Source organism: Zosterops lateralis, assembly GCF_965231275.1.
Source record: "Zosterops lateralis genome assembly, chromosome: 1".
NCBI lineage: Eukaryota > Metazoa > Chordata > Aves > Passeriformes > Zosteropidae > Zosterops > Zosterops lateralis.
In genome coordinates, this window is record NC_139762.1 from 63,970,244 (window position 1) to 64,183,086 (window position 212,843).

Here is a 212,843-nt window from a genome sequence, read left to right on the forward strand (position 1 = left end):
TTTAGTCTATGTGGTGTAAATATGTATAAATTTATATTGTGTTAATTTATGGCATACACTACAGAAGGTTTTGCGTGAGCTACATTGCATTCCTTCCCACGTTTCTGCTGAAATATTCATCTCCGGGTCTTTTTCTCCATGTTTTCCTTAGTCTCGCCACAGATGTTTGGGCAGCTTGTGTTAGAAGGGAGTGTGCCTTAGAAGTACATTTAGGAATTTAGGTGATGAGAATACCAAACTCAAGAGTGGCTACAGCCTGATGGGGTTAACAGGCCTGGTGAACACTCACCAGTGTCTCGGACCTGCCTTCTGATACCCAGGCAGGCATTGAAATAGCTTGTGAATTAGCACCACTGAGGCAGACATCCAGCACACAGAGAACTTCTGTCTCCAGGACTGCCAAACAAGTGCCTGACAAACATTGCGTTCACACACAAAACACGGATACATAAAGCTGCCGTGCCAAAGGAAGGACTGATCCGTGCAAGAACAGGCACCTGTGTATCAACAAACTGCACTCAGCATCAGCACCAGCAGTTCCTCCCATCTGCCTGCACACAGCTCTCCAGAATGAAAATGTATTCATGTGTCCCAATCACTCTGAAATCGATAGGACTCTTGCTGTTGGATCAACAAGAGCAAGGTCAAGCCATTGGGCCGAAACACAGCCCTTATCTCCCCCTGAGCCCTTATCACAATTCTATCAACACAGTCTTTGTGTACAAGGACTGGCAGTAACCCAGAAGTCCCAGTGCCAAAATGTGCCACCATTAAGAGCCTGCTGCCTGTCCTAATATCCAGCAAGAGATATGAATTCATACAGAAAACTTAATTAAAGCATGACCTAATCAACAAAAGTGGGTCTCAACACTGTTTATTTGCTTAACATTCCAGTTATGCATCAACACGTTGCATTTCACTAACTTACTGGAATATGAAAATGCACAACTACATAAATAGTACCAGAGGGAGTTACCTGAATAAATAAATCATACACAGCCAAATAAATCTTTCAGCTCTTACAGAGTCCCAAATGCAACACTTACTACTAACTGACAGAGAGGAATGAGTAAGAGGATGTGTCTGCAAATATTTTCTCAGACACAGTTGTGAACTACTTTGAATTTTGACCCTTTTCCCCATTCACTGTCCAAAAGCATTTCTATGTTCTGTGTTTATGGCAACATGCTGCAAGATCTGCATCCAAAGTCCATTGCTGCTTCAAAGTTACTTTCTCCTTTGAGGTCCTCTGGGAAAGACACAGTTACAGACATTTTTATCCCGTTTTCTTTGCTTTTCTCATCTATCTAGGATCCGAACAGGTTTTAGAAGGTATTCTGACTGCTAAAGCTGCAACCAGTGCTCTTGCCAATCCCATCAGTCACCTGATTTTGCCCTTGAGAACAACAACAAGAATATCCTATCCCCAAGTGACTGCAGATCCTCACCAAATGTGGCCCTGTGCTCTGGGATGGTGAGTGCCCACCAACATGTACATTACCTAATACAGGGCTGCTGGTATTTCATAGGGCAATGTCAGAAGAATAAAAGATACAGTAGTAAAGATTTCAGTAGTTTAATTTAATTTTTCAGGATAGCTTTTCCATTACTACTACTACAGCTACATTGCACAATAGCAGATGCACCAAAAATGCTGAAAAAGCATTTTTGCACCGAGTGGGTGAATAATTCTAATTTAGCAAGCAAAATTAACAGCAATTCAATGAGGGTACAGATTATATTACCCTGTTATGTTGCTGTATGAAGGTTTAAAGCGACCATACATTTTGCTGGTTTTATTTTATAAACAGGCCAACTAAAACCTCACAACGAAAACCACAACCCTCAAACTACTGCCACACTTCTACCTCACCCTTGTTTGCCCAACTCTTTCCCAACCCATTGCCCTGGCCCTTCTTGTCTCTCATGCTGAAAGGATCTCACAGTGGAGTCTAAAGTTGCTGAATTCAGGGAAAAGTCATCAGGGCTGAGCATGGAAATAAGTGTTCCCGGTCCCACTACATGCTCCAGCCTAACTGTCTCTAACTCTCTCCCACACCGAAGAGCTACACAGCACTGGGAAGATGCTGTTTGGCCCTCTTTTCCTAGAGCAACAGAGCCACATTCTAAGCTAGGATCCTGAAAGAGTCCTCACAGATGAAATACACAGTAATACAGTTTGGAGTTCTCATGTGGATGATTTTCCGATTCTTCTACTTTCCTCCCCCTTTCTTCATTCTCCTAGGATTTAAATACTAACTGAAAGATTAAAAACAACAGACGTTAATAATCATCTTATCATGCATTAGAAAAAACAGAACACACTCAATGAGTGTTGATGGCTTGAATACTTCAGTAGGCTGAAATATATTCAGAGAGCGTTTCAGTGAATTTAGGTAAATGGGAAAAATTGTTAAGAAAAAATCCCAAAACAATAAAATTCAAAAAAGTAAAATCTGATCTTGGATAATTAACAGCAGAAACAGGGCTAAATCGAAATAAATTATTCAGTGCAAGTACTTCAGACAGCTCTTAAGAATAACACATGGATTCATGGCACTCTTTAGGGGACTTTGTGCCTATAAACTAATTAATAGATCTGACTTCTCCATATGTAGTTTTTCCATCTGTAACAGATAAAGTATGGATAGGTTTCTTCATGCAACAGGAAAAATTAAAACTTAAGTTATTTTTGTAAGTTGTAGAATATTCTCTAACTTATTCAGAACGCAAATGTGTGAAATACCATGACAGAATGGAAATTGATTTTGTAAAATGTGAGAGTGAACGACCGCGCTCTGAAACATGTGGTGCAAAGTCAGAGACAGGGCGCTCGGCTTCCTTCCCCTCCAACCACCGCCCGGGCGTGTCGCAACCCAACGGTGGAGCAAAGGCAGGAGGGCACCTAATAACCCACTCCTTGCTACAGCCAGCGAGCAAGACAGCCACATCAGAAGCATTTTCATTCCAAAGCTGAAAGGCCCTGAGTTTTTGCCATCCCAATGCTTTGTACAGTGAGGTTTTGTTTAAGCCTTTGCAAGACCTTGGACCCTTTGGTTTAATCAACACAGGAGCTGCTCCAGTTACTCCCTGGAGCAGCTACCTTGCTGAGCATGTAGGAAAATGCTATACAGCTTCCTAGGGCAAGCAGAGCTGGCATGCAGGAGCTTGTCCAGCCTTTTCAACTGGTTAGAAATCTGTCTGCAGCCATTCCATGCAGCCCAGGATGTGAACATTGCTAGAACTTGGCTGAGAAACAGCTCGCTTCTGTTTTTGCAGATACCTTGCATTTAATGGGATTAACCTTGACACTTGCATTTCAGAGCCAGCTTCCAAAGTTTTAGCCAAACTAATGTACATCCGTCAGGGTCATCCATGTACATTGAGTGAATCCCATCTGTGAGGACAGACAGTCTCTCCCATGCTTTCCTCTCCCTGCCTGGAGGGCTGGCCAGTGTTGGGAAGTTGCCATTCACACACATACTATCATGCTTATTTATTTGTAAAGGTTACTTAAAATGGAGTGTATTAGCAGAAAGTGCCACAGTCTTACATTTCAATGTTTCAAAAGCAAGAATTGTTGTACAGCCAAGTCACCATCAACGTTCATGAAATCTCCAAACCTATTCAGAGGTTCAGAAACGTGGGCAGTTGTTTTATCTGACATCTTTTCCCCTAACATGTCTCACGATTCCCATCAACAAGTTGTCCAACAGTGGTGCCATGCCCAGCCACTATCTGTGCCAAGAATTAACACCTCTTAGTCACCTCCCCTCTTACCCCACATCCATCTCCAGCCCATACCTCATCAACCAGCAGCCCAAACATCTGGCCACCTTCACTGGAAACAGCCTCTTACCCAGCCTAATTCCCACAGCTCGATGCCCAGCCATGTTCCTGCTCTAGTCTCTAAATGCAACATTTGCTTGAGTGTGTTGACATCAGATCTCATTACTGACTTCAAGGAGAGCACCAAGAAGAGTTTCCTCCACTTTGTCTTCTCTTGGTAAATACAGACAACAAGCCCTGACATTTATCTTTAATTACCATGGATAACTGCAAACTTTTGGATAAAACCTGGAGTTTCATCCAATCTGAAGCTAGGCCTAAATCCAAACCAAATAGCCCTTAACATTTTTGGAGGCTGTACTCAGATGTGGGGGTTTGGTTTCACTTCCCCTGTAAACTGGTTCTGCACCCAAGAGTGCTAAGATATGTTTTTCTTTTTACTTTAGCATTTTTTCCCCCTCAAATTTCACTCCTTACAGAGCACTCTCTGCAGAATTGCCTTGTTGTCTCATTTGAGTCAGTCAGAAATACAAAAAACCAACCATAAACATTAATTCCTTTTTTTGTGTGTTAGGGCTTGACTGTGGCCTGTTGTTTAGGTTTTGGGGTTTTTTTGCAAACCAATGTGTCTTTTTAACAGCTGGCATCATGTGTTCCTGCCCTTTTTTTGTAGTTATGTGCATCTTCCCTTTGTCCTTCTTAACGTGCTTTTCCCTTTAGCAGGCTAAGAAAAGAGTCTTACATGCAAGAGATCCAAATTTGTACTAGAAAAAGAAGACTGCGAGAACATTTCAAAAGGAAAAGCAGACAAGATAGCAAAAGAGCTTATTGTCTCTACCATCAGTGCCCAACCATTTAACAGGGTGCTCCACATGCAGAACTGGCATAGTCTTTCAAGCTAACTGGATAAATTCACAAGAATAAATTCATTTGGCAATTATTAAATCCTTCCATTGTTTCATTTACCTTTCTGCTTGAGGAAACAAAAGTTTCCTTGGCAGTCTCTCTGATCTGTATTCAGTACACCAGTTACAGAATAAGACTGAACAAAGCTGGTTGTGTGTGACTGCTCCTCCAGGTGCCGGCAGTCCCATGGCTGAGGTGAGGGCAAATGGGGGCAAACAGGAATCCCGTCTTCTCAGCACTCATCCTGTGTAGGCTGCTCTTATCATGGAGTCACTGTGCATCAGGGTGAAAGCTGCTCAACAAAACCACCACAGGGATCTCTCATCTCCACTCACAGCTGTGCAGTTAGTAAACACCTGCTTTGGTATCACACACTTTGTTGTTTGTAAATATGCAGCCAGTTCGGTTGGAATACACATGAACCCAGCCCAAGACTCTGTTTCCAGCCTCAGCCTCTACTCACTGGCCACGCTAGGGAAAAAAAAAAAAAAAAAAAAAAAAAAAAAAAAAAAAAAAAAAAAAAAAAGGAAGAAGAAAAATAACAGAAAACCTGTTCTCTCAGGGGACTGGGCTTGTTTCCTATACAGAGTTTCACAGAGGTGAATCTTTCACTAACCTGGTTGGCTGACACAAATTATACTGGGAACAACAGGAGGCTTGTCAGACTGTTCCAGCATACAAATTAACGGAACAGACGGGTAGCAATAAACTCACCTAAAGATAAAATTATGATCTGCAGTCATTGAGAAAGATGATAACTTAACCACAGGATGTATAGCAATTAGCTTCCTCAGCAGCCTACAGAAGCAATATATACAAATTACAAGATAATCTTCCGCAATTTGAAACCATTTAGGATCTTTAGCATCATATACTTGGATCAATTTAAATCTTAAAGTTGCTATCATCTTTCCTTCTTACTCAGAGATAAATATCTCCTCATTTTCTTGTGAAACACAGTAGATGTTGTTTTTATGTGGCCTTACTGAATTCATTTCTTTGTTCAAGTTAGCTAGTTGAACTGTTACAAGCTCCCCAGGACTGTGGCTGCAATGCACAAGGAGTGCTGGGCACGACAACACCTGTGTTGGATTGCCCCCAGTGGCAGGGAACTGTAAAAGACTCTGGCGAAGAGAAAGAAATTAAGATTTCTGATTGAGGTCTGCTGGTGGGAGGAAAATAAATAAATAAATAACTCTCTGCGTGTGGAAATCTTTATGCTTTCATCCATTTCTAGGAAACTGGAATGGGAGGAGCACGCCTCCTACTCCTAAAGACATCTGCACTGTGGGGATACAGGGAAACTACTGCAGCACAAGCAAGGTTTTGGCAAATTAAAGATTGTCAGAATCACACTGAGCTTCCTGTTGGTCTGGATCTACTTATACTTTCATTATATGGTTCTGAGCTTATTTCTACTATTCCCCTCTGGATATATAATACTTAAAAACTAGCACAAGAACTTGATTCTCTGCAGTGTATGAAGTAGCCAAAGTATTTCTCTCTATGGCCTTCTTCTTCCTCTTGCCTTGTTTTTGACTTAGCATCTGGCAAAACTGGAAAGACCCTGGGACATAAAAATTCCCTTTACTGTGAGTAAGCCCTCAGTATTATGTCTTTCTTTATAAAATGGCCTGTCTGATTAATGACTGTTTGCATGGAAAATTCTCTCCTCTCCTTTGCTCTCTCCTGCAATTACTTTGCATTTTAGTGTCTCTTTGGCAAGGGAGAAAAGCTGGATGCTGGGTTAAATCATGGCTCCTTTCTGAGATCTGTGGGACTTTTGTTGTTCATTTCCATGGCACCAGGATTTCACCCTTATTCTTAACAACTACAGCCTCCAACAGTGGCCTACCACACCACTTTTAAAGTCTCTGGAGCAAATGACCTGGCCCAACGTTGCTATTTAAAATACCAGCAGTCTTGCAAAAGCCTGTTTAATTCATTAGGCTTTCTCCAGTCCACTCAGCCTTGTTCAGATGAATCCAGTAAGCTGTGTTCTTTCATGCTCTCTTGCCTTTTAAGTGACAGAAACTTTGCAGACTGAGAAGTTAGCCCAAACAAGTCTAAAAATTAAAAATCCTTCCCGATTGAAATCTGAGGCTGATACTTGCATATATGATGATCTTAGAGGAACTGAATCTCTGCCACAGAAAAATGTCTATTTAAAATCTAGGCCAGGAGAATATCACTTTTTTACAAATCAGTCTTACTTAAGTTTATGGCAACCAGTAACAGACCTGCAAACACTTATGTACTTGGCAATTACAGGCAGCTGTCTGGACACTCAGCCAATGGAATTAAACATTTGAGAGATTGTGATTCTATGATATAATCTGATTATGAAGCTAATTATACCTCTTGCCATTGTTGACAATGGATGATTATAGAGACAAAAATCTTGGTTCTGCTAGTCACATTTCATGGAGAGGTATAGACGGGGAGAAGGAAAGGAAAGAAAAGAAAACAAAAGAAACTGAAACAACTTTCTCTTCATTTAAGAAATGACTACCCGAGTCCAGAAAAAAAGGACAAAAAAGAAAGAAAAAAAATAAAAAGAAGAAAAAAAAAATCACACCCAACAAGAACACTAAAGTTCCCCTAAAATGCTAAAGGAGAGGATACATGGATATAAAGGTATACAGTGCTATTTGTAATTAATTGGTGAATAATCATATGAAGTTGAAACGTCCAGAAAACTAGGATGGAAAAAAAATTATGAAATAAAATCTTGAACATAACACACAGTTCCAGCTTTGCAAGTAAGGCGATACATTCCAGTACATCATGCAGATGCCAAGGGTTCTCTCAGACAAAAGCACATCTCTTTTGAGAATCAGAAGTCCTTTTTAGAAGCAACAACTGAATTCACTACCCATTGTGATCTGCAGTCTCCTAGTTCCACATGTGCAGCAGATAAAACAAAGCGAATTATAAGCCTTCCATATTTTCCACGGTATTGCTTAGTTTGTATGCTCAACTCTTCATTGCTGATTTTAAACTTCGTTGGAATGAAGATTAATTTCTCAAATTATTACACCATAAAATCGTGCATGCCCTGAAAGCTATGGCTTATTTTAATAATGAAATTTTAAAAATCCAAAACCACTATCAAACATATTTCTAAAGCAGTAATTGAATTTTTGATTTTTTTTTCTGACTACAATAAGCCCGAAAGTATAAGAAGTCTGTTTCTTGCAAAACTGAAATTTTGAACAAGTCTAAATCTTTTCAAGATCATAAGTTACTGCACTCAGAAAAATTTCAGTGACCTTACTAAAAATGAAAATTTGATTATTTCTGTTTGTAGAGAAAACTGAGAGCCAGAAGTAATGAACAGCAAAGCAAGTAACTTTTTAACACATACACACACACAATTCTGAAAAATTTTGATTTTAGAGCTTTTGTTCAGCAAACTACTACAACATGAAGGACAAAGACGTAGCTACAGAGAGATTCTTTCATGGTATCAGAATTAATATTCTCTGCTGGCCCCAAAGACCCTGCAGGTCATGCTACAAAGTTTACCTGGCTGCCCTGACACACACATCTTTATGGCAAAAGGTAAGGATAGTGACATGGCTTGCTCCTACTGTTGCTTTAGTATTGCATGTTTTATTCATTCTTGGTTTATCTAAAAGTGACCTGGACACTCAGCTTGACTTCTACATGCCCCATAAATCAGAAAGGCACTAAGGTTTCTCTTGGTATAATTATCCTTACCACCAATAATTTCTTCTAGCCCATGGCAGATGGACAGTAGAGGTAGGAAGGAGACCAGATTACTCTGTTCCAAATAATGCTACTTCCTCAGTTTTTTATATTGATACTGCTGCCAATGGTTTCTTTCCAAAGCCACAGGAGAAGCTTGTAGCTGCAAAGAATAAAATGAAAACAGTCCTTAGAAATGGTATCCTTCCCTTCAGATCAGAAACCAGTCAGTCCATATAAATTGTACTTGTGTTTTCAAATTTAAAATGTGACTGTATTCAGCCTCCAGAAAGCATAAATGAATTTGGAATTCACAAAGCAAAAGGGAAAAAATAGTATGTTAATATTCCAACCTCTAACAACTTCTGTCAGTGTTTTTTTAACCTGGAAACTGCTATTCTTTTAAGCAAGACAAATAATTTCGGAAGCAATACAGGTAGACTGCAAAACTAAATTGTGAATGATTCGTATTCTGGTCACTCAGAAATTTAACATAATGTTAATTCCATGCAAATGTTAGAAACTTTAGGGAAAACAGGGCAGAAATGTGCTCAAGTATGCTTATGATGATCAGGTTTTAGAAAAGAAAAGTTGCATTTGCACCTCAACCACTTTCACACCCTCAAGACAACAAAGCCTGACTGGTAGTGCTGGCAGCTAACTTCCAATGAGCATTTAAAGAGTGATGGAAGATAAATCAATTTTTTTTTCTGTGAATAATAATCTTATCCTCTCACTAGAAATGTGAGCTGCCAACAGCTGGGCACACATACAGCCTTGAAAATGCCATTCCCTTTCATGGTTGTAAACCAAAACAATAAATCATTTCAGTAAGTTCATTTTCTGTCTTCTGCTTGTTCCTACAAATAAAGAAAGGCATGGGCCTATCCCATTTTCAAACAAAAACAAAACAAAATTATTTGGGGATTTAACAACAATAATTTAATTTGTATTAAACATGGCACAACATAAACATTTTCCTCAAAGCTGAAGCAAAAACAGCTTACACATATTTTCCATGTGTGGGGGTTTTTTTCTGTCTGTGAGCTGCTGAGACTGCTTTCATTAAAGCAAATTCAAAAAACCCACTTCCCATATGAATCAGAGTTTCATATTTAAACTGCAGGATTCCTCAGTTAATGGCTTACTTGTTGATTGAATTAATATGGATGTTTAGCAAAGGTAGGCCAACCACAACAACAGAGTAAGAGGACAGGGAATACACTAAAAAACAGAAATAGAAAAATGAGACTGAATCAGTACCTTGCCAGGGCAAAGAGACACAATATGAGAACACATACATTTTTGTCCCCTTTTTTCCATCAAAATCAATTTGTGACAAGCTTCAATGCCCTATGAAGTAAACACAAGGTTTGTGGCAGCACTGTGAGAGCAACCTTGTTTAGAGCCACTGTCAGAAAGTGATAAAAGAGAAAATACACGAGTTTCAGCTGTGGTGGCTGGTCTTGGCACTGTCAGTGTACATCGTTCAAAAATCTACATTAGTGAAGTCAAGTGTTTACTTAAAATGTCCTCGCAGTCAATACTGCAGCTTTTTTGTCTGTGAGCTACATAGTGGAGCATCCCCATGGAAAGATGGTAGGGTAGGTAGGAAACTGGGGGGTAAGGCTAGTGCTGCAAAACAAGCCACTTGTTGTAGCTGGGTCACCAGGATCAAAAGAGTTCCTCGTGAGGTGACACTGACAGATCTGTGAGAGCCTCAAAAAACACAGTAGGAGGGTACAGAGAGCAGGAATGGCACCCAGACCATGGGGTCAGCATCCCTTACATATAGAGCTGAATAGCTGAATGGCAGCTCTAGACTCCATTCCACTCCATCCTAAAGCTATAATGAGTTCCATATGTCAAGAGCTCACTTATAGATGCCCAATGTTTGCTGGACACCCAGGAGATTAAGGCACTTTTGAAAATGTCTCAGTCAGGATCTTTTAGTAGCCAGTCTTTCTCTCTGCCTTATGTGTGAGCTTGGTACAATTATTACCTCTGAATGCTTCTCCCATTGCAATAGACATCACTCTACTGACTCAATTTAATAGAATTTGAACTTGCTGATGTTTTCTGCCAAGAAAGCAGAATCTTTCAGCTTTCTGTGCACAAGAACAGAGATGTTAAAATTAGCTACAAGCAGTGTATTGCTCCCTGAATATAAAAGAAAGGTACTGCAATTTGCTGCACAAAGGCAGTTAGTTAAAACATCCAAAAGTAACAGATTTAAAGAAAGTGTTCTCTGGTTTGCCTAGACAACTATCATGCACACAGACATCACACAAGTAGCAAAATGTCTACGTTCAGGTTTTGTTTGAGAACCCCTGTGAGGTCACAGCAGATAACACTGTTACTTATTTCTGCATCTTAAAATCGGCACTGAAATGCTGTTTAAGCTGTGAGGCACGGAGCACAGAGAAACCCAGGTAATTTTCTATGCCTCTTATTGTTTCTGCTGGTGGAGTAGCTATTTCAGCTGCTTCAGTTAATCCCTGTCCCACTTCTGAGGCCATTGGAGGAGCTGAGTAATTTCCACCAGTGCATCAGGTTCTAGCAATCGTTGTTAGAGAATGAGGAGGTAGAGAAGCAAACACCCTCAGAGTTCCTGCTCAGTTGGATTCTGTTCAAACTAACTGTGAGACATAGCTGCAAAACCAGACCTTACAATATCACAAATAGGTTGTTTCTGCTTCCCATTCCTAGGCCAGGAGAGCCGCCTGAGCTATGACATTCACGTGTCTTACCATGCTGGGAATGGGGGACAGATTGTGAAATCAAAGTGTGTAGTGAGGACACTCACTCCTAGCTCCATGTGCTGGTTCAACTCACTAATCTATAAAAAAATGAGCTCAGCTATAAAGAAGAGGCTGGAAAGGTGCTGAGGGCCAGAGCTCACATGAAGACAGCTTGGTGCTGCCAGGATGGGGGTGGTGGAAAGCAGTAGAGGGAAGGCTGAGAGTGCAGACCTCCCACTGTGGATAGCACGCTGGTAAGGTTGGCGCAGACATTAACAAAATTGTAGCACAGGTGTGTGCAAAGTCCTAAATGTTCTTTTTTTTCTCCCCCTCTAACTGAAAGCAGTAGATATTTTTAAAATCCAAAGGTATATAGAACCATGAGCAGAAGCAGAATTTATCAGGATTGGTAAGAGCTTTTTGTCTGTGTGGAAGACAAAAAGCTCTGTGAGCAGCAGATCCCACGAGCACCTGCATCTCAGGGCTTCCTTCCACCATGGGCACTCTGATAGGAAGTCTGAAGAAGTCTGATAGGCTCTGGGTTCTGGGTCCTGCAGCCTGGAAACCTTTCTGCCTTCTCCCTTATCACCTGCTTTCAAGTGCGTAAGACACTTAATAAAACCTATGCCACTGTCAAATTTGGTTGAAACATTCTGTGAGTTCATAAACTCATACTGAGTTTAACAATTAATACAGTCTGTCCTAATGCATAATGACTTTTTCATTAGGAAGCAGGTCTAACAAAACAGTATAAGCACGTTCCTGCTCTATTAACAACCACTTACAGGCCAACTTATGCCTCTGGTTATATAGCTGTAAGCACAGAACCACTCTGATTCATCACTTAACTTCAGCAACAGTGAGGAATAACCTGAAGCATGAATATACACCATTAAAGTACTGCAGTTCTTTGACTAGCAGGCAAGAGTGCATGTTTATCAGAAACAATGGGGGCAGCACATATTAAACCTTTGAATGACTCCTCACTTGTGTCTGGTAAATTAAAACATCTGAAACAGCAGGTTGGAATTAGGAGTACAGTATGGCATGTCTTAATTTTTCCTCTTTTGTAGCACACTAGAAATAAGAATATTTATAGATATCCTAGAAAAAAAACTGTACTCTGCTGTCTGAGGTACAGCATTTTCACAGGACATTGATAATCTAACAATCACAAAGTGACCAAACAAAATTAATTTCCTTTGTTACTGACTACTGCTACATTGTAAAAAAAGAATTTTAAATCTGAGTTCATTTTGTTCAGCCATTGTTTTATGCCTACTTTTGTATTCTATTGGATTATAACAGATTAATTTGAGTTTTCTTCCTAGACACTTTTCATGCCCTGGCTCAGTAACAAGGCTCCATTTAAAAAAAAGAACAAAGTCTCAACATCTTCTATAATCTTCTCCTTCATGCTACAGTTGCTTTAAAAAAAATAACAATCTTAACAAGTTTAATATTTGGACTTATACTAGCTGGCAAAGTAAGTTTCTCAGTAAATGACAACACCTCTTCAGATAGTTGTCTTCAGCCCATTTTTTAACACTTTATACCACTGCATTGCCACAGGCCCCAAATCATTTATTCTAGCTAGTTAGCTGAATTCTTGCTTCTACCTCTGCATTGATGGTTCTGACAGGAAAACCTCTGTTACTGCCAATGGAAAGTCAAGATGTGACAACGCTGAAAAAAAGGCTTTTTGAGCCCTCTCCTGACTCGACAGACTGCACCTCCACTTGCCCTGAAAGCCACCTACTGGCCAGGCAGCACTAATGTCTCCTATGAAAGCAGGGAAGCCAGTCCCAGACATGCAGCTTCTCCTACTTGTGAACTGGGGGAACTTGTGCTGTCGCACCCCAGCAGGTGCTCCCCTGCTGGGGCAAACCGGCACCTTCTCCTTGTCTGACCTAAGAACACAAAACTCCTCCAGGCAGCCTGCTCATCCTTCCGTCCTTAATCAAGTGAGTTGCTGGCCTTTCATTTCATCAGCTGGAAGCCAGCAGGCAAGTCATGGGGAACTTTATTCACAGCAAGTCCCAGCTTGTGTTGTTCCAGTCCTTGGCTGGGCTGTAGCAGGAAGAGGGAAATGGCTGAAACTCTGTACTAAAAGAAAACAGGGACAGGTTCCCCTCCATGCCATCTCAGGCAAACCATCTATCCTACCTTCCAGCTGCAGACTAATGATGACTTCTTTTATGCACTGTTTCCATCACAACAGTCTTCCAATGATAAACAAGACCTTGGTGCAATGGGGCCATTCTATTGTTTGGAGTCTCCCAGTCCTACCCACATACAGGCAACAGTAACAACTGGAAGGAAAGGTATCCTTATGCTGGATCACTTTAAAACCTGTGCACTGAATATAAGTGTTCTCCAGTAGAGTAAGTGGGATTTCCTGCAGCACATATGGCAGTGCACTTTTACCCACGGTAACTGGCATTTGCACTTGCCTGGTTTCCATGAAGATCAATCTGATACCTTCCTAATAATGAAAGAGTCATCTTGAATGACAGGTATTAGCTGATAAATTAATTAATCATACTGATAGAAATTTTGATAAATAATATTCTAGGACAGCAACACAAATGAAATTGGACAAGCAACCCAGAGAAAAGTGAGTGACTTGCCCAGAAATGTATTTTTACAGTATTTAATGGTAGCAAGTTATTCTGATACAGGGCAAGGTAAGAAAATTGTAAGAACTACACACTAAGCCTGGAAAACACAACCTTGTCCTGTTACCATTTCTTGAAGTCATTAACTCCTTTCCCTGTGAAAAGTAACACTGAAAACTCCCCACGCTCTAGTCCAGTAATGGCAGCAATTCCTTGGCATCCTGTTCATGGATCACTGTCAACTTTCTAAATGCACTCTGGGCTACCACACTGCCTTGTCACACCAACCTTTTACGGCAGCATGGCTTTGCAAGGTGTTAGCGATCTGTGAAGCATAGCTGAGAATCACTGCTCTTGATAATGTGACTTCAGCAAATCTTGAGTGGACTAATGACAGAGCTGCCTACACCCAAGGTCAAATTGTTCTGCTGGCAACAATTTTGGTATTTGATTTCTAAAGCTGAGGCAAGTGGAATGATGACAAATCCAGTACTTCTTCACTTATAGGTCATTCACTTAAATATCAAACCACTAACTTCAGCTGTAACTCCTGAGATTTGACTCGGAGGTTCAGTCTGGAGTGTCCTGCTGTAGCAGTTGCAGCCTTGAGGAAAGCGATGAGCCTTTTCCTAAGCCTTCTCCCGGGATCAGATTGCACAGTAACAAGGAATTCCTGGCACTGTGGTACAGTAAACAGTTCTCCCATGTCCAGGATATAACACCAGAACAGATGATAATAAATAAGCCACTTCAACATGGCTGTGAAAAATGATCCATGACATATCTGTAGCATAGCAAATGTCATCTCAGAATGGGCTTGTCTGGATGCCTACAGGAGAGCACCAACCGTCTGGCTCAAATTTGCAGCCTGCTCCTGGTAGGGCGCTGTGAGCAGGCTGGTGACTGACTAATTCCGCACAGCAGTTCCCTACCTACAGCGCGCTCTCTCCAGCCATCGGTGTCACAGCGTATCAAACGGGCTGGCACAAAGCTGTTTATCACCCTTCCCCAAACTCCGGCAGCTATCCAGCAGCAGCTATTCACTATGGATCCATGCACACGGTAAGCATTAGCTCTCAGGTAAGCTGGACCAGTGCATCCCATTCAGGACAGAATTACAGCCTTCATGCATACTGAGATCACCACAGATGCATGGGATTACAAGTGCAGCTTGTTACATTAAAAGTCTCCCTTCATGATCCCTTTAAGAGCTGTTCACAAAAGCCATCTCCAGCCTGGTGAGACCATGTTTCTTTCTACAGGCAATGGAGAAGTGACCCCAGTGGAGAACAAGAACATCCAGAACAGAAGCCCAGCCTAGTAGTCCCAGAGGCCTTCTCTCCATTTACTGCTCAGGAGCCCTTGCAAAGACTCCCTCATTTTATGCTGCCAACTCCTACGACTTTATCTCAAGAGTATTTGATGTTGCTCTTGAAGGCCCTTTTCCTCAAGTCATTTAGTTTTCCAATAATAATATATTTTACCAAATACATACATACATACATATATAATTATTATAAAATACATAGGCCTTGCTGCTATGGAGAAAATTTGAATGTGTGAAGCCCAGAGATTAAAAAAAAAAAAAAAAAAAAAAAAAAAAAAGTGGAGAAATCAAAAGGCAAAATAAAACAAACAAGAAATTACCTCAGCTTTTTTTAAAGCCAAGCTCATGACATGTCATGCCTTCACAGTAGTAGTACTAGCTCTGTTTTACCACAACAGTCTAAGAAGTAATTTGAAATTTGCAAATGGAATACTTGTTTGCCTTGTGTGTTCTTCCAAAGATTTTTTAATAATACGTTTGGTTTTCTTAAATTCCCACATTTATTAGAATTTCATTTCATTTGTCATTTTAAGACAAAATTAGCCTTTGACAGCAGATTAGAGGAAACTCTGCCTCCTTTTAGTATTTGCACAAGTAAGAATTGTAATCAGTTTTCCCAAAACATCATGAGCATTGCCAGTGACTGACAGTCACTGTCAGTTGCTTTAAGTAAAAGGGACTTCCAAAAGGTGTAAAACTCCATTCACCCTCAACAAGCATTCAGTAAAATGACCATTTCTGAAGCCATTTCCTTATCTTTAAGGTCATGTCTAAAAATCTGAATGTTGCTTAGAGCAAGAAGCAGTCTTACGTACAGTATGTTGCCTTGTTAGCTGATGATTTACCCAACATTATATCAATATTTTAGGGCACTTCCTATTGTCCTTCACCTGGATAATATTAATGGAATTCCTCTTGTATTCTGCTATGATCACTAGATGAAAAGAGGGAAGCAGCTCCAACAATTTAGAATCATTCACTTTTCCAAAGGAATGGATGATTCAATACCTGAAGTTTACTCTACATCCACGACATCTGAGGTGAAGACCTTATTTTTATTTCACCGTTGGAGCTCTTTGAACTACCTCAGATTGGGTTTTTAAAAGTAAATGTGCATAACTATTTAACTCCCATGTTCTCTGGTAAGAGTGAATTAATGGAATTTATATTTAGTTCTTGGATGAAATTTCACAAAGGGATCCCCCATACTACAGGCTGGCATTCAGCCAGTAGCAGTAACTTGCACAGCAAGTGAACAGGTCTCCAGCTCATGATCTGCAGAACTGGAATTGGCACTTCTGGGAATGCTGTATCTTGCTCAGACATGCAAGTCCTAGACTCTCTGTTACAATCTCCTCTTTGTCTGGTGGAGCTTCAGGTTACAACATCAAGGGGTTTCTAACTTTCTGTATCATCAGAGGAGGGGAGCAAAGGAATAACCACTACAAAAAGGAATTCATGATCTGTTTTCCTGACTCTGTGTGCTCTATGTGCTCTATCTTCAAGGTCATACAACAAAGGACCCCTAGGACATGGGACCACAGGACATAGAGGAGATGAGGATACACAAGGTCTCTCTTCTGCCCTGTATTTTTCACATATAACTTCTGTAGTATTTTGAGAAATAAAAAAATAACCCTTTTATTTGACATCCTCTGTGGATCACAGAAGTCTGTTCTGCATACCAGTGGTTACTTCTATTAGAAAATTATTCAACACACATTCAGTCTACATTTTCTTACATCAAGCTATTTATCTTTCTTAGTTCCAACCTCTGGTTCATACAAATCACAGCCTTCTGGTTTTTGGCATTAAAATCTGAAGATGATTAGCAGAGCATTGATGTAATCAACTTTCAGCTATTCAAAATGTATACAGGGACATTTTGTTTTCTGTTACTTTTTCTAGACTTATTGTTATGGTGAATAGCATTCTTTATTTACCCTCACAAGGAGGATGAAGAGTCTCCCAAGTGGAAAAAACAACTTCCTAATACAAAAATAAAGCACTAGAGAATACAGGCCTGGCCCATGTATAAACAGATAGACATGACATGTAAGAAACAATGAGAAAATGCTTTTCCCTTGGTAACTAAAGGTCACGAAGAGTGGCGTATACTACTCCAGTTTTTTCCTATTTCCAAGGGGAAAACAGTGGAAACTTTTTATCTCCAGTCAAGTCCCCAAACACATTGTTTATCTTATTGATCAAACCTGAAGGTTCCACCTGAACCTTACAGTAATCTGTGACCCATAATATAGTTTCTGTGCACGTATACACACTCACAGAAGCAAGACCTTGTTGATTGACATGTAATTAGTTCACCCATATTCCATAACCTAAATTCCATAACCTAAATACCAGTGGTATTCTTCATACCACTGGTTAGTATATAAACCTGACACACAAATACACACAGAAAGATCTCGAGTAACTGGTAAATACTTGATCTGCTTAGCCACAGTGAGCTTGGGGTTGCCACAGCTGTAGGACTGTCTGTACACAAGTTAAAGATGCCTGAAAGGTTAAAGCGTGTACATACCATGTCAAACAGCCCTGCTATGAAAGAAAATATGGCAGCTCCACATGTGTGGGAATATGAGTTTCAAGACAAGGCTATAATCCCAGTAGGGAAGTCCTCCAAAGGGCAGAGTCACTTAAGCAGCTGGCTGCAAGGGTGGGATTTGATTCAAGATTAAGGCACTTAATATGCAGTAGGTGTATGAATTCCTACTACAGTCAAAGGAGACCTACTCAATACAGTTAATGAAGATTATAAAACTATTCTGCTGTCAGCTGAGAAGTGTCTGCTCCAAGGTAAACTAAATCACATGATTCCATAAACTCCATTGATTTAACTTTCATTGACTACAATGGAAACAGAATAGGAACACAACTTCAGTTCTAGAAATTTGTACATAAGTATCTATAGTTACAGTAGTTCTCTAAAAACCTCATCTAGAGTTTTGTTCTGGGATGAAATTCTGCTCCAAATGGCAGGAGGAACTCCACATGGAAGATGAACTTGCAGAACCAAAAGCTGTGTTAGGACTGTGAGACTTAACATGCGGATGCACACAGCAAACAAAATCTGGGATCATCAGTGAACCACTCACTGCAGATGTTGGCTGCACCACTCCAAAAGATTGGAAGCTGCTTGCTTCCAGAAGACTCTGGTAAAGAGGCACTTACATGAGTGATACAGGGCAAGGTTCTTACTTAAAACAAGGTTCTGAACATATCCATAGTTGTTGTGTTTGGCCATGCTGACTTAGACTGACAGTCTGGTCAAAGATGGACGAGGAGTGCCATGGATGCCTTCAGACCCATGCAGCTGTAGGGATGCAATACTGGGTACTCAAATCCAGTGAATTGCTGAAGGCAACCTCAAGGACAACAATCCTTTTACCTCCAGTAGAGCAGCACGTGTATAAGCCTGCAATGTGTGAACACCATCTCTGCACCTTGCTCACAGCTGCACCTACACCTCCTGCTCTGTGACGACAACAACAACAGTGGTTCTGACCAGGGGTCCCAGCAGCTGAATTCACACTGCTACCCACAGCTGCAGTCCCACTGAAGCATCAGGATCAGTATCTAAAGCATCAGGGTAATCCAGGGATAACTAGATCTAGAAACATACAGAAAAAGACCAGAAGATGTATTTGAATTAACTGGTTCCTCCTCTTCCTTTCCTTGCCAATCCCCTGCTTGCACGAGAATATGTCATCAGCCTGATAATTACAACACCCACACCCCTATTACCATAAGAAAAAAAGCAAGGTAGATGCCCTTTATGTGCCCTTTCCAAGTCCTCTGCACATTTCATGCTACTCCCCTAGCCATAATGGGCCAGAGTTATCCTGTTCCTTCACCTGACGACTTTGTGACAGCCCTTCACAGACACTGTGCAAAAGCCTTTCCCCTGCAACACGGCAGAGCCAGCCTGCAACAGATCTATTCATAGAGCAAGAGAGAAAAACCTTCTCGGGATTGGAGGCTCCTAGGTGAGCAGCTACAGTAACTGATCCAAATGTTTCCCTTGTATTATATGATCAGCAAGAATGTGTGTTTTCATTTGAATTTTCACCCTTTGGTTTTCTGCATCTGGTAAATACTGGCAAAGTAAATGTTAAGATGTCAGCTCTCTCTAAGAAGTGATTGACAGTCCCTGAGTGCTCTGGGCTTTTTATAACCAATGTGACTGACAGCTTTTAAGTGGAAGCACTTCGTGCAAGTTTCAAATGTTAGTTGTCTGCACGAATAACATGGAATATTGGCTTTTCTTGTATCTATCTAATGGCATTTCCTCCTGCGCCAGCAGCCGCTCTAAACCTTCAGTTGTTAAAAGAGGGGGAAAAAAAGTCTGTGTTCTCTGCTCTGCACATTTCCAAAGCTCTCAGTCTAACAAAAGGCAGAATAAACCAGTGCCTGGATTTTAAGTTCTTGCATTTCAAAGCAGTGCAGAAAATAATTCGTTTCTCTTTGTATCAGGCTTAGCTAAAAATGATGGTTTCTTGTGCAGTAATATTTCTATTTAATTATTTTCAAGCACTCTGCACCAAAAACATTTTCAAGAAATCCAACAGTATTATTACTCTGTCAATGCGCCCAGTCAAAGCATTAGCAACCATGTCACTGAGTTCAGGATTTGTCTTGCCCTGCCCCTCTAATAACTAAGGAAAACAGATACACTAAATATTAGAGATTAAATTTAATGTACATACCAGAAATGGACATGCTACTTCTCAAACAAATGTGCCAAAATTAGCATCTTGTACAATTCTGCATTTGAAGTCCAGGCGTAAATAAAAGTCAAAATAGGGAACTTAGTGCATGAAAAATAATTTGATTAAAGGCATCTATTTACTTTGCAACTGGGAAGCAATTTAAGTGTTGTTAATAGGCACATTTCAACTGTGAGAGTAACTTGTAAAAATGTTGCTGGTCCTTCTATCCAGCAAAGAGACTGAAGGTTTGAACAATGTTCATTTGCTGAAAAAGTTTCCCAGAATGGATTTGAAGTAGAAGGAGTTGAAGGACAACCTGTTTTTCAAAGCTACAGAAATATCCATCATTTCATGGATACTTCTACACTGAAGGACTTTAATTTTGTATTTCTTCTACACTGTGTAACTCTGGAAATGTTTTCAATGTGAGCACTTCAGTGCGAATCAATCAAAAACCATCTTGTGCTTTCTGAATAAAGAGGATAGAGGCTTTACATAATGGTAGGCCACTCGAGATTATAAAGCCCATTACCAGAGAAAAATCGAAGAGTGAGATCCCTTTGTCCTTAGCCATCATGGTGAAGATCAGGTGAAGGTGCACTTCCTTGACTCTTCCATTCTACAACACTCAGTTCTCAGCATCCCTATCACCCCTATCCAAAGGTCTACTTGCTGCCTGACAGCAGGGAAGGCACAGGCTGAGCCATCAGCCAGCAAGACAGGGTCACACCGTCCCCAGTGCTCCTCTCCCCTGACTGCCACGGCCCTGAGTTCACATGGATGAGGGGTACCTACAAGAGAAGCCTGCTCTTCAGTTCCCTCACAATTTCTCTTTGCTGACATGCACCTCTGCCTAGAAATAACCCTGGGGCCTCAGGAAAATGAAGCTTCAGAGTTAGTGAAAACAGTAAGGCAACATTTAGATTTTGCCATGCCATCATAAGAAGATTGATGTTGGGATATAGAACCAACCTTTCCACACCTGTAAACAACGCATTCCTCTTAGTGAAGAGCCCTTGGCTTCCTACAAAAGAGAAACCAGTTGTTCACTAAGTGATATTCACCTCACTTTCATGGCTAATGTGCAAGATTTCTATAGTTACCTTTTCTTGTTCAGTTACATGACTTCAGTGCTTTTTTTAAAGGAATATTAGTAGCCATCACTCATTAACTGTACAACATAACCTACTCAGAGAGTAATATGATTTCCTCTTCAGCTTCTCATTTTTCTCAACCTTAATACAGCTGCGTAAGATTCTCCCCTCTCCAGAGGGCAGACAATAATCAGGTTAGGTGGTATCTTTATGACACTGACCTTAAAGTTCACTTAATTTTTTTCTCCCATCTTCCCCCACCAGCCTTTCTTAAGTCATTTCCAATACATTTTTTACTGTTGAATGTGAACCTAAAAATAGAAAATGGACACAGATTAATAAAATTTTACCTCAAAATTTATCAGTGTGCAAAACAAGCTATTTACTGCCCACCAAATGTACAAAGATACTTTAATCTTTAGTATCAACTCTGTTCATTCTTATTTTTTTCTTTTTATAAGGAAAAATTTTTATCCTGGTAAAAATTAGAAAAGAGACAGAATACTAGTTTTGTTTTCTTTAAAGAAAATAAGTGAAGGCATTTAATCCTTCTAAGATAAAAATTTCCCTAAGTTTTGGAGAGCAGGGCTCTATTTATACTGATTTTAGGTACTATAAACAGTTAAGAATTTTTGTGTTTCCTCTGACTAATTGACTTAAACATGTGCAGGAACATTGATTAATCTAAGCCACATTATTTCCTGGAAGTGTTTTCTTTATATCTATGTCTTTCAAGCTGCAAATTACAGCCCAAACAGAGCTAGTGAAAGTTCTACAGAACTACAAGTTATTTTCTCAAATTTCCAAAACCTCCTGTTCCCCACAAACGAGTGGTAGTAAAAGAGGAAGTATATCTGCACTTGAGTGGTTAAAAAAAAAAACCAAGGAAAAAGAAAAAATTTTCCCATGGATATAAGCGTTTCAAGTTTCTACATCAAGTAATTTGAATTTAGGATACTTTTAAGTTCCTTCCTCCTAAAACTGTTCACTTCATCACTAATATGCACCACCTGCATTTTTAGAGGCTAGAAACCCAGGATTAGATCTGACAGCATGCATTTGCTAAAATAACACATTCATATATTTTACTTGTTATATTAGCTAAGATTTAGCTAGCAATGATTTATTCCAGAACATTGCACTTGGCATCTGCTAGACACACTGAATACTGCCAAGGTTAGCTACATTGGAGTTTTTCCTGACTCCAACCTTCCTTCCAGGAGAATATTATTAAGATGAGGAATCCATACTTTGTATTGGGCATATGATGATTACAACATGATCAGCAAATAAGATGCTCTTCTGAGATTACTTCATTATCCCTCCAGTAAAATAAATAAGCCCTAGAAAATATATAATGTAAAAAGAGAAGATAATTCTAGATTTTCACAGAATTCTTCAACTTACCGTAACAAAACTTCAGTTACAGGAAAGTCAGTGAGCTGGTCAGTAGCAGAGTATGAATTCCTGAGCCATGAAATGGAAGAAGATAAACATTTTTCAAGTCCAGCAATGCTGGTTTCTAAAGCTGAGACTTTCACCTTTATATAATGGAGCTGGAAGAACAGGTTCCAGCTACTGCACTCAGTAAGAGGAGAACGTCCAAAAAGATGTGGTATAAATAAACATGGAGTGAAGAAATTCGTCCTTGTTTTGTGGTGTAGCCGTGCACTGCTGCACAGGATGGTTCCATACATCCCCAAGTATGTGACTTTGGAGGAATGAAGGTTTATATACCTGGTATCTGTTAGGTACTCTGAATAGAACATGTTACTATTTAGTTTTCTTCTGGTTTTTAATGATGAAATTCCCTTCAGAGTGGGTTTTGTCTGGTGTAATCTGGTATTGTTCACAGACAGTGACATTTCTGCATGACAGCAGGGTTACCCAAAGGCTCTGTGTCCTTCCTGACTCAGCGAGGAATATGTTGGTAGGGCTGGAATGAGTTGGCCTGTTTGGAGCTGCTCAGGGTCCACTGAATTACACAAAGAATGTCTGTAGTGACTCAGAGATGTGCTTGCAGAGGCATTTGGGACTAACCTTCCTTTGGTGAGTGCCTGGCGATGTGTTTAAGGTGCAGCAGGGATTAGGGCAAATAATCTTAGGTTTACAAGGGATGATCTGGAAAGTTCAGTAACAAACACTGGCAGTTTACAACCTTAACAGGAAAGATTTTTTTTTTCCCCCAACAAGCTATGTTATGTAAAAGAGAGAAAACATATATATAATTCAAAAAGGTATTAGAAAGCTACAATTTCAAACCACTGGGTTTTAAAAAAATGTTCCTGCTTCCCTATTCTCTTCTCTTTTACATATCCCAGATCTGTCATATCTGTAAAAAAGGAAATAAGCGTAAAAAATTCCTATCCTTTGGGAAAAAATTGAGTTAGTGTAATGTAATATTCTCTAGCTAGCCATCCACAGCCATAACAACTGCTTAGCTGTAACAGCTCCCTGATCCACTGCTCGAGGAACTCATTTTTGAGCTGACATATTCTAGTGACGATTCCTATGCTCAGGGCCTCTAGAACATAGTTTTAAAGTGGTAGATAACTTCAGCTCAGTTACATTTTGACAGGTCTATGAATTACATAGAATTTGACCCCATGAAATGGATGCAGTGATTATTACAAGGCCAAGCTGTCTCTGAAGAGTTACATCGTCTTTACTATGCATCTCCACTGAAGATCAGGGTTTTTTTTAAAAAAGATTCCTGGGGAGCTCTCAATCCCATGGTGATATGAACAAGACTAGGTATACACCTACAAGTTACAGCTCAAAGAGGTCTGCAAGTCACATAAGTTATTACTGCACTCAGTCCACATCTTCAAAGTTGCATTCAAAACTATAAATGCTAGGAACAACCTTTATTCATTTATTTTTCTTGTTGCTCGTGCCAATGGCAGAGGATTCAAGAGCATGGAAAATATGCCTGTTGGGTAAACAGGATCTATCTTGCCAGAGGCTAACTTACATTTCCTAGGTACCCAAGCTGGTCTAGTAGAAGACATCAGAATGAAAAAGCTTCCACCACAAAATTAATATGATAGGTGTAAAGAAGGTGGCCTATTTTAGCACAATACCAAAGCAGAGGGATAAGAACAGAGCCACTAGGTAAGGACAGAGTTAACCATACCCATCTAGGACTATCTAGACTGTTCTGGATTAGCAGGCAGACCCACAGTCTCACAAGGTAAAAGGCTAAGGAAAGTTGGGTCAGAGGAAATGTGCTCAATTAAGTAACAGAAAATGGCTCCTTGGCCTGAGTGTGGACAGGAAGAAACTTTAACTGAAAATGCCTTCTTTGGTTAGACAGCCTAACTGGTGTTTAGAAACCAAGCTAAGGAAGCACTTTGGTCTCTGCTTAACACTGTCCCTGTGGGTAGCCCCATTTGTTTATTTTGCCTTGAACCTTCCAACATCCCCTTTCACAAATCATCTGGTCTACAAACTCTTGGGTACTGTCCTCCCTTCAACCACAGCTTTCCGGCTCCTTCACAAAGCTCCAGGCCTATTATATTTCAACCTGCTTGTCATAAAGCTTAACAAGCTCTTTCAATGGCTTCCTAACACTTGAGAGTTACTGAGCTTTTAATGCTTCCTCAGCCTTACTTAAAAGAGGCTGGTACTGGAAAACCTAATATATTCAATGTGACAGGGCTGGGTGTACAAATATACTTGTCTGTTTTCTATTGACATTTAAAAACAATGTTAGTGACAAAAATGTAATTATTCCTAAATTATGGAAACAAGGAGCCAGGCATAGAGAATGAACTTTTTTTGAACCTCTATTCATTTCACTTCAGATTTTGGCAGAGGGTTCTGCTGGTTTCTATTTTATCCCAACCAGTTTATCCATGTTCCAGACTTTATATGTTCTGTGGCTGTAAAGCTTTCCTGTGGAATTTGCCCATTGCCACAGAATTCTGCTGGAGAAATCCAGCTCAGCTCTGAAAAATAAGAAAATTTTCTTGTGCTCTCATGTACAGATAAAATTGAGAACATGCTCTGAAGCATATGCTGACATAGCTCACTCTCCATCGTGTTTCAGGCTGCCTCAAACTGCAATTCTGAGAGGTGTGAACTACCTCATCTATTTCAGCTGGGGCTGGAAGGATTTCCCTCTTCCAATCTTTAGAGTCTGCTGATTTGCACTGTGTCACAGAAATTCATAATTTTTGCTACAGAATTCTGTTTTACTGCAGTCTAATGCTTTGTTTCCTTTCTCCTGACTGCTAAAATCCACCTACACAACTGCCTCTTCCTTTCTAATTGCAGTGGGCACAAATTAAAATACAGGGAACTCTATTTAAACTCTATCTAATAAACTCTTACTGCAGGTATGATTGGACACTGGCATAGGTTGCCCAGAGAGGATGTGGAGTCTCCATGGTTGAAGATACCCAGAACACAACTGGACAAGGTACTTGGGCAGAGTTCAGCACTGGGTGTGGACTATTTCCAGTGGTCTCTTTTCACCTCAGCTGTTTTGCAGCTGGGTGAATCTCCCCATGGAGGAAGATGTTTGCTGTATTTTAGTGTTTGTTCTGCCTGCACTGTTCCACAGTCCTCTCCAGCAGCCACCCAGGGACAACATGAGCCTATACAGGTCAAGTCCACAGGTGCCAGCTTACCAATCCATACACTGACCCACTGCAGCCAGAAAATCAGCAAAGCCCTAGAAAGAAATTTTCCTGACCAAATGGAAAGGTCCTAAGGGTTCATCAGAACTGCCTGGGTAGGAAGCAGAGAACTGCCTTGATGAATATCTGCCATCTCTCCAGCTAAATGAATTCACAGAAAGGAAAAAAAAAAGCCAAAGGAACAAACACGAGTTTTGGTGCAGAGAGATTAGGGGACATTCACAGATGCAAAAAAAAGGTGATGCTTTGGCAAGGAATATATGAGTCAATGAGTTGTGTACATACCATGACCTCCACAAACAGCTGTGTTGACTGGACTAATTTCTGGTTCTTCCTTCCTCCCAGTACAGCAAAGCAATGCTGAGACTTGTGTAAAATAACAGAAGGCACTTCATTGCCCACTTCCAGCTGCACAATGCCTATTCTCAATCCATTTATTCCACCACTGTTACATTTTGCCTTAAACTGAGGTGGGATTTTGCTTGGATAGATTTAGCCATCCCAAAGTTAAGTACTTAGTATCAGCTATTCATCCAGGCTCCTCTTAGAACAAATCAAAACAAGTAGATGTCTCAGAAAACCAAGATTTCACTTCCCAGAGTGTCTGAGACAGGTGAAAGAAAGAGAGGTTCAAAGAAGGTTGTTGTGCATCTAGGTTTCAGTGGACAACAACTTTTAGGTACCAAAAATAGGTTCATAAGCTTCCTATGATGGGCATTCACCTTGTCATTGTCACAAAACAAACAAACAAACAAAGCATTCCAAGTTTAGTTAACTACCATAAGAAATATTTTTAAGCTACCCCACAACACTAGCCATCTGAAGTGGAGCAATGCAAACTGAAAAGCCTATTAGCAGCTAAATATTTTAGTCCATCTGTATAATATTTTAGCCCAAACCAATGGTCTGATATCTCCTGTTGGCTGCAGCTGGTAAAATGAGAGTAGAAGCTGGTCACCACATTTTCTGTCATTGTCTAAGATGCAGCAGGTAGGGATCAGAAAGTACTCACCCCATCAGGAGCTTCACAATGGACCAAAGAAAATTCAAAATATACTTCATTAACAAGTGGAAATGAACCGGGGGTGGGAGTGGTGAAAATCAATCTTCAGAACCATTAAGAAATGAAAGCTACCTGTGAGATACCGTGACAGCAGAAGTTCCAAAATTGAATGAAGCATGAAAATTGCTTGGAAGAGTAGGACACAAGTGGGAGTCAGAAATCTTTTTGCCTAATTTTGTCTCTGATGCACTGAAATGACTTTGGCAGATCTTTTATACCCTTTGTGCCTCTCTATCCACATCTGTAATTCAGATCACAGCTAACCTGGTAACGTTTGCCTCACAAGGACATAGAAAGGCTTGAAAGTTGAGATCCATGATGTGGCCTAGGAAACACAATTATTAAAAACACGAGCACTTGGGAGATGATAAATAAGAGCACTGAACAGTATTATAAAATCAGGGAGGGCAGACTAAGGCAGGGATTCAAACAGCTGGAACTGAAGAAGCGTGTCCCTAGCTTAACTGTTTAAGACTGGGAGAGTGGGACCTCTGTTCACTTCCAGACACACACACACACCAGCTGCCAGCCATATCGTGGCCTCAGCACAAGGCCTAAGCACAAACCAAAGAACAACAAAACCAAACTGCCCAGACCTCACACAGCTGTAACTTCTTGCACCTACACCACAAAGGTCCAATAACATCTTTCTTTGGTGGGAACAAGTGTCCTGAAAGTAACTAATCCCCAGTGTAATGCACTGCAAGAGTAGCAAACCGAAAACCACCCACAGGTACTCAGATGACAGCACAGGTAGGAATTCAGCCTTACAGGATGCAGCCTCATTGAAGGATGATGCACCCTGAGCAAGCCACTCGCTGATGGTGATACAAGGAAATGCTGTAGGATTAATTTACATTCCGACCCTCTTCAATTATCATCTGCATACAAAAAAAAAAAAAAAAAAAAAAAAAGGTGAAAAATAAGGTAATTGAGTTACCATGATGAAACACTGCAATGTGAGGTGAGCTGATAGGTAATAGTGTCCTTAAACCAGACAAGAAGACTCATTTCATTAAAGACTCTGTTCGAGTGCACTATCTGTGAAAAGCTGATGCAGTTAAGCCATGGGAAACAGAAGAAAGTTACTGGAATTAGTGAGGGTGCATATGTTTCTGGGTTTCTAGGAAGGCTGAAGTATGAGAATTTCACAAATGTGTGGAAACTTTTGATAGCATTCCAGTTGAAACAAACTTGCAACAAACCCTGCAGAGAGGTTCATTCAACAGGATGAGCTAAGCAAGAAAACAGTCAGTTCTGGCTAGTTGCACGGATATTAGCAGCAGCTGTGAACTCAGTAAACAGCCCTATTTTCTGGTTGTCAAAGAGCTGCTAAACCAGATGTGAAATGCATCAAAAAATAGGTCACAAACAGAAAACATGCAAGAGAATGCATCAATATGAGAGTGATCTGAAAATAAGTAATGCTGGAATATCTCGGTAGTGTTTATAACCCTGAAGGGTACCCAGCTCAGAACAGCACCCAACAACAGGCTGCTTCACAGGGTTCCTATGACAGGACCTTCCGGGGCCGGCACTGTCTGTGTGAGTAAGGACACGGCGCTATCAGCGGCTGAAGCGTCAGACAGAAGAAAAGGTACTGAATTGCACTCTGCTTTCCTTTGAATTAGGTTTTCTGAGAGAGGCTTTCACTCCTGTCTTTCTGTTCATCCCCAATCCCAAAGTCTATAATTAACTCAGACTGAGGTATCGTAATGAGCCAAGCGTGGAATTTGCCACTACAAACAGATTACAAACTCACTCTGTCCGACAGGCAGCCCTCACGCAATAGTCATTCCCCCAGGGACTGGAATCGTCGCCAGTGTGGTAATTACATTCCCCTTTTTTTCCTTTCCCTTTTTAAAATCCCATAGGACCCACTCCTAGTAATTCCCTCATATGGAGTTCCACTCAAGTCTACTTCTAGGACCCTTGCAGTACTTAAAACACTGAAGTTCCTTTGCTACCAGGTATATAAAGGAGCAAGATTTAACTCTAAAGGGGCAGGCTAAGAAACATAACATGCTTGGGCTGTAACAGGACTAAACAAGGCACCCGCGTGTCCCATCATTCCCCCGGTGAGACTTTGTGGCCCTCTCAGTGCAGGTGCAGGATGATCTTTGGCCAAGTGCCTTCAACAAGCTGAGTCCAAGCACCATAGCCTGAAACGGGCTCAAATAGTTCCCACAGTCTGCAGGTGAGGACAGACACTCTCCTTTATCTGATTGCTTTTACTTCCATTACCATAGCAGGATTACCCCTCCAAAACCAAAAAACATGGTATCATAAGCATTAATACAGAAGACTAATAAGACAAAAGAAACAGAACAAAGCTGTTGACATATTCCATACGTGGCAAGGTCAATTCTTATGTTTAACTGGGAACACAGGTCTTAGGTAAGTATTCAGCAACTAAATCCCTTAAATAGCAATGGCTCTGAAACAGTATTTAACACACAAACACTGAAGAGACATCATGCTATTCATGTTTTAGACCAGCAACCAAGCTTCTAGAACTTGTCTTCTCTCCTCCAGAGGATGGGAGGAGGGAAAAAAAACCTCCACTCATATCCAACTTAAAAGAAATCCTTTGTGGCTTGCATTCAGTTGGAACCCTTTGCTGAAACAAATGTTCATTTTAGCATGGATTTCTTAGAGACCAGAATCCAGGGTGAAATGTGGTAATTGACAATCGTCAGGTTAAAACTGGCAAGACAAACATAATAATCATTGTTATCAGCAGTTATGTGACAGTGCTCAAAGATCCTTTTTTTTTTTTTTTTTAGAGCTAGTTTTATTATTATCATTCTTCTAAGCAATAATTCAAAAGTAGTTGTACTTCCTAAAGCTAGCGGTGCGAATCCTGGAGGCTGAAGCATGCTGCTGCACTCCGCTCTTTTGAAGAACAGTTTTCTAGAAAAGGAGCCTGCAGAGGGAGAACAAAAAGCTGTTGCTTTCTTACAAGGACATAAAAGGATTGTTTCATTCTTTCAGAAGAAATTGGGCTACGTACTTGTACTCAGTTCTTGGCCAGCTTGTTCCCTCCCCTCCTCACGGGGCAGCATATTATACACATTTGGCCGCTGCTCTCCGAGTGTGGCGAGTGCTTTCATTCCAGAGGTGATGTGAGTTCGGGGAGCAGCTCGGGTGGGTAGGGACAGCAGCAGATTTAAACTTCTGCTGACAAACCATTTAAGAACATACTTTCTGTCCCTACAGGTTGCAGTTCATGGGTAAGCTCTCACTTCCAAAAACAGAGCAATATGCATTTTTACCAAGTAAATATCATGCAGACAAATCAGATGGTAACTATTTCAGAAAACCTGGCATAAGTTCCGTCTACGCAATGCTTTCCAAATGTTCCATATTTGCAGAATAAAGATAAAAACTCTGATCTTTGTAGTCTGAACTTGTCTACTTGGTTTACTTTTCCTTTTTGGCCTAAGCAGAACTTTTATGTATATGACTTCTGATTTAATACAGCAAACCTAAATAAATCCCAATGAAAGAACTGTCAGCTGACAAGGTTTGGCTCGGAATTTGGATCTTCTGACATTTGAACTCTATTTTCTCAAGTTGCTTTGAGATGGACTTGGGCTGGACTGAAAAGAAATCCCATAAACTTCTTCCTTGAATTTTTATTGACTTAGTGACAGAGAAATCCTTCCTCAAAGACAACTCATAAACTGTTTGTCATCAAATCCTGTTACAGTCAAGCACTGAGTTACCTTTTGTGCTGTAATCTGTTGATAGAATATTTGAAGCAGTGCTTACCCCAAGATTTCCACTAGCTGCAGCATGTTTTGAAAATTGAAATGCCTTACTTCAACTTGCCTGCAATGATCTGTGTTTGTCTAGTAGGAAGCATAAGGAAGTGAATGATTAATTACACTCTTCCCAGTAATTCAGAAGTGCTGATGAGTGCCAAGAAACATTGTAATGAGTACTGAAAAAACCCCAAAGGCAATACATTGGAAGCCTTATTGTTGCTTTCAACAGACACAAAATAATTAAGTCTGCTAATTAGACATCACCTTTTAAAAAAATAAATAACAATAGGTACAGTTCATGCTGTCCATATTTTTGTGAAAAAATCACAAGCTGAGCACATACAACTGTAGCTAACAATTGTTCATCATCACAACCCAGCAGCTTAATCGCAAAATTAGCAATGTACATAGACATACACACAGATAATTTCTCTTCAGTAGACATCCTTCAGTCTGTCATTCACTAAGCAGTTCTGTGCTTCAAGTGCATTCTGTGGTGAAACAAGCAGAAAATATTTCTGTGTTTCACTGTCGTCTCAAACTAGGAGATCATGTAAGGTACTTTATTCTGTTATCGCGTTCACGTTATCTTTTGCATGGAGCAGAGGGGAAAGTTGCACATTTGGGAAAATAAAACACACTACATAGCTCATTCAATTATTTGGAAAGCATTCTAAGCTGTTAATTATGTACACCAAGGATTGGTAAAGTTGAGGATTTTCTCTGAAACAACTCAAAAAGACTGTGTTGCTCTATTCATGTTGTACTAATTTCAACACCATCTCTTATATAATTAGCTTAATAACTATACAAGGTCTCATATCTTTACTTAATCACATAATTCTTTACTGTGAGGGTGGTGAGGCACTGGAACACGTTGCCCAGAGAAACTGTGGATGCCCCATCCCTGGCAGTGGTCAGGGCCAGGCTGGATGGGGATTGGAGCAGCCTGGTCTAGTGAGAGGTGTCCCTGTCCATGGCAGCAGGGCTGGAATGAGATGATCTTTAAGGTCCCCTTCCTACACAAACCATTCTATGACCCAATGTGGTTTGCAGATTTCCATGAAGTTAAATGAACTGAGTTTTAGAGTTCATGCTTCAGAGAGCTAACAGGAAAACTGGAAAGTTGGAGCCTCAGAAACCACCCCCCTTACCCCCATATATACACTTATTTTTATCTTTCTTATCCCTCTTGATTACTTACTATGATGGTTGAGGAACACATTGAGGTGAAAACTGAGCCTGACATTATTAGGAAACAATTATCTTTGGGAACTATCCAGCATCTATTCCTTTTGGTTCTTTCATCCCCACTCTTCCCCTGCACAGCACTGTCACTCTGAACCAACACCTTTAAGAGACAAATTCCAGTCGTTTTCCTTAAGTAAAAAAAAATTAAAAAAAAAAAAAAAAAAAAAAAAAAAAAAAAAAACCAAAAAAACAAAAACCACCAAATCAACCAGCTGCAGTGTCAGAATAAAATCCAAGGATAGTAACAAGCCATTTTCTCATTGCAGCATCTATGCTTGCTAAAATAAGATACTGAAACCCAAAGTAAAGCACAAGGTATAAGTAGTGAGAATAACAGAATATAACAGGCAGATGTGTTGCTACTCTGAATGTCTACAAAGACAAGAGATCTTTTTAAGCTGCAGAGGAAGAAGATCAAGTGTGGTGCCTGCTGGGTTACACAGCAACATGCCACAGGGGGAAAAAAAATAATCTGAACATCTGTGAGGCTACAAACATGGAGGCAGGGCTCTGCATGTAGGAAAAGGACATGTAAACAAAATTCCCAGAAAGATGGATGGAGACTCTTCCAACTTTAGGGCAAGTGCCTTAACTCTGTACATGATCCACCAGCCATCCAAAGAGCATCCTGGATGTGAGCTCAGAGTGACCAGAGATGCTGCCGGCGCCCTCCAGGGCAGGACCAGCCCAGGCCCAATGGCAGAGGGAAGGCAGAGGTGGCCAAAGCAGCACAAAACACCAGCAGGGGACCCAGAGAGAAAGCACAGCTACGGGCTGTGTTCATGTTCCTCTGTGAGCCCTTCCATGCACGTGGAGGCAACACGTGGCTGGTTGTGCACATTGCTTTGTGCTGCACCTGCTGCAGAGCTCTCACAGCCACAGAACTGGGCGGGGGGAGTTCCCACTACACACTCAGGGGACAGACCAGAAAGAACATCTTTAACTGCCCCCAGGAAAGGTTTAACCCAGCCTGGGAGGCTGAAGAGGTGGATGTGAATTGTCTTCCCATCCCCTCCGGCTTCAGCAACAGTCTAGTGCCAATGTCCTTCCCTACTGCACATCCCTAAGAGTTCCCCAGGGAACAAGGGGCTCTGCCTGAGCTGGAGCCCAGCTGGCAAACGAGGTCCATCCTCCCACAGAATATGAGTACACAGGTCAGCCAAGAGCAGGAGGAACCAAGTGATGGATCATCTGTAGCTGTCAATCTCCCCTTCTCAGCACATTTACACAGACTGCATATTCTGCCCCAAAAGAGCAGAAGTCACTTGTCAGTGCACCCTAAACTCCAGTTACAACCCAATTAACATCCTTGCAAGACAAGGCTGACCTCCAAACATGCCAACTTGACATCCACTGACCCTGAGTGAGGGAATTCAGTTCACCTCACAACACATGGATGCTTCTGCTTCGTGAGAGACTCGATCAATGGCATTGACTGAAGGACCTCTAAGAGACATTCTGAATCCTCAGTCTGGACAGTGGGGGAACAACCAGGAGCAATCCACTGGGACCCAAGGCTCACACTGCTTACTTGCAAAGTGAGTTCCAAAGAAGCATATTAAAGTTACATGGTGCAAAGTTACCTTTGCTACGAGAAATCATGCTGAAATTTTATTAATGCAGAAAAAAAATTAAAAATCCAGGATTTCCTTTTTAACTTGCTACAGACTAACTTAACAGAGACAGCCTTGTCCAAGCCCTAAGCAATGCTTCATGGCATATAGAGGAGAGAGATTTGCTTTAATTTTATTAGTTACTTGAAATCAAGTGATTGAGGAAGAGGCTTTATCTAGGGATAAAAGCTCAGCTGTTTTTTCCTCCAATACAAAACACTGCAGTAAGGATCCCAGCCTAGGAAAAAAACCCCTACACCACAATAAACGTAGAAATGCTCCCAAAGATTTCCTAAGTCCATGCTGCAGGCACTCAAGGGTAGATGTGATCACTACACATTATGTCAGCAACTCTGTCATACTTGCATCCACTTCAGTGTGGCAAACTGTGGAACGGGAACGTGTGACTAAATGGGAGGGAATACAGAAAGAGCCAGAAAGGCTGAAAGGGTTGGGAAGAACCAACCAACAAAGAGGAAATGTTAAAATACTTGTTTAGTCTAAAGAAGAAATGAGAGATGGTAATAGGCTTCCAAAGTGTAAAAAGTTGGGCTTTTACACACTAAAAGATTGTACGTGACCCTTTGTATACCTATTACTATGAACACAACTTGCAGTAGAGGATTGAGTTAAGTATTACGAGAAGAGCCTTTTCAGCTCTGGGTATAATGACACAGTAGAACCCAGGGGGCCGTGGTATCGTCCTCGTTGGAGGGGCTGAAGTTAGAAACTCATGTGTCAAGAGAGTGTAAGTGCAGCTCCTGCCCAAGAGCGGGTGCCGTACAGGCTGACCCCCTGAAGGGCACTCCGGGCTGGCCTTTCAGCCGCGCTCGCCTCTCGCAGCCGTCGGGCCGGCGCTCACGGCCGGGCTCACACCGCCCCCGTCCCGCCTGCGGCCTCTGGGCGGCCCCGGGACCGCCCGTTCCGCTGCGCCCCTCGGCCGGCGCCTGTCCCCCGTGCCCCCGGCCCGAGCCCCAACGAACAGGGGATGGCACACGGGGCGCTGCTCCCCGCCACTGTGCCGAGGGCCTGAGGAAAGGGTTAAAATAGCTTTAAAAACTACAATTATTTTTTTGGAGGCAATTAATCCTAATTTAGAGTTACATTCCACGGGGTGTGCCTGCTGCTGTACCGGGAGCCCGCAAAGCCCCCGAACCCCTCACTCAGAGCCGCGGCCTGCGGGGCAGCTCGGGGTGGGCGGCGGGGGCTGCGCGCCCCCTAGCGGCCGCCTCCGGCACCGGCGGGAGAGCGCGCGGGACCCGCGGAGCGGAAGGGCACGCGACCGGCCGCGAGACCCAGCGCGCGACAAGGAACGAGCACCGGCACGCGACAGGGCACGCGCACCTGAGCGAGACGTAGCACGCGACAGAGCACGAGAACCGCCGCGAGACCGGCCAGGAGATCCGGCCGCGCGACAGGGCACGAGGCCCGGGCACGTGAGAGGCCACGTGCACCTGCGCGAGACAGCAGCCAAAAGGTGGCCGCGCGACAGGGTACGAGGTCCCTGCGCGCGACAGAGCGCGAGACCGGCCACGCGACATGGTATGCGCACTTGCGTGAGAAAGATCACGTGACAGGGCACGTGCACCTGCACGAGACACGGGCACGACACCTGGGCACGCGCACCTGCTCCAGACGCCGCCGCCCGACAGGGCACGTGCACTTGCGCGAGACCCCGGCACGGAACAGAGCGCGGGACGGGCCGCGCGACAGAGAGCGCGGGAGAGCGGCCGCGCGCTGTTGCACGAGCCGGCCAGCGCCCAACGGTCACAGCGCGGGAGCCCCGGAGCGGCCGAGGCGGGGAAGGCGCAGGGAGTCCCCGCCTAAACCAACCCCGAGCGCCCGCAGCGGCACAGCGCCGGCCCGGCCCAAGGGCAAGCCCTGGCGAGGAGCAGAAGGCCAAGAGCAAACGACCCCGTGAACCCACTCCCCCACAGCCACGGCGGAGGGGAAGGGCAAAACACAGCTGGCCTTACAGCCGGCTCTGTGCCGAATCCGAACCCCGGCAAGGGCGAATAGGGGTCGGTCAGAAGGGAAGCGGAGCAGAAGGGGCTGTGAGGGCACATGAACAGACAAGGGGGAAGATGCTGCGTAAGAATGCACGGAGGCAAACCTGGAATGGCTTCAACTCCCACCCTGAGAAGGGGAATTGATCTGGTTTTTAGGCTATGGCTGTAGCCCCAGCAGGATTTGCACTTTCCTGAGCTGCTCCTGCCACTCCCAGGCACAGGCTGGCACTGAACGTGACAATAATACACACCACAGCACCCCACTCCCCTGCTCATCCTTCCCCACTGGGAACCAACAGCCCAGTTCCTCCTCTCCACTCCCAGACTCGTGGAAGTGTGATATTCAAACCATAGCCTGCTGCTATAAACCTTTAATTTAACAAACTAAAATATTACAAGGTGTTACTACAGTCTACAGGGACCTGTTGCTGTAAAGTGATTTTGACAATATCAAAACACAAGGAAAGCTCATGTACCAAAGTCAAAACTACGTAGTCAAAAATGAACATTTTAATCTGAAGCTTCAACTCTATTTTTAATTTATATCTTACGATAATTGAAATTCAGCCTGGGCTCATTTCTCATTTTCATTTAAAAGTTACACACATTCAAAAGCCGTCAGGTGCTTGCTTCTGCTCCAGAAACATTCCCACACTTGCCTGTGCTTTTTCCTCAGCAAAAAAATGAGCACCGTTTGCCTTCTTCACTGAAGCCCTCCATGCTGGAGTGTGGGAGGGGGAAGGTTTCAGCAGGATGAGGTTTCCCCCACACACCCCAAGGTCACACTGTACAGGGTCAGTGATGCTACAGCTCCTTGTTTTCCATTAAGGACTCCCATGGGGCAGGAGGTGTGGGCCTATCAGTACCATTTTAATATCATAATCATCATATCTGTGAGCGAGTACAGCTTCCCTGCAATTTAATTTACTGTTTAAACAAGCACAAACCTCACAGAACGTCTGCCCTCCAATTATTTTAGAGGTGGTTCAGAGACACCAACTTCCTAAAAGAGATTCAAGGGCAGCAGAATAAAGCAATACAAAAAGTTCTACTGATTTCCAGACCCCAACTACAGAGGAAGTCACTTAACTGAAGAAATAGTGACCTATTACTAGCCCTACCTGAAGAGAAAGGGAAACACACACACCCCAAAAAAAACCTCAAACACCAAACTCGAGTCTAACTGACAGTGGGACTCTGCGTATTAACCAAAGTCCCACCAATGTCAGTGTGACAGAGAAAAGCCAGGGCTGTCTTGGCATCAAGTGCCCTACAGCATTCCTGAAGTTTTCCATGAATGAGAAAATAGGTGTCAACTTCTTACAGCTTAGAGACCTCAGCATTTTTAACAGAGGTGCCGATTCCTGCGGAGTAGATTCAAGTCCCATTACAAGAGTCTTTCTTCTCTTATTTATATTTAGCATCTCCAGAAGTCATCCCAGGTCTCCAGAAGTCCATGGAATCACCAGTTAAATACTTTCTCAGACACAAGTATATGCTTCATAGCCTAGAAAACCTAGCACAACCGGGCAGGCAGCCAGAGTCTGTCTTCAGACTTTTTTTTTTTTTTCTTTTTTGACTGGCATGACTTAACAGCATCTCTTTTATTTATTTATACAAGGTACTCTTGTGACAGAATGGGGAAGATACACACAGAGATGTTAAGTATCTGTTCAGCTCTTCCCCATCATCTGTATCATGCTGGCACAGCGCCTTGCAGAAAGCACTGGAGCCTATCCATGTGCATCCTTGGCTAGGAGTGAATCCACTGCCAGTGCATTCCTGTATTCCTCATATGTGATGCTCAGGGGATGCTGTACTGCAATCCTATAAACAAATCCTTGGGATGTCATGCATGCTACTCATATATACTTGAATTAGTGCATCAGTATTTATGCCTGTGTGCCTTAATATGAAATGCAGACAGATGAATGTAGTACTTACCAAAGTACCTCACCCCTAAGCAGAGGTATAAACAGGTCAGTGACTGAAACAACTTAGAAGTTTACACATCTCTCGGGCTGCTCACTCAGAGACCGTGCTCTGAGAAGCAAGTGAACAGACTGGACTGCACACTCATCATTCTGACTGGAGCCCAGTCTGTGCTTGTGCTCACTCCAGTGCCCTGCAGAATTCCTCATTCTCCCACTTCACAGGCACCTACTGAAACTATTTCCAAACTCTCACATGAAAAGGGACTGGGAGAGATGGAAAGGACAGACAGACCACATTGTTCTGTGTTCTTCACAATACAGAACAGCAGTTGGTGGATTTTTTTTCCCCCACTCAGATAGAGTAACTGCTGTGATGGAATTAAAGTATGACTTCCTACATATGAAGCAAACAAGTATGAGTTGAGAAGAGAACACTGCAGAAAGATGAAAGCAGTAGAATGACGTGCAAGATCATGGAACATCCTTCTTGAACAAATGGAGAGAAAAGTAGCCCAGAGGTGTGTGAACTCTGGAAGAAGCCGTGTGTGTGGCTTTCCCATTCTGTGCCATAACACCTCAGAGCAGGGAGACTAAAGCAACCAAGGGGAAAAAAAAAATGCTATTTAGCATGATATGAAATTATGCTGTGTTCCTTTTTATCTTTAACTTTGTTTTCTGTTTTGTAATTAGCAGTTCACTGTGTACACTCTGCTAGAATGACAGTGTTTCATTTTCAGCACAAAGACTGACTCAGGCAAGCAGCCCCTCTGAACAGCAGAGTGCCAAAGACAAACTCCTGGATGCTCAGGGGCACCAGGCCATACTGCCCATCTCAGTGATGGTGTCAAGTGTGCAGACACAGATAGGTTTTCCTCTGCTGGGTGCTGGCCAACACCCTTTTCTCCTCCAGCCCTTGAGAAGGAATGACACAGCTCCCAGGCTCCTGTCACCACAGATACCTTGCCTGCCATCTGATTTCAGGAAGCAAAAAAAAGCTAACCTTGCCTTCCTCTGGGTAAAGAATGGGGTGTGATGCACATGCACACATTAAATACCTTGTTTAAGATCAGACCCTTTGCCACAAGAATATTTTTAATGACATTTTGTGTCAGACACCACCACCACAGATTGCTTCCTCTATATGGGGGAAACATTTGCCCCCAGTTTTCAGGCAAGCAGCCTGTCCCTGTGCTATCGGTCTGCTCCAAAGCTTCAAGATTGTGATAGAAAGAGGAAAAAACCCAGCAAAACCCAACACCTCTAACTCTCCCACGCTGATTTGAGTACACATTATGCTGGCTGGTAGACCAGGCTTTTGTACCAGAGGAGATTACCCAGGATCTGCAATAGCACCGACAAGGATGCACATGTGTTCTGCTGCCTATAAATAGGCTCTCCACTTAACAAAAACACAACCCAAACAGCCAGCTGTTAACAACTAGACCACAGAGTCTAGGCAGCAATTGCTGCTTGCTGAATAAATCTGTGCAACCTACTCATGCTTCTCTTGGCAAATGATGTACAAATTAATGTTTGATGAGAGGTGATAATATTAACATGATCTCTGAAGAGGCAGGAGTGAAACATGCTAAGCATGAAAACAATCTTTGAACTGCTGCTCAGCAGGGCTGTGAGTGGGGCTTCCCAGAAGTGAGCATTTTTAAGTCACTGCTTGCCACTGGCAGGTTTGGCAAGAACAGTGAGGACTGGCAAAGGGAGGAAGGCCACCCCCACACCTAGGGGTTTGTCTTTGGCTTGAGGCTTACCTCTCTTCACATGTATCTTTGGTGATCAGTTGCCCAGTTCTGTACTAGAGATTCAGCAGTACCCTGGAATAGCAACAGGAGTATTCCAAGAATGAATATACTAAAGACAGGATGAACCAAACTCTTCTCCTAGCCCTAGATACAGTCATTGCAGGGCAGACTCGGGTCAGGGAACAGGAATGCAGACAGAAGTTTGCATTATGCTGAGCTCAGCTGAGTCTGACAGTTTTACAGGAACCAGCCCTCAAAGCTATACTGCAGATACTTTGCAACAAAAGTAGAGTTTGATTGGACCATGCAAGAGACAGTGCTTCTGGAAAACACTTTCTCCCTGGTGCAGACTATTTGCCAGCAGTCCACAACCTTAGTGCCATTCCAAGTCTCACGTGTTGACCTGGCTAATGCATGACAGAGATTCACAAGGCCAAACTGGTTTGAGATCCTAATAACAAAAAAAAAAAAAAAAAAAAAAAAAAAAAAAAAAAAAAAACCCACACCATACCACCAAAACCCAAACAAACCAACAGCAACATCAAAACCAGCCCCCTTCCTTCAGTAAAATGTCCAAAGCCTGTCTTAAGGCTAATTTTGATGATCGTTTGGTCCAAAAGGCAGAGCAAGATGACCCCCACAATTGGGCTTGGGCCTCTGATCCAGAACATAGTCCTTCTGCCAAGGCTGGGCCATGACAAACTGGTGGCCGATGCACATGGACTTCATTTCAGTTCTGTGGCTGAGCTGGAGTTGAAGCTGCTGATTCATCTGGCTTGTATCACCTGTACCAGAAGCTGTGCACTACTGGCAGGCACAAGTGTTTGAACCAGCCACACAACAGAGGTCCCCTCATCACATGAAACAGCAGCTTGGGCACCAGAATATCCATGCCAATAAAATACAGCATAAGTCTACCAATGTCTTGCTCTTCCTTATTTTCTTCTTTTTTCAAATTGGGGTGAGTAACAAAAAGGAAAATCTTCACAGCTTAGTTACTTAAGTTATGAGATATTTTCCATTAATATGCCAATATGGATTCTAGATTCAGGCCAGGCTAAGACTGCAACAACTTCAGACTTCAGAAGCAAGACTATTTTAGGTAAGCAAAGCAGAATTATGCTGAGCATTTGGAGAGGGCAAGTATTACAGAAACAATCCAAAAAATTCATCCACATCCAGAATTACCTTATAAAAAACTTAAAAATCCCTTAAACAGGCATGAATTTAGCCATGGTAAATCCAAATTGCACCCTCTTCCTTCTCCACCTTGCTTTCAGCCAGAGGCTATCACTCCTGTAATAGGAGTGGAAAAATACTGCTCTTTTTATGTAGTCTTCACAGGCAGCTTATGACAAGAATATAAGGCTGTATGCAAGAATATAAGGCTATAAAAGATTACAGCAAACCCTGCCAGTTCTTACCTGTCAGAGCTCTTAGAGAAAACTACTAAGGCCACACTTTGAAATTTATTCTAACACTATTATTTTAAAAGCTGTCATAAAGTTTAGGAAGGACAGAGTGCTTAGTCTTTCACCACCCAGCATGGACACCCTCTAACTAAGGGCAAACTGTGTTGTAGAGGTTTGCATAAAACGACAAACTGCATTAAAAGCTTGACATTCTTTTCAGAGGAAGCTAAATATAAGTCAGTATATCTCAGAAGAAAAGCATGGGGATAGGGGAGGTGATTGATGGTGGAATGCCAGAGGGCACTTTTTACTTCTTTCTGGCTGTGAGGCTCTCACCTGGGAACTGGTTTTGGCATCTAAAGATATTTTTTTCCAGAGTCCATATCAGATAACAGTTCTAGAACAGGCTGAGTGTGAAACTGACATTGTATCAATAAGCCAAGTTCTCCTTTATGGTCACAATGTGTGCTCCTTGTAAACAACAGGAGAAATTATCATGGGTATTTAAAGGCTGAAAATTTACTTAATTTACTCTGAAGAGAAACATTACTAGTACCATTATGTTGGTCATATTTTAAACTATGTACAGCACTGTAGATCTATGGTGACAGGTAATACAAACCAAATCACAGTCCCAAATGGTCTGAAATCCATTTGCAATATTCCTCTGCAAGAATGCAAGTTCCAGAGCAAAAAACATGACCGAATGATTTTACTAAGATTTTTCATCTTTATAAAAAGTGAATACAGCTGAAAATCCTTGCTCACAAATGCACAACAATGATTTCTACTCCCACTATGCACCACTGTGCATTGTTATAAATTGCTAAAACATTCCCAGCAAGGCTTTTATAAAATTCATAAAGGCTGGTTCTTCACATGTTTTCAAACTGCATTGAAATCCTTAATTTTCAAATGTTTTTCTGTGCACATTTCAGTTTTGGGAAAAAAAAAAGGCAGGTAAACAGAGTAAGCTGCAATTTTGCTTTGCTTTTGCAATAACTCTAGCACTTCTAATCAGGATAATGCAGATCTTGGATGCTCTTGCCAAGTTTAAACAGTTTTAGGCTTTACGTATCTATTCTCTGATAACTGCTGAAATGATGTTCTTTAGTAACTCACTCACCAAATTCCACATTATCACCCTCAACAACAGCATTTCCTTGGGCACACTAACTTCTTTTTTACAATAATGAAGCTAGTCCAGGGAGAAGAAATACACAAACACACACTAGGAAAAGGCATAAAATTTTCAACATCAGCCACATAATTTTTCTAAAAAATGAGCCATTGAAATGCAGCAGGCAAGGTTTCCCTCTGTGTTTGCATTTTGCCTTTTCTATTTACTGCAGAAACAAATTGCTCTGTTGCACTCACGTGGCTCTTCACCCATTACACTTGAAAAACTCAAAACCATTTGCAGAGGGAAATCAGCAGAGCAGCTGTCAACAGGAGAGTAAATGTGATGGTCTTGGTGTCATCACCCAAGCAAAATGCTGACTTTGGAACTCCAGCAACCTGACAAGACTCTGTAAGTCCACTGCAACCTTTTGTTGTAAGGTTTCGAGTTGGGATTTAATGTCCAACTGATCACAAGTGTCAGAAAAGCGTGGGGTTGTTGTTACTGGGGTTACTGTGTTACAGCACACATCTCCTGCATATAGAGAGGGCAGTACCTGATCAGAATCTGTTAAATCTTCAGGAAAGGGGTTTGAGCAGGAGTAAAGATGCAAGTGTTTTGCTCTCTCTTTACACAGGGGACATTTTCCATCCTGACTATCCGCTTATTACATCTCAGTGCCCAACTCTTCTGGGCACCTGACAGAAACAGCCCAGGCTTTGAATTGTAATGTTTATTCCTAAAGCTGGAATTTCAAGCATTTACAGTTACAGGGCATACTTTATGAGCTCTTCTCCAATGAAATAATTTTTGTTGTTTGGTTTTAGACTGCTCCCCAACACAACCTTGCTGACTTCTTTCAAAAAGGCATGAAGCTGTGTCTGTGCTCCTCTGGTGGTACTAGTTTGTCATCAGCCCTCATGTAGTAAATTAGCAAAGTCATCCATGAGGTAGCTGGGGAAACGGCATCATCCTGTGCTCTCCTGTGCGATGCTGCAGCACACTACTAAAAATAGCTGCTGCCTTTCACTCCAGAGATGGAAGCTTCCTGAGAACAAGGCATTTCTGTACTCGGGGTACACACGCGATACGCTGCACACGGATAAATCACCACTTGTCCATATGTAAAGGGAATAGATTTACAATATTTCCCCAAACAGAAAGCTGTCCCAGCCACACAGCAAGTATGTTTCTAGTAAACACTCTTCAGCCTCCGCCCCTCAGGCTTGAGCAGTTGCATTTTAACTCATGTTTTTTTAATTTTATTTCCACAACTGCCAAAGCAGTTCCATGTTTCTGCTAATCTTTTTTGAAATATAAGAAAGTGAAAAATGTTTCAGGAGAAATTTTGGAACATCTTCAGATTATTTTTTTTTTAAAAAAACATATTTTGTTTAAGTAGAAGCAAACAACAAGTTTTTGATCTCAGCTCGCACATAAAAATCTGGACCATTCCACATTTAGATAGAAAAATGGAATCAATCTATTTCTGAACAGAACTGGCTCTGGGCAAGGATAGGCAAAGCATGAAAGCTGCTCACTCAGAAGAGGGCAGAAGCTGGAGGGATGTTCCTTGGGCAAAGGGAAAGGACGCACTGAATCAAGGGATGGAAGAAGTGATCACAAAGGGTTCAAATATGGATACAGGACTATGAACCAGTTACAGATAAAAGAGCCTGGGAGTCTGAAGGAATTTGCAGTTGAGCAGAGGAACAAAGCTGTGGTACAACTTCCTTAGATACACTGACAATTTTGCTTTAAACATCTGCTAAAATGATATTTGACCATTGTGCCAAAAGGACATCTCTGATGTGTGTCTCCCCATAAGGACAGACTGCATTTGGCAGAGCAGTAAGCCACTCTCTGCCCCATGCTTCTACCAGACCCAGGAGATAAGGAGTGCTGGCTCCACCTCACTGCACAGCCAGTCTCCCAGCAGCACAGAAATGCCACTAGGAACAAGTAGCTCCTTACCTCATCACTTCTGCCTGCCAAGAAAGCCTGAGAGCCCAGTGCTTTGCCTGTTCAAATTCAGGAAAAAGGTGTTTGAAGAGCTTTGCTCAGCACAGCCAGCATTCTGTGAACAGTGGCAGAGCTCTAATTAACTGCACAGACTTCATCTCAGCAAAATGTTTTAAAAGAAATTTTAAAAGTACATGAATACTCCCAGTTAATCCATAAGGCAAAGAGCTGAATCACAGACTCTGACGAGGCAGTCCCTGGAAAGCAGATAGATATGTCATACACTCCATTTCTCATTCCAGGAGCATCCCAAGTCCAACATGTAGCAGCTCTATATGCATATAAGCTGAAAGGAGAATGCCAGTTTCCAACACCCATGAGGAAAGTTTAAATCTAGAGTCTAATTAACTTCACAAATCTCCTTCACCCCTAGCACAGGAAAGTTACAAAGGAAGATTGACTTGACTGCATGTCAAATGTGTAGATTCCAAACAACGGCATTTCCCCTGAGCCCTTCCATAGAGCCCAAACTGAAGTCAGGACAAGCAAGGACACCAGCTCACTCAGGCTTCACGGCTGTCTACCAACCTGGGTCACTTCAAAGCCAGGTGGTGCTCTCTTGGGACAGCACTTTTCCAGGAGCAGAGCTGTCCTGTACCACAAAAGGAGCTCTAGCATCACTTCACAACAGAGCAAGGCTGATGGTTAGAACATTCCTGGTCCATTCCAGGAACTACAAGTGCTTGGGATCACAGGCCAATTTCATTCCCTTCAAAATAACTTGCCCCTAACCACAGTCTTATCCTAATAGATAAGCAGAATCTTGAGGTGAAGCTACCTGTACATCCACACTTTCTTCTCCATTAGCACAGCATCTCATGTAGCTTGTACCCAGGATTGGAGAAGTATTGCCAAGAGATCCTCTTGTTACATATCCTTCTGACCACACATGTGGGCACACGTGCAGGTTGGGCAGAAAAGTGACTGAGAGCAGCCCTGCAGAGAAAGACTTGGGGGTCATGCTTGATGAAAAACTCACCTGAGTGCAGTGTGTGCTCAGAGCCCAGAAACCAAATGGAATCCTGGGCTGCTTCCAAAGCAGCGTGGCCAGCAGGGTGAGGGAGGGGATTCTGCCCCTCTGCTCTGGTGAGGACCCCACCCAAAGTGGTGCATCCAGCTCTGGGGTCCCCAAAATAAGAAGGACCTGGAACTGCTGGAGCAGGTCCACAAAGTTTATAAGAGGACTGCCCTATGAAAGCTGAGAATATTGGAGAAGAGAAGGTTGTGTGGATACCTCATAGAAACCTTCCAGCATTTGAAGTGGCTCTACAAGGAAGCCAAAGAAGGACTCTTTGTCAGGAACTGTAGCAATAGGGCAAAGACTAATGGGTACAAATTGAATGAGGGGGATTTTAGATTAGAGATTAGGAAGAAGTTCTTTGAGGATGGCAAGACCCTGGAACAAGTTACCCAGAGAAACTGTGGATGCTCCAACCCTGACAGTGTTCGAGGCCAAGTTGGGTAAGGCCTTGGGCAACCTGGTCTAGTGGGAGGTGTCCCTGTCCATGGCAGGGTTATTTGGACTAAATGATCCTTAAGGTCCCCTCCAAACCTTAACATTATATGATTCTAAGAGCTATCCCTGTTCTGATGGGGCTTTTGTTTGCCCCTGTGTAGTGGTTTGCACTTCCAGGTTCCTATATTCCCATAGGAAAACGTCTTTCAGTTTAGTTGAACAGCTTAAGAGGAAAAGCTTGGCAATTTCTACTGTACCTTTCAAAACTTACTCATTGGCCTGGGGAAAAGGCCAACTCAGCCCAAACTGATGCAACACTTCTGAACTATTCCCAACCCACCAATTAATGGGCATTGAATATTTTTGGAGAACAGATGCCACTATGAGTTATTTCATGACTGCATGGTATGAAGTCTGCAAGGACTCTTCAGTGGCAGAAACACAAGCTTTTGCAGAAAACAGTGACATCCATCAATTCAAATAGGATCTCATTGAGACCAGTAGACATATTCAAGAGACTCATAGGCAATTTCAGCAAGATGGAAAAGGCCTGGTGTATTCAGACTGAAAGCAAAAGGATCTAAAATAGCCATGAGGAGCTTTCATCGGGATCAACTTGAGAGGAGGAGGAATTTTTTGCTGTTGTTTGGAAGGAGGGAAAAGAATACAGAGAGATGAAGATGTTCTTCAGATAAGCACCACCCTTGAATTTTATGAAGTTTTTTTTTAGTTGGATGGGAAAAAAAAGCTCTTGTACTTCTCAGGCAAGCTGTGTTCTGCAGAGAATTGGATGCAAAGGTGGGACACAACATAGAGGTTCTGAACCCCATGAAGATCAGTCCTTCAAAACTTACAGTCAGATACCCATGCCCCCCACCTACACACACACAATTAGTATTTCACCATATTACAGCTAAAATCATGAGAAGCCAGTCTGAATCCTTGTTCAAGTGAGCAGTGGGCAAAAGTTGCCTTGAACATTACAGTAACATTACAACTTCTGTTCTCAACTAAGTAGCACAATTCCTGACTCTACTTGTAATTAATAAGCAGAATTAACTTTTTTTTTGGCTGGACAGGAAAGAAAACAAAGTTTTAACAGAAATTCCCATTTCCAATTTGTCAGACTTTTCTTAAAGTCTTCCGTGTTCATGAGAAATTTGCATCTCCAAAGAGAACACTTTAAGTATTCTGACTCCTAACACTTTAAACAGCCCGACTCCTAGTAGCAATTCAAGCAGGGTTTCAGTGCTATTCACTTGCATAGCATTCAGTCAGTCAGGGAAACTGAAACAATAACATATGTGAAACAGCTTGAATCTTGAGGAGATGATCTATACAGAATTAGTTAACAGAATTTTTTTCTTTAAACCCACACACTCACCATAACATTCATTTAGTAAATCTGAATAAGAACTGCATTCAAGAGAACACAATCTGCATGTGAACATTCTGTGAAGAGAAAGAATGAATTCCATGAATCAATAATTTGGTTCAATTGTCTTGGTTCTGTTTACTATCTACACTTTGTTTGATGAGTCTTAACTTATTAATGTTGGACATCCTCTGTTTTAAATCTCTGAAGAAGGCTCCAAGTGAAGGCTCCAAGAGTTTGTGTTTACTTTGACTTCAAAGATAATTAAGCATATGCAGGAGAGTTTTCCAGACTGAGCTGGACTTTATTAGCTCTGATGTTATGAGTTCAGAAAAAAAAAATAAATCTCTACATTATGTCAGTTTGAGGCCAGAGGCTCTTCAGTCAATATCTCTTCTTTTGCAAAACAATATTTTTAATAATATGTTGGTATCATATATAGTATTGTGTTAACATTGGCATAATAATGATGACATATGTGTGATTACCATTACAATGTTGGCGGGTTGATTTTTAGTATTGACAGAGCTGCCCGAAATATCTACTGTTTACAACATTTGTTCTAGCTAAAGAGATTTGGTAGCATTTGCTAATCAACTGCAACCACTTCCCACCCATAAAACTGATGCAAATAAGGGGAAAAAAAACAGCTAGAGGCATCCAAAGACATAAACACTTTTACTTATAAGTCTGTAAAGAGAAATCCCTCTCTCTCTCCATATGGCTTTCTCTTGGCTCTTAATCATCTTTTCATTGGCTTCCAGCTGGCTGTCTCACTATCAAGACCAACTTGTTATGCCAGAGTCAGGCTCAGAAAGATGAGAGCTGCAGAGTGGCATGACTGGATGCAGCAGCCTTTACTAGGGGCAAGTCTAGCATAAAGGATGCATAGCAGGGTCACTTCACTTGCCTCAGCAAAGCAGCCTCTGCTGTGTTCCCAAAACACAGCAGCAGGTAAATGTTCACACTTTTTAGTAGCAGGAGCGAAGAACAGCTACTACAATTGAAGCTACGGGGAAATTCTGCAGGCAGAAGTGTAATTACCTGAGTGGGAATTCTGGCAGAAAACCCAGACCTCTTTCTCTCCTTAAATAGAAACAAATACTGTGCAGTCACCATGGAGAGATTACGTACAGCATTTGGATCACATACAGCACTGAAATACAACACATGCACAGGAGAGCCAGCCATGGAGCTGGTTTAGCAAAACACAACCAAGTCAGGTCTTCACTGACTACAGTCACCATTTTAGCCATCACCCAAGTCTTACAAATATCAAGCTATCTGTCAAAATTCACGCTCTGCGTTAAAGGTCAGCTCTGCAAGCTGTTTAGTCCAGCTGAGAGTACCTAGAGCCTGACACGACATGAATGAGACAAAGATGGAAGCAGTCATAAATTGATCTACCATGACACCCAGGTATGATTTTAAATTAAGAATATAAGAAAACCACAGGAAAAGAAGCATCATATAGTGCCTGTATGTAAAGGCCTGTTTGGATTTAGCTAAGCAGCCAGTTGCTGAAATGCAGCAGTTCTTCTACAGTCTGTAGAGGATATGTGGTATGTGAAACTTCAGTTGCAAAAATTCTTAGTTTTGGTTCAGCACCTTTGGTTTCCAGTCATCCTATGCATCCAAGCCTACCTCCTCATCTCTCTCTCAGCCCTTCCTTCTGCTCATTCCACAAGCCAGCCCCTTTTTGCCTACTGCCCCCAACAGCTTCCAGACTCAATCCCAGCTGTAGCCCCCCTCTCCTGGGGTGGAATTTTCTCCTCCACTCCATCACCCATGTCTCCAGCAGACAGCTTCCTCCTTGGGGGTGTGACAGCACCCCAGGGGGAGTCACCAGAGCACAGGGAAAATGGGCACCCTTTTCCCTCTTCAGGCACACTATGGGCTACAGTCTGGCAGTCTTTGGCTTCAAACTCCCCTCCAAATCACTACTTGTGCTCACTAGTTGTCAGGGCACTTCCTCTTTAGCCACCTGACTATTCAGTCCTGTTTTCAAAGAGAAAAATGGCTACTCAGAGTCCCTGAAAAATCCACCATCACTTTCTATTGTTCAAAGTCAGCAGGACAGTTACCAGACTAAAAATCTCAAATATTTGCCTCTCCTTTCAAATCAGCCAACCTTTGCTTTTTTAATAACTACAGTCAGCTTCCAAACCTTAGGAGAATGTTCTTTATCTGCATATATGCCAGGGTGGTGATACTAAATGGGAAATCGTTTGCTTAGCTGAACCAGCAAAGCCTTGCTGTGTATCAGAAATGCCATTCCATGGATAGTACTTCTCTCCCCTCTCTGCAGCAGCTCACTAATTTAGGTGTATAAATCAGAGACAGCTGATAAGGTCACAGATACCAAGATGTCCTGCCTCCCATTTAGTTTTCCCAAGCATCCTGCAAGCCATCAAACAGCTTCAGATTTGGAAGTTTTGAAAACAACTCTCCTCATTTTAAAATATTCCTACATTTCAATTTCCAGCAGATACCACTAGCAATTATAGAAACAGCTTTCTGATTTTGTAGTGATCATTCCCCAGCATGCACATCCCTGTGACTGGCTTTTGTTTGCATTTTCACAACACAAAGCATGGAGAGACCTGCACTTTTCCCCCCTTCCCACCATTATTGGCCTTCTCACAGCTCCTCCTATCTTTCCAGTTTCCATGTTGTGCTTCACATAGGCTCCATTCCATGGGTTTTCTTAAAGGAAATTATCTTAATTTGTATTTATGAAAATCTGCTATTTTTTCACAAACCACATATCCTGGTGCCTTGACTGTACAGAAACTTGCTTATTTTTAATGTTACATATTAATGAAAAGCTGCTAAAATGAGAGAAAGGATTTTCTATCATCACTCAGCATCAGCATGAGAGCAGTCTGCTCTTGAAAGCCTCTAGCTCTGATTGTTCAAAAACATACTGTTCACCATGTCAGTTGAATCATGTGCGTCAGATATTAAAAGTTCAGGCTCTAAGTGCACAAATCCTGTTGAGATCTGAGAAAGTTCTTTGCCATAAATATTAATGAGCGCCGATTTCATGCCACTTGTTACATCCCATGTACTCTTATTTCTTCAAACTATCACTTGTCTTGTCTTTTATGTGCCAATAATCAATTTGTAAAGCATAAATCATAAAGCTTACCTAGTTTTTGATTATGCTACAGCCTATGATTTTGCATTTAATCAATTTTCTTACTTTGATAAGTGATGTTATTTGCATTTTATCATTTTATCTATGTTTGAAGGAACTAATAAAAGTCACCTCTTTGAAAAGGATTAAAATTCTACCTATTATTTACTTAAAACCAAGTTTTAGAACTGCATCATCACAGTAAGCATTTAATCAGAAATGCAAACAAGAAGCTCAGCCTGTACATCCTGTTCTGCCCTACATCAAGCATCAATCATATTTCAGCATTACCACATGCAACCTGCAAATCTGCTAAAGAGAGAAAACAGAACAGCAGCAACAACAAAATACCCACACACCAAAAGGTTACTTGGCTTGCATTCTGTGTGAATTCAGACTGAACACAAGAGTCAGGTCCCTGGTGATCAGGGATGAAAAAAGAACAAGATGTCTTGGAAGACAGCTGTTTCTCAGGAGACAGCAGGTGCACATTTGAGAGTGCCTTGCAGCGCCAGGATGTGGCACAGGTAGGTACAGCCACACGTGCTCCGAGCTCAGCAGAGGCACTTGCTAGAGAGAACCTGGGAGCCCTACAGGAACCTTAAGGCAGTGCTTTGCACAGTAAGGCAGGGTGCACTGGGACAGGGAAGATCACTTCAGGCTCCCTGCCATGCAAATGACTTCACTCAGCTTTCCAAGCAGACCAGCTGAGAGCTGGAGCAGAGACAAGAGGAAGGGAAAAGGCTGCCTGCAGCCAGCCGGCCAGAGGGAGCGCTTAGGCTGGAGTCTCACTGTCTCAGCACTGGGGTTCATTGCATTCTCAAAGTCCACTGGCCTGACTATTTAAGAGAGACATTAGTCACGTAAACATCTCCATTTCTCATATATACACAGTAAATAGGCAAGTTTTAAAGAAATGTTGCCACTACAAGTCAGAGTAAGGTCAAAAAAGGACATTCATTTGTTACCAGGCTCTCAGGAAGTTAAAAAAAAAATTAAAATTCCTCATTGTTATTAACAATTACTTGAGCTTTTGCTCCCTTTCAAAAGGTTTTGAATCCTTAGTTCATACAAAGAGTCTGTTTCATGTAAATATTTGAGGGGAAAAACATTCTATTTCTTCTAACTATAAGTAGCTGATGATGTCAGCACAAGTGACCCAAGACATGATCTTCAACTGATAGCACTGACTTAACATTTCTCTGCTGTCTTTTATAACAACCTCTTGAAAGCATAAACTATGGCTGGTTTTTTCTTTTTTTAAAATCTCCTACAGACATCTAATTCTAAGGATATGAACACACTCAAACAGTAATCAAGAAATTGTACAATGATCTCAAAGGATGCTTAAAACATCTTCCCTAGTCACAGTCTGTCCCTGTCTCCCCATGACATTTTTCCCCATTTAGAAGCTTGCCTTACTGCTTGGAATTCCAGATTTAGAACTGATCTTTTTCCATGGCTAATGGTGTTGAAGTAGACACTGAAATGTGTGTATTTTACATGACAGTATCTTGTTCATCCAACTGCTTGAGTTCCCACAGGAGGTTCACTGACAGTCTGAATGCCCTATACAGACTTGGTACCCCCAGACCAGCATCCCAGCTTCACATATGAAACATCCTCTCATCTTCTGAGAGGAGTGTCTGGACAAGGACAATGATGTCTGTGTGACAGGGAATAAGAAGAAAGCTTTCTGTGGAGATATTTATTGTAGTAACAGGCCCTGGCAACAGTTAGACTCCATGGTGATAACAAACAACCAGGAAGAGAATTGGGCATTCCTACTCCCTGAACTAGCAGCAAGGAGCAGATGGTCACAATTTCACCTACAATATTTCTATCCAGGCTGCAGTGGCACAGTTGCCTTCTGAGGGGCTACAGAACAACCAGGGAGTCAAAAGCCACATGGTGACCTCTTCCCCATGGACTCTCTCTGGATCTCTCTGGAATACATTAGGGACACAGAAACATGTTTTTGCTGATGTTAGGGGTAGCTCTGGCTCTTAAGGAGAAAGGCTATCACTCACTCAGCTTAATACAATTCTTCTGCTACAGGAGAAGTAGATTCACCATTTGGCCACATGCATGATCTGATTTCACAGTACCTGAAAAGTTGATTTTCACAGTCTTTCCCACTTGCCTCATTAAAGAGACAATTATAGACACTTATCTCCCACACCAGTGATGAATTACAACACTGCAACAAGGTGGATTTTGCCTCAAAAAGTTATTTTGAGGCGGGGGTTTGTATATATGCAAATATTGTCTGTGCAAGATATATATGTGAAGACACTGTGAGGCTTACACAGTTGAGTTGGCTTAAACCCAAGCATACAGAGAAGAGACAAATTACATCTAGGTCTAATCCTGCATTATTAGGAGCTTCAAAGCTATTGCTTAGAAGGTGCACAGGTTAACATCTTACCAAGTGCTGATTTAAAACTCAGTTGTACATTTCTAACCAATGTTTTGCACACAGAAGGCACTTAAAGTACTGAAACAATACTCCAATAGAGTCAAATGGATTATGGCCACATTTAAACTTCAAGTTATGTTTTGTTGTGAAGATGGAAAATGAAAAATTGAAATGGTCCAAGAGACCTTTACCTACCCTCCACCTCTGACAGAACATGGATAAGGTATCAGGAATGCCTCTGTCTTCCACTGTCTACCTCTGAACTTCCCAATTCTATAGGACTACTCTAAATAGCCCCTTACATATTTAGAAGCCCAAGGAGCTTCTCTCATTTGTTTCTTCATCTTGCTGTAGACTAGAAATGACAGCATTGATGGAGCAGACACAGACCCTCACAGGTTGTGGCAGCTTGACCAACGAGGACTTCAAAGGATGGAGGCAAATTTGAAGATGGGATCAGTGAAGAAAGTTTCCCCAAGGAAACATATGAAGATTTACTTCTTTTCAGATAAGCAGCAATTCGCAAGGTTAACAATAACTGAAGTTGTTAACAGTTCCAGAAACACAGACCTAGGAGGAAATAATCTTGAAGATCTATTGCTACAGCCAACTTCCATACTCAGACTTGTTCATGCTGACACAGACTGAGCTCTCAGCACTGGTTTAAAACCATGTCATAGTAGCACAGAGTAGATGATGATTATGTTCTTCAACCCTCACTACCAGAAGAGGAAGCAGGGTCAATACTTTTCTTGGCAGAAGCCTCGAACAGACCAAGGGAACAAACCCAGCCTTGTTCCCAGAGGTAGCCCTCCCTGACTGGGATTACAGTGCACTGGGAAGAGAGGCTGCCCTCAGGAGGGTTCTCAGTCTGGTGTTACAATGAGCTATTTTTACCCTGGTCAATACAATGCCCTGACAAGCAGCACCTAGAGACAGCAAGTAAATACCCTGTTATTTCTTCACATTTGCAACCAGAAGTTGCAAGGCCAGTTATAATATGGAGGAAAAAAAGATAAAAACTCCAGAAACCATCATGACAACAAGCAAATGTGTGCAAACACTTAAACCCAAGCTTTTCTGTAACCTTAGGATACCATTGCAGTAAGAGTTGCTAATGAAAAGCAGCACCATATTTTGGTGTACTTGAACCCCCTAATTTCAAAGTTTAACTCTTGTATTTTTCAAGTGTTGTGAACATCTCATATTTCATAAACATGCTAACTGGAGTTTCTACAGTGGTTGTTTACTGTTTATAATAAACAAGAGTTGTAACAAAGTATTTCAAATAGAACACAAAAAGAGTTATTAGTAGTGTTTGCTAATCGTTAGAAAAGACTTAACTCCCAATACTACAGAAGGATGTGATGAAAGAATTTCATTTCATCTTGAACAAAATTATTTGCTTGCTCTGAAACGGTTTAATTTCATTTTAACCTCCCTTTCCTCTCACTTTCTAAAGGATAACTTCACAGGAAATTCCTAAACAGAAAGTTTTGAAATCGTGCTTCAATCTTCTTTTTCAAGACCAAAAAAAGACATACCATACCAAGATACTTAAATACATTTTTCTCCTGAATGGATTAGTAAAACCAATACAAATTCACATCACTTGTCAGCATTGCCCACTCATCCTGCTTTTATTTTTTGCCAGGATGTGTTTTGCTGTATACTGGCTTCTGACATTTGCATGCTCTGACTGACAGCTGAACCTCAGTGCTTTTTGGGTAACTGGTTTGGTTATTTTAGGAGCAGTACAGAGTCAGCTACAGGGTGGTAGATCTTCTGTATTTTTGTTTTACAACTGAAAAATAAGACAACGTTGTCATACTCACTCTGTTTATGAAGACTGGCAGATGTCAAATATCTGCAATTTTGATTTGGTCCAAGCATTTTTCATACAAGGACTCTCACTTCTGCCAATAGAGATTGGGCAGATGGTAGAACTGTCAACTGAGGGCTGCAAAACCCAATGGGTCTTGGCCTTAAAGTTGTTCGTTGTTTATTCATGTCTAATATGTGGAAACTAAACAGACACGCGGAAGAATTATCTGATAACTTGTTTTTTAGTCCTAATGCTGTCTATAAATAGATAATTGTTGAAATGCTTATGATCAGACTCAAATGTAGCAATGCTGCTACAACAAAAATCACATACTACAAAAACACATGAAAGTTTGGGTTTATTTAACAGACAAACATAGAGATCTTTACAACATGGCTCATTAGTAGGCTTGTACTCTACCATGCTAGCTTGGCTTTCTCCAACCAGATCACAGAACCCTTAAGAATTCAAACTATCAAGAGCTCCTATGGACCCTCTTTGGGAACACGCTCAAAAATTGGCTTCACAGATCTTCAGCATAAGCTTCCATGCTTTCCTGAATGTGCCCCTCTGGGTGTAACTGGACAAGGCACCTGCACCATTCTTCAAGCCACTAAAACATTTACTGCAAACTTTGAGCAGTGAAAAGCTGTTCCAGCAGGCCTTCTCCACTGGACAATCTCAGTATGCAACCTCTTAAACAAAAACTTACCATTGGAAATACGTCATGAAGCTTTCCTTGAACGCCAAGTGCTGTACAAGTATTAGTTTTAATGTTCATGTCTTTTGAAGACACACCGCTCACCAGTGAGCTCATCAGTAAATCATCACCCTTAGAGGCAACAGAGGCAAAAATTTCCATTCTTGAGGAGCTGAGGATGCAGGGAATAATCAAGAGTCAAAGTACCACTGCCAGAACTGTAGAAGCATATAAGAACAAGGTGTCACATGAAACAGGAGTCCTGCTACAGCTCTGAATCTGCTGCGAGCAGAGATGCACCCTGAGATGCAGCTTCTGCACACAAAAAGCATCCACACATTCATCTTCAAGACTTTCAGAAGCAAGTTGTTTAACAGAGAATTGCATTGTAGAAGTGTTAACACAACGGAAGTTGGCAAGAGTTTCCAGTTGTTTACATTTTCTGGGCTTGTTTTAACAAAGGAAATAACAGTATGAATAACTTGTTCTTTGAAAAACTTACTAGAAGTGCATGTCAGTAAGGGATAGAAACTTGTTTCTCAGGCCCATGAAACTAGAAGAAATGCTGCTATGAGGACTTAAAATTACATTTAAATTAAGACATCAGAAATCTCAAATAGCGACAGTTCTGAGAAATCTACAATTTATATTTGATCTCAGCCTAATAAGCCATTACAAAATAGATTTTAAAAAAATTATAGAACTGGTTTTTGACTAAGAAGCTAGCATCCGTTTTCTTTGCATTCTGAATGACAACCTGTGGTTTATTTTGCCTTCTGAACTTAAGTATTTTATTTTGTTGTCAAGCATTGTGTTAAGGATCAGACACCGCTCCCAGACAGGCTTTTGAGTACAGATATCAGGAAGGAGAAGATCTGAAGGACATCTGGAAGTTTAACGCTTTTATGAACAGGCATTGTTCAAAGCATGACTCCACCACTGCTTGAACACATGAACAATTCAAGCTTAAACCCAGGATGATTCTGAGTAGCTTTATCATTTGAGGGAAGCCATTCACACATCTCTAACCTCAGCCACTTACATCATTGAAAAATCAAACAGAAACTTTCATATTCTGTGATTCTGCAGTAAGAAGGACTAAACAAGCACGGGCTGCTTTACAGTCTGGCCACTGGTGCTGCCTAACACATTTCCTATTACCAGCACTTGGGAAAATGGGGATAGAGGGTCTCCAAGTACAGCTGCTCCATAGCCTTTACTTACTTCCTTCAGACAGATTTTTGAATATCCAAGAGGACTGGCCCCTCTCTGGCAAAACTTAGGTAACATACTGCAGGCAGGTTTCTGTATTTGTCCCCTTCATAACAGAGGCAAGTGTCTACTCTTTTTTTTCTGGCTGTATTAAAAAGCTGCCTGGTATTAAATTATACAGATTCTTTTATTGACAGAAACTTGGTCTTTGCTATTTCTCCTTAGAGAATGCCTTTTCTCCCAATAGGAAGAAGGCACTTTTTTCAGTCTTAAAATAAGTACAGCTTTTAAAAAGAAAACTTCATCTTTTTTGCTAACACAGCCAACTTTTCCAAGCAATACTTTGTATTTGAGCTGGGCCCACTGCTGGGTAGCCTACAAGTGAAAACATAAATCTGTCACTAGCTGTTAACTATTAGCTCTCTTTTAGCAACAGTAAAAAACTCAGCCTGTGCTACCTTCCTTGAGAATAACTTATTCCATTAAATCTCAAATCTAGCAGATTTCCTATGAATAAACAGATTAAATGTATCAGAGGCAGTAGTAAAAGGTGTAGTACCGAGACACACTGCAAATTACAACATGCAGCTCTGGATTTTGCTCATTAACACACAGGTAAATTAGCATCTGAAACTTTGGAATTGACCAGGAATAAGTCTGAATTTACACCAAGTTTCAGTCCTAGCACTACCTTCAATGAAGAAATTAACCCCTGGCCCTCACAACACTATAAAAGATGAATACAACCAGGTTTGAAATTATTTTTACAGTAATACTGGGGAGTGACCCTTGCTAGAGCTTTCCCTTCCTGTCCATAGCTCTGCTTCACATAAGAATCTGCATCCCTTAAGCCTTGGCAGCATCACCCATCTTCTCCAGATCTCCTGCCACAGCCAACACTGTGAAACAGCTACACTGGAAGCTTTGGTCTTCTGACCATCCCTTACTTTATCCTGAACAAAGGAGTCAAAACAGTACAGGTTAGGATGTCTTGTTACACTTTTTTCTAAGCTTTACTGCTCTAAAGGAGCAGTACCTTTGAGAGCAACATATTACAGATCTAGCATAACAAAGCCAAGGAAGAGCCATGGGATAAATCAACCTCTACAATTTTCACAGTGGTTCTTATTAAAAATGCTATCAAAGACAGAGCTTTCACCTAAGACACAGATATCTAGGCTTCTTTCCATTATTACATTTTAGCACCTGCTGGAAGTTGGGGGGTGGAGGGAACTTCTTTTACTGCTTAATGCTTCAAAGGGATTGTATATCATGGGATATCTCACGTTGAAAGAGACATATAAAAATCATTGAGTCAAACTTCCTGCTTTTTGCAGGACTACCAAAAACTGGACCACATGACTTGAAGCCTGACTGGCCTAGTGCCATGACCACTTCCCTGGGGCATCTGTTCCAATGTCTGACCACCCCCTCAACAAGGAACCTTCTTCTAATGCCTGAAATACACAGCTGATGTCAAACGTGAAAATGTTTCATTCTCACCTTTGAGGAGTTACACTGAACTCTTATTAGACACCCCTTCTCCCAGGAAGTGGCAGGAGTTGAATTACAGGCAGAACAGGATGCTTTAGTGCACTAACAGCTGTAGGATGTCACCTATCAGGTACCTGTTTTCCAAGTCTGTTTTTAAAGGCACTCCTACGTGTGCAAGCTTTTGGAGGGTAACCAAAAGCACCAAAAGCTGTCATTTCAAATGGAACGGTCTGTGGGAATTTTATCTCCTTATCTTGAGTTATCATTTACAAGGAACGTGCTCAGGTTATTTTAGGGTTTCTATTGCCGTTAGCTTTCAGTGTGGGTTCATTGAAGCTACGAGGACTCTTGATCTCCAAAACTGTTTTAGCTCAAAGACAAGTTCTTTTCTTAGCTTGTGTAGACACAGAACAATCTGGAAAGCAACCTGCTTGCTGAATACTCCACTTCGTTTGCACATATTGGGAAGAATTTTCCAACCATCTCTTTCTATGCAGTCTGAAGTTTGTCTTGAGTAAGGAATAACATGGTCAGTATGCAACAGCTTTGTGCTTTCACTGAAATGGTCTTTCTCATTAAATAGAAGAGTTTCTCTTTTTTTCTTAAAAAAAACCCCTTTTGATTCATTTTTATGATGATTGAACATTGCTTTGTTCAGACTTTTTGTGTCATCTGCATTCAGAATGTCTCCTTTGTATATCAGTTTTCTTCCTACTGATTCATGCTCCACCTTCATCTCACTTCATGAGTCATCTTCTATACTATTTGCAGCACTTAACACTTCTGGCAGTGAGGCCTGACTTCTAGAGTTATTTATGGCAATAAAAGGCTGAGGAGCAGATAACTCAGGAAACTTGTAACAGGATAGTGATTATCTCAACTCTAGGTCCTCGGTGTGGGTTTAACACTGCTAAACCTCACATAGAAAATGGCAGAATTCAGACTCCTGGCTAATCACATAATCACCACATCTTTCAGGACTAAGTGCTGCCCTCAGCAGCAGGGCCATAGGATTGGGCTGCTCATTTGTATGCAGCAGAGACCACTATTATGATTACGAAGCTTTAACAAAACCATTCTTAAATCTCTTCAGCAGTAATAAAGTAACTTTTCTAAATCCTCAGGAACTCCTTACCAAATCCCCACGTCTGCTTGGGTATACAGCAAAACTGAAAGCTCCACAGACACATCACTCACCAGCAAAGGGGAATTCTCACTGCAGACAACACTCCCTCATGAGCGAGCCCTGAGGTTATTTAGCACATCATTATTTCTAGGCTTTCACTGGTACTGGAGTCCATTGCATGCATGAAAAAAAAAAAAAAAGGCAGAAGGCAAGCAGCAAAGTGTCACCCCAACAACAAAATATACCCTGCTGAAAGCTTTTAATGCCTCTACAGAGAGGTGCCCTGGGAAAGACACTGACAGAACCCCCAGCTAGGCTGGAAAAGAATCAACTTGGAAATGAGGAAGTGGGTGATTTTACAATGAAGGACATGAAGCTTTCTGCTGAAGCAAAGAAACAGGTACATCTGCTGTGTATCCTTCCAGTGTTTGCTTTTTCACCTGAAACCCTCTACTTTTTTTATAAAGCAAGCTAATGCAGACAGTTTATGTACAACCTACTACCAAAACCTGACTAGCTGCAGTACAGTGGGTCTTATCTCATAGACATTGCAAATCCAGTTTTTTGATGAAAGCCTGGAAGATTACTCTAAAAACATTCACAAGAGAGGAAACTTCCGGAGCAGTCTTTTTTTGTTTCTATACCAAAAAATGTCACAGTCCATGGACACCAGAACAAAATGACAAAATCCGGTGATAACTGGAGTAATCTTCTGATCACATTTGGGTAGAAAAGACAGAAAGAACGACTGCATGTATTTTACAAATACCTACTTCCATCCATCTTTACAGAGCATTGCACATTTTGTTGTTTTGTTCTAGGTTAGAGAAGAGGAACCAAACAAAACGCCACAACGCATCACATCATTTTTTCCCCCCAGAAACTGCTCACCAAACCACAAGGAAACAGACTGAAAAGGACTGCCCAGGTTTTGAAAGTCAAGGAGGTACAGACACCCTTCAGCCTTCACCTTTAGATGCTGAGCCAGGGCTGCTGCTGAAGAAAATAACTGCAAACAATTATACTGAGGAGGACACTGTCACTGAGTCTTGATAACTTACAGCTGCATCAAGGAATCAATCTGGGTCTGTCTTGCAAATATGAAGAGCTCCTCTGTTCCCTGCAAGTGTCTTTTTTGAGGCCATAAGTAAATGATTTATCATGAGGCACAGCTGAGTCTTGCTGCTACCTGTCTCACCTGGGAAAAAGTATCTGATCTGTGTGTAACAACACACTAATTAGAAGAAAGAAGTGAGAAGAACCAGGAAGAGGCAATTCAGTAATGAGCCACTCACTAAATTCAAGCACACACGTTAAAATGATTCTTTCAAATTTAACTTAGTATTATTATAATTAAATTTATCTAAATTCTTTAATGGCTCCCTGAAAAGATTCTCTAAGGATCAGGAGGTTGTAAAGACATTGTGTACACACAGGAAGACACAAAAGCAGGAACACACAGGGAAAATGGTGTGACCAGCAGGGTCCTGGGGCAGTATAACAACACGCTGGGACCCTAAGAATTTTAACTTACTGTGCAGAGAGGTGAGACCTTCAGACAGTAAGGTGACAGCAGGCCTCAAGAACATCTATTTGGCAAGCATAGAGCATTTGAGGGAAAGACAGAACAAGTACCCAACCTGTAATGTAGAAAAACAACTAATGTGCTGAGATATACAGAGCACAGGTGAGTTGGAAGGTGATGACTGTTTCTGTTCCAGAGTTGTGTGTCTGGTCAGTCTCTTAACTTTGGAATCCTCTATGCCCTACCTCAAATGGGCATAAAAACATTTACTATAGCCAGCTCTTCCAAAAAACAAGTAAAGCAACAGTGCCATTTACAGTGTCCCTGCTATCAGCCCTGCCACCACCTCCTGGTCCATGCCCACTTCCATTTGGGCCACTGGCTCTGCCCACCTCCCTTCCTCACTAATCTCATACCATGCTCACCTCTCCTCCTAGCCTGGAGTTTTACTTTCTTACCTTCAGCTACAGGTGATACATTCTTCCTTTCCACTTTCCCAGCCAAGGAAATCCAGCTGCCGCACAGGACCACTCTTCTCTCAAATCACAGACCAAGCACTGCAGAACAGATTAAAAGATAGCCCCCATTTTTACAGCTTTGTGGCAGTTCTCCTAGCACTCTCAGGAATAAAAAAAGCTTCCTGCCTTCTTCTCTCTTGACAGACTTGTACTAAATCACTAAGGGGAGGAGCAAGAGATCATCTCGTTTTCTAAGCAGCTGGGATTCCACCTGAAAAGCTGAGAAAGGCAGCCCATTAGATAGAGCCTACTGTTTCAGCCCACCTCCAGGCCTGGTCTCACTGGCATGTTGTGCAAAAAAATTGTATTAGCAATAGAGAAGAAAACCTGAAAATCACCCTGTGTTGCCTGGAAGGAACAATGGAGAGACAGGAAAATGAAAAAAAAAACTTAGAAAATAGAGGAACTTTACTCAGCTGGTTCAAAATTTTCCAACAACCTGACAAATAGGAAGAGACCTGAGGGTACATTCTCACTACACGGTTAACTCAAGCTGTTCCTTGAATTGTGTTTCTTAGGTATATTTAGCTAAGGCTGCCTGGGCAGGTGTGGAATAAACACTGTTGTATGCATATACACACATCCATACAGACTATTCCAAGTTAGAGTGATTTGCCTATGCTGGCAATGAAGTTACTCAAGTGCTGATAGTCTCCCAGTGCCTTGTCATGGTTTCAGAAGGGCAAATGATCATCTGTTTGCAGCCAATGCCATGTCTTCCATTATTTCCTGGGCAAGAATTTTAAGTCCCTGCAGCATAAAGCCTGATAAACCCCTGATGATACAGAGAGAAAAGCGTAGCATCAGGAAAGGTGCTTTCTTGTAAAAGGACCACTCATGTGGTTCTGCCTGGCTCATCTGTGTGTCACACGTGATTGTTAATCTCTCAAATCAACTGTGCAGCAAAGATACACTGGAAAAAGCAACAAGAAGTGTAGGACTAATACCAGGCTACCTCAGATAAACTTCCTAGAATCAAAGATTTGAGATGAAGCTGGGGCACGGTGTAGTTCAGCAGGTGGGCTGAGAGGTGATGCTGTCTAGCTTGTTGGCTTTACTTGGGGAGGGCACAAATCTGTTTCAGAAGGGAAACACTCAATTCTTCCTCCTGTGCACATCTCAGAAGTTAAGCCCAGAGCAGGTAACTTTTCCACATGCATCTCTTGGGGCAGGGTGTGTTAAAGGTAAGTAGCCTGGTACATGCCTTGTGAAGGGGTTGTTGTGTTGTCTGCCTGACCCCGTTGGACCAGGGTGAGTAACATTCTGAGTCTTTCTAGGATGTTTTTTGGAAGAGGCTGAACACTGTGTAGAAGCTGTGGAAGGAAAGGTAAAACGCATGGATTTCTCCTTTTACAATCTTCACAAAAACTTTAATTACTGCCTCTATTAGGAGGATCTGTTGAAAACCACAATTTCATGCTTTTTGACACAATAAGCTTCTGAGCATCTTCCTGCAATAGAAGACACAAACTCTTGGCTGGGCACATGGTTTAAATATTTTCTGGATTTGGAAATCATTTTAAAATAAAGACCAAATGTCTCTGTTGAATAAACTAATTTCTCTGTTATTAATAAGAGAAGCAGTTAAAGCCTGCCTTATTGAATTGTGTATTTAACTAAACACTGATCTAACTCCCACTGAAAACCATCCATGCCTTTTCCATTACTTTCAGTGGATGTTGGACTTGTCTCTTGATGCTTAAGAGAACAGCTAAGCAGGGAGAACTAAGTTACATTTCTGAGCAAAGAAACAGCTTGCTGTTTTGACTTAGTTCAAAGGAACAGTACATTGTGAATATTCCTGTGTATAAAATTACACTGAGATGTAGCTGACAACTGCAGGGCTCCTCACCATGGCTAAGTGCACAAAAAAAGCAGGACAGCAAATAGTTGTGCAGCCAGGTGTCTGCTTTTAAAATGCCTTCAAGTATTAGATTTTCTCCTGTTTGACTGCTGGGTCTCTTACCAAAACCCTCGGGGCACAGTTCAACAGCTCCCATGACAAAGCTCCACAGACTTGTTTCACAGTCACATTTGCGCTACTCCCTGTCCCTTGAAAGGTTGAAAAGGCACCAGCTAAGCAATAGAAGCCCACAACACCATAGCAACTGTGGAGGAGAGCACAGTTGTCAGCGCCAATCTCTCTCTGCTAGCCTTGCACAGAGAGAGTCTAGGCAAGGGTGACTAGAGCAAAGATGCTTTTTCTCCCATGCCAGGGCTGAGATAGGAAGGGGGGCAGAAGCATCTCAGGAGGTCAGCCCAGCCAGGGCTTGCCCTCCTCAGACATAAGCATCATGGACCTGTTTTCCATAGGAGCAATTTGCCTGAATTTAATCCCTCGATCTTTACCAGAGGGCAGCCAACATTCTGAGACTGAACTCGAACTGGCTGAGCAACCAGGTGAGCAGAGTCGGGGCTGCAGCTGTTTGAGTGCATCAGCACCACTGGTGCTCAGCTTAGGTGCGGGCCAGAGGATTCCTACCCCCGCTGTCCCTGCTCCAAACCACGGACTCCCTGTGAGAGGCGGCAAGCCCTTACCTCAGGTAATGTGTGTGTGGGGAGGCCTTTTGGAGCCTCCTGCTTGCATGCTGAAGAAAAGGTCGGTGCACGATGCTGTAACGCGTAGTCAAGCTCCTCTGAGCACGCAGGGTTGAGTGTAGCTTGCCCTGGGATTTCCCCTGGAATTCCAGCACGAAGCGTCCCCGGCAGGGGTCACCCTGTCCCGCAGAACTCTGTCCCGGCCCAGCACTGCCACTGGGGAGATCAGATGTTTATTCCTGCCTTTTCTTTTATTTTCTTTTTAATTTTTTTTTTTTTTTTTTTATCCCCCGAGTTTCTGAACAGGAAGGGAGAATATTCCGTGTGTGCTGTATTTATGCCGCCGTCCCTTTTAAGTCAGTTTCCTAAGATACCCAGCTAAAAGAAAGATGTGAATAACTATTCGTTCACGCTGTTGTCAGGAAGAAAAACGGGAGGAAAAAAATAGAGTTCCAAGAATACAGAAAGACAAGTTCAAGGGAAGTAAAATTATGTATGTACGATCAGTTTGCTTTTTCTCTTACTCCAGAGGCAGCTCTACCACAGGAAGCCATGCCAGCCATCCTCCTCAGAGATTCTTCCTACAAGAGTTACCTCTATCGAAGGGAAATGTTCTGTGCGATGCTGAAATGAAGAGTTCAAAGGAAGGGAAATAAATAGAATAATCAGAGGATCAGGGACCATTTTGCTTTTAAGGGGGTTTACGTCTATGTGAAGCAAAGGCAATAGCCAGGATCCTGTGCTGCTGGGAGCTCGCAGGGTCAGGCTCCTTTGCCTGAGGCTCACACTCGTGTTTGTCCATGGAACTCATTCCTGGGCAGGTGCAAGTGCTGCTGGAGGTCCCTGTGGGGCATGATCAGAGTTCCTTCATGAGTCTTTCTCTTCCCTTCCTCATTTTTTTCCTCTGTTCCTCTGATACTGTTCCTTATGACCCAGTTTGCCTTCTCTCCAGCATGCAGAGGAGTCACTAGGCTTTTTCCTGTCCTTGCTGCACTGCAGTTCTTTATACACTGAAGAAGAATGTTCCATTTAAAATATCAGTCCTTGCTGCTGGACCCCCAAAATCCTCTAATTTCAAAACAATGTCTGAACAACTGAGACAAACGTTTTTCTCACAAAAAGCAAGGCACAGTTGATTACTATGCCCTACATCCTTGGGGAGACACAAAATACACACCTAGACCAAATTCTCAGATAAGCCTCTAATATTCAATAAACGGGAGTAGCTGTCAGGAACTGAGATGTCTCCAACTTTGAGGCATTTGAATTCAGCATCCAAATGGTTTCATGTTGCATAAGTCTCTGTTTTATAAACAGCCTGTAGTGCTGAGACAGTGTGCTGCAGCAGCTCTCAGAAGCTCTCTCTTGTGAAGCCACACTGTTTCCTAAATTGCTCTGCTCTCACTTTTAATATTATCCAGAATGATGAAACTAAATTTGTTCCTTAGAGCTTTGCATTAGCTGCCTGTCTCTGTCAGTGCACTTCAGACCAAGCCAAAGTACTGAATACACAACTGTGCTGCACAATGCAATGCTTTGGCATAAGTTCAAGAAGCTTAATGCTAGAAGGGGTCAGTAAATAATGTCATTACTTCCTATATATACAGAATATAATACTTTACATTCAATTTAACAATCCTTTACATTATTAAAGTAATAATACTTGACATTTAATTACAGACTGTAGTACTAAGGGTACAGAAGGATTGTAAATAAAATAAAAAATCACCTGGGAGCCTTCAATCTCCCTTTGTTTTTCAATGTTACCTTTACATTTCAAAACAACTCATCGTCTTTTCAGCTTCTGTCAGAAGTGCTGGTTTCCTTTGAAGAGCCCAAAGTTCTTATTTCAGGCAGCATATCAAGAAGAACCTAGCACAGAGTCAGCAAGCACTGAAAAGAGACTTAAGGGACTGTCGAAGCAACTACTGAAACTATCCCAATTGGTGTAAGACTCCTATGTCTTCATGTGCAGGGGAAGGTTTGGGAGCAGCGGGCATAGGGAAAGGGCAGGATTAATGAAGAGGGAGGGCTGGATACCAGGGTGCTTTAGGACAGAAAATCCCTCCTGGAATGGCAATAGCAAAATTATTTCTCTCCTTCTTTTGAAAAACAAAGCAAAGCAAAACAAAACAAAACACGAAGTTTTGATAAATCGAAGAGGCAACTTTAAAAAGTAAAGCCAGTATCAATAATACACAGCAGGAACTCAATTTAGCACAGTGAATTCCCTCTCTTTTCCTGTTCACTTGCAGATTAGGAAGGGACAGGATAAAGAGATCCTGTCAGGGATATTAAGGAAGCTCTCCTGCAAAGATAACATACATAAGCTCTGGTCACAGCCTCTCCTTACCATGATGCAGCCAGCTCTGGAGATGTGTTCCCAGCTGATTGACACTATCTCGGAGAGGGTGAGGACAGAGACAAGCTCAAATGTCCTCCCCGAATGTGTGACCCCTGTGTGCCCTCACTCACAGCTACCTCATTAACCCTTTTGCCTGAGACTTAATTCTGTGGAGTGATTTGTTCTGAAATAGAGACCTGACTGATACATACATAGCAGAATAAACTTGCCCACTATCATCACTTTTCCACTCTCCTTTTCTCTTTTTCCTTCTGTCTTTTGTGTTTAACAGGCCATCTTTTATTTTTAATATTTGAACATCTCTGGCAGGTGCTAGATCTTTCTTCCTCTCTGGCAGTTTTAGCGTAAGAATTGTTTTGCTTTGGAGGAAAGTGGGGAAAGAAAATGAATAAGGTAAACATAAGCAAATTCAGAAAAATATTTGCAAAGACAGCACTGGGAAAATTCTGTCTCCTCCACATGAGAGTATGTAGTTTGCTGTGGCAATATGTAGCAACTGGCTACTACAGTACAGTACTACAGTATGCTGCTATGACTGCTTCCATTATTTTCATTCTGTTTGTATTCTGGAAAATACTAAAGCCAGCTGGTTATATGGAAGGTAATGGTTATTGGTGATGGCATCTCTGAGAGCTGCTTAGACCAGACTCATACTTAAAAGAGTAAGATCCTGCTACAGAAAGTCCTGCTGGCACTAAAATCTTCCTTCTGAAGTGGTACTCTCATTTAGTTGTGAGAGCCATTACTTTTCCTGTTACATTCCCTGGATGCCTAGAGCTAAAAACATGAGCTATCAGAGTTGGAATTACTGAGCCAAAGCTCTCACCCTGGGACTACAAGGAATTACGTGTTATATTGTGACTTCCTCTGCAGTGGAAGATTAAACATGCCTGGAGTCAAGTGGCATGGAATGCCAACATACATCCTGTTAAATGGTCCTTGATCCAGAGTATCCTCTGAATTGTGCCTGGGAGCTGTTGGGACAGTGCTAGCTCGCCAATGCAACAACTGCCAGAGGCTGTTCTGACAACTGAACTCCTGACAAGTTTATTTATCCTCAGAAATCTTCCTTGACACTCTCAGTTACTAGAGTGGGCACAACCCATCTGAAATAATGTTTTCCTCACATTTCTGACAGGTGTACTGTTCCTTCCTCTATCCTCAGTATCACATGCCTTTGACTATACTACCAAAATACTTAAATTATCCCATGATTTATTACTTACCTGGTAGAAACAAGATACTTTAGTTAATAAAGAGTCATGTTAAATATGAAACTCATTAACCTGTACCCAATCTGCTTGTCACAAATACTGTATTTTTATCACCAGCTCTAGCAATTGATAAGTCTCATGCTTTACCATATTCCTTTTCCCAAAAGAGTTCCTAGAAGATCACTGCTTTGCAACGGCAGTTCAAACATTCTTTGTGAGCACTTGCTTGCTGACAGGCAAAAAGTAAAAGAAAAAAAAAATTAGAGAGGCTGCTAAAGAGAAAATTTACTGATGGATAGCCCTCATGAGCTAGGAAGTCAGTGGACTACAAGTGCTCTCCAGCAAGTAAGCTGCTTCTAGGCATATCCATATCAGCCTTCAAAAGAAAAAGATATTTCACAGTCCTATGGGATACTGAAAGCAAGCACTAGATGGAGCAGTGGGTAAACTTCTGGACTCTCTCCCTGCTTGTATTCAATCCACGAAGTTACCCGATAGCCCTCTTGGAATCTGAGCTGACAAACTGATGCCAGGTCAGTACTTTGTGAAGACACAAGTGTGCCTTGGGTAGGGCTGAAACATCAGGCTGTATTACACCACTCTTTGGGTTCAGTGCAGTTAACACTGATGTATAACTGGTGGCCCCATTCCTAGATGTATTCTTAGATGTTTGTACATTCTTCTTTGTCTAACAGTTTTGACTAATATACATTCTTTTTGAAGATTTTTGCTAAGGATCTGTAAGTTCACGGTATCCCACTTATCATTTGACTGCTGAGGATGTCAGTCAACAAATCAAAACTAGACCTTTCTTTTTAATTATGGATAGTGCATTATGCCCTGTCTTCCTTACAAAAATATCACAGTGTTTTCATAGCTGAGAGTCCACAAAGACTCTGGTCTTCCGTGGTGTTTGAAGATTCCCAATATAGGGTGTCCCCTATAGTAGAAAACTCAAAATGTATATGAAGGGGAGAAATTTTCACAAGGGATCTGGTCTGGGTTTCAGGCATTTTCCCAGCTGGAGAAAAAGATATCTTGTTGAAGAGGAAAAAGCATATTGTTAAGAAACAGCCTCATGATTCCTAGGGTAACTTCAAGGGAAAGGGCAATGCTGAAATGAATAGCTTTTAAGCATTTGGGAATGCCATTGTGGACTTCAGATTTCTTTAAAGTACAAAAAATAGAAACAGAGAGGGAATATTTCCACCTCTTCCCTTGACAAAAACAATCTTTGTAATGTCAACCAACAGCTACTGCTGAGCTTATCACTGCCTCCACTCTGCCCTGCTCTCCCATCTCAGTAACCTGTTCTGGCTTCTGAAACTCACACCCTTTGGAACTGAGTGAATAATGGACTTTTCCCTTCAGGCTCTGCATCAAATAGGGGGAAAAAAAATCCTGTGGGTTGTATATGGAGTTACTAAACCTAGCTTCAAGACCTTACATTAGAAAATTCATTGTAAAAATGAAAGAGGGTCACTTCTAAAATGAAAAATTAAAGAGGATTGTTTTGAAAATAACAATTGTTTTAAGGCCTTACCTTTCCTTGTTTTTTTTTCCGTCTGGACTGTCTTATCAAACCCTGCCCTAGTTTGCCCAATTTCATGGCAAATGACTTCAGTTTTCCTGAAACTGCAGATGTCCCTCACCAGATTACTAAGAAAATAACAGTAGAATATATAAGGTTTGCGTGAGAGCTATTTGAAGAATTATCCATGTCAGCAGTTAGCCATAAACCTTTATACAAACATTTATATCACCAGAAAGCTGATGACAACCCTAAATTCTTCTCCTAATTTTTCTCCCCACTCTTCCCTTTTCCAACATGCTTCCTAAATTAATACAATGATTTCCCCAAACTTCATCCATCTGACTTTATGCCTAGGATATGTTCCAAGGAGGCGAGAACAGCTTACAGCTTAGTTTACAAGGACTCAAAAATAAGTTTCATTTGCTCATGTAAACCTGGCATTTAGCTGAATTCAAGCATTGACAGGCTAATGGTTGTTGTTTAGCTGCAAAACTAATTTATTTTACATTTTAAGACCCAGGGTAGCATTGTGCTACATCTCTCAATAGCTCCAGTAGCATCTCTCAAGAGAGGCATCAGTGACTTTTGCTGCAAGGGAGAGCCATGCCCAGCCCACACAAACAATAATTATTTATTTGTTCACCTTGTTCCCCTTTAGTCACCAGTAACAAGAATTGATGCACAGACAACAAAGAGTAGTGAACCAGCTCACTGTCATCTCCTCCAGCACAGGTACCACAGGCAGTCACTGAGGAGAATGGATGACTGGAGACAGGAGATTGGCTCCTCTATCGGTGCCTGAAGCCAGTCCTGATTCAAGGTGTGATGGCAGAACATGCCAACATGTGACAGCACCTTTATTTTCACAGTGTATGCAAGATGTCAGCATTAAAATCTGGCCCTGGAAGAGGGTGAAAATAAGAAAAGGAATGCTAAATTACACCTTAAAATCCAATTCCAGAGAAATGCAAAAGAACAGTATTAACCTGAGCCAAAAGCACTTGGTGTTGGAAGGAAAACCCAAGCAAGTGTGGCTAAGTTGACAGAAAAAAAGACTTCAATTTATGCAAATATGAATGACAATATTGATCAAGAACAAGAACATCACTGTCACATAATGGGGAAAAGTAATTTGCACATGGCAATATCTGCTGGCAGTATTGCTGTAAATAATTGAACTCTGAGGTTCAATTTAGTAATGATTTTCACCGAGACCATTTTAAAGAAGAAAAGAGTATAGGATGTTTGCAGAGAAAAGTTTTGTTTGTTACTTTATTAATGATTTGTATAATGCCTTATTAGTCATCATTTGTATTTGTGTAGAGGCCTTCATTACAAAAGTCACTCTACAGAGAGACTTAATTGATTCTACGGAGAGAACCACAGTGATTTTGAAGACATGCACAATAAATATTTACATCACTTTCACTTGCTCTTCTGGTGGCTATACAGGGGACAAATCCTCTTTCTACCGCATACTCTCTCTGCAGAACTGTAGACCCAGATGTAAACAGAACTATGCTAAAACAGTGAGTACACACACCATACTCTGCATCTGCCTAAAATATACATATTACTGCAGTATGCTCCTGTTTCAAATGACAGTTGCTCTGAATGATAAGGTACTTTAACTAAAGATTTTACCATTTATAAACATTTCTTGAACTTGAAAGCCATGCAGCTCTTCAGCAGCATGTTATTCCACTTAATGGGATAATGAAGAGTAGAAGCAAAACCAGGCTACCTGCACTTTTTGGCATCCTATGTAGCATTGTCATCAAATGATGCCGTGGCAAGGGGAACAGTTCAAGCATATCACTAAGCTCTGAAACAAGCTATGCCATTATGTAGAAAGTTCCCATGAAGCCCCAGTGACTGTTAAATTATTGAATGTGAGTTGCTTGAAAATGCAGTATTTCCAACAATTCCTTTGCAAGAGACTGAAGTTTTGTTCACTACTAGATCTCTCAAGCAATATTAAAATTAAAGCACGAAATCCCTATGCAACAGCAGATTAAGGAGAACTAAGAGAATGTAAAGTATTACTGAAAAATAAAATTCAGGATAATCTTGTATTAAGTGTTTGGATTCAGTCTTCATCCAGAAAGAAAATCCTACAGTAAGTACCCATGGATTCATCTTCTGGTAACATGAAATGTCACTGATTTCCCCACACTGTCACCATGACCCGTTGTGCAGTGGAGTCAAAATTATTTGGCTCATTGCTGTGAACTCTCTGTTCTGTTATTGTCAGAAGACAGAACTCCTTTTCTGCCAAAAAGCTGGGATGTGTGCGAAGCAGGATGACTTGGGCCTTGCCCTTTCCCCCTTGTCTGTTACCCCTTCCCCTCTCCTTCCTTTCCCCTCTCCTTTCTGTGCTTTGCTTGGAACAGCAAAACAGCTGTTTTATTGGTGTGATCCTGGAGAGCTCAGATTAAAGGTCTATCAATTTATACCCAGTGTACATATATACAGTATTTCGTATCAGCCAGTTTCATGTGATTATGGGACTTTGTTTGCTTGCTGGTGAGTATATATTTTATTCAATAAGAGGAGCATAGGTATTGTTGCTTTTCCTGGATGCCTCTTGGGAACCTTCTTTGACATCTAAAGCCTTTTTCTGGCAACCAGTTTGTTCTCTAACAACAGCAGGCTGGGAGTTGTGATAGATCCCATTTAGTCTTTTGAGAAACAACTAAATTCTGTGAGTTAACTTGTCTTCTTTTACCATCTAAGGAATATTGGCAGGCTGCAACCATTTTCCTCTGTTAGCCCTTGAAATGATTCTTCATGCTTTTGTCACATAATTAAAATTAGATTATTGCAACTCCCTGCTGGCTGGCCTTAGAGCTTTGTAAACACTCCAGCTGGCCCCTAGGTTCATAGTGAAAGGGATGCTCTAAGCATATTCTTTCTTTGTCCTCTCTTCTCTCATCTGCGTTGAAATCACTGCACTTGCTAACTGCCAGTAGAATGTATTGGGTTATTGCTTTCTAAGGGCAGTGAACATAATGTTAGAGACATTATGTGCCAAAGTCTCTCTCAAGCTTTGCTTGAAAGAGCCTGGATGCAAGAGCTTTCAATCTATTTTCTCTTTGTTGATGAGGTCTCTTTTTGCTGAAAAGAGGGGAAAGAAGGGGGAGGGAGTGGAGGAGCACAGGCACCCCTAACACAGCATTCAAACAGAAAAGGCATACAGCTACACCATTTCAAAAGCAGGGGCTGACTTTCATTGACCAGTGCGTAAATGCCACGGACATTATGCATTTGCTTCTTCTCCTATGACAAAATTACTTCCTTCCACCCCAAAAGATGAAAGCCATTTTGAAATAACAGCATTCCCACTACAGCCAGGCTTTCTGAGTTCAGTAGGCGGCATTCCTGGCTGACTTCTCTTTATATCACATTTGCTTATGGACCGTTACTCCCACATTCACATCCAGCCAGTTCCGTCTTATAAATCTTGCATGGAACATCACGACCGTGTGAGATTTGCCTGATGAGCTTGTAGGGATTATCATATTAAAGTTCTCAAGGGTCTGAATGACTAATTGTTAATGAGAGAGAACAATGCAGGCATAATGGTGCTTTAAAAGTAAGTAATACTAATGGCATAGTTTGTGTTTGGATGTGATTGTGCATCTTGCTGTCACATGTAGAGATTATCTCGTAGTGTCCTCTGGCTTTATGGGCCCATAACCTCAGCTCTATAATCAGATAGTCAGTAAGCACTTATTCTGCCGAAGGAGAATTATTGTGGTGAAGAAGCACACAAAGGCAGTAAAGCTGGCTGTATTGAACTCTCCAAAACTATCAGTGCCTCACCACTGAAGCCAAGAGTACATTTGTTTGGGTTGAATTTTTACACAGTCTTGGAGAGCCAGTGTTACAAAACAGTGACTATGGCTGGAGAACCACAGGAGTAATAATGTAGAATACGAATATTCCCCTTATTTGGGGAATACATTATCTCCTATATTAATGATTTATGTTCCAGCATGGTCACCTCTACGCCCAGTCACTTCTTCTGTGCTATCTATTCCTTTGCACACCAATATTTAGTCATGCAATGCTGTTACTTGCCAGAGGCTTGATTTTAAATCCCTTGGACAGATTTCCAGAACGACTCCCCCATCCAGCTGAAAGCATAAGCACTGTGGGTCTTTGGCAGCTCTGCAAATCAAGACTGCAGCTCCTAGAAGTCTGAAAACAGTTGATTCTTACACTCAGCTTCCTGCCACAGTGCAGTTTGTGACTGCTGGCAGCCACAACACAACATAAGCTCCGTTTCTTTTCTCCCCTGTCTCGTCGGGGCTTTCGCTAACATAAATACGTTACCACGGGTGAGCAAGTGCACAATGCCATGGCTAATGCAGAGAACATCCTCTCCTCTGACAGAGGTGGCATTTGCCATGCTCTGCTGCCTTCCCAGTGCGAACATCTCCGCTGGGGACCTCACCACTGCAGTGCTGGCATGCCACTGCCTTTAAACAGGGACGGTGCCAACCTCCCAGACAGCCGTGAGCATGTGAAGCCAAGACACCATGTATCAGGGCCTGTGCATGTGTCAAGGACAGGTTTCCCAGCCTGAAATGTCAAAGCAACTGTTTTTTCCCTCAGGAGGTGCATTTGTCTCTATGGTGAAGAAAATGTATTATCACAAGTGTTGCCTTTGAGCTCAGAGCTGGATAAAGACCAAACAGACACTGAATCCAGCAAAATTTCAGCATCCCCCTCTTCAGAAACATTCACATCCTCTGACAACTTTTTTCTTCCAAGAACCAGTCTGCTTCCAAAAGGAGAGAACTGAATACTGACCAACACACGCTCTTTGCTTCCAGACTTTACGTGACAACTGCTTGGAAAGCAACACTTGAAGTTTGTTCTATTGAAGACTACTCTCAAGTCTAGTGCCCTTGTTAGCCAAACTGAGACTCCACTTCTTGTGAGCCTGTGTCCCCAAATATTGGCGTAGATAAATGGCCTCTAACTGGGCTCTTCATTTTGCTTCTAACATTACCGACCCCACACAGAGATATACAACCCCGAGTTTCAGACCTGGGGACTTGCAGAGGGCTGTGCAATGATCTTGTTGCTGCTGAGTCTAAATGGCATGAAGGGGGAGCTAGCACTCCTGCTCCTCACCTCGCACCAGCTCGCTCCTGGGAGTAAGCTGCTGACTCTGACTGAGTTAGTCACTGCTGAGAGCCAAAGCAGCCAGGACCCACAGGGTATTTCACTTCTAAAACGTCCTGCAATGCTGCAGAAATGCAGCCTTGTGGAATAAAACAGACAGTTAAACAGAAGATGGATACCTTATCACTTTAGCAAAATGGGCAAACAGAAAATCTCCAATTTCCTTTCACAAGTTATTTAATGTTATTTCTCCTGTGTTGCTCTGATGTTTTGGTTTGAAAGAGAGTGAGGGTGTTATGGAGTTTTGTTTCTTTCTTTATTTTTAACTAGCACCTCCGGGCAGTGACCCAGTCAAAGCCTCATCTCCCTAATAGAAGTCTGTCTGACCACAACTTGCATGTTCCAATTTTCATTCACAGGCAAAGACTATCTGTTGTCCAAGTATTTTTACTCCGTCATAATCAAAATACAAATTGTAGCTTAACTTAAAATAAACATGTCAGAAACACTTGACATGACCTGCATACCTGTCAACAAGTGATAATCAAATTTCCTTGCCATACTAAAGTTGGGCAGAAGACATTTATTTAAAAAAAACCCTACCCAACCTATCTGGTTTCCATATCATATTGAATTTCTGAGACACAATGAGAGTTTTTCTTTTATGCAAAGGAGTCTAAAAGGAGTACAAGCAGTTAAAGGGATGTCTGCTGAAGCTGGGACAAGGGCACAACTTCTCTTTGAAACAGCTTACATGCAGCATTACTGAAACTTAAGGAGCAGAGATGGAATTATTTCTCTGCTTTTCCCATTTATTGATTATGTAAATACAGTTTCCCTTCTATAAATATTTAGCTTCTCTGCTTCTCTCTGAAAATCAAACAGCAGCAGGGCTAGAAAAGCTGGGAACACAATCGTAAAATTGGCATTACAGTGTGTTTGTAAAAGTTGAGAGCACAAATTGTAGGTCATTTTTAACGAAGGTAAAACCCTAACTAACACTAACCCTTGCAAAATTATTGGGAAAAAATGACACAGTGACAAAAGGAAACTTCATACAGAGAAGTTTGTTGTTTTTTTGTTTAAATGCAGTGATAACATGGCAATGTTTAGCAGAAAAATATAAAGGTGTAAGCAAATAGAAATTATTCCAGCTCCTTTGTGCATAAACTTCCTCTGGAAGTGTTTGCCAGAAACAAAAAGCACACCCCAGAAATACAAACTAACGGGCCTGTATAGTACATGGTTAAAATTATCAATGTCTCACTAGCTTGTGATCCAGACTAAGCAGGGCATTAAAAATCCAAAAGAGCACAGCATCTTCTATTCCTGAAGAGACTGAAAGGGTACACTGACATAACAGTTTCCAACAGCTGTGATAACAGCCTGTGCAGGGTCATGCTGGAGCTGATGGACAACAGCCCCTTGCACACAGAGCACTGGAGCCGTGCTTTGCGGGGCTGCCTGTTGCCAGGCTCAGCTCTGGTTACCTTGTACAGTATATCACAGACTAATCCTTTTGTGCTTGTCTGAGTCCTCCTCCGAGGGGTCTCCCCCATCTCCTTTTCTGGTTTTGCCAAGGCAGAGGAATGCCTGTCCCTGCCTCCTTTACTTGATTCTGCCTGTTTCAGCTTCTGACGCAAAATGGCCCTTCCTCACCCAGAGGTGTTGTGAGACACGTAGAAGAGGGCTTTTCCTCTGCACACCAATTGCATGGGTTTGGGATGTAAGAGTTCCAAACCTCTGCTAAACACAGCATCAGAACAAAAATGTCTCTTTTTCATGACGCTGCTGCTCTGAGACAGGAACTTATTGGGTTAAAATCTGAGGCACTTCTTATTTATTTGAACAATCTCCCACTAAGTTCAATGCAACTGTACTGAGAGGAAACTACAGTGGGGACTGCTGAACAGAAAAGCTCACAATTATCATCTAATTATCCCAGGAAACCTACTGCTGTGGGAGACACTGTTGCCCTTGATCCCATGAGACAGGAGGACCAGGACACAGCAAGCTTTGGCACTCTTTGCTAGTCTTAACCTCAGCTCTGGGAAGACTTCTGTTCCTCCCTGAAAAGCCACTCCATGGAAGAGGACCACAGTAACATATCCCAAAATACTTTAGCAGGGTACAATGGAGGGCAAGCTGCCCACAAACACACATGGTAAGTAAAGAAAGTAGATACCAGGCCTCCTTAGCTGATGAATATTCCAAAATAAATGTCACAGGAAGAGACCTTTCTCCTTCTTTCAGCAGCACAGCTTCACACGTGACATTTGCAGATCACGTGTTGCCATGGGATGCCTTCAGATACAGTCTCAGGATGTCTTGACTCTTTTCTGTGGGTTCACAGAGCTGGGGAAAGAGTGAATTCTGAAGATCTTGTCCTCTCTTTCTATGTAGTCTGAGGGACCTGGAGTCTGATTCTTCCTAAATCTAAAAAAATTGCAAAGACGTAATTTCTGGCGGCAGGAAGTGTGACTGGCACCCTGGGGAAGCTGAGGAGCATTAAAAACTAAAAACCAAACCTGACTTTTTTTGCAAAGATGCCACCTGGATTCTGACAAAAACAGATTTGCAATGCAAATTTGCATATTTTAGGAAAGCCTGAGTGCAGAAGGCTAGAAAGGTGTCAAATGTCTGATACAAACTATGTTCTGAAAATATGTGAAAGGAGTATGGATAAAGGTGATGTCAGAGGCATTAACCAGTTTTCTGATTATTTGTATTCACAGATGGCAATTTGTGTCAGTGTAATTTTTAAGCTGCTTCTGGAATTCTCCATTTCTGTTCCTCCACATTCAGCTGTCCCTTCAATCCTGTTGCTCTAGACTACATGCTAATGCCCTCTGATGTGCCAAATGGGGAAACAACCAGTTGCATATGCCATGCTTTACTGGAGGGGATAAAACCTATGAAAAGCAACAAGAATTGTAAAATTTTAACCTTTTCCTTTTTTCTCTTTTTCACGCAAACTGTGATTGCACTTAAAAGGCAGAATTAACACGTGAGAATACAGAGTCAAAGGATGTGGAATTCGTATTCTAAGCAAACAATGAAAAGTAGCTGCATGACGTTTGGCCCCTGAGTATGATGAAGCTTTCAAGAGCATTTCCTCTTGCAGGGACCTGAACTGTTGGAGATTACACATACTGTGTACTCAGCTTGCACACTTACAGAAAAATTCCCTTTAGGCAATTGTAAAATGCATGTGTTTCGACCATTTACCTGGCACTAGTATAAACAAAATAAGGAGAAGAGGGCTGCAGAGGACGATTCACAGAGGCTGACGATTAGTGGAAGGAACATGAAACCGTGAAAGGTGTATATGCCCACATTTTCTCTAATGCTCACAGCAACTACTGAGTAAGCAAATGACCACTCCTAATATGACTAATGGTGTAACTACTTAAGGACTTACTTCTACTGAAGTTTATGAAAGTTAAATCAAAACAAACCACACAGTTTAAAATAGAAATGTTCACTATCTGCTGTGAGCTGTGGCAGACTATTTCAGCCCATGTATGATTTTAAGCACACGTGCAGTTCTTTGGAAAGAGATGAGGTGCTTAAAACCACATGCTCACATTGACTGCTTTGCTTAAGCAGGGTCTCCATCTGACCATACTGAGCTGCACACCCGAAGTCTTTGCAACTTTTTAGTTTGTAGCCAGTAGTTTAGGCCCCACAGAAAGCTATTTATAAATATCTGAAATAATAAATCTGTACAGCAGAAAAAGGAATCAACGAAATATGGTCACTATGGCAACAAATATTTTCTGAATGTAGTTTTGCTTCTAATCGGCAATGGTGTCCCCATGTTCCTAACAAAGGCAAAAGTTGTCAGGCTTTTCGTCTTTGCCTGCTTGTATTAAATGTGTTCTTACAGAGTAAAACAATAAATGTAACATTCAAGTATTTTAGACAAAAGTCCCTTTTCAGAAGTATTTTACACTAGTTAAAAAAATATTAGGAACTTGAAAAAGGAATCTGTTGTTTTCCCATCTTCTTATTGCTCTCCTGCCTCCCTGGTACAGAGTGAGCCTCTGCTGAACTGAGAAATTTCATAGGCTCCAATTCTGCATTAAGATATTAAAGTGATCCCTTCACCACCACCAACAGCTGAAAGCAAGGTTAGAAAAAAATGAAGCCACAAACAAAACTACTGTTTTCAACAGGCAGTGCTGGCTGACTTGTGTGTCCATACTAAACAAAAACAGAAAATAAATGGTGCTCACACTTTACCAGACCCCACCTGCAAAATATTCTTCTGACCATGTCAATCACAAAAGCTAGGCCCTACATGCAGTACATGCTGGAAGTGTCCAGGTCATGTCTGTGCATAGTCTCTGAACTCACCAACAGGGCCACAGCCTCCCTGGAGTTTTGCAAATTTCATGCTTCGTGGATTGAGTCTTTGAGAAGTTGTAGATATCTCAGAGGGCTTTGTAAATTTGTATGCACTTTGGTAGAGCTCAAAAATATTAAGGAGTTGTTTGAGCTTGCTTTCTCTTTTATTTTTTTTTCCCTTGAGTACATAAAACGACATTTAAAAAATAGTTTCAAACACCCATTTTGTCTATTGCCAAATGAGAGGGCATTTCCAGGACAGGTCTGTATTTCCTCTCCGCTTTTAAGTTCCTGGCTTTTTTTTTATAGTCAGTGGCCTCAAAGGTATGCAGTCAGTCCACCTATTTTTTCCTTTGCTTGAAAACTAACAAATCCATTGGTAGTGTCAACGAAATGCAGCAAAGGAGGTCAATCCTCAGAGATTGTTAAGATTGTACAAGTTTCATGAAAACAGTTCCTTGGTAGAGGAAAGTGATCTTTTCCATGCCATGACTGCCAAAAAAGTTTGTTCACTGTCTTGTCAGCTGTGCAAGGATCTGTGTTAGCACTGGGGCAAGAGGCAAAAAAGTACCCACACTCCTGATTGCCCCCCTCAAGGGAAAAGGTTCAGTGGGAGTTGATGCCTTTTTTAGACACTGATATAAATTATGGCTCTTTCTGAAATCAGCCTTTGTAACTCCCCATGTACCTGACCTTGCCAATCTTACATAGACAATTAAATTGTTAATATTGATTTTTAAGTGTCTCTTCACCAATACTCAGATGGGAGCCAACTCAGATGGGAGGTTTTAGATTGAGGTCATTCTCCAATGTAGATTTATTATTTTATTTATTTATTTATTTAAGATAATTATCATGTGATATTTTGGAGAAGAGAAATCTATTATGCAAGAGAGGCATTAAGTTTGTAAAGCTCAAGCCATGCTCTCCACACAACCAAAAGAGCAGCAAAGCCATACAGAGATGCCAGAGCAAAGGATATACTCAGCGAGCCTCTGACTTGCAAACTTTGGGGTTTGTTTTTCTCCTCTTTCATCAATGCACGAAATTCACGCTAGCAAAGGAGCTATAACTGAAATAAGATATTTAGGAAATCATCAACAAAATACTTGGAGCTGACATAATGTCTTTCCCTCTGATCTTTAGCCTTCAAGTCCCTCCTGACACAACTCATCTGGGCACAGCAAAGAGAGCAAAGGAAACTGATGACCTCTCACCCACATCAGCACCCACAGCAGCAATACCAATGCATTAACCCAGGCTGCTCTAGGAATATACAGCTGGATTTTTGGCATGACATTTATCTTCTTTACTCATACAGTGTCTTAAAGCAAATAGTCCAAGTAAAATTAAATGCTACTAGATTTGTCCTATATTAAAGAATGTCTTCATGTACCCCTGTGCAGGGTGAGGAATTCATAAAATCTGAGGTCCTTTATGTTTGCATTGAGAGGGTACCCCCACCCTCAACATGGCTGTTTGACAACTGCAAGGTAGGGTTCTCTGACATTTGTTTTCTAATGCATATGCTGTTTCAAAAAGAATAATGAAAATGTAAATAAATGCAAAGGAATCCTGAGGGCAGAAAAATATTTACAAAAGAAACACTTAATGAAAAGCCCACATATTTCTCTGTATTGTTTTACTGACCATATATACATGTTAATTCTTCTATGCCTCATTTGCCTAACAGCATGGAAACTGCCAGCATTTTAAGAACTGCTATCAGATAACTTGAAATGACATTAGACAGACCATACAAACAGCAAACAGACTCAAGTGACTGTTTCCTTGGATCTGATCTGAGGTGCAGCGTGGTTTTGCTACACGTAGACTTTAAGGTTGCTGGACACCACCAGAGTCCCTAAGCTTCTGTGGTAAGAGAAGTTATACAATATATTGCAAGGACAGAGCTCTGAGAAATTTCATGTGCTGGGGACTGATCTGAAATTTTAATTTATACCCTTGCCAGTCCAGGGGGTTGTTTTTCTCTGCTTCTATTTTCTCATACTTTGCTGTCAATTCTTAGTCAGTGAGATGAGAAAACTGTTGCATAATTCCTGAATTTCAGTTTTAGGACTGTTTTCCTGATGCATCCAGGGTCACAGCAGTACAGAGAATCCCCAAGCCAGAACTCCCTGTGCTACACACTAACTCAAAACAGTCACAAAGAGAGACAGGCGGTATGGATCTCAACCACAGAGATACTCAGAGATCTTGAAAACACTTATGCATGTACTGAACTCATTAAAAGGAACTCTGTTATTTTCTAGGGGCCTTTTCACATGTTTCAGAGGATGCCTATTAAGATGACAGCATGGACAAAACTAGTAAACTGACAAAGGATGCCTTTACAGAAGAGGGAGGAGAACAGAACAAATCCTCCAGAACAAACTGTATTTCTAGTACACAACTATGCATCCTTTCACAAAGATTTCCTCCATTTAAATAGGATTATGAAAATATTTGCCCATACCCTGCATAGAATGTCAAATTTAAATGACGCTTCTTACTCACTAGTATTTCTCATGAACTTCTAATCTGGTTGCATTTAGGATCTCTATTTTTTCAAGTGCAATGCCTCCCCTCCACCTCTCCATTTTAATAAAACCTGTTAACATGCTTGAGAGTCAAACATGAACAAAAATCTCTCATTCCCTCCGAAGTATGGCATTCATGAAGATGTCATGAATAAATAAACATTCTCTAGTGTTCTGTTTCTTTTGTCTAGCTTATTGGTGTTGAGAAACCTTCTTCTTCATTTATTTATGTTGGTATTTTATTTCCTATTTCCTTATTGAGTTTCAGAGATGAAAAGGGAAAAATAAGTACCAAGGAAATAGCTGATAGACTGAAATGATCAAGAATTTTCCCAGGGAGGTTAAAAAAAAAATGCTTTACTATGAACATGTTGGTGTCTCATTATTTCATTTAATATACCTGCTTTTAATATGGAATGCATGACATTCTGTGTATGAGAGTAGACAGCAAGCCAGTATAGTAAAATCAATGTGCAGGAATGCAGTTTCTCCGAATTCTAATTTAATGCTATTGCATTTTAGGCCCCTAAATTATTGTTGTGCTTTGAAGTGAGGCAATCCTGCCTAGTCCAGCCTTATTCAAATGGTAGAATATGTACAGATCAGACTGCAGGTCAGTTTTGCACAGATCCACTGAGGAACCTCCACTGAGGTTCCGTGCACTTGCCTGAAGCAGGTGCAATATCGTTACCTTTTCCCAAATTCCCAAGGGGACACAGTCCATGGCAACATACTTGCAGCTCCCAGTGAAAAGACAATGTGCAGGATCAGGTCAGCAAATGGGCTGATCTCTTTATGCCACCTTGTACTCCATCACAGATCTTGGTAAATTGAGCAAATCTCAGAAAAATTATTGCTCAGACTCTAATTGTATAACAATTAGATAAACCTCAGTGAAAATTAACAGACTTTGACAAATGCTAATTGGATAGGCAGGATGCTTATCTTAGGTCTCAAAATACAGTCTACCTTTCATGTCTTAAAAAATCCAAGCACTATATCTGATTCTTATATGCAATTAATGTGAAATTTTAATTGTTTCATGTTGCATGGGTCCATTTTTTCAAAGCCACAATAATTCTTCAGTAGAATTAAATCCAATTTGATCCTTGTACATGGCTTACCTAAGGACCATGGAGTATCTTTTCTATGGCACTGTTAACACACTCACAGCTGTATTTTCTCAGCAAAGGTCCTTTCTAGAGGTGAAAATGGAGGCATTAGAGCACAAAATGCTTTCTGTGTCCTACTTCATAACCTCACACCTTATATGAACTGTGAAACTTAAGACTAAGGGACAAACATGACAAACCAGCCAAACAGTACTATTTTTATTCTCATGACAAAGCCTGAGTTTGGTTGGTTGGGTTTTTTTACTTCTTTTTAAAGGCAAAAGTCATGCCTTTTCCAACTGAGGACAATAAAGGCTGTAAGAATGCTCAGAAACCCCACATTACCTTACTGGGTTGCAGCAATAAGTATGTAGATGCTACACGGACGAAACTCCCACTACTCAAGCGGTAACATTCTCAAACTTCCACTTGTACTGCAAAACAGGGCAACAAAAAACCAACCTGCTGCATAGTTTTGAAGCTGTAGCCCTTGGGGCTAGAATCTTACAGGTTAAACTTACAGGTAAATTTTTGACAGAATTTGACTTTCAAATTTGTAGGGTAAATATAGAAAGCAAGGGTGACTCAGTGCAGGCGGAGCTCCTCCCTTCTGAGTCACTTCTGCTTGGATATCACAGGAAGATGGGAGGGAGCAGAGCTGTATACCTGCAGGTGTCACCTTACCAAGGGATCGTACTACAGAGATCCTGACCTTTTGGCAGGGTGTGAAGAAAGCCTCCACGATCTTTTGCAGATGGAGGGTTATTCCACTTTAATGTTTAGGCCAAATTCTAACTTACCTCGTTTCTACCTACCAAAAAAAGAAAACAGGAAAAAAAATATCTCTGAACCAGCAAAGATAATGTGGTCTGACAGTCCTTGAAGAAGAGGAATGCTGTGTTACAGAGGAGTGCTGGCTGTACCACAGCAGCAGGTGGTGAGACTCAGAGCAGGGTAGTAAATCTCTCCAAGGTCCTTCTGGAACGAAGGCACTAAACAACCATGACATGCTGCTATTTTTTTTAACAAATCACATTTAATCCAACAAGTGGAACCACCTAAAAGCTATTGTTATATTGCAGCTATTTTTAGTTGAAGAAAGCAAGACTGCAAAGTAAACTGGATAGTAAGAAGCTCAGACTAAAAATACTTGACAGCAACGTGATATCTTTGGATCAGAAAACATGGCTGAACTAGTAAACAAGCTACATTCTCCTACAACACAACTCATGAGCACATTATGGGTGAAACTGGCAATACACTGTCTATCCAGAGAGAGGACAGCACATAAATGGAATGACCTCCAGCTAAAGTCTATCTTCCCTCCTAAATTCTCTCTTCAGCCCTTGCAAAGAAACTCTCAAGCTCTAGCCTGATTGTCCAAGTCACAACATGAAGAATGCCTCCACATCCCTGGCAAAAGATGCTGTGAGAAGAAGATGGAGCACAAATGTAATTCATCTGCTTTTCCTCCACGTGTCTTTGTGCCCCAGATACCTCCAAAGGAAAGGAGAGGACAGTTCTCTGGAGCAGTTCTCTCTCTTCTTTGCTCGTGCTGTGATTAGCAGACATCCCTGGGTGAGTGCTGAGGAACACTGAAACCTCTCTTTTCCTCTTAATGAGAAAGTAGTCACAGGAACATTTTGGACCCTACTTTAATTGCTTCAGCACTGAGGTGAAAGCAAATTTTCTTGTAAACTCATTTTACCCAGTACAAGCAATACAAGAACTAAGTCCTTAAATATATATATATATATTGGGTTGGGTTGAAGTTGACAAATGAGGATGTGGTATTTTCTGGCCATAAATTAGAATCTTCCAGCTCTCTGACAGGAAAACATAAGTCACTCCTCTGGAGGGCTGAGAGTGCATGAGGCCACTGAAATGGCTATTCCCGAATCCAGAGCTGCAGTACTATGGCATTCATGTCATCAGTTTCTCACTAAAGACTAAGGGGCTGAAGTGTGTTTAAATGAGATCTTCTCTGCATTTCTATCCATGTATCCACATTTCTTTTCTACTAACCTACTTCTGCTAAGAGATGTGCAGTGTTCTGTGAGGCTGAAGTCTGGCATACAGCTTGTCGACTGCCACTTTAATCCCTTGTAATAATAACTGGCGTGGGTTTAGTGGCTGTCTTTCACCAGCATCCCCATATTTGTTTCTCTTTTCTTTCCTGCTTATTTGACTGCAGGTTAGATGCAACCTGATGTAATTTGGTTTAATTTCTCTGCTTTTAGCAGTGCTTCACCAGTTTAGACTGGTTGAGAATTTTTTCTCAACAATATTCTTTGTACCAGACTTCTTGTTTTGCATACAAAATACAAGCAAGTAATGAGTTATGTGTTTTATCAGTCCAGGCTATGTGTATATGGCTCAGCAGACAGGTCCAAGCACTGGTTTTCCCATTGGGTACTATGTTGGGGTGGGTGTACAACATTTTAAAGATCCACAGGAGCATGCTTAGCAGGCAGTCATTCAGCTATCATGCCACACAGAACATCAATGGGATTTTGCAGATTTGTTAAATGTCTGTCTCTTAGTTGCCTGTGATCAGGACAGGTAAGTATCAAACTCAGGTGTTTTGCACTCCAATTTATAAGCTTTAGCTAGTCTGCAAAACCCAATTTATTGCTTCCCTGACATAACTGCCTTGCTTGTTGTCACCATTAAGGATCATTGTTCCAACCCTGAGTGTGTCACATGGTGGGTGTGAGAGCTTTGTGATTTTGCAGGTTCAGCCTCTGGCATCAGCGCTCCCTCTGTTACAGCATCATAGGACAACTTCAGTTCACGCCAGGCACCAGCCTCATTCTACCTTCTGACCTGTTCTAGCACTGGCCAGCACTCATGATTTGGTATTCATAAACCCTTCTCCTTGGGTTTTTTTCCTAACATACTTTTTCCTCATGTTCCCCTACCAACATAACATCCATTGTAACTTTTATGGATGCATTCAACCTTCTGGCTTCACTCATCATTCACCCCTGCTTCCCTTGACATGTCTATTATTTTCCTACAGATAGGCAATGTGTCTTAAATCTACAGTTCCACAAGCTTTGAATTTTGTTTGCTGGATCACTGAAATTCTGTGTCACCTGTTTCCACTGCCCTTTAAATGGAAAAATATTCCCATCAGAAACTACACCTAGTGGTCAACATTTGGTGATTAATTGGGAGTAAAGATGTTTTCATAGTTGAAGATCATGTAGCTTAGAGCTCAGATACTGTAACAAAAGGGACTTTGGAATACAGCAATATTAATAGGTTTATTAAAAGAATCCTATGATGAAATCTGTTAAAGTGGGGACACTATCAAGAGAGAGGTGGCGGGAGAGAGATGGTGGAGGCTCCCCTAGTTAGGAAACTTATAGCAGAAATTCACAACTCAAGAATTTATCCTAGATAAAGATTGTAGATCAGCAAGAAGAGTGAGAAGATGATGGGATTTCTAAGTTTCTCTCACTGTGTCTGTTGGAACATGAGTGTACTACCTACTTTATGCTTCCCTAGACAAAGTCAAACTATCACACTATGTAGCACACAGTGAGCAGAGCAGAGGTTAGACATTCTGCTCTTCTCTGTTATGGGATGTGGTTGGTGGAAGTGCACAGATTAGCAGACAAAGCCATGCCTAATGTCATTAGCCAAATGCTTTCACGGAGCTATGGCATTATGGAACTTCAGCAGAAATGTCTCACTGACCAAACTGATGGTCTTACTAGGTTAACAGAGAAAGAATTACTTTTATTTTCAGCCCTGCATAACAAATCATGGTGGTTTAGGCCCCAGGCATTCTAATAATAGTGTTAGCAAATAAAATGTGCATGTAAGTATATGTATATGTACATGTATATGTATATGTGCACGTATATGTGTATGTATCTGTATATAGAAATTCCAGCTGCATTTAATTGATGGTGCAGTGAATGTTCTGAAGACCACTATTATTTACTGAAATAAAGCAGTAGCAAGAATGACTGGTGTGCAGTATAATCACGGGTCTTTGTTGTTTCTAGAAACCTAATGAATGAACACACAACATCCATTGGTTTCCAACATGACAGGCATATGGTGTTCATAAATAAATAAAAAGCATGATATTACAGTTACGCTGATACCACTGAGTGGCAACATTTGGTAAACTGGAAAGCTGTCTATTCTATCCTACCTCGACAGCAAAAGCACAAAATCTCTGAGTAAAACCAATTAATTGTGACTGATAGCTTCTGGGGTTTCCTCCCATTAAGCCATGTTACTAGGTTCCAAATGAAACACTAGGTCACTTTCTCATTTATAGCTTCAGATATATATTTGAAAACAATTAAAATTACATAGACGGTAATTGTCAGCTACAATACCCTTCAGCAACAATACCTCCCTATTGAGGTGAGATTCCCAGCAATATAAAAGACTGCAGCAGGACCTGGGTGCTTGTATTCTACTTTGATTTAAAACTGAGATCCTGAAAAGGCCAAAAGAGCTGCCTACAGGACCAATACTGCTCTTTTACAGTGACCTACTGTTTGTGGTACTTAGCAAAACATGGGTGACTCTGGTTCAATTTCCAAATTTCCATGTGTTTAGGAACCTCAGTTTCACATCTCACCCAGGAGGAATGCTCTACCTAGACACTCCTCTTTCCACATGTTCTCACTTCTTGCCCAAACTGTCCCACTTTGACCAGTGGCATCACTCCTGCAAAATCTGCAGCATATAGGAATACACGTCTTTCTGCTACACTTACATTCCAAAGCCACAACCAGATCCCCAGCATTAAGTCATCAGCTGACCCATCTTGAAACACCAAAATACACCAAAATACACATTATCTCAAGCAACTGGGAAAATTACACTGGTGAAGTCCAGGAACTTCCCTTTAGCACAATAAATGCTCTATAGTCCGTGCCTTTAAATCTTAAAATTCATTAGTCTGACTGCAAACTTATCCAGACACCCAGCATGGCCAGGTAAACACTGTCCCATGAACTCAAGCTTAGTCCAAGCTAATCCTCATCTGAATTCTTCCAAATTCACCAGTTTTCTGTGGTACCTACAGGTTCTGTGGCTAAACCTCGCTCTCCAAGCTTTGCAGAAACCCAGCCCCAGCACAAAGACACAAGCCCCAATCAGTCCAGAACATTTCCACAATGTGTGAATCTGAAAGAACTCCCTTCCTAAGCTGTTTATGGTAACCTCCTTTGGGTTAAGACTAGCCCAAAATCTGGAGTTAACATATGGTATAGAAGGGAAGCATACAATATATTCCTGATCACTAAAGTGTTCAAATGGTCTTTAAGTAATTTCCATATGATAGAGGTCACCTTTCTCTTCAGATAAACCTAAAGTGATGATTAAGACAGATATGGCTGGAAAATATTTTTATTTCTGAGTGCTGCTGAAGGAGTAGATAGCCTGGTGCTAGCAGAATCATATCAGCCACAGTTCAGTCATAAGATCATGCATCCAAGAGCTGGAGGCCTGTGTTTGTTTTTCACAGGTTATGCCACACAAAAATAAAGTCCTGTGTTGACAGTGGACTGAATGAACTAGAGGAAGTTGCAAATAATGAGGTATCACTTCTCTGGGATTTAGGTAAGGATTCCTAGGTATTATAAGGCTGGAAAATCATACCTTAGATTCTGTCACACCACCAAAGCAGAAAAAGGTCCAATACTAGAAGAGATGTAAGTTGCAACTGAGTTTTGAGGAGTTACCCTTCAATAGTGAGGGTTGTTTTCCTGTGATAGCGTTAGTGATACAGTTCAGTTATAGAAATGAGTGGGCTAGAGAGTTGTATTTATTCCTGAATTTTACTGGGATTGCCATCTTAAATTGAGGGTACCAATACAGCAGTTGTAGCATAGCTTACAGGATATATTTTGATCTGTTAATGGCCAGTGTCACTTCTGTTTTTACAGAAGAGAATGTGTTAGCCCATGAGAGCAGGTTGAAAACTGTACTGCAGATAATTTGAATCAGCAGCATGAACAAGGGCTGCATGACAAACCCCACCTAAATGCAAGATGTTTATCTTCTGTTGAGACACAGTGTGGAAGGTTAGGGTTTTTTTCTGAGTCCTGGAAGACCTGCTGTTGCTGCTAGACCGCAAAGCTAGATTTTGGGCTTGCGTCTGTCAAAGTCGTCTTCCACTTGTGGTGAAAAAGGTGAAGTCCTAAATACGTCTGCAAGTAGTTCTGGGACAGCTAAATGTTGCTTTTCTGGCCTTAATACAGGAGTTTGTGTAATGACTGGAAAGCCAGGCTAATTCACCCTTTGTGCAGACACCACAAGCCACTCAGGAGTGCTGGGCACAGCAAGGGAAAGGAAACATGATGGGGTGGACCACATTTGGTTTTAGGTGAAGTTCATCTTCCAGGTCCACAGGGGTCTGAGAAGTTAAATGCACTACTAAGTGGGCTGTGTGCTGCAGGGCTCCACTGAGCACTGACACCCTTAGCTGGGCTGATATTTAAGCTCAAGTCACTGGGCTAGAGTTTAAAGTCAGGATTAGCCCTCAAAACAGAAGTGGCTGGAGTGTCAGGTTTAACACAATGTTCCAGACCAACAGGAGAGTCAAGCTGGAACACATTTGGGGACAGAGCTAGCTGACCTAACTAAATTCAGGTCAAGGTTAAGGGCTGGTCATAATTTTAGTTGAAGAGCAACATTTATATCTCCTCCTGCTGGTGTTGCTAGGTTTCACTTGAGTTAGTCTTAACATGTTAAACTAAACTTAATCTGCAGAGTCTGAAGGATCAAGTAGAGTTTAGTGACAGCATGGCTTAGGATTGTATAGGCCATTAGAACTAGGAAAACTACTGATGAAAAAATCAAATCGAGCTAAGTCTAGATATGGGCAAGCAGGGCCTGAGATTAGGGCTAAGTGCTCTCATTATGGTTAATGTTTGGTACCAGAGGGGCTGAAGAACTTTGTGAAAGTCTGTCTCGCAAATGATGCATTGCTCTTTTTCCTAAGGGAGAAAGTCTTCATAGGGAAAAGCCTAGCAGACAGAGAAGAAGGTGAATGCAGAAAAAGAGATACACAGTACTTATCAAGACTTTGGACTACAAGAGAATGGTTTAGAAGTCTATACACATATGCACATGTGTTTTCCCCAATCTTTAACCTTTCTCCCATCCTTCTGGTCTCCCTGTGAGTCTCCCTTCCCCCCAACTCCACGGTCCTGTCTCTTCATGTCACACAGACATTCCTTTCTTTCTATTTCTCTTCATCCTTCCCAGTCCTAGCACAGGGCAGAGGCAGCAAGAGAAGAGAAAAACAAGGCAAACAGCTTTACCATTTTTTTTCCATCTTGTGACCAAACGAACAGCAAAAACCACAACCACCACTACAATAGAAATGGATGTGTTGCAGCTCCGTAGTTTTGCTGGCCTGGAGCGAGCAGTAAGTGGAGGTTGCAGAGGTTTGAGCACAAGCCTTCCGGGAGGGATGGAAGCATTTGAGGACCGCCAGCAGGCAGTGGGCAGTGGACACCGGCCGGCCGGGCACCGGTGGCCCTACCGGACCCTGTCTCTGGCACTTGCTGTTTGCAGCCAACCAGCCTCGAAGGGCGCCGGGCCTCCCCGAGGGGCAGCTCTGAGACGCCCCTCTGCCTGCCGCCCCTGTGCCCGGCCGCCGCACGGGGGGATCCAGCTGCTGCCGACAGCTGCGCGTCAGCCCCGGCAGCGCCGCGGCCCAGAGCGGGTCCGCCCCGCCGCCGTCCCCGCCCCTGCCAGGAGGAGGAGGAACCGAGAGTGCCCGACCCGGTGGCTTTTAGGGGGAGGCCACTCAGTTGTTAGAGCCCAGGCCCTGCACTCCTATTCCAGCCGCTGTTTGTGCTCGTTTCCAGCGCTACGGCCGCCAGGCTGGCTGCTGCCCGGCCTCCCCTCCTCCTTTTGCCGGTACCTACCTCCGAACCGCCCGAGGCTGCGAGGCGCCGCTCCTGAAGGAGGAGGAAGCTGGGTCTGCAGAGGCAGAAGGGAATCGCATTGTAGCTGGGTGGCGGGGGGAAAACGGGGGGCGGGGGAAGAGAGGAGGAAAAAAAAAAAAAACAACCAAACTAAAAAGGAAAAAAAGAGCGGGGCTGAGCGTGGAAGCGGGTCTCGCCGCCCAGGACCCGCACGCCCCGGCGGCCAGGCGTGGGTGCAGATCGCGGCGCGGCGCGCAGGGCCGGGCGGAAGATGCACACGACGCAGAAGGACACCACTTACACCAAGATCTTCGTCGGGGGCTTGCCCTACCACACCACCGACTCCAGCCTGCGCAAGTACTTCGAGGTGTTCGGGGACATCGAGGAGGCGGTGGTCATCACCGACCGGCAGACGGGCAAGTCCCGGGGATACGGCTTTGTAAGTGCCGGGCGCGGGGCAGGTGGGCGGCTCGGGGGGGCACCAGGGGAAACTTCCGCGGGGGCCGGGAGGGGCTCTTGGCTTTTTCTCTCCTCTTTTTATTTTCTTCTTTTTTTTTAATATTTTTTTTTTAAATTTTTTTTTTCCTCTCTCCCTGCCGGGGAGTTTGGCTAGAGGCAGGAGGGGGTGGGGGGAGTGGGGGGGGAGGAATTACTGAAAAAGGAGCTTGAGGGGGGGAATTGCCCAGTTCCCCGCGCACCCCCAGCACAGCACGCCTGTTGCTCGCTGATACGGCCGCTGCCGGGTTTATCTGCCGCCGGCGGAGCCCGGCCCGCGCCCTCCGCCCTGCGGCTCCCGGAGCCCCGCTCCGCTCGGCCGGGACCGGCACCGGCACCGGGACCAGCACCGGGATCCGGCCCGGGGCCCCTCGGGTCCGGCCGGGTCGTGCTGTGGGCGGGAGGCTTCTCCTTCCCCGCGGAAAGAGCTCTAATGCCCGGCATCGCCCGTTAAGGTCACCATGGCTGACAGAGCGGCTGCCGAAAGGGCTTGTAAGGACCCCAACCCCATCATCGATGGCAGGAAAGCCAACGTGAACCTGGCCTACCTGGGTGCCAAGCCGCGGATAATGCAGCCAGGTGAGGAAGCAGCCCCCAATGGCTTTTCTCTCCGTACCTCAGGTTTCTGAAGAAAGTAAAACTTCAAAAAAAAAGGTAGTGCTGCCCTCCACCTTCCTGAAGTACGCACACTTCAGTTGGGCGTGCTTTGGTTTTGATTTTTAAATGCAGCGTGTAGTAACTTTCTGGCTATTTTGCACATGTGCCTTATTTAAAAAAATAAAAACGATCAGAGATAAAATATCTGGAGTTCCCCAGGAAGACTTCCACTGCTCAAACACTTCATTGGTTATTCCTGCTGCTGGGAATGTGGTGGCGCTGACCATTTACAGTATCGTTGCAGGGTAAGACTGGCCTAGGAGTGAATCGCTTCCGATGTGTGCGGTCTTATTAATACAAACAGTATCTTCATGCAAACTTCTTAAGCAGATGGCAGCTATTATGCAGATTTTAAAAAGAAATGGCTCTTCCTAAGACCACACCTGAGACAATGTGATGTCCTAGCCACTTCCCAGACTGCTGCTTTGCAGCAAGAGTGAGAGGAGCGTGGAGTGCATCCACATTTTGCTCTAAAGGAGCCCATTCTGAATTCCCCCTTGTTTAGCCTGATGAACACTTGTGCAAGTAATTAAGTGCCAGCCAGGGAAAGACAGGGTTTATGCTAAGGTGTTTGGAGAACAAAAATGAAGTTGGGGTTTGACCCCCTGTGCTAAGTCCTCATGAGTAGGGGTGACTTAAATTTTAAGTCTGTAGAAATTACACAAATATGCTGATGAATGGAAACTGCCATCCAGTGATTCAGATGCTAAAATTAGGGATCCAGACAGAGTACCAGGTAAAATGTGAAAAAAGACCCTGTACTTGTTTAGAAAAAGTCATTTTCCTAAGCATCTCTAGGGAAGCGTGTGCTTTACTGGTTTAAGTTCTCTGTGTGTGTGTGTGTGTGTATGGACTGATACATTTTGCTTTCTAATTTTTGGTTCTACAGCCTTTCAGATGTTGTTATTGCAGGCTGTTACAATAATTTGCTTATTCTGCAAATTTTTGTGTGTGTGTGTGTGTGTACATATATATAGCATAAATAAGTGGCCAAAAAAACACCCATGCAGAGAATGTGATGTGTTTTTGTTGGTAGGTTTTGCCTTTGGTGTCCAGCAGCTTCATCCAGCTCTCATACAGAGGCCTTTCGGGTAAGTCTCAATGGGACCTCAAACAGGGGAGGAAAAAAATCTTAGTTTAAAAAAAAAAAAAGGGAAAGAAAAAGTATGATCGTTGAAGGCTTCTTGCAGTAGCATCCTTAAAGCTGGCCAGCAATGCTGAAGCTCTCAGATTTATAAATGTATAGCCATAAATGCGCTCACCTTGTCGGTCATGTTCTAAATGCCGCAGCTGAGTCAAGTTGTGTGGGACATGGCCCTTCCGACTAAAGCAGTCCAGTCCCACATGACCCTATGATAAAACAAGGAGGTATGACTTGATGCAAGATTGCTGTGCCCCATTTCTCTTTTTTCAGCTTGACTCAATGTTATTTATCTCTTTCTAATCTGACAGGGATCGTTTACAGTTAAGATAACTGATCAGAAGGATATGATGATAAGAGGTGGAATAGTTCTGTTTGGAATTAAACTCTGTAACCAGTAGACTCAAACACAAACAAGCTAAAATGGTGATTAACGATGCATGTATGTTTTTTCATATAGTCAATAGACCTCCGTGTGCTTTTTTTTTTTTTTTTTATTACAGTAATGAAGTGGTGTTGATAGCTAAACTGTGTGCTTTTATTTAATTGAAAGAGCTGTAGTGGAAGTTTTTTGGGGGGGTCTTTTTTGGTGGTGTTGTTGAGGAGTGACTTTGCCATGGGGAGCAAAGGGCCTTTTTTTCCTTGCTTTCAAGCTGTAGCCTGTGACTTTTTTAACCGTATTTTGTAGTGAGTGCTAAATTGTGTGACTTCTTGATTTTTAAGTAAATCAACATATTGCTTGCATGTTCATAATTTTTGGGGGGTTTGTTCTTGGGAAGGGTGTGGAGCTCCTTATTAACGATGTACGTCCATTTGGGCTTTCTAATTTGAGGGGATTTTTTCTTCAATCTGTCTTTAATATCTAGTGCATTTCTCCTGAATTTGAGTATAAACTATTGCTAAGTGGATCTAACTCTTGCTTTTTATAGCCATATCATTAGGAGGTGAAGTCTGCTTTGAGCTTTCCATAGTGTCACTTCACTAATGCACACTGACTGAGAAATTCATTGCGACATAGTGCATTTTGCTAATTAATGCATAAGCAAACAGTAAAGTAGGAAAAATGTCACAAATGTATTTGTTTATTTGATTAGAATAGCTTTAGAATATCATACTTATCTGTTATTAAGTAACAATAGCCTCTTGGTAATTTGATTTGTCAGAATGGAGGGAAACAGTTCCTATCCTGAAAACCACAGGAAAAGGTTTTTCTTAGAAACTTCACATAATTTTAAAAGAGCATGTTGATTTTTCTGAGAGTGGGGGGGCTGTAAAGAACTTTGTCTTTTTTTTTTTTTTTTTTTTTTTTTACCTTGTTATGATTATCCTCTACTGTATTTTGCTTGCCTCTTTGAAGTGTGAGATGACAGTGTGTATGCAGTGATCAGTTTTTGATGCCTGCACTAAGGTAGACAGGAGGCAGAACACCTCGTCTCCAGAGCTGTTAAAACACTTGTTGAAAAGGGAACTACTGAATTGTGCAGGGATCAGCTGTGGAGAGACTATTTGCTGAGCACAACAGAAAAAGAGGACCTGTGGCAGTTCCTTGCTTAAAGGACTGTGCAAATATAGGAGTCTTTCTTGCTTTCCTTACCCAAAGCCAACAAGAGATGACATAAACCACGTTTAGGTCAGGGAAATCATTCCAGCAAGCTGAGTAAGGTTGGATTTCTAATGCATTGCACATAAATATGAAGGAATGTTGTTTGCAGAGTCATGTATATGTGAAATTGGTAATTTTTTATCCTTGGCTGTTGCATTTCTTTTACTTTGTGTAAACAACAAAGATTACTAATCTTTCTTTCTGCTCAAAATTTCTAGTGACCTGTCCTTTATCTAAAGTACATAGTTCAGATTAAGGAGAACAGCATTCATTAGGATGAATGAACATCTTCATTCAACTTAATTGACAGTAAGAGGGGATGTTTCAGTGCTTATTTGAATCTCCTTTCTGTTGAAGAGTTCACTTTTGCTGTGTGGATTGCACTGAAATACATGGTCACCGTAAAGCCTCTGTTCTTTCTGTACGATTGCACTTTGGAAGTACACTTCCCTAATAACGCTGTGTGAAACGGGCTGTAGTGGTGATTCACTACCAATACTCAGCTAATCCACACACAAAAGCTTCAAATGTTTTGTGGTTAAGTTTTGGGTTTTTTTCCTAACAGTGCAAATTAGTGAGGTGCTGCCATATTTTTGTACGGTCATCTGTGTTTTAGAATCACAGTCATAGAATGGCCTGGGCTGGAAGGGACCTTAAAGATTATGTTGTTCCAACCCCTGCCATGGACAAGGACACCTTTCCCTAGACCACCCTGCTCAGAGCTCCATCCAGCCTGGCCTTGAACACTTTCAGAGACAGAGTATCCACAACATAAGGTTTCACATCTATCGAATAAATAATTTGATTATGTTACATTACTTTTGCTGAGAAAATGCAGAAGTTCAATATTCTGACTTAAGTACAACACTGTTGTGGTGGAGGGAGACAGAAACTAGATTAGCTTCAATGCATGACACATTTAAAATGCAGAGAGTTTTTTTATTCAGTGCTGCAAAATAACATTTCTTCCTGCTTTTTAAATTCGGCATCTCTCTTACTGTTGGTGTGTTTCATAGAAAGCTCTTTGATCACAGGACTGGTTATTTATACAGCTTTGCTTTCAGGGTTGTTTATTAAAATACTATCTCTGAATTCAACAGGCATTTATGGAGGGGGAAGATGACTTTGCTTCCCAAGATAGCTTTTCTTGTTTCATTAATGTAATTTTTACTTTCATATTGGTGGGAAAAAATTGGGGTTATTCAGACATACTGGTGTAGGATGTAACTGTTATGGAGATTTTTTCTTTATTTTCTATCTAAAACCTGTACTTTGATCAAAATGAAAACATACCCACTGTTTTCAGTAAGACCAGAGTTAAATCCAAAGTTATTAAGCCTATTATCAAATGGTTAGCTGATACGACATGCTTGATATCTTCCAAGAGTTAGGCAAATCTGCCTTTCTTAAGAGAGAAGAAGCCCCCTCTTGAGTTTGTGATCAAAAGATCTGTATAATACTAGACTACAGATAGTCTGAAAAGAGGGAATGAAGCTGGAACAGTCAGAAGTTAGCCTGCTGTTATGTCCTCTTAGTCGTTATCAAATGAAAGGAAACATAGTAAGGGTCTTGTATGTTTAATGTTTATGCAACCTATTTCTGTTAAAAGCAGAGCTGTTCATTGGTGAAAATCTAGTCTTTAATTACGCTTACAGAAGCAAACAATGCCACGCAAGGGCCAACGCAAAACATTTTGTTTAAAGTTAAATATCTACTTTTGTGAGAATGTAATGCTGAGAGTTAAAGATGCACTACTCCTGCTGAATTTCTATATGCCACAGCTCTCTGCATCAGTCTGAAAAGTTTTCTTTCCTTTGAAATTATCGTTCACTTTATTGTTCCCTATAGGATTATTTTTGAGGTCTTTAGTTAAACATAAATCTCCTGTTACAACAACAGAGAGAGTCTTAAGGCACGTGGCAAGGATGTAGGTCATTGAATTTTGAGTATCTCAAAGCTACAGTTGTTGCTAAAGTTAAATACGGCTTCTATTTTCCTTTATTGCAAAAGCATAAAACAGTAAATAGACATTCCAAAATAAAAACTGCTGCCAGGAAAGAGAGCTTAAATCCTGTGCATTTCTCACACTATCACTCTGAAAAGTAAAGCACCAGCTTTTATTTAAAATTAAGCATACTAAGGATTTCTAGTGTAATGGGGAATTGCTTTTTCAGCTTTTGACCTGGCAGAGCATGAAAAACAGTTGGGTTCTGAATGGCTGAGATCTTCATGTCCTGGCCTCTGCAGTAGGTAGAAATTTACTTTGGCCATATAAAGCCATTTTACTTGACTGAAAACAGTTGTAGCATGACAGATGATCAAAAATAGCCCCACTGCAGCTTATGCTGTCAATCATCATGTGTTAAATGGCATGGTGGAGAGGAGCCTGCACAGGGTTTATGTTTATTGTAGGGTAAGATGTGGCAAACAGATAATGTTTCATAACTTCACCACCTGTTCGTTTTTTGGCTTAAATAAACCAAGACAGAAGAGCTTAAATGGAAGCACATGTATCTTTCTGTCTTGTTCAAGGATATGGCCCAGTGTTCAAGTGTCTTCAGAAAATCTTAGTTAGTCAGTTCAAGACAACACAAGCAGCCTTGATAAGCTTGCTTACTGTTTCTTCTGTTAGAATTACTCTCTTCCATAAGTGCTGAATGTAAAGATTCCTTTGATGTGGTGTTAAATGGACTCTCCGTGATGCAAAAGAGGCTGGCTGTGACTTCAAATTTGTTTTTGTACCTCTTTCCTTAAATGCTTAAGAAATATGCTGTTATGTTTATTAGAATTGTACTTGGTTGGTGACCAATACAAAATGCTTGCTTATGCTCCTCCATATGGAGAGCTCAGGTAATGATGTGTATTTAAATGCACAGAGCCAGCTTAAGTATGCTTCAAATGCACTTCTGGCTAATCACTTCATAAATTAGGTGAGTGTTAAAAACCCAACTTATGATTTCATTTTATGTTTTCTTTCCCTTCCCAATCCCTCCCTGTCACTTTTTTTTTTTTTTTTTTTTCATTTCTCCTTCCCATAATAGGAAATTATTTTCATTGACATGTTGGGTTTTTATGATTGTGGTGTTCATGTCTTAAACATGGCAACTGAACATTCCTCTTTGCTAATACTACTATTCAACCAACTGAGCTATTTTCTTCTGAAAAAGGAAACTGAGTTGTTTTAAAGTCTATCACTTATTTTAAACTGTTTTGCTATGATTCTAACTGAAAGTATCCCTTCTGATTGCAAATGTTTCCTTGTTGACCACTTAAGTACATCTTAAAGCTATTTTAAAAATAAAACAAAAACCCTTCAACAAACCCTTTCCATGAAATCTTGAATTTGGAGAATAGAGGACACTTTTTACCTCTACAGTTTTCATCTGTGCCTGAAGTGTGTTCAAAGGTTGGTGCAGTCTTTAGAGGTGTCTGTAAAGGTAAAGAAAGTTCAGTATGAAATAGCAGTGAATCTACTCAAGAAGTTATTCATGCATTTATAGAGATTCACTGGCTGGGAAGGAGTTGAATATATGAAGGACTTCTCTTTGGAAATCCAGATGCAAGGCAGGGTTATGAATGTAAAACGAGATTTCTACAGAGTTTGGTTTTTTTAATCATATTACATGATAAAATCCAACCATGAGATTAACATGTATGTACACTTGTGTGCTAAGACAATGATATGACCAGTTTTAAAACAAAAGGGCTAAGTAAACAAGCCAAGAAAGTAAATTATGTGACCTGGACAAGATGGGAAAGTGTTTGCTCATCTATTCAGAATGGTTATTTCTTAAACTGTAAATGTGTGGTTTTTTTGCTTTTGTTAAGCACCAGATCTATTTAGACTTAATCTTATGCCCACCTCCCAAAAAACCCTATGCTGTATGTCTTGCATAGAAATAAACAGCTGGCACAAAACAGGACATCAGTGACCTGATAATCAAACAGGTTTGACCGTTGTGTCCTTATGAACTTTTTTATAAAAGTGTGATGCACATGTACTTAGGAGTCACTGTTATGGATTTTAATAGCATCTATGTAGCTTCCCCTCAATGGCCTCTTGTGACGGAGTGAGCTGCACTATCGTTCGTTTGGAAAGTGTGATTCTTGCTGTGTTTACCACACTTGTGAACTCTATTTAAACTCCTTTGTCGCCTGTGTTGGTTTTTTTTCTTATTTTTAATAAGGGTGACTGAGGTTGCAGAGAAATTAATGTGTGCTGAGTCTGCATAGCAACTTAAGTAGGGTTGCCACAATACGCTCTTAACACGCCTCCCTGGGAAGACTTGACACGAAGTCAGGGTTCAACCATTTTGTTGCCTTATTGGCTGTTGTCAAACTCATTATAGTGATGCTGTCAAACTGCTCAGTTACTAATAATAAAAGTACTGCAGGAAGTAATTTTACTAAGAGTTGAGTAGTTAAGAGAGAAGAGGGGTAATAAAAATGACTTAGAGGTGATTTGAAAAACAAGTACTGCAATTTTCCAGATGGAATAATCAAGCTTAGTCCTTCAGAGTTGTCTTCTAACAGACATCAGTAATGCTGGTCCTTCTAAAGATATGAATGGCATTAAAGATATCATCCTCAGGGAACACCAAACACCCTGACTTTAACTCAGCTACAGCACTGTGCTTTGGAGCATGCACCTCTTCGGGCCAGTGAGCTGATAATTGGTCCATTGAGTCAAGTTATTGTGGCAACCCTATGCACATAACAACAACTAAATTGAGTTTGTTTTAGTTCGGAGTATGGATATGAAGCTTAGGCACTGACTCGCCTACCGACTCTAACTCCTTCTCCCATCTTTCAACAGGATACCCGCTCACTATGTCTATCCACAGGCTTTTGTGCAGCCCGGAGTGGTGATTCCCCACGTGCAGCCCGCGGCAGCCGCCGCGTCCACCACACCCTACATCGACTACACCGGAGCGGCGTACGCGCAGTACTCGGCGGCAGCGGCCGCCTACGAGCAGTACCCGTACGCCGCCTCACCGGCTGCCGCCGCCGGCTACGTGGCAGCTGGGGGCTACGGCTACGCCGTGCAGCAGCCCCTCACCGCAGCAGCGCCCGGCACAGCCGCAGCAGCCGCGGCGGCTTTCGGCCAGTACCAGCCCCAACAGCTGCAGGCGGACCGCATGCAATAGCGGATGGACTCCCGAAGAAAGCTCGCGCGCTCTCTTCCTCTCCTCGGCCTTCCAGTATACGTAGTTAACAGAGACAATTTGTAGTAACTAAGGAGCTTTAAGGAAAGCGATGCTATTGCGAAACTAAAGATTGTTATTCCGCTGTCTTCATACAGTATGCATCCAAATCGTGTTGTTAGAGGGGAAGGGTAGTGCGGCATGTCTAGTTTCAAGTATCAAGCCAGAAGAGAAAGGGGGGAAAAATACTGTACTGTCATGAAAGAGTGGCAGAAGTAGCAATGGGACTTCGTATTTTCAAACAAACTAAAAAGAACCAAAAAAAGATGTACTTTCTACAGTATCAGGGAAGCAAAACTGCCTTTTATAAGCAAGAAAATGATATCTGAAAAGTTTGAACCAGGGAAAAAACTTGAGTCAGCAATATGTAACGTTTATCAATTTTAAGAGGAAACAAGCTTAAAGCACTGATTGTCCTTTCTAGCTCTCAGAAGTTGAGTTCGTGAGACAGGACCTTGTCTCTGTCTCACTGACAGGCACCGAACAACCCAAGGAAGATGGCCGGCTAGTAAGATGGCGGACAGGCACCAAAGTTATTTTCTTCTCTGTCCTCTGGATGAGTGGAACTATGGAGCAAGTGATGTGGAAGTAAGGGGTGCAACAGCTGTAGAGACAATCAATAACACAGACAGTTCTGGACAGAACACATCACTCATGCTCATGTGATGAGCTTGTCACATCCTAATCCCTCGCCCCATCCCGTTTCACTTTTGGGAAACTTTAACTGCTGGTGTCAGCTATTCTGATTCTAAAATAGGATCAGCCCTTTACTACAACAGCCTTCTCTTTCTATTTATTGCATCTATTCGTAACTTGTGAATAAAGGCAGGAAGAAGCCTAATGAATTAAAACCTTTTAAGAACTGTTTTAAGGGAATTTTCTTTTCTGAAACCATTTGTACAATTTTAATATCTATTTCAGGATTATATTTAAAATATTTATTAGCAAACATACAGTACACAAGGCAACTTTTTGTTACCAAGACTGCAGTTCTTGAAGGGTTAATGGTATGTGATTTATACTGTGCCTTAATTGTTATGCTATTTAAAAAGAAATATTTATTTTGAAAGTTTTACTATACTGCGCTCTAAAGAAAGCGACTTTAGATGTGACACTGTAAAATTATGTATTCATCTCATGCTATAAATTATTTAGTAGGCTTAGATGTAGCATATTAAATATTAACCTAATTAACTAAGGATGTTGACTTGGATTTATTTAAATTCAGTATGTGCACTGTATGAGGGTACTCTTAAATCAACACTTTTTTAGGTTTTTTCATAAAACATTGCTAGTTCATTCTTTTTCCCTCGACTACTTACTCATGTAGACCTCTCAAATACATTAGTGCCGTTTTCTCACTCATCTGTATGTAGACTGACTATTTTTCCCTTTGCTAGAAAATGCTGCTTTACATTGTCCTGTGAAACTACAATACTTGCAATTTTTATTCTTGACCGAAATGGAATTTAATATTTTACACTGTATTGGATTTTTTTATACTTGAACAATTTCATACAAGGGAAGACAGGATAGCATTTTTATGGACTTTATTCAATGTCACTGGATTCATTTGAAGTATTCTGAATACTAGCCAGTGTTACAATGTAGACGTGACTCTCCTGTGCATATTATTTATTCAGTATGTATATTGCTTTACAACATTTCAGATCTCTTAATCTATTCACTCGTATTAAAACAAAAATAAAAAAATGTTGTCTCATCCTGTCTAGCGTTGTTCTTGCCCAAATTGTCTTACATTTTAGTTAAAACTAGAGGGTCAACCTTTTCTATTTTTTTTCCTGGTCTGTGAAGTGAATTTCACCATTTCAACTACACAGATTGATGGGAACTGTATTACACGGAGGAAATTCTGTTGAGGAGATGGAGAAGATCCATTCCGAGGTTTAGCATAAAGTAATTCGAATGGAAGGGACTTTGGGAGGTCTGAGGTCCCTTATGTCTTTGTCCAGTCAGGTCTTAAAAAATCCCCATGTGGAGACTGCATAACCCATCTGGGTGATCTATTCACTACCTAATTATTCCCGTCGTGTCATTTTTTTCTCCTATCTAACCGCCACCTCCCCTGCTCGTTACAGCCTTAGTCTCTCATTCTTTGGCAGAAAGCCCAGCCCTATCTTCTCTGTAACCTTCTCTTAGGAACTGGGAAATTGCTGTTCTCTTCCATAGGCTGAACAGACCCCAATGCCTCACCCTTTCCTCACAATTCTCATGCTTCAACCTCCAGCCATCCTGCTGACCCTTCAGTGGAGTTGTTCAAGTCTGCCAGCAGCTGTCATGTACTGGGAGCCTCTAGACTGGACCCACTATGCCAGCTGTGGTCTAATGAGGGCTGAGTTAAACAGAATAATCAATCTCCTTGATCTGCCATCTGTGCTCTTGTTGATCCAGTCTGATGCACTTTCACTGCTGCCAGAGTTTACCACTGACTCCTGCTCAGCCTGCCCCAAGCCTCCCATGTCCTTTTCAGCAAAGCAGCTAACCAAGCCCTGGGAGTTAGTCCACCTGAGATGAAGAGTGCTCTATTTGTCCTGACTGAACTTCATGACGTTCCTGTTGGCCCAGTCATCTGGCAAGTGTAAATCCCTCTGAATGGCAGGCCTGATCTCTAGCATATCAAGTACACCCTCCATTAAGTATAATCAATCCACAGACCTGGCTGTACTGCATCCCATCTCTTTCTCCAAGTCATTCATAAAAGTATCAGACCAGCCAGACTCCAAAGAAACTCCACTGTAACCAGTGGAGACAGAGCATAAGCCTTTTGACCTAAAGGAAAGTTAAGTTTTCAGTTAAGTTTTTTGCCTAACTATCCATTTGAAATTGAATACAAAGATTCTGTGGGAGACTACCTGGAAAGCCTTGCTAAACTCAAGGCAGACAACACTGCTTTTCCTTCTTTGACAGATGAAGTCACCTCATCACGAGACAATTAAGTTGGTCTGGCATGATTTACCCTTGTAAATCCATGCTGGCTGTTCCAAATCACCACATTCTCCTTCATGTGTCTGGAAATTTCTGCCAAGATGGCTTGTTCCATGATTGTTCAGTATTTCCCTTGATTGTCCTGCATGCCCTTTTTCTGAAGATCGATGCATCATCTTTTCTGCAGTCACAGAAGACCTCCCCAATCTCCATGACCTTTCAGTGATGACAGTAAGCAGCCTCAGAATGCACCCTTGGGTGCAGCCCATCAACCCATGGATTTATGTGGACTGAGCTTCCTCAAGAGGTCCCTGAATCCATCTCCATCCACACTGGGCAGTTTTTTGGTCCTTGAGCCTTGAGTTCCTACAAGCAAAGTGATGTTACTTAAAGATCAGGACAGCTTTTTGCATATAGTAATTGAACTGAGAAGGAGTGAAGTAGCTGCTTAGATCCAGTTGATGATGGATTTGTAATCTTTAGGGCTACTTAACATTTCAGTGTCACTCCAAGCCACTAGTGACCAAAAGGAGCCGCTGCCTGGTGTCTGAAAGAAGGCTGTGTGAAATGCATGGCAGTCTTAGCCAGTTCTTTGGGGAATGTGGAGATGTTCATACAATCTTCATACTGAAATTCATCACTGCAGCTGTCACTGTGACTTCAGCAGAAGCACAGGCTTGACTGCAGAATTCGAGTTGCTATTTCATCCATAAAAACGATCTTTTTCATCTGCAAAAGAAAGGAGTAGTGAAATTGAAGTGATAGAAAAGGGTTTTCCTGGTCTTGGGATCAGACTTCATTTCACCATGGACGATTATGAAACCCCTGAACTGGAACACTCACTAACATCCTGGCCTGATGCTGTCATGGTTCTTAACAAGTGCTTCAAGCCTGACTGCTGAGAAGTGTTGCTGAACTGCCTTTTGCAATCAGACCTTAAGATCTGCGACCTTGCAGAGCACACTGTAGTGCTCTTTCTGGTAAGATGCATGTAAACACCCAGCAGGGAAGTGAGTAGAAAACAATAAATGCCATTTTCTACTTTGTTCTTCTATTTTCTTACCCTAGTCTTGCTCCTAGGGGCTTGCCTAGAAGACATAGTATCAAGTAGGAATCAAAATCAGAAGTCCCTCTGAGAGAAAGGCAGAGCATGGTAACGGCACACTAACTTTCTCTTTGATACAGGATGAAGAAAGCATCTTTTCCCTTCTGATGCATCCCCTGACAATGTCCTTGGGTCTTCCCCTGCCTCTATCTGGTGGTGACAGACACCCCCATGGAGGGGTGTGAAGGGGAATGCTTGCTGCCCTGGGGGAGGGGGTCTATCTTGTGGTAAGCCACAATGGGAACAGAATAAAAGTTTATGATTCAGCTTATAAAGGTCAATTGCATGCTGGCTCTAATTTGACAGAATAAATAACATCAGCAAAAATGTAAATGTGTGACCTCCACTAGCAAACTCACCTTTGGGCACACAACAAGAACACTAACACTTGCTTTTGATAAATGAGTATCTGAACAGACATTTGTACATAAAATACATAAAATACCTCAGTAACACCTCACACACATGAAATGCCAGCAGTTCACATTACCAGGACCAAAATAAAATAACTGAGAAATAGCAGCACATAATTATGAAATATGTGAACACAGAAAAAAATGTTAGCATTTTACTTGAGAGATGGCATATATGCAAAAAATTGCTCCCAATACAATTTCCAGTTGAGTTTCCAAAACTTTCAAAAGAGTCTCTATACTGAAAAGTAACCAGTGCTGAGTTTCTTGCAGAGGGAGGGGGAAGTTGAAACTAGGAAACATTACTAAGGAATGTGTAGATTAAAAAAGGTATAATACCTTGAAAAATTACATTGATGACCTGGCTGCTAGAATTGCAGTTTTTCCTAGTATATTTTAACTAGTGAATATAATTTGGCATTGCTAGACTTCATTGATTCTAATTTTTCTTGGGTTTTTCAAACACATAGATGGACTATATTAGGATGAAAATAGTGCTGAAGCCACTCAAAGCACCTCTTAGTCTTGTTCATCCGATGCTTACCCATTTTAAACTGAGCAATTCCATAGCTGTGCTCAAACACTTGTGAGAAAAATCATTCTATTTTGAACCTATGTTTCAGTTCTAAAGAGCCTGCATATGTTTAAAAATAACATGGTTATGTGGGAATTTACAAAATGCTTACTATGACTGAAGATTGGGCTTTGGGGGCTTGTTTGCAGATACTTTTATCCCTCCAAAATGCAGAGCAAAATTATGAGAAAAAAAAAATTGACATAGTGTCAAAGAATAAAGAGAAAACTACAACCATGACTGCATTCAAACATGCACATAAAACAATTATTAGCTTTTCTCAACATAAAGTAAATTAGCTCAGGAATGTTTCCCAGTTCCATGTGCAAATTTTGCTGAGATAAGCCATGAATTTGGGCTAGCTTACACTATCATTATTTTTGACCTAAACAGTCTGGGAATAGGGAGGAACCCACCAAAGTCTGTTTCATCATCAAGCATCTGAAAGTCAAAAGATGCTATCCAAATTAATTGGTGAGACATCTCTGATATATATATATATATATATATATATATATAATCCTTAACTCAGTATCCTCGTGTTAATCTTCAGACCAGACTTCACTGTGCCTCCTGATTCTCTGTTCACGACAGGTAGCTATTGTGGGTGATTTGTTCCCCACTCCTTTACAGGGCAAGGGCTCTTGCAGCTGCCCAGTCACTTCCTTCTTAAGAGTTAAACTGAGTAAAATAAGAAAACACCATTGTCTTTCACCTCAAAATTTACAAAATCTGGAAAAGATTTTACAAAATAGCTCTATCTATCTGTAGCTCATTTCTTCTGAATTTGATGATTCCATCTGAACCCAAGGAAAAGATGTCTAAATACCAAAACTGACAGAGCTAGGTCATAAGCAAAGCTCAGTGAATCCATCACCTGCCATTAGGATGTTAAAAGAGTTTTTTCATTGCACTTCCAAGGATATGAATCAATCTTTACAACACAATTGAAAAACAAAACACGTTTTTATCCAGCAATGCAGGTAAGGGATTTTGCCATCCCGTGAAAAACTTGGACTCTTGTTGGTGTTGTTGTTGATGATGCTTCTTGGATTTGTAGTGATGACAAAAATAAGCTAAAGTTTAAAACCCTACAGTAAACAAAATTGTCTCCCAGACAAATAAAAATGGATAATTTAAAAAACATTTTATATAAACCTTCCTGTCTTTTAAAACCATAAATTGCTTAAGAGCAAAATATCCCTGCACTTAGAAGCAAGAAGAGTAGATTGTTTTTCGTTTTTACTGACCAGAACCAGTAGAATTGAATGGTTTTCAACAAACATACCACTGCATATTCCAACTGCTTCAAAGAAAAGACTGATTACTTGCTCATGGCTTTGGATACTATTGGGATAACATTGCCAAAAACTGGGTTTTGTTCAAGCCCTGGCTACTTGTTCAAACCACTGGAATTCATCTCTTAATTTGATCACTAGTAATATTTCTGAATGAAGATAGAAATAATGGAAGTCTAGAGGAAAACCTTGTTTTCACTCAGGGTAGGTGGACAATTTGGGAATCACAGAATCATTTAGGTTAGATAAAGAATTTTAAGATCATCAAGTTTACCCATACTGTTTTATGCAGACAAGTAAACATGGGGAAGAACAACCCAAGCATAAAAAAGCTAAAACACAAGCTTTTTTCATATAATGGCCAAAGCTTTTTAAAGTGATGGACACTCTCAATTAAAATATAATTTCTTCATCACAACAACAATGGAGGACCCTTAAAAGTGGGCTGCTCTCTTTGTCCAGTATGCTCTCTTCCTAGTCTTGGAAGATGGTAAGTAGCACATTAGTGGAATAAGGATAGTTTACAATTTCTTTTTCAATATATGGTTATGGAGTAGTGTGCATTCCTTTATATGAATTTATGTTATGAGCACTATTGAAGGAAAATCTGTTCTTCATTAGCCAAGGTTTAAGCATCACAGTATGTAAGTTTATGCACCAATCTTTCTTGATTTTCATCAGTATTAGCTTTTTCTCCAATAGAGAACTGCTCTGTCAACTAAACTCTTTTCTCATTTTCTGTAAAGTGAATCCTTTCACTAACCTGAGTGCCATCATGTAAGAGAGAGTAAAGAGATCTCCAGGCTTTATTCTTCTGTAAATGTCACCAGTTTCATGTACACTACTGTGTCTTGCAACTGGTTTTCCTCTGCCCTTATCAAGAAGGGCTGTCTACTCGAACAACACCGGGGATCTTGCCAAAAGGAATCAGAATCTACACAGAGTTCTGAGTACAGCAGCTGAGTGTGAAAACAGAAGTGTGCCCACAGCCTTCAGAGGGCTGGTGTCAGCAGGGAACTGCCCCCAACGTGCCTGCAGTAGCTCAGCTGAGCAAGCACCTGAGAAGGGCACACCCCAGCTGAAAGGCTTTCTTTGCAGGGATGCATTGGTTTAGCTTAGTAAAGGCCAGTGAAAGGGAAAAGGAAGCAGCACTGCAGTGTCTTTCTGGGGAAGAAGGTCTTGGTGCCCACTAGAACTTCAAGAATGAAGCTGGCTTCAAAGATCTTGTGTCTTGTCTTCGATATAATGCAAACCGTATGGAGCGCCTTGGTCTGACCTCGACAACAGCAGTGGTGCTTGCCAGCAGTTCTCTAAGAAGACAGGCTGGCAGAGATACAAACAGTGTGTGCAGGAACCTCAAGGAATCTGGCTTTCTTAAATGCAGGGGATGGCAGTACTAGGCAGAAGCAGAAATATTAGGCACTGTCTCTATTGCATTTAGGACACGGTTTATTTGAAATGTGGCTGCACTCTGTAAATGATCCCTTGTTTCTGCAGGACAGCTGGGATGCTGACTGCCACAGCCATTGCTGCAGAGAGAACAGAATAGGAAGCTTTGGGCACAATCAAATGAGCTTGATATCCAGCCAGGGTCCAGACTGAAAACAGAATGCGTGAATATGCCCTGAGAGAACTGCAGGAGACCAGAGAGTTTTGCTCAAAAGGGGTAAAAAACTACAGTCTGCTTGGTGGTGGTGAAAGTACAACTAACTGCAAACATTAAAAGATTTCAATGGATTCTCAACAATTATTGTGGTGTTAATGTGATTATGAAGATATTATGATTGTCTGGAGATCAAAAACTAAGAGGAGATACTCCAGGTTTTAACTGGATGAGAACAAGAGTGGTTATTGTTGGCCCCTGAAGACAAAATCATAAATATGCCAACATGAAAAGAAATTGATTCTTGAGGGGATGTTCTTCAGTCTAAGCAGGTTTACCTACAAAGTTTCAGGTTCTGTCAGTCATACAGGTAGAAGATCTAATGATACTGACTTTTAATTCCTAATTCAGCAATGATCTCAAGAAAAGAACTATTTAACTGCACTGCTCACTTATCCTGGTATTCAGGGGATTATTGGTGTTTTCAAGTCTATCTGGCTACCCCAGAGAACAACTCATGAGGGCCTTGTTGTTGAGCAGAGCAAGCAGCATGCACACCCTTGAAGCAGCTTTGTGTTCTACCAGGCACTGAGCAGCTCTCAAATTTATAGAATGTGAACAACTCTTGACACCTGTGTGGGTTTAGTGAAAGAACAATTCTTGCTGTTCAATTTGATGTGCTAGAAAGAAGAAAAGGACAGGAACATGTCCATGTTTGTGATGAAGGGTCCTCCTCTTCAGATAACGACTTGGTGTAGAGGAAAGGAGAGGAAAAAGAAGTATTTAAGCGATGCTCAGTTTATTTCCCAGAGTTTGAAGCAAATCATCAGTGCTGAAATTTCACATGTTCTCATTTTTGAGGAGCAGTAGAAAGTACCTCATCTTGGGACTGTTTGAGAAATCATGTTTTGAGTAAGATCACTCAAAGAGCAGAATGTAGGGAAGCCATGCAACTATGAAATGGACGCACTGTGATCCATTTAAACGGACCTGCCTGGAGCTTACATCCCTAGTTTATAGATTTCACAGCAGCTTGTCTGGATATACAGGTTCATGCTCCTGCTGTAGGAGGTCCTGCAAAGTTCAGTCTCTCCATCACTGCCTCATGTTAATTAAAAATATAACTGACCAAACCATTTTTTGTTCTGCAACTGGAATCCTTTGTTCTCAAGGTCTACAGCTACATGGCCCTGGGCAATTTTCCTAGGGGGAAATTCTCCTAAATCACAAGGTGGTACAAGCCACTGACAAAGATCTTCTTAAGCTACAGGCTGGATATAGGCTGGAAAGCAGGATGTGCAGAAGGCAGAGTTATTTCAACTACCAAAAGCAATGCACTGAAAAAACCTAGCTGTACAGTTCCTCCCCCATTATTTCTCAAATCCACTATCTCACTTCTTTTCAGAGAAATGTGCACCTGCACTCATTTCTCAAACTTTTTTTTTTTTTTTTGTTAAAGCAGAGGCCATCTACATTAACACCAGGATGTAGAATAATAAATTGCCTAGTCTGCTTCTAATCGTGGAGAAAATAAAAAAGGGAAGATGAAATTTCTTATTCCAAGAGAATACTTTACATAAGCATAAAACATGCAACACTACACCTTATATGCAGAATTTCTTGCAAGTTTATGCTTTTGTTTAATTGTTCCTGTTAGAGGTATATAATGGCAAAGGCTTCCAAAACAATAGATCTGATTTGGAAAGACACTATCAAAGGCTTTCAGATGACTGAAAATTTAATTTAAATGCTTTCTTTGAAAACAGTTAATTTGCACCATGAACACGTTTTTTTCACTCAGTCAAAGTATTTCTCTCTTTAGCAGACAAGCATAACTTTCCATAGCTGGAAAAGGGAAAGTGCTTCCTGTGCTTTCTGTCTCATTTAGTATTTTATTGTACTGGATTGTAATCCTTTGACCTGACACTATTATTTTCTTTAATTAAAATTTTTAGTATAAGCTGCATAATGAATTATATTTCAGCAATAATAAGTGGCAGTAATTCAGATGTCTTTTAAAAAGGCTCATGCTAGTATATTTTAGTATGCAGTTTTATACTCTCTCCCCCTTTCAATTCGCTCTATTGTTTTATTACTATTTATTACTATTTATGTGAGTCTATTTTCATGCCCTTCAAAACTGCTGCTTGCTCTTCCTGGACACAACAGCGTGCCTCAGGCAGCATGAAAGATATCAAGAATTTGATGCCTGATTATGGCTTTGTTGTTGTAAAATAATTATTACCTATCTTCATCCTCTTTAACTTGCTTTGCATCCTTCTCTTTGTCTGCTGTTTTTTTCTTCTCTCAGACTTCAAGCTGAGACTATGCTCTCTAACATTTTCTAGTTCATTGGAGGTCATTAGCAAACAGCTTCAGAGAAGACAGACAGCACGTTTGCTCTTTTCATGTTGCTGTATTTCAGTTTTTGATGGAACAGAAACTACCGAAAGATCTTCTGTACTCTTTTTCTCACATAAGCTCTTTGTTCCTTATGATCTATGGGAAAAAATACATACATACTGTCTCTTGCTTTCACAGCTAAAAAACAGTAGACACAGTTTCAAAGGTAAAGAACATGCTATTGTATCAGATATTGCATATGTCTTTACATCACTGATGCACACACCTCGACTAGATTCAAATATGTGATCACATAAAAGTAAACTAGAAATTATACGTATGGAAAAATGCATACAAAAATGCAGTTGCAAGTATAATGCATAAAACCTTGAAACCATGTATTTTTTAAGCTTACTTTCCAATGTCACCATGCTCTTACTACAAACTTGGTTTAGATCCTGTCACACTCTAGAAGCAGTTCATCAGACCCGTCAAGCCTGCCTACTCCTCCAGCGAGACCTCTGTAATACAAAGCCATCTAAATCTTACAGGTCTTACCCAGAATGACACATGGAGCTATCAAAATCAACTGCTATCTGTGCATTTCCTTCACAGAAATTGATGTTCCAGCAAGAGGTTTTCACGTTTAAAGTAACAGGCAGGGAAAGTCTTAATAAGGTGAGGAAATATAGAAATGACCAGTTAAAATATCGACCTAAGAGACCATAAGCAAATGAATAGTACTGTTCAGAAATACTGATTTTCTGTGGCGGAAACAACTGAGAATCAAAAGGTCAAGAAGAAGAGGCAGCAGAAAAGGACACTTGCAGATTCTGGAGAAAGATATGTGAAAACAAGAGGAACTTAGAAGAGCAGAGAGAGAAAAAACCTAAGTAATTCATTTACTGATTCAATAGTTAGCAAAATTTGCATATCCATCCCTGTTTCAGAGGCTTTGAAATTTTGTTTTTCTCCAGCTGTTTTTTCTTATCATTTTGGCATGTTTTCTCATCACATGCAGCCATTTAGCTCTCAGATGCTCTTGCTAACAGACTGCTGCACCTTTCAGCTGCTCCTAGGCCTTCTCTTTTAAATCTCCCAGCTGCCTCTCTTACCGCTCATAACACGACTGGCCTACCCGATTTTTAAAAAATTGTCTCCAGCTGCCACATTTGGTGCTCTAGATATTTTCCATTCTCTCCCCCAGAATACGGTATTTTGGAGTGTTTCTGTGGGCTGATGGGATGACAGCAGATTTCCAAAGCCTATTTCTACTCTAATAGGAATCTCATTCGAGCCCTTTTGATATTTTCATGCACCAAACTGAAATTTTTATTTTTTGCTGTTAGTGAATGCTGGGAAGCTGAGAGGAGGAGGAGGAGAGCATAGTGCTAAATCACCAAAGTGGTAAAAATACAATGATCTAGGACCAGATAAACAAATCTCACCTCTTGCTGTTCCACAGATCTCATGTATCCTGGCTCTCTCTTCTCTTACAACCTGTCAAATCTCCCACACTGTATGCGACACCTGTGGAATACAAAAGAAATTTCAGGTCATTTCAGCTTACAATTTGGAATCACTGGCCCAACAGCATCCCAAATCCTTACACTACTCCTGCAGACTGCAGCCTCTGGTACTGACATGGAAAAGGCTCTGTGTATATTTAAGAAACTTAGTTTGGTACATGTGAATCTTTTGACTTTCATGGTCAAGAAAAAACCTTTATACACAGGTTCCTCTAAACTGCATAAGATACACTTTAGACACACGTGGTGGGGATTCACATACATTCTTTTGCACTTTAGAAAGCAGGTAATGCTTTCATGTAGAATGGTTTGTAAAATTTCATCCCAAACTTTTATGGTTATAGGAAATTCTAATTGCCTCTAATTAAATCTACTCAAAATTAAATTTCAAAGATATTTGTCTTCCATTTTTTCCCACATTTGGGCAAAAGTAAAATGAAATCTGGTCATACGAGGCACTTAGAAATTATGAAATCCTAACTAGATTTTAACAACACCATTTCAATAGACATGCTTGAATGTTTAGAAAAGAATGACAATTTTAAAAACGCCAAAAATCTTATCTGCATATCATATAAGTTTCTATGTGATTCCCTCAGGGCTGTTCCTTTTTATTTAAGACCTTTTGTTATCCAGATAGAATCTCAGATTTAGCCTCAGGAGAGGCCTGGGTGAAGAATCTTCCATGCAACAGGTGCCCACTGTTCCCAGATGAGCCAGGACAAAATGTGTTGGCTTCCAGCACTTGTTTTGAAACAGGTCATGAACTCAGAGAATCCATTTATAAACATTGCACCAGGCTGCAGAACAAGGCCAAGAAAGGAACCCTCCTCTACCACTGCGGAGGAAGCATCCTCTCTTCATCTCCTTCCATTCTCCTCTCTGAAACTCATAGCACAGTGCTGGGGTTTAATTCTAACTGGAGACTATCTGGTCAAAACCAGGACACACAGGAAGAGGAAAAAGAAATTCTGTGTGCTCATTCTAAAGCTGTCAGAGGTAGAAAGGAACCATATTATGAGGCCTTGAAAAATATGAAGAGGAGCTTGCAGCTTGATTTTCAGAACCAGTTAGGTCACTACAATGGTCAGTAGAGAAGCAACCATAGAACTGGCAGGTTCAAGTAGAGGAGAGGTCAGAGGGAAGGTTTTTACAGAATCACAGACCTTTTCATACTGTCTGAAAACAGTTTCCCTCTTAAAGGGTTAAGTGGTATTCTCCACAACACAGTAGAATTATGGACAGCTCTCCAGATACCTTCAGAGAAGTTTGTGCTGGGTCTTGTAGTCTTGTTTTCAGATTAGACAGTTTTAATAAAGTTAATGCTTTTTCAAAAGTCACCTCAAAAGTCATAAGAGCTGTGAGATCTTTGCAGGACATGAGATTGTTATCAGACCTGAGAACAAAAATCCTAGGTTCCTTCCCAGTTTGGTTTTTAATGCTTGCAAAATGCTTCTCTGGTACGAAGAGAATGAATTTGCAAGTCAGCTCATGAAATAAAGGAGAACCAAATTACACAATTAACTAGGACATCACCTAGCACACATAGTTCTCCATTCCTGCCAAGTACTATCAATACTCTAAAAAGAACCCTATTAATAAGAAATGTTGTTATTTGGAATAGACAAAGTTGGGGTTGCCTGGTTCCAGAGAAACCAAATATGCTGACCATGACACAGCAGTCTGAACTTTCCACATGAGATCACTAGGTATCTTTGACAGTGAGAAATGAGAATGGGATTACATATGCAGTATACAAAACACAGAATCACTTTCTATATCTAGGCTGCATCAGGTTTAATGGCAAGAATGGGTTTAAGTACTTTGCTCCTTAAAAAAAAAAAATAGTATATACAGCCTCCTGTTCCTGTAATTAATTAGACAAGCATTAGCAAATCCTATGATTCTCTATCTTACATTTTATCAGCACTGAATACTGTAGTCTAGTGCAAAGTAGAAAAACAGAAAAAATTAAGAATCATCCCCCCAGGCTTAACTTTACTAGAGAAAAATTCTCCTAAGTCCTGCTCTGTGGTCAAGAGACAGACACATAGATCCTCTAAATTACTGTTGGAAGGATCCTCTTTCTCCTGCTTGTAAAAGGATGCAAAGGGGACTATCTCACCTAAGGTAAAGTTTGCTTCTGTAGTGTTATTTTCTCTATGTAAAAGATTTTCTGCTGATTTTTTTGTTTTTCAAATAGAAATAGAAGAAAGTGATTGCCTAACTTTGCCTCTCTGATTAGTACTGAATTAAATCCTAAAGACAGTTCCTAGAGACAATCACAAAGGCAATATAAAAACAAATTATGAATATATTGTATCAACAGCAACTCTAGTGCTAACTCATTATCAACTTGATAGACCCTTAACTATGATATAAAAAAGTGGTGTCTCCAGTACATAGTTCTTTAAAGAAAAATAAAATATCAAAGAGAAATAAAAAAATGGAAGAAACATAAAGCACCACACCTTCCATCATTGGAAACAAAGTTTTGTCTGGCAGAAAATCATTATACCCAAATTCTGTAAGTATGTAATACAATTAAATGTTCTTTTGTGAGAGCAAATGGAAGTGCACAGTGATCTCCAAGTGCTTGGTGATAACTATATTTTTGATTCAGTTGTTTTCAAATCTACTAGTAAATCTAGTGTCAGCATCTAGTTAATAGAGCTGACACGGTGGGGATGCTGCACCATGTTTACATTGCATGATATTTACTGCCATGTAGCTTTTGCAAATGAACATTTGTAATTCTCTAAAAGCCACAGACTGTAAGTTAAGAACAGATGCCACAGACTTGAATCCCTATCATCCAATACTAAAGTATGAAATAATTAACCAAATATAGTAAAAAATACCACATAATTGCATATTGAATTTCTCTCATGTATGCTGTGGAACACCAAGCATGTATGCAATACATTCACTTTATGTATACAACATGTATTTCTTAGATATTGGCTATTTTCTTTTAATCAACAAATCATTTTACTGTTGACACAAAGTTGCCTGGTTTTGCTTACACGCATACAGCCAAACATAGTTGGGTAAAAGTCAAAAGTCTTTTCTAGGTAGCCTTTTCCTCAACATTTCTACTTTGTTTTGTTGCTCAGTGTGTCAGCTGTGTTTAGTCCCTTTTGCTCACTGAGGTGTGAACACACATGCAATGCATCTGTGTGTGGACTGAGGGCCAGACAATGTGTGGAACACCAAAGATGTGCTTGCCAGGTAACCAGCACAGGTAGAATGGTACAAAGCTGCAAACACAAACACCTCAGATGACTGTGTGCATGAATTTCAAATAAACTCAGTGTCCGTGGCTGGGCCAGGATTTGTCCTTGTGTAGCTTTCACTGAGTTTGTCTTATGACATATTGTTATGGCTGTTGTTAAAAAAACCCCAAAAAAACCAAATAAAAACCCTGCTAGAAAAATACAGCTTTTTTCTTTTTTAACCATTAAAAATAGAAGGGCAGATTATACAAGTTATTTCAAAATATTTGAGCTAGAATTACTGGTCTTAATGGCCATTTCCACCTAGCCAAGGCAGTGAATAAATACAGAGTATCTATTTGTTAAATGACTTCCCTTCAACCAAAAGAAAGTAGCAGGCATTTAATGAATAAGTAATCATAGCAAACCCAAAACTTTTAAAAGATGGGCTAAGAAATTGTGAAAAGGTGTAAAAAGTTGTGGCATATAAACAAAATTATGACAGACAGTTTCATTTCTTCACAAAGCTGTATCAGAATTTCAGAACAGATCAGGGACATGCAATCAAGCCCAACATTCCCTCAATTACTGAAACAGTGATTGTATTAATTTGAGCATTATCTTATCCACTACCACTACTATCCTTCTCTTTTGGACAGCATCACGAGTGTAGTGTCAATTTGTAGAGGTAATGAAATACTTGCTGTTACAACACAGGCATGGAGCTGGTAATGGCCGATCCCACCTCATCCTGTATAATACCAACCAAAATAGCCAATGGTGCTGCCAGACTCAAAATATGTCACTATGTCCTCCTGACAACACAAAAAGACAGAGTCTCACAAATTCAAATCTTTCATCCTTCTGAAATAGATGGAACTTGATGGGAAAATGATCATAAAATTTGATTTGAGTCAATTGATCCAAGTGAATCATAAAAAACCTAAACTGCCAGCTGATGTATATTCCCCTGCCTTTTGTCATAGACAGGAACAATCTATCTTTATTCACTGCATGTACAGTTACAAAACTAATTCCAGGTGAGTGTTCTTGTGCTGAGCTGCAACACTGCAGAGCTATCTGAACCCAGACCTGTTGCAGCAGCAACAGGTATCACTGAAACTCTCAAGCTCAAGTTATTCTTATAAAGCCCAGTGCAAAGTTCAACCACTGAGCTTTTGATCCACAGGATCTGGTCCGTGACTCACACAGGAATGTGACATATTCATACTTTGCTCTAAGTACCTGGATTGAGGCTTCTGAGGTTAATAAAAACTTAGGAGAGGTAATATATTTGACTGATATCAGTCTATGATTCACTGATCCCTGTCAACACCTCAGAGCTCCCACTTCCCAGTGCCATATCTCTGTCCAGTGTCTGAATTCTAGCTCTATTAGGAAGTCTGTGTGGGCATGACTGGACAATGACCTAAAAATATTCAGTATAGAAGCCACTTTTGATTGGCATGTATTTTTGCTACACCAGTCACATAAATGAAGTTTTAAATCCTTAGCAGCATACACATTCCTAGTTTCAGATTATATTTCAGTAAAATAACTGCACGGACACTGGGTCAGATGTGCAGTGGCTATAAACCAGCAGATCTCTGAGCTTCCTGTAAGGCCTGGAGACCAATAAGAACTGAGCATCTAGCCTGAAGTGTACTAGGTAAAAATAGAGTGCCTTTCTAAAATACTAATGGAAAAAATTACTGAATTTTTCTCCAAAGATATACTGGCTGATTAATACTACCTGAACACACAGTTCTTGCCTTAAACAGGTACCCTAACCTAAGATGCAAATGAACAGAGATAAAGGAAAATTGGGGAAAATATTACACTGGAGAGATTCAATATAATGAAATGTTCAGTTTTCACAGCCTTTTCAGTATTAAGGCACATGTCTCATAAAAAGAAATTTGAAGGAAGAGGAGGAAAGATCATGCATTTGTCATGGTCCAAATTACATCTTAATTCAAAATTAAAAATCCCCATGATGCTGTCAAAGCAAAATAGCCCCCCAAGCCACCTCCAACTGTCAAAAAAATTCTATGACTTTGTTTAAAATAACTGGTAATGGCCTCTCCAGATTTTGTATCCCTAAAATGATCCCCTAAAATAAAGGAATTAAATCTCTGTGTTTAAAAGGTCATTGGCATAGGAAACAATGAGTTAACAACAATGAGGTGTCAGTAGCAGTAATGAGGTTATTTTTTGATCCCAAGCTAATCCAAACAGTTGGAAGACAATTCCCTAATGTGCCAAATAAGTTCCATCCTTCTCAACTTTGAGAGAACAAAAAACACACATGAAAATAGGAGTGAGGTTTGTACAAAAACACATCCTATGAAATGAATCTAGGAAATCATTAAAACTGTACTAAATTGGAAATAACATATCTGGAGCCACAGGATGGATTTTAAGCTCTTTCAACACTAAGTTTACTTCCATTTACTGAAATCACTCTCACTTAGTAGGAAACTTCATTCAACACACACATTGTGCCTCAGACAACACAAAGCAGTAGCTTGGCCAAGTTTCCCAACAGATCCGTGGATAACACCACAAAGCTTTCGTCACCAGAGAAAAGCAGTTGACTTGGCAAGTCTGCCTGTGGCTCGCTGACCTTTGTTGCAGAAAAGGTCACCACAGAGTCAGGTTCCTGAACTTCCCGGGGATTCTGCAGCTCTAAAGCCAGGGGTAGTTTAGACTATGGCATCATGATAGCCTAAAGAAACATGAATTAATAAACCCTGTTTTTAAATTCCCACAAAACCTTTTCAGAAGTCCAGGAGCAATCAGGAGTGATACTCATCCAGTTCTCAGTTATCACCAATGAAGACATTGCTGAAAAGCGCTGTAAGAACACACAAAAGCAGCTGCATGTAGGTGAAAGGCTGAAGGTTTCTGTTTCTGTTTCTGTCTCTGTGAGGAGCTCTAACTGTTGTCTGCCCCGAGCACAATTATGAGAGTTTAGCTTACAGTGCTATCAAGCTGGCTCTTTTTGTTACTTTAAATGCAATGAAAAACAAAATAAAAAGGCAGTGAATTTTTTTCCCCAATTATTTTCAGTGGAAGAATGGAACACTGTGATCCTTAGGCTGCAGGAATTAAGTTGTAAGACATGGCAGATTATAATTGATTTTGCTAAAGGAGCAAACAGAAACCCTTGAGTTACACAGCATTTTAAGCAAGAGAATGACAGACTGAAACAGGTTTAACACTGATGCTAGGTTAAATCTTAAATTAGGCATGTGCAAAGCCTTTCGGTTTTTCAGGGTGTGGCTCACACACGGAGTGAACAAACTCGTTTTTAAAGAGGTGACACCTCCACAATTAGAAGATTATTTTAAAGAATCAGAGAATAACTCAGATATGGAATTGTAGATGCGATTAAAAAATCATCCTATTATTATTAGTTCCAAAGGAGCAGTAGCTGCCAACACTGATGAACTTTGTGATCATTCTTCTAGATTAAATTGCTAGTAACTTTCTAAAAAGTTAATTTCTTTTCTATACTTTATATAATTTAAATCCTTATCTTTGGTTTCTATTTTTAAAGATGCATCAAATAAATGGTTTAAATAAGACAGAAGAAGCTGAATGAAACTACTCTTGCTGAAATGAAAAAGTTGCTTTTATTGGAAAAAAAGAGATAATTTAGGAGTCAGTGGATTAGATTACCTCAAGAGGTCCTGATAGATATTTTTATATATGCTCTATACCTCATAAATTATATATTTTATTATATATATTATGTATAAACTATATATTTTATTATATATAGAAATATTAATTAATATTAAATATATTTTAATTAGATGTTATGCAATTTTATGCATTGTATTTTAAGTATTCAATCATGCAAATAAAACAAAATAAAATTTAACAAAAGCTAATGTGGCTGTTTTTCTTTAAATAAAGTTACAAACCAAAGAAGTACTGGCAAAAAAAAAATAGTAAGAGGGATAAACAGATGTTTCTGTGTTCTTGATGGAGTAATTTAACAGCACAGTCTCCAGTTCAATGTGTGTAAGTGACAAGAGAGGAGCAGCAGCACTATGACTATTGGTACTCCAATTCCTTACACTAGTAGATCTCTCTATGTGTCTGTACACACACAGACACAACAAATCAGTCCCAATAGAACACTGGTTAATTTCTGTTTATCATTCTGTGTGCAATCACACCTTTCCACTAGGCTGAAGGTCATGACTTTGCATCTGGGGGGAGATGGATGTGTATTTCCAGCATCCAAAATTCCTGAAAAAGGGAGACTGCAATTGCTTTCCAGCCAAGTGTTAAGGCCAGGCTGCATCCACCGCTGCTGGATAGAAACTGAGTAGTCCTGGCCTTTGCAGGTGGAGTGTGGGAGGTGAAATCCACTGCCAGGGAATGAGGTTGCCCGGCAAGACACAAACACACTCCCACACAGCAGCTGCTACTGCTGTTCCTGTCAATAGCCCCACCTTCTGAAGGAGAGAGGCTTTTTCAAAGGTGAGCTGATTCAGCTGCACAAGGGCTTGAGGACGTTTTTACTAATTATTTTCTGAATTAGAGCTATCTTCTATTAAATAATGGTAGCTACTCAAGTGGACTTCAGCTGGAACAGGAGTGGACCCGTAAGAACTGCCACCCGCTCTCTCAAATCAATGACTAAACTTGTGCTGACTTCAATCACCCTGGAACAAACAGACCTTTAAACCTGAGGCTCTCCCTCAAGCAAAAAATGGACTAAAGCAAGTGTTTTACTCAGAAAGGCTCCAGTTTGAAATTCCAACTACTAAAACCAGCCCCTGGACACATACAGAAGCACCGCTCATCATCCATAAATTCTGTGAACTGAAATGTATTTTTGTAGATCTAAACACCTTTGAGGAGCTGAGCTTCTGCTCATCATTCTCCTCCTGGAGAGTATCAGGAAACATGAATATATAAGTGTATTTTCACCTATACTAAGGGGGTCTAACGCTTGTTATTTGTTGTCACTCAGCCAACAGTCGGAAATGTGACACTGTAACTTTTGAATTTTAGTTGAACTCTTGAAAATTAATATTTGCATTTCAGAAAATGAAAACATTAAAAAGGCTGAGATTGATGTTGTAGCACTGACATCCAAAATGACAACAGGAAAGTGGAAAATGTAACAAATATCAAAATAAGTAGTAATACTAAAACAACAATAGTAGCTTCTATTCTGCTTTCCCTCATTGAACAGTAAATTACCACAGAAGATATACATACAACCTTTAGGCTGGGGATCTGTATCACACAATAATCAGGATAATCAATCCCATATGTGCAGCACATCAGGTTCCCTACCAAATTTGTTCAGTAACACTAAAATTAACATTTTAAGGAAGATATGAATACCACAGGGATTCCTGGGAAAGCTGCACTTCAGAAATATTTAAACTTCTTAAATTTTATTACATTAATGCTGATGAAACATAACAAATACTGACAAATGACTCGGGAAAGGGATTATATGTGTTGTTCAGCACAGCTGATGATGTAGAAGAACCTGTAGTTCCAAGAATGTTAAAAGGACCATCTTATCTTTTGCTTCCCCAGAAGATTTCATTCCATTGCTCCTATGACACATTTTATTTTCTTTTTATTAAGTGATTTGCAGAACTCTCAGCAATTCACTCCCTACTGCTGCTGACCCTGAGGCCCCCAGTGTAGCCACTGACTTTGCTGATCTCTAAGGTACACAAAAGATGACAGAAGCCACAGACAAAGCACTGAACCATGTTGAGGCAGCCAACCACAGGTAAGCAGAACAGGTTTAGCTGATCGTTACAGGCTGAATGAAGCTGGTGGCTGGAAGAGGCTGACATTTCAGGACTGCTCTGCTCAGATACATGAACAACCTTTTATAAGCCACACCACAGATGAGTGCATTTAATACTGGCTTGATTATGTAAATACATTCCTCATGGCACTACCCAACTATTTGCATTAAAACCATTTAAGCTTTTATAAACACCACAACATACAGTTTTGATGCTTTAAACACACTTTACACAATCTGCAGTGCCTGTGTCTATCTTATAGTGGGGAAATGAGTTGGAGATGTCCCAGCTCAGCAGGTGGGCAGTAGAGGTAGATGCCCTCCTACAGATCAGACGGGCAAGATAGACCTGAACTTCACTGGGATGCAGAACGGTCTCTTGCTAATCTGATGTGCGCATCAAATAAACAGCAGTAATCAAATAACAAACATCTGTAGGCCACAGATTGTCTGTGAAGGTGCTTCTAGGTTTTTTCCTTTGCATCTAAACTATTTATATTTCAACCTAATGGGATATATAGGAACTTGAATTAAAAGTTCTTTTATCAACTATTTGTTTCACAAGTATTATAAATTGCATTCTATTCACAGTTTAATTTATATTGTATTCTAAGTATTTCTTTTTCCCCTTCGAAACCTACGTATATTGTTAGCCTCATTAGCTCAAGGTTAAATATCAAATCTTCATCATATTTATCTTTCATGCTCCTTTTTTCATACTCTGTGATAAGTCAGTTATAATAGTGAAAATCTGTGTATAACCAATAGTATTGTTCCAGAGGTACTGATACAACTGAATCAGAATCAAAACTGAACTCCTTATTTATACCAAGGTTTTATATATTTTTAATGTTCATGGTCTGATTCATAAATCAGCCTTAGAGTGTTGTTTTCCTTTCTTTTCCTTTATGAAGATACAAGAATGGCACATTTGATGAGGGATTAAAAGAGAACTCCAAGATAAATTATTCATGAGAGCAAACAATATTCTTTTCTGAAGAAAATGATAGCTTTCAGAAACACAGTGCAGTATATGCAGAGCCTTTGTAAATACAGGGAAACAAGAAAATAAGAATGAAATAAATGATTGGGTTTGAAACAAAAATATTATTTCTGATACCTAAATGATTGGCCTACATTTATTCAAGGAAAACATTAATTCAGACATGTAGGGTGAAATGCTGACCCTGTCAGCCAGAAACAAAACACTCACTAACTTGAGGAAAACCAGGATTTCATCTCATCAGTGTGAAGTATTTATAGTTCCTCCAATCCATTTTAGATATTATAATTAAGTATGTTTGTTACTATTCTTTATGTTTTGTTACTTTACTTTGCTCCTCCTCCCTTTTTGAGAAATAAAGAAAAAAAATTAAAAGGAAGGTAATGTGGCTATTTGAACAAGATGATCATTTGTAAGTCCTTTCCAAGTGAAATATTCTAGTCTAGTCTAGTCAAGTCTATTCTGTTCCTTGTCTTGATTAATTCTAAAACCTTTTTTTGCTTTGTATTTCCAAAGTAAAACTTTCTTTATTCAACAGAGGAAATCCTTCTGCCACAGATGTATGAGGAAATAATGTATCGAGAAGGACAGATTTCAGAAAAGGGGTCTAGCCTTGAAAAGCTCTCGAAATTTTGTTAAATAAAAAGATGCCACTCCATTTGCCATGAAGAATATAAAAAATAGAGTAAATGACTCTGCTAGGCTCTGTGCTGTTGCACCTGATGAGCTCTTCATCCCTAATCTAGGTAGTCGTAAATTGCAAAATAATAATTTAGGCTTACAAAACTGCCTAACTGTACTGTACACCTAGGGATCCTTGCCAGCAATGTCATTTTGCAGGAGGATATAAAACTGAGATATCTTGACTCTTCAAGTTCTTGGTTGAGGGAGAGGTTGAAAGAACAGGAGGAAATTCATATTGCTGTCACACCTGGCATTCTGCATGGGAAAAGCACAAATCACCTCAGATTCTTTTAAGAACTAGGTAAAATATTTCAAAGACTCACAGTCAAAACTCATGGGTTTGCCCCCTCTCTATTAGGGCAGTAAGTGTATTTAGAGAAGATACCTGTCAACAGCTAAATGGGTTCTTACAGGAGAAGACCAAGCACGCTGACTATGTTGAGGTAAAGGTCTTTATTTACTGACTGAGTGAATTGATCTAACAGGGACTAAGTGCTTTTCTTGCTTTCCCCTCATCCACATAGTGCCAAGGAGCTTGGAGATGGAAAAAACCAACTAGGTACAGCATTGGGAGAAGGGGGCAGCAAATGGCACCTGGTAGCTTATTAACTGTTGTGGAAGAACAGAGGAATTCTGTCTCTAACAGGCTTTTTCTTTGACTTACCCAGCCTGTAATGACCACAACTGGGGTTACACTACTTAGGAACCACTGTTTAAATAAGGGCACAGTCTATTTAAATGCTTGGAAGAACACTACATTTATATGTTTCACAATACACATTGGTTATCTGCCCACATTGCTATTTGATTATATCCTACAAAGTGTTCTCTGTAAAAAAATCTTATCAAGTTATCAATTCATGTGATTTTACCACAGATTTTGCACAATTAGGTGTTTTCTTTAAAGCACCATTCCCTAGAATCAGGTGATTTTGTATTTTAAACAAACAAAAAAAGTTTCTAGCCTAGTGGTTTGCACAGTAAACCTTGAATTCGTTAACAAAAAGAATCTCAAATATCCCCAGCTTTTCAGGAAAAAAAAATCTTATTTTCTGGATTACTGGATTTTTCAGTACCTATGCTGCACCAGCTGTCAGGGTTTTCCTATGCAAAAAGAATTTGGTCTCAGGGAATCATTTGTAAATCTGCCCAGAAAAAAAGTTTAGACCTGACTCTATGCTTTCTACCTCTAGGAGACGGAAAAAAATAAACAAACTGCAACCTGGATTTACCAGGTAAAAAAAAGGAAGTCATGTCAGAACCTCCTCAGCAATAAGCAAAAATTACTTTGCCTGGTCACTAAATGAGGGATTTTTAACTGCCAGTAGTACATGAAGAAGACTGATGCATTTTACTGATGATCCAGACACAGCAAGTCTTGACAAGCTCTGATGATGACAGTGATGCCATCATACACACGGTGGTGAAAAAACCACAGCAGCAGACAAGGAAGAAAATGTCCCCTACTAAGAAAAAAATGCAGCCCCAAGAAGACACAGCTTAAAACACCAGACTTCCATGCCTGACCCAATTGCACATTCTGAAAGCGACTGTAGCTTCAGGGATGGTGGAACACTTGGAATGAGAAGCTGTGGCATGAAGATGACAACGAAACACTTTATTTAGTTTTGTTTGGGTACACTTGCATTTTCCTCCATTGCAGATGGATTACAAAGCACTGCAAAGACTAGGTTGAGAGCATGGACATTTAACCAGCAGCAATTATCCTACTGAGATGCTTCACAGCTCACACGTGGGTCTGGAACAGTGAGCCAGCATAGTGGTAAAGTTGTCCTGAAACTCTACCAAAGCAAAACGGTGCATTCAACTCCTAAGCTGGAAGCAGTACCTTGCTTTGTTTAGTTGTACTGGGCCTTCACTAGATAACACTGCCAGTCTCTCTTAAGGAATCCTCTGCATCCCAGATTGAAAGGAAGGTGAAAACAGAACCAGGAAGCTTAAACAGAAATGCTAGGATTCTAAAATGGGAAAACTAACACTGACCAATGAGTAAGACTTTGTTATTCCTTTTGACTACTGCTTCCATAGGTTTGATACACAACAAGAGCATTCAAGGTGGCACAATAACACTACACTCATATACTTGGAAGATTTGCTCAGTCAAATCATCCTCACTAAAAGTTCCTTGCAAATTTCTGCATGTAATTAAACAAAACCCACAAAACTTCACTTGAAATCCATATTGAAATGCAGCAGTGTATAAAACATTGTTTAGCAAGAACACAACACAAGCCTGTATCCCATGATCATCAAAAGACAGGGCAGTGTAAATACTTAGCAGAGCTGAGGCCCAAGCCTACCATATCCACTGAAGAGCCTTCCCAAAATCTCTGCAGAACTGAATTAAACCACAAACCCACCATTAGTAAAAGCAGTCACAAACACCAGTATTTGTGAGATCAGAACAATTTCCCCTTGGATTCAGCAAAGCCCTTAAATGTATACTGAATTATAAACAAGTAAGTAATTCCATCCCTGTGTGACAAGCTGCTTAAATACAATGGGAATGCTTAAGTGCTCTGCTACCCGGGGATGCCATTACTCACATACTTAATGATAAGCGCGTGCTTATTACTTAACTTTCTATGTTGCGATGCCTAAAAAGAAGCATGCAACAAATTAATGTACAATTATGAGAGCCCACACCCCCAGAGCTTACTGCATAAAAAAGAATACAGTGAAGAGATTAAAAAAGCAGTAGAGTGACAGCTATGAAATTAAATGTAATTTGAATCTGCCTGCATATTTTACAGGTGAACAGTTTGAGTGATGACAGATTTCACTCCAGTTTGAAAGAGGAAAACCAGTCCACTTCTCTGGCAGAATCTTCCCTTTATTTTTTTCCTGGCTGTTTTGACACTTGATCTGTGCAAGATAACCACAAAGGGCTCTTCACAGATCCATTTTGTTAATTAGCTATATGCTGTTTTTTCAAATTCTGTAGACTAAACAGCAGATTTGGTAAGCAAAAGCCATCTTGACATGTCCTGAATTCACTCCAATATTATTTAAGCAGATCTAGCAAATACACTACCAAGATTTGCACATGATATTCCAATTTCTTTTCACATCAGTAAGTGCTTCTGCAATCTTTAATCCATATTTTCTGCAATGCCCCAGCAAAGATAGACTGCATGAAATCAAGGCAATGAGCAACAATATTTGAGGTTTTCTCCAGACTCATCTAAGAATCATTCAGGTGCAACTTTTGATCAATTGAGAAATTTTACAATCATACACATTGAAAGTCCATTTTCAACACAGACTAGGAAAGTAAGAATTAACATTTTTAAGTCTTCTTCTGTGAAAAAAAAAATACATATGCAAATAAAAGATGCACCAGAGTATTTTCTTTTAACTAGGTTACAATGCTGTCATTCTACAGAGATCTTGATAGCCTGTATCTACGACTTCTGATGTGTACTTTGGGATCCCTGCACAACTTTAGAAATACACTCTTCTATAAAAGGGAATAAAACATGCCAGCCTTGGCACAGATTGTCTGCAGCAAGAAAGTTAGTAAGTAAAATGAAAAAAAAAAAGAATCATAAAGTTATATTAAATCAAATCCACTAGACCCCATGAGCAACTACATTTTAACTGGGAAACCTCCTGCAACAGGGCTATTACTGCACCTCTTGCTTAAGAAGAGCTCCTCAAAATTTCAAAAGGACTGTGGCCTAAGTTAGAATTTTAAGGCTTTTTTGGGATGTTTTGATCCAGAAGTTGGTGACCCTATCTGCACTAAAAAAAGTACACACACAAAAATCTTTAACTGTTAATGCTGATATACAAGCATCAATATGTTTTCTGTATATCTGAATGTATTGCTAGACTAAGGCAAACTGGCCAGCCCCAAGGCCTGATGTTCCAGTCATTCCTTGCTCTGTTTCACTTGATACCAATTCCAATACCACTTTCAAAGCTAATTCTTTAATGCTATCCAAACCTTTTTCCTGATGGGAGAGAACAAATGCATGTCATCTAGTCAATTTTTTTGCACATATAATATTTTGCAAAGTCCAAAATTTGAATATCTCTCATTTCTTTCTTCTCTTTAGGGGGATGTTGCTCAGGCTGAATTGAAAATGATGAAGTTCTTTAATAGAACTGCCCTTTCAGATTACCTTTATTTATTACAGAAACTGCAAGGCTTTCTTTCTTCTCTAGCATTTTCAGGCACTACATCTTTTATCTTTGCTTGCCATTGGGTTTCCTGCCTTTCATGAGGTCACTTTACAGTTACTGAATCTCCCTTTTTTCTCTTCTTACTAAATTTATTACTTCTTGTTGTTGCTTTTACCTTAGACTAAGCCTTTTAGGTTTGCCAAAATTCTCCTTGGGGTAAGAAGAAATAACTTGACTGTTTTGTGAAGAAAGCACTGGAAGACAGGAGCGAAGATGGATAACAGACATGTTTTAAACATGTAGGGCATCTAGTGGTTTGGTAGCCTCATAAAACTTTCCATAGAAAAGAAATGCCTCATGGTTTCTCCTTCTTTTCTGTATGCCCATTATGTAAGAGGATGATGTGAAGTGCTCAACTGAGCTCTTAGAATAAGAGCTTATAAAACTTTTCATCACTTAACTACAATACATTTCCTCAAATTAAACTGACATTCTACAGAAACTCTATTGCATTTATCATCCTAAACTTTCAACTTATGATGCTGACACTGCTCAAGTCTTGAGATTTGTTTTTTCTCTGAGTTGTAGGAAATACAGACCTGGAGCTTTACTCTAAGTGTAGTAGTTTCACTGTTTCTTAATCCTTTTGGGTTTTCCTTCCAGAAGGAGATCTTCTGGGCTCGTTTCTCATTTCTTTTGAGTAGTTTCTGTGTTCTGTGCATTTTTTCAATCAGGTCTTCGATTCCATACTACCTTTACCCTTTTGGAAGGTTTGGCAAGACCCTCTGGTTTAAAACATGTGCTGTTCTTGTTGATTTCATCTGGCTGCTTGTACATGCCAAGGAGAACCAGTTCATTTCACTTCATACAGGAAAGTTCGCCAGTGATTTTTTTGCAATTTCCAATGCCAATTACATTGTCTGCACTACTGAGTTTGGACCCCAGACAGATCTTTGCAGTCTGCTTGCTTTTGCTTAATGCCGACTTTAGGCATGTGAGGTCTGTGAGCTGCTATTAACCATGGCATTCTTGTTAAAATATGACTTTCCTCAGCCCACATTTAACTACTGCACAATTAAAACAAATCCTTATGTTCTATGTTTTATAGTGGTGTTGTCAGGCCATCAGAAATGAAGCATAAAGTCTTCTAAAATAAGCTATATATTTGATAGAAAAAATGTGCTACCAGTTTTCACATGACCACATGGTCGACTTGGAGAATATATTGACTTGAAAAATATATGTGGTCTTTTTTATTATCACCAACTAATGTTTGGTGTTTTTTTCCATTCAAACAGCAAACTGTTTGTCTAGAGGCTGTGAATTCATGGTCTTCTCCCAAGACTTCCTTGCAGAAAGCCAACTCATTTGATAGGAGCACACGAAGCAGATTTCAGGTGAATGTCTCTTGGGACCACGTGGTGACAAGCAGCAGAACACTCGTGCCTTACATCTGGCATGGGGTATGGAGTGGTGCAAAGCCCGGAGAGCCTGACAAATGAGCCCTAAGCACATGGGTTTGCCCACTGGAAGTCCTAATTTCACGGCCACACTGAATGGAGGGAGCAGCCCCACCGTGGCCCAGCTACAGCTGTGGTCAGGCTGGCACAGTTTAGTCCAGCCCAGAGTAGGCAATGCAGTATTCAGGGGTCCGTGAGGCCGCCCTGGACCTTCCCTGCCATGGGAGCTGAGGGGTCTGATGGGCCCCACTCTTCTTTCCCACTGTGGACCGGGCCAGTGTCTCGTGGGGTGCTCAATTCCAGCCCTCTCAGGCTGTGCCTGATGGGCAAAAGCAGGGCCACCACCTCAGCGCCCATGGGTGTCCCTCACCCCGGGCTGCCTGCGCTCTCCCGGCTCCTCCGTGATGCTCCACCGCTGCCATTCCCCGGCTGACTCCCAGCCGCCGCCGTGAGACACATCTCCCTCTCTCTCCCTCTACCTCTCTCTCCATTCTCACACTCCACCCACTTTTTGCTTTCTTTCTCCATCTCTGCCACCGTCTCTCTCCCTTTCTGGACTTGTCTTTATTTGGAACTCCCGGAAGCCGCCGGGCACTGCTCTCGCTGCCCGCCCGGGCAGCTGATGTGACTGACTGACACCGGCTCCCGCTGAGGAGGAGGAGGAGGAGGAGGAGGAGGAGGAAGAGGAGGAGGAAGGAGAGCAGCGGCGAGGCGAGGGAAGGGGGGAGCGAGTGACCGGCCGCGGATTTTCATTGCAGAGAGGAGGGGGGAAAGAAAGCCGACGCGGGTCATCAGCACAGGTAACTCAAGAGCGGCGGCGGCGGCGGCGGGAGGGGCGGGATGGCGGGGGCGGCCCGACCCCCCTGGCCCGGCAGGCGCGGCCCCGGTGGCGGCGGCAGGAGCAGCCCAGCGGACATCTTGGGCATGGATGGGGGACAGTGGTGAGGGGACGGCTCCGGGCTCGGCCGGGGGCGGCAGAGTTACTCCTTGTGCGGGCAGTGCTCCGGAGCGATCTGGGTCAGGGACCCATGACTTCCCTCCTGTCACCTGCGCCGGGCCGCGCACGGAAAACCTCCCCCTCCCTGCCCCCTCCCTTCCCCCTCCCTTCCCCCGGGTGATAAGTGGGAAGGGAGTAATCTGGGCTGGGAGCGGGGAGACCCGAGCTATATACCGCGGCATGCGAGGGATCCTCTGTGGGGCCGAAGCCCGATTTCGTCCGCCGAGCCCCCTCAGCGCCGGGAGCGGCTTTGGGCCGTGCCCCCGCCCCGGGTCATTAAAAATGCCCTCGGCTTGTTTGTGCAGAACCGGCTGTCAAGCCGTGCCGGTCCTGAACTCTCCTCATCAGCGTAAGATGATCTGGTTGTGAGGCGGGCGGCTGTGGGGCCGGTGGGAAGCGGGGCGCCGAGCCCTGGGATCCCCCGCCCTTGGAGCCGGCGGTGTGCCTGTGGTGCAGGTGCCAGAAGAGCCTACAGGGTTAGCCCGGGAGAAAGGGTTAAATAGCATCTTAGGGTGCATTAAAGAAGGCATAATATATATACCTTTATATAAAAATATATAAAGGATAGTTCAAATCCAGGGTGGCTTTCAGAGGGGGCAGGAGGAAGGCAGAAATGAAGCCGAGGTCCTGCATTTTGCAGTAACTTGACATCAGGAGCGCTCCCCCAGAGCAGCCAGCACAAAGCCGAGGAGAACTTGTCCTGACCTCACCTAAAAATGTGCAATCTGTCCTTTGCTTTGGTGATTGCTGTAGATTTGTATCCTGGCATTACAGCATCAACAGTGAGGATTTTTATCAAGTACAATTCAGATTTTGTAATGTGTAGGGGAAGTCTTAAAAACAAAGACCATCTGGGGAGGAAAGCATTCTTTATATACTCTACCTAAATGTATTTGTTTCTGAGTGATGGAAAATGTCAGAAAAAACCCCTACACAAAGGCCAGTCCATTAGGAAATAGTTGGGAGGGATCTGTTTAGCAGGGGGCCTGAGTGGGATAAACGTGCAGATTTTATCAATTTGTTTCTAAACCAGGCAAAAGTGGCAGTGGTTTATGGACTACCATGTTTCATTGTTTTGTGAAATCGTAATCACAAAACTTGTCCTACTTCAGAAATGTAACTTTAAAAATTATTTAGAATAGTAAAGTGGTAGATGGAATGAGTTGGAACTCAATACATTACTCTCAAATCTGGCCTTGCTGGGACTCAGATACCCTAATTTTTATGCAAATTTTATCCTAGCATTTCCTTTTAATTACTTATTATGCAAATGATAATAAACTTTTTTCTGGCTTTATGCATTTTCAGCACCAGGATTTCATAAGACTCGCTCTTTTTTGAGCAAGTTTGTACAAGAACAAAGGCAATCCATCTTCTGTGACAAAGCCAGGCACATACAACAATATGGTCTCTTTGGTCTTGGGCTTAGCAAAAACTCAAGTCTTCTGAATACTCCTATGATTCCTTTGTGCCTTCCCCCTTGAATGCTGCTCAGATGTGGAAGGTGGGCAGGCACAACTCCAAACTTAATGAATAAAATATGTTTTTGTCAATTAAATAAAAATGAAGAGGATGTGCATTATTTACTGTTATGGTAGAACCAACCTCTGACATGTTTTCCTTATTCTTTGTCAGCTGTGGCTCTCACTTCAGTGGAGAAAAGTGCTTCTTAGTATACCATAAGGAGCAAGGGTACTAAGATTACACGTATTAAATTCCCTCCATCATTAGATTTTCTGATCCCCCTGTATAATTTCTATTAACCATGCAAAATACATTGGGCACCCTAAGTTTAAAAAAAAAAAAAAAGTAATTGAAATTCACCCAGGTCCAAAATTCATGATAATCTGATTTAGCAGGTACAAGAAAAGTAGGGAGTAAGGAGAGCTGGAAACCAGACAGTTTGTATTCAGCTCTCAGCCTCAATTTGCAACATCACCTGGACAAAAAAACCCTGTGCTTTAATCTATGGCCTGTCAATGGCAGTAAAGTTGCAATTGGTTTGAACTCCAGGGAGAGAAATTATGAACAGCCAAATACATTAGAGAATATTCTTAGTGGTTCTGCACGAGTTCTAACATCACGTGCAACAGCAGCAAAGTCAATAGCTGCAGTTGCTGCCTACTGGAACATCTGACTACATGAAAGAACATTCTTTGCTTATTGTGCTTAGTGGGGCAAACCCAAAGAAACGCCTATGATAAATAAGGCATACATTTTTACACTTATTCTTCTGCTTTATTATGAACTGGTTAAAGGATTTTGGTTGATGGAGTACCCCTGATATATATAAATAATTCCTTTTTTCTAAAACTCCAAGTGCATCTTTTGCAGTAGAGGGGACAATTGGGAACTTACCATGTTTGTGTGGTACAGGGTCCACTCCAGTTGCTTACATAATACAAAATACTCCAAACTCTGAAGACTCAGCTCTTCTGAATGTCACTGCTAAGAACTGCACCAGAATAGCAGCACCTTTATTAAGCACTGTATGCTGGAGTGACAAAAGCGTGTATGAGCACAGCTGCATCTGTGGCAATGATTATGCTGATTCAGATACTTCATCAAGAGTCGGGAGTTTGGGGCTTCTTAAATCTCTGTGACCTCTGTCACCATTTAGCAAGGCTTTATGGCATAGACACCACTACTGTCTATACACATACTGCCTACTGCTGTCTTAATTTTACCTGTGTACTTAAGATATTCTGACTGTCAATTCAGGGACTTTTTGTTATTTAAAAGGCCCCATTGGGACTACTTTCCCGAGTATATGCTAACGGGAATTGCTTTGTCTGACCCACAGTTTTTCAGAGAACAAGCCAAGGAGGTTGCTTGTAGAATTGCAAATACCAGTATTAGTATGCTCAGAATTAAAGCCTTAATGCTTTTGTAGCCTGTATTAAAAAAGCAAACAGGCAAATGCTCAGTTACATAATTAAATAGTGGCACATTTTTTCCAAGAAGATCTGCTCAGATCCTAAGCTTTACGCTGTTTCGTATTAACTTAAATATTTAATTAATTGCTCTTTGGAAGGAATGCAAAGAATCATTTACATTTCTGTGTGTAATCTGTTGTCTGGAAACAGCAGACTAATTCACCTAACAGCTCTGGGTTCTCTAAAGCAACAGCCATCCTCAAAAAGGCTAACTTTTACAAGCCTTTAGGGCAGGTCCAGTTTGATTTCTCTGGGTTTTGCAAGACCTCACACTGAAATAGAGGAGGGATAAATAGTTAAATGTCTGAGATCTTGCATGTGAGCAGGTTGCATGGATTATCATTAAAGCTTAGGACCTCTTAAGTAGTAACCAGGTTATATCAGGAAATAGAAAGGTCTTTTTTAGTAGCAAGTGGCCCATTTCATCCTGAAGCAGAAGCAGAGGCACAAATTGCAATGCTAGCAGTATTGCAAAGTCAGTAGGATGAATTTTAGAATGGGAGATGCATGAGCACCTTGAGTTTTTGTGACCAGTTAAGATCCCAGTTGAGCTACAGAGCAGAGGGAGGACTCAAATGGCAGAAAGTTTGCTTAAGCCCTCCTGGCTGCTGCTGTGCTGGAGGAAAAGCCACTGGCTGCAGGCTGAGTGGAGTAGCCACGATGAGCCTGAGACCATCAGACACAGATTGCAGCAGGATATTCTGGTAAGAGCAGGAACACTTGCAAACTTGGCCGAAATCAAGCCCAACTATTCAGCCTTCAGCATAATATGGATATGCATGAGAAGAAGGGTGTGGAAGCCTTGTGAAAGGCCACCAGCACAGCAGACAAAACTGCTACAAACCTTGGTACTGAATAACTCTAATCTTGTCTTTTCTTCAGAAGTAATTTAACAGTTTCTGTTTTTAGAGCTTGCAATACTTTTCACTTAGTTTTAACTTCCTCCTTTGTTTTTTTACCTTTCACATCCCAGAAGTACTAAAACATTTGTACTTTGTGGAATTTACCCATTCAGAGAGTTCAAATTAAATTTGTTTGGAACCATAGCATAAAGGATCTTACTGTTCAGTTATTATGAACTGAACTGAAGCACTTGAATAAAATCAATGCCTGCATGAAGTATTTTCTCAGTTCAGCAAGGCAGTCTGCTTACATACAGTAATTGGACTTGTGACAGGTAATTAAATGGCTTGTAAGGCCTTTAGGATGCTTGATTACATGAAGAGCCCCACACTAATATATAGTAAATGAGGTGGCTAAGAACACTGCATTTCTGTTGATTGGAGAGATACTAAAACTCATACACTTCATTGGAGGGAGAGAAGAAAATAAAACCAAGACAAAAGACTATGAGCAGTGGTGACATGAAAAGGGAGCATAAAAGGAATAGGAGAATGTACTTAGAAACTGGGTTGCCTTGGTTATTTTAAGTCAATCATGCTTAAACAGACTGTCAAGTCTTGACTGCTTCAGTATATCATTAAATAATGAACTCGCTCTTTGTGATCACTAAATTCATGACAGTCAAAATTATTCAGCAAGGGATAGAAGCTCTTCACAGAACATCCAGATAATTAGAAGGTGAACTGATACTCCAGGAGATACTAAGCACATACATGAACACATGACATATTTTGAAAAATTCATATTAAATTATCAGAGGCCTAACTGCAGTCCATGTTATTATTACATTGACTTGTAGACATACAGCTTCATGTGTCCAGTTCCTCATCCGTATTATGGGACTAAACTGGGATGTGATAAGAAATCTAAAATGCATCAAGAATCTTAAGGGTTTTTGTCAAAATAGAGACTGTTTTACAAAGCAAGTTTTACAATTTTTCTGAACAATGGGATGAAAAAGGTCTCTATTCTTTTTCAAGATGTTTTTGTAGACAGCAGCCTGATCACTAGGAGAGGGAGAGAAGCAGAGCAGGAGCCAGAATGCAAACAGAAAAGTATGCTTTGTGGTACCAACAGCATAAGGGCAGACAAAGGAAAGCACTTGGGTTAAATGGAAGAGGTTCAACATTAACCTACTTTTACCTCTTCTATGTAAATTTTTTTGGCTTATAAAAAATAGCCCTTTAAACACATAGAGTTATGCCAAAGAAAGAAGTCCACACACAAGGTAATTGATGTGGCACACTCATGCACATCCATAAGGGACTCATTCATTGCATATCAGTGGGTTTAATACCCACATTGAGCTACAGACAGAAATAATTCATGATGAGTATACTAGAGTCAGTCAAAATTTCAGGTCAACTTAATAGTCAAAATGGCACATCCACCCACAAAAAGCAGAAGTCATACAGAAATTTTTTGTCTTTTTGCTATTTCAGGTATAACTGTCCATCTTAACAAAAAAAAAAGTAGAAACTAATACTCTTTAATATACAAAACTATCTATTTTAACTATCTTTAAAAATAAAATAATTATTTATACTTAAAATTAATTGTTCTCACATGAGCTTGTAGTAGATCTAGAGGCAAAGCAATTAAAAGGCTCTGATTTGAAACTCAAATCATTCTTCTCACACAGGGCCTTACTGAGAGGTCTTCTGGTTTAATCCAAATTGACATCAGCTTAAGAAGACTCTGTTTACATTCCTCCCCTAGAGCTAATGGAAAACAAAACACACACCATACAAGGTAATGTTCCCATTGGTCTACCAACACATACTTTTCTTCTCATCACTGTTCCCTTTGCATTCTCCAACCAGAATCTTTTATGATAGCAACCCAAAGAGTTTCAGGTGCTCCTCCTTACCACTCAGCCACTAGTGAGCTGCTTCTGAGCTCTGTCTGGGAATGAGTAACTCCTGAGACCCCAGGCCAGTGGATTTTTATTGTCTGAACAAGAATGGGGTACAGCAGGATTTTGGGTCTCAAGCCAACGGCAGCAAAGAGACTGCCTACTCAACACAGCTTGGATTTGTAGGTATTTGAATGATGATATAGGAAAAAGAGCCATCTCAGACCCAGGCTGGCTGTGTTTTTGTCAGAAATGAAGTGCTGTAAGATGCTTTTGTAATTTGAGGGGATGTTCAGGAATGCATTTCTCCTCCCTTGAAGTATGTTGACATATATTACACAGAGGAACTCTCAGAGGACACAGTGCTTTGGATTTATAAAATGTTCATGACTGGCTCTCTGATAGTACCAGCTGGCAATCTGAGGAGTTGTGTAATTTATTTCATATCTTGGTAGCAATTTATTAAAAGATTAAGAGAGAAGGCACATGTGCAAGGTGCTGTACTTCCAAGGACAGTGTGATTTTCCAGGCAATGCAGCAATGGTAAATACAATTTAAATGCCACATTACTGCCTATATTCTGGTTTAGGTGTCTGCCCTTTTTTGGCATAAAGAGGAAATCCAAATCTGAATGTAGGATCTCAGATGATGAGCATGAGTGGGACCTGGCATCAATTTTCAGATGCTAGATGAATTTGGAAGAACTGGTACTGAGTGGGGGCAGGGGAGGAAAGCAAATAAATTAACAGGTCATTTCTTTTCGAATTAATAGAGTGCTAGGAAGTAAAGCAAACTGTGGAACTTTGTAGTCTATCTCTTGCTGATGTTTGTGAGAATCATTTCATGTTTAACAAGGTAGCACCATTCCTTTGTTTAAAACCCCCATTTTTACATGTCTGATATGTCATCATATGTGGGTTTTTTCCCCCCTTGTGCTACTGTACTGCTTTTCCCTGTACATTCATTACAATTACTTGTTTCTTCTTGAGGATGGAGCAATATTGTCCTCCATTGTAAGTCACCTGCAATAGTAACAGGAACAGTACACATGTGCTTTGACTTACAGTTTGCTGTTTGGGATCAGTATATCAGTGAAATTCTAGTCTACAGCCAAGCTTTTTTTCCCTTGATAATAGATAAATGGTGCTTTGAGACAGCTGGGGAGGAAAGCAGTGATCTCCCAAGGCCTATCTATAAAAAGAAATTCACTTTTTGGGTTTCAGCATACTTTTTTCTACCTGCTTTTGGCTTTACTTCTTTTGTGAAAGAAATGACAGATGGTAGTATTACCACATGCCTTTAGCACTCCCAAAAAGGGATACCACTCACAGTAAACAGGGCAGAGCTGTGGATGGTCTGTCTTGATTTTGTGCCCAAGAGACAGTTTACCCATGTTAGTGTTTAAATGATTTGTCAGTAGATGTGTGTTAACACCTTTCCTGACTCTTAGGTGACCTTATTTTCAATGAAGGACAGTGTACTTATCCACCAAGAGAGAAACTGGATAAGGATTATATGAGAATTGAAGCATAGTTATTTTTAACTCCTTATAGGTGGTCAGCATCAACTCTGGGAAAACATGTATGATACATCACTTTAAGATCATATCTTTAATTAAAATCCTAACAGGTGAGATAGAGAGTCTGTCTTGATGTAAAGATGTGCTTTATGAGAGTGGAAGCACGCCATAGACATATTTCCATCCTCTCTACTTTTCTTTAATGTGCAGAGATTTAATTTGACACTGTAAGTAGACCAATCTTATTATTTATTTACAATATAAGCTCTGATGCTATATCATGGCAGATAGTATCTTCACAGAGTCTAGCTGTGCTGTTTGTGTTCTGATTCCTTTTTGGCTTTGTGGTATCTGACCATACAGAGTGCAGTGTGGAAAAAGTAATCAGACAAACAGCTGAATATAGGCCAAGAAAATGCTGAAGTGTGTCATAATATGAGCCAAATATGTAAATCCCAATATATAGGCAAAGATGTCAGTGTTTAGATTGAAAATGGATAAAGAGTCCTCATGCTATTGTTCAGTGGATGTTTGGAACAGTAACATTAATTCCTGTGTTGTTAGTAAGGTAGATAATACTGTCATTTAATGCTAAAGTGAGCTGAAAATGTAAGGATAGTATATGTACAACTGATTTGCTCTTTGAGTGTTATGTACAATAATCACAAAAGTGTTCTTGCACTTTATTCATGCGTGACAGGCATAACTGTATTCTTATGTGCATGATGTGTATGCACACACACTATATATATAAAAATAGATGGAAATACCGTGTAGTCATGGATATATAAATGTACAGATAAAAAGGTAGACATAGTATAAACATGATTATTAAGTTTAATATTCTATATAAAAAGAATAGAAACCTGACATCCCTAATACTAGGGTTAAAATGATTTCTACTTCTGTTTAAAGACTCTAACAATAACTCCATGATTGCTGGTGATGCCTGCTTTTGGAAGAACAACATTGTAGTTCTCTAGCTAATGAGAATAGAATAAAACTGTGAAGAATATAGTGAGTAAAAGACTATGTTGTAGCAGGAAAGTGTTGCATAAAAAGATCCTTCAGGTATTTGAGCTGGGTTATTCTCCTGAACTTCTGACAATGTAATGTGTATTCTTAGTGTCTTACAGAAGGCCATTTATTGGGTAGAACATTACAAGTCTGCTCATTTTTGAGACTCTTCAGGACTCCTGGTGTGTACACTCAGGTTATTGAGTTTGTGATCAAACAGTTGGATTCTTTCACAGGCAAAATCTGGCTGAAGAGGCCAAAAAGTAACAGGTCTTCCATAGAAGTTTGTGCATAATTTTTGTGACATTTGATTGCATCATCAAGGAAAATTTTAAGGCAAATGAACAAAGCCCCAACCTATCAGACTGTATCTTCACAAAAAGACAAATAGGTATTATACTAAAAATGTATTTTAAAATACTGATTAAATTTGTTGATTCTATGCTGTGTTATGTATTAGTATGCTATGTTACACCAGCCAGACTTTAGAATGGTTGAAAACAGAACTTTTAAAATAGACACCATTTTAGGCTTTTATGTAGTAGGGTAAAATGTGAAAGGAATGTACTCATAATATTTTTTAGGATTAACAGTGCTTTGTTTTAATATTCTCATAAAAGTTCAAATATTTCAGAAGCTCCCCTGATATATTTATGTCATTCCTGCCCAGATATTTGTAACCTTACAAAAAATTTAAGTGGTTTTTGTTTTTGTTTTTTTTTTAATGAATTGATTTTTCAAACAGAGCAGTGTGCATTTTGCAGTGTAAAGAAAGTACATAGCCAGTGGGTCAAGGGAGGTGATCCCACTCCTCTGCTTAGCCCTGGTGAGGTCACACCTGAGGTGCTGTGTCCAGTTCTGGGCTCCTCAGGACACGGGAGACATGGAGCTCCTGGAGCAGGTCCAGTGGAGGGACACAAAGCTGACCAAGCAAGTGGAGCATCTCTTTCATGAGGAAAGGCTGAGGGGAGCTGGGCCTCTTCAGCCTCAAGGAGAGGCAACAGAGAGGGGTCCTCATCAATGTCTGTCAGTATCTGAAAGGAGGGTGCCAAGAGGACAGGCCCAGGTTCTGCTCAGTGGTGCCCAGCAATAGCACAAGAGGCAATGGGAAGCAATTGATGCCTAGAAAGTTCCACCTGAATATGAAGAAGAACTTCTTTATTGTGCAGGTGACTGAGCGCTGGAACTGGTTGCCCAGAGGTCCTTCACTGGTGATATTCAGGAACTGTCTGGATGCAATCCCATGCCATGTGCTCTGGGATGACACTGCTTGAGCAGGAAGGTTGGACCAGATGACCCCTCTGAGGGTCATCCAGCCTGACCCATTTCATGATAAGACAAGGGAACCCCTCTGAATTTTTTATACTTTTCATATGCATGCTGTCTAATGCCATCCTCTTTGGGGGACTGGATTTTTTATTTAATATAAATAGGAAAACCCTATAAATTCCAGACAAAACTTTCTCACGAGAATGGTTCTCCCAAGAGTTTTGCAATGTAAAATCTTCTGGTTCACTTTTAGGTCAAACACAAGCCTCATTACGTTTATAGGGTAAAGTCTGAAGATCCCCCCTGTTTGAAAGGCAGCACAAGTCAGAGCACAAGACACATGTGCACATGTTTCCATAGTCCTAGTAACTAATTTCCTCTCATGCTTAAATTTTTAGAAGAAAAATATTATTATATTTTATTAATAAAAATTAGTAGTACTGGTTTGTAAGTGAAAACATTTCTTTCCATGCTACTCTACTTTTTAATTATGACATTTAGGCGTTCTGCACTGGCTGTGGCGACACTGAAGCAGCAATGTTTGGTTGGGTTGCTGAGTGCTGCATAGTGGTGCAGTTTGCTGGAATCTGCTATTAGGCTTTAATATCTCTGCAATACCAGCACTTTTAGCAGGCTGTTCTTTAGGAACTAATACATTTACACATTTGTTCCATGTCTGCCTAACCATTCTAGTCTGCAAGCCATACAGGAAACAATGTCTTGTGGCAGAGCACCCCAGGGTGATGGCCCCAGAGAGCCTCTGTTTCCCTGCTTCCCCCAACTGGGGCTGTGCACTCCCCTCCCTGTTGCTCCTGCTTTTGCCCATCCCGGTGCTGGGCAGGGGATGCAGCCTAGTGTGGGGGTTGGGCTGGAACTGGCCAGAGGGATGGTGTTAATCAAGAGCCATCATCATCATATAACACCCCCTGCCAAATGTCACCTATCAGGATCAAACACTCACAACCTTAAGTGGGAAACATGTACATTAAACTCGCTCTATCAAGTGGCAGGGGATTTAAACATAGCTTTGCCTTTGCTTATATAACTCTTTCTCACTCTGAATGGTATATAGCACTTTTTTTCCCTGAGAGATTGGCCAATATTCAAAAATGTCAATGCCTACACTGCCTCACATGTAGGAGAGCAGATAATCACATTGTGAGGAAAGAAGGCAATATGTGAGTTGTTAAAAATGTAACCTAATTTCTATTTAATCTTAAATCAAAAGCACTGCAGCAGTACTGCACAAGCAGGCCTTTGGATTTTTTTTTTTCTATCCAAATGTTAATTAGCATTTGATTTTAAAAGCTTGGGAAACACTGGTTCATATAGGGTACTTCTGTAAGAAAAAAGTGATGGTCAGTCATGTAAGAAAAATAAACAGAAGACCTTCTTGGATTTTGTGTAGTCTTCAGTCAAGTGGCTGAGTCCTACTGCAAAGCATAGAAGACCAAGGCAAATTTCAGAATGAACTTTTTCAAAAATCAGAGAGTATTAATTGTGTCTGTATTTTGATCTCTGTAAATGCAGATTCAAATCATTCTAGGCAGAAGATTTTACCAATTGCTTCTGTAACTATTCCAGTCATCTCAGTATCTGGTCAGGAGCATATATACCCACACACATTTTGTCGTAAATTGTTCACATGCAGACTGTCAAAAGCTACACTAGCACTAACCTGCTACTTAGCAGGAAGAACCAGAGCTGAGTACTGATCTGATTCCCTGCTGACAAAGAGCCAAGTTCCCCTTTGTCAGCTGCTTCACTGCAGCTGCTTATGTGCCAGAAAGACAATGCTTAAAAAATGAGAGTTTTACCATAAAGGGAAAAGCCACAAGATGAACAGAACTGCAGCATGAAACAAGGACTTTACTGAGAGGGGTCTAACACTGTTTCTGTCCATAATGGTTTTTCCAGAATGGCAGAGACTCATGGCTTGATGGAGAGATTGGAGAAAGCAGTGACTCGACTTGAATCATTATTTTCAGATTCACACAGATCTGGTGGAATGGAGTGTGATGGCATCAATGGAGTCAATGGAAGTAAGTATGTTATTTTGAAGTACCATCTCTCTATTATTAAAAAATTGCAAGTAATTTAAGTGTTTGTCTTCTAAGAGAGAATGCAATTCCATGTCCTACAAATTCTGTATCAAAATAAAGGAATATTTTAAAAAATTATTTAGAAATGTCATGCGACAAGCTTAGTGGTGTGCACAATTCTAAACTAGTATGGCCTAGAAAATTCATGATTTTAATGTTTCTTAAATATACTGTCCATGTCTCAAACTTTATTACTCTTTCCATTTTAACAATTATATTTACAACTTATATTATTATAAATAACTCCCAGGTAAAAATGTCTGCATGAACCCAATTAGCAGAAGAAATGAGACATCCTCTAAATGTACAGCATAAATATTCCTATAGAAGTCACCAGTATAAACATTGTTGATTTGCCAACTCTCTCTGAATTTCACGGTACGGACCCACTTAATTTGTTTAACATCCTTAATCAAATATGAATTTGTTAGGAAGCATTTGCTCACTAAGGACTGTTATACATCCATGGCCTTACATTGTTATCTCTTGAGCTCTCTTTTCTCAAGTGGCTCTCCAAAGCACTACAGTGGAGAATATACCAAAAAAGACTATTCTTTGTCTATATCACATTCTGTGATTCTGTATCATCAAATCATATTTCTTCATGCCTTAACTTTTGTGGTACCTGAAAGTTACAGGCTAAGTAACTTTACATATGTGGTACTTCTAAATCTAATGGAATAGAAGTCCTCTTTCCTTTCTCCAAAACTTGTTTCTTCATCCTGAACCCCAACATACATCTCTTTATTAGCTTCATGTTCTTTGCTTTCTGTATTCCTTGCCTTTTCTTGCATTCTCCAGAGAAGAGCACATCCCAGCATGGACTCAGCTGCTGTACAGAAGCTGCAGGACACATGGACAGTTGCAGGCAGCTTCCTTTACTGACACAGCAGCAAGTGAAGTGTGTGAGCTGCTCTATTGTCCCCTTTGCCAGCCAACACATGTGGGGGATGTTCCCTGAGCTCTTGTGCGCCATGGGCTGCACGCTGGCAGCTGCTGTGGAGCAGCTGGCTGGGAGCAGTGTGTTCCTGTGGCAGGAAGGGAGCATCTCCAGCAGCCTTCCCTGGCAGATCAGTTAGCCAGTCACAGAAAGCTTCAGTAAAAAAGTGCTTGCACTCCATAGAAAACCTAGGCAGCTAGTAAACTGTAGCAAAGTCAGGGATAAATACAGTCCATGTACAAACTGACAAATAAATCAATCACCACTAGGAATTGTGCAGTTCTCAAAGAATTCAGTCATGTAATGAGTCCATTTAGGTGAATCTATATTTATCCAGAGCAGAACCAGGGCTGCTTTCAGAACAGGAGACAACTCACCGTGCCAGGTACTTCCATGAAAATTGCTTATATTCTTGACCTAACCTAAGAGCTCAGTCAGGTGAAAAGATTCACCCCCCAGGGAAGCAGAGCCTAAACGCCCCAACAGATCCCTAGAAGAAACCAACTGAGAAGCCTTGTTGAAATGTGATTATAAAACACACCCACTGTGAGACTGCAGAAAGAAGCTGAGATAAGCAGCACCATGGGGTGCTTGCCAGGCTGCACGATGTCTCCAGGCAGATCTGTCTCACGCAGGGACTCAGGAATTAGCTTTTGCTGGTGCAGTTGGGAAAGTCTTCAGTTTGTGTGACTGGTACGCCTACAGTGCCCCAAACACCACACTGTGTGCCTGTGTCACTGTGGGCCTCTGCAGAGGTTCATATACCTGCCCCAGCCACTGCAAAGGAAACAATATTACAGGTCTCTTTCTTTTTCTCTTTCAAAACTGACGCTCAAGCCAGAGTGTGACCTTTTTTAAGTCTCCAGTTGAAATGGAGGTATATTTCTTTCTTCAACCGTGACCTCCATCCCCTAAAAGACCATTCCACAATTAGAATTATATAAAAACAAAGCCCTTGGCTTTTCAATTAATACATTTTCAGAAACAGGATGGGAGATCTGTATCTTTACTTTTTTCCTAAATAGCATTACAAGAGCAGGATTGCAAATACATCATTCCATTGCTCTGCACGGCCCACAGCAAATTCTAGTAAATGCTCCTGGGAGTGAGCTGCATTGAATAGTAAAAAATAGCTTAGTTGCTTTCTAGTTCGGCATAGGACAATTTGGTGAACTGTTATGTAACTCTGCTCTAAAGGAAAATGTTACAATGATTCTTTTGGAAACATACACAGATTTTGACAAAGAACACAAATGGGCTTTGGAAAGCATCTCCACAGCTAAAGCCTTTTGTGCATTAGGTCATTTGAGGGGTTTACGCACAAACACTTACTATGGAAGAAAGCCCAGAAATTCCTCAGAATTATAGGTGAATGGCATCAGGAGAACAAAAGGAGCCTTGAAATCCCACCTAGCTGACTAACTACATTTTTTTTTCCACACAGACCACTGCAAGCTCCAGTTGCCAGAGCCTGTCTTTTTTCTTGTCATGGAGCCAGATGACTCTTGTGGAATAAAAAGGGCTTTCATGACTATGAATTTGGACACAATTGTTACATAGTGCCAAAAGGTTAAAGCAAATTCTCTGGGGAAAGCCTGGTACCTCTTCAGAGCAATCCTCAGGCTTCATTAATGAGGGAGAGAGGCAGGGAAGAATTTTAACCTTGTTCTCTCAGATCCTACATGTGTCATAGATTCACATGTGTGTCATTCATGCTGGATCTGGCAAAGTTTCTGAGGCATAGACAAGTCATGAGGGAGTAACGGGAGGGTTGGAAAGCATCCAAGGAAAGATTATTTTTGCTATCTTAACAGGTACCACAGAGTGCCGTGTAGAAGCCAGGTGCTTAAGAAACTGAGGCCCATCTGCATTTTCTGATTGTCCACTTTATCAGGAAACTGCTCTGTGTACCATGTAGAAAATGGCAGCTTTATTCCTCTTTTGTAATGTATAGCATATATATAGTCAGTGGGATATGTCATCTGGAAGACTTGTTTGAGCTTTCTTTATCCAGTGACAGTTTTGCAAGGTGAGACAACAAAATGAGGAGACTACAAAGCCATATATCTCACTGCATAAATCTACTGTCAACCCATTCCAAAGACTCTTACTGGAAATGGAATTGGTTGCTATTAAAAGCCACCAAACAACACAGAGATCTTCAGGAATGGGTGAGTAGTATAAAAATAGTTGTTAAGTACAGTGCAGGTTCTTTTTAGAGGATAATATTTGGTTAAAGTACAATAGGGGAATTTTGTTAAGAGAGTTAGACTTCTCAGGTCACTCCTTTGAAGGGCTGAGAGATGTTTGGTTTAGTTCATGTTATTTTAAGACAAAAGAGCCTTCTCATTACATTATACACAGGAAATTCTCTTCAAGTTCCTATTCAAGTTCTACCAAGAGCAGGAATTTTTTATCTTCCTTCTATCTAGGACAAAAATAATTTTACATCATTTTTTCACTGATTTCATAAATCAGAAATGAAATTACAGTAATCTCCTCAGTTTCTATGATACATCTCCATCTGCTGCACATCCTATGCATGGTATACTTTATGAACCCATTGTAATGGAATGTTCCTCTCCTACAGGCATAGCACCATATGTTGAAGCCTTTGATAGGCTGCTGAATGGAAGTGTTGCTGAGTTTCTCAGGTACAGCAAGATTCTTGAAGGTGACGTGAAGACACATGTAAGTATTTACTCACATTTTCCCATGATGGTACAAGTGTACAAGTCTTTGAATCTGTGTGATCAGACTTGATTTCTGAGTAAAGGAGTGTCTTAATAGCAGAATAAACTCTAAGATAGTAATTCTTAATGTAGTAGTGATAGCCTGGCATAACACACTAAGTACACTTGGTTCAGGAAGGGTACAAGGTTGTAGGGATTCATCAGAAGAGATTGCTTACCTTCTACAGCACCAAAGTTGAACGTCACAGAGTGCAAAATATATAAACATTCTCAGTCACAAGCAATTTGAATAGTTTTGTTGGCTGCTGAACTCTTTGCAGGACAGGAACACAAGTAAGAACATGGTCCAACAAATCAGTAGCAAACAACAGGTGGGTCAAAGCAATGATAACTCCCTATAGTTGCTTTCTAGGCATGTGTATCATTATTCCAATTAATACAGAGATTTTGTTCTGGTTGTTTGTTTTTATTATTCACATCTCTTTCATTTGTAACAATGTAGCAAGGGAAATCATTATTCAGCCGTTTAAATGACCTTTTGTTAAAAGCATAAGTTATAGCAAGGAAGTACTATGGTATCATTTTCATGATGATGATACTTTCTAACCTTATGATCTTAACCTGAACTTGTTTGTGTCATTTTATTTTTTTAAGCCAATCTTCCCTAAAATGGGTGGTGATAGAATTGTCAAGGGATGGACTCATCTTACCAATAGCTTACCAGTATAGATTTGGGGAAAAAACCAAAGAAACATCCCACACACAAAAGATCTGGGGTCAGTGCAAGCTGGATCTGAAGGAGTGTGAAGCTTTTGACTCTTTTAGTAGATCCATGCCATCAGGCCTTCCTCTCTGTTATGGTTCCCATTTGATTGCTCCTGCTGCTCTACATAACAAACACTGTAGCCAGAAAAACATGCAGTCCTACAAGCTAGTGAGATTCATGTTGTAAGGCCAACATAAATATTCTTCAGGACAACCAAAGCAACCAGTTTACTTACAGAGAAAGATGACTGGATTATTCTGTGATCTGTGGTTTTTTTCGGTGGTGTTACATGTTCTGGTTTGTAGGACAGAGTTTCTGACCTAGTTAGGCCTAAAAACCAGGAGGAAGTATGGAGACCAGGCAATTCTAGACAATCTTTGTTTTTCTAAGGAAATGCTGCACTCCCTTTTTATTTGAAAAAGTCTAGACAATTATACTATATGCTACAATATATGTACTTTTTTTCTTCAGAGAAACTAGGGAAAAATAAATAAGTGAGGGTTGGAGGAAGAATTATGAACCTAACTGAACAGAGAATTGCTCCCTAGAAAGGACTGATTCTAGCTTGCTTTTTACATTCATTAGACATCATTATTTTGCAGTTGATTGAGAAATCAACAGTTTAGATCTGAGTGATACAAAAATAGTCTTGCTACCAATGCTAAGCAGGGAAAGGGATTGCATTTAACATTCTAAATCGCTAAACCCTTTTTAATATACACTATCTGTAAATGTTTAAATCATTAAAATCACTAAGTGTATTAATTTATGCATTTGTCACTATTCCATACTCATAACTGAGTCCATATAAAGGATAATTAATAATTTGTCAGCCAAGTCTGTGGACAGTCCCTAGCATATTGTTGATGATAGTGTAATGCAAGCTGTGATACAGAGTATTTGTTAGTGCTGTGAGCTTAGACATTGCTTTAGCTTTCTTTACATAAAGAAAGTGGTGATTCTGATTGCAGCCTACTAAATAATCTGAAATCTTAGATTCTGGATTTACAATGTGGAGCAGACTGTGGTTGCCTTATGCTCATGCTTATCACTGAAGCAACATCTGTGCTTTACCTTAACAAGTGGAACAAGGAGTATTTTTCTTTTGGGTGTCTCATAGACCATGTGTCCTCAGCATTATACTTGCAGCTGCTGTCTCTTTCACATAATGAGCTGAAGGGAAGGTTGTATTTTATTTCAAAAAACACCTGTTGCCTTGAAAAACCTCACATACCTGACAGACCAGAATGGTAATGTGAGAGAAAGAGAGACTTCATATTATGCTAAAGAAATGAAGGATTTAATGTGATATGTTTTATGCTGATGGCTGTAACGATTGTGTGGTTTGTGCCTGGCAAAAGGAAGAATTCAGGCACAACTGATAGCTGTTGGGGAGCCTCATTCCTATTTTTTCAGCATGCTGTACTCTAAAAAGCCTGTTGAAAGAGAACAAAACAAACAAACCATAAGAAAGAACTAATAGCTAGCTTCTGGCTCTGTTAAACACAGCAGCACAGTGGGTTTTGCAAAGATTAGTTTATCAGTTCTGCTTATGCTCAATCTTGAGAGCAACATATTTCTTATTCAAATTACAGTACATATAGTGGCAAATCTGAGGTCAACTGCACTGATGAACCACTTTTTAAAAGACAGGGAGAATGGTTAGGCTTTTACCTACTCTATTTAAAGCAAATTACCCTAAACAGCTAAGATAAGACCTTTTTCCTGTTCTGCCACTGTGGAATACAGATCTGGTGATTATATGTATATTTCTGTGAAATGCAAAGTCCCCTACAGGCACGGATTTTATGAAACCACTTTCTGCTCTCTGTGTCATAACTGTAGAGCATATGAAGTCAGTGAAAGAGTGAATGTGGCCAGGACTGCTCCCAACCAGCTGTCCTTGGCCTGACATACCAGTGTCTTGGAGGCTGTCACCAACCATTACAGGTTGTAAGAGCCCTGAAGCTGACTCACCATATGTGCCAACACCAAAAACTGACCTTCTGTCAGAATGAGGGAAATTCAAAATCAGTATAAAACAGATTGTGACTCTACAGTGCAGCCTGTGAATCCAGCACTGCAGAAAATGTGTTGAGGATGACAAAGAGCTGTGTGTGGAAGATACAGTCTACCTTTAGATTGTGTCCCAGTGTGGGAGCTGGGTTCAGGCAGGTTTGAAGGGCTCTTTGCTTTGGCAAAGCAAAGAAAGCAAGACTTTAGAAGGCCAAGAAGCAGGTTTTTGTAATGTGTTTATTATGAGCTTCTTCACATTATTTTTGTTTATGTGCTATCTCAAGTGGTAGAATACTTTGGCTTGATTTTGAGTAATGTACCAGATGAGACATCATGATAGGAAGAGAATGTACTGCTTCTACAAGGGAAGGATAGATAACCTCACATTTCCATATTTTAGTATTTTATGTGGTACAGAGCAGAGCATAATTACAGCCTTCTGTCAAACACATAAGCTAATACTTGCCTTTTTTTTAAATGTTTATTTGTAAAAATCTTTTAACCTCCCAACCTCACCAGTTGAAAGAACAGATTGTCTGTGTGATTCATTTATGTTCCCTCTTCTCTCATCCAAATTATTTATCTTGGAATGGAAAACCATGAAAATATGGATACCTTTTACCTCCTCTCTTCCATCAACTTCCAGTTGCTGAAATGCAGAGCTCAAGACAGGAGGTTAAACAGCTTGGAGCATTCAGAAATGAAGTGGTTGTTGGTTCAGTTGCTCCTCATTGGAAGAGAGTTTAGATGCAATCCATTACATGTATGACTGCATGAAGAAGGTAGCAAAGAAGAGTAATTCACAGCACATTATCCAATCTGCAGGAGTTCTCTGTGTACATGCACTGGTTTCTTATCATGATGAGCAGAGAAAGTAATGTGCACCCCACAAATATATGCATGTACCCAGGGAATTTCTTTTCCTTACCTATTACATTAAAACAGTGACATTCTTCTCTTCTGCCCAGTGAAGTCCACGTTAATATAAACAGAGAGCTGAAAGCAGGAGATATGTTTTATGAAATACATATGCACTTTGCAAAACGCCACTCTGGTTTGGGCTACCAGTGAAGTTCAAAAATCCTACCTTCCTCTTTTTTGTGAAAGAGTAGTTATGACACATGAAATAGCTGCATGTTGTCTTTTCATGTGAGACATGCTGAAGAATGAGTCAGTTACATTCATAGCCCTGAACTTTGAACAGGATAAGCTGCTGTCTGTGCTACACCAAAAAAATCCCACTTTTGCACTTTATCTTAACTAATCTAAATGCAGTCTTTCAAACCCATTATTTGACTGATTCCTCGTTAACAAGGCAATTTGCTTACAGGGCAACAGAATGCACAAGTGTACTCTCGTGTTCATCTTTTGTGCTCAGAGGCTGTGCAGTTTTAGGCATTGTGTTGAAAGTTGAATTAGAGCTCAGAGAGAAGGATGATGTCGACATGCCCAAAGAGAAGCTTGCTGTCAGGCTGCCTGTGCATTTCTGTGAGAGGTATCTTCTGCTACATGGAATAAACATCACACCAAGGTGCTACTGCAGGACTGAGGAAAATGGAATACATAAAAAAGAATAAAAAGACATATTTTTGACAGCATACAAGGTGCACTCAACTGAGAGAAAGAGTCTTAGAGTGTAGAAAATGGTAGTGCTGTCCACCAAGAGGGAAAATAAAATAATATCATCAGCCGTGGAAATCTGTCGGCCTTCAAGTTGATTTTGTAATGCTAATTCAACTGTGTTTCTCACCCTGTATATGTACTACTAGATACTACATAACATGAGCAATAAAGAATGTTCACTTTAATAGAAGAAAGATGGAAATGCAATATATACAATCTAGCCAAGAGGCTAATTTAGAGGTTAGTTAAGAAAAAACCTGACATTTCTAGCAGTTTCACAACTTTTGATTGCTTTGTTCCAAAGGACAACCTCCCATATGGCGTAGGGATTGCATCTGGCTTTCAAAACAAGCAGGATTTATTGAGTCAGGTGCAGTGGTGTGCAGACATGCTTGTTGGACTGTAAGACACCTGGCTGGGAATAAAGGTGGCTTCTGAGCATGAAGGACCTGTCCATTCCAAGTCTAGAACACCACCTCCTGAAAGGGTGGGAATTTTTCCAACAATTTTGAGGGGACTTGGATCAGGCTGTTAGTTTCCTGACACTGACATTGCAGTAACTAGCACTTGTTTTTCTTATTATTTAAAAAGGCAAGGAAGAGATAATAGTCAAACAAATACTGAAAAATATATGCCATGATGGCCAATACTGGGAATTTAATTGTGTATTGCTGGCATGAGAAACATGCACCTGTAAATTTAGGGGGGATAGAGGTGGAAATATATAATGAGAACATTCCATATGACATTTCCTTAGAAACGTTAGAGAACAAAACCACAAACACTCAAGGCTGTCAAGAGTTACTCATAACCTGTTTTCATGGGGTTTCTTTGCATATGGAATAGTTCCTGACTTAATCCATAAGCAGTTGGTTTCAAAGTAGTGCAGTTGATCAGGGACTATTACAGACCATTTTAGACCAAGGTCTAAAAGTACTGCCCCTAAAAAGGATTCTATGTGTATATGGTTACTCAGTACAATGAAATTTTCTCATCTCCTAAGGATGCTAGAGAAAAGTATCAGAATGATTTGAGTGGGAGCCCTTATATGCAGTGTGAAAACAAAGAAAAATCCATCATGTTTGCCCAAGAAAATGTTAGATAAGTTGCTCTTATGAAAAGAATCTGATTGTGAAGGGTTCTTTAATTGACTGATGAATTCAGAATAATACTCAGTGTTCAGACTAGATATAAGGTCCATGTTTTACCGATGAATTTACTTAATGAATGGAGCAATTAATCAAGGCATACATTACATTTTTGGCCATTTGAAGTCAAAGTCAGAACTGATCGTATGCTTTAGCTCATGCTAATTTTGCTATCCTCTATATATTTTTTTTTAATTGAAGCCCTTTAAGAGAATATTTGAGTCAACTGGCAGGAAACCAGTTTTTCTTGGTGGTTTTCCAGAAGAAGCAAGACTTAGAGGCATAAGAGTTCCACAAGTTGAAAACCACTGCGTCAGCTTAACCAGAAATCCTAAGGTGATAAAATTACATGGATAAAAGAGTGAGCCATGTAAAGAGTGAGCTAAATCACAGATGGCTTTAGAGTGTGAACCACCTGCAGTCACAGCCACAAATACAGTGTGAGTGTCTCAACGAGACTGTTGCAGAGCCATTGCCTGGGACACTTGCTGGTGTGAAGTCAGGAGAAAACTCATTAGGGAGGGTTGGATATATGGAGTTGGCACAAAGCCAGGGTCTATGAGGAAGCCTTGGTAAAGTAATCAGACTTTTACTTTTCTCTCTGTTTCAAAGCAGGCGAGGATCTAGAGAGCATCTCAGGCACTCAGCATCAGTGAGTTGTGTAGTTCTCACTAAAGCAGTAATTACAGCAGTAATTTCTAGCGAACCACTGACAAGTTACACTTTCTTGATCCATCAGAAAAAACAAAGACAGCATCTTTGCTATTGACATCAGCATGAACCTCTTGTGACTGACAATTCTTTTTGGTACTTGTAGTTCTTATTTCTCTCTTGGAAATTATGAATTGGAGTAGTAACATAATTTAAACCCATTTGTTTCAATCTAAGAAATACACATCCATGAATGCTTTTTTCCCCTGTTTTATTTTTTTTTTTTCTGTTTTGGGACACATGCTTGAATGATGTCATTTGTTGCTACAGGCTATGAGTAAGTCTTTTATTAATTTTCAGTCTCATTCTTTCTGAAGGGCACGTGTACACTCTTTTCACTCATCTGCCTCCCCATCCCTGACCTGCTTTTATTTTGCTAGCTGGTTGCAACTGTTTTGAGTGTATAGAAATGCTGGGCTTGGAACTGAGAAGGCTGTTCATTGTCATCAGCAAAAAAACCAAACAATGAGCTCAGAATCTGGCTCTTCAGTCAGTTTCTAGTAAAAAGGAGTTCAGTGAATAATGAGAATTAAGCCACAAGGGAAACCAGTGTGCAGTTTGAATGTTGTTTTAAATAAGCTGGGAGTGCTGTCAGAATGATGAGGGTATAATGTGGCCACAAACGTGCATTGCCTCTTTTTATCCAGTATGAATTGCAAGATCAATATGGTCACATTTCTGAATGTTGAAGAGTCCATTAGGATGGATTGAACCATGTCACTGCTAACTTCTTTTAGTCTACTGACACCCAAAAATTGAACTATATAGTTCCACAATTAATCTGAACTGCAAAGCAGTTTAAGTATTGGTGCACAGTTTCATAAGTTTAATTATGTGTTTTACTCCAGAGATACAGTAAAAAGATTATTTTAGGATTTTTATATAGAACTTTGAGGCTGAAATATTTCTTTCATTTTGCTTTAATACGTGTTCTGTTTAAAAAAACCCACCTTAGTTCAGATCTGCTTTTCAACCACATCCTTGCCTTTCTGAGAGGCTGAGGCTCCCTCTCCAAGTACATGTAGACTTTTGTTATTTAGCACTTCTGAAAAGGAAGATATGGTCCAGGTGGGAAGAAATACTAAATATTATTATAGATGTCTGAACTTTAAGTTTTGAACTGACTTCCATGTTAGCAAAATTTTGTTGGGGGGCTGGGATTCTTTCAAGGTGATAAAAATTGAAGTGAATTTGCAAGGAGAAAAGTAAAGACACTTTTAGCCTTTGAGTTGCTTTCAGGGAACTCAATGGGACTAGCAGAGTGAGGCGTGTGGGCAATGTCACCAGTTGTCTTGTCGTGGGTGGGAGGCAAAACATACAAAAAGCCTTTTCCATATAAGAACCTATTTGTCCAAACTTTCTCTGTAAAGATAGTACAATTTCTTAGAAATTAGTGGATCTCCAGTCTTTATCAGGCAACTTGTCAGACAGAGAAAGTCAAGAAATCAGTTCTTCAGAAGGGTGCTTAGTGAACACTGCTAAAAGAATATTTATGAAGTACTGCCTCAAGAAGTGCTGTAACCTTTTTAACTTACAGAGAGAAGCATCTGAACTTCCTAGAAATTTGTATTTATTAAATCAAGGACACATCTATGATGTCCTAAGGCCTGTGAAATTGTAGTCTTTTCTGAATTTCCCCTAGTATGGATTTGGACCTTCATTGAGAAGGGCTTCTGACAGGATGGCTGGGGATAGGGCATGGGGCAGCCTCAGGGTCAAAGCAGCCCATCAGAGAAATAACCAGAGTGCCTGAAACCAGCACAGGAAAAGTGTGTTTGTGCAGATCACAATGAGACCTGCAGGCTCCAAGATCTCTGTGGTTCTCTGATGTGCTGCCTTACAAGATGCGTTCCATGGAGGAAATGTAGGTTTGCTTTTCCTCAGGGAAATGAGGTCTTTCCACAAATAGTTCCTCAATGCTGGCAACCAGGTCCTCCAAAGAGCTCAGATGTTCACGGGAAAGAAAAAAGGCACCTGAACTTTAAAAACTGTTGATCTTAGTAATAACAAAGTTTAGACTTCATTACTTCAGTACATTGTAGTTAGTTCCTGTTTATTTGAAGAAGTAATGCACTTTTTCAGAGATGCATAATGTAGCTCCAGCTAACAGGAGAAAGTAGAGGCTTCAAAGGGCTGTGAAACTTTAATATACCCCACTTTCTGTTCTTCAGTGAAATTCTGAACTGAGCTGGTTTCCCTTTGCCATCACTCTCACAGAAACCTGCTTGTTTTTGTAGGCTAGTCAGGATGAAGAGCTGTAAGAGCTCTCTCAGGAAGACTGTGACCAACTTCCTCCCTGTGCGGTTTGGGGTGCTTTCTGTCTACTTTTCCTAATACAGATTACCCAAAAAAATTACCACTTCATCATGGCAGAATCCTTGACATGTGATACAAAGAATGTTCATATAATGTTTTTACTTAAATGTATTCCCCCTAGAAAAGCCTTTTACCTCAGGAGTCCTGGGTTATTTAACAAATTTGAGGCAGGTCAAACCCCACTTATCACTGACTGCTGTGACTCATACCCCAACTCTCATAAAATACAGTATTGACAGTCTTTGGTTACTCCAGCCAACAGTGGTGGCCTGGTATAGATTTTAGTGATGCTTCCTGTGGACTGGAGAGAAGCCATTTGTTCTCACGGTGTTTTTCTGCTTGTTTTTAAAATGTTTGGCCCTTTTCATCTCTTGTTTGTTTCTATGGTGATCATTAATGATCTATTACAGAGGCAGAAAATGACAGCACAAATCCTGCACAGCTGACAAACAATTTTGTGGCTGTGTCTGGTCTATAGAGAAGAACCAGGGACCAGGTGCTTAGATCTAGATCAGGTGCTGCAGTGTGACAATAGCACCTTCTACTGATGTGGAGGCTTTTAAATATAGATCCATGGCTGTGCGTGCTGTGCAGTGAGATGGCTTGGAAATCTCCATCAGGTGACTTTTGGCCCTTTGCAGAAGTCTGCGATGGAAATGGCAAACTCAAATTTTTGAACATTTTCAAAACTGCTCAGAAAAGAAAGGCATCATAAATCCACCAACATCTGACCACATCTGAAGTAATGGGTGGATTTTTATTTTTGCACACAATTTTCAGTGTTTTTTCTGTGTTGAATCTTCTGGAATCCCTAACTATCAGTACATTACATCTATTTTTGGAACTTCTGTGTAAAAGTTGAAATGAACAGAGGTCAAGAGAGTCGTAGATTTTTGGCTGTTGTCAAAGAGATTAATGAAGAATTTATGAATCTGGAAGATAAAAAAGCAGCCTGAGCTTTAGGAGAGAATTAGCTAGTCAATAGCTTTGGTCTGGCCTTGTTCTTCCTCTCTTGTGGGTGGCAAAGGTTATTTGAGACGCTTTTGGAGAATATGATCTCCTATTGCTTCACTTGGCAGTAATAAGTAGCTACAATGGCCCTAAAGCAAAATATTTTTATCTGTTTGAAGCAGTGACAGATGAACAAAATAATTGACTGTTTCTGCTACTAATATTAATAATTAATTAATTAAAAAGGCAGACATTTAAATAGTATTCATTATGTTTTAAACTTGACAGTCCCTTTAAATCAGTCAGGAAAACACATGTCATTCAAAACTGAGAGAGTTCAGAGGAAATTCTGGAACACTGTGACAACCTTTATTGGTGCAAATGGTGCAGAACGTATATATTCTTTACCCAAAGCAATAATATTGAAAAAATTGTAAAAACAACTATTGTGGCTTTAAATATCCCTTGACTCCAGTTCATCTGTGCAGTTCATGTTTCAAATGGAGAGATAAAATGGCAGCAACAATTTACCCCAAACTATTCTTTCCCTCTTACATCATTAATTAGCACTAAGAGATTTTAAAGAAGAGTATGGTTTGAACTCCACCAGAGGTAAGAGCTCTGAGTGGTTTAAGTCACAGTGAAGCTTACTAAATGAGTAAAGTTAATGAACTGAGAAACAAATGCTACTCTGAAACAAGTAATACTGACCAGTACTGTGCACAGTTACATGACAGTGTTTAATACTCTGGCAGATATAAACCATCCAGAGAGACCAGGACTGATACAGGTGATAGCACTGATTGGTACTGTACAGGCAGTAGCAATGCTGAGAAATTTTAATAAAATTTCCCTAGCATAGTCATAGCCATGAAGGCTGAAAAACACCAAAAACCCTCAGTACAGGGGACAGCTGATTTGTGGTAGTAAATGTATCTGTATGAAAATAGAAAAGAAAATATCTCAGGTAGTGTCTGGTTCTGTCAAAACTAATGGCAAGTCTCCCACTGACTTCAATTTTGACTTGAAATTCAACCCTGTTTTCTGCATGGACCAGTGAGAGAAAGGTGACAGTTTTTTTTCTTTTTTTACTTTTTATTTTCCAGAGTAAAAAGTGCTCTGTTTGGAGATCTGCCAGTGACTCTTTAAGGCTTGGTCCAGTTTTTAAAAATCTCTATCAGCCAATTAGCTGTTCAAAATAAATACGGTCTATCTATTTAGCTGGCCTGGATAGTTTCTATGGCAGCCCCATCTTAATTTAAACTCCATTCTTTTTCTGTTCCTTTCCTCTCCCTTCAAGCCAGCAGCCACTTCACCACTTCACTTTGAAGAGGCTTTTGAAAGCAAAATGTAAAAGACAAACTGTGTCTCTTCCTCTGATAGTGCTGTCCCTTTTAGAGAAAGGCTGGGGTCAGTGAAGCTCCATCTGTAGTTTTCATTTGCTGAAATGAAAACTACAGTCATTCATTGTGTCTTTTGCTAGATACAAAGGACCCATAATTATTTCTGCAGAAACTACATTTTGAACTCAGGACCACTAAATCCCATTTTTCCCTTGTGTCCTCTTTACTATCTAGAACTGTATTTTGACTTTCTAATTATCTCTGTAAATGTTAGCATGTATAGATATGCAGATGTGTAATATTCTCCAACAATGGAAGTCCAGTGGGTTCTGATACTTACACTGCTTTTAAATGCTATGACTTTGAGGAAATACGATATTAAATACAATAACATTCGACATATTCAATATTATAAGGTCAGTAGGGTAATTTTCTTGACTAAATTTCATTAGGAAATTTTATTTTTGTTTCTCTTACTTCTATTTAGCTGGGGATTTTTTTCAACTAGTGAATTTACATGTAACTTGAGATCTGAGTGCATGTGCCTGTTTGTTCTTGTAGCTTGCTTGGCACATAAATAATATTTATCTATATTGGTACTTGGATACCAGAGTGATGGTCAACTTAGATTGAACAGAACATTTAAAATTACAAAGAGACAGATCCTAAACCCACATGTGCTCTGGAGAACTGAACCTCAGCAAAGCAAACTGGAAATTTAAGCTTCAGGTCCAGTGCATCTACATCTACTCAGTTTGAAACAGTGCACATTTGAGTGGAATTTGTACTCATGCTCCTTCAAACAGGTCAGCAGTGTTGTCTTTATTAGACATCTCTCACAGAACCTCTGGCAATTTTTCAGGCAGTGGCTTCTGACAAATATCAGAAGTTGGCATTATGTTATGACAGAGAAGGTTAAACCAGTTGCTATTTAAAAGATTATTTCTAAATACATGTGGTTCCTCCATTAACCTCTGCAGGCTTAACTGAGAAGAGGCCAGTCCGTACTGTTACTGCAGAGGTGACAGAGAGGTCACTTGCTGTAGTCAGCCACAGGTTTCCACAGCATGGAACTGGGCTGTCACAGCATACCTGTCAAACCTCAGCTCTTCCAGCCATATCAGTTGCCTGAGTCAGCTGTCAAACACACCTGAGGTGAAGGATTAAGATGCATTATTCCATACTCTACCAGCGGGGAAACTGGGGTGGTGCATGGAATGCCACATGGTCCTGGAATTCAGGTCCAAAGTCACAGCCATCTCCTCCAACCTCTAGAACAAATTACTAAAAGCAGAGTAGAAAATGCTTTGAGGAATTTGCTTCCTTCAAAATATTCACCTCATCTGAGGATTCTGTCTGATGATTGATGTGTCTCTGTGTAATCCCAAGAATGCCAAAAGGATTACCCAAAGTTTTTAGATGTTAGTTTTCTATTGCTCCAAAATATTCCATTTTTGTCTGCAGGTGGATGTGTGCAAGTTGGTGGTGTACTCTACTCTGATAAATTTACTGATGGTTCCTATTCTATTTTCAAACAGTCAGGCTAATTGAATATAAGTGAAAGAGTTTCAGCTGATTTGTTCTGTACCAGTCTTTTGTCTGAGACACAAGTTGTTGAGAAAGATCGCCTCTGGTGCATTTTCATTCATTAGTCTTTGCTGGTTTTGGAGGGATCTCAAGAAAGAGCCACCTCCTTCCAAAACTGTGGTGCTGCTGCAGGCTTGTTACACAGCCTGGCTGCCAAGCACAAGGAGGTAGCAATGAAGTGTCACGTTTGAAAGACTACAAGAAAGAAGTGGAATGGTGATAGACTGAACTAATGCATTCTTAATGAGAAGAAGCTCTTCTGTTGCTTTGAAGGGATGCAGAGAAAGAAGTGCAGCATGCTCAGAAGCAGTAAAACTCTGAAAGCTGTTTTTAATGCTGTTGCAGAAAGAAGGAAGTCACTGTGGCAGAATTCTTATAAAATTCTTCTTGTCAAATGCAAATACTGTGTTAGTATGATCCTTTGATTAAGATTTACATTTAAAGGTGAGAGATCTGGCTGCTCGGATCCCTACACAGTTAAAAGCTCTTGGGACTGGATAAATTTTGGGCACATAGCACAAGCCTTGCAATCAATATACAGTCCACTGACAACTGAATGTTTCAAACATCTTGTAATTAAATTTTGGATAATGAAAAAATGCAAGAAGCCACCATTTAAATGTAGCACAGGTAACTCAAAAGAGTGTTACCTATGGCTTGTGTGCACTCAATAGTGCAAGATTTCTTAAAGACAGTTGCCAGACATTTTGAGAAAGTGGCCTTGGCCACACTGCAGTAGAGAATGAGGAGTAATACAGTTCTGGAGGAGAAATGAATCCTGATTCCACATCCGATAGCAATTTTCGCACACATATGAGGCATCGTCAAAGAATGTCAGTCTTTCAGGAACATAATTGTGTATCATCCAATTGTCTTTCTCCAGCTCTGACCAAATTCCAGTGCTTCATCAAAAAGAAATGAACAGTAAGACAAGAAACCAGTTGTTAGTTTGTACTCAGAGTGGAGAAAAAAAATCCTCTTCAGCCTCCATAGTGACCACTGGGATCCCAAAAGTGTGTATTTAATGCAGTATAGACAAAGTGCCAGACAGACACATTTTTCAAACCTCACTGATGTTACAGCTCAGTATGTGTTCAAGAACTCAATAAATAATCTTAACTTTCTATATCTAAGGATTTTTTTCTCATGTTTATGATCTGTTTGATCAGCATTTAAAGCTCTGTCTTAAAATAATGCTGCCTCTGGAGGAATTTGAAAGATCCCTTCTGAACTTCACCTTTTGCATTGTTGGAAATCTTATAAATTTGAGACTGCATTTACTCATGGCCCAGTTTTCAGACCTGTGATTATGTGCTGACACTACCATTTTCTGCATTCTCTATTATTTGCACTGTCTATGAGAAAGAATTGTCATATCTTTCAGCCGCTCGCTTGCTAATAAAAATAAGTGAAACTCAAATTTTATCTTTGTGTGACAGATACTCATTGCTTTAAAAATCCAAGTAGGTTGTCTCAGCATCAACTCTGATTTAAGCTTGTCTTTTAGGTGACTGTGTGACTTTTAAGTCACACAGGTGACTACTGTGTTAATTCTGTGCACAAAATTCCAGAGGAGATTCTCTCCAATGGTACTCACACTTCAGTAGATCTACTAAAAATATTTTGCCACATCTGCTGTAGAACTGCATACGTTCTTTTCACAAAGCCACCTTCCTGGCTTTTATACTTGTGTTTTCCAGTCTTCAGCATTTCCAGTTAATCAGTTCCATAATTACACCCAGAACTACGCATTGTTTTAAAGGGGCAGCAGGGAGGAATGCTAAATTTTAACCAGTTCATATTATCTGTGCCAACAAAATTGTCTTCCTCTTCTTAAATGATGAGTCCTTCTTGACTGTGTTAAAACCTCCTAACCTTGGGTTGTCCAAGAATTTCATGAGTGCATACCTCATTCTTGCTCTTATGACACTAAGAAACATACTGATTGGTCCTAAAAACAACTAGCAACTTTCCTCCTCTCAAGTAACACCGCCTGTAATAAACCTTATTATTGCCTCTGCTTATCCAGCTGAAGAATTTTTATACTAATTTGTGTCATTTCCACTCAAAGTATGAGATTCCTGTGAGGACCCACAATAAGCATTTTATATGTTACCTAGACATAATAGATCTGACACATTATCCTTGTCTAAGAAACAAAGTAATGATTTCAACCACAGGTAATGATTACAATCCCATTGTAATTTCTCCTGTTTTTCATTTTCATGTGTTTTAGTCACTTGTTTCAAATCTGGTTTAAATGTTCACAGTGCCAAAGTCAAGCTAACAGTCATGATATCACTTGACACAACTTCCCTCCCTCTTCTTGGGCATATTTGCCCAATCTATCATTGCATATTTCTGTCATCCAGTACTATCTCCAAATAATATATATTTAAAATCTTTTCTACTTGTGCTTCCATCTGCCAGTGTCTTCAGTAGTCTGGAAGAATGATAATATGGACCCAATGATTCTGTCACTGAGCTGCATATATTTGACTTCCCTTTCAAATGGTGTATTGATTTCCCATCATTCTCCTTAGCTACCCTTTCAGTATCTTCATGTACATCAACTTCCTTGAAACTGGGGAAGACCATGTTATTCAGCAACAGATAATCTGTTCATCAAGAATAATGTAAACATGTCCAACTTGCTCTTCAGAGAAGTGTCAGGGCCTCACTTCATTGCTTTATTTCTTTATTGTTCCAGTAGATAAAAAATACATCTTTGTTTTACTTTCCCATGCAAGGTACTGTTTTAAGAAGCCTTTATCCATCATTCCTTTGCTTGTATGTGTTACAGTGCCTGAAGAGAAGTTCTGCTTGATAATCCAGGCCTCCTCTCACTCTGTGTGGGTTTTGTACCTATTCTTAGTATATTGCTTTAATTATTTGCTCTTTAGAGACTCTAACCCTTTCCTACAATTCCTCTCTCCTTCCCAGTGCACACAGATTATTTCCCTTCTCAATGTAAATCCATCCTTTGCTGCATTCAAATTATTAAGTTCCTCAGACCAGTCATCTTCTTTCATTGACTTTTCTATTTTCTAAAAGTATGCCTTATACCAAGCCTTAGTTACAGATTTATTTTTGTCCATCTTGCAATCTAAGAAGCACTGAATTCATTCATAATCATTTCCTCCTCAGGAACATCATTTTTTTCTCAGCTGCTTTACAAGGTTCTCCTCACACACAAAAACCCTCCTAAGCTTAAAACAACCCACACATTGTTGTTTTATGAATTTCTGTACCAAAAAAACAGTAATCTGAAATGTCTAAGAATATCTAAACCTTGCTATTATTGATGGTATTTATGTCTCTGGCTGGAACATTTAAGTTTCCCTTATTATTTATTTCTTTATCTATTTATAGAGATGATTATACCCTTCCAAATCTCAGCCTGTCAGACCATATTATCCCTTTCTCCCCAAATACTGTCCAAGCTGGGTCTCTTTTACCATCTTCCTTGCAGTGGCTTTCATCCTAACAGATTATGTTTTATTCATGCCATCACATTTTAAGATGAATAAACACAATTTAGCTGTTTTACTTTGCTACAACATCAAATTTCCTGACTTTTATGTATTTTAAGTTCCATCCACATGGGTCTGTATATATAATTTCCTTGTTTTCTTTTTAGATTGAAAAAAACCCAAGGAAAAACAGCATGCACTTCCCCACCCTTTCACAAAGAGAATATAAATGTACCTATTCATATTAGGTTAAGTTCACAGCATTTGGTTTGGTTTTTATTTAGCAATATATACTAGTCATGAATAATTCTTTTCCATACCAGTAATGCTTTCTCCTAGTCACTACTCATCCCTCTGGATGAGGTAGAGGTGATACTGGAATACTGATTCAAATCAATGTATATTGTTTAGAATGTACAGAAAATGTGTAGGGTTCAAATAAATGAAAAGGAGCAGAAATTTGAACATTAGTAAGCACCCAGGAGTGTAGAGATTTATCACCCATCCAAACTGGTGACATGTAAGCATACTGTCAGGTGCAGTTTTAACCCAAATTCTAGAGCTGGAAAACTGCCCAAAAACCTTCAGCCACCATCTCTCATGTCCTTCGGTCTTAGAGTGTGCCCACAGATCACGGGCAAGGAATGAATTACAGCATAGTCCCTCAGCAAATGTTCCAAGCTCTACTCATCCTGAACATCACCACAGCCTAAGCTGCAGTTCAACACAAAGCTTGCAGATTGCTGTTCCCAGTGGTAATAAGTTCTTGCCATGCACTTGGGTATAAGCATCACCATTAAAATGCCTAGACGTACTCTGAAGTGTTAAAATTAAGTCCCTCTGTGACTAAATGTAGGAATTATAACTAAAAGCCTGCTTATCAACTCATTTTATTTCCTCTCTGAAGAAGACTGGGAATTTAACCTTAGGTGTAAAAAAAAATTTATAGCTAAGCTAGTACTTTAATACATTTCTTCCAGTCAGTGTTGCTGTGATTTAGATGAGAAGCAGCAAGGAAGATTTGAGCTGTCACACTTGACTTTCAGCTGCCACGAAGAGGCACTGGAGGTTACAGGCTAAGTTTTAATTTATATTCCTCCTTTTGTTACAGGCAGAGATGGTACGTGCTGCTTTCCAAGCGCAGAGATCTTTCTTGGTGTTAGCATCTCAATGTCAAGAGCCTCAAGAGGTAAGGAAAGTGACCTGCAGCTTCAAGAGGCAGTGTATAAAAAAGCCTGTGTTCTCATATGTTATCGATCCTGCATTTGCTTTGTTTGCTCCTTTAGGGGTTTGCTTTCACTTTTATAAGCATGGTGCTGTAATGATCAGAAAGCCATGGTCCAGGATTAAGAACCTTTTCTGTACCAATGCATATAAGATCATTTGAAGCAAGCAAAGGAGATGTCCACTTCACAGTTTTAAGTGGGATCAGTCTTTCTCTGGAAGCTGGAAATGCCATGGAGCAGAATGGCTATTTGCCAGCCCCCCAAGGATGATATGTGGTAGACACTGAAATCAGGTATGAGCTAGTGAGGGCAAAACCAATATTGGCCCATACACTCAATATTCCCCGAACTGAGGTCAGGTTAGGCCAATTCTGGAAGGGAGGCAAAGCATTTTGTCAAGAAGATGAAAAATAAATTTTTATCATATTGATTTATATACTTGTTTTAGTGGCAACTATTTAAATCCTCCCCTCACTATAAAGCTCAGGGAAGCTGTGGAGTTGTTATGAATCTCATTTGTAGTTTCTAGAAGGCTCAGGGCCAATAGTACTGTATAATTCCTGGAAATAGCAATCAGGTAGCTCTTCTGTGGGAGCACCCTTGAACCTTTCTCCTTGGAGTATGCAGAGAATTAAGTGTTCCCTTGCATAGTCTCATTATTGCCTTCAGTTCTGCGTTTTTCCACTCGTTCACTGCTCCAAAGTGCATTAAAATCCATTTTTGCAGATCAGAACTCTCTGAACATGGTATAATTTACTGAAGTTTTGCTGTCACTATTGTTCTTAGAGACACAAATTAGTAGTTTTTCTAATCAGTATGTTTTAATGGCAAGGATACTCAAGGAAAATAATAATAATAAAAAAAGCCCATAGATAAAGGGTAGACTTTAAAGTTCCAAGCAAGAAGGGATCAGTTGTTTTTCCAGCTGTCCCTGATCTCAGGGAGTAAAAGTGGGTCACGACTCACACAGAACAGGCAAAATTCCCATTGGTACAGGCCTCGAGCAGTCATTTATATTGCCTGTGAATACAATTGCATCCAGTGGCCCACAAAATTTTACATGTTCACAGGTAAAATATTCCCCAGTGAACAGTTTCTGATGGCCCATAATGCAATGCAGTGTTGTGAAGTGTAGGGATTGTCCTAGCTCTGGTACAAGAATAAGCCATAGGTCTTGGTCTGCCCTCCTGTGCTGATGTGTTATCAGTGGGATTTTCTCTACTTTTCCAAAGAGAATGGTAAGGGCTTCTCCCTACTCCTACCCTTACAACTTTCTGACCTCAAGTCAGAGGTCAAGTTTGAGATTTTTCAACGGTAAAGTTTAGAAATTTTCATTTAAAAATGTCAACAAAACATGTTAAAAAAACAAACAACAAAAAAGAGTAGAGGTAAAAAGCGATTCTCCAGCAACCCAGAATGATGGTTACAGAAGCATTAAGAAAAGCAACAAATAATAAAAACCTTTTCATAAACATCACCAGAGCTCGCCATCCATATCCATATGTCTTCATTGTACGTTCTCAGGCTTGCATAGATTTGTGCAGCTTGTTGAAGGCAAGAAAGTACACTTTTACCATTTAACTACCCTTTAGCACAGAGGAAGTGCCACATGATATATGGATACACACCATTCCAAATTTAAAATACCAGGAATATTACAGACTACAGTTTCTTTTTATCAGTGAGAGCAAACCCAATCCAGTTACTTAAGGTTTTTTAAGACTGTTAGCTACACATTTTTATAGACATCAAAACACATATTGTTGTTCATTCTTTTTCTCTATCTTGCACATATTTTTTGCACAGATACATTCAATTATACTATGGACAGATGTGAAAATAGTTGAAGGCTACCTATTCTGTACAAATTGATTTTTTTCCCCACTGCAGAGAGAGATGGTTCCAGGCATTAGGTTTTTTATATCTCCATCACAATGAGGAAAAAAAAATTCTATTGTAAAGTCACATTGGTTAACCATTTTGAAAAAGCTGGTAATCACCAGCTAACCCAGGAGAAGGAAAGAAATAGGCATCCTGCCTCTGCTCCCCCAGGACCTTATTCCTGTGATGTCATCTCAGCTCTGGTTGTATTTATAGCCTAGAGCCATGGAGTCAGTGTGGAATCCAAACAGGAAAGCTGATCATTAGTGTATCAGAATGCACAGAGTAGAGAAAAGCAAATGAAGATGACAGCATATCTATAAATGCAAGAGAAAAGAGAGTAATTCTGTCATTCAGCTGTCTAGACTGTTTGCTTTATAATGTAAAGCTGTGAATGAGCCAGCGAGTTGCGATTATGGCATAGCAGCTTTGTAGACATTCAGAGACAGCGGTGTGGAGACTGAGGGGATTTACTGAGTTCCTGTCATGTTGGGATGTCATACATGGTGCCTTTAAAAAAAAAAAAAAGAGGGAGGGGAAAATGCGCTGGAAAAATAAATTAGCTCAGCTCTTGCAGCTTACAAACTAATGAAAAAGGAATTCAAACAAAAAGAAAGCTCCTATATCTATAATAATCCGTGGATATTCTTGTGCTCAGCAGAGAGAAATTTATATCATCAAAAAGTGGTATTTTTTTTCTCTCTATGAAGTCCTAGAATTCATTTTGCTCTTTAATTTGTCCTACGAGTGACTAGCAAACATTTTCAAACAGTCAAGATTGCTAAAAGTTGCTTTTGTGGAGTTTTGCTTCTTGTTAATAATGTTATTTTTTCCGTTTGGAATCTGCTGCAGTGCACAGCCTTTATTATCTGTATATGTGAAAATAGTAGGAGCCAGGAAGGTAATTCCAGCTGGCATACCAATCTAGCATCAACTGCAATAAATTACTTCACAGAGAGCATGTTCTGTTACTTTTTATGGTCATGTTCTATATTTGTATGTGCAGTGGAAGAGATCACATGACAAAACCACCAGTTGATATTCCTGTTTGTGTATGTCCCAGCTAATGGCTGCTAGATAAAGGCTCATTCAGCAAGATGAGATTTTTCAGTCCATCCACTTATTAGAAACTATTATCTGATGCCAAACTTGAAAGGTTAAAACAAAAAAAAGTCAGTTATAAATTGTTTACTACTATAAACAGTATAAGAGAATATATGAGTGTATTAGAGACTACAGAGAAGATGGGAAAATAAATTAGAATATTGCTGTAATCTGTGAGAAGTTGTTTAAAAAGCTATTTTGAGACCATATGTTTACATGTTACTTCGGCTATTCAGAAGACTGGTTTTAACCTAAACCTTCACAAAACATTTTGAAGTAGCTTGGATCTTAATTTTCTATTTCCCACAGTCTAAGCCAAATACAAATCTGACTGAAATGTGTTTTTTATTTCATTATGTAATAATTTAAAAAGTAATTAGTGTTCCCGAGCAAATTTATCTGTTTAACAACTTTTTCTAATCTGCGATCATGAAATACTGATCAGTGCTCAAAGTCACTGCATTAAATTCTTTGTGAACGGTGAGTCATACTGCCTTCTCTTTATGAGTTGTTATATTTTACTTTAAAAGTTTTAACAGATTTAAGAGTTGCTTTGAGGGCATGAGGAATCCATTGTTCCAATACTGAGAACAAATTAATGAGATTATTGTTTTTGTGAATCAATATAAGCATATGCAGGATGAGTGTGTTCGTGGTAAGAAGTACTACAAACAGATTTAAATGACAGATGCAGTTCAGACTATAAATGATTACATAATTTCTCATTAGAAAAGAATGCTGAGTTCATATGACTGCCAAAGCTCATGGATTTAATTACTAACATTGTGCAGACAAACATTCCAGTTAAATACCTAGCTTAAATATCCAGATCCTGCACACAGGTGGGAGGAGAGGGGTGGAAAAAAGTGAGAGGTAAAGGAGAGCTTTCCCTTTTTTGCCTAGAAAAGGGACATCTCACTGCACCTCACAGAAACCCAAGAAACTGTATTTGAATTTAGACTTAGAGCCATGAGAAAAAATCCTTCTGTTTTTATTTTTTATAGCCAAAGAAAAAGAAAAAATCCCACCCTATTGTAGGATTAGAATAGTTGTGGCATAATCTTTGAACAAAGGACTCATTCTCAGAATTTTTATGTAGAAATCAAAAGATGAAGATTCATAGTTCCCTACTCTCTGTCAGTGTGGGATTGCTCATTTTCTTCCCTTTCTGTTTTAAAGTACTTCAATAACAGGACTCCTGGGACTTATTATTCTGCATTCTAGCAGGATTTGTTTTCTAATTACCTTGACTTGCTTATGTCATTCCATTTCCCCTTACTTTTCCTCATGCTTACTGGGATCACCCTTACTGTTTTCTGAAAATATGAACAGTAGGATACTCCTCACCTTGTTAATTTATTACTTTCTTGTGCCAAAGAGTTTGGGCTGAGTTTTGCTGCCATTCTCTCAGCTGCCTGACTGCTGCAAACCTGCTCCTCTGTGTCTAGAAATAGCTTGAGGAAGAATTTGGTTCAATCCTTTTAAGGTCCTCAGGCCTCAAACTCACAGAAGGTGCCAAGAGTGACATGGACAGAGCCTCAGAGTCTTGAGCTCGAAAGGGAACCCCTTCCCCCGGTCCTGTTTTCTGAAATCTTGCCAAACTGTTGGCATACTTCTGTTATCAGCAAGCCTACAACTGTGACGTGTGGTCACAGCCGCAGGGATGGACCAACAGCTTCCAGTCACTAACCCACTGCAGTGCAGAGTTCACAGGCTCATTTTTTGGATATTGTTGCAAACTCTTACTCTGTTTCACATCCAGATGGCCCCTGACACCTGTTACCTCATAATTCTGTCTCAAAATCACTCATCCGAATTTTATCAGCCCCAAACTCATTATATTTTCATTTTATAGGATCGTTTAAGTTGGAAAAGATTTTTAAGGTCATCAACCCAGTACTGCCAATTCAACCACTAAACCATGTCTCTAATCACCACATTTACACGTCTTTTAAATACCTTCAAGGATGGCAGCTCAACCACTTCCCTGGGCAGATTGTTCCAGTACTTGACAACCCTTTCAGTGAAGATTTTTTTCCTAAGCTCCAATCTAAACCTCCCCTGTTGCATCTTGAGGCCAGTTTCTTTTGTCCTGTCACTTGTTAACCTGGGTGTAGAAACTGAGCCCCACCTCACACTGCAGCTTCCTTTCAGGAAGTGGTAGAGAGCAGTAAGGTCTCTCTGAGCCTCCTTTTCTCCAGGCTAAACACCCCCAGCTGCCTAATTGTCCCCTCACAGGATTTACTCTCTAGATCCTTCACCAGCTTCATTGCTCTTCTCTGGACACACTCCAGCACCTCAATGGCTTTCTTTTAGTTAACTTCTCTAGGTATCTTTGTACCATTTCACTTTCTTCACTTCTGCCAAAACTCCTAGGTCAAAAAAAGGTGGATGCATTTGAGATTGACTTCTGTCCCAGGGGCAGTGCATACAGCAGTAAGAAGGCCCAGAGACACTTAGGGATCATGGGAATGCAGAAGGGCCAGGATCAGTGCAGCATCACCCAGTTTATACAGGATAGAGGCAGAGACTCACATCAGTGGCCAGCAGTTCATGTTCTGTGCAAGAATCAGGCGCCAGGGTCACAAAGGCTCTTTGCACTTGTGACCTCCAGTGTACCTGTATACTCTAGATCCTCATTTTACATGCTAAGCAACTCTAGGGATCTGCAAACCTTTACTGGAATTCTGCTGTTTGTAACATAATGTCTGAAAACCAGCAGAGTAGTTTTCAGTCCCTGTAGCAATGTTCATATTCAAACTGTGCCCTGGGAGACCCTACTGAGCTGAGCTGATAGGACACTCCCTCTCCCATTAAGTACCATATTCTTTATTTCTGCTAAACACAAATCCAAACTAGTGCTCTCCTTTTGCTGTGTTGCATAATTCTTTCCTGGGATTTATGCACATAACCTTCTGAAAAGGAAAGCACTCAGGGTACAGATGACTGAAAAGCAGGGCTTTTTGATTCACAGGTTAGTTAATTATTTTCTTTTTTTTCAAATTTTACTTTAGTCTAAATCAGACCACATCCAGTGATTTGTGGATTCCAAAAGTTGTGTCACTTCCAGGACTGCTCAATGAACCGGGCAGTCTTACAGTTTTTCCAAGGATGGAAACCTGCAAAATCTAATATCCCTTTCCTGGGACATGCCCCATGAAAGGTGATTGTCCTAGCAAAGATTCATGGGATCTCAGATGTTGTGAATGAAACAACTGTGGCTTAACAGAACACTATCTCCTCACTACCTGGAATACCCTGGACCCCACTGACATGGCCTACAATCACAGCAGCAGGACTGAGGAGTAGTAAATCAAAAAGTTGAAAGCAGTTCATTAGTGTAGTTGTTCTTGTTGATTAATTGTGTGATGTTGCCTGCGTGCCTAAAGCAGGAGGACCCTTTCTTGTTGAAAATACTGCCCACAGAAAGCTGTAATGGACAAGAATATAACACACAGAACATTCAAGTCCATTTAAAAACCAGCCAGTCCCAGCCAAAGGCAGTAGCTGTGATTCTACACTGCTGTAAACTGATGCATGCAGGTTGTATCAGGCCCTGGATTTCTCCACTGGCTAGAAGTGATTTGTCTTTCACATTCCTCTCCATTTGCCCTGCCTCAGAGTTTACATTTAAAAACAAACCTACAAATGACTAAAGTAGTAATTTGTCATGTAGGGTTACAGTTTGATATTCCCTGTTTTTTTCCCACAAAGGATAAAACTGCTACAGCTGATATTGGCTGTTAGATTGAGAATTTTTGTGCTATCTAAGAGGAATAAAAGCCAAATACCAATTAAGTCACTTTGGAAGCACACAAATGTGTCTAAGCTTCTGTGCTGATGAAGCTGACCAGACAGTTCTGCAGATTTGTCTCTCTGTGTCATAGTCCTGCTGCTGCCCAGCAGTGAGTTGAAGTGACAAAACCTGTACTGTTGACCAACATATCAAATACTTGTTACACTACTATGTTGAAGATTTACAGTCTAAGAAAACTAGGCCATAATAAATTAATGTCTTAGGTAGGAGGAGATGTTTGAACCCTGACAATACCAGAATACTAGAGGGACACAAATGTAGTGATCTCGGAGAAAAATCCCAATTATGGTCTCTACAGCCAGTCAGAAAATACTTGCAGAGAAAACATTGGATTAAGGTGCAGTAGGGTAAAAAAAATTGTATTTTATATATACTTAAGTAAATTGGTTATTTCTCAGCCTAATCTGAACCCTGATTCTATCCAGGCAATGAGTAAAGAGTTACAGAGAAAACAAATGCCTTTCTTAAGCTACATACATACAAAAAAAAAAAGACAAACTTAAAGTCTGCTTTACAGATTCTGAAAATACAAAAAAATGGGAAAATACAGTTAATGAAAAACTATTTCAGTTCTAGAATCACAGCTACTCATAGCAGAAATGCATCTCTCTGGTTATCTTATTCCTATAGATGCAGCGTGGGCTTCTGCTCATCAGCTTTAAACTGTCAAGGTAGGAATGTTGTGTAAGGTGTTTTTCTAGGCTCTCTTTGCAGTAATGCCCAGCACCTCTAGAGTCCATTTCTTCACATCTATTAATGTCTTCTAACATATAGTCATCTAATATATATTAATATGTGGGAAGATATTCCTGAGGGACATCTCTTTCTTCATTTACAGTAGAGGGAATCAAGTCTCAGCTGAAAGCAGATGCTTGCCTGTTAAATTGTTAGAACTGAGTGTGGTGGTTGCTATCCATGACATCTTTCATCCCTTCAAAGGATGAAATGTGGGATGGGACTGTACTAGGCAATTTGCAGAGATAATGGCTGTGTCTACATTAGTGTTTTAGCACAGTGGGACTGTATTTCTCCTTCAAATCAGCCCTTTTTACTATGTCATGTTTCACATTATAGAGCAGCTTAAGGTGCACAAAGTGGGTATCTTTCTGATGAAGTTAAGTGGAAGATACACTCCCAGGAAACATCTAAACCGCAATTTACAGCTAGTCCCAAACAGCCCCCCTTATATGTGGGCTGTGAATGTTGGGGCCTCAGCACCAGCTGTTTTGCTCTGCAGAACCTTTCCTATTAGGCTGCCCTGCTTGCCAAACACATACAAACTCCATGTTTCAAACTTGCCCCTTAAAAATACAAAGTAAGTACGATGGAGATTTTATGGAAGTATGAAGGAGAAGCTAACAGAGGCGTACACCATGGAATAAAGGTTGTACTCACGCTGTTCAGGTTGCGGCTGAGTAAAATGAAGGGGCTGTTGATCGCAAATTCTCTGAGTTTTCTTTTGCTGCTCCTATGCCAAAGGTTACCATGTCCTCATTTTGCATAACTTAAAAAGGTATTTGTTCTCTTGACCTGTTTTTTTCATGATAGGTCAGGTTGATTTAAACACTGTAATAGCAAGGTCTGAATTGTGTTGCCACTCATCAACATAAAAATCCTTCGGTAAACAATCTCACCCCTCAGAACCATGTGAGATTAGCTTAAAAATACATCAGATCCTTAAAAACTATATTTTTATTTACCTGCTGTGTTTTGTGCTTTTGTGATTCATGCTGGCAGGTTTCTGGACAACAATGGTCCTGAGAAAATATTCATTTTCCCAAATTAAAGCTGAGATTTTCAAGTAATCGCTGGCTCAAGCAGCCAAAATTTAAGCAAGCCGTTCAGTTTAGTGTGACTTTACAGGCAGATTTCAAACATCACAAACCCCAAAACTTTGGCCATCCCCCTGAACTGAGTGTCCCTGTGCCCCAGTCCTATTAAGCCTGTCATCTGGGGAATTTCTTGTGTGGGTAATGCAGATATGTAAAGAGAAGAAAGTCTGTTGGAATACTGGTTTTCCAGGCCATTTTATAAGATTGGGCTGAGACTGTTAAATAGTCTCTGAAACCAAAGCCTCAGGCAGTTCTTGTTGCATGCTGGAACTTTTTTTGAGTTTTGGCTAATCATGGCAATAGTCTTACTACTATTGGTTTTCTATTAAGATTTATTAAATATTATAAGCTGGCTAGTTGTCTAGTTATTTATATTTAAAATGACAATCTGGTTTAAATCATTGTTTTAAAAGAAATAAAGGATACTGGGAATTACTTCAGATACTTGTCAGTTGTGCCCATGTTGCATTCTTAAGCATTTCAGCAAAACTGATATTATAATAGGAATGGTGTTTATAAAGAGACTCTTAAATTTCTGTTAAACAACTGTGCTGTGTCTTAAGTGACAAGAAATTTTATCTAGCACATGCCAAAGGCATGCTGAAGATTTTTCCAACAGTTCTGATTCATCTCCTGGAATTCAGTTTTCTTCGAGATATAATAGAGACAATAATTTTATTAAGTCAGCTGTTTTAATATTCATTGCAATAAAGAGATTATTCTTCTAGAACTCTCAGCACAACTGTTTCTGCATTGTAAAGCCAAACAAGACTGACTACTGCCAGAATTAATGAGCCTTTCTATACCCATATGCCATATACACTGTAATTCATCTGCAGTTTAATCACTAACTAAAAATTTAGAACTGAGACAGAACTCAATTAAGTGATTCCTTGCAGGCTATGTCCCTGTGTCTAATCCTTACACAGAAACCTGGACTTCCACAAGCTTCCACAAACACACACATTTTGTGCAGCCATTGCAGAACAGGATGAGTGCAGAGTGAAGGGAAGGCAGACTGTGCTGCTCTGCCGGGACCTCTCACATGGAACGGAGCTGAGCAAAGCCTCAAACCCACTCTGGTGTCACTGCACTGCCAAAGGAATGGTTACTTTGAGCAACTTGCCTTAGCAATACATATTTCACCTTTAAAACTTGCACAGGTTCTGTGAAATTAAATAAATCCACTACATTTTTATAAACGTTTTTATAAATATTTAATCATTGGGTCGATTAAGTCCTGTGTTCTGAGGGACAGAAATAATCTCTGTACCACTGACAGAAGATCCTCAGAAAAAGGAGCTGAGAGCTTTTCTAGAAGGAATAGGAGGAGGTGTGGGTCACTGTGGGCCATTCAGAAAAATGCTTGACCCTAATTTTGCCTTCTTATCTATAGATATTAAAGTATTCTACAAAATAAAGCAGCTATGTTAACAGCATTTCATATCTAGGAAATCGAAGCATAGAAAGCTAACACAGCTTTCCTGAAACCTGATGACAATTTGGAGGGAGAGCTGCAAAGAGAACCCCCTTTTAAGGACTCCCACTTCTGTGCACTATCCACAGAAATGTGCTGCCTCCCAGTGCTGTCTAGATATACCAGGCATCTGTGGAACTGTATTTTTAGCCCTGATATTCTTTTTGTCTGGAACTGGGCCATGAAGATTCACAGTAAGCTAAGGACTGTAAATATCCCTCAGACTTTATGGGAGGAAAACTGGCATAAAATCAAAGCAGAACAAGCACTTTCTTAAATTTCAGTTTTGTTAACTACTGTCATACTTGAAAGATTTCCCTGAAAAATAAGAAAATACCCAACCAGCTGCAGCATGTTGTAAACAAGCAAAAATTAGAAAGGAGAATTTCTGCAGACTTTATCATGTTATGGCAACAAAGTCATATTTTAAGAACAACAAATCATGGAGGTTTCAGGGCTTTTTCAGACTTAATGACTTATGCTGGTCGTTAAGTCATCAACAAAAATTCTTTTCATTTCCCAGTAATACTATAAATATTTGTTTTCTCCCAACCCATTTTGTTGTAGAGGAAGATCACACATCCCCATGTATTGCAGATGTATAGGCCTTTCTCAAAATTACTCTACCACTGAAATGTTCAGGCTCTGTAGGTGGATCAAAATACTTCTCAAAATTCACAACCTCTTTTGACATGTTTTTGAAGTGTCTTTGACCTGTGTTGATCTATAGCAAACATGCTTATTCTAAGGTAACAAAAAATTCTCTAATACTGAGGTCTTCTGGAAGGGTGAAAATAAAAACCTTAAGATGACAGAGATGAAGCAGGACATATGTGCCCAAAGTCTTGTGTGTCATGGCAGCATTAGTCCTCATAATCATGAGGATTAGTTGTCTTCAACAAGCACATCACAAATAGTCCTGGAAAAGGTGAGAAAAAATGCTGAGTTATGCTACATCCTGTGTGATTTCCAAGTGAAGTGCCAGGGAGAATCAGAATGGGGCACTGTCTTTGGTGGGACATTGTATGGGTTTGGTGAATATACTGTTGCATTGTAGGGTTGCAAGATACAGCAGCTGTTTTGCTTGTAAACTGATGACTCCATGTCCCTCAATCTGCTGTTTTCTGAGTGGACGAATTTTTTCCAGTGAATTAGTGCTCTAAATTAGTTTTTCTGAGACACTGGACCGGTGTGATTAGCATTCACTTTGCACAGGAAAGTGCTCGGAGAGCTTCTGCATTCATTTTGCTTTTCTCTTTGCTCCAGACACTATTTCTTCCACTCAGCAGTCATTCCCATGGATACCATTTGTTTCTGGTTAACCCAGGAGAACTGCCCCAAACCATGGCTTACAGGCAGTATATTTCCCATTAAATCCTCCCTCATTACTTGCAGCCAAAACATTAAAATGTACCAATAAGGAAAGGTAAAATTGATCTTGCCTGCAGTGTATTACTTTCTCAGTCTTGTTACCAGATGATAACAGGCAACTAACAAATAGTTTGTGTTTCTTTGGAAGAACAACTCAGTTAATAACATGAAAAATTCAAGCAGCTGAAGAAGTTCCAGGGATATCAGATGAAAATCACAATCATTCTCCTAACTCTGAGCTATGGAGTCGATATGGGTCTTAATCTGGGCAGCATGTAAAAATGTTGCCAATGCTAAGAACAATTTTGCTACAACACATTATTAATACTTAATGTCTGTTCATTTTATCACTGCAACTATAGGAGGGTAATTAAGCTGTTACTGCAATGTAGAAATTTATGATGACCTTTCTTTATGGATGTTAAATCTGTAGGCAAGGAGGACAATGTTAAACCACATAGTGCTTTTGGACCACCCACTGTTGTAACAGCAGTCCTCTTCTCTTCTCTTCTCTTCTCTTCTCTTCTCTTCTCTTCTCTTCTCTTCTCTTCTCTTCTCTTCTCTTCTCTTCTCTTCTCTTCTCTTCTCTTCTCTTCTCTTCCCTCTTTTTTCTCTTTTTTCTCTTTTTTCTCTTTCTTTTTTCTTTTTCTTCTTTTTTTTTTCTCCTCCTGTCCTGTCCTGTCCTGTCCTGTCCTGTCCTGTCCTGTCCTGTCCTGTCCTCTCCTCTCCTCTCCTCTCCTCTCCTCTCCTCTCCTCTCCTCTCCCTTTCTTTTTTTTTTTTTTTTTTTTTTTTTCCAGAATGAGGTGGCAATGCTTCTCAAGCCAATATCAGAGAAGATTCAGGAAATCCAGAATTTCAGAGAAAGGAACAGAGGAAGTAAAATGTTCAACCACCTCTCAGCTGTCAGTGAGAGCATCCCAGCCCTTGGGTGGATAGCAGTGGTGAGTGACACACAGGATGATTGGGAGGGCTGTTATCAGGCTTCTGAATGGTGCAACCCAGGATAGTTCCAAATCTTGCAGAGCTCTGCAGTCTCATCTGTGTAGTTCTTCAGTCTACTACACCCAAGAACATAATAAACCTATTATGTCAGGAGAGGTGTCTGACTAATGTTTTACTTCCTTTCTCCTTCTGTGGTTTCCTGCTACCATGGGGTGATGGTCCTAGTCTCCTAAACCAGGCCCTTATGTCAAGGAGATGAATGATGCTGCTACCTTTTATACTAACAGGGTATTAAAGGACTACAAGAACAGGTATGTTGCCAAGCTCCAGTATGCACTAGCCAGAGAACAGAGCATTAACTATACCAGTAGGGTTCACAGTGCTATCATGGAAAGTGTTTTATAAACTAAAAAGCCTTTGATAAAATGTTCTTGCAGTAGTACAGTTTCCCCTCCTCACCTCTGACCTGCAGCATGCTGCAGTGAGAATGGCAGCAGCATTAGCAGTGCTGGTTTTCACTCCCTGCACATTTTAAGATTATTTTTAATTTTTCTGGCATTCCAGCATCATGGGCTTATATGCAAATGCCTGTTTACGTAGCAATGTGTGGCTAGCTGGCTGCTGTGCATCCTCCTCTTATTTGTGCTCTCAGACTATGGCTGTTCTTGCTCTTGGCTTGAAAATGTGTATTTAGGTGGTAGATGTATACAGCTTCAAATTCCATAGCTCCTAATTTGATTTTTCTCTGTACCACTTCACTGTTCTTAAAGACCACAAGGAATTTACAAAAAAAAGTTCCATGAATGATATCTGTGAACTGATGGAGAAAGAGAAAAAAAAAATCAGGTCCTTCTTAAGCCCTCTTTGAAAGTCATGTATAAATCCTTTTGACTTGGTGCTTTTTAAGGCCAGATTTTGGCTCTTGATTTTTATATCCCAGTGAAGAATGGTATTTGCTATTGAATTTTTCCTCTTTAGTGAAGAAAACTTTCAAAATTGAAACCTTTAACATGTATTTATATTTCTCATACATGTATAAATATATATGATTTGCAATATATAGTATGTTATTTTATATATATTATATATTATTCCTAAAGCCTATATATTATTCCTATTCCCAAGTTTAGCTACTGAAGGTAGTAACTGATGCTGGGGTAACTGACGATTTTTACAACATAGCATCAGTACTTAAAATGGAGAAAAAATGCCTAATGGTATAAATATATTTAGGTATTTAATTCTTCCTTTAATGAAGAATTCTTTTCATGTTTTTTACTGAATCAAACTGCAATGTCTTCCAAAGTATGGAAGGCTCTCCCTTGACTTCAGCAGGCTTTGGATTAAACCTGTTAACCCAGGTTTAGGATTAAGGATCAAATTCCAAAGGAAATAAATAGAAGGTAGACACACAAATCCTTGTAAGCCATCACTATTCACTAATTATTTGTTACAATTATGGACTTCATCTTACAAGCAGTTTCTCTCTACATATTTCCTGATTTCATTTATAGTCCCATTGGAGGACTAACAATAATGATTCTAAAGCCAACTTGTGACTTGTACCCTAAAAACTCTTGATGTATAAATGTTTTAGTCTGATGACTGTAACATGACCCAGTATTGCCCTGGCCACATTTGAATGTGGCAGCCAGGGTATCTTACAGAATCCATGGATACTGAATTTTCTAAGTTCAGCACCCTGAAACTGAGTCTGGGTACCTCCTGCACAGCTCAATGTGCCTTTAGTGCTTTTTCAGTTGACTTTGAGCCTTGCAAAGAATGGTGACACACACTTCTAGCAGGATGCACTCTCTGCTAGAGGCATCCTTTGCCCTTGTTTGTCCTCTTGAAGGATCTAGAAGCTTTCCAGTGTGGAAGCTTCAGTCTTTACAGCACTGGGCTGGTTGGCTGCCTGCTAACTGATTTGTCCATGGCTTTAAGGGAGACATTGGGTTTTACCTGCTTTAAGCAAGAGCAGCACTGCTCTCTTGTACTGTTTGTAGTACATTCACATTTAAGTACATTCACACATAAATATTGCCTCTGTTTTTACAGTGACACACGCCATGTTGATTGGGTGAAGTCATATCTGAACATCTGGTCTGAGCTTCAAGCTTATATCAAAGAACATCACACCACAGGTCTCACTTGGAGTAAAACTGTAAGTACTCTTTCTTTCTTCAAGAAGAGGCATAAAAAGCCAGTAGCCAGTTTATCTTTCCATGCAGGCCATTAGCTCACAAAAATAAATATCTAGGCCAGGAACAGAAGTCATGGTCCATGGATTTCCTAACCGAGCCAATAAATGTTTGAAATACATTGGTGAAGATGTTCAGCCCATTGTGGTTCAGGTTTGGAGGAAGAAAAAATAATTACTTGTGATTATTATAACCATAACCCTCAGCTGCAGATGGTAAAGAGAGGCAGAGAGAGTTCTCTATGCCTGTAGAAAGTGGGAACAAAGACAAAATGCAAAAAAATTAAAGGACATGTCAGACCAAAGAAAAACTGAGGGAGCATGTCATGGACAGGAGAAGGATGGTGGAAAGAATCTGACCAAAGAGAGATTTAATAACAGGAAAGACAAACACAAGGGATACATAACTTTGTTGATGTCTAACTTTTTAAAACTATCATTTTAGACACACACAAGTAACTTCTGGAAACAGAGAGAGTAATTACAACTGCCTAAATATTCATGCTCCTTATATAACCTGCTTCGGTGTATTACATCCGAAATGATAGCAATGAATATTTTTCTCTAAAAGAGGTATAAACATGAAAAATTAACTTGCTGTTGGGTGTAAATGTAGGAGTTTATGTCCACTGTCTACATTGATACAGTGTTCTATTTTACTTTAATAATGTGCTCATGTTTATTATCAGATTAGGAAAACTGCTAAAATATATTAAAAATGTAATCAGCCTACTCTTTACTGATATCATCTCCTAAACCTACCATGTACTTGCACATGCAGTCTTTCACACCAAATTTATAATTTTTAGGTGTACACAAGTACCATTATTTTTAATTGAATTAATATTCAGAGGACTAATACAAGCCAACCATTTAGTTCTCAAAACAAACAATTTTAAGAACTTGGGAACATAGGGAAGAGAAATAGAACTTTCAGATTAATGACCTTCCAATCGAAACCATTATGTGATTCTATGAAGTGTAGTTTAGCATGGAATAAGATCTGGAACACCTTTCCTGTGAAGACAGGCCAAGAGAGTTGGGATTTTTTCAGCCTGGAGAAGAAAAGGCTTCATAGAGACCTTTTTGTGACCTTGCAATATATAAAGTGGGCTTGTGAGAAAGACTGGGAAAGACATTACCAAGGCTTGTAATGATAGGACAGGGGGCAATAGTTTTAAATTGAAAGACTGAATATAAGGAAGAAATTCTTTATTGTGAGGGTGATGAGACACTGGGACAGGTTGCCCAGAGAAGCTGTTGACATCCCATCCCTGGAATGTTCAAGGCCAGGTTGGGTGGGGCTCTGATCAACATGGTCTATGAAAGGTGTCCCTGGCTATGGGAGAGGCTGGAACTGGATGATCTTCAAGGTTACTCTTCCAATCCAAACCTTTCTCTGATTCTGTAGTACCTGGAAAAGTTGCTTTCTCTCTCTCTCTCTGTGGAGGTTATAATCATGTAAGAGAATGTAGGTACTTGTGCTTGACAACAGACTGCAGCTTTCTCTTCATAGCCTTCATGAGACATTGTACAAGGCCTCTCGGTTCTCAAGTATTTGACTGCAAATTCAAACATGGGAGAGAACCATGATCTGCCTGTACATCTTAGTCTGAAGCAATGCAAAAAATGTTTGAACATAATAAATTAGAAAACTGTAATTATTGGCTACGTTGTAGGTTTCTACAGTAAAATTTTTAAATATTAAACATAATTCCTTTATTTAGTACAAAATTTCACACTTGGTACACCCTATTCTATTATGATCAGTGAATGTGAGACTTAATGATTTTTGAATTATTATTACATAAGGAAAAGGAATTGTAGTACCCTATTAGCTGAATTAGCCTGAGAATCTGGGACAAAATTTGTTCTGTTAATACAGAAAAAGAATAATCTTCACCTTTAATAGAACTTCACAGGTATGGAAATAGTGTTATAAAGTAAAGGTTTGTTACAGCCATTTGATCAAACAGGAGCAGCTCTCAGTGCTGGTGAGTACTGGCAGTCTTACTCAGAAGAGAAGCTGTTGCAGATTGTGTTTGACTGATCCTAAAACCAGCACCTTGGCCATCATGTCTTTATACTTCTCTGCCTTCAGCTGTCCAAGAAGTTGCTGAAATCTAGGTGCGACTTGTTTATTTATATTAAGCATAGTTTCCTGCCAGCAGCACTCATTCCATCATGAGTGGTGAGCTCATCACTGCATCTAAAGTACTGATTTCACTTCACTCTGGATATCACTCATATCTGGAAGTTGTCTTGGAAGTATGGTTCATTTAAATTATCCTTTATGTGATATGAGTCTGAAAGATTAAATTGCCAATTCATTTTTATGGATGTATATATATATTTAAGTTTTACTAAATGTGAGTGTAAGAAAATTAGAATCCAGTAAGTTAGCAGGTTGTTTAAATAGCTTAAACATTATTTAAATATTTCTATGAAGCTTGGTAACAAATACATTCCAGAAAGCAACGAGTTGCTCAAGTGATAATTTCATTTTTGTTATACATTTTAAAGTGAGAATGAAAGTCACAGATTCACATTGTGTGAAGTTAAGCAAAAAGGTCTGCAGAATCAGGGTCTAGACAGAAATATGATATATATAAAAGCTGTAGATATATTCCAGACACAGTTGTTAATCATTGCACACAGCAGCTTCCACTTACATGCATAAAAGAAAAAAAAAAAAGCAGTAGTTTGGCAAGGCATTAACAAACTGGAACATTTATAAAATGTAGATATTGGTGTAAAAAAGGTATTTCATTTTAGAGGGAGAGAGAAAGAGAGAAATGTCTTGGGGCATATAAGTACAGATTTTAAAGTGTGTTATACCAATAATTTACCCTTCATATCTGCAGAAGACAACAAAGCAATGCATGAAGTTTCTATAAAAAGCTCTTAAGTAGTACATTTGGATATTTCTAATGCGAGTGAAGAGTCAGGAGGAATATTAACTACTGCTTCTCTCCCAGGTGTATTCTCATTGCTTGAACTCCAGCAAAACCCCAGGGGCATAAGCCTAGATCAGAGGATTTCCTATGGTTGTGTTTCCAAAAAGAAGGGGACAGGATTTTTGAGTTGGCACTTGGCCCCCTAAGCTGTGGGCGCTGTATACTGTGGTGTGCACATTTATGTCCGTGCAGTATCCCAAAGCTGTGCCATTTCCAACCCCCCATACCCTTCCATCAAGCTGCACAGGGCAGCTGCAGCCAGCCCTGGAACAGATCAATACTGCATACAGGAAAGTGTTCCTGGCTCTGGCTGCAGGCACACAGGCAGACACTTCAGAGGAAAGAGAAAGAAATGTCTTAATAAATTAGAAGATAGACACAAAAACAGGTGCAAAGGCTTGAAATAATGTCCAAGCAGTCACTTCTGACAATAACAGTTATCTCTATTTACTTTATAAAAAGTTTGTGATAAAAACAGATGTTCATGGATTTTTGGATCTAACACAGTTCTGTCTTACTTTGGTTCTGCCAAGATGTGACAATATTTTACTTCTTAAGGGAACCCTATTGAAATGTGTGGGACTATGTGAGGAGAAAGACAAGGAAACAGTGAAGAATATAGTGTTATATTCTTAAATACACTTAGAAGGAAGTAGTGTACTTAAGGACCTTTAGACTTTTGTGCCTCTGAACCTGTTTTGCTCCTCATGTGGAGTGGTGGTACAAAACTGGATTGGACTGTAAATTGGCATCTCAAGGTGTGATGGATATGACTGGGATATTTGATGGTACTGTGCTCACAGAACAAAAGTAGGTATCCAAAGTATGTTTGTGAGCATGATTGTCCAGAGAGTAAAAAGTTCCATATATTTTCAACATAATCTGAAATAGTAATTTTCTTTGATTGATTGTGCATATGTCAGAAAATATGCTTGTCAGTGCAAGTCAGATGGATCTACAGTATTTCCTTAAAAGTGTAATTTTGTAGTTCATTACCTTGGATGCAAAGTGTCCTGCCTTCTACAGCCTGTGCTGAGTGGCCATTCACTCTACTCACTATATCTCAATTTAGCCATCTTGACAATAGGGACACTAGCAATTACCAGCCAAATGAAGATTTGTTTTAATTTGATACCAGATTTGACATTCTTAGATGTCAGTGAGTCTTTGGAAAAAGCTGTTGTTACAGTGAAATATTTTAAGTACCCAGGGTAGTATTTTATCTATGCGGTAATTGTAATTTTGCTTCCTACAGTTTTCTGTCTTTAACAAGCAATCCACAGCTGTAATAGTGACCTGTCCTTTTTCAGTTCTTTCTGACAAAGAGCAAGTGCCTTTTTTTTCCTTTTCTTTCTTTAGGGAGAGATTCTATTGAAGCATGCCTCTTTCTACCTTCCACTTCTTTTTGGTGATGCAAATAAATGAACAGCTGTAATATCAGCTCACAAGAATGCCTAATGAAAAGTTTGTTTGCTACAAGGCTTGCATGAGTAATCTGGGGGAAGTGAAACTTCTGCTCTATTTCTGCAGGTTAACCTTGCACAAGAAAACAACCAGTAATAGTAAAAGACTACTGTAGTTTTCCATATATCAAATAAGTGTTAAGACACAAATCTTGCTCAAAGATAATTGCCTTGAATGTTTCAGTTGCAGATGGATCTGTACTTAACTTTTTGTTCCTTGTTCCTAAACAGTAATTTAGGATAGATTTTACCAGCAGGTTTATTTACAAACAGGAACTAGCAGTGAATTTCATTATGGTATTTAGTTTCTAATACAGAATTTCACTCAAATGATGAGTGAAATCCTCTCCCCCATTACAAATCAAAACAACTTAGGATGAAGTCTGCACATCTTTAAAAGCAGTTGAGATTTATTTGAATCTTGTTTCCATTGAAGCCAGTATGTTCAAGTATTTTTTCCCTGAAATAGCATTTTAAAAAACATTTATTACTCCTTAGACAGTACTCTAAAAACATTCTTTAAAAGCTGAAATTCTCCACAAGCTCCACACCAAGAAGTACCATCATAATTCCTGCATTAGCCTTGTTGAGTGCAATTATCCTAGTCTCAGTGCAGACTTGGGCATTTTATTCTAGTCTAAAATAATTACCTCCAGACATTTTCTTATAAAATGGCCCTGCCTCTCTCCTGTTCTATCAAAACATTTTCCTGTAATACATCATCTCTGTGCATATTGATGTGAACAAGCTGCAAAATACCAACTTCTGCAGGCAAAAGCCTCCTATTATCTGTCCAGTATCTCTTCTGTGCTGTGTTTAGTTTGACCTACTTATCAAGCAGCCATCGTCTGAGCCACTTCACTAAAGCTAAAGGTCAAATCTGTAGTGCCAAATTCCAGCTGCAGCCACGACTGCAATCCCAGAGGCCTTATTCAGATAGAAGTAAGGGCAGCAGAGATATACCAATTTAAATGCCTGTATCTTGGATAAGATGTAGACATTTCCACAGTGCTCAGTTTTTCTCAGTGATAGCCTTTTCTCTCCTTTTTTGTATACCTTCCATTCCTTTCTCTACCCTTCCCCTTCCCTATTCCCTTACATTTTTTTTGTTGAAAAGAATTGCATCCTTTAGTTGCAAGTGTTTCTTTCTCAGAGAATAGGCAGCATTCTGGTTTTTGGTACAGGATTGATTGAAAAACTGGCTATCCTGGCACCTCTACAATAATTGCCTCTTTGGTGGAGACTGCCCCAATCACATCCCTGTCACTTTGAAAGAAAGTGTTTTTACTCTCTTATTCCAACAGTGGCTGAAAATATTTGTCTTTACTGGATATCAATTGTATTCTCTTAAGTTTGACCAAGCACCATTCAGGCATATTAAGGGGCGAAGCATGCAGCTTAGTTCCAGTGGAAAAGGGAAAGGAAATACAAAATTGAAAGTATGCAAAATAGAGAGAAAAGGAAAGGTACATCTATTAAAACTTCACTATCTTGCTAAAGGGATTTTAGCAATATAGTAAATTTTTCTATAATTTTTCTATAAATTTTCTATAATTTTTCTTTCAACAATTTTTCCTATAGGTAAAAGATGGTTGAATCTGCCTGTTGGAACACATTAGTTGTTGGCAATTACATTCTCATACAGTTCTCAAATTATTTAGAAGACCATGGCTGTATAAAACATTTCTGGTTGAGTAACTCTGAAGATGCAAGCATCATTTTAAATCCTGAAAAGGTGATGAACAGCAAAAGTATATTACAGGGGACTGCAAAGCTGGAAAACTCTACAGATAAATAATTCTGCTGAGACTCAGTAACAAGAAAAGAACCTAGCCTGGTTTTTGTTGCTTTGTGTTTTAATGGACAAAGATTACAGGCCCTGTAAATCAGCTGTTTCATCCAGTAAATTGCAGTTCTCTGGGCAGCATAACTCCTTGCAGACAGGTGGCTTAAATAGGGTAGGTAATAGAACTGTTGTGCTAAGCTACTTTTACACAAAAAACACCTTAACAAGAGCTCTGTGCCCCCTGAGTCACAGTCCACCTGTTCCCAGAGGTTGATATGTGATATTTTGAGCTTCACAATTCTTGTCTTTGGCTGTGCATATGTATAGAAAGAACAATACACAATGCTGTAATAATTTTAGGTGTGAAACTAGGATTACTATAAAGGGGGAGAAGACAGGGACATCCTTCCTTTTTTTTTTTCTTTTTTTCTTTTTTTTTTCTTTTTTTCAGGAGAATGTGTTTCCCATTAAGATTACTGTTTGTCTGCCGCCAAGAAAAGAAGGCTTTTCAACAAATTAAAGGAGGGATTTCATGACCTCTTTCTAAGCCACCTGTTGCTTCAGCTGCAAATAGATACTTACCTTTTAATAGGAATGACTAACAAAATAGGTACTATATATCATACACATGCATATATCATTTATTTATATGCATTATATAGATGCTTATAATCTTCTGGCTCAGAGTAAAAATCAACCATTGCAGCTACAAGAAATGCATTGTTCAGATGCTCCACAGCAGGTTCCCAGCACAAGAACTTTGTTCCCCTGGGTTTCTGTGCTGCACTGTGTCAGCCAAAAGCTGGATAAACACAGAGGAGCGTTGTGGGTGTTTGTACAGGGTCTGGCACATAAGCCCCTCATATCCCCAGAGATAGGAGCCTCTGACTGCGGCTCCTTGCTGCTGCAGTATGACAGATATAGTAACAGTGACATGGAAGGCTAACCCAGGGAGCTGTTCAGCAAGAATAGCTCAGGAAATAGTAACATCTGCGATAAGACAGAAAAAGAAATTCTTACTGTCTCTCGGTAGCTGGGCTCAGACCTGAAGACAGGTCAAGCTGCATATGGCCACCAAAAATTAGTGACAGTATGGCATCCAGAGCACTTGGGTTATATATGAACAGCATTTTATTTCTCTAATAGGATTGGCTTTGTCCTGTGCTCTGGGAGAAGGAAGCCTTTAGAGAAATGTGTTTAACAAGGCCCAGCTTCTCAAAAGCAAGTGGCTTCACTCAGCTCTGCTGTAATTTCAAGGGAATTACATGAGAATTTCAACCAGGCAGCTATTTCAACATAAACAATCATTTCTTTTTTCCAGCGAGCCAGTTAGGTGAGAAAACAAAGTGTACCTCACCCTCCTGCCAGTTGAACAAGATAAAGGTAGAAATATAACATACTTTGAGGCTGTACCACAATCCTGCAAACCTTTGCACAGTGACATTTGTCAGATCCAGCACTGTGAGCAGCATCAGACACTGTCGCTAAAGAAAGCTCCTCTGCCACAGTCAATGGGAGGCCCTTGGGCCTCTCTGCAAATGGCTTGGGGCTATCCAGCAAGGACCAAACCCTGACCCATTCCTGTCACCCCATTTAGAGCATGATTGGAAGCTGAAGACAGCTTTTTTCCCTGAGAGGAAATTTCTGGAATGTTTTATCTCCTACAGAGCTCTTAGTACATGGTCACAGGGCCTGCATCTCCTGTTCCTGATAGGATCTTACTCTGAGAATTACATTTTCCTCCATTTCAAAAAGCTCCAGGAGCACGGTTCAAAGCACATCAAGTTCACTATGATGCAAAGCTACCAGGTTAAAAGTTATGGCTTCCTTTTGTGTTGCATTTTCACAAAGTAAGGATGACTCTATCTGTTCCCCTGATAATCCTCACTAGGGGCATATTTGTAGATGATGGAAAAACGACCATAGGAACATGTTAAAGGGAGCAGTCAGCTATCAGTATAACGTGACTTGGTGTCTACAGACACCACAGCATTGAGAACAGCAGCTGTTGCCGAGGCAAACAGCTGAAATAAAAGAGGAAGAAAGGCAGCTTGCAAACAACCGCCTTCACTGGTCCAAATGGCTCCTAATACTTTTTATGTAAAGACACACTGTTGTTAACATCTGCGTGAAGTTAATCTGAAGAGTTGTTTGCAAATAGCAAAGCTGCTAAGCACCTGCTGCTTTAGGATAGATGAACTTTTGTGGGCATGTAACATGCTATTTTATTCCCGGCACCTCTCACAAACACCACCCTATACAGAACAGAAATGAATGGACTTTGTGAAGGGCACTTTTGTTGAAATTGGATAGGACTAAACACAAGTATTACCAGATACCAGAACAGTTTAAGAGCCTGGTTCAGAAATAGTCTAGAGCCTGAGTGTGTAAGTTGTCTTAGAGGAGCAACTAAGGAAAGCAAAGTAATTGCTGGTGACTGAGGTTGGTAACTTACAGGCTCATTCACTAATAGATGTCAAAATTAATTTTTAAAAAAGTTTCTGGAACTACTTCACTTGGCTGATTTTTAAGTTGCCCTTTATATCAGTATGTCTGAGTGCAGCTCAGGTCCCATGTTCCTGGCATGCAGGGAATGCAAGAAGTGAAATGTGTATTCTGCATTTCCAGTTCACTTTTGCTCTTTCTACACCCTTTTGAGAGTTTCCCTGAGCCACTCTCGCACAAAAAAAAATTGAATGTTTGTTTGATTTCAGTTAGGTACATCAAAATGGCAAAGAAAAGAAGGCTGTAGCCAGAGTTAGACTGTACTGTTCTTCCCAGCAGGTGTGTGCACCCTCTCATTAGTGAGACATTCCATACCACTTTATTTCAATGGGGTTGTCCCACTGGAGGAATCTGTGCTGTAAGATGGGAGATCTACAGTGGAGCAGTTCAGAGACCTTTTTCCTCTGTGATTTGTCCTTGAATTTTGCCTGGCCTAATTTATGATTGAAATTGTTTGCAGTTTCCAGAATGGCCCTAGATGTTGAAAATAGCTTACTACAATATCAGTTACCTTGTGTAGCTGTAACTCAGGTCCTAAACTAGACAAAATTTGCCACGCAAGAGAAAAGCTAACAACCAAGGTTCAGTCTGTCTTTTATTTCTGTGACTGCGCGAAATTAAGAGGAAAAGTGTGTAGGGTGATAGAACCTCATGTGTCTTTACCTTGTGACAGCTTCTATGTTTTTAATTAGATCTACCTCAAAATCTTTTGTGCTCAGTGGAGATAACCACTGACTTTGGTGGAGGGACCAGGCTTGCAAAGAAAAGAAGAGACAGATGGGCAGCATGAGTACAATGGATACATTTTTTTTCTTACTCCTGAAACCCACTGAAAGGACTAGAATGTCTTAGCTGCTCAGGTCAAGAATTAAGATTTTTGACTAGACTTGTTTTTTCAACAGTACTGCTCTATAAGGAAGAAAAAGCTCCTAGTTTCCCAGATCCTTTCCTACATCTTCTGTTTCTTGAAAATAAATATGACAACAATCTCCAGTCATACAAAACCATGTCCAAACTTAACTGATGTGTTTAAAATCCTTCCTTTTATCTGTACTTTGACAAGGTAGGTCTTTCAGAGTTCTGGGACAGAGATGACCCACTTCCACAGATAAACCCCTGTAAGTTTTACTTCCATCTCATTACATGGATATTCCCATGCTGTAGTTGCCATTGCTTTTGATGCACTACTCAGCAGCATTATTTTAGCCCAGAGTGTTCTGCATTGATCTGTCATGGCCTTGAGTTTGACACTTAAAGCAAAGAGACTGCCAGAGTGACCTACCACTCTGTGTTACATGCAGAATACTCAGATAGCTCCCAGAATTTTTTTCTCTAATGCATCTTTGCATCTTTAGAACTATTTACATGGTGTTAATTCTAAATGTTAATTCTAAATTCTAAACTTACACAAGTTTCTAGAAAATCACAGCACTGTATCGTTAGGCAGGTGGAAGCAGTAGGTATTTTTGAGAAATCAGATGTCAGTCTGGAATTTGGCAAGTGGATTTTCATCTCAGACTAAAAGTTATTAGCCACTACTGCTATTTAATTGCCTTTCATAAAGCATACATAATTCATAACTGCATGTTCACACTGTGAATGGTGAGTGCCATTTCTGAGTATCTGAGTGTTTTAAAAAGCCCTGCAAATGCAATGTTCATAATTCTGGATAACCAGGGCATAGTGGATTCAGTTGCTATGGTTGCAGGCAACAGAAGGGGAGGATCTGTACTGCACCTCAGGCAGCAATAACTGATTGTACCACTAAATCCCCTTACATTGTTTTTTTAAAAAATTACAATAATTTACAGTTCTGCTGACTCTGCTGCAGGTAACTTCACTGACATTAGCAGAGACAGGGAACAGGCACTATAAATTGAGGGCCCACTGAAGAAGTTATCCCCAGCCTAAAACACTGAGCTATAACAAGGAAGTATGTAAGCAGAAGCTCTGGGTTAAATATATCCATGCAACAATGGAATGTCTCTAAAAGCAGTTGACTTTAGTCCCAGCATATCTTGATAATAAATGATAATTGGTTCCAAAAGGAGAATCTTCTCATTTGTTTACATTTGATCAAAAAGATTTAATAACAAGAAGAGAGCTTACTCCCTTAAGAGATCTTAGACTTTTATTTTGTTTTTAAAGTATATCTGAAGAGTAAGTAAAAAAGGAGCATGTGGACCTCAGTCCTTTTGCTGTTATCAGTTTGGGATTACAGGCCAGAACAAGTTTTACTTTTTAAAAAATAGCTGTAGTTTTCACTCCTGTGAGATTCATGAATCAGGTCAACACTTTGCTGTTTCAGTTTAGTGGAAAGCAGAAAGAGTAGTACCATAAATGGTTAAAAATATCCTCAGAGGCCAGCTAAGCAATATCTGTTTCCAGGATAGATTACCAGGGGCACACTAACAACCTGTATCTCTTAACAAAGGCAGCCAGTTAGAGGAGCTGTGACTCCCTAAGTCACTGTAATTTTCCCATTTTATCTGCCCACCTGTTAAGACTTGCTGCTGCAAGGCTCAGTATCTCTGTACCAAGCTGAACTCATCAGAATCGATCTAATTTTCTCAATAGTTCTTTTAAAAGTTCCTTCTGTGCTGCAGAGAGGTAGGATCAGAGTGACACTCAGTGGCAGGATAGTAAAAGTGATTCTCAGATTCTCTTTAACATCTATTACTAGGATGTTAGGGCATTCTTCTAAAATTTTAGTTGGCTAATTATTAGTATTTTCTGTCTGTTTGATAATATTCTATGTAAGCATTGTAATTCAGACCTAAATACATGCTTTTGATTATGCAAACTGAAAGAAATATTGTTACTTACTTTGCCAAGGCCCCCTTCACTCAACTTGTGTGCTGTGATCCCCTGCAACTGAAAAAAAAAAAAAAAAAAGGAAAAAAGAATTTAAGAAATGGAACTAAAAACTCAAAAATTGAATTTCAAAGTCGAGTTAATTGAATCACCATAGTTTTACATTCTGTGATATTTGAATCTTTACAGATAAATCGAACAGTTCAAAGAATAGCATTTTACATCTTGCATCCAATTTATCATGTTCCCTATGATGTATAACTGACAGTTCATGACCCTCTCAGTTATATGTATTGTACCAAAACATTTTCTTTATCTGGAAAAAAAAAAGACATTTTCCTTTTTATGTAAGTAAGCACTGGAATAAATTATGGAATAGTTACTGTTGATAGCCCTTACAAGTGTTTGAGACAAATATTTCAGGTGGAGTAGCTCTGCAGTAAGGGTAGAGTATGGCCTGTCAGTCTTTCTAGCTGTGCTTGCTCAGGTGCAGGGAAGGATTCATAGGATTATATTCGATTATGGAGCCAGAAATTCTCCTGAGCCTGGGGCTTTCTAGAGTCACCCGAACTCACAGCATTCAAGGATGTTAATAGATAAGAACTATTGTGATACAATGTTCCTTGAAACACTGTGTATAAAATAATTTCCCTCTGTCTCAAACAGGGTCCTGTAGCATCCCCCATGTCCATGCGGTCTGTTCTAACCAGCGGCTCCTGCCTTTCCCCGCCGCCTCCGCCCCCGCCGCCCCCGGGACCGCCGCCGATCTTGGATACGGAAACCGCGAAGGATGAAGGAACCGCGTCTCGCTCCGCGCTCTTCGCTCAGCTCAACCAGGGAGAGGCGATCACCAAAGGTCAGGAGAAAAGAAACTGTGCTCCAGGAGTCAAACTGCATCAAGAACTTTTACATGTATTAACCCAACTTTCACAGCATTTTTAAGTTACATTCGAGCAGCTCAGATCCTTCTGAGGCTTGCGATGGTCCGATGGAGAAGTCTGCATACCAAAACCTCCTTTAGAAGCCACAGCACCCAAATAAGTTCAGTATGCCTGACATTCACACCATTTGGAGGTATCCTTGTAATTTTAAGGCAGCCAATGGATATCTTCAGCCCTCAGTAGCTGGTCAATCTCTTAAGTTGCAATTGCAATAAGGTTTTATCCCTCTTTCTGACTCACATTGAGTGTACAAACCTGTGTCAAAATGTCTTGCATGTCAAGTGAAATAAAGTTTTTTGTATTAATATTGGACAGTTGTAATTTAAATGTATGTCTGTGAATTTAAATACATATGATTGATATATTTGCATTTAATACTGCAGGGATAGATCAAATATTGTCATATATTAGAAAAAGAAACTCTGTTTTATGGATGGAAAAACATGGTACAACAAACTCTCAGAGCTTGCTACAGGCAGAGAGGGACCTGGAAGACATTGTGGGATTTTCTGTTGAAGATACTAAGAGCCCATCCAGAGTAAGAGAGGTTTTACTTGATCTGCTAAAAGTATGTCAGTTACACTTTAGGTAGTTACCCAGGTAAACCTTGAGGAAATAAAAAAATGTAATTTCAGAGAATAACATAACACAATTACAAACCAACTTTTCATGCTTCAATATGAGCACTTTTAGGATTGGAAAACAGACTCTCTTTCACAAGCACCCTTTTTCTTTTGTATATTTTAGGGCTTCGACATGTCTCTGATGACCAGAAGACTCACAAGAACCCCAGCCTGCGTGCCCAAGGTCCACCTGTTCGTTCTCCAACAAAAAGCCATACTCCAAGTCCTACCTCTCCCAAGAATTCCCCACAGCAGAACCATGCCCCTGTCTTGGAGCTAGAGGGAAAGAAGTGGAGAGTGGTGAGTTCCAGTCACACCCCTGAATTGCACCTTGCACATTGCAAACCAGGAGGAGCCCTGACACATCCCTTCTGTCTTTAACCTGCAACAAAACAAAGTTGCAACTAAAATGGGCTGAGTCCTTCATTTCTCTGCATTGCTGCAGTTCAACTTTTACTATTGTGTAGGATCTTAATTAATTTGTTTCTGAGAACTGCTTATTAATTCATCTCACTGGAGAATGTCAGAACCAGCATATAAATTCCTTGCAAAATCAGACAATGCTTCAGAAACAAGTCCAGTAGAGAACACCAATTAAAATCCCTTTTTGCAGGCCATTCCTGTGAATGAGAGAGAACAGTCATCACAGACCACTCTCTCCAGTTTCCCCAACCAATGGAATTACACATTTATTTTTCATTTCCCATTCCATGCAAGCATGTCTTCCTTGCTTAAAAGTAGAGCAGTGTTTTCCTTTTGCCCAATCTACAGATGGAAGAAGATTTGTTTAAAGTTTGGGTGTTAAATTATGTAGGCATCTACCAAAGAATCTGTGAATGAAAATTGATGTGACTGTGTTGGTTAAGAGAGAGCAGAAAGCATATGCAGTTTAGTCATGCAGAAGGTTATATACACAGTGTATATTACAGTGGAGTCCAGTTTGCATAAGGTGCAGTCACCGTTTGCCAGTGTTATGTTGCCTTATTTTTCTACTACTTGGAACTTACCTTGTGGATCCCTAGCTTTTCCTGGACATCCATGGAGTGTAATTGTTCTTTTGAGCCTAATGAAAGGAAGTTTCTTCACCTATTACTCCCTTATTGTATATGGTAATGCCTGTATGTGTTCACAATATGCTGTATCAAACATTACTTAACACTTGGGGAAGGAAAGCTCGCCCTGTTCTTCAGTCTGAATCAGATGGGAGCCAAACAGCAGTTTTGTGAGTGCCTTTTTAAATTGTTGTGAGCATAACATTTTCACTGCAAAATTAATGGATGTTATCACTGTCTGTGCTAACTTCAGCTCTGCAGCTCTGAAAGATACAGTGTCATCTAAAGGTCAGTTAGGTGAGGTATTTGGTCTCCACACAGATTAGGATTTTAAGCCACAGGAAGGATATTGCTCTGTTGTAACTGAAGATGCAGTGACTCGAGGATAAATTGTACTAAACTCTATCTGACTGTTAGCTAAAGACTGTTGGTTAAAGACAACCAATTAAATAAACTTTCTTTTGAAACAGGAATATCAAGAGGATAAGAATGACCTGGTCATAAACAACACTGAACTCAAGCAAGTGGCCTACATTTTTAAGTGTAACAAATCTACACTTCAAATAAAAGGAAAAATCAACTCAATTACTATTGGTGAGTGGGTAGCTCAGCTGGGCTTTAAGTGACAATCTCGAAAGAACTGACTTATGTGATTAATAATGCATCTGAATTATTCCATTCACTTTAATGATTGATCACGAGAATGAAGTCACTCAGCTGTGCAGTGCAGGGCTGGGAATTCTTGTAGTTAATGTAGCAGGTGTGCATGTATTTGCTTTTGTCTTGCCTATCTCATTTATGATTGCTTTTATTTTAGACAACTGTAAAAAGTTTGGCCTTGTGTTTGACAATGTTGTGGGAATCGTGGAAGTGATCAACTCCAGGGACATTCAGATTCAGGTAAATACCTAATTGAGAGATGAAGAACAAGTGAGGGGGGAAATGCCCAACATGGAGTTATAAGAGATTTTAAAAACTCACAGAGCACAACAAAAGTAAGAAGTATCCAAATGGATCTTTATGTGCACTAAATTCTGCTGATGTTTTTAGAAAATGCTTGTGAAAACTATTTACTATCACTGAACAAACTTGCTGTAGTTGAGTGCCTTCTGGTTCTGGTGAAGCTGAAAGATCTGTACACTGGCAGAACTGTTACTTCTGTCCCTGATCTGCTTGCTTTCATGCTAAGCAGCTCCCAGCACCTGAAAGTTCAGTGGTGCTTACAGAAGAATTTCTAGCAGATAGCTAATTGATTTCTAAGTGCACAAGATTTTTTTCTTTTCTTATCCTCTCAATGGAAATGTCCAAATAGACTGTTAAAGGACAACTAAATGCTATGAACTAAAAGTAGGTGCTGGGATTTCAAAAATCTCCCTGGCTGTCTCCCAGTGATGTGACACTTTAAATAACTAAGTAATGTACTTATTTGTCTTCAAAAGGCTTCATCAGAGATCTTCCTTGTGATTCTCATGAAAAGAAAATACATGTATTTTAATCTATGCATTGCCCTCTATACTAGGAATGCATGTCCTGCTCAAAATATATGGTCTGCCTGACATTTACAGCACTTCAGTCATCCCATTTCAAAGAGCTCTAACTACGTGCTCTAATACTGGGTTGTGTGTGACACACACAATGTAATCACAATGTAAGAAGGGACTCCAGGACATATTATTTTAAGTGGAAAAGAAATGCTATTTATTACATTAAACTGCCACTCTTCAAAGTGAGGTCTTTTGCTTAAGAGGCTGTGCCTGCTGTATGACATTTAATATAGGCAGTCCTGTTCCATTCAGAAATAATGGTCAGCCACCACAGGGAATAGGAGCAAGAAAGGATTTTTATATCTTGAACCTTGTGCAAGTGGCTCACATTGCTACCAACTGTGCATTATCTTCTGAACTGTAACAATCAGTTTTATTCATGATCACTACATGTCTTTTTACAGCAGAGGCAGTTAGTTAAGGATCCCAGGCACTTATTTGAGTAGTTTTAAAATAATTATGTTATTTTTAATCATTACCTCTTAAACTATTCATGAAAACTGAAAAATTCTTATGTAATGAATAGCAAAACCACAGCTTGCTAATACTCAAATAAAGTGGAAATAATAACCTTTTATAAGAATCAAAATTTTTGGAATCAAAATTAATCATGTTCTATGAATATTGCATAAGGCTTCTATGCATGTCATGGAGCAGAGTGAGGATCCACTTAGGAAGGCAGGGTCTGGTTATATGCTGTATGCTGCTTGAATCAGGCAGCTCCCACAGGGCTGGCATATGTCATGTGCTAAGCACCTCAGTTTTCTCAGTAATTTGAAGACACCTGAGTTCATAATGTCCAAATACATAATGTGTTAATGCAACAGATTTCAGTAAATTAATCCTACAGATTTTACTATAGCGACTTCAGTGCCATATTGCTTGTCTCTCCTTCATCTCAGTGGTATCTTTTTTCCTTGACAGATGTTTGCAAAATCTTTTAAACACCCCTTCCTTCTGTTCTCCATTGCATGAGAACCCATTTAAGAAAATGAACTTTAAAATGCATTGATCCACTGCATAGTTCAGACTTCAGGATAAGGGTGGGATGCAAGAGGACAGACCACTTGGTTTACTGCCACATTTAAGGAACTGAAGCTGAAAGATATTCTTTAATTAAGTGATGGGAGACACACTCTCATTAACAAGTACATCTGTGTCACATACTGTCACTGTTCTGTGGCTTGGGATGATCTCTGCTGTTTGGATGTCCAAGTTTATCGCTGTCCTTGCTAGAGAGGGCAGGAGCAGGAATTTTTACTGACAACCAGTGAGTCTGACTGTTAGCCACAAAGAAATCTTTCAATCTGTAAAGTTGTAAACAAGAGAAGATTTCCCTTCCTCGCCTCAAGTAAATCTTGTGCTTGCTCTTAAAGAGACATACAAAATGATTTTACAGATTTAATTAAATTGATCATAGTACTTACTTAGAACTGTAGCTTGCCTGGAGGGGATAAAAACCCTTTCCTGTTGGATGCTGCAAGAGCTTTGAAGTCTTCAGAGTGTATTACAAATCCCTTGTTGGATACTACTTTAGTTTAGCTGGGGTCTTTCCTTTACCCTTACTGGGTTGAAGTTGACATGTTTGACTTCTTAGTCAACTCTCACTAATGACCTTGATGAACAAGGTGAACACTGCCTAAATATCAGCACAAAAGTATCACTGAAATTAGAGAGAATGAGAGAAGTACTGTAATCAAACTGTATATTAAAAGATTGCTGGATATAACAGGTTTGCAGTTGTGTTTGTTCTTTGTTACCACCTTCTTTGTTACCAAATACCAAGTGTCCAGCAAATCAAATCAAAGCATGACATCGGCAGGTGACAAGGCATGACATATAGATCAGGTGCTGGTGGTCAAAATTAGACCTAGAAGGCAATGAGGATTTTATTAACAGTATCTCTGCTTGCATTTTAAGACTTGATGTTAAGTAGATTTTATTTTGCAGGTGATGGGGAAAGTGCCAACCATTTCTATTAACAAAACAGAAGGTTGCCACATCTACCTCAGTGAGGAGTCATTGGATTGTGAGATTGTGAGTGCCAAGTCATCCGAGATGAACATTCTCATCCCCCAAGATGGTGATTATGTGAGTGAGATTTTTTTAAAATTTCTTTTATGTTCCATACTAGTCTTGGCAGTTAAGAGCACTTAAGCTGCTAGGAAGGAAACTGATGTAATGCACATGTATGTGACAAAAAAAAAGATCCAAACCAATTTAATTTCTAGGTGTCTGTATCTCAGGAGGAAGAATTCCTTATTTTCTGGGGCACAAAGTAATTTCAGAGATCAGAAGTTATGTCCTCTCTTTCCATTCTATGGATAATGGCTTTGTGTCCTGTCTATTTGATCTTTTTTTTATATCTAAACATAATCTCCCAAAGAAATTAACTTCACAGAAGAATACTTAAGTCTGAAGATTATGAGTCTAAAACTAAAATAAATATAATACTACTATAGGTGAAATCATAGAGTACAATATACTTGTTTTTTCTAAAGCTGTTGATACATGGGTAGCAGCTGTAGCACTTTGTACTATTTTCAACATATGTCCTTAAAAGCCACCTAAACTGGTGCATTTTCCCAGTTCCTTTCCCATTCTAGTAAAATGTTAAACTGTGCCCTGTGGCATTTCTAGTAAAGTCATGCTCTGTCACTTCACACACAAGCAGGCAAAGTGTGCTCATAATAGCTACCTGGTGTCCTCAACAGAGAAGAGTTGAAATTGCAGTGCATGGCCATAGCCAAAATTTAATTTCTTGTTAGTCTTTTGGGCTGGGATTTAGTAGAGGGGTTTAGGCTTTATAAAATAAAATGTGTAATGAGAACTTTTGTGCTTCACATTTCCAAAAGTGACTGCTGGATGCCCAGCTTTAGACAAGTAAAAAGGGAATAATTTTTAGTGGGCACATATTCACCCATTTCTTTCTAAAAAAGAGTCCCTTTGGTCAGTCTCACCTCAAAATCACCGTAACATCAGAAATTACTGGCTGTCAAAACACCTCTTTGAGGTCTGAATGAAAAACTCTTCTCTTTGTGTAATTTTTTGTTTACTGGGTACAGAGAAATACTCAACAACATCTCACATCATTTCACTGAATTTTTGGAATGGAAGGGCACTTTACTTGATGTTTTGCTTCATTTTGTGTACCCCACAAAGGACGCTGACTATTTTGAAGTGTATCACACTTAAAATCATTGGGGTTTTTTATTTTATTTTCTTCTTCCATATTACAATATTGCTTTTGTCCTTAAAATTAGACTCCTGGCTTAATCTCTGCATCTAAATCCTCTCTACTGTCTTCCAACCCAGACACCGATGGAATCTGAAGTCATTTCTGACATGAGGCTTGTTTACTTAGTTGATGCAGATAATGGTGTGAGAGGGATTATTGCAAAGTAGTACCATACCAAGGCTATTTGAAACTGGGGAGCAATCAGGCTTTTTCCTGTGTGGCATTGTAAAATAGCTTCCTAGGGCAATGAAGAAGGCTTCTCTATAATCCTGGCATGTCTGAGCTATCAATGCTTTCGCAGTCATGTAGAACTAATAGTATTCCATCAGTTTTCACGAGATATCCCCTGTTTGTTTAACCATCACTGTTGCTTTTGTTTCCAACCAGAGAGAATTTCCGGTTCCTGAACAGTTCAAGACAGCATGGGATGGATCTAAGTTGGTCACTGAACCTGCAGAGATTGTGGGTTGACTTCCTCACGCCATGGAGCACTTGCTGACCGTGGCCAGACTGCGGCCAGCACACACAAAGCAGTAATGTAAAGAACTAGAAGTAGCAGGAGTTCATGCTGCTGTCATAGGCCTTCAAGCATTAGCTCTGCATGCTAGGAACAATAACACATCTGGCACCCTTTTGTCAGGCATCCCGGTCCTAGTCACGTCTCCACACAGTTTGCCTTCACATACAATTTTAATTCTGAATGGGAATGTAACAGGTTAAACCTCCACCCTCCAGTCACATCATTGGTTTGAAATACTGTGTACATTAAACCAACATACTGCACGACACACTTTTTTTTATCATCTTGCTTCAGTGCATTCCTTTTTGTGTTTCTGCTAATCAAAAACAGCATTAAGACTTTAAGGTGTTTATTTTTACCTACTAAGCAATTCCTGTATGATGCAGTAAAAATGTACTTGTAGAAAGTATGCAGTTTCTTGCAGTTCTGTGGCAATCATAATGTATTCCATTTCAAACAAGCAAAAAAGGAAAACTTTCAGCACAGCAATACATTTTGCTAACTGAAAATTTTTAAAAAAACTGGTAATTTAATCAAAAACATTTCTAATATGCATATTTAGAAGATTCCACAGTTTTCTGTGAAGTAACATTTTATTATGGTTCGCAGACTTGCTGTTGCCCTCTCATTTCTTGCAAATTAATAATTCTGTCTAAGCTAGGAGGGCCTCATCAATGCTAAAACCTTGCAGGAAGTTACTTGAAGGTTTTTTGCTCCTTGGATATATTTTTTTTTTTCTGTGACACCATCTCTCACTTTTTAAAATTTCACATTTTATCTAGCATCTTATACAGAAAACCAAGGAAGACAGACACATCTGATACCAGCTAGTTACTAATAAAGTTCCTTTAAAATATTTGTATTGTAGCTCATCATGTTCATTAAAAGTATCATCCTTGGGGGATTCCCCCACATTTGTAGGACTTACTTTCAAATACGTCCACAAAGCAAAGCCATAGATTTATGCCATACTAATTCTCAGCACAAATAAAGGGGTAATTTCCCATTTAGCCCTTTTACAGTCCCTGTGCTTTTTTTAACAAAAGTGGAGTATTGTATACATTTGTACTATTTCAGCACATAGTACGAATAAAACATTAAAAAGTTTTAAAAGTCAGCTTATGTTTTTGATCACTTGTAATACTTTGTGTCAGTGAAATCACAGTGAGATGCTTGCAGAGCTAGTTACAAGCTAAATTTTGTGCCTAACTTACCTTGAAAGTACATTAACTCTTAAGGGGTTTTAAGTATATCTTTGATTGTAAACCCTATACAATACAACCAGTAGTGCTCATTCCCTACGGTTTTGCTATCTGATGTTTAACCTATGTGTATAATGTGTTTGCTTTAATATATATCATTTTTCAACAGTAAACTTCTTATGAAATAAAAAGGAAAATGTACTTGTTTAAAAACAAAGTTGTTCAGAGCTTACTCTATTGCACTGTTTGTCCTATAGGCTTTCTCTTCCTTAAACCCTGTCTCAAAAGCTGGAGTGAGAAAAAGTAGCTCCTTGTCCCATTCCACTAAAATATTACCACTTTTGCTGCCATAATCCACCTGTGAGTAGAGGGTATTCTGCATGCCAGCTGATAAATCTGAAGTGTCATGCACATAACTTTGGTGACAGCCAGCAAATTGAGCTTTTCATGATTCTCACTTACTGGTACACCTGTATCTTCCAGAGATTATGTCTAGGGAGATGATCACAATGTAGTGCAAGTTGGTAATGTTTGCCTTCTATTTTTAACTTTTCTCTATATGGCCTCAATCACAAGTGGTCCACTCCATGTATCACTTGGATGTGCCTCATCTCTGAGGAACGGGCATTGCATACTTGTCATGATAAAAGGATTGTTGAAGGGTTGTTGAATCCTTAAATTGCAATTGTAATGCATTCCACAAAATAATCTCGTTCTGGAGCATCCTGGCCTGAGATACTGACTCTTTCTTTCATACAGCATCAAAGAGGGGCATTATGCAGCAGCAGGATGTTACTTATTGCCTTGGAGTTAAGGCACAAACCAAGTATCAAATCTTGATTACAAACAGAAAGCTGCAAGACAGCCCTGAATCATTGTACAGGCAAATTCTTGTAGTTCTTCTGAGGGATTTAACTCCCTCATCAAGTACCAAGTCTGTGAAGGCTGATCTGATTCCTCTTTTAACATTTGAAGGTAAACTCCTTTGTGGCCAGACCTTCACCTTAACATTCATGGTCCTGCAATGGGCAAGAGCCAAGTACGTTGCTTTGACTGATTTCTTAGCAGGAAAAGGTCCTGTGAAGTGACAACTCGTGCCTGGCAGTCTGAGCACAGCTCAGACCTTTGTCAGAAAAGGAAGAAGGCCTTGCATGGACAGACCCAAGGCAATTGCTTCAACTGAAGAAAAGAATACCAACTCAAGGTATTACTGGACACCAGAAAAGTAGGAGAGAGACTTCTAAAATAGATTATATCCAGCACTCTTAGTCAACCACATAACAACAACAACAAATCTATAACCACCTTTTGTCAGTTCAGTTTGGTCATCATAAAAAACACTTGTCATACATTTCCAGTAGGTTGGACTGTTCTTTCTCTGCAACCTGTCATTAAATTCAAAATTACAAAGGAGGGCTAAATCAACAAAGCTCTGCTTCCACTTTACATGAACTTGTGTACAATTAAAGGTTAAAAACTAATTTTGTGAAAAATCAAGTTTATCTTAAGAATAGAAATAGCCAGCAAACTGCAGAATGATGATTTGATGAGTCATCTCAACAATGAGCAATTGCAGCCACAAAGTTTTTCAGCAGCAAGACTGATCTGTGCATGATGGGTGATTCCAGCAAGGAATGAACTACTAAATGCTGAGCATCTCAAAGGTCCCATTGATTTTTTTTTTTTTTTACTGCATGCTGTCACACAAGATATACCCCTTGATTTCTGTGTTACACTGCACTAATATTGTGGTCATGGCCTAAAATCAGTGCCAAAACAGAAAACAGTGAATTTGGTTCATACATAGATAGAGGAAAAAAAAGTGTATGGTATAATTAGCCAGTTCATTCCTATAAACATGCATGGGTCAAGTATTCACTAGTACAGATGCTGTCAATCCTCCAGTAAAAGGCATGTGAAAGAGAAGGTGAATTTTTAATTTAAGTGTCTAAATGTAAAGAGCTTTTTTTTTATTTAGGAAAACCTTCAATGGATGTCAGACTTTCTTAAATAGGATAGGGTGCAAAGAGGAGGGAGCCAGGCTCTCTTCAGGGGTGCCCAGTGACAGGCCCAGAGACAGTGGGCACACACTGAAATGCAGGAGGTTCCCTCTGTACGTCAGGAAACTGTTTTCATGTGCAATTGACCAACACTAACACAGGTCGCTCAGAGAGATGGTGGAGTCTCCATCCTTGGAGACGTTTAGAAATCCCATGGACACGGTCCTGTGCAAAGGGCTTTGGGAGGCCCTGCTTGGGCAGGGGGCCGGGTGGGCTCCAGAGGTCGCTGCCAACCTCAGCCCTCCCGCGCTCTGTTTAGATTATTGGTCACTAAGAACCCATGGAAATCAGAAGCATCGAGGTAGTGACTCCAAGTACCCACCAGATGGCAGGAAACAGCCGAGGCCAGGCCTCCGCAAGCTTTTAATGACAACCTGCGGGACTGCAGCGTTTCCAAAGGACGTGAGTGCTGTTTGCCAAGGAGCTGGGGAATTCTGCCCTTTAAAAGTCACTGTAAAAACACTTAATATTACTTTAATCTTGAAATTATCATCTTGGTAAAAGGTAAAGGTCTGAGTAGAATAAACAAGGGAGAATAAAAAATAACTACTTGTTACTAATTATTAAATTGATCTTTTGGGGTTTGTTTTTTGTTGTTGTTGTTGTTTTGTTGGATTTTTTTTTTACACTGCTATGCTTATCTTCATTTAAAAATACCTAATTGCATTTAAAACTAATATTTGACAGAGCCATTGAAGATAAAGGAGGTAAGTAATTTCAAATCTGGATTTGAAAACCAGAAATCTTTTCCATGTGCTAGAGAATCAGGCACTTGCTAAGATTTTCCTGTGCCATAGTTATTTTGCAGACAAATAATTTTTGTTCTTACTCTTTCCTGAATCATCAGCATATCTGGATCTGCAGGAGTTCTTCAATGTTACTGCGCCATCTGTTCCTCACCCTATGCCTCACAAATCTTTCCTAGGGATCAAACATTCCATTTGGAATGCTTCAGGGGCTCAATTCAGAGTGCACCCTACGTGTGCTCTCCTGATGTGCTGTTCAGCTGGGCTCCTTCTAAAATGTGTAAGTTTCTAGGCAAATGGAGGTGAGGTTCAGTCAATTACTTGATATGCTAGCAAGCACAGCAGTTATCCAGAACAGACACCTTTACACAAACCAGATTCAGTTTCCCTTCTGGAGGTGATCTGGGCCTAGCTGCTGTGAAAATATTGCCCAGAAGTAGCTACTGCTCTCTGAAGATGCCTATAAACAGGCCCCTGACTTATGATAAAATCCCCCTCTTATTAGATAAAAAATCATAAATAATACTTCCCAAGGCATGTTCTGACTACCAGAATACAAGAACCTGCTCTGTCTTTATGGCTGAAATAACCCTGAAAAATCTTTTTGTGTGCCAAAAGTTTTGTAGAAGAACAGAGAACATTCCCTACACCACCACCCAAAACTCAGTGGTGACTTCCTAGGTTTAACCCTTCTTCCCTAGGTCTTGCTGCATGCTGAGGACCCTACCTGATCACCACTTACCATCAAAGACTCTTGCTCTCCAAAGCCATAGTCCCACTGCTGCTTCAACAGAGGCACCACCATATTTCCTCCCTGGGAAGAGAAGGGAATGTGACAGAGAAGGGAGTTAGGTAACTGGTAAGGCTTCCCAGTGCCACATTCCTGAGTAAAGCTGTTTTGTTGTTACTCTTCCTTCAAACAAGGCCAAGGTAAAAAGCAAATAAAGGTGTTTAAGCACAACTCCTAAACCACACAGTAATAATAAAACAGGCAACCACGCAAAAAACTTGTGTACCCTAGGATAAAAGAGGAAAAGCTTCTCTTTTTTTTTCTCCAGCTGATTTGCTGTGACCTTTTTATCAACTGTAACCATCAGGATTCTCTTTTCTCTGTATTCCACTGGAAGCTGCATCTATTAGAAAGAAGTTGCCTCAGTCAACCGTGTAAGGATTTAGAGCCAATCTCTCCTTCAAGTTCCTTAGATGGATGAGATAGATCAGTTTCAAAGTGAAATGCTAAATTAATTTAATTTGGGAGAAAGTTGTACCATTTTACATTATATTTATGTAAATGCCTACATATGTTTTTTGGCTCAAGTTTCATGTTTTGTATCTGGCTTTTCATGTTATGTATCTTCCTCCAAAAAGGGGGAAGGTTCTCACTCTTTGGTGACTCTCTATAGTTTCAGTGATGAAGAATCTCTTTAACCATCATTTGCATTTAATTTCACTCTGCACATGAACATAAATACTCGATACAAATGTCTAAATAGCATGAATTGTAGCTGCTGGGCCCAACAATAATTAACCACTTTGCAATGACAAGAGCTTGTTGTTGATTAATGTCCAACAACTCTCATCCAAGGACTCTTTGGAAGAGCTGCTATTATTAGAATATTTCAGCATGATGCAGGAGATGTGATCAGTTATCCCCCAAGCAAAGGAAAGAACTGAAGTTCAATGCTTCAGCGATTCCTCGGTTTTAAAAGTGCTTTAAAACCCTTGAAAATGAGATTCTGGAAGGTGTATCAAAAATGAGCAGAAGTACAATGTCTGTAGCTCTGACAGATTTACAGCACACCAGTGTTCAATTACCTCCCCTTGACCATGAAGGATTCCCCACTCAAGAGTGACTGAGCAGGTTTTTCAGCATTAAAGAGCTTAAGGTGGGATTCCAGATTCCCCTTAAACCTTAACTATTATGATACCAGCTTTTAGGTGCTTAACCTCCTTCTTTTGATCTAGTTCAAAACATTTCCTCTTGCCTAAATCTCATTTCTAGGGAAGAGGATATTCAACTACTTACTTTCATCAGCTGGTACAATGAGCTGCCCACCCACAAGAGAAAGCAAAGTAGCAAGAAATCACTGCTGCAGAAGAATACAAATACTGCCCTGTGTGGCAATCTGACACAGCAATGAAACAAGAGCCTCTGTCATCAAAAGCCTAAGCTGGGAGCTTCTCACTACTGGCAAGATCTGTTGTCACAGCATCTCTGTCGTATGCATCCCAGAATAGAAAAATCTGAGTGCTTAAAGAATTTGTGGGTCAGTTGTGGGCTTGTTCTTGGTTTTGTTTTAAGCAGAAGACTGAAAAACTAATAACTGGAAAAATTTGGGCATGAGGAAACATAACATTGTTACCCGTTAATCCCCTGCTCTCTGCTGTCAGTGATTCTGTTTCACCTTGAATATCCAGAATAATCTCATAGTGAATTCTAACTGTGGTTATGCCAGTGTAATGCTGCTGCTGGTGAGCCTAAAATTTAGATGTGAATGGCAGCATTATATGAAGTCTCTGAGATCTTGTAATTGTACTTTAAGATCTGATCTGGCTTTCAAAACCTGTGGCCACAGATACACACACACAAAAAAAAGCCGAGACACTCCTTGGTCTTGAAGGGTTTGTGGTAAAAATCAAATAATAAAAAAAATATATTAAAGAGACTGTAACTTATGAAGGAAGAAGAGAAATATTATAGGGAAAGAAGTCTTGTTACATTAAATTTATTGTCAGTTTTCCAAAAGAGTTTTTCTGTTAGGAATTAATAGATGTTTTAAAACTATCTTCTCCTCTATACACTTGTCTATCTTTCCTCCTTTCTCCCTAATCATGCTAAAACTTGCTGTATTTCCCTAAAAATTTACCCATATTGATTTCACCAAGGTCAATGTTACAAAACACGCCAGTGTAATTAAAACCATAGCAACACAGTGAGTGCCAGCATCTTACATAACTGCATAATACTGTACGGGTCACTATTTGGTAACCACTGTGGCAATTCGCCTCAGCTTGCTTGTATTAGAGACTCGCTGCACACAAACCTCTAGAACTGAAAGATGGAAATTTCTGTTACATACCCAGGAAAAATTCTTTACTGTGAGGGTGGTGAGGCAGTAGAACAGGTTGCCCAGAGAAGCTGTGGATGCCCCAGCCCTGGAAGTGTTCAAGACCAGCCTGGATGGGACTTGGAGCCACCTGGGCCAGTGGGAACTGTCCCTGCAGATGGGACAGGGATCTTTAAGGTCCATTCTAAACCAGGTCCGTTCTATGATTCTATGTTTTTTCATTTTTAAAAACTTGTTGAGGTTAAATGGGGAAGTAGTTCAACAGGGAGAGAAGATAAATGTTTGGTTTTGTTCAGCTGTGATGTTTGCTGTCTTCAACATGGGAAATATTTCAGGCTCACAGTATGTATTACTTGTTAATTCAGTATTGAGCTGTGTTATCACCTCTGTCAGACAGAACCCTCAGTCTGCTTGAGATACTTAATAAACATAGAAACCTTAAAGACTAGAAGTTAGTTTGAAGAGCTATGTTTGAACTTGCGGCTGGCTCTTTGTTCAGCATTTGAGGGGAGCAAGTGCCGTGAGGGGCGGCTGAGGGAGCTGAGGGTGTCAGCGAGGAGGCGGCTCAGGGCTGACCTTACTGCTCTCCAAATATCTGAAATATCTCGAAATATCACCCGGGTGGGGGCAGCTTCTTCTCAGGAGAGTTTCAGGTTGAACATTAGGAAGAATTTCTTCATGGAAAAGTTGATTAGACTCTGGAACGGGACGCCCGGGAGGTGGCGGAGTCACCGCGCTTGGAGGCGTTTAGGAAGAGCCTGGAGGTGGCACCCAGTGCCAAGGTCATGTTCAGTCATGGCTTGGGCTCGATTACAGAGGTCTTTTCCAGCCTGAACGATTCTGTGGGTTGTGGGGGTTTTGTTTTGGGGGGTTTTGTTTGTTGGTTTTGTTTTTGTTTGTGGGGGCTTGTTTGTTTTTGTTTTGGGGTTTGTGTGGGGTTGTTTTGTTTTGAGTTTTGGGTTTTTTTCAGACGACGAACATGATATGTAATAGGGGGAAAGATGAAAAGCGGGAGATAGAAGAGGAAAACAACCCCACACGGTTAATTCAGGAAAACAAAACCGCAGAAGCTGCGAACCCCGCGGAGCTCCTGGGGCCGCCCCGTTCGCCCGTCAGGGGCACCCGCCTCCTGCCTCAGCGCCGGGCGATACCATCTTGTGCCGGGGGCGGGGGGGAGCCTCTGCCTGTGCTAACGCCGCGCTCTCCCCGTCAGCCTCCTGCCCCCCCCCCCCTCCGCGCGAAGTGGGAGCGGCGAGGCGCGTCCCCGGCGCACGCGCGGTGACGGCTCAGTGCCCGCCGCGATGGAGGAGGTGGCGGAGCGCGGCCGGGCCGGCGCCGGGGCGGCGGCGATGGCGGAGGGCGGCACCGGAGAGGAGGCAACAAGCGACAGCACCAGCGCCAATGCCAATGCCGCTGCCGCGTCCTCGCCACCGCCGTGCTCCCCTCCGGAGGGCGGCGGGGCCAAGCCGCTGAGCGCGGCGGAGTACGCGCGGCGCGTACACCAGTGGCTGTGGGACTCGTACTGCGGGTACCTGGGCTGGCAGGGCTGCCCGCCCGCCTTCCTCGCCGCCGCCGCCGCCGCCGCCGCGCAGCCGCCCCCGCCCGCCGCCGCCGCCGCCGCCTACTACAGCCCCTTCTACCTCTTGGCTCCGCCACCGGCACAGGCGGCCTCCGCCGGAACGGGGCCCCGCGGCCCCGCCGCCCCCCCAGCCTGGCCGGGAGCGGCGGGCGCCGTGTCCCCCCTGCCCCGAGCGGCCTCCAGCGGCACCAGCGGCGCCTCCAGGGACACGGCCCGGCCGGCGGGTGAGTGCGGCCGCGGCAGCGCCGCTGGGCCCGGGGAGAGAGAGAGAGCAGCCCGATGAGAGCCACAGCTCCGGGGAGCGGGACCGGGAGAGGGAACCGGGGCGGCGCGGCGTTGGGAGTCGCTGCGCTGCCGTTGGCTGCGGCCACGGGCGTGGGGCTGTGCCCTGTGACACGGGCTGACAGCCCTGACAGCGAGGTCCTAAGTCCAGAATTTGGTGCGTAAACAAATTTGGATACAGGGTGACAGCCCTAATAGCGAGGTTGTAAATCCAGAACCTGGTGCGTAAGCAGGTTTGGGGGATTGACGTGCATATACAGCTTCAGAGCTTGTAAAGATGTTTTCGTACATACGAAGGAGTTGATTTTTTTTTTCCAGTGGAACTTATTCTTGTGGTCACAGGCTTATAATGCATCTAGCTTTATAAGTAGCCTGCTTGGATGATGAAACCTAAACTAACTTAGCCTATTTTAGTGGGCTCTTGGTGCTCAAATAAAATATTGTCGTCAAATCGAAGCGGAGAAGTGAAAACATGTTGACATTGAACAAGCTCAGGCAGTGGGGCCCGAGATAAACAAGTGTCTGTTGCAGCTGTAAACATTGAAGGCAGTGCGCAGCAGGCCTTGTGTTTATATTAGTTTGGGAGTAAAGCAGACTCGCTGTGATCACATCTGAGGTAAAACCTGGAGCAGAAACAACTCACAAGTCAAGGAGCACCCAGGTCACATTCCTTGAATGTTCTTACCACTGTGAGCAAGGGTAGGAAATTGTGGAGAGCGGTGCTGACGGACTTTGGAAAAAAGCCAGGGCTCGTTTCTCTCTGCGGGACAAAGTATGACATTGCTGATCTGTGACATTATTTATAAGCTCAGGGGCTGTATGTGTGTGGAAGGTATTTTTTGTTCCTTTTTCCTTATTTTCAAGGGAAGGGAGCTTGGCCTCTGAGCTTGCTTCTTTCTTATGTGTTTAAGCAGATGTTGCCTAAACATGGTTAGAACACCAAATAGTATTTTCTGTAATTATGCCCTGATTCTGTTAATAGTTTGCTTATGAACTGGTATTGCCAGTCATTAAAGGAAGGGTTGGACAAAGGCTAGGCTGGAACGATTCTTGGATTTTTACCTGTTTTTTCAGGAGTTAATTTCATATGTTAGAGGCAATTTAGGGCGTGAATAGCATTTCATTCTGCTGAACATGGTTATTCTGAATATTGCATGCAACACACTTGGCCCTCTTAAGGGGACTAGGTATGTGAAACAGTGATACCCTACAGTTATAAACAAAGACTGTTGTGCTGATGCTTGGGCCTCAGATTGCAGATGGATATATCTGGAACAGCTAAAGTGATTATGGCTCCTTCTTCCCTGCTGTAGATTATTGCCCACACAGCAGGCGAGGCAGGGCAGGTCATGGATCTGTCCCTGTGCCAGTGCAGTTTACAGCCCATGTGCTTATGTAAGCTAAAATAAGTGACAGCTTATCTTAACGGTGCAGATTTTTAAACTGAGATATCAAAAAATGGGACTGATAACTGCCTCTGCCACTTCAGTCTGCCTGCAGGTGTGTGCCAGAGCAGCAATATTTAACAGCACCCTGGGCAGTGGCAGCCTCTTTGTGGACAGTCACCAGAATTTAAGACACTTCCTTGCCTGGTCCCTCCCTGCTTTACTGCAGGAGATTACTGCTCATCCACTGGAAACAGTAGGGCAAAAGGTGCATCCAAGCCCCAGCTGCCCTGTGGCTGACTGGCACAAACCTGTTAAGCACTGTGGATGCAGGATCCCAGACTTTGGGCTGGATGGATGTTGCATTTGGCTGTCCTTGCCGAATAAATAGTAACCCTTGGCAGAAGAGTGGATTTCTGATATGAGGAACATCTTGAATCGCTGCAATGTAAATCTGCCAGAGTCTTAAGTGTTGCCAAGGCTTCTTAATGTGATGGAGTTAAACATAATTTGAATACTTATTTTCTTAGCCTCATGTAGCTTCTTCTTTATGCAGTCATTTAATTTAATGTATTCAGTGGTGAATAAATCAGTCTCTGCCACCAACTTCAACAAATGTGCTGCTTTTTACAGAGCAAATGAAAGCTTTCACCTGGTGCTGTGCACTCAAGCTAGGATTGGGAGACTGGCTATATTCCCTCCTGCCTTAGTTGAAGAATCTCTGATTAGAATTTAACAGACACCTTGGACAGGCTGTGACAATGCCAGTGGAATCCACTCCAGTATTATCCATGGCGTGGTGTGACACTGGCCCAGCACCAGGCACCCGCAAGGGACAAAGGCTCGGCAAAGGAGGGAAAAAGAAAAAAAAGTCAATAAAGTCTTCATGAGTGAGATAAGGACTAGGAGGAATATTTCAAGGGCAAAACAGGCTCAACTTCAGTTAAAAAGTGAATTTTATTACTAACAGAATCAGAGGAGGATAATGAGAACTAAAATAAGACCTTGAAACACCGTTTCCCCCTAAGCCCATCCCTCCTTCCCACCGGCAGTGCAGGGAGACAGGGCAGGGGGGTTTTGGTCAGATCATCACTGAGATTTCCTTCCACTGCTCAGGGAGAGGAGTCCTTCCCCTGTGAGGCTGTGGGGTCCCTCCCACAGGAGACAGTTCTCCATGAATTTCTCCAGCATGAGTCCACTTTCATGAGCAGCAGCCATACTGCACCTGCTGCAAATGTGAGTCCCTCCCATGGGCAGACAGTCCCTCCCAAAACTGCTGCTACTTGGATGTCTCTTTCCACAGGGTGCAGTCCTCCAAGGACAGGCTGCTCCAGCCTGGAAGCAGGGCTCCTCTCTCCACTGAGTCTTCCACTGGATCACAGCCTCCTCCAGGCATCCACCCACTCTGGTGTGGGCACCTCCCCCACGGGCTGTGGGTGGGTCTCTGCATCCCCCGTGGATCCCCAGGGGCTGCAGGGGCACAGCTGCTTCACCATGATGTCACCACGTCCTGCAGAGGAATCTCAGCTCCAGCACCTGGAGCACCTCCTCTCGTTCCTTCTCCACTGATCTTGGTGTCGCCATGCTGTTTCCCTCACATGTCCTCCTCTCCTTCTTCCCTGACTGGAAGCTCCATGACTTTGTTTTGATTTTCTTCTTAAATATGTCATCACAGAAGCAGTAGCAGCCTCCATCAGTGTGGCTGTTTTGGCCAGCAGCATGTCCGTCTTCAGAGCCATCAAGGATTGGTTCTGCTGGACATGGTGGAAGCTTCCAGCAGCTTCTCACAGGAGCCATATTGGTGCCTCCCCTGCTACCAAAAACCAGGCTACTTGATACTATCAATGCAGAGTGATCAGTGCAGCAGGTGTGAAAAGAAGCTGTATAAACCCAAGTGGGTTGAATAAGAGCTGGCTCTTACCTGATCCCTGCCTGATTCCCGGCCCTGCTGGCCCATTACCTCTTTCCAGAAGAAAATAGGACTTCTGGGGATTTCCCCCGGTTTTTAACCTGTGTTTTCACAGAGGCATGTCACCTTTCTAGTGACTTTACCAGATGTCAATATTCAAACCTAGTCACTGATTGGTTTTGCTGTAACTTTCTTGAAAAAGTCACTTCAGTGCAAAGCCACATTCTCCTTACCCCATTTAAGAGTGCTGTGGACTTTTGTCTTGGCTCTTACAGCTCATGGGGCCATGGCTGGCACCATCAGTCTCAGCAGCTGAACTGGGGGGGCTTATTCTAAATAAAATTTGATGATATTTTTTGAGATTAGAGAGTGATGTGATTTTCTTTCCTCTTCTGTCTGGAATCCCAGGTTGTCCTTTCTCTGTGTGAGGATAAGTATTCTCAGAAGCAGTAACAAAAGCAGTCGCTGTTTTCCACAGGTTCCATCTGGTAGTAGAAGGGCATTTCTAAGTGAAGTTTTGATGTGAGTCATTGCAGGTTTCATGTGAGAGTCGTGTTTGTCCTTTGGGAAACGGGAGTAGCTGGGTCCAGATGAACTATTTTGCAACACTATTTCTTGGAAACTTTCTAAGACACTGTTCAATGTTTTTTCTGCTTAAATCACCTGAGCAACAAAGGCTTGTAAGTGACTCCTCACTTTGTGCCCATCTGCATGTGGCAAATTAAATAGGGGAAATGTGTCATGTTTTCTGGCTGAGGATAGAGCAGTATGCTGTAGGCTGTAGAAATGTTTGTCAAGTGTGACTGATATTTTCATCCATTCCTGTTTGTATTTGAGTGGAGATAAAACAGGCCATGTCTTACTCTGAGAACTGGTATTTGGTATACATGGAAGCCTTGGAGCTGAGGGATAGAAAAGTTATGATAGGTCTAATTTTCTTTTTAATCTGACCTCTCAGATTTACATAAATCTTCTCTATGAGGTTGTTCTAAACAAAAGAACACAAAAACTGATGCATCTTCAATGTACTTCAGTTCTTTAGGAGGATATGATTTTGCCTGTGATCCTAATTATGAGGGACTGAGTTCTGTAAGAGTTAAAGTTCTTAAAAAAGCTTCTTCTAATTCAACTTAAATAATTCAGATTATTTTTTATCCATACATTTTTAGAAATTTTCTCAACATTTGAGCAGAGCTCTTGATTATGTTCTTGCAAAGAGGTTAATGTGGGTTGTGCTTTAGGTGTTAGTGTTAACTTTGTGTTAGTGCAGTAAATCTGGGTAATGTGAACTGTTTCTGTTGCAGGTCGGGAGTTCCTTATCCCTTCACTGGCACACAGGTTCATAGCAGAGATGGTGGATTTTTTTATTCTGTTCTTTATAAAGGCAACCATCATTTTAAGTATTATGCACCTCAGTGGAATAAAGTAAGTTGAACAATTTAAAGCTTTGTTACATACAGCTTTAAGCTTTTCATGCTCTGTGAGGTGTCAGGTTGTATTTATGGTAAGTCTGTGCATATGATAGCATTAAATAACTGGCAGAAGTTGAGGAAGGGCACCACTAGGCTAAGGTCCTTGTAAATACATCCTGATTTTGGGTAAGCTGATGGAAACACAGAAAATTTGTATAGGTCTGTAGACTCACAAACTCCCTACTAAGGAAAGATTAGACTTGCACATTTATGGGTAGGAATAATGAGATTATTAAAACGTCCTTTATAATTTTTAAAGAAAAAACACTGACAAAATTTTTAAAGGCCTTTAAAAATGTACTAGATCTCACTGGGATGAAGTTAATTTTCTGTATGGCATCTTCTGTGGTGCCGTGTTTCAGATTTCGACCTAAACAATGCTAACCCCCACAAAAAACCAAATCTGATCAAGCAGCTCAGATATGCATGTGCCAGGAATGCTGCCACACTGCAGGCCTCACTGGGTGTAAATTGAGTTTCTTAAAAAGTGCAAGTAAACATAGTGTGTGTCAACCGTAGACTAGACTGAAAGATTCATTTCACATTTCTGTACACACATGTAGTAATTGACCTCAAATACTTCCCTTTTAAAATACTTCTTTAACTGTAGATATCTTATTCCTTAATTCAGTTATTCTGCTTGGGGCGGGTGTAATCAAATATTTCAGTCTAAATGAAGAGATGAGATCTTGGTGTAGATCTCAATAATTCCACTAGTGTACAAACACATTTCAGAACCCGGGCTTTCTGCTCAAGAACCATCCAAACCCTGCTGGCTCTGAAGTGATACCATACAGATAAACATCTTCACACACCTTCACCTGCGGCTTGAAAGGGGTGTGGAAGAGGTTCAAATGCAAAACAATAAATACGTCAATGTAAATGATTGCTGGGTTTTGTTCAGATAAGCAGCAATTAAAATGCCAAAGGTTCATCTCTATTTAGTGGCCAGGTTCCACCACCTGTAACCTGACCGCTTGTGTTTCCATTTTGCCTTTAGTAGATGGAGAATGATAAAAATTGAAGTACTGGAAAGATAGGGAAAATCTATACGTGTATTGGTGCTGTAAAGTGATGAAAGAGAATTTAGAGCATTTTCAGTATTAATAGTTTTGTGAGACAGTTGCTTATAGGGAACTTAAGAATGTTCTGGGGAGTTTTGTGCTTGAGAGACACAGTATGTTTGGGGTTAGGCTGAATTATCATGAAAAACATAGGTCCTCACAGGCTCAAGAAATACACTTCAGGCAAAAGCTGTATTGAAGGGAAATGCAGGTTGTGCTACACTGTTTTTCTATTTCCTGGGTTGCTTTGGTGTGTTTCAGTCCTTAAATCTGAATAAAGAGGGGAGGCAAGTAGCACAAATATTAGATGGACTGTTTCAAAGCAGGACCGCACAGTTCTATGTGAGCCTGAATTAGATGCGTCAGTGAAAAATTCTTGCCTTAGTGTGTTACAAGTATGTCCATTCCAGGTATCAGATAAGAATGTTAAACCTGTGGAGTTTATCTTATGAAAAATACGCCATTAACTCAAAATAGATGCTTCACATAGCTCTGTTAGGCTAATAACCATAAGGTTTCAATTGCTTTATGTTTGAATCCTCCTACTGCGCACCAAGGTGCCTCCAGATGAGTGTGGTGAGCAGTAAAGAATGAGGAACCCTGATGAGAACCCTGATCATGCAGAGGAGGATACAGGGCTCCCCTGATTCCTTAGGGAGACTGCCAACTTCTCCCTTGCATTCACACAGAGTACCCTTTTCTTTTTCCTTGAGTGTTTATGTAAGAAGATACTTGGAGGCTTGGATGCCTTCCATTTACACCAAATCAGATGATTATGTGCAGAATCTGTTTACCTCCCAAGAAGTGTGAGAATTTTCAGAGCAACTCTGCAGCTCACTACCCAGGGACACCATTGTGCAAAAGTGGTAATAAAGAATGATCTTTTCTTAATGAAAAAGACAAAAGAAACTAGGCAGCAACTCAGACTGAAACTGAGTGCTCTGAATTTTAGTGGCTTGTTTAGTATCTGAGAGGGCAAGGAGCTTTTGTTCTTTTATAATACCAGAAAGGAGGGAGTGAATTCTGGTATTGAAGGGGTAACATTGGTATTGGGAGAAGGATGGTTTTAAAGGTGTTTTATTTTGTACAGGGACATCTCTAAATTTGCAATGCATTACATCATAGAAGAAATAGATGAAGATACATCCATGGAAGATCTGCAGAAAATGATGATAGTAGCTCTCATCTACAGGTTATTAGTCTGCTTTTATGAGGTAACTACACATTAACTCCTGTAATTAATAGTTGTGAGTTGTTGAAGAAAAGGTTTTAAAGAATAATGTTAAATAACGTTACCATTGGGCAGTAAAGTAAATCCTCTTTACGGAATTTTGGATTATGTTGAAGCTTACGACATTCACATAGTTCTGAGGATAACCAAGTTTGTGAGACCTGTCAACAACACGGTGGTGTGTGGAACTGAAATAACCTTTCTTTTACAGATAATCTGTATTTGGGGAGCAGGTGGAGCAACCCCAGGGAAATTCTTGCTTGGACTGCGAGTTGTGACGTGTGAAACATCTGTGCTTATTGCACCCAGCCGTGTGTTAGTCATTCCATCGTCCAATGTCAGCATGACAACGTAAGTGCTCCTGGCTCAGTCGTGTTGCATTCAGGTTAAGTGTCTTAAGGGATGTGATTTGGAAGGAAATTCACCATTGCTTTGTTGTTGACCTTTGCAATAATCAGACTGCCAGAGCTATTGTCAGATTCTGTGATCTAAGAATAAAATGGTAATTATTCAGTCACATGGAGTATTTTTCAGGGTAGGTGGTTAAATCTCCTCTAGGGCCCAACTTTTGTGCTGTGCAAAACTTAGGCACTAAACTTGGAGATTAACTACTAATGTAAGCAGAAAAGTGAAAGTAGGGCACTGAATGTTCTATTCTGATTTCAGGTCCACAGTACGAGCTTTGATCAAGAATTTTTCTATTGCTTCATTTTTTCCTGCCTTCATTACACTGCTGTTTTTCCAGCATAACCGAACAGCCTATGATATTGTAGCAGGAACTATTGTGGTCAGAAGAAATGGAGTCAGATGATACCAAAAAATGAGATTTTAGGACTGGTTCTGAACATCCCCTCCGAACCCCAGTGAATAAAGACCTACCCCAGAACTGAAATTGAGGTGTCTGTTGGAATCTTTTGCCCTAATTAAATAGGAACTGATTCAGAAGCTAAAGAAAATGTTTGGTTCCTCTCTGATGCCAGCAACTACCTTTGAAGTATTGGAGTTTTCATAGACGCCAAAGAAGTTTGGGAGAGAAAACACGTATTAAATCCAGGAGTATTAACCTCTGACTGATGAGACAAAAGCTGTAACTGTCTGCTTTAACTGCAAAAAGGAGCTCTTGTTTGTCAGGCTGTGGAAAGCAGATCCCTGGGAATATGCGACCGTGAAGGAAATGTTGTTCCTACAGTTTTGGATGTTGGCAGGTAACTAGAAAATGAAGTTCTTTTCCAGACAGGTGCCTGTCAAAGGATAAGGGAGAAGAGACCTGCAATATTAGACAGCAAGGCAAATGATGTTAATTAAATTGCCATGTGTGCAGAGATCAGCAGTGGTTATCAGTGTCTTTTATTATTGCTTCACAGATCATATTCCCTCACCTTTTAAGTATTTTCTCACAACAGTGATGTGAAAAGTTTCTTTGCATGATTGTCTCAAGCACTGTCACTTACTTCACGTGTCCAAGCTAACGAAGAAGTGAAACAATAGCTGCTTTTTCCTCTGGGAAGGGTATGTTACACTGCAGTGTTAGTGATCTGGTGTGTGTAAATAATTCTGGAGCCACCAACAGTACAGACCATGCCAATGAAAGGTAACTTTTTGCTTCTGTTTGGAGTGAAAGCACTTGTCTATTTCTTGCATATAATGCAGAGCAGAAGTGAATGTATTTCAGGAGCATGCAGAAAACATTAACTGAAATGTGTTATGGGTGTAAATCTGCAGAAGTACAAATACTGGTTATTTTCACTTTATCATTCTGGCTAATTGTTTGTATATTCAGAATAACTTAAATACTGAATAAAGAAACCTAATATTTTGCATGACTATATAACTTTGATGATTCATTTATTCTCACGTTATTAGTATCTCATGAAATTGATATAAGCAATAATTATGTTTTACTGAAATTGAAGTCAGAGTTTGGAACTCTTCCAAACTCTGACTTAGCCCTTTCCAGTACTTTTTTTTTTTCCTAACATCCAGTCTAAACCTGACACCAACTTGAGGCCGTTTCCTTGTCCTACCACTTCTTACCTGGGATGAGAGACCAACTTCCCATCCTCCTTTCAGGCAGTTGTAGAGAATAAGGTCACCCCTGAGCCTCCTTTTCTCTAGGCTAAACACCCCAAATTCCCTCAGCAGTTCTTCACAGGACTTGTGCTCCATTCTCTCACAGACTTAAGCACTGAGGTCAGGCATGGCAATCAGCCTGACGAAAGCTAAAGCAATCAGATCCAACTTAAAAGTCCTTTCTAGGGTAAGTTGTGCCTATTCACGAGAACTTTTATTCTCTTTACTGTAGCAGTGACCTAAAAACTGGGATTCAAAGGGGGGTGGCGTGGGATTAGGGAGGAAGGGAAAAGCAACACTGGTGGCTAAAACTTTCAGGGATAAGGGAAGGTATCTCTGACCCTGCAGAAAAATACCACCCTTTTCACAGCAGGTAAAGAAAACAATTACAATGCAAGAACACAGGGCCTGCCCATGGAGATGTGTATACATTGTGCTTTTGGGTGGCTTTTAATTTGTCTCTTATGCAAGCTGTGCCCCAGATGCAGCTTGTTTCTGCTTGAAGGACAAGTGCCTGGCAGGTGATTTAGGGCTAAGGGGGAGAAAAAGTGGAAATCTGTGGCATTTTTCACATGTAAAAGCTGGAAACAGGTAATTGCATATGATCCTTTCATGGCTACAGTGACATGATTTGACTGTCTGAATAGTAGTGAGTGTGTGTGGTTTGAAAGTTAAGAGAATTTTCTAGAATGTTTCTAGAAACAGTGACTGGCGCCCTACACCTGAAAAGAGCAGTTGGCCTTTGCCCTCCTGTCATGTCCAGCTTGTGCTGGAAAGGCATCTCTCCTCGTAGCAGCAGCACCTGCAGGAGCAGGGAGCAGTGCTGGGATGCAGAAGTGGCAGCCAAGGCCCAGCAGTGCCTCTGAGGACATTTACACCACTGACAGTGGTGCAGGTCTCTGCCCTTCTGGCTGAGGGAAGAATTCATGTCTGAGTCACAGATAGACTGCTGTGAGTTGTACACAATCAGCTGTGGGTCCCCTGATGAACAAGCATTTCCTCTGATTTTACTAGAATAATGTCTGTTCTCAGAGAACTTCCCGTAACTGCTACAGACACAGCCCCCCACCCCCATTATTCATTTCCCATCTTTTCA

At 40.5% G+C, this 212,843-nt stretch overlaps 4 protein-coding genes and 1 long non-coding RNA gene across 12 annotated transcripts; 3 read left to right on the top strand and 2 right to left on the bottom strand.

The window, feature by feature from the left end:
* Nucleotides 1-21,136: 21,136 nt before the first annotated feature.
* Nucleotides 21,137-25,874, bottom strand: LOC310912136. The gene is made up of 3 exons (XR_014590624.1): nt 25,845-25,874; nt 22,324-22,383; nt 21,137-21,227 (listed from the first exon to the last, which is right to left on the bottom strand). It is a non-coding gene; the product is annotated as an uncharacterized lncRNA (long non-coding RNA).
* A 42,596-nt stretch (nt 25,875-68,470) lies between these two features.
* On the bottom strand, nt 68,471-201,532 carry LOC310917663 (uncharacterized protein). Of its 4 annotated transcripts, XM_083876114.1 has the most exons (6): nt 200,768-201,532; nt 198,430-198,501; nt 185,774-185,821; nt 109,832-109,913; nt 75,272-75,441; nt 68,471-68,851 (listed from the first exon to the last, which is right to left on the bottom strand). In XM_083876114.1, the coding sequence occupies exons 1-4, from the start codon at nt 200,975-200,977 to the stop codon at nt 109,887-109,889; spliced, it is 357 nt and encodes a 118-aa protein (XP_083732240.1). In that variant the 5' UTR covers nt 200,978-201,532; the 3' UTR covers nt 68,471-68,851; nt 75,272-75,441; nt 109,832-109,886. The 4 variants fall into 4 exon arrangements, 3 of the variants coding, with proteins under 3 accessions (XP_083732240.1, XP_083732241.1, XP_083732242.1); XM_083876115.1 differs by lacking the exons at nt 68,471-68,851; nt 75,272-75,441 and adding an exon at nt 91,775-96,326; XM_083876116.1 differs by lacking the exons at nt 68,471-68,851; nt 75,272-75,441; nt 109,832-109,913 and adding an exon at nt 179,059-179,116.
* Nucleotides 88,423-99,824, top strand: RBM24 (RNA binding motif protein 24). The gene is made up of 4 exons (XM_083876105.1): nt 88,423-89,440; nt 89,952-90,075; nt 91,190-91,244; nt 97,714-99,824. Exons 1-4 carry the CDS (start codon nt 89,273-89,275, stop codon nt 98,042-98,044), a joined length of 678 nt encoding a protein of 225 aa, XP_083732231.1. The 5' UTR covers nt 88,423-89,272; the 3' UTR covers nt 98,045-99,824.
* CAP2 (cyclase associated actin cytoskeleton regulatory protein 2) lies at nt 126,604-195,099 on the top strand. Of its 5 annotated transcripts, none has more exons than XM_083876045.1 (14): nt 126,604-127,020; nt 132,699-132,808; nt 138,705-138,758; nt 142,349-142,449; nt 159,497-159,574; nt 171,892-172,035; nt 172,262-172,347; nt 174,095-174,200; nt 186,428-186,617; nt 187,450-187,625; nt 188,848-188,971; nt 189,195-189,277; nt 191,872-192,012; nt 193,547-195,099. In XM_083876045.1, the coding sequence occupies exons 2-14, from the start codon at nt 132,781-132,783 to the stop codon at nt 193,628-193,630; spliced, it is 1,395 nt and encodes a 464-aa protein (XP_083732171.1). In that variant the 5' UTR covers nt 126,604-127,020; nt 132,699-132,780; the 3' UTR covers nt 193,631-195,099. The 5 variants fall into 5 exon arrangements, with proteins under 5 accessions (XP_083732171.1, XP_083732172.1, XP_083732168.1 ...); XM_083876044.1 differs by lacking the exon at nt 126,604-127,020 and adding an exon at nt 136,617-136,729 and having other exon boundaries at nt 132,698-132,808; nt 138,634-138,758; nt 193,547-195,093; XM_083876046.1 differs by lacking the exon at nt 132,699-132,808 and having other exon boundaries at nt 193,547-195,097.
* A 501-nt stretch (nt 201,533-202,033) lies between the features above and the next one.
* On the top strand, nt 202,034-211,001 carry FAM8A1 (family with sequence similarity 8 member A1). The gene is made up of 5 exons (XM_083876092.1): nt 202,034-202,558; nt 207,215-207,335; nt 209,537-209,660; nt 209,889-210,028; nt 210,344-211,001. The coding sequence occupies exons 1-5, from the start codon at nt 202,057-202,059 to the stop codon at nt 210,486-210,488; spliced, it is 1,032 nt and encodes a 343-aa protein (XP_083732218.1). The 5' UTR covers nt 202,034-202,056; the 3' UTR covers nt 210,489-211,001.
* The last annotated feature ends 1,842 nt before the right edge of the window (nt 211,002-212,843 follow it).

Bases quoted from the DNA above. Each gene is read 5' to 3' on its own strand.
- CAP2 (XM_083876042.1), top strand. From the start codon at position 138,635: ATGGCAGAGACTCATGGCTTGATGGAGAGATTGGAGAAAGCAGTGACT. The intron at 138,759-142,348 runs GTAAGTATGTTA...CCTCTCCTACAG, and splicing joins CATCAATGGAGTCAATGGAA to GCATAGCACCATATGTTGAA. The intron at 188,972-189,194 runs GTGAGTGGGTAG...CTTTTATTTTAG, and splicing joins AATCAACTCAATTACTATTG to ACAACTGTAAAAAGTTTGGC.
- LOC310917663 (XM_083876114.1), bottom strand. From the start codon at position 200,977: ATGAAAAAACATAGAATCATAGAACGGACCTGGTTTAGAATGGACCTT. The intron at 185,822-198,429 runs GTAAGTGGTGAT...TTTTTTTTTCAG, and splicing joins GAGAGCAAGAGTCTTTGATG to TTGCAGGGGATCACAGCACA. The intron at 109,914-185,773 runs GTAAGTAACAAT...TGTATTCCACAG, and splicing joins GTGAAGGGGGCCTTGGCAAA to GTGTCGCATACAGTGTGGGA.
- FAM8A1 (XM_083876092.1), top strand. From the start codon at position 202,057: ATGGAGGAGGTGGCGGAGCGCGGCCGGGCCGGCGCCGGGGCGGCGGCG. The intron at 207,336-209,536 runs GTAAGTTGAACA...TATTTTGTACAG, and splicing joins ATGCACCTCAGTGGAATAAA to GGACATCTCTAAATTTGCAA. The intron at 209,661-209,888 runs GTAACTACACAT...TTTCTTTTACAG, and splicing joins TATTAGTCTGCTTTTATGAG to ATAATCTGTATTTGGGGAGC.
- RBM24 (XM_083876105.1), top strand. From the start codon at position 89,273: ATGCACACGACGCAGAAGGACACCACTTACACCAAGATCTTCGTCGGG. The intron at 89,441-89,951 runs GTAAGTGCCGGG...TCGCCCGTTAAG, and splicing joins AGTCCCGGGGATACGGCTTT to GTCACCATGGCTGACAGAGC. The intron at 90,076-91,189 runs GTGAGGAAGCAG...TTTTGTTGGTAG, and splicing joins GCCGCGGATAATGCAGCCAG to GTTTTGCCTTTGGTGTCCAG.